At 45.3% G+C, this 218,049-nt stretch overlaps 9 protein-coding genes across 24 annotated transcripts in view; 4 read left to right on the forward strand and 5 right to left on the reverse strand.

Annotated features, from left to right (window-relative positions):
* SLC39A13 (solute carrier family 39 member 13) overlaps window positions 1–15,430 on the forward strand; it is a 140,144-nt gene extending 124,714 nt beyond the window's left edge. For both annotated transcript variants that reach the window (XM_029582058.1, XM_029582057.1), the window contains exons 5-10: window positions 4,010–4,156; window positions 4,311–4,400; window positions 6,013–6,063; window positions 7,032–7,164; window positions 8,396–8,495; window positions 11,898–15,430. In XM_029582058.1, the coding sequence (XP_029437918.1) occupies window positions 4,010–4,156; window positions 4,311–4,400; window positions 6,013–6,063; window positions 7,032–7,164; window positions 8,396–8,495; window positions 11,898–11,973 (597 nt within the window). In that variant the 3' untranslated portion in view covers window positions 11,974–15,430. The remainder of the gene's footprint in view (window positions 1–4,009; window positions 4,157–4,310; window positions 4,401–6,012; window positions 6,064–7,031; window positions 7,165–8,395; window positions 8,496–11,897) is intronic.
* A 13,919-nt stretch (window positions 15,431–29,349) lies between these two features.
* Window positions 29,350–50,498, forward strand: LOC115079284 (transmembrane protein 178B-like). 2 transcript variants are annotated; one of them, XM_029582673.1, is made up of 4 exons: window positions 29,350–30,219; window positions 40,736–40,849; window positions 42,549–42,686; window positions 44,312–50,498. In XM_029582673.1, exons 1-4 carry the CDS (start codon window positions 29,499–29,501, stop codon window positions 44,554–44,556), a joined length of 1,218 nt encoding a protein of 405 aa, XP_029438533.1. In that variant the 5' UTR covers window positions 29,350–29,498; the 3' UTR covers window positions 44,557–50,498. The 2 variants fall into 2 exon arrangements, with proteins under 2 accessions (XP_029438533.1, XP_029438535.1); XM_029582675.1 differs by lacking the exons at window positions 42,549–42,686; window positions 44,312–50,498 and adding an exon at window positions 42,320–42,533.
* Window positions 50,499–52,544: 2,046 nt separating this feature from the next.
* LOC115079350 (26S proteasome regulatory subunit 6A) lies at window positions 52,545–70,705 on the reverse strand. 5 transcript variants are annotated; one of them, XM_029582853.1, is made up of 12 exons: window positions 70,687–70,705; window positions 60,973–61,056; window positions 59,408–59,533; window positions 58,728–58,832; window positions 57,799–57,861; window positions 57,009–57,146; window positions 56,559–56,702; window positions 56,318–56,466; window positions 54,354–54,450; window positions 53,660–53,805; window positions 53,378–53,459; window positions 52,545–53,064 (listed from the first exon to the last, which is right to left on the reverse strand). In XM_029582853.1, the coding sequence occupies exons 2-12, from the start codon at window positions 61,024–61,026 to the stop codon at window positions 52,954–52,956; spliced, it is 1,215 nt and encodes a 404-aa protein (XP_029438713.1). In that variant the 5' UTR covers window positions 61,027–61,056; window positions 70,687–70,705; the 3' UTR covers window positions 52,545–52,953. The 5 variants fall into 5 exon arrangements, with proteins under 5 accessions (XP_029438713.1, XP_029438712.1, XP_029438711.1 ...); XM_029582852.1 differs by lacking the exon at window positions 70,687–70,705 and adding an exon at window positions 61,852–61,875 and having other exon boundaries at window positions 60,973–61,053; XM_029582851.1 differs by lacking the exon at window positions 70,687–70,705 and adding an exon at window positions 61,852–61,875.
* Window positions 70,706–71,518: 813 nt separating this feature from the next.
* Window positions 71,519–92,421, reverse strand: LOC115079329 (43 kDa receptor-associated protein of the synapse-like). The gene is given in 9 exon segments (XM_029582795.1): window positions 71,519–72,248; window positions 73,190–73,389; window positions 74,057–74,110; window positions 75,233–75,355; window positions 77,873–77,992; window positions 85,943–85,963; window positions 85,966–86,103; window positions 87,761–88,099; window positions 91,317–92,421. Coding segments are annotated over 9 exon segments (1,281 nt in total). The 5' UTR covers window positions 91,530–92,421; the 3' UTR covers window positions 71,519–72,175.
* Window positions 92,422–99,559: 7,138 nt separating this feature from the next.
* Window positions 99,560–155,666, reverse strand: CELF1 (CUGBP Elav-like family member 1). 6 transcript variants are annotated; one of them, XM_029582545.1, is made up of 16 exons: window positions 154,928–155,666; window positions 152,048–152,086; window positions 150,518–150,644; window positions 135,845–136,032; window positions 130,706–130,788; window positions 130,509–130,557; window positions 124,276–124,407; window positions 124,091–124,170; window positions 123,388–123,549; window positions 122,540–122,615; window positions 119,924–120,049; window positions 116,396–116,506; window positions 116,059–116,244; window positions 115,515–115,658; window positions 115,148–115,315; window positions 99,560–101,993 (listed from the first exon to the last, which is right to left on the reverse strand). In XM_029582545.1, exons 3-15 carry the CDS (start codon window positions 150,553–150,555, stop codon window positions 115,188–115,190), a joined length of 1,503 nt encoding a protein of 500 aa, XP_029438405.1. In that variant the 5' UTR covers window positions 150,556–150,644; window positions 152,048–152,086; window positions 154,928–155,666; the 3' UTR covers window positions 99,560–101,993; window positions 115,148–115,187. The 6 variants fall into 6 exon arrangements, with proteins under 6 accessions (XP_029438405.1, XP_029438406.1, XP_029438403.1 ...); XM_029582546.1 differs by having other exon boundaries at window positions 122,540–122,603; window positions 124,276–124,410; XM_029582543.1 differs by having other exon boundaries at window positions 124,276–124,410.
* Window positions 155,667–155,673: 7 nt separating this feature from the next.
* Window positions 155,674–168,584, forward strand: PTPMT1 (protein tyrosine phosphatase mitochondrial 1). Of its 3 annotated transcripts, XM_029582549.1 has the most exons (6): window positions 155,674–155,849; window positions 158,628–158,738; window positions 164,419–164,695; window positions 167,340–167,420; window positions 167,899–168,090; window positions 168,246–168,584. In XM_029582549.1, the coding sequence occupies exons 1-6, from the start codon at window positions 155,791–155,793 to the stop codon at window positions 168,375–168,377; spliced, it is 852 nt and encodes a 283-aa protein (XP_029438409.1). In that variant the 5' UTR covers window positions 155,674–155,790; the 3' UTR covers window positions 168,378–168,584. The 3 variants fall into 3 exon arrangements, with proteins under 3 accessions (XP_029438409.1, XP_029438410.1, XP_029438412.1); XM_029582550.1 differs by lacking the exon at window positions 158,628–158,738 and having other exon boundaries at window positions 155,677–155,849; XM_029582552.1 differs by lacking the exons at window positions 155,674–155,849; window positions 158,628–158,738 and adding an exon at window positions 161,684–161,841.
* A 9,770-nt stretch (window positions 168,585–178,354) lies between these two features.
* Window positions 178,355–184,604, reverse strand: KBTBD4 (kelch repeat and BTB domain containing 4). Of its 3 annotated transcripts, none has more exons than XM_029582264.1 (4): window positions 184,489–184,604; window positions 182,706–183,338; window positions 180,247–180,353; window positions 178,355–180,017 (listed from the first exon to the last, which is right to left on the reverse strand). In XM_029582264.1, exons 1-4 carry the CDS (start codon window positions 184,505–184,507, stop codon window positions 179,157–179,159), a joined length of 1,620 nt encoding a protein of 539 aa, XP_029438124.1. In that variant the 5' UTR covers window positions 184,508–184,604; the 3' UTR covers window positions 178,355–179,156. The 3 variants fall into 3 exon arrangements, with proteins under 3 accessions (XP_029438124.1, XP_029438125.1, XP_029438126.1); XM_029582265.1 differs by lacking the exon at window positions 184,489–184,604 and adding an exon at window positions 183,941–184,321; XM_029582266.1 differs by lacking the exon at window positions 184,489–184,604 and adding an exon at window positions 183,549–184,321.
* NDUFS3 (NADH:ubiquinone oxidoreductase core subunit S3) lies at window positions 184,542–198,947 on the forward strand. The gene is made up of 7 exons (XM_029582267.1): window positions 184,542–184,674; window positions 185,068–185,133; window positions 186,995–187,092; window positions 190,147–190,296; window positions 195,987–196,112; window positions 198,165–198,284; window positions 198,691–198,947. The coding sequence occupies exons 1-7, from the start codon at window positions 184,632–184,634 to the stop codon at window positions 198,856–198,858; spliced, it is 771 nt and encodes a 256-aa protein (XP_029438127.1). The 5' UTR covers window positions 184,542–184,631; the 3' UTR covers window positions 198,859–198,947.
* A 1,449-nt stretch (window positions 198,948–200,396) lies between these two features.
* C1QTNF4 (C1q and TNF related 4) lies at window positions 200,397–215,511 on the reverse strand. The gene is made up of 2 exons (XM_029583089.1): window positions 215,234–215,511; window positions 200,397–202,011 (listed from the first exon to the last, which is right to left on the reverse strand). The coding sequence occupies exon 2, from the start codon at window positions 202,004–202,006 to the stop codon at window positions 200,894–200,896; it is 1,113 nt and encodes a 370-aa protein (XP_029438949.1). The 5' UTR covers window positions 202,007–202,011; window positions 215,234–215,511; the 3' UTR covers window positions 200,397–200,893.
* Between the last annotated feature and the right edge of the window lie 2,538 nt (window positions 215,512–218,049).

Consider the following 218,049-nt stretch of genomic DNA (forward strand, 5'->3'; position numbering starts at 1 on the left):
CCATCCCATCTTCTTCTTCTTCCCCCTCTCTCTCCTCCATCCATCTTCCTGTTCCCTACTGCCTCCTCCATCCCATCTTATTCCCCACTCTCTCCTCCATCCCATCTTCCCTATTCCCCACTGCCTCCTCCATCCCATCCACCTTCTGCTGTAGTCTTCACCCTCTCTTAATCACACTCTTCCCCATCCTATCCCCCTCTAGCTGTCCAATTCCCTTTATCCGAACCCTCAACTTATGTCCCATCCATCCTACCCTATTTTCCCGCTGTCTATTCCATTCATGTTGCCCTGCATCCTCCTTTTCACTGACTTCTCTTCACACCCATCTTCTCTCCACCTGTATCTCCTCTATTTCCAGCTGAACAGGACTCCAGAATCGTGCATCCAACCATGGAGGCCAAAAAAGAATTTGCAGCTATGCTTCTGGACACTGGAGGTTGAGTCTGATTGTAGTAAAGTAGTTAAAAGTGGGGCTGGGGAGGAGGAGCAGTATGATTTGTACTCAGAGTGAGATGTTTCTGCATCCTGCTATGTATGAATACTGATGAGTTTCTGATGTTAAGTTTTGTTTTTTCAGTCACTGGCGAGCTTGCATCGGAGGTGCTGTGATATTTGGAGAGATGGGGCGCTGGAGTCCCGTCCTTTTCATACTGCTCCTCTGGTTCTGCCCATAATGTTCCCCTTGCTGGAGGGATCCAGCACCAACCAGTTGTGGCGAGAGGGATAGGTCGTCCTGGCAGACCTCTTCAGTGCAGAGCGACTGGATGCTTGGCTATGTTCTCTGCTCGCTCTCTAATGGTGGGGCTCAGTGGGGTGCTCCTCTGCTTCTGATTCCCTTAGAAGCCGGAGCCCACTCTGAAATCCAAAGGTAATGCAATGCACTTTCCTTCCATGGCTGCCTCTTCACAGCTCATGACCTATCTTATGTGAATTTGCCCTTTGTCTTCCAGAAGGATCCCAGCATTTGAAGCAACTGTTGAGCTTTGCAATTGGCGGGCTTCTGGGTGATGTATTCCTGCACCTCCTTCCAGAAGCTTGGGCAATACACCTGCAGTGCCACCACAGTGAGGACATCTCTTGCCCCATTGTACTCCCTTGCCTGGGCATACTATCTGAAATACTGCCACAGATGGGAGAGATCGGTCCCTTCACTCCTTGCCGTTGGCGGCCGCTTTTCTCTGCAAGCATCCCCACAGGGTAACTCTGGGAATACTCTCCTGGGTCTCAGCTGAAGTGGGAAGGAACGCGTGACAACCTTGAGTGCAAGTGTGTCCCTTTGTGTTACTCATTCTGCCCAGTTATCACTTGTAACCTGGGAGATATACCCAGTTTTGGTACTATTCCTCTGCACATGACTTGAATATTTGGGAAGAGAATGTCAAATTCTTTCCATGCTTGACCAATTTGTGAATGCTGTAAATATAATGATGGCGCTTTGCAAAACTGTAGCAGCTGATTGGCATTTTTCTGTATACTAAGTCACATTCCTGAGTATGTCTGATGGGGAGGGAACAGAAGAGTCAGGCATCCATTCTACAATCACATCCTTTCAGGGGTGGGGGGGAGGAGGAGACATGCATCTTTTCTCTCAGTCACATCACAGTCTGTGCACAGTCCTACAGTCCACAGGGGAGGGAAACCGATAGGGGTGAGAGTGGTGCAGGGCAAGATATTTTTTACTTGCTAGTAGGGGAAAGAGGCCTGAGGGCATAGGTTAAGATATCTTTGCCTCATTACAGGGGGTAGGGAGAAAAGCATAAGGTTAAAAGTAATTATCTTTTCAGAGTGGGTGGAGGGAATCACAGTGAGGTGGTGTTCATTTCATCATCATACAGGAGGTGTGCAGACTCTGCAGCAGCAGCAGCTTCTGGGGCTCTGGGTGATCATTGGGTTCGTGAGTTTCCTTGTCCTGGAGAAGACATTCCCGGATGAAAGGCCATCATCTGAGCAGCAAGGAAAGCGCACTCCTCCACAACGGTGAGTCTCTGCAGATCGAGGGAGCAGGGCGAGCAGAATCGTGTGGGCCCCTGCATGCTGGACAACCGTTCTCGACTTTCCCTCCCCTCCTCCCCCCCCCCCCCCAGGAAAGAACCACACTGCACCAGGGGAGGCAGTGGATGGTACAGGGCTTTTAAAGAAAAAAGTTTCCGTATCATCTTCTCTGAAGAACGAAGAAACTTGACATTAGAACGCCGGATCCCTCTCTGCTGCTGTACCTTTCCAACTGAAGGCAGAGGGCAGAGGGCATCAAAGGGTTATGTTAGGGAATAACTTCTCATAGTCTTGGGAATTAAAATAGGGAGTTCCCCAAAGTTCAGTGCTCTCCCCGATCCGTTTCAACATGTGTCCGACCTCTATGTGTTCTGATGAAGAAGGCTGCTTTCAACTATCTCATGTATGCAGATGATGATCAGATTTATTCTGAGACTAACAAGATTTGACAAGAATGAATGCCTGTTTGTTATTGTTATTATTTACTTACTTATATTCCGCCTTTCACATAAGCAGAACAGACTACATAATACATACATATTAATGAAAACATAACAGAATAAAATAAAACCACAACAACACATTTCTTCTTGTATATAAACAATTAAAAGCTTCTATAAACCGCCATGGTTTTACTTTCTATTTCTACAGGTAATGCATTCCAAAATACTGGACATAAAATATAAAAAACTTTGCATCTAGTAGTAGACAAAGTAGCAGATGACAGTGTGGGAATACTTAGCAAATTCTGAGACGTGGACCATAACAAACGATTAAGCAGATAGTTTCTGTTTAAAGGACTTTGTAAAAAGCTATTTTGGTATTTAGCTTTATGTGTCAAAGTTAACAGTTTCAGTTGAATTTGCTGTGCCTCTGGTAACCAACGTAATTCCTTCAAGTAAAGTCTACAACTATCTTGAAGCTGTAACCCAAATACTGTCCTTACGGCTGCCTTCTGAATAAGCTGCAAAACATGTAGCAAGTATTTGAGCAAACCTCCATATAAAGAATTAATTGGTAAATTAAAACAGATTCTTTGGGTGAAGAAGTCATCTGTCTTTTCAATCTGAGAGGGTATTTCTGCCTTCAGTTGGTCAGCAGGCACCCTTTCTCTGTATGTTTATTGATTCAGAGGTGTCTATGACGGCTCGGATAGCTTTGGTCATAAAGATTGCTGCCTTCTATCTCTGTATGCTTTGTTGCTTTCAACCATATCCTGTCTGAAAAAGATATGCCTTGGTTACATCAAGATATGATTATTGTAATGTGCTCCATCTAGAGCTATCAAACAAGTAACTTCAGAGATTACAACCGATTCAGAATACTTCCGTGTGACTTCTTTTGAGCTTGATGCCTTCATGATCACATCACACCAGCATTGTGTAGCCTGCACTGCTCGCCTATCAGTCTTGAATGTCAGTGTAAAATCTCAACTGATTTTTCAAGCAGTGAATGATATGGGTCCGTAATATCTGTGCAACTGACTGATTCCCTCTTTGTTCATCTTGAAGATCATTGCAGTCTTCGCAGGAGGCTCTTCTGGTGTTACCATGGCTTAGAAATATCAGACATAGGGACAACACAGACAAGAGCAATCTCTTAACGCTGCGCTAGTGTTATGGAATTCGCTCCCTAAAGAGTTGAGAGTCTTGAAAGATTATCTGTCATGTATTTACTGCTGCCTTCTAATGGATTCTAGGAGCGTTTTAAATTGCTAGTTTTAATTGGAGTGGATATGGGTTGTGATTGACTCAGAGGGATTTAAGTGGAATGGTTATTCCTGCAGCCTGATGGCAAGCTGATTTCCTTTCCACCTGGATGATTGGGTTGATATATTTTATGCCACTGGATTTATTTTGCTGATTTGGGGAATGTGGTTTATGTTCTGTGTATAGGCTCCCACTGGTCTTTGGGGAGGGTCGGGTTATAAATGCACCACCGGCTACCCCCCTGGGCTTCATATCGACTGTGGTGTGGGCAGCCACGGTTCACTGTGTTTTATCTCTCCATGACTCAGAGCTCTTCCAGCGTTCCGGACAGGCTTTTAAACGGGCCCTGCTTCCCACGGAAACAGATAGTCCTGCCCAGAAAGGCCAAAGCCAACTGCGGGCACAGCAATGGCTCCCTGCGTCAGCCCCAGAGCCCGCAAGGCAGCAAGATCAAGGTAAGTGACTGTTCCATAGCGACGTCTCCGGCAGCTCCAGCCTGGAGAAACCCTCCCCCCTCCGTACGCTACGTCTCTGCCAGTAGCCGACATGTTCCGTCTGCGCTTACTTCTGTGACGTTGCCCATGAGCTGTTTCTGTTTCTCTTCATTAGATCAGTGGATATCTTAACCTGCTGGCTAACACCATTGATAACTTTACGCATGGGATGGCCGTGGCTGGGAGTTTCCTTGTCAGTAAAAAGGTAATGCCGCACCGCTTGATCTTCTGTAAGGGATTGTGTCTGCACTGCTTTCTCCCTTCAGGGTATGTGGGCCCGGATAACTTTAGTCTTGACTGGCTATATTAAAACACAGCCGATTACGTGGCCGCAAACCGAAACAAAAACAAGGTGATAGGGCCAGCAGGCCTGATCCCCACCCCACCCATACAAAATGTTAAATGTTGTGGGCCTATCGGCACGGGGAGCTTCTCCTCCCTCCCCCCCACCCACTGAGCAGCAGCCTTCCTGCCCTGCCTGAGGCGGGAGGGGTTTGGCGGAGCCGGCTGTGGAGAGAGGATTCTTGTTTGGCTTGGGGTTTTTGGAGGGGGGGGGGCCCAGAGGTGTCTGATAAATTCAGAATTACAATATTTCATATCTTTTGCGGTGGTTGAAGCACCTGACTGAGTGTCGTCTTTTTATATCTCCTGTTTGATTATTTTTACTTATCTTTAAGCTGGAGATTTGACAGGCTCTTGATTGATTGTCAGATGTTTTTTTATGTAAAGTAGTGTAATGTCTTGTTTGGTTGTTTTATTTCTTTTAAATGTTATATGCTTTTCTGCATGCTTTTTATTGTAAACCACTTTGCATTATGACTGGATAGTATAGACATGTTTTATGTTTTATTGTAAACCACTTTGCATTATGACTGGATAGTATAGACATGTTTTAAATAAATAAATCGTCTGGAGGAACTTGTGGCAAGGGTGGTAGTTTGAGTGCTTTGCCGACCATGTTCTGTTTGGTAGGGGCGAGGGGAATCTGGCCTGCTGTACTGATCACCTTTTCTTTGTTTCAGTTTTCAGCCTCTTAACTGCCTGTGTTGTAATACAGTCTGTTAATTAATTTTCAAATCTAATCGGCTATATTCAGACATTTGAGTGTATTCAGTGAGAGATGTTTAACCTGACTGTGACTGTAGCTGGATAAATTGTCCGTTAACTGCTTTTTCAACATTGGCCTCTTTGAGAAACTGGGTGAACCCTCAGGTATACAGATGGACACTCGGACACATACACAGACAGGCAGGCACGTGCATGAATAGGAACAGGCGGGCACTCGCTCAGGCCACATACATGTAGAGATGGAGGAGAACTCCCTCGGGCACACGCTCGTACATAGTCAAGCCCCGCAGAGAGACGGGAAAGCACATACGGCGAGAGATGCACCTGCGTGGGCTCAGACTCATGCACTCAGGTGCACATTCACACAGTTCAGCCATAAATCCCCTTTCCCAGCCTGCTTTGTGCAGAGATTGTGGAGAGAACTCGGGACAGTGGCTCCGGGGGCTAGGCAGAGGTGCTGATGTGTGTGCTCTTGGGTTATTGCACTTTCTGGTGTTACGTATCGTAATGACTCCTGCAGGGACTGAGCCAATTTAGAACCTGCACCAGGACAAGGAGTGCCATCATGTTTTCAGCATCCAGAGTGCACTGGGGCGAATTTATCAAACTTGTACTCCGGTGCAAAAATTGCTCCCAACATCTCAAGGAAGCTCTACTAGCATGGGGAGAGCTGTCAGGGCAAAACTGGAGCAAGAATTTGATGTGTGTGTGCTCTCTGAAGATGGGCCGTCTTATTCTGCTCCATACAGGTCGGGATATTGACCACGGTGGCAATTTTACTGCATGAGATCCCTCATGAGGTGAGTGACTTCTTCAGACTTCATCTTGTCTCCAATTGCTGCATGCTGGAGGGGGGGGGGGTCTATTCCCTTTGGGAGAATGTCTCTTCTATGTCCCTGATTTCTATATGCAAAAGAAGTGATGTGTGTGTGCATTGGCAAAGTGGCAATAGTGTTTGGTGGAGTACGTGCATCACTAAATGGAAAACAATATGTTGTGGGGAGGAACAAAGGGATCGCTGCTCAGCCACCCATAACAGAGTAGTCAGCACTGCATATGGTGAAATAAGCTGCCTGCTGTTTCTCCTCCTTCAACTCTCTCGGTCCTATGGCAGCAGGGGAGCAGTTACAGTGATACCACCCTAGATGTAGAGCTCAGCAGTAGCACCGCGGAACTAAAATACAAGAAAACAAGTCCATGGGGACTGTAAAGCTGATGCACCTCCTGCTAAGAAACATGTCACCGGTCTGCTACTTCGGCAAAATCACAGGCAAAGGCGGTTTTATTGTTGCAGGAGCCCGCTGAAGCACAGAATTCAACTGTTGCTAGTGAAGTGGCAGCCATTTTGAAATGGTTCCGACAGGCTTCTAGCTCCATGTCAGATCTCAGCCTCTGCTCAGACTACCAGCATTTCTGTCAGTTGTGATGTTGGTTATAATGATGGGAACACATATCTGTTTGGAACTTGACTGAGACAATCAACTCTGGTCTTCCTGTGACTGCAAAAGACAGATTAATGGGTGGGGGAGAGGGGAGGCGATGAGATGGGAGACGGGAGAGATAAATGAGTGACAGGATGAGGAGAAGAGGGGTAGATGAAGGATAGGCGATGGAAGACCTTGTAAATGATATTATGTAGCCGAAATCAGTCAATGTGTCTCGAATCTCTGTTTTCCCTCAGTATCTTCCAGAAGGGCAGCCCTTCTGGTAAGAGAGGAGATATTCACCCTGAGTTCAGTCCATTAGCTTTGACCTCCTCTGTTTACAGGTGGGCGACTTTGCCATCTTGCTTCGGGCTGGCTTTGATCGCTGGAGCGCAGCTAAGATGCAGCTCATCACGGCCCTGGGGGCGATCCTGGGAGCCTGCTTCGCCATCTGTGCTCAGTCACCAAAGGGAGCAGGTGAGGAGGCGAAGCTACTCCAGATCCAAAAGTGAGGGGGGGGGGGGGCCGAGTATGGAGATGTTCAGTGGATCCCCCTTGCTCAAGGCGTAGGGGACTTCGGTCACTCTGGAAGAGTGGGCGATAGGTAGACGGATGACTCCGGTTCCAGCAGAGTCATGGAAAAGAGTGCGCACGCGGATCTTGCCCAGTGTGGAAGAAAGGCGGGCATTGCTGGGTGTGGAGAGCGCCGTTGTACTCTTTGTTGGTTCACATGTCAAGATGCGTCTGTAGTTCAGAGTTCTGTAGGTTAACTGCAAGGGAATCTTATCTAATGCATGAATTGCAATTACTCGGGGCCCTGCCCCAGTATGTCTGGGATACCTGGCTTTTGGCCGAGAGCTGCCTGTGGCAGGGAGAAACCTCCGAAAAGATTTCTCTGTGTACGTCCAAAATTTAGACCTGGATATAACCCAGCGCAAACTTGCGCTAAACCTAGAAAAAAAAACTGAAATGGTTTTGATGCAGTACCGTGAGGCCATTTCTAAGCTCGTCGCTCTAAAGACTGCTAATGAGAACATAGAAGTGGTCTCCCAGCCCGAGAGTCTAGGTGTTGTTACTGACTCAAAACTGTCTTTTATGCCACCAATCAAAGCTGGCGTTAGATCGGGCCTCTTTAAGTTACGATTGCTCAGACCATTAAAGACATTGATAGATCCCAACGATCTTCGTTCGGTAGTCCAGCTACTAACAGTGCCACTTGTAGACTCTTGTAACTCGCTATACGTAGGCCCACCTGCTGTTGTCCTCAAGTCGATTCAGCTTCTGTTAAATGCTGCTGTCCAGTTAATATCGGGACTTTCAATGCGTGAACACATCACTCCAGTGTTATGGCATTTTCAGTTTGCTTCCATGCCAGTATAGAATTCAGTATAAAACTGCATTGCAATATACGAAAAGTTTCAAAACGCGATTGAAAACGTTATTGTACAAACAAGCCTACCGATGATGTTTTGCCCTGTGTTATATCTCACGCTATTTAGGCCTGTAGATGCTATTTCCTTTACAATTGCATGTGATTTCATCCATTTTGATGTTATGTCAGTTTTCCTATTTTAAGAATGTTATTTTTAGCCGCCTAGAGTCTTTGTGCATAGGCGGCATGCAAGTAAATTAATCGTAACCATGGCCGTGCGATGGGGCAGGTTTGCTTCTCCACTGGTCAGACATCGTTTCCTTTCGCTGTCTGCAGGGGAAACTGTGGCATGGATCCTGCCGTTCACCTCCGGGGGGTTCCTGTACATCGCACTGGTGAATGTGCTGCCTGATCTCTTGGAAGAGAAAAGCCCTAGGTGAGTGAGTGCACGGTTAGAAGGGGGGGGGGTGGCAGGAGAGAAATCCTCCTGGGTCCATAGCATACAGATGTTAAGGGGGGGGGGGGTCCACCGAGTAAGATCCTTCCAGTTTCCCCAGTTTGTTTCCTGATGCAGCGCTGCAGGTCCCAGTTCCTTTCTCTTCCCTTTTTCACCTTTGGGGATACTCTGTGCCTATCCCCCTGCTTCCTTGAATTTTCTCCCTTGCTTTAGCTTTCACCCTGAGAGGCCAGTCCATAGTTCCAGGCCCGGATATAGGGGTAGGAAACTGCCTCGGACGCCAAATATCCAGGCCAGAGCGGACGCTGCTTCTGCTTTAGGGCCATTTGCAGGCCCGGCTTCAGTGGGTGTCGCCCCCGGCACTTTGCCTTATGGGCAGCGAAATCTTAAAATCCAGCTCTGCATGCATCCATCCAGGAGCAGTAATGGCCCAGTGTCTCTGCTCCCTGGGAAGAGACGCACAGCCGTCCCGTAAGGACTGAAACTCATGCAGCCTTTTACATTCCGTTGCTGAATTTCACAGTTTTGAGCTTTCAGCCTTAGTAAACGAGCCAGACCTGCTCATATTGGGGGGGCCCCTGTGAATAGCCTGCATTGGGTGCAATGTTCACAGGCACTTTTACCCCACATACATCAAAATTAATTTTCAAAGGCTTAACAAAGTGCATTGTTTCTCTTTTGAAATTTAGCAGCCTCTAAGTGCACTTAGCAGCCACATTGTCCTTGTAACGCTGCACCTGTTTTTTTTTTTTGTGAGGGCAAAATAGTACGTGTACGTTTGAAAACAAGGCGGCTCCGCTGTACCCCGCTCTCCTCTGCCTGGCTAAAAGTGCTTGCTCTTGTGGATACATTTAGCCAGGCAGAGGAGAGCGGGGTACAGCGGAGCCGCCTTACTTTGGATGAAATCTGAGTGCTGGGCAATGATTGCAGGCCCCGTGCTGCCAATGCTACATGCTTACTGTGGAGAACGTCATTGGGCATCGCAGCCCTGTTGCAGATGTTCCCCTGTGCTGCCTCTGACGATATCCGGCAATATCTGGGCTTCCAGGACGGCTTATTCACTTTGTGACCCACAGATACCCCCCAGGGTCTGCCCATGTGCTTCCAGAGCTCTTACATGTCTCTAACATAAACAACACAAGTAAATGACGTCAGAAAAAGACCCCAAGTGATCCATTCAGTCTGCCCAGCAAGCTTTCATTTTTAAATTGTATTCATAGGCTGATTGTTGTTCTGTGCAGATTACCTCCGTCAACACGGGTTACACTTCATGTTTTGTCTATTACTTGGCAGCCCTGGTGACTTTCTCCCTGTCTTCACAGCTACTCCTAGCACTGCTCTCTCGCTGTCTGTCTCTCCCTGTCTCCTTAGTTACTGGCAGTGCTGGTAACTGTTTCCCCTAGGACAAGCAGGATGGTGGTCCTCACACATGGGTGACATCATCGGATGACAGAAAACATATATCAGAAGTTTCTAGAACTTTGGCTGTGCGCACTGAGCATGCTCAGCATGCCCTAAACCACGCGTCCACGTGGGGTCCCTCTTCAGTCTCTCTTTTTTCCCGTGAATGTGTTGTTGAGCTCGTAGCTTTTCTGCTTGAAATTGCCTTGGGAAAACTTTTTCACTGATTTTTTTAGGTGTTCTCGCATGTCTCATCGACACCAGGTCCCCTTCAGTTCCCCTTAGTCTCCTCAGTTAGGATTTTCGGGCGGTTCGGTAAGTTTCGTTTTGCTTCTGTCATAGCCCGTGGTGGCGATGCCTCAGTGCCTGTTGGCTGCTCACTGCCACTGCCCAGTGTCTGAGGACTATGTCCATCATGGACCCCATGTCGAGTGTGTCCTCTGCCTGGGGGCATTGCATGATGTTTGGGGTTCCTGTATTTGCACCCAGATGACCCCCAAAGGACGTCACGCTTGACTCAACAGGATGGAAAAGCTCTTCGGGTCGAGGAAGTCCAAGCCATCATCATCGGCGGCATCTGCACTGAAGGACCTAGAAGCCACATCGAGCCATCGACATTGACGGGTCTTTCGGTTCCATTGGTGCCATTGGCAAATGGGGCGCTGGGGACCATCCTCTGTTGGTCTCTGCCAGGTCGAGGACGTCGGGATCATTGTCATCGACCTCGGCACCGTGGAAAGACCGGGCCGAGCACCGAGGGAAGCCGAGGAAGCATCAGCACCGGTCAACTTCGATGCATGGTACTGGGCTCAGAAAGGCCCTGGTTGAAGCTGTGATGCCCCAGGGCTACCAGATTTGAAAAGCATCAGCTAGAACACCACTTGCTAGTGGTTGAATCTGCTCTCAAGAAGGCCAGACCCTCTTGGACCCATGCCTCAGCACCCCCGGGGAAGGATCACAGAGCGATGGATGCTCTTGAGAGAAAAGCATTCCAGGGGGGCCAGGTTTATTGCCTGCATTGGCTCTCACCAGCTCTACATGAGCAGATGCAGGAGCTGGCCGAGCAGCTGCCTCAGCAGTAGCAAGAGCCTTTCCTATTGCTGGTGCATCAGGGCCTGGAGTGTGGAAAAAATGAGGTTTGTTCAACCTATGAAGTTTCCAACTCTGCAACGAGGATATCTACGGCGGGAATCGGTGCCCGCAGAATGGCATGGCTGCGGGCCTCGGATCTCCGTCCGGAGGTACAAGAAAGACTAACAGACTTGCCGTGTATAGGAGACAACCGCTTCGGAGATTAGGTGAGGGTCACAGTGGCCCAGTTACAGGATCACCATGAGACCCTCTAACAACTCTCCACTACCACTTTGGGCCTGCCCTCCTCAGCCAGGTGGTTTGTGAGGCAGGGTCAGAGGAAGTACTGTCCTCCAGCCCCTCACTCCCGTTCACAGAGGATGAGCTCCCATGACCGTCCCAGGCAACAGAGAGCTCCAAAACCCCAGCGGCTCCCCAGCTAAACCCTGTGATGGCGTTTTGATTGGATCGTAGGGGACATCAGCCAGCCACCTGTACCCGAGATGCTGGACCCCCCCCGCCCAGGTCCTGGTGGCTTCCAGGAAGCCTTCCACTAGAAAGTCCTATGGACTGAAGTGGAGGAAATTTTCCATGTGGTGTGAGCAGATACAAATTTCATAATTCTATGGTACAAGATTAAAGAAGGACCCCGCATGGTTTAGGGCAGGCTGGGCATGCTCAGTGTGCACAGTCAACGTTCTAGAAACTTCTGACATAAGTTTTCCGTGTCGGGGCTCCATCCAATGATGTCACCCACGTGTGAGGACTAACATCCTGCTGTCCTAGGAGAACACCTGTTACAGGTAAGCAACTCTGCTTTCCCAGGTACTCCCAGCTCTGCTCTCTGTCTTTCTCCCCCTGTCCCTTCAGGTACTGGTTACATTGGTGACTCTGTCTCTGTCTCTCCAGGTACTCCCTGACACAAGTCTGCCTATTGTGTGGTGGCATCTCGGTGATGGTGGTGTTATCATTCACGGCGGAATGAGCTTTGCTGAATATTTCAGGGACTCATGGACCTGGATGGAAATACTTGACTGTTACTTAGCAATAACAAACACTCATTTAAAACAAACAAAGATGCGTGCAGAACAAAGGAGACGTAGATTGTATTGCTGGATGAACGGACCATGCCGTCACTTCCACTGACTGGTGCATCTAGTCCCAACATTTTATTTAACTGAATTTTTAGTACAACCTCACCAAACATTCATCCCTGTGCCAAACTATATCGCTGTTACACTGACAGGATACCACGCCAACATCAACTGTCTCCTTGCACCAGATCACACCTGTATTACATCCGTGTCAAGAACCTCTCTGCATAAGACCATGCCACTGTTACACTGACTGGATACCACATCAGCGTCACGGGTCTCCCTGCATAAGATTATTCCACTGTTATTGTTTCTGGATACAACACCAGTGATAAGAGGAGGTGGGATGGGACAAAGCAAGACTTACTGTCACTCAAAGAGAGCAAGACGAAGGATTATCTACTACACTAAAGAAGGTCATATACTCCCTAACCAAAGGTACAAACTGGCATTAAACTTGACTGGCACTGATTCAGTAACAGGACAGAAGCAGATATTAAGCAAAAAGGGTTGAGCCCCTTCCTGATTTACACCCTGTCTGCTCTCAGTATAGGATATGCGGGTGGCAAGGAAAATTCTGATACCCACCTCTTCATCTCTCATGACAGCAGCATGCCTAGAAATTCTACATCCTTGGTATTTTCATACCCTCAATCCCAACACAAGAGCACTTGTGGGATTTATACCCTTTACGTCCAGAAATCCTCTGGTGTACTACAGAGATAATATCAGTGAGCAGTTCTGTGATGGGGGGTGCAGTGACCATGCTCCCAGTGAGCAGCTCTGTGATATGATGCAGTGACTGTGCTCCCAGTGAGCAGCTCTATGATAGTGTGCGATGACTGTGCTCCCAGTGAGCAGCTGGGTGATGGGGGTGCAGTGACCGTGCTACCAGTAAGCAGCTCTGTGACAGTGTGCAGTGACTGTGCTCCCAGCAAGCAGCTCTGTGATAGGGTGCAGGGACCGTGCTCCCAGTGAGCAGCTCTATGATTGGGTGCAGTGACCGTGCTCCCAGTAAGCAGCTCTGTGATAGTGTACAGTGACTGTGCTCCCAGTAAGCAGCTCTGTGATGGGGTGCAGTGACCGTGCTCCCAGTAAGCAGCTCTGTGATTGGGTGCAGTGACTGTGCTCCCAGTAAGCAGCTCTGTGATTGGGTGCAGTGACTGTGCTCCCAGTAAGCAGCTCTGTGATAGGGCAGTGACTGTGCTCCCAGTAAGCAGCTCTGTGATAATGTGCACTGACTGTGCACCCAATAAGCAGCTTTGTAATAGATTGCAGTGACTGTGCTCCCAGTGAGCTGCTCTGTAATAGTGGGGTAGTGACTGTGCTCCCAGTAAGCAGCTCTGTGATAGTGTGCAGTGACCGTGCTCCCAGTAAGCAGCTCTGTGATAGTGTGCAGTGACTGTGCTCCCAGTAAGCAGCTCTGTGATTGGGTGCAGTGACTGTGCTCCCAGTAAGCAGCTCTGTGATTGGGTGCAGTGACTGTGCTCCCAGTAAGCAGCTCTGTGATAGGGCAGTGACTGTGCTCCCAGTAAGCAGCTCTGTGATAATGTGCACTGACTGTGCACCCAATAAGCAGCTTTGTAATAGATTGCAGTGACTGTGCTCCCAGTGAGCTGCTCTGTAATAGTGGGGTAGTGACTGTGCTCTCAGTAAGCAGCGCTGTGATAGGGTGCAGTGACCGTGCTCCCAGTAAGCAGTTCTGTGATAGGGTGCAGTGACTGTGCTGTCTGTGAGCTGCTCTGTAATGGGGGAGCAGTGACTGTGCTCCCAGTAAGCAGCTCTGTGATAGTGTGCAGTGACCGTGCTCCCAGTAAGCAGTTCTGAGATGGGGTGCAGTGACCGTGCTCCCAGTAAGCAGCTCTGTGATAATGTGCACTGACTGTGCTCCCAATAAGCAGCTTTGTAATGGATTGCAGTGACTGTGCTCCCAGTGAGCTGCTCTGTAATAGTGGGGTAGTGACTGTGCTCTCAGTAAGCAGCTCTGTGATAGTGTGTAGTGACCGTGCTCCCAGTAAGCAGCTCTGTGATAGTGTGCAGTGACTGTGCTCCCAGTGAGCTGCTCTGTAATAGTGGGGTAGTGACTGTGCTCTCAGTAAGCTGCTCTGTAATGGGGGAGCAGTGACTGTGCTCCCAGTAAGCAGTTCTGTGATAGGGTGCAGTGACTGTGCTGTCTGTGAGCTGCTCTGTAATGGGGGAGCAGTGACCGTGCTCCCAGTAAGCAGTTCTGAGATGGGGTGCAGTGACCGTGCTCCCAGTAAGCAGCTCTGTGATAATGTGCACTGACTGTGCTCCCAATAAGCAGCTTTGTAATGGATTGCAGTGACTGTGCTCCCAGTGAGCTGCTCTGTAATAGGGGTATAGTGACTGTGCTCCTAGTAAGCAGCTTTGTAATAGATTGCAGTGACTGCTCCCAATAAGGTCTGTGATGGTGAGCAGTGATTGTTCTCATGAGCTGCTCCTTGATGGGGTGTAGTGATTGCACTCCCAGTGAGTAGTTTTGTGATGGCGTGCAGTGATTATTCTCCTTGTGAGTTGCGCCTTGATAGGATGCAGTGACTAAGCTCTCTGTGAGCTGCTCTGTGATAGGGTGCAGTGATTGTGATTCATGAGCTGCATTTTAATGAGGTACAGTGAATTCCCTGAGATGCTCTATGATGGAGTGTGGTGAAAGTGGTCCATGAGCTGTTCTGTGATTGGTGCAGTGACTGTTCTCTGTGAGCTGCTCTGTGTTGGGGTGCAGTGACTGTTCTCTGTGAGCTGCTCTGTGTTGGGGTGCAGTGACTGTGCTCCCTGTGAGCCTCTCTGTGTTAGGGTGCAGTGACTGTTCTCTGTGAGCTGCTCTGTGATGGGGTGCAGTGACTTCCTGTGAGCTGTTCTGTGTTGGGGTGCAGTGACTGTGCTCCCTGTGAGCCTCTCTGTGTTGGGGTGCAGTGACTGTTCTCTGTGAGCTGCTCTGTGTTGGGGTGCAGTGACTGTGCTCCCTGTGAGCCTCTCTGTGTTAGGGTGCAGTGACTGTTCTCTGTGAGCTGCTCTGTGTTGGGGTGCAGTGACTGTGCTCCCTGTGAGCCTCTCTGTGTTAGGGTGCAGTGACTGTTCTCTGTGAGCTGCTCTGTGTTGGGGTGCAGTGACTGTGCTCCCTGTGAGCCTCTCTGTGTTGGGGTGCAGTGACTGTTCTCTGTGAGCTGCTCTGAGATGGGGTGCAGTGATTGTGCACCTTATGAGCAGCTCTGCTACCGAACATCCTGGAGCTAAGGAATCTGGAAATGGGAGCAATCTGTGCTGGTTTCTTTTTCTATCATATCAATGCAATGCCGTTGCCATGTAGTCTTATTATAATTAGTGAGACCTCATATAAAGTGGCGGGCTTTCACTGAAATAGCCCCGGTCAGCCACTGTGTTAGTTGTGCGGTCATTTAATATTTGTAGGACCGTCACTGTATTGTAATCATTGGTCTCTCTAATGGTTGCTTCTCATTTTTATAAAGGTTTTTCACATTTTTTTAACGACAAACTTATGTCAGTTTAAAGGCAGTAAGATTTTTGACTTATCGTAGCGAGGTTTGCAGCAGGGATATCACGCTGGCGTTGGCCCGACACGGCTCTTGTTTCTGTGAACCGTCTTCAGGGGCCGCGATATGCCAATTCTATAATAAAACAAAGATTGCTTCAAGAAAACCGTGGTATATAACATCAAGATAAAGACAATTTGCTGCAAAATACATACGATTCCCGGGACTGCCAACTGGGTTCTGCTACTAGGCTGCAGCTATATCTGGGCAGCAGGATCCGCCATCTTACTGAAACCATTTTTGTACCTACCGAAATGGGCGGGATCAATTAACGGGATGATTACGTCAAAATCAATTAAATTAAATCGCCAGATGAGCGAAGACCATTCGACTGAGTCATTGAGACCTTGTGGAGATTGTGTGGCTAGAGTATAGATCCACCATTGTTCACGATGATTTAAAAATTGATTTGGGTCTCCACCACGAGGATTAGGAGATACTTGTTCCAAAATGGCCCACTGAAGTTGGTCGAATGTATGACCTGTCTGTACACAATGATTAACCATAGGTGCTTCCAGGTTGGCTGTGTTAAGACCTTTATAAAAATGAGAAGCAACCATTAGAGAGACCAATTATTACAATACAGTGACGGTCCTACAAATATTAAATGACCGCACAACTAACACAGTGGCTGACCGGGGCTATTTCAGTGAAAGCCCGCCACTTTATATGAGGTCTCACTAATTATAATAAGACTACATGGCAACGGCATTGCATTGATAAGATGGTATATTGAAACCACAGTTAAGAATACATCATACAAATACAGTTTCAATCATAAGGTTTCTTTTTCTAGTCATTTTGTCCTCAGTCTATATTTCAGGACTGAGGCTGAATTGTTTTCATGACTCTTGAATACTCCGCACCTTCTAAAACAAATGCAATTTTACAAGTGTTATTTTTAGTATATTTTATAAGAATGCTCATTGCAGAGTTTTATTGTTCTTATATATATATATATATGTGTGTGTGTAGGTACCCTTTTGTGCACACACACACACTCATTTTGCATGGGCTTATAAAGTGAATAAAGCAAAAGTTATAATTTTTTTACCCGTCTTATTCTTTGGGTTATGTGGAATAAAGCTTGCCCCTTTTTCTTTTTCCGATATCCTGTACAGGATGTCGAAAAAAAAAGTCTGGAGAACCTGTTCCATCAGCACCAGTTTCCCTCTGTGTGCACGCAACTCTCTGCTGCCTGGAGAATCCCGGGTAAACTCTGTGGCATCGGGAAGATGGGTGCGTAAGTGACCGTATTGGATGCTGGAAGATGACGTCCATGGAAGCACAAGTTTTTCCTAAGCCTTGGAGGTTACACGTGTAAGCTAATCAGCGGTGGAAAGTTCCGTGCAGAGGCTGGAAAAGCGCACCCGTGCACACACGTACGCACGCACGCACACACACACACACACACTACACCTTTTTCATCTTGTTAGCCCAGCAGTTTCCTCAGGCCCCAGTTCATAACCTTGTTTGATAAACCCCCCGGTAGCCTAGACCTTGTATTGATGGCTCCTTGGCTCCCTCTGGAACCTGATTCACGTGCACAGAGTCTCGCTGCTAGGCGTCGCCGAGACTGCCTCCCCCTCCAGGGGTTGTGAAGGCTGCCTGGCAGCTGGGCTTAGGAACTGAACCTGCATCTTCTACGCGGCAGCACAGAGCAGTGCTGATGAGCCCCTGGCTTTGCCCCCCATAAAACTTGCTCTTTCTTTTCAAAACTATTTGTTTACTTTTTCACAATCTGCCTCCGTGCACAGGCATCAAATTTCTAGTGATTTCCTTTCTCCCTCTGCTTTAGCTACTGCCAAAAAAAATCCCTTTCCAGCCATCTGGAAAATTAAACAAATTTCAAACAAGAAATAGATCTCCAAACTGGGACAAGCCTAGGGCTGAAGAGACTGGTAATTGGTTTCTAACCTCAGCTCCAACTCCTCAGGATCCAGGAAAATCACTTTGTCTCCCCCCTACTATCTATTTACCCAAAATGGATAATGCCATGTTATGCGCCAAACATGCTTCCCTGTACGAACCCGGATCAGTCCAGGCCATGGGTTGTTCACCCCCCCCCCCCCCTTCCAGCAGATGGAGTCAGAGCAAAAACTGAGGGGGCGCTCTCTCATGACTGGTGCGCCCTCTGTAAACCTTCGGTATTTCTCTGACTCCAGCAGATCGACAGTTGGCTCCTTCAGTTCCCCACTTTTATTTCTTTCCCATTAATAGTATTTACTTGGATGGATCTTAGTTAAAGAAAATAGAAAAGAAGGATTTTTGGCCATACAGACTTGCAGGCAGGGATTGCTTTTGGTGGCAGGCCAGTCACTTGTTATTTCGTTATTGTAATATCGATTTTCTGGGGTAAGCTGTGATTTTCCTTTCACAGACATCGCTTTGCTGCCTTAGGGGTGAAGTTGGTGGTCCAACCTCTCCCCCTCGATATCGACCCGCTGCCCTGGGATGTCGTTTTCCTCAGGGCAGCCTCTAAGCTTCAGAGACGCGGCATTCCTCTGGCTTGTGTAAAAAAAAACAAACAAAAAAAAAAACAGGATAAATTACTAAGGGTTAACTCCCTTAAGTGAGCGGGTCGTCTAACTTTAATTTGCAGCACAGGGCTCCTTTCTCCTGGCTGCCAGCAGCTTTCTTTGGAGCTTGACACGATGCAGTGCCTGCGGGGAGCCCGGCTCGCGGCTCTCTCGGGAAAGCTTGGGTGCTCGGTGCCTCCCCGGCAGGGAGGGCACCTCGAGCCCTCCGGGGACGGTCAGTTTCGCGCTTACGCGTGCGCCAGGCTCTGAGGAGGGCAGCCCCGTTCCCGTCAACCGCGGGAATGGTGGCCATTTTGGATTCCGAATTACCTCCTCCGACGCAGCCTCCCGCAGGCTCAGATTCTGATCGGGCTAATTCTCCTCTGGTTTTTGTTCCGGTTCACCTCCCCGACTCAGAACCACACCCTGTTTCAATATCTGGAGGTCACCAACAACTTCCGTTTATGAGATCACCTCTTTGTTCTCTGGAGTGGCCCCCGGAAAGGATGCAAGACTTCAAAAACCACCATAGCCCGATGGCTGAAGGAAGCAATCTCTACGGCGTACACTGGCGCGGGGCGTTCACCCCCAGAAGGGATAAAAGCTCATTCTCTCCGAGCTCAAGCGGCTTCCTGGGTAGAAAGCCGAGCGGTCTCTCTGCAGGAAATTTGCTGAGCGGCTACTTGGAAGTCCTTGCACAATTTTGTGCATCACTATCGCTTGAATCTTCAGCTACCGACCTCGGGTTCTTTTGGGGCTCAGGTCATTCGAGCTGGGCTATCAGTGGCCCACCCTACTTAGGGAAGCTTTGATACATCCCACTGTCTGGACCGATCCTGGTATGTACAGGGAAAAGAAAATTATTTCCTTACCTGCTAATTTTCGTTCCTGTAGTACCATGGATCAGTCCAGACGCCCACCCTCAGGATTATTGGGTTTTAATGGGACTTATCTGCCAGCTCGACTTTGTAAGTAATTGTTTCAGGACCGGTTTGGTACTGATCGAGATTTCTGGTTGCAAGTTTGTTTAGACATGTTGACAGTTCATGTGGTTTAATCTGTATTGATCCATCCAAGGTTGTTATTCTTGCTTGGATATTCTTAATACTGAAGGTTTACAGAGGGCGCACCAGTCATGAGTGAGCGCCCCCTCAATTTTTGCTCTGACTCCATCTGCTGAACAGGGGACATATCGCACCGTCTGGACTTATCCATGGTACTACAGGAACGAAAATTAGCAGGTAAGGAAATAATTTTCTTTTATGGCACTTCTCCATGTTCACAAGAATACTGTACTTGTTGGGGGGGTACCCGTAATGGAGAGGGTTTTCATGGGTAATGATTCAGATGGACTGAATCAAATCACGGTGAACCTAGAAGATGTGGTAGGCCTGATTGACAAACTGAAGAGTAGTAAGTCACCTGGACCAGATGGTATACACCCTGAAGACTGGAGAATAGCAAATGTAACCCCAATATTTAAAAAGGGCTCCAGGGGCGATCCGGGAAACTACAGGGGCGATCCGGGAAACTACAGACCGGTTAGCCTGACGTCAGTGCCAGGAAAAATAGTGGAAAGTGTTCTAAACATCAAAATCACAGAACATATAGAAAGACATGGTTTCATGGAACAAAGTCAGCATGGCTATACCCAGGGCAAGTCTTGCCTCACAAATCTGCTTCACTTTTTTGAAGGAGTTAATAAACATGTGGATAAAGGTGAACCGGTAGATGTAGTGTACTTGGATTTTCAGAAATCGTTTGACAAAGTTCCTCATGAGAGGCTTCTAGGAAAAGTAAAAAGTCATGGGATAGGTGGCGATGTCCTTTCGTGGATTGCAAACTGGCTAAAAGACAGGAAACAGAGAGTAGGATTAAATGGGCAATTTTCTCAGTGGAAGGGAGTGGACAGTGGAGTGCCTCAGGGATCGGTATTGGGACCCTTACTTTTCAATATATTTATAAATGATCTGGAAAGAAATACGACGAGTGAGATAATCAAATTTGCAGATGACACAAAATTGTTCAGAGTAGTTAAATCACAAGCAGATTGTGATAAATTGCAGGAAGACCTTGTGAGGCTGGAAAATTGGGCATCCAAATGGCAGATGAAATTTAATGTGGATAAGTGCAAGGTGATGCATATAGGGAAAAATAACCCATGCTATAATTACATAATGTTGGGTTCCATATTAGGTGCTACAATCCAAGAAAGAGATCTAGGTGTCATAGTGGATAACACATTGAAATCGTCAGTTCAGTGTGCTGCGGCAGTCAAAAAAGCAAACAGAATGTTGGGAATTATTAGAAAGGGAATGGTGAATAAAACGGAAAATGTCATAATGCCTCTGTATCGCTCCATGGTGAGACCGCACCTTGAATACTGTGTACAATTCTGGTCGCCGCATCTCAAAAAAGATATAATTGCGATGGAGAAGGTACAGAGAAGGGCAACCACAATGATAAGGGGAATTGAACAACTCCCCTATGAGGAAAGACTAAAGAGGTTAGAACTTTTCAGCTTGGAGAAGAGACGACTGAGGGGGGATATGATAGAGGTGTTTAAAATCATGAGAGGTCTAGAACGGGTAGATGTGAATCGGTTATTTACTCTTTCGGATAGTAGAAAGACTAGGGGGCACTCCATGAAGTTAGCATGGGGCACATTTAAAACTAATCGGAGAAAGTTGTTTTTTACTCAACGCACAATTAAACTCTGGAATTTGTTGCCAGAGGATGTGGTTAGTGCAGTTAGTATAGCTGTGTTTAAAAAAGGATTGGATAAGTTCTTGGAGGGAGAAGTCCATTACCTGCTATTAAGTTCACTTAGAGAATAGCCACTGCCATTAGCAATGGTTACATGGAATAGACTTAGTTTTTGGGTACTTGCCAGGTTCTTATGACCTGGATTGGCCACTGTTGGAAACAGGATGCTGGGCTTGATGGACCCTTGGTCTGACCCAGTATGGCATTTTCTTATGCTCTTATTTAAGCTCAGGCACAAATATCAGCCATTATGGATCTTAAATCTCCTTCCTGGTGCTGACGCTGGAGAAATCAGTGCCTTGTTCTGAAACAGCAGAATGTGCTGTTTGCTTTGATCAAGAAGGCAGTAAAAAAAAAAAAAGAGATTGGCCACCAAAAGGACCCACTGCAAAATGTGCCCTGAATGCATGCCCGACTGGTGCGCGATCAAATCCACCCTTAAGGTGGCTACTTGAACATTTTATATTTTAAAGTTTGGTGGGATCTTGTTTGGATGAATAGTACCGCGCAAATCCTAATTTGTATGTTAAATAAAAAGGCATTTATGATTTACAAAGGACAAGAATACTTAGTATACCCCAGAGAATTATGTACAGCGAAAGACAAAATTATGCAAAATTAATTGCTTTTATTTTATTTTTACACACTACATTAGGTAGAACAGTATTAAAACATTCTTAGAAATACACGCAGGTGCTTAGCACATTATGCAGTGTAATAATAATGTTACATCATTTTCACTCTTCCCCGCCACGTCTCCAAGCCAGACCCCCGCCACCTACTGTCGCTCCTCGTCATTCCCAAACTGGATGCTGCCACTCCTCCTTTCTTCCCTTCCTCCCTCCACCCCCGCCAAGCCCAGCATAGTATCTCCCTTCCCAAGGCAAACTGCCCCTATTGCCTCCGAGTTGTCCCTGCCTTCTTCCTGTTACTTTGCAATGCCCATCACAACTTTCCAGCCTAGCCCAAACGGGCCGCTGCCACTTATTTCTAACTCCACGGGGCCAATGTCTCTTCCCACCTTCTGGCTCACGTGGGCCGGTGCCACTTCCTCTTTTCGTCCGAGGCCATCTTCCTGCCTTGTACTTCAGGGAATTATGCAAATGAATGTGATTATGCGTGCTATAATCAATGATGTGCAAAATTATGCAGACACATAATTGTATAATTCCCCAGGGTGTAACTTAGAAAACGAATGTTCAGTGTCTCTTGTCAATCTGCTGTGCTCCCACCATCTTCATTCCAGAGCTTCCTCTCCAGTGCCTCAGGCATGTTTTGCATTCAATGTTTTACAGCTTGCTAAATGTAAGTAGCAAAAGGACCCGCTATGAGGACAGGCTGGTGAAAGCACGTCAGGTGTGATACCTAAGTGTAATGTCTTCTTGTTGATTTAACACATGGACCAAGTCAACTCATGAAAAAAGAAAATGATTTAAGCATATGTGCAAATTTGTGTCGAGGTCGCAGGATTCAACCTAAATTGCTCTCAGAGTGCCCATCAAAGGGATTATGATGCTGTCTTAAGGTTCAGCTGCTGTGACAAAATTACTTCTGTTTATCAATCAGAACCCCCATAGACCCATCTCTGCTCTACCTCCTGTGTAGTGCAATTCCAGTAGCTACGTTGGTCTAGGAGAAAACGGAAGTCTTAGTAGCTTGTGAGTCTTTTTAAGGGACCAAGAATAAGCTCTGTGGACTGGAATGTGTAGATCTTCGTTGACCTTTCAAAACCCACTAAGCCTCCGGTTAACACACTGTAGCTGGTGAAGACCCATCTTTACAATAGCCTTCCTCATAGCTACAACTTAAGCTATATCCATCCATCTCTGCTGTAACCACCGCTATGACTGTATCCAAACTCTTCTCTGATACGCCCATCTGTATCTCTGCCATACATCCCACAACTGTATCCAGATCCATGCCTCATACCCAAAGCTCATGGCATGGGATTGTACAGTCTGTGGTGGAATCGTGTAAGACCGGCGGTTCTGGTCTGAACAAACAGACCAGCTCAACTAGATACAACTGTACAGAACCCCTGTAAGCAGAATGAGGGGTTCTGTCTGCTGTCTGATACTGTGCACCTCGCTTTCCACTCTCCCACGCCTACTGGGGCCAGCAGTGCTACAGACAAGTTACCTCTTACATCTACACAATCCCATTAGCTCAGAAAAGACATGTGCTTTATGCACAGAATCAGACTTTGCAGGTTTAGCATTTAGAAGAAAATAAACAGTACATGCCTCTCCTTTAGCATCAGTTTATACTAAATAAATCTCTGCATCATTGGTGGATTGAAAAGTGCCAGAAACCTTAGCCTGCTTAGAGTATCAATAAAGGTAGCTAGCTGGCTAGCCCCACTCAGTTTTGGAGATTCCCTTCTGTTTACCTCTAGAGCAGTCTCTGGCTGGGGATCACTCAAGGGAGAGCTTGTTTTCCTTGGTCCTGGCTGGGCTGAAGAGGCATCTTTGGCTTTGTGACAGGCGGCCAGCTATCAAGCAGGGCTTTCCTCTCTCCAGTCTCACTGGTCCCCCTCCCCCCCCCCCCCCCGTTCCTTGACCTCTTCGACACAGGGAGGGACAAGGTTGATGTCTCCGCGTCATCAGGTCTTTTCCTGTTTCTCACCCCTCTGCTTTTTTAGCAGCCCAGACCTGAATATGTAAACAGCTCATGAATAGTCATACGGTGTCATTTCTTGAGTCCAGAGTGCTGGCCCTCCCTTTCTCCACCGGGAGTCGCTGCTCCTGCTGCGTGCAACTCTGAACAGGGCCCGGTCGAGTCCTGACCAGCGCTGCTTTGCCATGTCAGTGATTCTCTTCCTTTTAGATTGCTGACCCCTTTCTCCCTTCGGGAACTGGGGGAGGGGGGAATGCCAGTCCCTGACTGATGAACTGACCTTGGATAGGTTGTTTTCTGCTCTGGGTTCATTACGTTGTTTTTTGGAGTTCACCCGTGAGCCCCCTTCTTGGATTAGTTATTTCTCGTTTTCAGACAGACTTATTTGTCTCAGCTTCCTTTAATATTTGAAGGAAGAAGCTTACGGTTCCTAGATCAAACAAGCAGATCTAAAAAGCTGGGTAGCATGGTTGTGCTGGTCAGAGTTCCTTATCTTGCTTTTCTCTGCTGAGACGTCCATCTTATAAAGTCTGTGTCCCTCTGAGGTCAGTATTTCTAGAAGGTAAAATTCACATTTTCTTGTATATAGGGGCAGAACATCCGGTTATCTCCCTCACCCCCCCCCCCCCACCCCCATTCCCCAGGCTGAAAAGTCAACAGTAGGAGAAGGAGAGTTTGAGGCACCTTGGATTGCAGCCCTCCTCTTCTGTCGCCTAGGATCTGATTCTTGGTGTGGGCCACCCAGCAATATGGTTGCCTCGCATGCTTCCAACCAACAGCTCTGGCCTCTAAGCGCCACCGGCCTCCTATTTTTTTCTTGCATAGGAAGGGAGGAAGGTGAGATATCAGCAAGGGGAAAGGGAGTGGAGGGAAGAATCATCAGGAGAAGGGTGAAAGGGAGGGGGGGGCACGTGGGGCATTAATCCCCTTTCATGGGGATTTCATGCTCATGAACCAGACCCCCATGGAGTCTGTTCATGCCCCCATCTCCTTTTGCTATTCATTTTCTCTCACCCAAAAACATCTAAAGAAAAAACTAATTATCCAAATGCACAAGAAAGGTATGAAGCTATTTTAAAGTAAAAGAAAACTGACATGATTTAATAAACACATCTTTAACTGTGATGGTAGTCTGAAAAGCAAATAGCATGTTAGGTGTTTTTAGGAACATAAGAAGTGCCCTGCTGGGTCAGACCAAGGTCCATCAAAGCCAGCATTCTGTCTGGGACACAAATACCCCTCAAATCTCTACTAGTTGATCTATTTCTTGTATCTCACTCCCAGGGATAAGCGCTGACATTCCCAAATCTTCCTGGCTAATGACTGGTTATTCATGGAAACCTTTGAGACATTTGAATGTCTATCGTATCTCCCCTATCTCGTCTTTCCTCCAGGGTGCGCATGTTTAGGTCTTTAAGTCTATCCCCCTATGCTTTAGAACAAAGACCATTGCCTATTTTAGCAGCCATCCTATGATTTGTTTTAAATCTTCCGCTTGCTAGTTTCTTGGAGTGTCCCCTAGTCCTAATGTTGTTTGAACGGACAAATAACCATTCCCTATTTACCTGCCCTCCTCCCCACCTCATGATTTTATAAATTTCAGTTATATCTGTCATCTCTTTTCCAAGCTAAAGAGGCCTAATCTGTTTAGCCTTTCTCCATAAGGGAACTTTCCATCCCTTTATCAGTAAGTTTGTTTTTAGCTTCAACCATTTTTCCTGGCACAGATAACAGGTTCACTGATCTATAGTTTCCTTGATCACCCCTGGAGCCTTTTTTAAAAATTGGTATCACATTGCCCACCCTCCAGTCTTCTGGTACTGTGGCTGTTTTAAATGATAGGTTGCAAATCACCAGAAACAGGTCTGCAATTTCATGTTTGAGCTCCTTCAGAACTCTGGGGTGAATACCATCCGGTCCCGGTGATTTATTTTTTTTAGTCTGTCAGACTGAGTTGTTATGTGCTTCAGTTTCACAGTGATTCCATCTGGTCACTCAGAGTCATCACCATCAAAAAATATTTCTGGTGTGGTGGATATGACCCCCAACATCCTTCTCAGTAAAAAGAGGCAAAGAATTAACTTAGTATTTCTGCTATTTCCTTGTTCTCTCTGAGTTTTCCTTAGTATTCTCCCACCAATGATTGTCAGATCTCATTACATTATGATCACTGTTGCCAAGAAGATCCACCTTTATCTCATATTTATTTATTGGTATTTATAGGCCCCTAATACTGAAACCCAGCTTACAATTCAAACATACATAATAAATACATAAAAACATTTTGAACATACACAATAAAATGCCTAACACAAAAAAGATTCAAAATAAAATTTATAAATCCACAGAACTTTATTATTAAAATTTGTTAATCGCCTAACATTAAAATTAAACAATACAACATAGTATAAGCATTACAATAAAATAAAATAGTATACATTAAAATAACAAGAGCGCCTATATAAAACCTGATAATCATAACACCAGCATCTCAAGAAATACTTAAAATGGAGAACAACAAGGCTAAAACAGAATCATCTCTCAAATATAAAATTAACCAAAGGCCTGTTTAAATAAAAATGTCTTTAGGGCAGCTTTGAATCTCTTTGGGCACTCTCTCGCACCAGGTCTCGTGTTCCACTGAAAACTAGATCTAATATAGTTCCTTCTCTTGATGGTTCCATGACCATGACCAACTACTGCGTGAAGCAGCCATTGATGGCATCTAGGAACTTTTACCTCCCTTGCGTGTCCTGATGTGACATTTACTAAATCAATACTTGGGAAATTAGTCTCCCCTTATTATTGTGCGGCCCATTTTATTAGCCAGTCTGATCTCTGTTAGCATTTCACAGTCTGTTTCCTCATCCTGGCCAAGCAGAAACTAAAAATGAGAATATTATAATTCCTCTGTATTGATCCATGGTGCAACTGCACCTTGAGTATTGTGTACATTTCTAGCCACCGCATTGCAAAAACGATGTGCCAGACATAGAGAAGAGTGACAAAAATATTAAAGGGGATGAAATGGCTTCCTTATGAAGAGAAGCTCAGCCTGGAGATGAGAAAGCTACAAAATCATGAGTGAGGTGAAACGAGGAATGGTTATTTATCCTTTGAAATAGTAATAGGGGGACACTCCATAAAGCTGATAGGTAGCACATGCAAAGCAAATTGGAGAAAGTATTTTTCACTTGGGTGAACAATTAAACTGTGGAATTTGTTGCCAGAGGACGTGGTGGAAGCAGTTAGCATAGCTGCATGTAAAAAGGGATAAGTTCCTGGAGGGAACGTTCATAACCCATTATTAACCATGTAGACTTGGGAAAGCCACTGCTTATCCCTGGTTATGTGCAAGAAGGATTGGATCTATTCTTTGGGATCCTGCCAGGTACTTGGGATCTGGATTGCCTACTGTCAGAGACAGGATGCTGGGCTTTAATGCACTTTTATTCTGACCCAGCATGGTATTTCTTATGCTAATTTATACAAATGTGCTGCAGAATTTCAGAAAGTTGGCCACAATTTTCTAATTCTCCTCACAGAATCTACCCCTGAGCCTGCCAGAGGAAACTGGGCTGTGTTTATGCCTAACCCCACAGCAGAGCGGGACCCACACTATCCCTGCTAAACCTACTCTCACAGCTGTATCGAAACCCATCTTGCTATACATAGTCCCATGGTTGTACAGAAAGTGACCTCGATTATATTCAGAGCGCACATAGTAGGGTCCGTTTTTAAACGGGTCTAGCCACCTTACTTTGGGAGTTTGCTGGCTGCCTAGATCTGACTTTTTGGTACAATCTTACCCCTTGCGGAGTGGCTAAACATAGCTCCCTGGTTTCATGAGGCAGTCAGACTGCAGGAGTTCTCAGTGGTGTCACTGAAATTGTCAGTGCGGGCCAGCTTAAGATTTAACTAGCTACGCCCATGCACAGGGACAGAAGCCTTAAATCCAGCTGGCTACCCCCAATCAGCACCCCCCCCCCCCCCCCGCCACTCCTCCCCAGAGGTGATTATAGCACGTTGCTTCCCCAACAACTTGTGTGGTGATTGCGGCCCTCCGACCCCCCCTTGCAATGATTGCGGCACACAAACAGCCTCCAGCGGCACACCCTGATCACACATACCCCCGACAATTTCCAACCTCCTGTGAGACTGTGGACCACAGACTCCTAGTCCCTGAAGAACTGGACCTGAGAAACACCCCCCCACCCCCACCCAGCCTGAGGCCTCTGACCTGGAATCCCTGGGACCACGCAGGCTTCTCTCCAGGCCCAGGCCACGAAATCTGAGTTGATGCTCATACTTTACTCCTGCTTGGCACCAGCGTTGATCCTGGCGCCACCCAGCAGTGCTGTAAACTTTAAACTGCAGGCCCTGGCCTGGGTGATGCCAAATCTGTGCTGGATGCTGAGCAAGAGGAGGGAAGACATCGTCTTCCTTGGCTCTGGGCCTCAGGGAAGGGAGGGAGCCTGCAGGGCAGCACCCAGGGTGGGGGGTGTGCAGGATTGACAAAGAGGGCAGGGGGGTGTAGTCATTAGCAGGGGGGGATACGTGTTCTGCACAAGGATTATCCTGCTAAGGGGGATCCTTTTACCCTGCATAAATTGGGAACTCCCAAAACAACAAGTAAAAAAAAAACAAAAAAAAGAATTGTAGAGCAAGGCCTATGAGTGCTGCGGTTTTTTTCCCCCCTGAAACAAAAGAGCAACTATGAGTGTAAAATGTTTTATAAGCGGGCTTAAATGCATAGCCCCCCAGCAAGCCTGGGTCGTGCATTCCTTGGGAGTAATAGGGGCCTATGCCCTTCTGCAAATCCTGCCCCTGATGTCTAACATCGCACCCCATGGGTGCGGCAGGATCTGCAGCCGCCCATGGACGTAGACATCAGCGCCAGGCCAGAAGGGACCGTACCCCCCCCCCCCTTCTGTGCTGTTCAGTATCTGGGGGGGGGGGGGGGACCGGCTGGGGCCCCACACCCCACTAGGGTGCGCCCTGCCCGGGGACACAGACCCAGTCCAGAACTAAGGAGCCATGGAGAATGTAAGAGCTCTCAGGAGCACCAGGTTCTTGATCTCAATTTAGGGGAACTCCAGTTTTTCAGCCTAATTTATAAGGAAGAAATCCACAGATGCTCGGTGAGTTAAGGAACTGTTGGATGGAAAAGCTGATGATTCGGTTTGGGATTCCCCCCCCCCCCCCCCCTCCCCTTTTTCATATTTTGGGCTGGATCCATCATTTTTTTTTTACCAGAAAACTTTCTCTGGGTTTGTGACTTTCCCGTGAATATACCTAACCTGAAATTGCGGATAATGTGTACCCAGGCGGGCAGACAAGGTGAATGCGCAAGCGATTTTTAAAGAGAAAAAAAGAAGCCTTCCCGACGAGGCGGATCTCTTTCTCCCAAAGCTGCCCGAGTTGTGCGAGTTAAAATGTCCCTGCGGCGTGGGTTTGAGGAAAGCGGCGGCGGCGGCAGGGTTCAGGGCTGCTGGGGGTGTCCCCCCCCAGGCCGCCAGGGAGCGATTTGGGTTCCTCTTCGGGGGCGAGTCCGCCCCCTCCTCAGGGAAAGACCTTGCCGTGAGGATGCGGGGGGAGATGATCGTGGCCCTGCCCGCGCCGTCCCTTCCGTAACCCCCCAGCCTGCCCCCCCTCCCTCCTCAAGCCTCTCACTCAGCCCCAAGAGGACAGGAAGGGAACTGCAGCGGCCGCCGCCGCCGCCGCCCTCCCCCTCCCTTCTCTTCCCAGCTTTAGGTGGGTTTTTTTTTTTTTCCTCCTTGCAGGAGGCATCGGAAGCTCTGGCCTCATGCACGGCGGGGATCCCTTTCTTCCTGCTCCAGGGGCCTGAGCCCTGCCCTGGCCCTCGCCCTCCCCCGATCGCCTTTCCGCGCCGAGCTGCCTGCATGGGCTGTGGGAGGGAGCTGGCAGAGGCTGAATCAGAAGATGGCGGCCATGAAGCTGCTCACCAGCGCCGGGCTCTTCCTGGCCTTCTCCGCCCTGGGGCTGCTGGCCATGGCCATCTGCACCGATTTCTGGTACGAGACGGACGCCCGGCGGCACCGTGAGCGCTGCAAAAACTACGCCAACAAGAGGACCGACCCCGGCTACATCTACATCACCAACCACAACCTGCCCCTCCGCATGCCTCCCCGGGGCAGGAGCCCGGGCCCGGCCGAGGCGCACGGCCCGGATCGTCCCGGGGGGGGCGGCGGCCCCAAAGCTTCCGGGAAGGAGGGCCCGAGCTCTGCCAAGGGAAACAGCCCGCGCCCTCCCGGGGAGGCCGGGCCCAGCCCGGCCAAGGGGCACGGCCTCAGCCCTTCCAAGGAGGAGAGCCCGAGCCCCACCAAGGCCCTCGGCCTCGGCCCCACCGTGGGGGCCGGTCTGAGCCCGAGGCGGGCGGGCGGCCCTCTGAAGCTGCCCGCGGCCGTCAGCCCCAGCCCGGTCCGGGAAAGCGGGGAGGGGGGCGGTCTGACCGTGCCCGGCGCCGGGGGGCGAAGCCCAGCCCGGGGAGCTGCCCCGCCGCGGGCCAAGCGCTACCTCATGCACGCCAGCTCGGCCCTGGAGTCGCACTGCAGCCGCCAGTACAACTCCACCATCTCCGGGCTGTGGAGGAAGTGTCACCGCCTGGGCTTCGACCCGGACACCGAGGAGCTGATCGGCAAAGGTCAGTGCAGGAGGACTTGTGATCAGGGGGGGGGGTGTGCACTGTCCAGCTGATCCGCAGCCCCAGGTCCTGCCCTTTGGGGGGGGAGGGGGGGGTCAGGGAGCAATCCAGAAGAGCAGCAGATCTCTGGACTGTTGCCCCTCGCCTTCTGATGTCGGTGCTGAAATTGCGTGCGATCTTGCCCTCTTTAGCTGCATCACAGGAGCCCCTTTGGTGGTTCAGTGTTCTCCCGAGAATGGAGGAGGCAGGCAGGCGCCGCGAGGCCCCTGCAATGTCTGCTTGGGAGCTGGGGGCTTCCCGGGCAGATGCTCCCATGTCCCTGTCCAGGTCTCGAGGTTGGTTCCTCACTCTCAGTGTCTGAGGAAGGAGCTAGGGAGAGGATCTTGGCTCAGTGCCTTCCTGGCAGCCAAAAGGGTCCAGATTCAGGCCATTTTCTTGGCATAACAAAATCCGATGTGCATTGCCAGAATAAAAACATTGTGGGCCAGATTTGCTAAGCAGTTTTCCGTAAGAGCCAAAGTTATAAAATACAGGCGAGAAACAGACCATGCTCCAATTCCGGTCATGTTCAGTATTGTCTCTGGTCATGTTGGGTTTCTGGCTGGATAGCAGGCTGGGAAATATTTTCTGCTCACGGCTGCCTGCGCTGCCTGCTTTCCTGAGGCTGGTATGTTGTTTTCCTGCTCATTTCTCGGTGGAAAATCGTTTTGTTTTGTTTTTTTTTGCTGGCAGGTTCGGGACTGTGCATCTCTTATCTCTGCACCGTGCACAGTACAGGGGGAAATGCGTGTCCATTTCTCTTTGCATGCAGAATTGGGCTGCTTTGGGTTTCCAGTTCAGTTTTTGTCTGAATATTGTCTGAATATTTCTGAGGATTTGTGTGTGTGTGTGTGAGACCGAGGTGAGGTATTCTGCTAGCCTGTAGTTGCTGTGCAGGGATCTATAGCAGCCTGGCTTGTTTTGTTACCCAATTTGCTTCTGGCAGGAAGTATTGGGGTTGAAGGGCCTTTGAATGCTGCCTTTTCAAGGGTAGTATGGTTGCTGCTTATGTCCCTGGAGGTAGTACTGTTTTGGTATGGCAGATTTGCTACAAAGGTGCTGAGTGAGGTAGGGTTTTTTTTGTTGTTGTTGTTTTTGTGGGGGATTTTTTTGCTGGATTTTGTGTTGCTTCACAAAGTGCCCGTTAGTAGAGGGTGTTTGTGTCACTGCTACCCACCTGAATATTTTTGTTTTGTGGTGAGTAGTATGGGAAATGCCCTCCTCCTGCTCTGCACTCCTTGTTGGGAGAGTTTCTGTGAATACAGAGAAACTAGAAGTGCAGGGTTTCACAACAAACGTAATTGTTAAACACTGAGAATATGAATTTTACCTGGGAATAGTACCTTACTGGTACACCTGGTCATGACCTTTGTCACTAAACAATTGATTGTCTTGTATGATATATTGTAACTGAACCTTTTGTGGCACCTGTTAGAATGTACTATAGTACGCATTCACCTACCTTAATTTATGTGCCTACATGTAAACCGTTGCGATGGTATATAACTTAGTGACGGTATAGAAAAGATTTTAAATAAATATTGGGATTCTGTCCCATGCTTTATAGTTTTGTGTTAATGATGTACCCCAGACTGTTGGAGAAATGCTTGAATGATGCTACTGAATAATTTAGTAATAGTTTTACTATGTGGCTGAAACTAGACAGAGATTTCATTTTTTTTTTCTGTATAGGAGGCTCTTTATTTTATCTTGTACTGTCTTTATAGCCAACTTAATGTTCCCAGATGTATGTGTAGTCAGACCAAGATATGTACAATTTACTATGCACAATACTTCTTGGTTATTTAGCTAAATTTTGATCTTTTTGTAGATTTTTTTTTTTTTTTTTTTTGTGGAAGATCATAATTGTTGTCATTTCCCAATTCACCTGCCCATTATTTACAGTCGGTCTCTAGCAGATTTAGTTTCTCTTGCAAAACTTTCTAGGGTAGGAGATAAAATGGCAAGATCATCTGCATACACAGGAATTGAGCTCTGAAAACTGCTGTCCATGGTCCTGAAGCAGTGCTCTGCGTGTATTTCGCTCCAGATGCAGTGAGGGATTTAGAAGAGAAATGGCAGACAAAGTCCCTATTGTCAGTATTCCTACAGATTCAGGGCTGGCCACAACTTCTCCCCTCCTCCGCTTACTGGTGCTGCTCATCTGCACTGAAACAGGCTCCTCTTCCCCCTGGAACTCTCCTGTGCTGCTGAAGAGACTTTCAGCTCCAAGAGAAGATCTAGGAAACACAACAAAGGTCCCAGAGGACAGAGTAAGTGTCTCCAGAGATCTAGCACAGCACTGGGAGATGAGCACAGGAAACTTTGGGAAGACCCTAGGAGAAAACACAAAGGCACAGGAGTCCAAAAGAAGGCTGTAGACACTCAGCAAAGAAAGAGGAGACCAAGCACAAGATCAGAAACACTAAGAAGGATGAACTTAATAATAAAAGTAACCCAATTGGGTCAAATCAGAACTTCATCTAGCCCATCAGTGGCAAACAGTGAAAAGTTGCCTGCACGTTATTGTAAGACATTTATGGAAGACAGATAAATCACACCATATTTAACATAACAGTCAAGGATGTTATTCTGGGTCAGGGCATCCCTGGACTGTTATGTTAAATATGGTGTGATTTATCTGTCTGCCATAAAAGTCTAATCCCTTTTTAATCCAATTATTCTACTTGCCTCACAATACCCAGTAGCAGTGAGTTCCACGAGTTAACTCTACATTATATGAAGAAGTACTTCCTTCTGTTTGTTTTAAATCTGATGCCTGATGGTGTTATGAGGTGCCACTTAGCTCCTGTACTACAAGACGTGAATAATAATCACGTATTTACTTTCCTCACACCTTTTATGATTTTGTGTACTTCTATTATATCTCCCCTCAGTTATCTCTTTTCCAAGCTGAGTAGTTGTAATTTTTTTTAGGGTTGTCCTCCTTGGAAGATGTGCCATAACCCCTAATCATTCTTGTTGCCCTTCTCTGAACCTTTTATTAGTGTATTGTCTTTTCTGAGATGCAATAACCAGACATGCACAAAGGATTCAGGATGTGGATGTTACGATTCCTCTCGTAGCTGTGCCATGGGAGGCCGCTCACCTTTTCTCTGGAGGCCGCACCAAAGCCGGGGCCTTGCCTGGACAGTTTGTCCCGGTTTTGCGCCATGGCCTGGGAGGCCTCTGTTGCCATCTGCGCCTACCTGAGGCCTGCTCTGCTTCCTCCTTGACTTTCTGGTTTGGGCCTCGCCCCTTCTTCCTAAGGGGTTGGCCCGCAGCTCTTCTCTTTAGTTATAGGGCCAGCCGGGTGTGGCCCATCTAAACTCCTCCCAGGGAGTTGCCTGCTTCCTGCTCTATAAAAGGACTTCTCTTTCAGTCCTGCTTTGCCTTGCATTGGAGTTACTTGCTCCTGGATGTCTCGCCTTCCAGTGCTCCGTCAGGCCTTCGTTCTTCATTGGAGCTCCATGTCTCGTCTTGATGTCAGTGATCCCGTCCTGATGTTCCTCGCCTGTTCCTGATGTCCTGTACCCCAGGTTCCTCATCGCCTCCTTTCCTGGCGTGCCATGTCATGGTCCGTGACCAGCCCATGGGTAGTGGCTGTGTAGGGCGCTCATGGTACAAGGCCATCTTCACCTGCGCAGTACAAGCCTCTGGAAGACTTCTGCTTCAGTCCTGAGTTGTCTTTGAATCCTTGCTTGCTTCCGTCCCAGTCTTTGGAGTTCCCTGCATTGCGTCCATCCATGCCAAAGACTCTGACTGAACCTGTGCCATTCCAGCATGGTCCGCGACCAGCCTAGGATGGGCTGTGTAGGGCACACCTTGATACAGGCTTCTACTGAATCTTCGCCATGTTCCAGTTTTCATCTATTCTACACCTCGTCTAGGGCCTGCTTTGCATTCAAGCGTGGTCCGCGACCAGCCCATGGGTAGTGGCTGTGTAGGACATGCTGCGTCACAGTCTCAACCCAGTACTTGATCTTGCTCCTGAATACCTTTGCCTGCAGTACCTTGCCTCTGAACCTTCGTCCAAAATCCTTGCATGAGTCTTCGTCTGTACCTCCAAGTTCCTCGTCTACGTCTAGAGTCTCTATGTTCCAGAGCCTTCGTCTGCCCTCATCCGTAGTCCAGCCTGCTGCTTCATGTCATTCCTTGTGGCAGGTCCGAAAGGACTGGGAATGGTTGGAGGACTGTTCAATAACCAACACCATGTGTTGGCCCCAGAAGCATGCAGGTCTGGCAGAGGGTCAGACCGTCCGCTCCACCCATGCTGGGACACGTCTTGCCTACCTTGGTGCTGCCTTGGAGTCCTCTGGGGTCATGCCGAGGCCTAAGGGCACACTATCTCCACAAGTTGGGACCGCTCTCCCAGCGCTCCCTAACAGTGGACATACCATGTATTGGCAGAGTGGCATATTGACATTTGGCTTATTCTTGTAAATCCCTTTTTAATAATTTTTAGCATTCTGTTTGATCTTTTTGACCACTGCTGCATATTAGGTTGTTTCTTGAACACTATTCACAATGACTCCAAAATCTCTTTCCTGAGTAGTATCAGTCAAACTAGAACCTATTATTGCATAAGAGGCATCTGGTTTGTTTCCCCATGTGCGTTACTTTGCATTTATCTGTGTTGAACCTCATTTGTTGCTTTATTGACCACTCTCAGTTTTCTGTGATCTTTTTTTTATAGTTCTTTGTCATGGGCTTTTGTAATCTGCTTTTCCATGTTGATGTTGAAAGCAGAGAAGAGAAAGCAAAGAAAGAACAATCAGATATAAAATTAACAGACAAAATAATGCACGGTACATCAAACACAAAATTATAAAAACCTTAATAGATTTTAAAAATGGTTAAATATCAAAATAAAAAAGCACATCATAAAAACAAATCCATTACATAACAATCGCACACAACAGCTTTGATTTTGATTATCTGAATAATTTTAGGTCATCTGCAAATGTTGACACTTCACCAACACTCAGCACATGTCTGGCCTGTTCGAAGAGAAGAAGGAAATTTGGATTCCAAAAAGGGATAAACTGTGGAATGGAAAGTGGGAAGTGCCCCTTCCACTGCAGCAATGGCCATTGGTTCTGTGCCAGAGAAGAAAGTGAAGGGACCAGGGACTAGGTCTTGGTATTCTGTTCTACTGGGAGCATGGAGCAGCGGATACAACCCTAAACAGAAAGCAATGGGGGGTCACCTGCACAGAGCGGCAGCTACAACCCTAAACACCTCGATGGGCAGATTAGAGGGGCCATTTTGGTATTTAACTGCTGTTATTTACTACATCAAGCATCCCTGGGAAAGGGGCTGACTTCATTGGATTACATTTTGGTTATATAGCATTCCAGTCAGGGGCTGCCACTGCCCGTAGTCTCTGATGAGAAACCATTAGGCAATTTAATCATTTTAATCTAGAGTACTTACTTTGCTTCTCCCCCTCCCAGCTGCTGGGATGGAGTGAAATTGTAGTGATGAGAAATAAATCTCCTGGCTGTCTCTAGCTACCTGCAATTTCCTGAAATCCAGCCACTAAAAGAAAGCTGTTCTGACCATGGCTGCCCCATAGAGAAAGGAAAGGCAGAAGAGTGAATAAAGCAATCACCAAAGGGCTGAAGGAAGGTAGAGCAGCAGCCCAGCACATTGGACATTGACGGGGGAGCAGAGGAGACAATGGAAAGGATGGGTCCCAGTGTACATACATAAGATGATCCTTAGTTGTATATTGAATGGTAAAGAGCTGTATTAATCCTGGAGAAAACTGAATTCTTTGCAGGTTATGATACCTATTATTAGATCAGCATAAACATTATTGAAAGATATGATTGCTTTGATTTGATTTATCATCCCCCATTGTCCATTCAGCTTTCAAGAACATATTGTATGTCTTTCAGAGGCAGAAGGGACTTATGTGATCTCATCTCTGTCTAATTGTTATCCTGGTCTAAGAAAATGTATTTCATCCTGCAGAGAATCCTGAATGTGATAAAAGGAAGACGAGCCCCATCCTGATTGTACGGGGTCTCATTTCACTGTATCCTAAAGAAAAGTTGCTAGTTGTTATGATGCAATAGATGAAAGGGCTCTACAGGAGTCTTGCAGATGATCTTTCTAACAAAGCAGATCCAATTGTGAGATTTTTATGTTGATCTTATTATTGATGTATTATCATTTTATTGATTATTTTATTGTAATTGTACCCCGCCTCGATGTTTTTGATGAGACAGGTAGTCAAGGGTTAAGAAATAAATAAACAAACAAAACAAGGGGGAGTGCCTCTTAAGTTTGAGATAAAAGACTTCACTACCTTCAAAAGGTGGTGGAGGTGGTATTCAAAGAATGGGGGAAATCATGAAAAGTTTTGCCAGTAGAAATAGTTATGGCCTACAAGACTAAACCAATTCAGAATTAAATGGGGCAAGTTGTTAAAGGACAAAGATATTGGCGGGCGTCATAGTAAATCTCCACAACTGGCAAAGTGCGTATTCCTCCTCGGTTCCAAGCTGATCACATACTTTGCTCTGTGGCAGAACTGACTAGGGATGCAGAGGAATTTTTCATCTTCCTCGGAATTATCCTACAGAGGGAACTGAGAGGCAATCAGAGGAAGGTTGGACTCTGTGGCTCTCTGTAAATAATAAGTGTGCATAATAGAGTTGTTATTAGCCAGTGGTTCTAGTAACGTAAGAAACCACAGCAAGAGAGAATGCATGCTTTTAGCATTTAGCCAGGGATGGAAATATACGCAGTAGCTCACTGAGGAGCCATAACATCGACAAGGGTGTGTGTGGGTTGAAGGGTCCGGCAGCCTTCACAGTTGTTTTATTTCATTTACAAATGTCCCATAGCAAAAAATGCCAATATTAAATCCTACGTTACTGTCACTTCCGCTGTCAAAGCAAGATTTGATATCATCATAATACCCAGACTCTGAGGAAAATAATTACAGTGACGGAAATGTCTCCTTTATTATAGGAGCTAAATACCTTTAAAATATTGCTGCAATTTGGGTTGACCCGGTGGTTCAGTGGCGGTGCGGTCTAGTATTCCTAGGCTGGGGGTGCATGTGTGAGCAGTGTTCACAGCTCGTGGAGGAGGGGAGGGGGTGGTGAAACTTAGTAAACCGACTTAGGGGTGCATACTGGGTTCCAGAGGGAGCCACAGTCTGGCCAAGGATTGTTGCAGCAGTGGCTGAGTGGGATGGGATAAAATGGGGGAAGGGGGGAGGGCATGGGTAGTTGTGTACAGACCTGTGTCTTGTGCAGCAAAATTTGGGGGGGGGGGGGGGGGGGAACGACAGCATTTCTGCCTGCAGATCCCCAATCGCAGCTTGGATCTCTGAACCCTTCCCTTCTGGCCATTTCTCTCATTCTCCCCATGGAACTCGGGCTGCTCTGTTCTGGTGACGATGCCATCAGAGTAAAGCGAGGGTGGGGGACAGAGTCGGCCTATGCTCGGAGGTTCCACTCCCGTCTGGGCTTCCATTGCTGCAGTTAAGCTCCTGAGGTCCAGAGCGTGAGGAATAAAGGGGTTCGGAGGTCCATGGCATGGGGAGGAAGGGCAGGATGGAGGGGAGGGAGTGGGCCAGCACTGTTGGCTGAAATCCTGGTGCCATAGCCCAATAAAGGTCTGAGCTGGAAGCTAACTGCCAGGCCAAAAAAAAAAAAAAGATTATGACTATATTTTAAATATTATATACTTGTAAATGGGCGATAATCCTATATCCTTGCAGGAACAGCAACACCACCATGAATCTGGTCACAGAGCAAGGGTATTCTTAGCCTGCACAGAGCATCATTACTGATCGGCTGTGTCTTCCCCCCAGCACCAAGTGACGGCATCCCCAACCTAGTCACTGAGCAGCAGTGTCCCCACCCCCATCGCTGAGTAGTGAATGAAAAATTTGTGAAAACATGTTCACAGTTGATTTGACCAATAGTTTTTCTCCTTTCTGATTATATACATATGAAGATTAGCAATGGATCGAAACCAGATCTGATGTGCACACTGGTAAAATATTGTGTATACAGCTAAAAAAAATTGATCGCAGACAATAGAAAATTCCTCTGTTGCTTCCATGTTGTACAATCTAGGGTTCCCTATAAGAATTTGATGTTCTGGAGTTATATGGAACGACTCATAGTAACACCGTAAATCAGGGCTTCACAAACTTACAGCCAATGTGACACGTGACCCTAGAGGACCAGCAAAACAGATTAGCAGGGGTGCGGTCCCCTCCAAAAATCACCCTCCCTGCACTCCAGTTGATCCCCTCTCTTAACCTCCACCCCCTCCAGAAGACCTCCCCTCTTAATCTGCTCCTCTCCAGAAGACCCCTTCTTTCAGTCCTCAGCTCCTCTCACCCCCACAGCCCATCTCCTGTCTTTCACCCCCTCCCAACCTTTTTACATCCCACAGCTGCCCCTCTCTCACCCCCAAGCCCTTTTTATAATCCCAACTGATCCTCTGCTATCCCGTCCCTCTCACCCCCATCGCCCCTTTCCGCCTCACTCTCATCTCTCCCTCTCCCAGCCTCACCTCTTCTCATCCAACCCTCCTTTCACAACCGCCCTCAGCAGATGTCTTCTCACCCCCCCCCCCCCACCTCCCCGGTTGATCTTCTGTCATTCCCCCTTCTCACACCATCCACAGCCAATCCCTCTCCATCTGATCCAACCCTCAAACCCTTCTGCATCTGATCCCTCCCTTTGAACAGCCCTTCCTCCCAAAATACCACTTGCCATGGCCAATGGCAACATTTTCCTTTGGGCCCCGGGCTAAAAGTGGATGGCAACTGGAGGGACGAGAAGGTAGATGGATGACAGGGGCAACATTTTTATGTGGGGTAGGTTCAGTTGTGAGTGAGGGGCATCCCCTCCCCTCGTGGCTGGTGCCAAGCTTGAGGGTGATCTGCAGGCGATGGCAGCATTAGTAATGGAAGCCCTTGAGCCAGGGCAAGCTCACAGGCTTTGTGATGCCCCCCCCCTCCCCCCCCATCCCTCCTCTCGCCGGGCTTTCTGTTACCCCAGGAACTCATGGGGAGGAAGGACCCTGCAGGGCCTGTGAGTGCCTGCTGGCTCACGGGCCCCCACCCCAATGCTGCTTCCACTTGGGCCTGAAGAGTACTTCAGTTTGAGGACCCTGTGGCCCCCAGCTGAAAATGTTGTGACCCCCCCCCCCCCCCCCCCCATCTGGGGGTCCCAACCCCACAGTTTGGGAAGCCTAAATGATGGCAGATGAAGACCAAATTGGTGTTTCAGTCTGCCCAGCTGAGCTTCTGCTGCTTTGAGTACCTCATCCTATAAACAGACTTATACTTAATGTCCATATGCAGTCGGACACTAGCTCCCCCTCCCCCCTCGGTGTGGCTTATTTATTTATTTATTTACCTACCTGCCTTCTTAACCCTTTTCCTACCAGTGCCTTCCAGGAGGCCTGAGGCAGTCCTGCTGCTGCTGCTTAGGTTTCTGACCTTTCCGGACAGGTTGTGCCAACGCAGCCCCTACCACCGTTTGTTTTAGGTCATAACTGCTGCTCCGGGCAGGTTACCCCGCTGCTTCTTTACCGTACCATCCTGTACGTGATCCAGCACTTGTGGCCCCCCCCCCCCCTCCCTTTCTACCACTAATCCAAACAACCAGTGAATCTGCTGCCCAAACATTCGCCCCCCCCCCCTCCCCATAGAACCATTAAATGATATATGACTACCACCAACTTGCCAGCACTAACCTAGTTGGTTTCTGGGGAGGTGTAGCCTGTTTGCACCAACCCAGCTACCCTGTTGCCTGCAGTATCTCCCACCTTTGCCTCTGTGCTGGAGGGAGGGCAGCAGAGTAGACCTCCCCATACTGTAGTACCTGACAGAAGGACCATCCAGACCCATCTAGTCTGCCAATACCAGCCCCGCTGCAGTGCCAATAGGTGCCAGCTCTCTTGCCACCAGGGACCCTTTTGTACTTATCCCATGAATTCCGTTACCATTTTCCTCTCCCCCCAGGGAGCCGTTCCATGCGTTCAGCACCCTTTCTGGGAAGACATATTTTAGGCTGTTGCTCTTCAGTCTCTCCCCCTGGCGCTCCTGGAGCATGCGGTGTATTTTTCTATAACTGGTATGCATATATTTCTAAAGTAGGTCAGAAAGTCTTCTCTGAGACGGGGGCCGTGGCTGGTCAGTACACGGAGTGCTACATTTTCAGATCTCTCATTAGCCCTTTCAGAGCGAGCTCCGGGGAAGGCTTGCATTGTCCTGTTTTGTCGGAGCAGTTGCACCTTTCAGCTGTGCAGGAGTCAGCACTTGCAGGGGTTTTTTTCCCCAGGGGAGTTATGGATATATTCACTTTGAGTTTCTGCAACTTATCTCCCAGGAGTTCCAGTATGGGGGGTGCTGCAGCTTGGAACTGGGAATCATTCTCTGCTGGGTGGCAGAGGGAGAGGCACTGATTTCTGACTGCCTGTATCTGTGTTTCAGGGATCATTGAACGCTGCATACCTGTGAAATATCATTACACCTCCTCCTCTTTGCCACGGAACCTGCCTATCAATACCACCAAGACCATCCGACAGGACGAGTGGCATGCCCTGCGTAAGTAACCATCAGGCAATAAAACCATAGGCTAATCTTCTTTATCCACCCGTTCCCTCAGTTTCTGTGGCCCTCCTCTGTCTCTCAGGCGTGCATCCCTCCCCCTCACTTACATTGCTAGTCCCTCAGTCATTGATTGCCCTCCCCGCCTCCCAACAAATACACATTCTCAATCTCCCCAGTCACCAGGTTTCCCTCCTGCTTTCCCCCACTGACACATCCTCCATCGTCTCAGTCACTGGTCCTCCCCCCTGCCCCCCACCCTCCCAAACGTTCTCCACCTTCACTGGACACCCTTCCCTTTTACAAACATACACATAGTCTCCATCTTTACTGGACATCCCCCTCCACACACACACACACACACACACACTCCATCTTCACGGCCCCCCCTCCCCAACATACACGTTCTCCATTTGCCCATTCACTTAAGACCCCCTACCCCTCAGGTACATTCTCCATCTCCTCAGTCACTGGCCACCCCCACCCGTACACATTAACTCTCCAATCACTGGAACCACACACACACTCACACTTACACACACACTTACACACACACTCTCACACACACTCTCACACACACTCTCACACTCACACACACTCACACATACACACTCTCTCTCTCCATCTTCAATGGTCTCCCCCCTCTCTTGCGCCCACGCACATTAATTCTCCCTCACTCCAGTCACAGGAATCAACCCCCACATTCTCCATCCCTTAATCACCGCAGATGGCAAGGTAGCCCCAGTTTACCATTATCTGACCCACTTGCTGAGACTCTCGGCAGAGGCCAAATCGAGCCTCTCACCCTTCGAGCAGGACGCTCCAGCGCATGCTTTTACGTACAATGGCAGGGAAGTTTGCCCTGTGGCTAAACAGAAGACTTTTGGTTTCAAATGCTGTTAATCTGGCACCTTTTATGAGCACTGAAATTATCAGATTTTTTTTTTTTTTTTTACTCCACTGAGCATTAAAGTGGATGGAATCTTTTGGAAGGATGGTCCTTAAATCATGCAGTCTTCCATCCCTCATTAACTCGTTAATCTAAAGGGAAATTTTACTCCCCAAATAGTAATGATAATGAATTCTGAAAAAGGCCTGTTTAGAAAAATTCCTTTTAAAAAAAAATAACACGGTGCAAATCTTTGCACCTACGCACATGTAGTCGCCAATCAAGAAATGGTATGAACGGAAACGAGGCCCCCGGCTAACCAGTCCTTCCCTCTGAATGATGTGCTGCCAGGTTCTTATTTGGGGGCTCTCACCAGCTCTAATCTACTGGGGGGGGGGGGGGGCATGCATCACTGTCCAAGACTTCCACTGCTAGCTTCCCCAACACCACAGACACAAAGTGACTGCACCCCCCTTGACCACTGGGATGGTGATCTAGGCAGAGGTGTTGATGAACCCTTTCACTGACCCAGTAAGGCAAGCCTTATCTTCTTATGTTATTTTTGTTTTTTCCACCAGCTGTGAGGAGAACCAAGCGTTTTTGCTTTTTCTTTTCCAACTCCGCTCCTGCTTTCCTCCTCTTCTCTCTCAACGGCTACTTTCGATGCTTCTCTTTTATTTTGTTCTTGACCCTACCTCTTTTTTTTTTTTTTTTTGTCTGATCTCTGTCTTCGATCTGTTTCCAGCCCTCTCAGATTTCATTCCCCCCTTGCCTGTGTGCTTTTCTTTTTCACGCTCCCCTGGACAGACCTGCGCAGGATGACAGCCGGCTTCCTTGGCATGGCAGTGTCCATTATCCTTTTTGGCTGGATTGTCGGCGTCCTCGGCTGCTGCAAGCAGCATGATCTGATGCAGTATGTGGCAGGTTTGCTCTTCCTTATGGGAGGTAAGATACGTTCTTTTCATTCCCTACTTTAGTAGTATTTTCTTTTTGAAATAAGTTATAGAACATAGTTCATATCTTGTAAGTTTTTAAAATATTTGATTCTTCTTCCTGGAAAATAGTTTCTAATACTGGCTCACCATGGTGGTAACACACAGCAACAATGCCATTCTAGTCTTGATCTTGGGCATCCCTGATAGTCCCCATAGGTACGAGAGGGGATTTCCACACAACCCTGACCCTTGGATAACTGAAATCTTTCACTCTTGTCTTGTTCCTGAGTCTCTATGATGGTTCCCACTTTCGGGGTGGGATTTGCCATTCTGGCCTTGGGTCCTGTGTCACTATGATTATTCCCCCATAGTAAAAGTGGGATTTTCCCCTATAGCCTTGTACCTGGATATCTATGTTGGCACACACAGGCACAGAGGGATTCAGCTTTCTAGCCTTGATCCTGGCACCCGTGTTAGTGAGGGGAAAACTTTTGTAACAGTCAGCATGTTCAGTGGGGAAACTAATATTAAGAGGAAGCTGCAGCTGAGGTCTATGTTAGGGTTGCCATTTGGCCCCATGACATCTATCCTGGCTGTACCCCAATGAATGCATGGATCCGAAGCGCTAATTTTCTTAGGAAAATCAGTGACCCAGTCAGAACTACAAGGCCCTGAATGCTATAAGAGTAAAGATGTAAAAAAATTAAACAGAGCTTGGTCATCTGATTTAACGAGTTTAAATAAGGCACATTCATCTACTTTGATGTGAATATATTTATTTTATTTAATACTTTTTTATAACCGACATTCATGAAACCATATCATATCATATCGGTTCACATCGAACAGGGGGTGTTATAACATTAACAATAGCACGGAAAGATAAGGATAAGTTACACTGAACAGGGGTTGCTGGAACTTGGTTTATGGAATGTGAAGACAACAAGAGAGGCAAGGGAGATGGGAGAGTAAATCAGAAATGAACAATGTATAATATATATGTAGGACCACCATTTTGTCAGCTAATACTCAATATGATATGCTGTATAATACTGGTCCACTTTTTAAATACTTTTTTTTTAAGTGAAATGCATGTAAAATAAACAACATTAAGTTGAAGAATCTCTCTTGAAAAGACCAGTATCCACAAAGTCCAAAAGATATTGAAAAGTGAGTGCCTGCAGTCATATAAAGTCTTGTAAAGACAATTGCATGACCTATCTTAAGCTGTAGTCAAATGAGACTTTCAATACAGCTTCTTGGAATACTTGTAGTATCGGAGCTCTTTTTGGTGCAATAGAGTAAAGCCAGGACTGGATTAGCCCATTCCTTATGACATGGAGCAGGTGGCAATCCTAGTCTCCATAGCTGAAAGGAAGTCACAAGGCTATACCAACAGTGCTAGTGATGTTAGCAGTTAAGATAAAATTATTAAGATGCCCCTTCCCATTTGTATTTGCACTATATTTCATTTCTGAAGAGGTATCAGTGTTTGAAGTTTCTGATTTACCGGGGATTATCCCACTGCTACTCTGTTAAGATGGTGCCCTCAGGGACCATACACAGCATTTTAGATGGACACAGATGGTTGACCTTAACTTGCTGAGAACACTAATGCTGAACCATTTCTTACAGGTACGTGCTGTATAATATCCTTGTGCACCTGCGTGGCTGGAATAAACTTTGAACTTTCGCGCCATCCTCAGTACATCTACGGACTCCCGGAGGATATTAGTCATGGCTACGGATGGTCCATGTTCTGTGCTTGGGGGGGCCTAGGACTCACGTTGCTGGCTGGATTCCTCTGCACGCTGGCTCCCTCTCTTAATAGCCCCCGTACTGCTGTGCAGAAACCCAGACAGGAGAATGGGGCTGTGTGACTGAAATCAGGAGCCCAAGATAGGATGGAAAGGAAAGGAAGAGAGACTCCATCAAGCACAAACCTGGGACATCAGTGTTTGACACCAGCATGGAGATGGTTTTCTATTCACCCGTTGAAATTTGTGCCACATTCGTGAAAGAAACAAAAAAAATACAAGGAATCAAAATGCTTAGGGACATTCAGGCAGTGAAAGGGACACAAGCCAAAGCACCAACATGCTTATGACATGGCCAAGAATAAAGAACTTGACTCAGAAACTCTGGTCTCCTTTGGCTTCCCAGCTCAGGAGCCAACTCGAACACCAAGTCATAAGAGAGCTGGCTCCCAGCAGCTTGGCCTCCCACAAAGGCATTGAACGACTTCACTGTTTTGTAAAAAGCAACCTTGGACTCTGGATGCTTGTATTATCCACACATTGATGGTTTTTAACATTCTACTTTCAAGTGCAGCAAAGTTGTCTTTTCTTTTCTATACATGGAACTCATTTTTATTTTTTTATACTACCTGCAGCCTCCTCTGGATTCAGATGGACACTAGAAAAAAAAAGTCCTCTCATCTCCCTGGAAGTGAGCCATTGTCATGCAGGGAAGAATACTGCACAGGGGGACTGGTGCCTGTGCGGCCACAGATCCAGAACAGAGCAAAGACGGGTGACATTGGGCTCAACCTAGCACAAAAGGGAAGTCCTCGATGAGGTTGGTAACCGTGCTACACTGGGTCTTCTCTGCACCGAAAGAGGTTTTTCTAGGTTAATGGTTGCTGTGTGACACTTTGTCGAGTCTAAAGCAAGAAGTTGCTGTGTGCGGACTGGGATCTGTGGGAATCTTGTTTGAATTAGAGTAAGCCAAAAAACCGATATTGGCAGAGTGACAACTGTGCTCAGCCCAATAGCAGAAGGAAATGTTTAGACACCATCTTACACCTGTAAAACCAGCTGGCACAAAATTTTAAAATATTAATTTTGGAAAAACAAAAACCCACACCCTTCAATAATATTTAATAAACCAGTGAAGACTTGTGTGAACAGAGGTGGCTAGGCGACGTGAAGGTCAGGGGAGAATTTGGAAACTTCAATATAGATTTAGGAGCAATAGGCCCTGTCCAACGAGCCTCCTCTGATAATGCGAGGAACATTTCTAGAGATGGGAATCAACATAAATACAATTCAACTGGACTTTGCTATATTATGACATGAAAAGCTATCGTACAAGATAAAAAAGCATAGGAATTGGGGAGTCCATTTGTCCTTGGACAAACACTGCCTAGAGGGCAGGTTCTAGTATTAATGGATAATAATCAATCAAAGCAATTCCAAGTGGGCCAGAGCCACAAGTGGTGTTGCCTCAATTGTTGGTGCTATTTTTGCCCCTATTAAAGACATTCATAATTGCTAGCAATACAGTTTAGTTGATAGTACCAAGTTGTGTTGGGTTATAAACACCATCCAGCTCAAGTGCAAATGACATTCAACGTGGGCAGGAATGGATATGCAGAATATATATTTTGCATGGATCAGTGCATTCTGGGGATAACTTAGGTATGAGCATTCAAAGCTAGGTAATAGCTACTAAGGCTGAACAAGTTGTGTGTACTAAAATTAGGAGTATATTAATCTCTCTTGGCACTGTTTGGCATTGTTAGGCCATGCCTGCAGCATGTGATACAATTATGGGCAGCACACTTCAAGGTGGCTATGAAAGATAGAAAAAAAAGTCAGAGAATGTGAACAGACTGCCCAGTAAGGAAAGAGTTATTAAGATATATCTTTCTTAAAAGAGAGAAGAGAGAGGGAATATGATTGCATTGTCTAATACATTAGAGTCATATAAGGATCTTGCCATGGGGGCAATAAACCAAACAAGGGGACATTTTCTGCCACTAGAAAGATGTAGCTTCATCACTTCTATAAGGAGTTTGTTACATTGACAGTGGCAAGAATGTTAACTATGTTTCCAGAAGTTGCCCTAGCTAAACCTCTGGCCATGTTTAAGGGGAGATTGGATCAGGGCTAGCCCAGTGGCAAGAGCTGGTTTCGATTCCTGGCTAGGACTCTGCTCTTCGGGCTGGGGATGCCATGGAGGGCTGGAGTCTCAGCCATTACTCAACAATCAACACCTAGTAGCCAGGCTTGGGGTTCTGGAGGGAGCCACAATTGGCGGCTCCTGGCCCCGGATTGTTACAGCAATAGCCGGGCTGAACCGGGGAGATATAAAAATAGGAGGAAACAACAATCCTCAGAGTTGTGAATAAGGGCTCATGGCCAGTAGAAGTTGGTTCTGATTGAAATGGAAGCCCAAAAGAAGAAAACTGCCACGCCAAAAGATTAAAAAAAAAAAAAAACCAAACCAAGAGGTTTGATGAGTTTGTGAAGCACAAAAAGATGAGTGGACATAATGATCTGCTCAGATTTCAGGTGCAGATCCAGAGAGATTCCAGTTTAAGGATATCAAGTTATTCTGCAAATGGAACTTGCTGTGACAACGTTGGCCTCCCCTGGATCACCACTAAAGCTACCACAAAGATTAAAACACAGTCTTCTGGTCTCTCTTTGACTTCAACTAATTGCCTCGCTAGTGGTGTATGTATGTAATATAGACGAGCGAGCCAGACTTGTATTTTCTGACAGGAGATTTCTATATCAGAAGTTACCCGGGGATATCTGGTAAATATTAATGACTGATGATGATATACAATTGATATCAAAAGAGTAGCTCTGGCCATGTTAAGAAATGTGCTGCCAAAACTCAACAGTGGTTAAGTTTTAAGTTTGCCTTCTTGCTCCTGGCACAGGCCTATAACCCTGAAGGTGTACACACACCAGTGCCCGTCAGCCACCGAGAGTACATGCTCCAACCAACATGCATCAACCCTACGGTACAGATGCTTATTGGATGATGTCAAAACCCATATTTTAATGGTTAAGATCATGGTGAAAGCAACAGGTTTATATTAAAATCAGCAATCCTGCTTCCTAACAGTGTTTTTTTCCATCCTATGAAGAAATCTTTTGGTAAAAGATGAATGTATTTTATATTTTGACAAGGTCAGAACTACTGCCCTTTAATTTTTCCTGTGTCCCAAAGCCCAGTATTACTTTACCCTGTCGTGATAAACTGGATCCCATAAGTAAACTGACAAAAATGGAGCGAGCTGGATCATCGAGTGAGTTGGGCCTTTGAGCAAGTTGAGTAGGAAGTCAGTCATTGAGTGCGCTTAACCAGTTGGCAGGCTGAATGGGCTAGGTTAGTGGTGAGACTCGATTGCATAAACTATGTCATTAAGTGGCTTGATTCTTTGGGTGAGCTGAGCTGTAAAAAGAGGGAAGATTTTTTTTCTTGGGGCAGAATCAGCAGGTGCATTAGTTTAGGTGGGCTCAGCCATTCCAGATTATTTGTTTTTCTATTAACTTTTTTGTCTTGCTTACTGCTCACGAGATACCGGGATTCTGGTTATTCATTTATCATGTGATCTTGCACGTGTTTCCTTCATACACCAGCTAGGACAGAGAATTTCTACAGGCCAGTACAGGAAAACAGGAGCCTCTTCCATTGGCACTAGTGCGTATGCTTGCCTGCACCCTAATAGTCCGTTTCCAAAATAGGACCCAGCATGCCAGAGGACAGAATATCAGATCAGCATATGTTCAGGTTAAATCAGTCTCATTCCCTCTTCTGGCCTAGTTAAGAGTGTAAAGCCTGTTTCCTGGAATCCAGAAACTGCAGCTATTCTCCCTCTCCCCAGTTTGAGGGTTGCCAGTCTTACCTGCTATTCCTGTGGCTACTGGTTCCTTTTAAATGATCTTGCTCTCTCTTGTATGAGGATTGCAAGCCCTCCCCTCCCCTGTATATCATCTGCAAGCTTCCTCTACCTGTGCCTTTTCCCCCCTGTGTTCTGCAAGAGTAAGTTCTCCTCTTCCTATGCAGAGCTGATTGCATCTCAGAGACCCTTATCCTCATGGCACCATTATTCAGTCTGGCACAGCAGGGAGTGAAGTAAAAACCTTAAGTACAGGTTATTGGATTAAGATTTGCAATTTCTTACTTCCATTTTTATGTATAGTGCTCTTGACTCCCATGGTTTCGGAGCACTGCAGATCCTCTCTTTCAGACCACGACCATCAGTGGCAGGGACCCGCCCAGACTTATGGCACTACTATCTGCAAGCCAAGTAATCAGAGATTGGAATCCTATCCAATCAGGCAAGGCCTCCTAATCTCCATTTCTATACACAGCCCAGGCGGGTATCAGGCAATGTAAGACAGTCAGGTCGCTGCAGGCTAGCAGACAGCTATTTACAAAAATCCTCAATTGCAGCTCCATTAGTTGTTTCATCTCCTTAACAACCAAATTCCTCACATTAACCCTTCTGAATCCTCTCTGGATCTGTTCCTAACCTCAAGGGTTTCTATCCTAGTGGGATCTGGTTATTAACATATACATGAGAGCACCACGCTGTGAAAACAAGCACATTTCTCATAGACACAAAATGGGGGAAATAACATATCTGACACAGAAATGTAAGAGTAGTTAGCTCTGCTGCTCAGCTATCTTCATCTTTTGGCTAAGATGCAAGCTATGAGCTATTTTATAAATGGCAAGAACACACATGTATTTTCCATTTTGTGCAAACATTTTATCTACAGAAAAAAGATGGGCAGGCTGGGGCACTCCAGACCATGGGTTAGAAGTAGTTGCCATTTTGTAAACGATACAAGCATCTATAGTACTGAACTTATTTGTGCACTTTTACCCGTTAACTGACTTGCATATGTCAAATCGGATTTGTCTGTTAGCGGCAGTGTTTGGGTGCGAGGTCGGGGAGAACTGGAGCCCTACCGGACCTGGCAGAGGTATAGGCAAACAGGTGATTTCAAGCAAGCGCACAAGTACCTTATACAATACCTGTTACCGCCTATAAATTGGGGATATTACATGTACATTTGTTTCTAAAATCGGTAGAGAAAGTAAATATGGTCTTGCAATGGAGATATTCGTGTGCACACTGAAACATCTGCACCTACATTTTATGAACTGTACAGCTCCCGCAGCACCGTTTATAAAGTACCAGAATTAATCGCCGCCTGTCCACGTCCACACGTAAATGCTGCACTGGGGCTAGGTTTGAGTTAGGCTCCCTGGGGAGGGTACTCTGCCACCCGAACCCACTGGGGACAAAGATGGCATTAAGACTACTGCCAATGCAAGAGGATTAAACCTCCAGTTAAAAAATAAAACCATTGCTGCGACTCTACTTGTTGACTTTAGCAGAAAAAAAACACTTTTTTTTTTTTGACTGAGAGGACCCCTAAAAGAGTTTTTGCTGGCAATCATTTTAAACCAGCCCAACCCAAAGTGACAAGGTGAATTACTCAAGAACAGACACTAAGAAATGCACAGGCTAGGATAATGAAACATTAGGCTAACATAAAGGCAAGTCCTCTTTCTAAATAAAAAAAAAATTTCCACGAGACTCTGGTCCTCATTACATTCCACTTCCTTTTTCTCCGGGAGCTCTGCTCCCCAGCCAAATTTAAATTTTGTGTGTCCCTCCCAAGGTTCTCCCCCCCCCCCCCCCCCCCCGTCCTAGCATCCTCTTTCTTTCATCTAGCTGAAGCTCGTCACCTTAAAAGGGTTGGAGGAAATATTGTAAGCACAGACAATGAAAGGCTGAATGGCGCCTGCATCGTTTTTCAGCCTGAACAAAGTTGCTCAATGACGTCGGGCCTCTTTCACCTCGGGCCCATTTCCTGTCCGGGGCTGCGCAGAGCCGGCGCTGCCAACCACCGGCAGCAGGCGGCAGCCTCCCAGAGCAGGATCATGTGAATATAAATGACTGGCATGTAAAAATCTCAAATATATACTGTAAATGTATGTAAGAAGTGTCATTTTTAAATAAAAATTGTAATTCAAAAATTACATTAAAATATGGACTAGCTCCTTCTCAAGTGCTTAAAATGTCGTCTTCTTTCCTTGCGGGGGCTGATGGCGTCAGTTACCTTCCACTGTAATTTTACACTAAGCCTTGCGGACCTTAGGAAGAATTACATAAGAACATTAAAAAGTGCCGTGCTGGGTCAGACCAAGGTCCATCCTGGAGCCACGTCCTGGGACCAGTCAAGGTCCGAATTCACCAAATCAGGGTCACAAGTACTCAGCAGATCCCAGGGAGAACAATAGCATTCTTTAGGCTCCCTGGCCAATAATATGCTATGGATTTTTTCCTCCAGGAACTTGTCCAAATCTCTTTTTAAATCCCACTATGTCGGTCGCCTTGATCACATCCTCTGGCAACAGATTCCACAGCTTGATCGTGCACTAATGCCTCTGCATCAAGCCACGCTGCAACTGTACTTCCCATATGGTGTGCGCTTCTGGTCGCCCCCATCTCACGAAAGACCTAGGGATGTGCATTCGTTTCATTCGTTTCCTATACAAGCATGAAAACGAAACGAATGAAACGAATGCACATCCCCAAGACCTAGAGGCTAGAAAAAGGCAACTGATAAAAGAAAGGAAATGGCTGCCCTCTGCGGAGAGGCTACGCAGGCTGGGGCTGTTCACCTTGGAAAAGTGACGGCTGGGAGGGGACACAATGGGAGCTTATAAAATCACGAGTGGGGAGGAACGGCTCGATAAAGGACGGTTATTTATTCTTTCCAATAATACTAAAACAACCAGCAGATTTAAACCATTGTAGAAAGTACTTTTTCACTTAGCGCACGAGCAAGCTGTGGAATCTGTTGCCAGAGGATGTGGTCAAGGCGACTGACATAGCAGGGGTTTAAAAGAGGTTTGGACAAGTTCCTGGAGGAAAAGTCCTTGGCAGGTTATTAGCCAGGGAGCCTGAAGAATGCCATTGTTCTCCCCGGGAGTGAGATGGGGGCGACCAGAAGCACACACAATATTGGAAGTACAGTTGCAGCGTGGCTTGAAACAGAGGCAATAGGGCATTCTCCATGTTATTCACCATTCCTAACATTACGTGTGCTTTCCTGACTGCCACCGTGCACAGAGGACTCCAAGGACCTTTTCCTGGGTGGTGACTCCTAACACGAAACCCAGCACGGCCTAACCTCCTTTGGTTCAGGTGCTGAGGTATTGGGTGGGGACATCTTTGCACAAACCAGGGTAGCATGCTGTGGCTTCTCAGCGGATGCTAGGACTCTAACAGCCCTGACGCCGGGCACAACACCAAACTGCTACCTATTTTTTCATTCTGGTGCCTTCAATACCCTTACCTTTATTACATCCTCTGCCATTATTATTGTAGTAAAGAACACAGACTTCTGGCACTGGAATTTGCTTGAAGTGAAGTAAGAACCAAGAGGAAAGATTTTTCTACCATAACATCATGCAAAGTATTTTTAGCTGTGGGTTACACATCTGTGCTAAGGACATTCCTTCTGAAGCCAGTAATATATTTATTTTATTTTATTTCTCAGGGTTTTTGGTTTGGTTTTTTTATAATAGGTATTGCGAGAGTAATAAGTTATCAGGCTGTGTTATTGTCCTCCTTACTCATGCTATACAAGTAGAGAGTAATTTTCCAAAGGAATTACTCACTTAAAAGGGGATTTTATATGTGTAAGTGGGCTTATGGAAATTGCTACACCAGATGCTATTCAATTGTCAATAGGTTTTTTCATGCGTTAGTGCAGAAATGGGCTTTTGAAAATTGCTGCAAGGTCGGCTGCTTTTAGACAGGTAAATCCTTTGGAAAATTACTCCCATACTGCTGAGAGGAAGGCACCAGCCAAACGCATTCCTTGTTCTTCACATAAGACGTTTTCAGTAACAATCTTGGGTCCCGAGCAAATGGTACAGGGACAGCGTGTGCTAGATGTCGTGACCTGGACCATCGACGATCTGATCAAAGTGTTGAGGGAAGGCCGCTGGCCTCTCACAGTGCAGGCTGTGATGAAAGGAAGGCCGTGGGTGAATGGGAATCCGTGCCCAGCTACCTAAACAGAGTTATGCGGTACGGACAGAAGTCACACATGCCTTTTTAATTGATCTCCCCTAAATACATCACATTTTCAGATACAGGCACTCGTTTTAGCCAAACCATTTTTTTTTTTTTTTATTTCCCGAGTTGGAATTATATTCAAAACGGCAGAACTCGTGCACCATGGGTAACCAGAGCTGGGAGAGCGCAGGGAGCCTTTTCCTCTACCCTATCACCTCTTCATCTTCCTTCTAAAAAAATCAGGAAGTAACTGCTCTGGAATTCCACTCACCCCAAGGCTGCATTTTAACTCCCCCCCCCCCCCCCAACCAAAGCTGGGGACATTTTAAATTTCCTTTGGGAACTTGAGCAACAGAAGTTTATAGTCCAGTCCGGAGCAGCCGCCCTCCCTCCCTCCTCGGGTGCCCCACCGCACACACGCTCCTGCTCTTTACGCGTAGTACTGCAGGTTGGCCTTCTTCTTGGCTTGAACCTCCAGGATTCCTTCCATGTAATCTTCGTGCGTAAGCTCCGTGGCTCCCCTGCGGAGCGCAATCATCCCCTGCAGCAAGCAGAGAAGCAAGCAGCTGGGTCTCACACATCTAAAAGGAGAACTACACCCTGACTGGCGTAGCACGTCCAGATCCATTACGAGAGGAATAGCATCCACTCAGCTTAAGTTACTTCTATTAAACATCCCCCCTCACAGTTACATTGCCCTAGTGCTCCCAGATCCCACTCCTCTCTCTGCAGGCCCCTGGACTTCCTCGACGTCGTAAACTGTGACTAAATACTAGAATAAGGAGCAGCTGACCCACCAAAACCCCATTCCTGATGGCGCACGCATATTTTGAGGACAATCGCAGGGTACTTACTGCTTCAACACATACTGCTTTACACTGGGCCCCATTAAAGTCATCTGTACAACGGGCAAGTTCTTCATAGTTTACATCAGGACTGTAAAAAAAAAAAAAAGAGAAGAATGCTGAATGCACCTGTCGGGTGCCTGCACAGGGTTCAAGGTAACAGGCCCGAGCTGCAGAATCTCTTGGGGCACTGTCACATTCGCTGCCAGGGCTCTAGCCTGCGCTGTGCGCGCTGGATGGGGCTGCAGCATTTACGATAAACGTTAAAGAGATTTTGCTCCCTCTTTATACCTGACATTCATTTTCCTGGAATGGATCTGCATAATTCGAGCTCTGGCCTCCTCGTTAGGCATTGGGAATTCAATCTTCCGATCCAGTCGCCCAGACCGGAGCAGGGCAGGATCCAGAATATCCACCCGATTTGTGGCAGCAATCACCTGAGAATGGACAATAGGATGAGAGACGATGGGATGGGCACGGGGACCTTACAGAAACCCCTAGCATTCTCTGGCACAGCCGCTCTGCTTCCGCCCACTTTCCTTCCTGTCCTCCCTAAAGACCGGGCTGATCTTCCGTCGCAGGATCGAAGCTCGTGAACCGAATTATTTATGCACACGGGGGGTCATTTTCAGAAGCATTGGCTCAGTTTTGTGTGTCCTTTTACGCATACTGCAGAGGCGATCCTAGGGGCGGGGGTGCACTTATTTACACACGTACTTTTGATTTTTAAAGGTTTGCGTGGGCATTTAGGCCTGCACTCTGTATTCTTATGCTGCACTAAGGGACACGTGGTCCTGCTAATTTTCAAAGTAGGACGGTTCTAAAATTACCCTTATAATTTTCTTTTATTTATACAAATACACACACATGCAAAGTCTTTAAATAAAACCAATAATTCCATCTAATAAATGCCAACAACAGCAAATAAGGCAACCAAGGTGGCCAGAGTGCTCAGGGTAATGCCAGCTCACAAACTGAGTGTTACCTTGACTTGGGTGTTCGGCTGAAAGCCATCCAGTTGGTTTAAAAGCTCCAGCATGGTCCTCTGCACCTCTCTATCGCCAGCCTTTTCACTGTCAAACCTAGAGGAAAAGACAGCTATGTGACTAAACCCGTCCTCACCAAATGCACACATCAGGCCGGTGAAGACGGCCAGCCCAGATGCTGAACTAGCCAAAAGTGCCAGCAGAGGTGGACCTAACTATGTACACCCTAGGGGATGCGAGAAAGGCATTCAAACACCTCAAAAGGTGCACAAAGCAAATCTTTTTCAGAGGAAGAAATGCTCCATGGGGGTAGGACCTGGCAGTAACATCAGAAAATGTTTTTATTTTTTTTCCTACTGGGAAGGTGGTGGATGCATGGCCTGACTTCCCAGCAGAGGTGGGGGGAAGACAAAAGCAGTAATGGAATTCCAGAAACCGCCGGATCAACACAGAGGATCCCGGGTAGCCAAGAAGTGAAGAGAAAGGCAGAGATCACCTGGTCTATGGCACCACTCCAAGAATCAAACTGAGCAGACCGGACAGGCCTAACGCTTCTCACCTCCTGTCCTATTATAAGTCTGTACATTGCAGACTCGGATGTTAAACTCGCCAAGGCGCAGAAAAGGATGTAAAAAAATATGATTCACAGCATCACAAAAAATATACTGTACGCTTTGTAACAAGAGTTGTGTGTGGGACACTGAACATTGATGCAAGATATGAAGAGTATAATACACAGGGCCAGCTGTGTCCTTGTGCTGTCTGACTTCCCTTCAAGCTGTACTGATTGTATGTTGGAGGATGCAGTCACAGAGACATTGGGAACCCCCCTTCCTATCTTCTGTTCACACATCCGGTTTGCCTGAAGTGCTCAAATGAGCTCATGAGCCCACCTTTACCTCCCGGGGAAACGGATGAACCAGGGATCAATTAAATATTCTCCCAGCACTAGGGCCTCTGTCATGTTCCCAGATGTCGGATACATTTGGGCAGCCTTCCCTCAATTCCTAGATCAGCTCTTCTCCAAGGCAGGAGGTCATTCAGATCCGCTGGAACAAGCTTCAGTTTCATTATTTGCACACAATACTGACTGATGTTCCTGTCTGTCCTCTCCGATGTTTTGATTTTCTCTAACTAGCATGGCTAACGGTTCCATGGAAAGGGGGTGGCCCTGCCTAGTTCTGCTATTCAGTTTGAACTCTGTGGATAACCCCCCATTAACTTTAACACTGCCAAATGATTTAAAAACAACCCTGAGAAAAGATTGAGTCAAATGGCCCTATGTCTTTTCAAGGAGCATTCCTGTTCAGCTAGTAAACGTTTGGTCTCAAGCAAAGTCAGGAGAAATGATTTCAAAACCAGCTGGTAATAGAAAGGAGCTCTTCCTCTGCCAGAGAGAAGAGAAATCACTTCCTTCTCGAAGGCCTGAGGTAGTTCAGTAATTTCAGGACTTTGCTTGACAAAATGACTACTATTTTAAAGAGCAATTCCCTGGGGACAGTAACGAGAGATTTCAGACTCTCAGGATGCAGCGGGTGGCTGCTCACTCTTTCCTCTGAGGGATGGGCTTACACTAATACAAGGGGGGAATCCCAGCACCAGGCGTCACTGACCCCAGCGTGGGGGGGGGGGGGTCACCGCATCAAAGCGGAGCATCAATACGCGCACCCCCTGCAAGAGGAATGGTAAACACTAGAGCAACGTGACAGAAAGGGCAGAAGTCTGAAAAGAGCTAAGGGATACTGGGATGTTCTGAAATATTCCTCCTGGAACGTGTCCTGAAGATCAAAATGAACATCACTACCCTGCGGGGGGACAACCAAAACGTAGAATCAAATCCGATTCATTGATCAATCAAAACAGTGCAGGAAATCGTCTTCCAGAGTCATCCAGGGCAAGCCTGGCCCCGAGGGATGGATAAATGGGAAGGTCTTTGTCTGCTGAAGGGGGGATGAACTCTCACCTCTTCGTTCCGATGGCATCCAGTTCATCAATGAAGATGATGGAAGGAGCCTTTTCTTTAGCCAATGCAAAGGCATCACGGACCAATTTGGCCCCATCTCCAATGAACATCTGCACCAGCTGAGGGCCTGCCAGTTTAAGGAAGGTGGCCTTTAGGAGAAAGAAGGAGAGGCAAACTGAATCCACACAGCATAGCTACAGGTGCTAGGAGCCCAGCAGCCCGGCCCGGTCAGAATCCTCACCTTTGTCTGGGCAGCGCAGGCTCTGGCCAGCAGGGTCTTCCCTGTGCCCGGGGGGCCGTACATCAGGACGCCTTTGGGGGGCTGGATGCCAAGATTCTCAAACTTCTCCTTGTGGTTCATTGGCAGCACAATTGCCTCCACCAGCTACACAGGCAGAAAAACACCCAATTATTTATAGATACACCCCAGCAGCCCCCACCCCTTCCCCTACGTCCCGCTTCCTCCATCATTAAGGCCATTTCACATACCCTCTTGTATCCTTCCTCTCCACTATATCTACATTTCTTCACTATAACAGAGGGTAAATGTATATATTCACTTCCTTGATATACAGCCCTCCAGGTATCCTGCATTTAACCTTCCTCAGAAAAACAGCAATCAAGTCATAGACAGCCTCTTCCGTAAGACGAGGGGATGGCTCGTGCCTCTTCATCTATCAGGGGTACTTAACTCTTGGATCTGCTTATCAAGCCCACCAATGTCACTGTACTGCTCCGTGGGTCTCTCATCCACTTCCATTGCTTTGACTCGAGAATCGTATTCTGTAGGAAGAGTCTCCAGAATTAGGTAAGAGTCCTTGTTCACACCCTACGGGCACAACAGAGCGAAACGGCACTCAGCAAGGGGAATGAGAAACATCTGTGAAGGCGCAGAATGAGGACATCGAGCAGCGAGGCATATCAAGATAACCAAAGTGACATGAAAACAGACCACAAGAGTGATCAGTGAAATGCCACCCTGACCCTTCCTCTGAAAGAGTAACCTCCCATCGTACTGCAGTGAAGAGTAACCACTACGACAAAAAAAGGACCTCTCCCATGCTTTCAACTGTGTATGCGCCCAATACCAAACCGGCCATCACGTCAATGATCCAAAAGAACACACCAGGAACCAATGACAGGGCCGAAATCATCATCTTTTTTTTTTTTTTTTTGCATTTGTAAATCGTAAAGCTTAATACAAAGGAATGCCCAGTATGGACAGAGTGCTGCTCAGAACCCCAGACTTGCATGGGGAGATTCTCTTTTCCAGTATAAATTCGCAGACAAGTCAAAAGAGTTTTTCCTCCCTCTTCTGCACCCCCAGTTTGTCTTTACAATTTGCACCCGTTTTCTAACATTTTCTCATGTTTCCAGTTTGACCATAGGCACCAAGCAGCTTCTGAAAAGCCCCCATCTCTGTGTCTGTTCAGGGTGACCCCACTTAAAGCCCCAGAGAGACAAAAGACTTGAGAGCTCACCACAAGATCTCCTGGCTTCAGTTTCTCTGCATCGACCAATCCAATCACAGGCAGGAAGTATGTCTGCAGGAGAAAGAGCTGGAGCATTAGCACACCCAAAGAAAGAGGGACCTTGGACCAGTTTACATGCACCACAGAAGACCCCCAGGATCAGAAGAGGAGAGGGGCTGGGATGAAGGGCTTTCCTGTGAATGGTGTATATAACACTAGCATGCCAAGAGCTTAGCATAAGAACAGAAGAAGATCAGGGGTCCATCCAGCTCCCCAGCATCCTGTTTCCAACAGTGGCCAAGCCAAGTCACACATACCTGACAGGATCCCAAGCACTAAATAGATCTCTTCTATTCCTATTCTTTCCCTGCCTCATACCAACCTTCACAACATCCTTTAAAGCCACATTTCTTAAAAAAAAAAAAATCCTTAATATTTTTTACATCTCAAAAATGTACCCTGAGTAAAGCAAGTACAGAAAGTTTATGAAAATTGAACCAATTAATGAGTTGCATGCTTGTCTGGCTCAGAAATTGCTAAATTACATTTTCTGAAACCTGGCATTCAGACCAAGATTGCGATTCTGGTCCTGCCTGTCAAACTTCAGGAACAGAAGCGGAGCGTTCGCAGTAATCTTCGCCCAGGTATGTGTTGTACAAAGTTTGGAAGTGGTCCACTGCCTTCTAATGTCTGCAAGGACTTATATTTTTTCAAAAGCTAGACAGTTTTGGCAAAAATATGAATCTACTGGAAACCCAGGGCTTCTGGCACTGAATCTAATAAAAATGAAATGACAGCTCAGAATAAAGACTTCTCCGGGATCAAGGCCAGAGTAGTCCTATGGGTGAAGCCCTGATCTGCACAGCTCGGGCATGGGACGTGCAAAACTTCCAAGGCACAAAAATATTGTGAACCTCACCTGCCACGCAACCTCTTACCTGGCGTGTGGAAGTTTTAATAACAGCGCACTTTCCTTTTCTCTGAGAGTCCAGATCAATGTTTGCACCATCCTCCTCCTGGTCATTTGGGTCAACATCCAGGAGCTGCAAAATTTATTTATTTATTTATTATTTTTATATACAGATCTTAATTGAGATATCACACAGTTTACATTCAGGTACTGTAGGTATTTCCCTATCCCCAGAAGGCTCACAATCTAAGTTTGTACCTGAGGCAATGGAGGGTAAAGTGACCTGCCCAAGGTCACAAGGAGCGACAGCAGGACTCGAGGCCTGGTCTCCTGGTTCGTAGTCCACTGCTCTAACCACTAGGCTATTCCTCCTCCCCTTGAATGCAAGTCTGAGTAACTGACCCCTACAAGTAATCGAAGAAGTTGCAAGAAAGTCTGTCCACTCAAGACCAACCTCCTACAAACGAATTTCTGAGAAATTTTGCAAGAAATTTAATAAAATACTTCCCCATTTTCTTACTGGCTCTAATACACCACTGCACCATACACCTTCTCGGAGCTATAAGTACCCATTAACCCCCTCCATGCCATACCTACCTGCTAAGCCTTCACAAGCATCTCGCCTCAATATCACATATTGCCTAGAACCATTTCACTGCTATTCATTTGGGCCTGTCGAGTATAGCTGGGAGGAAAGAATGAGCTCACCTCAATGACATTGGAAACTAGATAAGGGAGAGTTTTGTTCACTTTAATCTTCTCACTGTTCTCTTTGATCTTATCTTTCATGGCCTGCAACTCATGGGTCACTCGTAAGACCTCACTCTTCATGATCTAAAACACAAGTTACAGAGGAACATGTTACAGAGAAGATAAATAATGGCAAAAGGCTGCCCCTACAGAGAATAAATGTGTGCCATTAACTCTCCTGAGGAGCTGAGGTACATTATCTACACTGTAGATAATGGTCGGCCCTTTTTGTTCTAATTTTAGCACTTATGTTAGCTGACACTTTTCTATGTGTGCTCCCCACTAGCATCTCCCAAGCACAAGCTCCCTGGATGGCTGGACATTCAAAGCCAGGTGGTCATCACTGCAGCTGGGAAACCATGAGCCTTTATTAGCATATGGGCTTGAACTGAGGATTAATGAAATTTATTTATTTATTTATTAAAGGCTTTTATATACAGACTTTCTTGATACAAATCAAATCAACTCGGTTTACATTGAACTAAGCAGTAAATATAACTAACCAATCAACAAGAGACAATTTAAAGGAGCATAAAAGTTACATTATAACAAGGATGCCTTAACTGGGAGTAGGAAATAAAGAAATGAAAGAAATCAACATTTATATAAAAAATTGCTTGTGGTGTTTTGTTATTTAAAAAAAAAAAATGAATCTGCTTGGTCTTGCTTTAATCTTTCCATTAAAATAATGTGTGTTGAGAGGAATTAATGTAGAGAAAAAGCTTTTTAAGAAAGCTATTTTCAAAGCCATTTTACATTGTTTTCAGGTTTCCTGCAAGGTTTTGCAAAGAATGAACGGGTTGTGTAGTTTCAGTAAACATTACTTTGTAGCTTCCTTACCAGCTTTTCATATGTAAATGCATGTGAAAAATATCATGTGCTGGCCTTGCATGTCTTTAAAGATGGCTAACAGATTTTTTTCAGTTGATCAATTGATAAATTGGTTCCTTCACTGTAAAACTATACCATATCTGTTGTATATCAGGGACTGTACCAGATAATAAGCCCCCAATCCTTCATAAAGCCACTCATTTATGCATTACATACATGAGGCACACATGGGAATAACCAAATACACATGAGACATAAGATATATATCAAAACGCCACACTAATATATGCAAAGATGGGGCCATTTGGTGGGCTTTGTCTTCTCACTTCACAGACCACTACAGGCCATACTACCACACCTCCTCCACAAATCAAAGCTAAGTACAATAAAATAATAAAACACAAACACCTCTTCTCTTTTGCTCCAAGAAAGTTTGAACATGCTGATGGCCTTAGCAAGTCCCAATTCCACACAATTATCTTATGAAATATAGTTCAGAAAACATTTCCAACAATAGTGATAATCTCTTAAACCCAACCCATGATCCATAGCAAATCCAGCACACTTTTGCAACTTCCCAACTACCAATTACTTGATTCTAATACATTTCATAGTAAAAACAATAGTTCTGTAGAGCCACCTAACCCGCAGACACTTTTTTTGTAGCACGGCCTAGATGATTCCTCACGCACCTTGATCTCACTGTCCAGCAGGCGTGTACGCTGGATGATCTCTTCCGTGGACATCTTCAGTACCTCCTCCCCAATTCCATCCTGCTAAAGGAAGAAAACGTCTCGCATAAATTATTTCATTTGTGGAAAGCACCGATCATGCTGGAAGGCAGCGACCGTTCTTACAGAATTCCTGCCCCGACCAGTATAGCTAATACACATAATGCAATTACAAGGTAGATCCTTTTAAAAGAAGCAACAGACACAGAATCTCGAATTACTGCACACGTGATCTATTAACGCGAATAAAAGCAGATACTCCGCACAGTTACTTAGTCGGGGCCATGTGGACAAACGCTCGAGCATAGACAACTAAACGAAACGATCAGACCCAGGGATTCGGGAAGGAGAGAGCTCCTTACAAGTCATTTTCTGCCACTCTCCCTCCGATTCCTTACTGTTTCTCTTTCCCCCACCCCCAGCTCAGTCGTCTACCCGCCTTATAATTTCTAACAGTTTAACACCACCTCCCAGAATTCCCTTATTCTATCACTCGCTCCGGTTTTCCTTTATTTTCCTTCCACACCTCTGCTTCGTCCCACACCGACGCCATCTTCTCCAGCCGGGCTTTGAGTAAATCTAGCGCCCGATCCGACGGGAGCTCATTCTACGCTATAGAATTGGAAAGATCGATAGCTGTTCGTGCTCCCTGCGACCTGAGAAACAATAATACGGCGGTGGAACGGCTGCTCTCGACTACTCATTGCCGGTTTTTCTGCTCATTCGGTCTAATTATTTCTCAGTTGTAATCTCCCATGTGCCGAATCTAAGGATGTTAACAAAGCGCCCGAGGAGCACAGAACCACGTGCCCTATACTCAATTCTGCTGAGTGTTGTTACCGTCGCCATGTTTGTGAGGGGCGGAAATAGGACTTGCAGAAACGGGGGCAAAGGGAAGATGCACTACAAGAATGAGCGTGGCCCTGTCACGTGCTAAGTCCACCTGAAGCCTGCTGTTGCTATGGAAACTGAGAGCGAAGATTTGTCTCCATTTTATGCCTCATTGATGTCTTTATTTTTAGGCAGTCACCCTTCTTATGAGAGCATTTGTTTCCAGAGATTTAATCCTTTGCATGATGTTGTGATACCTATTAATGGACCCGGGGAGGAGGCGGGGGACGGGACCAAAAAGTCCCCCCTTTTCTTTTTTTTTTTAAACTGCCCTTTCCCTCACCCAAAACATATAAAGAAGTGGATTGTGTCATCGGGCCCTCTCACACGTTCACTTTAGATACAGAAATATTCCTTCCAGACGCTGTAAGGAATTTCCAGCCTCCCAGCTTTTTTAAATTAAACTCCCTAACTCCGGGATGTATTATCTCAGGTTTCATGTACTCTTCCACCCCCAATCGTCAGCTTGATTCTCACCCATCCGACCCATTTCCACCTCATCCGCGGCTGTTCAGCACCATGGTCAACTCCTGTGCCAGACAGACTGACAGGCACGGCCACCTCAAACTCAAAATTAATATTGCTTTAAAATGGAGTTCAATCTGGGCCAGGGGGTGCTGCTGAAATAGCATTCACAGCCCGGGGCGGGGCATAGATTACTCCTGGGGGAATCCTGCACACAAAAAAAGTACAATTCTGCATGCTTTATATTGGTCAACATAACATAATTTACATGACAGTCTTTAAATAATTACATTTTAAATTAATACAGAAAAAATATTATTTAAAGATGCAGAATTTTAAATATTCTGAGCAGAATTGTCCTAGAAATTCTCTGTAAGAGTGTCCCTTCCACTCTCTCTCCCTACTCCCCTGGCCATTGTGCCCACTCAGGCCCCAACTCCTCCACCTGCCAGTATCTCTCCCTTCCACCTCTAGGCTCAACCCCTTCCACTCTATCGCCACTCTCGGAGTTTGACCCTGTTCTCAGTACTGCCCCTCACACAGGTTCCCTCTGTCCCTCGTTCTCTCACACATGCTCCCTCTCTCTAGTGCACATACACACACCCTCATACATAATCCCTCACTCTCTCACACACACACACATCCCCTCATATAAGAGTCCCTCTCTCTCGCGCGTGCGCACACACACATCCCTTTATACAGGGTCCCTCTCTCTTGCATACACACCCATACAAGCTCCCTTTCTCTCTCACATATACACCCTCACACAGGCTACCTATGTCTCTCTGTCACACACCCCTTCACACAGGCTCTCTCTCACACATACACAATCCCTTCACAATCTACTTATATAGGCTCCCTCTCTCTGGCACCCACACTCAAGCACCACCTTGCTCTCTCACACCCCCCCCCCCCCCCCCCCCCCCCCGGTTCTCTCTCACACCCTCCTCGTTCCCCCTCAGTATCTCTCACCTCCCCTGCTCTCTCTCTCTCACACACACACACCCTCCCCTCCGCACTCCTGCTCTCTCACTTCCCCTGCACTCTCTCACACCCATGCTCTCCCACCCTCGCTGCTGTCATTCTCTCACACCTCCTCCCCCTACCCCTCCCTTTCTCTCTCTAACCCTCCCTCCCCTCTCCTTTCTCTCACACCCCCTCCCCTCCTCTCTCCCCTCCTCTCTCTCCCACACACCTCTCTACACACACTCACTCTCACCGGGGCCTTCATCTTCACCGTGAATGGAACACGTGCCATTCGTAGCATGCCAGAGTCTCCTCTGCCATTTTCTATACAGAATTTGGCAATTCTGTGCAGGGGATATTCTGTGCAAATTCTGCACTCCACAGTAGTGCAGAATTAAGAACTTAAGAATATAAGAAATTGCCATGCTGGGTCAGACCAAGGGTCCATCAAGCCCAGCATCCTGTTTCCAACAGAGGCCAAACCAGACCACAAGAACCTGGCAAGTACCCAAACACCAAGAAGATCCCATGCTACTGATGCAATTAATAGCAGTGGCTATTCCCTAAGTAAACTTGATTAATAGCAGTTAATGGACTTCTCCAAGAACTTATCCAAACCTTTTTTGAACCCAGCTACACTAACTGCTTTAACCACATCCTCTGGCAACAAATTCCATGATTTTAGTACCTGAAAATTCACATGAATGCAATGACCAAAACAAATTAGCAGAGGTGCAGCCTCCCTCCAACAATCACTCCACTTTCACTCTCCTTTCTGATACCCGCTCTCAGCCTCCACCCTGTCCAGAAAACCTCCTTTCTTAACCTCCACCTGATTCTACAGATCCTATCACTCCCTCTAGCCCTTTTCACATTCGCCTAGATGATCCTTTCTCACCCCAAGCCCTTCTTGTAGCCTCCAATTGCTCCTCTGTCTCCCTATTCCCCCTTACGCCATCCCTTATTCCCTCTCGCTCACCTCCCAGCCTTCCCCCCATCTCTTCTCTCACACCCCCCAGTCAGTTTTCTTTCATTTCCCACCCCCTCACCCTTCACAGTCAATTCCTGTCCACCTGATCCAACCCTCATACCCCTACTATGTATGGCTCACAGGTCTCACACTGACTTCCACTACTTAATGCTGCTGGGACCTGTAAAGTGTTGCCGTCTGGGTCACTTGTGACCTCAACTGAAAGTTTTGTGACCCCATATGGGGTCCCGACTCAAAGTCTGGACAGTCCTGCAGTAGGCAAATTGCTGTCCTATTGTATTGCCAGTGTAAAGGTCCTGCCGGCCACCAGCCTTTCTTAATAAAACTGGCCAGGCTGAGCAAATACTAGCCAATTGGAAACTCAACATAAAATGACCCCCTGTAATATCCCAGTAGAATCCAGAAGATAGAATGGGAATATCGTGTTGACTGCCCCAAAACAGAGTTTGTTACAAATAAGATTAACATTCTAAATACAATGGAAAGATGACAGTTTATTCTGAAATTTGCACTAGGACATAAAAACAATAGAATGACCTGATGTGTGTAAGAATCAGCTGGTACTGCTGCTTTAAGAAGATGGCTTTCAGTCAAATTCTTATTAAACTGGGTGCCCTTTGAGGAAGGATGCCAGGGGTGGGAGAAAAATAGAAGATGTGTGACATCAGTGGCTGTCTCAGTTCTTAAATCTGAGTTCACTGGATTCTAGGTGATTATCTTATTACCCAGGAAAGCTTTGAACCATCCTAAGGTTACCTAATTCCAGGCATCATATTATTCTTGACAGCATGAGAGCAGGAGGTGAGGGCAAGTGCTAGGGGAGTGTTAGGGGCTTGGGAGCCATTGATCATATGGAGATTAAATTACCTTTTCATTTCAAGAGATGAGATGCCTCTGTAGCAGGATTCAGATCCCAAAGGTGATGTAAAACATGAGAGGGGGAAACACTCAGGAGTGAACTAAGGGCATGATTTATTAGGGCTTTTTTCTTATTCCATGTCTATGAAGGAAACAAAGCTTAATAATTCAAGCCAGAAATCTCACTCTGGTATCAGAAAAGGAATGTCATTCTAAAGCAGAGTGGGATGTTCAGAGCTCTAAGGGGTCATTGATAGTAGGACTTGATGCTGGAAAGAGTTAAATTGTTAATATTGATGTTACAGCTTATGGGGAGGGAAGGAAGTAGAGGGTAAATACTGCTGATGCAGTATATGTGGGAGGGGTAGGTACCAATGGTGCATAATATGGAGATGGGGTAGATGCTGATGTTTCAGTTTATGGGACAGGAGCTGGTAGGTACTGGTGGCACAGATTATGTGGAAGGAGGGAGTAGCTTCTGATGGTGCATAGTAGAGAGATAAAGGGGTAAGGTACAGATGTTGCAGTGTGAGGGGAGAGAAAGGTGGGTACTGATGGTACAGGACATAAAGAGAGAGGGAATGTATGGATGTCTCCGTATATGTAAAATGAGAGGGCAGATACTGATGGTGCAGGATACAGGGAAAGGAGGAGGTGGGTGATTGTGCATTATGTATTGGAGAACATAAGAACATAAACATGAGAACATAGGAATTGTCAGGCTTGGTCAGACCAAGGTCCATCAAGCCCAGCATCCTGTCTACGTCAGTGGCCAATCCAGTTCGCAAGTACCTGGCAGATCCCATTAAGTAGATCTAATTCCTGTTACTCACTCCCAGAGACAGCAATAGCTTTCTTTAGTCTGCCTGGCTAATAATATGTTATGGATTTCTCCTCCAGGAACTTATCCAAACCTCTTTTTAAACCCTGCTAGGTCAGTTGCCTTGATCATATCCTCTGGCAACAGATTCCACAGTTTGATAGTGCACGCGGTGAAAAAGCACTGAGGGAAAAGTATGATTTTTTTTTAATCTGCTGGCTGTTAGTTTCATGGAATGCCCCCTTTTTGTAGTATTATATGAAAGGGTAAATAACCGTCCTTTGTTTACTTGTTCCACTCCACTCGTGATTTCATAAACTTCTATCATGTCCTCCTCTCAGCCGTCTCTTTTCCAAGCTGAAGAGCCCTCGCCTGTGTAACCTCTCATCATAGGAGAGATGTTCCACCATCATTTTTGTCACTGTCCTCTGCACCTTTTCTAGTTCTGCTATGCTTTCTTGAGTTGGGGGTGACCATATCTGCACACACTACTCAAGATGCAATCACACCATCACGTGACATAGAGGCAATATAATATTTTCTGTTTTATTCTCTATTCACCTTCCCTTCTGTTACTGTTTTTCCCTCCACCATTTTTATTGGGAAGGTATTCCATGCATCCACTTCCTTTTCCATGAAGAAATATTACTTCTGAGTCTAATTTCCTCCTATTGAATCTTTTTTTTCTAACTACACTGGACATTTTAAAGAAAAAATGGAAAAATTCCACATGCATATAAGATATGGGGATATATTACATCATTGAGTAGTAGGGAAAAAAGTTTGGTTTCCTGTTTCATTTGGTTTGGCTGATCATCAGAAACTAATTTGTTTTATTTGTTCCCATTAAAGTCAATGGGGGATCCTATTTTGGACTCTCACGCTGGAGTTTTCCATTCAAGCTTTATGAAACTTGTTTATAGACATCAGCAGCAGAGCAACAGCTGTCCAAGACACCAAGAAGGTGTGCTCCCACCAATAGTACACAGGTGTGGGAGGGGCATTCTCCTGGACCCAGCAGTGTCTGAATGACCAGTGTGAAACTCAGATATTGCAACTACCATGCTCTCAACTCCTGCCAGAGTGCAACGCCCTACCACTTGTGATTTGAGGCCACAGACAGATGGACGGACATGATCTCCTGGTCAGGTGTTCTCCCTCTGCTTTATGCAAGAATGCCTAAAAGGGGGGCAGTTTTAGGGCTGTAAGGGGAATGGGTGCATTTTTGCCTAAAGACTACTGCAAAGCGAAAAAGTTCCCTATGAAAAGAGAATCGGAAAAATTCAGTGCAAAAACTCACACATGTTTTTTTATGTAGGGGACTTTTTTCTTGCACATTTTATGCAGAGACTTTTTGAAACTTAAAAAAGAATGCACGTAAATCCTGATCCTGCCCTAACTCTACCCCGTACTGCCTCTTTCTGTATGCTTTAGTCACATCAATGCCTTGGAAAATTGCCCTAAAAAAAAAGCTTTGAAACAGAGGAACATGGGACCATGAAGTCAGGTGGTCCCTTTCTTCCTAAACTGGACATAATAATCTGAGGTGTTCACTAAAGACGACCCTTGAGAGGGACCAGTGCTGGTTGACAAGACTGTAGCTGGGAGTGGGGTGGATAAAACTCCATTTACAGAAGAATTGGGAAAACTGAATGTAGACAAAGCCATGGGGCCAGATGAGGAACATCCCAGGATACTGAGGGAACTCAGTATCCTGGGATGTGATAGAGGTCTTTAAGATAGTGGTCTTTAAGATCATGAGAGGGCTTGAACGAGTAGATGTGAATCGGTTATTTACACTTTTAGATAATAGAAGGACCAGGGGGCATTCCATGAAGTTAGCATGTGGCACATTTAAGACTAATCGGAGAAAATTCTTTTTCACTCAACGCACAATAAAGCTCTGGAATTTGTTGCCAGAGGATGTGGTTAGTGCAGTTAGTGTAGTTGGGTTCAAAAGAGGTTTGGATAAGTTCTTGCAGGAGAAGTCCATTAACTGCTATTAATCAATTATACTTAGGGAATAGCCACTGCTATTAATTGCATCAGTAGCATGGGAGCTTCTTGGTGTTTGGGTACTTGCCAGGTTCTTGTGTCCACCTTTCTAAGCATATTTCACCTTCACTATGGTGTTAAGGCAAATGTATTGGTTTGCTTGAATCTCTTTTTTTTATTTTTACATCTCACTGAGTATTAATCACTTTCACTTGGAGGCAGCCGCTGGGTGTGTTTATGACTACCTGACTTTTCATGATGGTAGGAGACCAGGATCTGCCAAGCAGAGAAGGTTCTGTGACAGAATCTCTCCTCAGACCTTCGCCACCACAACAAGCTCTCTGCTTGTCCACTTCCACAGTGATGAGTCAGTCCAAGCCCAGGGCTTCCAGGCTAGCTTCACATTCAGTGAGTCCCTGGGTTATGTGATCACATTGACATTGCCACATTCAGTGACTCTCTGGAGGCTGAAGTCACAACTATCCATTTGGTAAGTTGCTGGGGTCAGAGGTCACATCTGCACATTCAGTGGTTTCCAGAGGGTTTGAGGTAACATCTCCCCATTCAGTGAAACCCTGGAGTTTGAGGTCACATTTTCACATTCATTTAATTCAGCAATTCCCAGTGGATCTAATGTCACATCTGCACCTACAGTGACTCCCAAGTAGGTTGAAGTTACATCTGTATATTGAGTCAGTCCTTAGGATGAGGTCACATCTGCACATTGAGTGAGCCCATGGGCACTAAGGTCACAGCAGCACATTCAGTGAGTCATGGGGTCTGACATTACATTAACACACTAAAGATGCTTGAGGATGTCCTTTGAGATTGTGACAGGCCTGTGACTCTGTCTTGTGAGAATGAGACAAACCTGTCCCTCTATCCCCTATGCTGTGGCATGGAGAAAAGTCAATTTTCTCCAATGGTCTGTACGTTTGGAACAAGTCTGTTACTACCTTCTCATGTTGTATGAGACTGGAAAATACTTACGAGCTGTGAAAACCTCCTGTGTCCTATAAGACCAGAACCGGTTTGTGACTCCCTCCTGTGTCTTGTGGGCTTGAGACAGGCCTATGAATCCTGTGTAAGTCCTGTATAACTGGGACAGGTCTGAAGCTCCCTCCTGTGTCCTGTGGGATTGGGATCAGTCTGCGACTCTCTCCTGTGCACGCCGGGATTAGGAATTCTCTTTGCTCATACTCCATCTAACCGGCTATTTCCTTCTCATTGGGTTTCTAGTTCCCTTCAGGGGAAAAGAAGATTCCAGGCATTCAGTAATGCCTTTCAGGCAGTCTCCATCTTCTGTGGATCAGAGACCTTTTTTTTATCTCTCAATATGAGCTTTTCTCCCCCAGAGATCAGAACCTTCCCAACCAGGTGATCAAAGCCTTCCTCATGGGGATGATCTCCTGCCAGGTTATGCCAAGTCACTGACCTGGAACCTTTTTGAACTTGCTTCCTTTTCTGGAGTGGAAGGTGGAGGGCACTGTTGATGCTATCCTAGTAGCTTTTTTTTTTTTGGGGGGGGGTGGGGGTTTTTGGGGGTGGGGATTACAACTGCACCCTCACCTAGAGATCAGAGCTTTCCTTTCCCAGGGATCAAAGCCTTCTTCGCTTGGGAATCTGAATATTCCTCTTCTGAGGACCTGAGCCTAACCTGGCCAGTTGGAAAGACCTCCTTTCTGCTGTGGTTTCTTATGGCTTTACTAATTCCACTTCTTTTGCCTTGAGTGTGAAAACGTAATGATGTCATTTATTGTATTGCAATGCCTGTGATGCAAGTTTGGTGCATTACTCATCAGCTAATGAATATTGGGCCAATGTATGCAAAGATATCTCATTCATAATGCATTGCCCATATATCCTGAAAACCTGACTGGACATGGGATCAATAAAAGGGCAGGTCTAAGCAGCTCTGTGCAGCTCAGCCTAGCTGAGACTTCACAATGGATCCTGGGCTGGCACATCAAAAGCAGCCAGCTGCTGACTATAATTAAGCTCCAGACAGAGCTGGCGGTTTCATTTATGCACAGGGCTGTTGTATTATTGAAAGCAAAAATATCTTCTGCTTGAAAGCTGGTGTTGGATGACTCTTACTCAGCCAGGAAAGACTTTTTTTTTTTTAAGGAGCATTCTAAGCAAATGTGAAGAGTGGACATACTCTGCTTATTCAGGTCTCGGTAGCTGACCACTCACAGTATATGCACTTTGGTATACAGGAATATGCACAAATTCATCAAGTCGTATGCACACACACATGCAAACCCTCATATATGCATGTGAACACAAACACATACACACAAAAACTGGAGGCACGGAGACAGAGAGGCAGAGCCACACATTTGTGCATAATGTGGGGCATATATATCATCAAATGATATCCGATTAAGCGCACTGTTAGACCATAAAAAAAGAAAAGAAAAGATGCCAATGGGCCTGCAACCTGACCTCCTCCCTTCCTCTCAAAATTTCCAATAAAGCCCTATCGGCTAAATCACCTACCCCCACCCCTCCTAAATGAGCAATAATGTCCCATTTTACAGATCAGGCACCACACACACACACACACACACACACACACACACACATACACACCCATGCTGTCCCAGTTCTCTAAATATATTTAAAATAAGGCTCCCTCCACATCCCTCCAATAACAATTAACCCCCGCTGAGAGAGGAGCACTTACCGCTGCTGGTGCTCCTGTGCTGCTTCAGTCAGAAGGCAGCGCTACATCGGGTAAACCTCACATTTACCCTTCCAGAGCAGGAGGCATAAGACACATCCAGCGCTTCGTCTGACAGCAGTACCGGGAGCAGTAAGTTTTATGTTCCTGGGGGGAGGGGGGGGGGGTCTGGCACTGAGGGTGGGCAGCCATACTTTAAATATATTTACAGAACCAGGACAGGGGGGGGTGGTGCACAATCTGTGGAACGGGACACGGTTGCTAATTTAGGAGGGGTTTGGGGGGGTGAGAGGAAGGGAGGAGATCACGCTGCAGTCCTGTTCACATCTTTTTGTTGTTGGTTTTGGTCCACACAGCACTATTGAACTGGATACCTTTTGAAGATGCCCGGTTAAGTGGCAAGTTATCTAGCCACAGCAGGCCAGATAACTGTTGTAATGTAACTTTTATTTCTTTGCACTTGTTTATGTTCTGTTTTTTGTGCACACCCTCTTGTTATTTGTAAACCGGCATGATGGGGTTCCTAATCTCGAATGCCGGTATAGAAAAATCTATAAATAAATAAAAATAAACAACTAAAAATCTGGCCTGCTTTAGCCAAGCATATTCAGCAGGACGTTTCTCCTGCTGAAAATCTGGGGCAAGTTATCCGGCTGTCTTTAGCTGGATAAGTTGTCCACTCTCTGGCTTACTGAATATGGACCTCATTGTGTAAACAACTGTACACATTCAGGCATGCCACACACGCATCACACACGGAAAAACGTCGCACAAACAATATGCACCAATAACGCATTTCTTTTACAAATAATCTGAACTGGAGAAACCAAACGAGTAAGTGAAATCATGGCATTATTTCGAAACTTTATAGAGTAGAGGTACTAACCGTGTACATGAGGATGTAGGATCACATAAAAGACTGTGAGATGCCACAGAATACAGGAATCGGCTTGCTCAGAGTGCTTGCGGTACACCCCGGGAATGTGCTGTTTCTAGAGCCATGCGAAGGAGAGCAGACACACTGCACCTCCTTCAATGCACCAGGGCCATCTCCCAAAACAATGCAGACACTTTTTGTCCCAGTTTCTTCATCTTGTAATGACTGCCGTGGAAATATCTTGTTGGGGACATGTTTAATAAAATGCAATATAAAAAGAAAGGGATTTGGGGAGATACAACACAGTGATTACTGGCTTTCTGTAGTATGGTAATCAAGCAGAGGGGGTATCAGGCTTTTGACTGGCAGCCAAGACCACCTGCATCAGAAAACTGGTGTGATGTTTGCAGTGAAGAACATGCGGGACCACCTACTCCTGCGTGGGTAGGGCTCCCCTTCCAATAGCACCTGGGGCTTTCCAATCCATGCTAGGACTGACCCTTCCATCCACATCTGCCTCTCCTAGACACATCCTGCACGCTGCCGACTGCTGACCGCATCATCCCGAGTCAGAAACTTTGCTGTCTCGCCAGAAGGGGCCTTGTAGCCTGGCAGTCACACAAAGCCTGGTTTCACAGAGGAGCGGCGGCAGTTTGGACAGCCGCGTGTCCCATTGGTCTGGAGGCACCTGCAAGAGAAAACATGCAACTGGTTGCTTGACTTCCTGGGCTAGATCTATTCAATGTGTAAAAAAAGAAAGTTGCTCGCCCACAAGAACTCAGTCTTCAAGGCAGTACAGAACGCCCTCTTTGCTAGGTCATGAGGGACAATACAAGAAATATAACTCTCCCATGATATGGAGAGGAGCCAAACCTTCAGGACAAGAGGGTGAGTATTGCATTCTCTGGGAAGGGAAGAGAAAGGATACTCGTTATCAGGCATAAAAAGGGCAATCTCATTGTCTAGGAGCAGAGGGAGCTGACTGATTATCTGCAGGTTGAGAAGAGGTGAGGCAGCAGTATCATTGTCTGTGGTTCAAGAAGCAGTGGTTACTGCCTGGGGACTGGTGTGCAGTCTCACTGGCAGAGGAGAAGGAGCAAGTTCATTTAAGAGGAGTCTGACTTTCAGGAAGAAAAAGGGGCAGTTACATGATTTGGGGTTTGACGGAGCAGAGGAGAAAAATGAGCAGTCTCGTTATCTGAGGAGTCTCATTGTCAGAGTTGGAGATGCTGCAGTCCCATCCTAAGAAAATGACCAGCCTCATCCAGAGAGAAGGGGCAGGCTTATTTTTAAGTGGAAGAAGCTGCAATCTCAACGACAGAAGAAGCAGTGTTCTCATTGTCGGAGGAGAAGGAGAAATTTGAATGTCAGGCTACAAAGGATCTGTCTGCCTATGATCTGAAGGGCCAAGCTTAGTGACCATGAAGGCGGGTTGCGTTTCTGGAGAGGCAGTCTCATCCTCAACTCGCTGTTAAGAGATGAAGGGTGGTCTCACTGTCAAAGCAAATGGAGTAGACTCATGGCCAGGAGTTTAATGGGCAGTCTCACTGTCAGGAGGAAAGAGGGCATAGTCTCTTGCCGAAGGGGGTGGGGGGAAGAGGAGAAATTTCTTTGGGGGGGGCCACATACTTTAGATGGAAGAAGTGAGAGCAGGGCAGAGCCTGCAGCTGGTTGTTCTTCTCCCCGATGGATTCACCACACATCCCGCAGTATAACTCCATCTCTTCCACGCACTCGTGAAAGCGCACAACATGCGAGCGGAGCTCTTTCTGCTGCTCTTTGGTGCGATAGATGCCCTCGCTCAGAGAGTGAATCTTCAACATGCTGAGCTGGGGGAGAGAGGGCAGGGTGGAGGCGGGGGCAGGTGTAGGGAAGATGGAGAAAGAGGAAGAGCAGGAGAGGAAGAGGGAGAGAACAAAGGGAAATGGATAAAATAAATACAGGGAGAAAGGGAGGAAGATAAGGAGAGGAGAATAAAGGAATGAAGAGCAATGGTCATAGGGAAAGGGTAGGCGAAGAGTTCCATATTACACTCTTCTGCAAACCCCTTCCTGGGTACATCCACGCATGGGACTGCACATGTGCAATGGTGCGTAGCTACTTATTCCAGAAAAGAGCACAATATCCAGGTACACAGCTCCCCATCTCTCTGGACATAGAGAATTTATTTCCTGAGCCCTCCCTCCTTTCTCACTTCCACGGTAATGGTGGCATGAAGTGCACATGGGAACCAGCAGAACTTGTAAACTGTCTGTAGATCTGAAACCAGAGCCCCTTCACCCTGCTCTATTCCCCTTAGCACATATTTTAGTTAAGAAAAAAAAGAGAGAGATTTTAGTGTTCTGCATCTTTATACTTTTGAATTTTACAGAATCCTTATTTTGAATTCGGTTCTCTTTGCCTGTTGTCCGGTATTGACTGAATGATGGCAGAAGCCCTCAGAGACAATTAAAATGAAGTGAGAGTATGAATCAGATGAACGCTGTTCGTCCTTACCTTGTTCCCGACACCTTCTGCCAGATCCTGTGCCTTCTGCACCATACAGAGAGCCTAGGAAGAGGTGGCTAGAACAAGTTACGGAGGCAGAGATGCACAGAGGAGCATGCACATAGCATTACTCTGGAGTCTTCCTCCCTCTTAGTTACTTTATTCAGACATTTCCACAAAGTAGAATGAAAAAGAGGAGAAGACGACAATGGGAACTACATAACATTAATCCAACAGTAAGCGAATGATAAGAGTATTGCTGGAGATATAGTAGAAAATGAATAGAAAATGAAGACATGAGTTCAAAAGACTGAGGTCTCTGCTGAGATCCTACAGTTTGAAATCACAAAACATGCTAACAAGTCACCCCATCTTTCTGGGGAAGATCCAGGTAGTTTACTCTTCTTTAATAGGAAAATGGTTCATCCTGCAAGTTGCTATTGCCTATAGGAAGGCCTTTTGTACTACTGTTTACTGTTTGTACCACTATTTACTGTTGTACCACTATTTTGGTTGAAGGGAAGGCTTTTTATCCAGTAGTCAATGGAAAGTGGTTTATTATTATTACTATTTATATTCCACTTTTTGGCATTTCAAAGTAATTAGATTCAGGTACTGAAGATATTCACTTACCCCCAGAGAGTTTACAATCTAAGGGCTTGATTTTAAAAAGTGTTTAACTTGAATAAAACCAGGTTTACTCGAGTTAAGTGGGCTTTTGAAAATTGCTGCAACATACGCCATTGAATTGTCCGTAGGATTTACTCTCATAAGTGCACTTTACTTGAGTAAATGGCTTTTGAAAATCTCTACAAAGTGTGTTAAATTTATGCATGCAACCACTTTGAAATTCCCTCCTAAGTTTGCGCTCTTTCAGGTGCACGGTGAGTGCTGCTGGTCAATCCGAGACCTCTAGCGGTGGGAGGGAATGAGAAGCCCCGCCGAGGAAAGAACGGCACAGAAGGAATGCATTCTCTGCTCCGCCATAGAATAGGCTCAGAATCCCACTGTCCGCCACTGCATAAAAGGTTTAACAACCTCGTTAATGTGCAGTTTTTGGTTGCCCTGAGAACCGAACCTGTTTGCAGCCCTGGAGGACTGGAGCTGAAATAAGGAAGAACAAGCTCCACTACTGATCAGAGCTTCAACCCATCCTCCCCCTCCTCATCTCTTGGCAGGCCTCACCTTGTCTGGTTCCTTCTGGCTCAGCCAGCACTTGGCCATGCCTAGCAGTACCTGGATCTGTCCCAGGCGGTTTCCGATCTCTGTCATGATGCTCATGGAAGAGTCATAGCGCGGAAACGCTCTCTGCAGTGAGAAAGAGAGAAAAGGGGGTCAGAGCCGTCTGCCTCTTCAGGCGGCCTGCAGGGAACAGGAAATGAGGGGCAGAAGAAAGGCAATTATTTCCATTATTTTCTGCTCTGGTGTGTCCATGCCAGCCTCACCCCCTCCACTCCTGTGTCAACAGGCAGCATGCAGGGAGAAACAGGAGGGGAGGGGCTACAGCAGCTCAACCTGTAACTCTCTGGGGATTCAGCTGAGTGGGAGAGGAGGTGGGAGACACTAGGGAGCACAAGCCATGGAACTATAGGCTATTTATGGAGAGTGTTTATGTCAGGGGAGGGGGAGAGTGCTGGGGTCATTCCTGGAGAGGAGAAGGAAGGGGAGAGATGGGGAAAGAGAGAGAGAGAGACAGATAGGCAGTATGTCTGATTGGATTGCTGGAGGGATGGTGAAAGAGAGAAAGCCTGCTATTATTTTCTTACCCCACTCCCCCCGACTGATCAATATTAATCTGAGGGTGACCACAACTCAAAAGTTCCCAGGGAGGCACATAAGCCACAATGCCGCAAGGGACATAACACATCACAAGAACCAAGCAATGTCACAAATCATTCCACGTGACGGGATTCGTGACATCATGCTAAACAATGATGCAGGGTAATCATGCAGCAGCTCAAAGAAGTTTAAAATGATGACTTGGTAGATTTATGTTTCCACTGCTGCACATTATGCAGAGAGTACAGCATTCCTTCAAGATGTAACCTAGGGCCTGATTTCCTAAGGCTTTCCTCCCATTCTGTGTCTACAGGAAAAATGCTTAGTTAATGAGGCCTTTAGGTTGTAAACCCTCTGGGGACAGCAGGAAAATACCTGCGGTACCTGAATGTAATCCACTCTGAAGTGGCTGAAAGGTGGGATATAAATCAAATAAATAAAAACATTAATCAACCAATTAATGACATAATTACACCCCATAAGCCCTCATCCTGAGATTCATTCACACTCCGTAATGCCAGGCATAGGCACGATCCAGCCTCTGGAAATACATGGATTGACTATTAAGCACTTTAATTAAAGAAGAGTTTTTGGCCAGATCCTGGGTAGCCTTCCCCTTCCAGCAGGGTGCCACCTTGTCAAATGACTCTAGATCACCTGGTCCCCTTCCATTTAATGAAAACAAATACTCAGCACCCATATTTCTATTCCACCTGTGAATTATGCTGCCTTAGTAAAGACCTATTCCTCTGTCATTATTTTGACTTATATCCTGTCTTATTGAACCCAACGGGAACACCCAAAGTGGCTTAATAAAATACAATAAAATACAACAACATAAATACAATTGACATACCACAGTAAATAAAATGTATAATCAAATATTAATAAACATTCAAAATGGTAAATACAGTTCATAAAACATTAATAACCCATTAAATCCTACTTCCATCTCTCACAGGGGACAAATTCACTTGTGGCACAATTAAACAAAACCATACTAATATAAGTTAATAACCAGTGATATATATTGAATTACAAGAGCATACAATTTTACTGCATATGAATGCAATACTTTCTTTTGACCCATCAAGTATACTAAAAATGGATATTTATTTGTTTAAGAGTGCATGTCTTTTGGTTATTTTGAATAACTCAGAGATCAGATTATCAGGAAGGAAAAATGTCCCTTGTCATTCTTACCCTAGACTACTGGGAAACCTCGGTAACAGCTGAGGAACTGCCCCTTCGGTATCAGAAAATATGGTTATTTTATATTAATTTTACTTCAGGTGACAAGAGAAGCTGTTTCCACTAGAGGCAAATATTTAGATTAGTGCTTTTCAACCTGATCCTCAAGGATCTCTCAGTCTGGTTTTTCAGGCTATCCACTCTGAATATGCATGAGATATATTTACATGCAAAAAAAAAAAAAGGCAAAGTATGCAAATGTATCTCGTACATATTCATTGTGGATAGCCTGAAAATCAGAATGGCTGAATGGTCCCTAAGAACTACTGATCTAGAGTCATGTAGCAAGGGTGGTATCTGACAGGTTTATGTTTGTCTCCAACTGCTAGAAGTGGAGCACAATTAGTGCCACGAGGATCAAGAAATAAAATATTATGCTTTGTACCCACTTACCCTGCGCTCTACATCCTGTGAGATCTCTTGATATTACATTCTCTGTATTGGAAGAGAGAATGCTAAGAGCATCCAATCAGGTATCTCCAGCAATTCATTAACGAATAGGAAAAGTCTGCTGCAGTCTGAGAGACAGACAGATGGCCATGGGGTGCAAGGACAGACAGCAAGAGCTAGCAGAGAGAGAGAGAGTGCTTGCTGTTTGCAGAAAGAGAGTGCTAGGATTAGGTGGAAAAGAGTTCAATGTGCATGTGCAGTTATTATATTCCTTGAAGTATTACAGGTTTGACATTGCAGGGGGGGGTCATTTCCTGCTTTGATGTGAGGTTGTCCCCTTACTGCCATGAGACAGACCTCGCTTGCATGCGGGGCATCATACACAAGCGTCTCTCCCTTGCTCACCAGACAGCTATGTATTTCTACCTCAGCATCATTGTGGCTCCGGTGGATGTCCGCAAAGCAGAGGAGACAGACAGCCTGGAGCGGTCGGTCGCCATGCTGCAAGGCAATCTTCATCGACTCCTGTAATTAAATGCCAAAATTCAAAATAAGAGAGCTCATAAGTTACCCCGACCTGTAGGGCTGAGGATGTGATGAGTGTGTCTGTGTGAAGGTGCCAGACTGAATGTTTGTGCATCTGTGGGCAACTTATCAAAGTGTGATCTGATATTTACTTTCATTTCATTTTATTTTAGTTTTATTTTACCACCTTTCCAAAACTTCATCAAAATGGTTTACAATTAAAAATATAAATATACTAATAATTTTTTATTTATATTCCTCCTTTTGTGACACTTCAAAGTGGACTACATTCAGGTACTATAGGTTTACATAACATACAGTAGCATAAAATCACAAAATTACATTAAGCATAAACACAAAATCATAAATACAATAAAACTTTCATTAACTATAATTAAGATCCTCAATAATATAGGGGTAACCTGCATGGCGTGCAGTTACAACCCTAAACAGAAAGCATGGGGGTAACCACAGAGTGGCAGTTACTACCCTTAACAGAAGGCTTGGGGTAACTGGCACGGAGTGGAGGTTACTAGCATGGACAACTTTCTGGGCAGACTAGATGAACCATTTGGTCTTCATCTGCCATCATTACTATGATATACATCTTTAATATTTGATTTAGTTAATGTAGTTTGTATTTGTCTTTTATTATGTAGTTCTAATGTTTTATATTGCTGTAAACCTGTCTAGCATCTTGTTTGAATGGGTGTGTATAAATTGAAGAAATAAATAAGTTGAAATCCAGAAAGGCCTAAGCTCTGTGTACCTGTGAGCGTGTGTGCGTGTGTGTGTGTGTGTGTGTGTGTATGTGTGTGTAAAAGCAGGAGTGTGCATAAAGGTACAACTGCAAGCATGTGGGTACAAGACATTATGGAGACAAAATTCAAAAGGTAAACATTATAAAATAATAGTTTCCCCTCCCCACCCCCCCACATGCAGGTAAAAATGAGCAGGGTGAGGTCAGGGGAGGACAATCTCATTTTTAAACCATGGGGTGTGCTTTGCACTTGGCTTCAACGCAGATGCAATGTCTTGATTACAAAACTTCTTGTAAGGGTGCGCACTGCCGCATTTTCAAAGGGCAACTCCAGGATTTGAATATTACCACCTAGGAGTATGTAACAAGGCTGGCTGCTATGTCCTGGGGCAGGTAAATGTTTTAACAGTGCTAAGATGGCCTGGAAATATCTGGGGCAGTAACAAGGTAAATTGAGAGTAATTTGGAATAGTAAGGATCTGGGCCAGAAAGGCTTTGAGCATTAATAAGACAGATATCCCGGGGCAGCCACAAGACGGGGCTGAGGGTGGCCCAGGCTATTTGGTTGTTTTTGTCTAAGTTTAAGAAGTTGTCAGCATGGCTCATATGAGCTGCTAAGTAATCAGTGAGGAATATTTGTATCTCTTTATAGAGGTTGGAGGGTTGTGGAATTGGCAGCAGCTGCTCCACTGCTGTTCCTGTCACTCCCATTTTCAGCGCACTGCCCACTGCTTCTGCTCCAGCTAATTATTTCTGAATACTTCTGAGGTTTTACTGCAGAAAAATTCCAAGCAGACACGCAATAACACCCTCACAGATACACTCAGAGAGACACACACACAATACAATCACACCCTCACAGACACAATTAGAGAGAGAGACACACACACACACATAATACACACACACACACACAATACAATCACAATCTCATAGATACTCTGACACACACACACACTAATACAATCATACCCTCATAGATACACTGAGACATACACACACTACTAGAGTCACACCCTCATAGATATACTCACACAATGCACACACACTAATACAAATACACCCTCATAGATACACTCAGAGAGACACACATACACACTAATGCACTTATACTCTCAGAGATACACAGAGAAGACACTCACTAATACACACACATACTAATACAATCATACACTCAAACACTTGCCTACACTACTATATCACATCAGCTTCTGCTTAGCGAGCAGGAGGAAGGTCTGCGTCACTCCAGAAATCACCGTCTTGTTCCTGCACCTAATCTTCCACTTTCTGCCATGTCTGGCAGTCCATCTTTTACTGATGCCTGTTCTACTGGGACAGTGAAAAGATTCTGCTCCCTGTAAGCGCTGCAGCTTTTGTTTGAGTTATCCAGGAAGGCTCTTCCAGGTTTAAGGTCATTTGACAGTCTTAGCAGGGTCTAAATTACATTATTTGCATCGGACCTTTGCTCCAGTTGATTTCAGTTTCAGGCCTCTGATTATTTTGAAGCTAGCGAGCCAGCTGAATTTTTTCCTTCTCCGAAGTTAATAAGTTAGAAATATCAACTAAGTGCGATTGGTTTCCCCTTTGGGGGTGTTGAAAAAAGTCTCAGTTAACACGGAGAGTTTGTTTCATTTGCTACAAGGGTCTCTGCTGAGGAAGCCGTCTCGGTGAAACAAGGTCCTTGTTGGGGTTCTACCAGCTGACCCTGGACTTTAAATTCCAACATTTGGTGGCGTTGTCTTTGAAGCTAGCTCATTATCTTCAAGAACCAATTTTTTAAAAATTTTTGTTAGGCAGTGCCATATGAGAGCTTGACAATGTCAGCACATAAGATGCTTTGCTAGTCGTTAGGTTAAAACATTTTTTTTGGGGGGGGGGGGGGGGGGGGGAGTAATGCATGCAGCTTTTACCGAATGCTGTAATCTAATATGTTGAAGCTTTTCAATACAGCAACGTCCGTTATCAATTGGAATATGTGAATTGTGTGCCTATGTGCATTTGAGGTAATTGAATGATTGAGCACCTTGGCATGGATATCTAATTAGTTGTGTGTCTTGTTTGGTCTACACACTTCTATACATTGTTGCCAGTTAAGAAACAATTGTGCCACATTTGAAATAGCAACATTGTTCTCGTTCATTCTGCAAACAGCAACATTGTATTTCTCCAGGTTCGTAGTCTTTACCAGCACATACAAGCCAGTACAGAACGGTGCGCTCGACCAAGCGCACCGTTAGCCCCTGTTTGGATGCGTGTTTTTGATGCGCTATTATTACCCCTTATACAGTATGGGGTAATAATGCATGGAAAACGCGCGACCAACCCCCCTGAAACTAATAGCACTCATCACAATCAAATGCATCTGAAATTAACTCCTGCCAAAGGCAGAAAAGTAGAAAAAAAAACTGCTTTTCTCTACACCCTCCGACTTAATATCATAGCGATATTAAGTCGGAGGCCCCAAAAATAAAAAAAAAATAAAAACCTTCTTTAAAACAAAAATAAAAATCTACCCGTGGCCCGCGGGTTGGAAAACGGACGCTCAATTTTGCCGGCGTCCATTTTCCGAAAACATGGCTGTCAGCCGCCGCTTCCACCAATAAGGAGGCGCTAGGGATGCGCTAGTGTCCCTAGCGCCTCCTTATTAGCGTGGGCCCTAATTTTTATACTGAATCGTGCGCCCAGGAGAGGTGCCTGAGCGCACGTTGGGGAGAGCGGACGCTCGCCTCAGAGCGCCGGCTCTCCCGCGCAGTTTACTGTATGGGCCTGATTGTATTTAATGGATAGAGCTGGAACTATTATTGCTCTACACATTTAAGTGTTTTCTAGTGAATGTCAAAACATATTTTTGTCAAGTTACAGTGTGCCCCTGGTTCACTATTTCTTGTCTGTATAAGTTTTTTGTCTGATGCATGTATGTATATTAAACAATTTTGGTATGTACAATTTGGAGTCTGTTATTTTTAATTAAGATAGTAATAAAGGTTTTTTTCAACAATTTTTTTATACATATATCACACCCTGTCCTATCAGTTGGGGTTTGTTTTGGTGTACATATACATATATTATATAGATAGATAGACACACACACACTGATACAATCATACACTCAAACACTTGCCTACACTACTATATCACATCAGCTTCTGCTTAGCGAGCAGGAGGAAGGTCTGTGTCGCTCCAGAAATCACCATCTTGTTCCTGCACCCAATCTTCCACTTTCTGTCGTTCCTGCACCTAATCTTCCACTTTCTTTTTAGCTTTTACCTCTTTGATTTCTCCCTTTGCCCCAAGTCTAAGGTGTCTTGTCAGATGCACTCTTATCCTTCCCAGCTGGTTAGGTTTCCTACCCAACCTCTTTTTTTTTTTTGGTATTTTCTTTTTACGAATGGGATCAGTACTTAACCCACTTCTGTTGGCATTGCCAGGCCCTGTTACATTTTCAATGCATGGCGTTCGTACGTAACCTGAAACTGCAAATCCTCCCTCCAACCCGCCACCGCTCTACAAACATGCGTGACTTGCGGTCGCCCTGAGATTTGGCGGGGAGGAGAGTGCATGCACCAACCTCCTCTTTGCCCCTTCCCTCCTCCGGGGATGACCCCAGCTCTCTCCCCATCCTTGGCAGGATCCGTGTCAGGGTGGGTGTGAGGATATTAAGTGCCCTTGGTGAATCTTTAACCTTGTGGCCCCCAGCCACACCCCGGCACAGTGATTCCTGCTGCTGCCGGCCCCGCTGGAACAGCGCCTCCCTCCTTCGGCAAGAGTGGCTCCTGCACAGCCTCTTCCCTCTTTCTCAGCATTCGTCCTTCTTCCTCCATCCACTTCCCCAGTGCCCATCCTCCCTCTCCCCCTTCTCCAGCATCTGGCACCAGGGCCTCCCCTCCCTCCCTCCCTTTACCACCGCTCTGTACCAGCACCAGGAGAATGCTCAATCACGGGCCGGCACTTTCTGCTTCTGATTTTATGATGCACGAGATCAGCAGCAGGAAATGCTGGCTCCTGAGTTTCAAACATTCTCACGGTGCCGGTTCAGTCCCAGATTAGCGCACTCGAGCACCCCCTCCGAGACGTGCAGTGGTGGCTGCGAGCTGGGAGGGGATGCAAAATCTGCAGAAGTTGTGAATGGAGGTGGGTCCTGCCAAATCCCAGCCCCAGTTCTGACTGAGCTAAAAGCCCAGTGGAGCAAGGACAAACTGTCAGGTCCAAACGTCCCTCCCCCACCGCCACCCAGATAACACCAAAAGGGATATTACTGGGCCCTTGTGCATGAAGTGAGAACCAAACCTTAGTGGGGGCTGAGAGAAAGCAGAAACAGCAAACGAGGTCTTTGCTTCGGTCCTTCTGGTGAGCACTTGAAGAAGGGCACCCAGCAGGGGGTGCTACAGCCACGGTGGGGGAGGGGGGGGTTATAATGCATCAATGCTGCAGAAAGGACTGGACTGGGCAAAAAACAAAAAAATACCTGTAAGGCAACAGGGAGCAGCTGAAATGTCTCCAGAGGTGCTACAGGAAATGAGTGAAATGGTGGCCTGACCAACATCAGGAGCAGAGCTGCCCAAACCTGGGCTGGGGAGCTGACATCTCCTCCACATGTGCAAACATCTCCTCTTACACAGTTTGGATCCTTTTCTCCCCCTCTCACCTGTCTCTCCTAATTCATTCTCCGGATCAGAGCTTCCCAAACCCCATAGCCCAACAGGAGAGACGGGTGAGAGGCGTAGAAAAGGACCCAAATTGTATAAGAGGAGATGTTTGCACACGTGGAGGGGACGTCAGCAAGACTCAGGATGGGTTCAGGTACAACAGGTCCGGCCCGATCAATCAGGCAGTTTTGTTGGAGAATATTAGCAGCAAACTTGATATGGGAAATCCGAGTTACAGTTTATCTGGGTTTTGATAAAAAAAAAAATGTGGTCCCATACTCTATAAAAAAAAAAAAAGCAATTTTGTGTTTTTGTTTTAATTATAGAGAATGGTGTTCAAGGACATTTGAGAGTGAGTAAGGACCCGGTTAAGGGGAGAAGCACTGGCAGGGAACAAGAGGTGCCACATACTCAGCTGGAATGAGGCATGACAAGTGGTGCCAAAGGGCTCTGTGCTTGAACAGAGGAGAGTCGGTTTAGTTTAAGAGGATGTGGGGCAAATATTTGATGAGGAGCAAGAGTCTAAACTTGTTCTAATTGTTATGTTGGATGTGCAGGATGGTATTTTTTATTGTAACATGCTTTGATATTTTTAGTTTATAGGTGTGACATGCAATATAAAGAAATACAGACCTACATTTCCTTTAAAATTGAGATTCCAGATGTAAGCGGGTGGCCCTAGTTTCCAGGAGCTGGCTGGGGTACACAGATGGGCTAGGCCTGGGGTTTGTCAGTTGTTGAGAATGGAATTGCTTTCACTCCCCTATCATTTCTTGAAAATACTTGGCCAGTTTTTCATGCCTGGATCAAGTTACTCCTAGAGGACAGGGCTTACAACGTGGGCCTCCACAAGCACCGACAGTACGGGCTCGGAAGGAAGCAGGGATTTAGGTCATTATGAGGCAGAGAGGTGGGGGGATTATTGCTTTACTTTCAAAACAGGAGCCATATACAGGACGGTCCCATTATGCAGATGTACAGAGATTAGAAATGTTTAGGGATGCAGGAAACAAAAGGCAATAGACAGGAGGAAGCTGAAGAGCACTGGAGACAGTGTTGGGAGGGAGAGCAGAAAGGAGGAGAAGTCAAGGGCAAAGCAGCAGGCTTGGAGAAGAGGGAGACGGTGACAAGAGTGAAGGCAGGGGCACGACGGTGGTAGAAGGGAGATGGAACAGGAGAGAAAGACAATCAGCAAGGGCTCGGTAAACCACCTTTTCAACCAGTAATGGACATAAGTTTCTGATCTGCAAGGTGCTCGGTCTTCTCTACCAACCCGAAATAATTCATGGTGTCACTGCATGGACTCTGATGCACTGTTTCACATGAACTTAGGCTGTTCATGTGAAAACAGGAAGATTATTTTTCCTGCCAATTTTTTTTTAATTTTTTAATTTTTTATGAAAGTTACAGATAAATAGGATGTTTAGCTGGACTGCAGTCAAAGCAATTGCTTCACAAGCTTAACTGCAGAAGGTTTGAGATTTCCACTAATGTTTAAAAGAATTAAAATAATCAGTGGTTAATAAGTAATCAGAATAAACCACTCTGGAAAGCATTTGCTGGCAGTCAATGTACGACCTGTGTTAAAAGACCTCAGCGCATAGCTCAGACAGGCATCTGGGATTACATATGGAGCCCATGGCACAGTGTGACCAGGTGCTCCCATATATTTTGGGGTCATGCCTAATAATAGGGTATGCCTTCCTTGTGAGACCCTAACGTGTTTTATAGAAGTCTCAGGAGCAGTGGTTTCCAAACTTGAGCTATATCTGCTTGCTGATCCCCCTTTGCCTGTGTAATACCAAGATAGGGTTACGTATACATAAACCCCCAAAGAGAACGTCATGGCTGTATGAGTTTCCGCATTATGAAATAGAACCATAGACTATGACGGTAGATTAGGATTGTAAAGCTCATCTAGTCTGCCAATTTGCTTCCTGGTTTCAGAGGTCAGCTTATCTCTGCTTTACCTTCGTGTCTATATAAGTTGGAATCGGTTTTGCTCGCAACACCTCATTCTGAAAGCTACAGAAATGGGCAGGCAAACCCATCACTTGTTCAGAAAGATGGGGGGAAAAGAATTTCACAAAAAAGATGTGTCTCCAGGCATAGACTGGTCCCGGCCGGTTCAGATGAGTCTTACAAACATTTCTGGAGCTTTTCGAAGAGAGCCTCCGAAAGCAAAAACAGTAACCGAATTGGAGAAAGCCTGCAATCAGCAGAGAGGATCCCTACGTACGTAGAAGCATCTCCCTCTGTTGTTCTTGCATGTCAGCTTCACCTGATTGTTTCCTGCATGGGTGAGACAGTGGATCAATCTCCTCTGAGTGCAGTATCTCTGGTCACCCTGGATCTCTCTTCCTTCCCCACCCCTGTACTTACTTTCGCCAGTGGCACAGAACATAGACAGGTATGCCCTGACCCTGAGCACCTTATCTACTTTTCTTACCCAGTAGTACTGGATTTCTGCACCCCTCTCCCCCAACGCACACACACACACACACACACACACACACACACACACACACACACTCCATCCAGTACCTCACAGCATTCCATTGCATCTGTCCAGTCGCCCCCAGCTTCCGGTATGCCACCGCCATGTGGTATTGGCTCATCGCTCGATACTTGAGGCTCCATCCCTTCCCGTAATCATTCACCAACTCGGCTGCCTTACATGGGAAGAACAAGGCCTTCTCGTAATCCTGTGGGGCAGATGGACAGAGAAAGTACTAGATCTCCATTAGAGGGATCTGCTGCTTCAATTTTGAATGGCAGGGGCTGATTCGATCGTGCACTTTATCTCCCTTTAGATTATTCAGCAAAAAAAAAAAAAAAAGGGTAAAAAAATGCCCAATGCTGTGCAGCCCAGAGCCGCACAGAGTGGCCATGCCATGACCTCCACAAAGAAAATTCTCATACAGTTGGATTCAGCTGCATAATGGCATACGGGTAATGTGATCCCCGAGTTAATTGCATCGTCAGAGCCCACACTAGAGTGAAATGTCTGCACGTGACACGTTGCATTGGATACATCCCCTAGCATCTCGCATCCTGGACCAGGTTATGCAAATCATCCAGAACAAAGTAACGTCCCACAGTTCTCTGCTATCCTATCTCATCGCCAACTCCTCAAAGTCTCTCCAGAATCTGAGAAGTTTTCAGATAAGTTTACTCTCGCTCAGACACGGAGAAGCCTACATTCACCAACTATTTTCCTTGTGGAGCGCCACAGTTGCCTTTCCCCCGTGTGATCTGTGGGTTTGCGGTGTTAGCTCATAATCCCCTCTTTGCCTTTCTTTTCCTCCTAATTTAGGGCCTGATTTACTAGGCTTCATTCCCAGAGACACAGAAGGGAAGGAAGGTCTCGGTAAATCAGGCCCTTAGCGGCACTGGATAAACTGGCTTTGTCTACGGCCCTTTTGTCCTGTTGTTAAGGAAGTCAGAACTGGAAACCCTGAGACAACTCCGCACCTACTGCTTTTATCAGCCACTTCTAGCAGCCTTCTCGTCCCTCTTCTAATTTTCTCCCATTCCTCTTAGAAATATAGAATACATGAGAGACAGAAAAAGACCACTAGGGCCATCTACTCTGCCCATTTTATTACGCACTGCAATATTGCAAATGCTACTTGATCTTAGGCTTTACCTTGCTTCCTCATCACTAAGTATCCTTTATACTTGTCTTCTGTCATTCCTTCGGTGTTTGCTACTGTGTCCTTTCTTCATAGCCATCTTCATCCCTTTTTTACTTTCATATCATTCCTCCAGTGCATCGCTCCTCCCTCATTACCTCCCTGCCCTTCCTCCAGTGCATCGCTCCTCCCTCATTACCTCCCTGTCCTTCTTCCAGTGCATCGCTCCTCCCTCATTACCTCCCTGTTCTTCCTCCAGTGCATCGCTCCTCCCTCATTACCTCCCTGTCCTTCCTCCAGTGCATCGCTCCTCCCTCATTACCTCCCTGCCCATCCTTCAATGCATCACTCCTCATTACCTCTCTGTCCTTTCTCCAGTGCATCGCTCCTCCCTCATTACCTCCCTGCCCTTCCTCCAGTGCATTGCTCCTCCCTCATTGCCTCCCTGCCCTTCCTCCAGTGCATTGCTCCTCCCTCATTGCCTCCCTGCCCTTCCTCCAGTTCATCGCTCCTCCCTCATTACCTCTCTGCCTTTCCTACAGTGTGTTGCTCCACCCTTCATTGCTCTCCCTCCTGTAGATTTGCATAGGCTACCTCCATTGTATGCATATCTCTCTCATGCATATTCATGGCCAAAGAGAACTCAGGTACCAGCTAGAAAAACACTGCTGTAGCTTATGGCACCTCCCTCCTCCCCTCCTCCCAGCAAGTCACTCCTCCCCGTTACCTTTAGCTGAGAGTAGAAGCCTCCCAGGCTGCAGCACACACGGCACTCTAGCATCTTGTCGTCGTTATTATGAGCATATCGCAGAGCCTTCTCAAAGCACTCTAGAGCCTTCTGGAAGTTGCTGAGGCCCAGGTAGGCATTGCCCATGCTGAGACACACCTGTCCATTCAGCTGCAGACTGACTGTGGTCCCCTGCATATTGAGGCATGTCTTGCAGTAAGAGATGGTTTTCTGGAATTCACACAGTTTCTCATTGCTGCGGGCCAGGTTCAAGTAACTCTCTGTCAGGTAATCTGGATCCTCCATTTCCCGCGCTGTATCAATCTGGATCACTGCAAACTTGTAGGACACGAGATTGTTCATGCACATAGATTTAGTTAGCAACCACCTAGAACATTTTTGCCTTGGAAAAATAAAATTGTTCTGTTGTCCACTGCTGGTGTGTGAGCTGGGCAGAGGTTGCATTGCTGGCATGAACCAGGTTAAAGATTGTCTCTCTGTGCACCTGTACTGAGGATCGGGCAGTTCCCTCTCCCCCACATACCCTTCTGTGATATCATTACCGAGGGGGGTACAATGAAAAACAGAGTCAACCCTTCAATCAGCCATTTCCAGCTAAGTGGAGTTTTTGGCTGCCAGAAAGTATGGCTGTACTTTCATAACAGGTGCACTTTGGACCAAAAAGAAAAGCAGCGTTCCAGGTGGTACATTTGAAAGCAATGCGTGCGAATTTTGAAAACGTACGCATGGAGCAGGTATGCCACTACCGTGTCGCACCTACTTTACATGATCATTACTATGTTAGTTAACACTGTGTCGCTTTTATCAAGCCTGTACTTAAGGACAAAGTACGTGGATACCTTTAGTTCGGGCTGGCTGGAAAGCACGCCCCCTGCATTGCGGGTAAGGGACACCCTAGGAAAAATAATGTAACCTTGAATGTCTACGACTGATGTGGCCAATATGGCCACATTGTGCCCCTGTTTCCAGACCATGACATCGGCTCCTCTGCGCAATCTTCCTAGGCTAAGTCACTTCCGATGACTGGAATGGAGGCGCCACTTATGAAATTCTGTGTTATCCACAACTTCCGTGCTCAAGTCACAGTTTATTATGGGATAATTAAAGATTTCAGTGTAGCGCCGTTCCTTGCAGCAGGCTACGAGCATGCTTTGCTATGGCTGGACCAAGTGGTCTTTTTCTAAATGTGAATGTAACGGCAGAAAAAGACCATACAGCCTATCTATACTGCCCATCCACCTATTTAATTAGTGGAGCTCCCCTGAATTTATCCCATGCTTTTTTGAATTCAGATATCATTTTTGCCTCCACCATTTCCTTGCATCCACTACCATCTCTGTAAAGAAATAATTTCCTAAGCTTACTCCCACGCTAACCCTTTTCACCTTCATCCCATGACCCCCCTTCCTTTCCTTTGAAAGAGGCTTGCCTTCTGTGCATGGAAATGTGGAGGTATTTCAATGTTTCTATCATGTCTATTATCTTTGCACTAGGAATCAGGGGAAAATGCTTTACATCTGCGGAGTGGATTCCTAGCAGACAAGCTGCTTGTTATTAGTCACTTACAACCCCATGAGATATTTTATAAGGGACAGGCCCCGGCTCAGGTCTTCCTCGCTGCAAGCTGGCCATGGGTGGAGGAGATGCTGTGGAGGTTCCAGTCATCATGCACCAGTCAAATCTAGGGCCCATCATTACAGGGTTTCTGAGAGAGCCCCTGGTGCGTGGCCCCCAGCCACGGTCTGCTGTTGTAATGACTGGGCTAGCTGATTTGAGAGGGGCTATAGCATAGGGGAAAGCCCCAGGTGGCAGCAAATAAAGGCTGGAGCTGTCAGACCCCAGACCCCATTATGATTGAGTTGGAAAAGGAGGAAACTGCTATCCTCACTTCACCCCCCCAATAAAAAGATTTTCTAGAGCGTCATGGAGCTGATAGGAAGATAACCTTATTTAGGCCGACTGAGCTCCGTTTTTAATGAAAAGATTTCACGTAAAGTCCCAGAGGTTTAGCCCTCCTTACGTAAGTGGCACCAGGCAGCAGAGCACCTCCACATCTGAAAACACGGTCAGATTTCTTTTTTTTTTAACCTGGCAGCTTCCTCCTGCTCCTTGGAGTTTAATTGGAACCAAGGCTGGGATCTGACATCCTGAACCTTCATTCATAAAATACCCAGGGATTCCCCTCCCCTTACTCCAACATATCTAGTCTGATCATTGCAGTGGGTCATGTGGGCCAGGCATTAGGATTCCTTCCAGAAACTTCCACTACTGGGTCACTAGGTGTTCACCTTGAGTGATGACCATGACCCTATCCCCTCTACCCTACAAGATGCATCTGCTGCTTCCACAACATCCCTGCTCCAGGAGCAAAAGAGCCAAGTTGGGGACCACCGTGATTTTACTGTGCTTTGACAGGTCCTAATTTCATTTGGCATATTATATTTGAGGACAGCATTTTGCAGGTTTGCTTGCTATAACATGTACTTCCTTCTACAGTAATCCAACTCATTAGTCTGATCAAAAAAGCTCACTTCTTGTCCATGCCACAGCTAATAGTTACCACTAAAACCCTAATTTGGTGGGGTAGAAGGCTCCATTTGTTCAAAGAATCCTCTGTTCAGGAATACATACACAGCCTTTGTGGTAGTGCTGGTTGCAAAAACACACATAACTCTTCAAGTCTCCAGGATTTTGCTGAAATCCACCCTCACTTTTAGCTGAGGGTTCCAGATACTTTTGAACTCCGCAGCTATTTTAGCACCTCAATTTCCATTTAATGAGCTCGAATGCTCAGCAAAATCTATCCAAAATACATCAAACTTATCGCTGAAAGTGTTTGCAAGATTTGCATATGCTCACTCAAATGCCCTCAGGAAAGCATTGGACTGGACACAGTGTAAGGAAATGGGGATTCAGTCAGTACTAGACAACTGAGAAATGCAACAGTTGTAAACAATTGCAACGTGTGATGATACAAAAACATCCAGGGCATCCTTTGTTCATGGTGAAATACCCACCAAACATTCTTTCACCCATCCAAACTCCTTCCCTTCCCACAGGACCAAACCATCCCCAAGGAGAAGCCTTACACACTTGACCCATGTTCCCTCTGATCTCGTCCCCTTCCTCTTGGTTTGGTTGTTCATGTAAGTCCCTGCACCAGCAGGATGAAGACAACACTGTTAGAGGCAGTACACAGGGCCATAAGAACACGAGAAAAGTAAATCTGGGTAGGATCAAGGTCCATCAAGCCCAGCATCTTCTCTCTGACACTGGCTAGCCTCGGTCACAGGTACCCAGCAGATCCCAAAAAATATATCTATTTCTTGTTACTCAGTCCCAGGGATAGCACTAGCTTTTCCTATTTACCTGGATAATAATGTTTTATAGACTTTCCCTCTAAATCTCTTGTGTGTGTGTATATATATATATATATATATATTTTTTTTTTTTATTTTTTTTTTTTTAAATTATGCCCTGGCCATACAGTGTAGGTGGGAGTAATGGTATGTATTGAAATTCTGGAGCCTGTTACCTTCAGCATATCCTTGTATCTTCCCATCTCCGAGTGTGCAGTGATGAGACAGCCCAAGACCCGGAATCGGCCGGTAGGATGTGTGGTTTTTTCCAACACCTTCATCCAGATTTGGAGGGCTTTCTCCGTCTGGTTCGACTGATAAAGCTGAAGTCCCTTCTCAATCTGATGCTTAGTTTGGTCTTGACCCATCTCAGAACCAAAAAGACTCATAAGATCCTCCGCAGTGGAAGCCGCACTTGAACTCAGATCACAAAAAAAGGTATGAGAGAGAGGTCTCTAAAGTTAGAGGAGAAAGGGGTGTTTGGCCTGGGAAAAATCCATGGATGCCTGGCAGACGGGAGGTGAACAATAGCCGCGAAGTCCAGGTTCACAGAGCAGGGAAGGCTTCCAAACCCTTCAGCAAAACGTCTCGTCCGCAGCAAACGACATCACCAAGAGCGGAATTTAAATTGTATTTGACCGAAAAAAAAAAAAAAAAGAAATCCGAGCAAATGCAAAGGCGCTCCCCTCCCCTAAGAAACTGGAAAAGAGCCGAGAAGCCGAAGGGAAGGAAGCAAAACTGCTGGAACCCAGGCAGCCGCTCTGTCTGGGCCCCCTCCCTGCACCCCTGCACTGGTCACAGCTGTGCCCGTCAGTCGGGATCATGTAGCTGGGAAGGAATGCGAGTCTTAGCGACTCCCAAGGTCACAGGCAGCCAGAACCAAGTCCTGCCCCTTCCACATTACCATTCACAGCCCCTCAGCACCTTCTCATTTACATACAAGCTCCTCCAAGTGTATGGGTGTAGTGTCTATTCTCTCTCTCTCTGTATGTTCTCAGACCCTTGCATTAACACACACACACCACAGCAATCCATATACTAATATCACTCTGTCCTGGGCTTCTCTAATGACACACATGAAATCCATACATACTGTATATAAATATCCTCCTAGAAAATCAAAAGGAGAAGCCAAGAGTATTTCTGAGCAAGTACCAGCCCAAGGGAAGAGGCCCAGCAAGGCAGTGAGTGAAGCTAGTGGGAAGGAGAGAGGACAGGCAGGAACCAAGTGACAAGAAAATGGATTTACTTACTGTAAAGCAAATTTGCTTACCTGTAAATAGGGCTCTCCCTATCCAGGGCTTAAGGAGGAAGAGAAATTCTTCTCTAGCTCCGACAGCTGAAGGAGAGACAGCCTCTTCAGAAAGCCAGATCAGTTCGTCTTCACTAAGGGCAGGCTGTACCTGCTGTGCAGGACCTCTGCGCCGTGGCCCTTTATCCCTGCTGTAGCATCTGCCGGCTCCAAGGCGCTCCATTGACACTTCCCAAACGGTGCCGCCCGTAATGGACGGATGCAGCCTAGCCTGAAGAGCAGGACTCCTGAGCTGTTGTGCCAAAGATTCCCCAAAGTGTGCCAGCTCTGCCCATGAAGAGGAAGAGACTGCATTTTGCCAAGCTAAGGGAACTTTTTTGAAAATTAAACAATGCACGAAGTTACCACATTAAGCACTTCGAAGAATCATTAAAAATAAAGGACCAATGACAAGTGCCAGTCTCGGCTGCGGATTGTCCATGACTCTAAATGGTGATGGTCCCACAAAGTTTCTCTATAGTTAAACGACGAGTTTAAATTAGGGGATTGTTGGTGTACTTTTTAAATTGCAGCAAAATCAATGCTGTTGGATTTTGACTAATAAAGTGAAAGAAAATGTACCATATGTGGTGTGGTGGGGAGGATTTCTCACATTAGAAGAGGCTCATTTTGAAAATACATTTAAGAATTAAAAAAACAAAAAAAAGAAATGGGTTGATGAAGGCAGTGTAAGAATATCATGCGCTTCGTTCTTACCCACAATTTCTTCCTCTTGGATGTCGGTGCTTTAAAAATGGCAATAGCTGTAAAACACACCAGCTGGGGCAAACCCCTGGATCTGGAGCTAGCATCTTGGATCAGGATTCAAACACCCTCATTTTTTTGGCCCCAGCTTAAGAGAAAGCCTAGTCCAACAGTCTCGGACTAGCCCTGAACAGATCGGGCAAGTCCCCATGCCACTTCCTGCACCAGTTACTAGCCATGTTGCAGGATGCCAAGTCATCCACCCTCTGACACCCCCAAGAACATTTCAGCTCCTGCTTTCCAGGGGTTCCTACCTAGTCCCTTCCATTCAGCATGAAGCCCCACACCACAGGCCGACATGGCTGACTATACAAGTCTCCAACAGCCCCAGCTGGAATTGGTTATGGGTGCTAACTACAGGCATGCTAGTAGTGAAAATTTTGAATCCTGTTTGGAAGGACCTGAGAGATGCTTTGCGTCAGTGGCAAAGACTTAAGGCCAACTGAGAGCCTTGCTACTTCCCTTAATTGCAGAGCAGGCTAGCAGCAGCTCATGAACACTCCTTAGCATATCACTAATCCTTGCCTCTTTATCTGCCAACATTTACTACATTACTGAATGGTTCCAGTTCCACCTTAAAAACCAAGACACACAGGAAGAACTTACAGTTGGCATTACCGCCTGAGAAAGTCAGTCACTTCAGGTTTTGCAAGTCTTCTGGGACACAGACCATGAGACAAATTTGAGGATATAAAGAAAAGCCAAGTCAGCACCTTTGTAACTACACCAAGCAGTGACTCCCACACAGCAGATAACATGTACAGTATGATGTGAAGAAGTCACAGAGCACCACTTGCTGAAATCCGAGCAGTGCCACTGCATGTGTTACCAAATTATGAAGAGCATCCTATAGAGTTCACTTCTAGAGCATTCACTCCAAGCGGCTAGTGTATGAAAGTGTATTAACAGCTCAAGCTAATTTTAAAGTTTAGAAAAGCAGTTTGCTTTCTATACAGGTATTTAACACCATCATGTAAAGCAGAGTTGCTTATCTGTAACAGGTGTTCTCCTAGGACAGCAGGATGTAAGTCCTCACACATGGGAGACATCATCGGATGGAGCCTGTCCCAGAAAACTTGTGTCAACATTTCTAGAAACTTTGACTGGCAGATTGCCACGATCCCCGTGTCCACGCAGGGTCCCCTCTTCAATCTCGTAACATAGAATTATGAAAAAAATAAAATAAACATAGGAGAAACCCAACTCCGTGGGGTGGCATGAGGGTTTCGTGAGGACTAACCTCCTGCTGTCCTAGGAAAATACCTGTTACAGGTAAGCAACTTTGCTTTCTCCTAGGACAAGCAGGATGGTAGTCCTCACACATGGGTGAATCCATAGCTACAGGCTGTTCCTGAACATGTCCGTGGTTCCCCATGATCTTTAGGTGTTGACGCCACCCGACACCAGAGTTGATGAATCAGATTTTTTGGACCCGAAAGGTTTCTACATCTTATCCAGATGGGCACAACAGCTCTTGGGGATCATTTGATGGCAAAAACGACCCCCCCCCGACATCGTGCAACACCCCCAGGCACAGAATACAGACCTCATGTGGATCTGTCTTAGACATGGTCTGCAGGCACTGGTGAAAGCTGGACAATGCCATAAAAAGAGCCGGCAAAGCAGTCGATGACTGACAGCCATAGAGGAGCGACACAGCTGGGATTCGATTGCAAGGAAGGAGAAAATCTTATCATGCCGCCCTACTGAGGTACCGACCATGAAAAAGAGGGACCCCCCTCCAGTGCAGGAAGTCGGTAAATGACCAGGAAAAACAATGAACAATATGATGAAAATATGATGGAAAGAGCAGAGCTCCACAACCGCAAGACAAAAGCTCTGCAGAAAAATCAAGACTGAAGAGGGACTCCTACATGGATAGTGGCATTCTCAGTCTGCCAAAGTTTCTGGAAACTTTGACATAAGCTTCCGTGCTGGGCTCCATCCGTTGATGTCACCTATGTGTGAGGACTACCATCCTGCTTGTCCTACAAGAACAATTTAATCTGCCCACGTTGTCTGTTTTATTATGGTTATTTTAGTATTGATTGACTGAATTTTAGGGGTTTTTTTTATATGTAATTGTATTATTAGATTAAAATTAATTTTAAATTTAATTTTGGTCTAATTTTGAGTTTTATTGTATCCCCTGCATGTGTTATTTATTTTTATTTTATTTTTCCACTATGTTCTTTCTATCCCCTGCTTGGTTAACACATTTACAAGTGGTATATATTATTTAATAATAACATGGACAAGAGGTTTGTTAATGTACTAGCGTTAACATTTCACCCTGACCATAAACCTTTAGGAAATTCTAGATTCTAAAATGGTGTTTCATTGCTACCATTCAGCATGCAAACTTGGATCTGGATCTCATAACCACATGACAAGTACTTATGTAACAATACTATGGTTAAGGAGGATGCCTTAGTCCACTTACCCTCCAATGCAATGGCAAAGGATGATGATGAACTATGGTTCATATGTTTCCTACCTAGAATAGATACCTGTCTGTGGCAGGGTCACTGCATCAATCTAGGCATGTGCAGTTTGTTGCCAAATATAGCAAATCTCTTCAAAAGGCTGTTTCAATTATAATTAAAGCAAACTCCTAGTCCTATCTTAATAAGAGGGAGGCACACTTTTCAGTCAGGAGTGTGCCTGTGGGCATTTTCCACAGCTCTAGGCTGCATGTGCACTCCTTCCACAATCAGCCAGGTTCTGTCAGACCTCAAACAGCTAGGCTGGCTGCAGGATGAAGGACGGGACCACTGGTAAATCTGGATTATGCAGGGGAAGAGATCTGCTATTAAACACGATCCAAGCTCTAGCCCAACGGGCCTGGATTGGACTGCAGGGCTTGAAAAAAAGATCTCTAGGAGCATCCCCATTCCCAGTAACTTGAGGTCTGCTTAGCTGCATGAAACCCAGATAAGGAGATCCATGATCCTTGAAGTTCAATAGGTAGAAGTGACCTAGGTTATCTTGACCTTGGACTGGACATGTTGTAAATACTGTGAACAATTCAGTCTTGTTACTATGGACTGTGGAGCATCCCTATTCCACTCCCTGAAGAAGTATTTAGGTTATGTTGGAAATGCTAAAGGTGAAGACAGTGCTGTACTGTTTCCATTAATCCTAGGAAAGGTGACTCTTTTCAGGGTAAATTAAGTACTCTACCTGCTCTTTCCGGAGCTAGGAGTATGCCTTTGTGTGGGCCATAGCTACCGAGCTATGAACCTATACTTTGTATAGCTACCGTGTAATATAGCTTTATGTGTAACAGCACTGTTTATTACAGACAGACACACTATGTATATACATACTTGTTATTAGACATGAGGATGCTACTGCATTAGGAAAGAAAGAAACTTGACCAATGAGATTGACCTCTGTTGAGCTTGACACCTCCGTTGTCATACTATTTGTTATTTTTTAACTAGCTGTACCCGGCCATGCGTTGCTGTGGCTCAGTCTGGTTAAATGGAAAAGAAAGAAAAGAGAAAGCGCCCGTGTCTAATATGTTTAAGCAAGCTGTTCTCTGTTCAGCTCTTTGCACTTTGGCTGCAGCTGCTTGTGATCTCTTCACAGCCGCTTTCTACTCTGCTCCGGCTGTCCCAACTCCATGCCCCGGCGGTGGACGGGCTGGTTTGGAGACTCTTCTATCCTTTCCTCCTCCTGTATGTAACTGTCTGGCAGTCCCTACTCCCTCCCCCCTTCCCCAGCGGTGGAGGAACAGACTGAGCCGTTTCTCGGAGCGGCGACTCGTCTGCCCTTTCCTCCTCCCCTCTGTGACACCCAGCACGTAGCGCAGAGCTCTATGGTCCGCACATGCGCGGTAGAGGTGCTCTCTACTGCGCATTTGCAGTCCGGTCAGAGCCCATTTATATTGTAGATAGTGTGTGTTGCTTTTATGTCCATAGATGGTGCTGTTTTTCCAAAAAAGCATGTTTTTACCTGTCACAGGTGTGACATCTATATAATATAGGTATGTAAAAACATAAAAACACGCGCGTATTCGAATGCAACTTTGTGTCAAAATTTCAAAGCAATCCGTGAAGAACTTTTGGAGATTTAAGATTTTGAACAAACGTTTACATTTTTATTTATATAGATTACATAGAAACATAGAAATGACAGCAGAAGACAACCAATTGGCCCATCCAGTCTGCCCAGCAAGCTTCACACTTCTTTCTTCTCATACTTATCTGTTTCTCTTGGCTCTTAGCAACCCTTGGTTCTATTTCCCTTTCACCCCCACCATTAATGCAGAGAGCAGCTGCATCCAACTGAAATATCAAGCTTGATTAGTTAGGGGTAGTAACCGCCGCAACAAGCAAGCTACACCCATACTTGTTTACCCAGACTATGTTATTCAGCCCTTATTGTTTGTTTTTCTTCTCCCCTGCTGTTGAAGCAGAGAGCTATGCTGGATATGCGCGAAGTATCAGTTCTACTTCTCCCTTGCCGTTGAAGCAGAGAGCTATGCTGGATATGCATTGAAAGTGAAGTATGCATTGAAAGCCACATTAACTATCAACAAATATTGAATAAGCCTAATAATTGGTAATACCTATAGCCTATGAACTCTGTTAATTTTACATACTCTTACCCACCCCTTTTTTTTTTTTTAAATTTGGAGATGGCAGCCCTCCATCCTTCCGCTCCGTGAAGGTGGAACACCAACCACTGGCCACTGGCATCCCGCTCCGTGAATGCCTCTGTGGCTACTGCCGCTCCCGTGCAGTGTTTTGCTGCCTCCTCTTTATACGCATCCTCTAGACCTGATGGATCCACAGTGTTTATCCCACGCCCCTTTGAAGTTCTTCACCACTTCCTCCGGAAGGGCATTCCAGGCATCCACCACTCTCTCCGTGAAGAAATACTTCCTGACATTGGTTCTTAGTCTTCCTCCCTGGAGCCTCAGCTTGTGACCTCTGGTTCTGCTGATTTTTTTCTGACGGAAAAGGTTTGTCGTTGTCTTTGGATCATTAAAGTTTTTCAAGTATCTGAAGGTCTGAATCATATCACCTCTGCTCCTCCTTTCCTCCAGGGTGTACATATTTAGATTCTTCAATCTCTCCTCGTATGACATCCGATGAAGACCCTCCACCTTTCTGGTCGCCCTTCTCTGTACCGCTTCAATCTTGTCCTTGTCTCTTTGTAGATACGGTCTTCAGAACTGAACACAGTACTCCAGGTGAGGCCTCACCAAGGACCTGTACAAGGGGATAATCACTTCCCTTTTCTTACTCGATATTCCTCTCTCTATGCAGCCCTGCATTCTTAGACTAACAACTATAAGTAAATATTTCTTTATTCATTGTATCTCCTGTATATTCTATGGATGTATAAATTGCAGAGAAACTGTGGTGTCTGTTAAGTTAAATAAAAAGTTAAAAAGAGCCCATTCCTACGTTTTCATATTCCATTTAGCGACACTGCCAATCCTCATTGAGCCCTCAGCAGTCAGTTTACCCATCTGTCTGCTTGGTAAGGTGTGCTGCAGTTCCTAAAGCTTTACCCTTGTGAAGACTCCAGGATGTTTTCTCATTTTAGTCACAGATAAAACCTTTGCATAGTTTAGTTGCTTTTCCTACTGTCCTGTACAGGTGCATCACTCTGACCATCCTATAAACAGACACTGGTCTCATTTGTGCTGCTACTTATTACAGATTACTATTAGCCACCAATAAACCCTCCCCAGTTCCAACAGGGAAGGATAAGACAGAGAGAGAATAAATCTCCCACATGCATCCTGAAAATGTAGTAGCTTTTTTTTTTTTGTTTTTAATTTCTTCAATAGCCCTTGTTTAGAAAACATCAGCATGCAAAAGATCAGAGGAACACAGGAATTTTGGGTCAACTTTCCAAGGATGAATGGTTCTACTGTCTGAACAACTAGAGAAATGTGAATGCCTGACTTTCCAGACAAGCTACGTTTCTGGGACACCAGGAACATTAACAATTAGGCAGACTTAGGGATTGCCACATCTTACTTCTTAAGAGTGAGCATAAAGAAATGGATTTCACCCTTAGGATCTGCCAGGTGCTTCCAAAATGATCTAGATTGGCCACTATCAGAGACAAGATGCAGGGGTCAATGGACAACTGGTCAGCCCAGCATGGCACGTCTTATTTAGTTAGATGGAGCTAGTGCTGTGTGCATGTATATATGCCCAGGGTTTCCACATCCAGTGGTGTGCACCCATTGGGAGGTTAGCATGCTGTAGTCCAGGTCTTCTGGACAATGAGGGCACTGGGACATCCATGACTTTGGCTCTCTGGTCCTTCTGGGCAATCTGCTCCCACACCGTAGAATATGGTGCAGAATTACAAAACAAGACACAAAGCCAAAAACTCTTCTCAAACAATTTAATAGCAAATAAACAAATGAAGGTACCACACTTGGCATACAGAATAACTTTTTGTTGGGGTGTGTGTGCAATTAAAAACAGCTGTAAGTACCCCATCGGGACAGAAAGGAAAAAGAACGGCACAAGGAATTATTCCTTTACACATACCACCTGCTGGTTCAAAACAAAAATCCGTTTCAATCCACAAACTCCACTCGCGGGGAGGAAAGAAAAAAAACAAAAAACCAAAACACAACAGATTACCTCCTCTTTTCTTTTAAACCATGAAAGTAAATCCATCATTTTCTACAGATTACAACACAAATTCACACAAGAAAAGACATTTTCTGTTTCAAATCAAAACAAACAGGAAAATAAAAGATCAGGTGGTGGCAAATAAAAGCAGGTCTGGAGAATGGCTCACAACTTGGAGAGGCTATTTTCATTCATTGCGTTACTGCAGCACAGACTGGAAGTTTGGTCAAAGTGGTCATTTGTTTTTCTCTAACTTCACATTGTGAAATAATCACTTTACATTGTTTTCTAGTAGAAAAGGCAAAAAACTGTACAAAACCCTAGTGTTAAATACAATTCAGTTTGTACCAATATAAAAGCCCACAGGTTTGTCTCCAATTTTTATTCACAAAAAGCAGCCAGAAACCAGAAAGGTAGTTGCTTAACTATTTGAAATCCATTAAAATCATCATAGATTAAAAAAGAAAGAAAATAAAGTGTTACTAGTAACACATCCAGCATTTGGCATTTTAATTGAATCCAGAGACTCTGTCCACAGGTTTTTCCAAGATTTCTATCTCGGAGAAGGAAACCCAAAGAAATGTGTTGACAAATACTGGTTTTTGATGCATCATCAATGGTGCCCAATGATTCTTACTGGCTGAAAAGGAGCTCTACACTGTACGTTTAGACTGAGGAACTCAAGGCGACCGTCACCTCCTAGATCCAAATCAACTGCAAGAGAACAGGTCTGTAAGCTCTGCCCACTAACCCCCGGCCACCAGGATGCACCGCCAACCTCTTCCAACCCAACGTCTTATTGAGCTGCTCCCAACCGATACATTTCAGACTTTGGGACTGGACCTGCTCAACACTATGGGACAACACAATATTGATGTACAAAGAAGAAGGGACTGAAATCCACCAGCAGTTACTATGCAGGCAAATCTGAGCCCTATTCTCAAGTTTTCAGAGTGCTTTAACTGGCTGGCAGCATATAGAAATGAAATGCATGGATGGATAGAAACTTGGGCTGTTGGGGAGTACATGAATGGGGTCGGTTCTTGCAACACAGGCTCCTGGGAGTACAAAGCAGGCTACTAAGATGGAGGCTATTTTGAGCACAAAGTCTAAACGTACTGTATTAAGCAGCGTGTGGCACCTACTCACAAATATGCCACACCCAGCACACAAAGTGATACCCCTGAAACCCAAGAAATGATGCAGTTTTTGCACAAAACTATAGAAAACAGGGAGGTGAAGGTGACCCAGAAATGTGGAGGAGAACAGCAGAAAACATGCAGCATTGCAGTGGCTTTACTTGTTGGGTTTTTGGCACTGTCCGAGCTTAAAACAAAAGTCAACAAGTCTCATTTTTGCTGATGAGATCAGTCTAGTGAGAAAGAAACAGGCGAGCCAAGCGTCACAAACTAACACCACGTTCAACTTTTAATAAAAGAAATCACATCAGACAAAGGCCAAAAACCACACTGAGGGGAGAAGGTGTATATATATATGTATGTATATATATATATATATATATATTTCTATATAAAGATATAAGTGCCAGGGGAAATACAGCTGTAGAGAACAGTATTCAAGTGTAGTGGGCCAATGCCACTCCTGTAAAACAGCCAGATCATCTCCCCAAGGCCAACCATGTCCTCAGATCAGCAAAATGTCATCTAGCCCCTCCCAAAAAGGGATAGCAACTTTTGTTTTTTCATTTTTCTTTCATTTTTTTTTTAAATTTTTAATTTTTTATTAAACTAAGCACACAGAAAAACCTGTAAGCCTTGAATCTGCTTGGCTGGGTATTCACACAAATACAAACGCTAAACAAGGTGTGCTAGCAAGGCTGCTCTTAACACAGGTACAAAGAATCCGCACAAAATTAAGTGGTTATTTTATCAACTTCTAGAAAAATAGGCTTTTTTTTTATATTCAAATGCAAGTTTAAATATTTCCCCTATTAGCAGTCTTTCTAGCAGAACCAATGTGGGAGCACAAAAAACACAACAGAAAAAGGAAGAGAAACTAATATAATTAAAAAAAAAATACACATTAGCATCAAAGGTTAACACAAGGTCAAAGGTGACAGCTCAAGCATCAGAGAAGCTGGAGAGACAAGGATTTGGACGATGTACTTGAACGCCACACCGACATGCTTTAGGCACAACGATGAACAAACGGCAGGAAGGAATCTAGAAAAACAAACCAGAAGAGGGAGAACCACTGAATTACACAAAGCAATACATCAAGAAAGAGAGAAAGAGAGAGACTGGCACTATACTAATACACCACCCAACACAGACACAATGGGATACCCTCGCAGCTTTCAGACAAGGGAAAGGACACACATGGTACCAACACACCTTTCCAAATACCAGAGAAAAGAAGATAAGCTTGGGCTTCCTTAGAGAATCAGCAGGAAATATTGCAACAGGTCTATCCTGCTGAGACAAGCACACCCACACACTGCTCTCTCAGAAGTGCCCCCCACTTATCCCCCCAAAGGCCACTTCCACAGACACACACGGCTGTCTCAGGCCTATCCTGGACCACTCCTGACAGTGCCACGTACGTTACTGCCTCTGGGCACACTGTCCCGGCCTAGCCTGACTGACACTGTCACACACATCCATGCTTTCCCCCAACAATTCAAAACACAGCACTGCGACTACCTGTCCGCTCACAAATCCACATTGTGCCGTCTTCTCTGCACTGTCCACACAGTTCCCCTGACCAACAGGGATACTCACACACACACTCAGCAGTGTTCCCATCTATCCCAACACACACACACACACACACACTTTCAACAGGGTACGGAGAGTCAATGAAGCCGAGCCCTTTCTCCTGCTGGGCTCTCTCTCGTCATGGCTCTTTGCCTTGGCTAGTGACAAGAACCACTGGGCGCCCCCATGCCTCGGCAATCTCTCTAGAGCTGAGAAACAGGACCCCGCTCCAAGAGAAGAAAATGTAAACTGCGCAGTGTCGGCTCCACTTCTCATGGGAGAAAGGGCGAGCGGGGGGCTTACAGCCAGGGTCTCCAGTGTCCCTGAGAACTGCTGTCGGGAGCTGGGCTTCTCCACATGGAGCCAAAAAACCCTACCATTTCTTTCCAATTCAGTAGTTGTACCCTTTCCAAAACAAACTGCAATCTGGCTCAGGCATAAATCACAGCTTTTCTGAGTGAAATAATTTAGGTAATAAATAATTCCCATTATTCTGGAGTTGTATAAAAGTTCTATAAAAATATAAACATTCTAGGAACTCACAAGCTTTGTTCCTCATCTTCATTTTTTTATTTTTTTGCATTTATATAAAAGATTCATGACGACCATGGAAGCCTCAAAAATTAATTTTCATATTTTACCAATTTAAAAACCAGAATTCAACTGAGTTTGTAGAATACAAATTTAAATAGTTTACCTGCAGCAGGAATTATATACGTATCTATATGTGTTATATATATATATATAACACGTTATATATATATATGTGTTATATATATATATATATATATATATATAACACACACACAATTGCACAGAGCATATATACACATACATATAATATACATGCACATGTATATAGAGACGATATCTATATTGAGATTTATAGGTACAGATCACATGATCAAACAAAATGAACTTCTACAAAGTCAACATTTTATGAAGGGGATACTGGTCAATGTGATTGCATTCTAAACCATGGAGGAATAAGACAGGGCATCATCAAGCAATACATATCGCCATACTTGCTGAATGATGGACAAATACAGACTGCACGGGAGGCAGTACTGCAAGGGCAGAGTGACTGACAAAGGAATCTATTTCCTAAATCCTTCAGTAAAGGAGTGGAATGGCCTCCATCCTCCATTTAATCAAGATGGACTGTTAGTCAATGCTCCCGGCACTCTTGGGTAGCTGCTGAAGCCATTTATTCTGAAGCATAGACATATTGGCTGCTAGACGGCAAACACGCATGGCTGCAGCAGAAAGCAAAGCAGCACAAGACCGAAGCCACTGCATAAGCAACACGTGCCCCGAGAGTGGTAACAGGAAAGAGGAAGTGAGAAAATCACTACTGGCCCACCTTAATAGTTCAGAGCGCCAGAAATGAAGGTGAAAATCTTACAAGTCCCATATTTAATCCAACACTTAGGGCCCCTTCCTTCCTACCAAACTTTGGAATAATCTAAACAGCTTTCAAAACTAGTGAGGGTGCTGTCTGCATGGGAGGGTCCCATGTTCAGACAGCAGCCTCACTATTTGTGATACCCTATTTGGCTTATTAAAAAGTTTGGTGGTGAGAATGGAACTTGAAAGAATAAAAGTGGAAAACAATGCCTGGAGTGGCCTTCCAGGGAAGTGGCAGCCGCCAGCACTAACAGAATTTAAACATCAATAAGGACGGTGATCGGAATATGGGTGAGAAGTCACCCAAAAGAAATGAGAGACGGGGGATGCAGGCATTTCTTCAAAGCCTGGACATTTATATGCTTGCCCACCCAAAAGGGCAAATACAGCTAGAAAAGACAACTGGGCAGACTAGGTGGGACCAACTGGTCCAGATCTGCTACCATAAATGAAAAAAGAAAAGAAAATGACCGAGATAGCAAAGTCAGCTGCTTCAAGAATTAAAAAAATACAAACTATACAGCAAGGAAGGAAAGATGGTGGTGGAAGGACCTTGTGAAACTAGGAGAGTGGGCAACTGAACGGCAGATGCAATTTAATGTGGAAAAGGGCAAAGTGACGTATGGAGAGAAAGATATTCCCAACTACAGGTACACGATGATACTGGTTCCGTGTTTGAGTGGTGACTCCCGAGTCCTTGTGGACAATTCTTAGAAATCTTCGGCTCGGTGCGCAGCGGCAGTCAAAAAGGCAAATCGATTATTAGGAATTATTTGGAAGGAAAGAGGACAAAACTGAGAATATCATAATATCTTTGTGGAGATCCACGGTGCGACTGCACCTTGAGTACTGTGTGCGGCTCTGGTCGTCTCACCTCAAAAAAAGAGGTAGCACACCTAGAAAAGGGACAGGGAAGGGTGACAAAATTGATAACGAGGAAGGAAAAGCTCCCTTACAGAGAAAGGCTAAACAGATTAGGGCTCTTGAGCTTGGCAAAGAGATGACCGAGAGGGGATATGATTGAGATTTATAAAAACAATGTATGAGTTGGGTGGAACAGGTAAACAGGGAACAGTTGTTTACTCCTTTCAAATAATACTATGATTAGGGGGCACTTCAAGAAACTAGCAACCAGAAGATTTAAAACAAATTGTAGGAAGTCGTTTTTCACTCAGCACACAATCTGTGCAATCTGTTGTCCGAGGATGTGGTCAAGACAACATCTTCAGGGGGTACCAAAAGGGGTTTGGACAAGTTCCTGAAGGAAAAGTCCATAAAATTATTAGCCAACACTTATCCCTGGAAAAGAGATACAAGAAACGTTATTTGGCATCTGCAGAGTACTTGTGACCCAGACTGGCCACTATCGGAGATAAGATGCTGGGCTCAATGGACCTTGGATTGACACAGCAAGGCATTTCTTCTATTCTTAATTTCAAAGTGATAGAGAAAGCAGGAAGAAAAGAAGAACGCAACAAGGCAGCTAGACAAAAAGCAATCAACGAGAAAGATTTAAAGTAAGGAAGCCAGGACCAACCATAGGAAAATAAGCCAAAACCTAATGCCACCAGTTTGAAATACAGTGGAAAGGTTAAATGATTGGAATCCATTCTGAATGGAGAAATTACTTACTTGATAATTTCGTTTTCCTTAGTGTACACAGATGGACTCAGGACCAATGGGTTATATGCGCCCCTGCCAGCAGAAGGCTTGTTTCAGAGTCAAGTTTCAAAGCTGACGTCACCCTACAGACACCCTCCCCCTGCAGTGACCTCAGCCCTTCAGTATTCTCTTCAAAAGCCACTGCTGACATACCATCAAAAAAAACTTGATTAAAAAACGATTGGAAACAGATAACCGTAACTGTACTCAACCAAACACTGAACCCCAGTAAGATTACAGATGTCCTGATCTAGAGTCTAGATGACATCTTTCCCGTAATTTCTTGGAATTGATATCCCCTCCATGGGCGAACCCCTGGCACCATTCTTTGGCAGCCAGGGGTGGGATGCTGAGTTCATCTGTCTACTCTAAGGAAAACAAAATTATAAGGTAAGTAATTTCTCCATCTTAAGATGATTAATAGACAATTGCTATTGATTGATTATAACATAATTGTGGATAGGATTTATTTTTGAGTTTGTGTAATTGAAAATATCGATTATGAATGATGTTCTGTAAAATTATTGAAAAATCAATAAATATATAATTATTAAAAATAAAAATAAAAAAAGTAATTTCTCCATTTCCTAGCATGTAGCCAGAAGGACTCAGGACCAATGGGATGTACAAAAGCTACTCCTGATTGGGGTGGAAGGCTACCTGTGTTCCCATTAATACAGCCCTCGCAAAGGCTGCGTCTTCTCGGGCCTGTAAGTCCAGGCAATAGAACCTGAAGGTGTGCAAGGAGGACCACATTGCTGCTCAGCAGATATCGACGGGGGACAGCAGTCTAACTTCTGCCCATGAGACTGCCTGAGCCCTGATAGAAGAAGCTTTAACCTGAGAAGGTAATGGCTTTACTGCCTTCACATAGACTCTTGGAGAGCTCCTGGACCGGCCCCTCATAGGCAAGGCGTGCTGCAACTGCTTCCTTTTATCTTCCGGTAGCCGGGGGACTGGAGATTTGCCCCAGTTTTTCCAATTCATTTCCAAATAGGAATGATCATTTAAACGGCATCTTTGTAAGATTGGCCTTGGAGGTTGCATCAGCTGACCAATTCCGCAGCCATTGATGTCTTCTGGCCACTACCACTGAGGCCGCTCCTCTGGCTGACATACTGACTAAATCCGAGCCTGCATCTGAAAAAGGCAGTAGTGGTTCCATAGCCACTCTGGGGTTAACCCAACCCCCCCCCCCCCTTCAGAGTCATCCACCTCCTAAGAGAGAAGTAGGCATGAACGCGCTACCAGGGTACAACAATCTGTAAGGTCATTGCTACTGCACCAAAGGCTTGTTTAAGGATAGACTCCAACCGTCTCTCATGCACATCCTTTAAAGGCCACTCCTTCCTCCACTGGGATAGTTATTCACTTAGAGACAGTGCAGACAAGTGCATCCACTTTAAGGAAACGCAAATGTTCTCTCACTGCTGAATCCAGTGGGTATAGAGATTCTAATGCCCAACCCCTTTTAAAACTTGCTTCTGGGGCATCCCATTCCAGATCAATCAACTCCTGGATGGCTTCCAGCACTGGGAAGTAGCAAGAGGCTTTGCGCAAAGAAATCAGAATGGGATTCTTCTTTGATTCCATCATAGATTCTGCTCCAGGAACTTCCAGTGTTTTCAGGGTCTGGGAAACAAAGGCCGACAATTCATCTCCATGAAAGAACCGAAGCATGGTTCGAGACGGTTCTAATCCTGGGGGAATTTTACCTCCTTCCAAGGGATCTTGCTCTTCGTCTGTGCCATCAGGGTCCCCACTAGGGATACCCTTGGTCAGGCAGGGCATGCCGAGGTCTGCCAACAGGAATGGGAGAGGCAGAGGGGGCTGGCTGGGGTTCCATCCAGACGGGGCAAGCGAGGAAGTAGACTGTAGTACTTGGAAAAATTCCACCCAATAAAAGGTAGCTGGGTCCATGCCTAGCCCAGGGGAACTGGGGTGGGCCCAGCCGAGTTTCCCTCTCCCATGAAGACCCAGCCAAGGGGTTCCTCAGAGTACATCCAGTTAAGGCTGCCAATGGGAGAAGCCGGGCTCAGCAATGTTTGGGGAGGCCAAATATCCCTTGGGCTTCCTCTCAATGCTGACACAAGTTGGAATCCAGGTCAGGCTGAGAAGCCCTAATTGGACAAGCAGTGCTGAGAGCAAGGTGCTTATGTTTCTTGGCTGCTGGCGCCATTGGCAGCTGTAACCGTGCGTTCAATCGGCTTGCGCTTAAAAATTTATGTGCATAAATTTTGAGCCCCTAGGCGGGGCATGGCGAGCCGCACACACAGCCCATACACCTGGCTTTTCCTGTATCCTGTGCTTACTTTATTGTGCACATGGCACATGTGCAGAGTCTACCGACGTCCTATGGCGGGCAATACAAGATGCACAGAGACGTGCCAAGATGGTGCTGATGTGGCCTACCATGCAGTGTGCTGACCAAGCTTACAGCGGGGTCTAGCCCACCGGGGGCCGCTCAACTTGCTCGTAAGCCCACTTCCCTATGCCCCAGTGGGATCAGGAACGACGTCGGTATGGTGCACCGAGCAAGGAGACCAGAGAAAGTCTTACCGAATCCCCTAGTCTCTGAAGGTAAATCTTTTTCCTTCCTTTTTTTTTTTTTAAACTTACCTGGGCTCAGTATTTACCAGCTGAGTACAGAGACTGTCTCTGGCTCCGGGGGGTGGGTAGGAGAGAGGGCTTTGGCTGTCACCGCCACGCTGTACTCGTGCCTTTCAGCTGCTTGAGCAGCAAAGTCCACGCCAGGAACTGGCTACTGGACCAAGGCACACCTCTGAGGAATCTTGGAAATCACCTCAGGAATTCTCAACTTGGGGATGGACCTTTAGGAGAGCGGGGCTCAATCTTTTCTCCAATTTAAAAGTAGAATTTCTTCTTCCAAAGGTACAGCGATCCCCATAGGGAGAGAAAGCATGTCTACACCTGCTGGAGACGGAGAAATACTGAAGAGCTGAGGTCACTGCAGGGGTGTATCTAGGGTGATGTCAGCTTTGAAACCTGACTGTCTCCATCTGCTGGCAGGGGAGCATAAACCCATTGGTCCTGAGTCCATCTGTCTACACGCTAGGAAAACCTGAATTTTTTTTATGCATTTTAAAAATTTTCAACACAGAGAAATATTTTTAATATGGACTTCATTTAGTTTAAAAACTAATTCCACCAGCCAAGTTGCCTTTCAATATTACTTTTTGCCCTGTTCTTACATGTTCACTGGACAAGAATTTTTAATCAATTCCTGGATTTCACAAATTTAAAATTTGGTTTTACATCCCTTTACTCTAATCAATTTCACTCATCAACTAAAATATTATAATCATTAAAATGTATAAGTTCTTCAATTGTGTGGGTCAGATAAAGCTCTCCCATTGTGAAAACAGAAATGGCAGGCAACCCTTGTTTTGAGAAAGTCTCCCCAAAACCCAGAACAAAGCTGTGCTTTCTTTATGTCACAAGAAACGCTTTCTTCCTGGATTCAGTCTATTGTCAGTCATGTGATCTTCTCTGAACCAATCAAAATCCTGCTACAAAAAGTCTTCCTAAATCTGTAGGTGCATGTGTGCACCTATACTTTTTTTTTTTTTTTTTTAAATTTAACAAGGGCTCACAGAAATGCTTCCTGCTGCAGTATTTTGGCATAAAATTGATACCAGCAGTAGAACGATCATTTATAATTTTATTGATCACTGAACTAAACTCTCGGCACCCACCTAGGGCACAAGGCCTAGTGAGACTAGGCTTCCTTTGTCTCCAGCTTCCCTAGTAACCATAGTCCATCCCTAACTTGGTGAGATACCCAGCAATGCCAAAAGAAACTTGCTGTAAAAAAAAAAAAAAAAAAAAAAAAAAAGGTCCTTCCCAATTAGATACATTTACAATGCTTCAAAGGGGTTTCTTTAAAGAAAAACCCCAAAACTTAAAATCTGTCTATTCTAGGAATACTAGAACAAACCTGTCAATTATTTCGGGTTTCACATTATTTCAAAAGGCTCCCAAATTTGAATGAAATGTCAACCACCCGAACAAGTCTAAATCTCACCCAACTGGAAAACCTGTCAACTCTTATGAAAAAGCAGTTTTTGAGATTCTGTCAGAAGGCAGAGGAGAGAGGCAGAGGGGGCTGGCTGGGGTTCCATCCAGACAGGGGCAAGCGAGGAAGTAGACCAGGGGTCGGGAACCTTTTTGGCTGAGAGAGCCATGAACGTCACATATTTTAAAATGTAATTCCGTGAGAACCATACTAACTACAACCCCCCACCCTCCTGACCTCCCCAAGACCTACCAAATTAATTTACTACAACCCCTACTTCTCCTGACTCCCCCCAAGACCTGCCAAAAGTCCCTGGTGGTCCAGGAGCGATCCCCTGGACTTGGGCTGTCGGCTGCCAGTAGTCAAAATGGCGCCGACGGCCCTTTGCCCTCACTATGTCACTGGGGTCGACCAATGGTGGCGGTAGCCCCTGTGACATAGTAAGGGCAAAGGGCCGTCTACGCCATTTTGATTACTGGCAGCCGACGGCCCTTTGCCCTTACTATGTCACAGGGGCTACCGCCACCATTGGTCGACCCCAGTGACATAGTGAGGGCAAAGGGCCGTCGGCGCCATTTTGACTACTGGCAGCCGACAGCCCAAGTCCAGGAGATCGCTCCCGGACCGCTCCTGGACCCCCAGGGACTTTTAGCAGGTCTTGGGGGGGGGGGGGGTCAGGAGGGTGGGGGGGGTTTGTTAGATTTTTACTTTTTTTTTTATTAAAGATTTGTCTGCGAGCCAGATGCAGCCATCAAAAGAGCCACATCTGGCTCGCGAGCCATAGGTTCCCGACCCCTGAAGTAGACTGTAGTACCTGGAAAAATTCCACCCAAGAAAAGGTAGCTTTATAGAAGCAGATGTCCTAGGGGAAAGTAATTCTAATAGGTGCAATAGTTATCCATCACTGGAACCCTAGAATGAATACAATTTCTTAATTAATAAACCGAATCAGGGTTTCCCAACCCTCTCCTGGAAGTACAGCTAAGCATTCCCAAAATGAATATGCATGAGAGAGATCTGCATATTCACTGTGGCAATCCTGCAAACCCGACCGGATAAGTGTGCCTCCAGGAGAAGTAAATGTTCATAAACATGTAGTCAGGATTTCCTTTTCACTCTCTCTAAATATAACACAAATATTTTAACAGTAATCACTCACATTGGTGGCCATGGCTCCTTGTAGCTCAGCTCACTCGTGAGTGTGTGCGGGGGGGGGGGAATGCTTCTTATCTCAGCTTTATAACTGGAGGAAGCTGTGACCTCTCTTAGTCTTCATTTCATTAAGGGAAGGGAGGTGGAGGAAAAGGCAGAGCCTCAAGAGTGCTGAAAGCTTCCCTCAATCTTCGAATAAGCGATGAGAGGATAAAAATGCTCTCTGCACTCACACTTACATATATAAAACTTAGAGTAGAAAACAGTCATTAAAGTGCTAATTAAGATGCAGATCAGATGTAAAACGTCATCTAGTTCCTGCTCTTACACACTTGGCAGCTTTGTGCTTCTCCTGTTTCTGGAGGATTCTTCCTTTAGCAGTACAAGACTCTGGGTTCTTTGAATCTGTCTTTACTAGCAAAAGGTATCCTAGGCCATTTAGAAAGAGATGGATTAGAACAGATCCTCGAGTGCCAGAAGCCAGTTGGGTTTGGCGAGATATCTACAATGAATAAATATGCCTGAGAGGCAATGGAAGCAGGGCATGCAAATCCATCTCCTGCATATTCAGTGTGGATATTTTGAAAACTTGACCGGCTTGCAGTAGTCGAGGACCGGAGTTATCTACCCCTGCATTAGAAAGTGACCCATCAGCACATCTACTGCTCTCAGAAAAAGGTCTGGCAAGGACAGAAGCACCAGAACCACATTCACATCCAAGGTCAGAAGAAATACCACCACTGAATAACGTTTAGTGCACAGGAAGGATCTTCCAGTAACCCATGATGTGCAATATTAGATTGGGAGACCAGACAAGACGCCTCCTGTAAAACACATTCCATTTTCATTTTATTTTTCACAGGAATGTATTTGTGTGTATTACAAATAAAACAAAAGTGGGAGAAACCAGTGCAAAAGCACAACTCACTTTTCAGGGGAAATATTTTTGTCCTTGTAATGAACGCTGATAAATTCCTGGGAGAAACAAAATAAAAACTGAAAACAAAGGACCCTACAGAGAGTGCAACAGCTGAGAGATCTATCCTTGCTGTTGCTCACAACGGGGGGAATTTGGGAGGAAATAAAATTGGCCAGCTCATTTGCGTGGGGAACCTCCAAGTCCTTGAGGACAACCCAACAGTCAGGTTCCACGGCTTCCCCTAGGAGAGATCTGCATGTCATTGTGCAGCACCCCTCTCGTGCATCTTTAGGGAGATCCTGAAAACCCAGCAGTCTGGTTCCACGGCTTCCCCTAGGAGAGATCTGCATGTCATTGTGCAGCACCCCTCTCGTGCATCTTTAGGGAGATCCTGAAAACCCAGCAGTCAGGTTCCACGGCTTCCCCTAGGAGAGATCTGCATGTCATTGTGCAGCACCCCTCTCGTGCATCTTTAGGGAGATCCTGAAAACCCAGCAGTCAGGTTCCACGGCTTCCCCTTGGAGAGATCTGCATGTCATTGTGCAGCACCCCTCTCGTGCATAGTCTTTAGGGAGATCCTGAAAACCCAGCAGTCAGGTTCCACGGCTTCCCCTAGGAGAGATCTGCATGTCATTGTGCAGCACCCCTCTTGTGCATCTTTAGGGAGATCCTGAAAACCCAGCAGTCAGGTTCCACGGCTTCCCCTAGGAGAGATCTGCATGTCATTGTGCAGCACCCCTCTCGTGCATCTTTAGGGAGATCCTGAAAACCCAGCAGTCAGGTTCCACGGCTTCCCCTAGGAGAGATCTGCATGTCATTGTGCAGCACCCCTCTCGTGCATCGTCTTTAGGGAGATCCTGAAAACCCAGCAGTCAGGTTCCACGGCTTCCCCTAGGAGAGATCTGCATGTCATTGTGCAGCACCCCTCTCGTGCATCGTCTTTAGGGAGATCCTGAAAACCCAGCTGGTGAGTGGCCCTAGAGGACTGCACTTCTCTACCCCTCTAGGAGGTAATTGCTTCCTATAAATCAAACGTTTGCACTGTTTCTACAAAAATGTTGACTACCAGGTTTTTACCAACAGTAGGGCAACATGGAATGCAGATTATTAATGGCAGAACGTGACGGTGACATTAAACTCCTCCTCATTCCCAATTTGTGCACATGTACGTATACACACAGACAGAAGCAAACTACAATAAATACCAAACACCAATGTGATTCAGAGATTTAGCAACCGCGTGGGTGTCACCTCAACACTCTACCTGCCAATGTTTCATGTAGGCTGCTGGTAACTCCCAGCTCCGCAGAATCCCCACGCTCCTTCAGTGCTCTCATTCTGGAGGTCATGGCACCTTGCACTTCTGCCTTAATATACATTAGATCTAAGAAATCAGCCAAGCCCTTTCAGGCTTGTGGTGGTAGAGCACAAAGATTTCCCCCTTGGCTGCTGGCAGTTGTGTTTTTGCCTCTTGTGTCAGGCACATTCAAATAACAGAGTGACTAACAATGCTTGCATTCAAACTGAAACGAGCTAAAATGCACCCTGCAGACAGTGTTTAAAGAGTGAAGCTTGGTCTGACAAAAAAAATGTGACATCCTAGTACAATAAGGCACACATGAGTGGCGTTATGTACCAACATCGCATTCCTTCATATCTGTTTGAAGATTATAGGGGTAGCCCTAGCTAGAAGGATCCTAAGTGTCACACCTACACACTTAAAACAAAAAAAAATGTGTCTTCAGATGGCTTCCATGTATACCCCCCTCCTCTCCCCAACAGCCCAGTGGGTTATACAGGAAAACAGATTCCTGCAGCCGGAAACTCCAGAACATTCTAAACACGGGATATAAAATCTCTGAGACATTCCCTGCCATAAATACAAATGAGGAGGAAGCTGGAGGCTATTTTGGGTGGAGCTAATGTTGAGGGATAGTTAGCGTACTGTGACCAGGACTCATTGGGCAGGACAATAATTCTTGAGTCTTCAAAAAAAAAAAAAACAACAAAAAAAACCTTATTGGCCCATCTCCTTCACTTCTAATGCGGTGGCAGCAAACATAATCAGGAAGGGGTCCCAGTTCTTCTCTCATTAGTACACTTCACAGTCAGAAAAATTGTAAAATACATGTCATTTTAATACAAGGGAAAAAAAAAAAAGTTACTCTATGTTAAAGAATAGAGGTTTCACGATATCATTTCATACATTGTTAAACTGATTAAATCAAAATGATGCCAATCACCTAGGTCTTATTTTAAAACTTTTTCACTTTAAGAGCTAGAAATATAAAAGAATGGCTAGTAATGCTGTAACTGTTACAGTTAACACTTTTCCCCAGCCCTTGTTTGCCGAGCAGGAAAACGATACGGTGATGGCTGGCATACAGAGGAAAAACATTAAAACATGGAATGTCCTTACCCCAGGGAGCATCTCTGAAAGGCGGCCGACGCCATGCAACTATTATCTCAATGTAAAAGGCTGGGTGTGCTCCACTTAGTGGGGGGGGGGATGTCTGGGTAATGGGGAGTTTTTCAAGTTTCATTCAGTGCACTGCAATAGCACCTTAGCTGTCTGACCGGGACACTATGTACTTGCTTTCTGCTTGAGAGAGAGACAGAAAGCCAAGAGGTCAGAAACAAGCTTTTAACTGGATACTGATGCCCAACCTGGAAGAGTCATGGCGTGGTCCCAGGAAGGAACCAACAGATGTAACACTCTTTGAAGAGATTTATCCTGCAGAATCGCCCTGTAGATGCAGATTAAAAACTTACTGCACGTGGGATGGGCCAACTGCCACCAACTTGACTCAACTGGGGTTTTGTTTTTTTTTCCATGTAATTTCAACTATTATTGTACAGGTTCTTTTCAAAAATGTTTTGATGCAGCTTAAGCCACATTTTGGACATTTCTAGTACAGCTCTATCCCTCAAAAGTACTGGAGTGAGTTTACGATCTATGGTGCATACAGATGAGTCGCTCCGTGCCTCCTTGTCTAGGCACCATTCTTACACAGACATTCGGCAGCCACGGCAGGTTTCTGAGGGCATCCTGGCATGGCTCTAACCTCTTCTGAAGGCAGATTCCTGACAAAATTCAATGACAAAAAAAAAAAACAAAAAACTGCACCCTCTCTTCTCAAGGTGACGGCTCAACACACATCAGTTACAAACACAGCAAGCTCCAAACAAGGATAAATAATATCACAGAGATGGCACCTAAAAATTCCAAAATGAAACACTTAAAAACAAAAAGCACAAGCTGTCTTCCATATGAATCAAAATTCACAACAGAAAGCTGTACCCAGAGTCCTTGGAAGGGGACGGCACATCCATGTTACTGCAGAAATCTGCAGCCTGTTTGTTTGTTCGCTTGCTCAAACCGTTAAGGGGTGTGCTCCTTGTACTGCACATCGCAGCTTTGGAATTCTCTTTTCCCCCACTTACCAGAAGAGCCTTCTCACTCCAGTCCGATGTCAAGAAAGCTTTAGTATGGCTTGCTGTCATTCTTTGAACGTTTCAGCTGTACTTTCAGACGCTTCATCCCAATCTGAAATCCGTTCATGGACTGAATGGCTGCCTGGGCTGAGACAGGATTGTCGTAACTTACAAAACCTGTGGAAGTCAGAAACAAATAAGACTGGCCAATAGTCCAGACGATTTCTGAAGCTTCAAAGTCCCTATATTTTATGCAATTATACTAAAACCAGGATGAATGTTTCTTGATGTCCTTATCTTAGCACCTGAAGAAAAATAAGAGAGCGAGACCTGGGTCTCACCCAGCAGCTCGCAGAATGGTCAAGCTATTACCTACCAAAACATTTGCTGAGGTTTGTCTGTTTGTCGATGAAAACTTTGGCAGACACAACATTTCCAAATGGCATGAACATCTGTAGTATATCCTGGTCTCCAAACTCCTGGGGAAGATGGTAGATGAACAAGTTGGCTCCCTCTGGACCTTGAAAACAAAATCACTCATCAAAATGAATCCAGAAAATAAAAGCAGAAAACAAGCTTAAACAAGGGAGGGGGTTGCTACCTCTAGACCACCACCGCTTTCCCCCGAATACAACATTGCCTAACTTCAGGGTATGTAATCACTGCTCCCCCCTCCCCACAAAGTTCCTTTTCTCTGGCTTTCACCATATTAAACAAGCCTCCAATCTCAGCTTTCTATCCACTGGTACCAGTGCATCTGCCCATGTCTCATTTAGCATTCTGTACCAAGTTTTCCTTTTTCTGCCCTCTTCTAGTTGCACATCTTAAACCTGTACTTCCAATGATTTCACCCATGAGCTCAGCTATTGTGGTATGCTCCTCAGACTTGTGCCATCCGTTGGTCTTCACGTTGCACCTACCTTCCTTCTGACTCCCTGCGGCCCCGAGACCTTGCTGCGTTAAAAGGTTCTGGTTATACAGGTTGGGTAATGCAGCCGCAGCATACTGCTGGATTCCAGAGTAGGCCTGACTTAAGGCCTCCATTGTACTGCCTGTGCCATTAGAGAGGCCGCTGTTACCCAGTCCACCATTCAAGGCAGCCATCCCTGTGGAGGAAGAGGAAGGACTGAAATCATCCACCGATGTCAAGGAAATAAATACTAGTCACATTTCTTACAACAAAGAACAAAACCAAAAATCTGAAACAAGTCAGAGGATGAGGAGACAGATTTCAAGACATGACACCAGCAATTTTACCTGCTAAAGAACCAACATTGAGGCCTGCAGTAGCACCAGCCAGGGTCTGCAGTGCTCCAAGTGAGGCCATGGCGTTAACAGACGAGTTATTACTGGAGTTGGAGGAGGAGCCTGCAGAGGAAAGAACTCAGATTTCAGTGGCAGTATCTTTCCAAAAACCAATCAACTCATGACTTCAGGATCAATGTCAAATAGCACATGCATCTCATCAGCCTGTGTGCCTCACTGCATCCTGACCTACACAATAACTGCTGAAGTATGCTTAAAATATACAAAGGTGAGAAATAGAGATTAGAAGGAACAAAAATCTGAAGACACAAGCTAACCAGGCAGCAATATGGACCAGAAACATTCATTCATGATTGATGGCACCCAATATCCTCTACTAGGCTTTCCTTTCACCCTCTTCAGGTCCTGCACAATTCTGTTTATCTTGCTATCCTCTCTCCACTGGCTCCATTTAGTTTTGTTGTAAATTTACAGTTCTATTTAACTTTAAATACAGTCAGTTTCACTCTGTCTTATCTGTTCACTTTGATCTCTTGTTTTCCTCCTGTCACTTTGCGCTTCCACCTCAATCATAATTGGTCTCTGGATAGGTATGACAGTTTCCCAACCCTCTCCTGGAAGCACACCTACCCAATCAGGTCTTCAGGATATCCATAATACCGACCTGCATACTCAGTATGTCCAATGTATGCCAATTTATCTCATGCATATCCGTTGTGGAAATCCTGAAAACCCAACTGGATAGGCGAACCTCCAGGAGAGAGTTGGGAAACGGTGAGCTATGGTGCAACAAGCCGTCATCTACTGCTACTTGGGGATTTTTCCCTTCTCCAACTTCCTGCAGTGACAGTCATTGGCTGGGAGCCACGTACTGACAGTGTTCAATAAACTTTAACAAACCAAAGATGTCCTCTCTAGGATCCGCCTCTTGGAATAGAAGGAAAGGAATCCGTCTGGCCATCTTTTGTACAAAAGCAGGGTATGCAAATCCTCAGGAGCCATATTACTCAGAGGCTGTGAAGGGGAATACAATGAATGGCCAAGCAAGTCCTTCTCTCCTGACTAATACAGTGAAGAAATATAAAATTCAGAATCTTCCTGTGAATCAAGAAGTATTATAGGAGGTTCCTCTGATGTTATTCTTTCCCTAGATGGGGGGGTGTCATGAGACGTAAGTTGTGATGTCTTCTGTAACCTGAAAAGGTGGAATAGTAGACTGACTTTCCATCTTAGGTGTTAATGACTCTAAAATAAGAGACATCTGCTCCAAGGGAGGAGGCAATGGCACATCAGTCAAATGTTTTACTAAATCTATCCACATCCTCCTAACCGTGGTCTGCTGTCGGAAGAACAGTGTAAAAACCGTCTGATTCAGGAAACCAAAATCAGAACTGGAGAGAGTTTTGGTCCTGTTTTCTGTGTCAAAAACTAATCCTCCACACCAAGGTGGTATCTGCACAGAAGAAAGGTTCATGGCTTTGCTTGTGGATGGCATAGATAAGCTTCCAGCACCAAGGAGGGACCACACCTAAGGGGATCTTCTCGGTGCCGATGGAAGAGGCTGGTAGTGCAGTACAAGTGTGCCGAGTCTTTTCAGAGTCCTGGTGTTAATTATGAAAGAACCGCATCGTTTGGATTTAGGTAACGTCCTCTAGTTTCCACTGAAACTAGAAGCATAGAATGCTTCACCTTAACTGCTAAAGGTGAATACCTAAGGAGATTCTTAAAATTTCTGTAGGGCATAACCTCTAGAAAAAAAATCATGGAAAGGCCCGAGACACATCAGACACATTGGTCATACTGATCAGAGAGGGTCGTCTTAAAGATTAAGGGCAACATCTTTTGAACCCTGGTTTGTTTTCCATCATGTTGGAGAGAAGCGATGCTAAATCAAATGCAATCGTGAATAAAAACTGTCTTTTTTATTAATGTAAAACTAAAAATGAAGAAATCCGATAAGGAAATAAAATTACTGGCATAGAATACAGAGCACATCATGTTGTTTTGTGGTAGTGAAGGAAAGAGACACAGGATACTCGCGCAGTAATATCCACCCATGTTCAGAAAGAAAGAAGGGGCTTTTGATGTTTCTGAAAAACAACATCTTCTGTCATTCACAATGATTCAAGAAGGGCATTGCATGATGGTCTGAAGAAAAAAAAAATGCTTGGCATCTGGCTTTAGATAAAACGGGCACACTTAATAGAGGGAGCTGCTAACAAAAATCGTCCTGAAGATCATAATTTGCAAGGAGTATAATACTCCAAAAGGTTTCAGAGTTAATGAGGCAAATCCTGCTTTAAACACTTGAAAACCTGTAAAAGAATGTTTCTAATTTAAGCCATTTTACCAGTTTTAGCCAATACAGCTCTTTCAATACTGGGATAATGTGTTCCCATTGGTGCCGTCCAAAGATCAGATGAGCCACGGAATCCTGCAGGACCTGCGTCACTTTAAGACAGGAAGCAGGCAGAGCATCCATTGAAGAGTTGCAATACAAAAGAGTTGTGAGTACAAAAGCTTGCACAACACTTTGAAGGTCTCTTGGGTCCAAGCAAGTAATTTATAATATCCTGAACTTAATTGGGATATTCAGCAGGAAAAGTATATGCGGCTAACTTTAGGACAGCCTAAGGCTAACTCCACTCCTCCCGGAAATGCCTTCCACCCACCTGTGGCCCGCTCCCAATTTATGTGGCTAGAACGTAGCTGCATGTGGCGATGAATGTCGCCGTTTTGCCATTTAGATGGCTAACCTTTCAGTTATCCGTCTAATCTCAATCCACTTTAAAAAGGGGCGTGGTTTGGGTGCAGTGTGAACATTCTGGGGCGGGGCCAAGAGATGTGCATGCAAATAGTTATGCCCCTGGGCACCTGCTGTGGCCCAGTGCCGTGTAACTTTACTTCTGCTATGGAGGAGGTGCAACTTTACAAAAAAAAGACTAAGTCACAAAAAAGTGCCATTTCTGAGGGGTTTAAAGGACCTAGCTCTACACTGAGAGAACTGGTGAAACTGGTCATGGCATAAATGCGTGCCGGTTATAAAAATTCCCCCGCTTATGCGGCTCAGACCCAGACATGTGCACGCAATTGCAAACCAGAGCACACATACGTGTACCTATGCTATTTTATAACCTACGCACGCATGTTATAAAATAGCCACGTCCCTGGGCACATGCAAACGCACAAGCTTCAATGTGCGCCTCTTTGAAAGATACCACCTTATAGTGTAAGGTGCCCTGGGTAAGGATGCCATATAAATACAAAAATCTAAATCTATAAAAGAGCTGCTTCAGCATACAAGAAACCTTGAGACTATCAGGGATTACCATCTTTGGAAAATCTCTTGCTTTCACCGTCACAACACCCCCATATGCAATCACCCATGAACTGCCATGTGTCCCCATGGTGCTTTTATTCAGGCCCTGTCAAATTTAAGCAAGATGATAATCTGCAGGGACGTGATGAGAAAAATGAAGGTAGTCAAGAGAAAGCCACTTTTCCTATCTAAAAAATTACCTGAGCTGGCGAGGACACCGAGGGCGCTGTTGGAACTGCCGAGTGCATTGGTAGCACTTGTGTTCTGAGCTGCGCTGGCAGCAGCTGCTAATGCGGCCAGGTTCTGTAACTGCATCGCACTCAAACCTGTAAACACATCCAAGAAAGAGTTAGCAGCTCTTTTGCTTCTACACTACTGCTGACATTGTCAAACATGCACTTCGGAGAACTAGCAGTCTGCTCCACATTACAAACACTTATTGCAAATATGAACACTTATCTACGGGCAAGCTTTTCTGTTATCTAGACCATGCTTCCTGCAATGGCCAGCATATGTAGTACCAATTACCAAATAAAAGAGGAAGCACAACACAGCCCAGAATTTGGACTTTTGGTAAGTTTGACATCTTTGCAGAAAATATTCTTTAAAAATCGCACAAGCTAAAAAAATAAATAAATAAAATCTCATTATTTCTCGACAGGCCCTAAACCTTTGAGCAAGAGCTGTTGAAGTCATGCCTGAAACCAAGTTCTTATGCTTCATATGGAAAGTTTGATATTTTGGGGTCCCAGAGTTAGAGGAAAACATTTTGGGAAGAAAGAAAACTTTGCCACAAATTGCTGCAAGACTCACAGCTGTTTCCACAAAGTTTGACTATGAACACATTTTTTCCAAAATATGTGCTAATCATCAGGAAAACAAGGTAACCTGGAAACAAAAGGAAAAGTGAAAGGTTTCCTTGCTAGATCCCACTGAGTGTTAATAGTCAAGGAAAGTGTCTCACTTGTGTCGGCTCCTGTAATCTAATCTTATGGCAGCCCTTCCTTTCTCAAAGCCTGCTCAGTATCTTGGCTATATTAATCTCACAGGACAAGCGTTGCATCAACAAATGCATGTATAGCTGGTAGCATCGGCCAGTGAATTTTCAACTTTTATGTTCCAACTCAACACAGCAAAATTCAACCTAAGACTTACTGGGCATGCCTGGTCTACACCAGCTTACTCAAAGATGACATCGCTAAAGAGAACCCTCCTCATTGTAAGAAATGTATGGGTCACAGTGCTCCTTGTTCTAACAGAATTCCATACAGAAGAGACAATCAACTATTTGAAAAGAATTGCATTAGTTACAGGAAGGCAAAATTCTCCATAGAAAAAGCATTTCAAGGATAAGAGCTCAACGGTGTGACACTGGAGGGAGGTTCAGAGCAAACACTTCCATACTGAGAGGGTGGTAGATGTTTAGCATAATCTAATAGCAGAGGTGGTGGAAACCAGTACCGTGAAAGAATTCAAATATGACAGAGAGGAATATGGTAGAAACAGAGTTAGGAAATCAGTGTGGAGAGCAAGAGCAAGGGGAAAGGAAATGAGGAGAAGAGACATGGATAAAGGAAGCATGACAATGCGAGCCACGAGATAGGTGGGTGGAAACCAGAAGGAAACCATTAGCTTCCAATTCCCTACTGGACCCAGATTTAAGCCCCTATGCATCACCTTTAAACTGCAAAAATAACTAGGCCCTACCTATCTGAAAATACCGTCTGCCCCCCCTCTACCTTCCCACCCATGGGCTCTCCTACAACTCCCTACTCCTAAAGGTGCCAGATTGGCCCAAACCTGTAAGTGGGCTTTCTCCCTGCTCTGAAACTTTTCCTACAGAAGCCAGGACTTGTCAACCATATTTTAACATTCTGTCGTATGGTCAAAACCTGGCTTTCACACTAAGCTGGCCCTTCAACAATCTATGATACTGAGCCCTTCCCTTAACCTTCCTCCTCCCCAGCTCTGCCTCATTCAGAAACCCCCACTCCCACCAGCATTAACCCTAATACACTACTCAAAATCTATTATATTATCTATTTTGTCTCCTCTATCATATGAATGTAAACCATTGTGATAAGCCTCTACTTCACTATGAGTACTAAGGTAGGAGAGCGATTAATAAATGTTTGTGATAAACAAAACTCTCAAGAAACCAAACAGTTTCAATACTGGCAGGTTACTATCCAGCAAGGGCACATGGATACAGGTGACTGGATGTTCGGGCATCCGCCTCACTAGATTATTATAAAGCTTGATAGTACGACACCGGGAACAAGAAGCCCCAAGTGCTGGATTAAGTATGGGATCATGTATGTGCATGTAACCAATGAGGAAGACAGCAAAAACTGCCTTAAATAAGAAGCCAAATCCTACAAGCAGTCAAGCTTCTATGGCTGGCAACGTAGACCACCACATTTATCGAAGGAGAAGGGGGTGCCAGCTGGTCTTTATCTGCTGTCATCTAACATGTCTCCCCCTTATGGAAGAGAGGAATGTTGTAAGAACAAAAACAGCATATCTTATACTGCTTGACCAAACAAAGAAGGAAATCCATCTTCTGCTTTAAGAGCTGTACAGAAATAATTAAATTAAAGAGGCAACATTGTGCCTATCTGCGCCTAAAACACTAATACATCCAAAATAGCAATACATAAGATGGTCTTATGGGCCTGCACATTTCTGAAAGGTTGAATAAGAGGTCCACTAAATTTTGAAGCTGGAGCCAAATGATTCTCAGGGGTAAGGCAGGACATTTCTGCTGGGGGAACATCACAAAAGCAGCAGCTGACAGAAAGCAGGAAGATGCTCACCTCCCATTGGATGCATGCCACTCAGAGCGTTGAGGTTCCCCGAAGAGGCTGTTTGCTGAAGGAGCTGCAAATAAAGCTAGACATTACACCAAAACAAAACAAGAAGAGGAGTCAGGGCTGGCTCTGCATCTGGGAGAAACTGAGAACACACGAGCTAGAGCATGCAAGAGAAAGGGAGATGAGCAGAGAGGCGAGAGCTGCCGTGAGAGAGAGGCCCCTCACTGCCCCAGAAACCCAGCAGGGATCAGAACTGTCACAGGAAAGGTCGGATTTAAAAATGGAGAGAGAGAGAGAGAGAGAGAGAGAGAAAGGGAACTATAAAACACACACAGTTTAACTCCCGCAGAGACTGAGAGGCCCAGACTTCTTCTGCCTTCCAGCAGCAGACAGACATTTTAATTGATGTGCTGGAAGTGTATCCCTTCCTCAAGGAAAGACATTCAGAACACAGTGTTACTTCATGAAAGGCTGACTCAAGATACTAGGTCATTCAGGCAAACAAAAGGCAAAGAAATATTAAGAACTTTTAATTCAACTTAAAAAAAAAAAAAATCACCACCAAATCATGGATTTCCACTCTTCCACCTGTTCCTGACAGATGATTAATCTGCCTTCAGAAATAGAAACTCCAGGATAGGGTAGCCCCGGACTGAAAGCTAGAGAGATCAGAAAGACAGGGTAGCACTGGCAAGAGAAGCCGAGAGGAATCAGCTGGTCTATTCATCTTTCCATATGCTAACCATCCACATGCTCTTCACCTACTAAAAACATCCTCCCGAGCCTCCAAAATAATAAAGAGTCCTCAGCAATAAATCACGGCATAGACACATCACAGCACCAACACTCACTGCTAAGCACTGAGGTCCGAGTGTATTCAGTCCAGCTAGGTTTCCCCAGACTGAGGCTGCGCTGATCTGCTGCATTTGCTGTTGCAGCTGCTGTGTCATTCGTTTCTGCTCTTTATCCCTTTGTGTATCAGCAAATTTCACAACAATAGGTGATAAGCATCCCTAGATATAGCAAGAGAAATCACAAAATTAGGGACTGTGAATCTGGAACAGGTAACCTGCCCCCGAATGACTCAAAATTCCACACCTGTTAAAAAGGAAGCGCCTAGTTGTTAATTTTATTGACTATGACAGAAGTAAAAATCTCATATCAAAACTACTGCTGTGAACAAAAGTCTGAACCCTAAATTCTAATGAAAACGTTCCTTCTATGGACGACAGATGTCAGCAGAAAAGGATCATTTGGTCTGCCCGCGTGACCTGCTTACTCTATTTTCACAGGTCTTACTTGAGCTGGGGTTGTCTGCCACTCTCTCCCAGTATCCTCCCATCAGTGGTGCTACATTCTTCTATTGTGACTTGACCAGATTGTACATGCTACAGAGCAGAGACCTTTTCTTATGTCTGTCTGTATAGTGTCCTACAGTAATCATAAGTAGTGGTATTAACATCGTCCATCTCCTCCACTCCCCATAATGACGCCCTCCCATGACCTGGCTCACACAAGCATTCTTCTCTTTCTCCATGCCCTGGCATTACTCACCTCCATGGTCTGTGCTTGGTGCATTGCTTTGATTGCAGTCTGTGCCATGGATCTCATTGTAAATGTCACGAACGCACACCCTATAAAATACTGCGTGTCATCAGCTTAAATAGACAGATTAGTCCTCAGTGTTCCCCCATAGCCTTCCCTTAAGCTCAGACTCACTCTCTTCCAAAGGACATTACCTCGACTCAGGCCATCAGGACCCCGCAGTATTCTGCATTCTTCAATCTGTCCAAAAGCAGAGAACATGACCCGGATATCGTTCTCATTACATTGTTTCGAAATCATCCCCACAAACAGCTTCCTGTCTTCTACTGCTAATAAACAAACCACAGAAAGATACCATTATCCATACAGATAGTGCAAGGCAACACACCACCAGTTAAAACAGCATAAAAAGAGATCTCTCTACTCTGTTCTAGATATTTTAGGTATTTTGCTAATTTTCTGAACCCTCATTTGGTATTGTGGCAGATGATACCAATCTTATTTTCCAGCTGCTCAAACTCATGCGATGCATTGCAGATGTCATCACAGTGCTTTGAGAGCTGTACATATGAAGGAGCCACAAACAGAGCAAACCAGTGAAACTAATTGTTTTGGAGAAACTGACACAGAAAAAGTGCTGCCAGCCAAACTGCATCACATCATAAGATGCTGGTGCCATCGTTTTCTAGCTCTGGTCTCGATGTAATCTAATGATTTTATTCTGAAAACTGCATCAGGGTGGATGATAAAATCTAAGACTGAATCACAGCAATTTCTATACAAATTCTATAACCATTAAATGTTTCAGTTTAGGTTTATTTTTATTTGTTCATGATTTTAAAAATTTGTTGCACATTACTTTGTGCTTAATTAAGGAAAAAACAATTGATAAACTTAATAAAATGAAATCATGGTTCACAGGCTGGGGGACGTTCAGGAATGTAAATGTCGCTCAGTGCAAGTTACCCAAAGGGTATGGAGGCACCACCCAAGGCACATAAGCAGGTGATGGCCAGATCGCCCCTCCTCCCAACTTTATTTCTTCATTCCTTCTTGTGCACAGAGGGCTGGCCCTGGCCACAGAACAAGAGTGGACTTGATCAAACTCTGTTGAAGTAATATAAACAAGTAGACAGGTGCAATACCACGTGCATATAAAAAAAAAAAAACGTGTGTCCAAAGTGCATCCGCCTCTCCTGGGTGCTCAATGCAATATGCAAATGAGCTGCAGCGCTAAAAAGGGACCCGCAATGGATAATTTGTGCGTCCCTATTCTGCATCAGGTGCCCAGAAGTGGCTGTACGTCCACAAAGCCTGGCCAGAGCTCCCTTCCCCACAAGATTGTTCCCTATTGGTCCTTTTCAGACATACGACAATGAGTGGGCCAATCAACAGTAAGTGAAGCACTGAATAAATTAATATTAAGTGCCTTGTGTGTGCAGGTTAACAAAACGGATGCTCAATTTATGAACGTCAGTTTTATCCCGCAGCAGCTAATTTACTGGCACAATACACAAGCACAATATACATGGCTCTGAACGTGTATATTGTGCGCCCCAATTTACTTTTTTTTTGCATGGTGCTGCTCCGGGCAGGCGTAAAATTTGATGGGTTAAAAAGTGCGCATGGGGATTTTTTGCATCATGGGGTAGTAGCTAATAGCCTCATCTACATGGAATTTAGATGTGATGAGCGCTATTAGCTGCACACGTTTTGGATTGCATCGGGAGTTATGGACGTGCGTCCAAGCAATTGTTAACCTGTGCACTAGGCTCAAGGCATGATATTGCATCGGCCTGAAGGTGAGTAAGAATACCTTGATGCACCACTACCTGGCTGTGCCAGCTGCTCCTCTGCAGAAACACCACAGCAGAGGTTACCACAGGTTACCCCAATTCTTCACAGCATTCCTCTAGCTACCTCTGTTTATCCCACTCTCTTGAATTCCACTTCTCTCGTCTTCACCACTTCTGGGAGGGCATTTCAAACATCAACCACCCTTTTGTTGAAAAAGTAATTTCCCGTTGCTCCCAAGTTTACCCCCTTGGAACTTCAGATCAAAACTTAACTCTACAGCTTTCTTTCCACTGGAAAAGGTTTGATCCTTGTGCATCATCATCATTGTTTCAGGTATTTAAAAGCTTGGATCATATTTCATCTATCTCCTCTAGGATAAATATCTAGGTCCTTCAGTTTCATCTCGTATAGCTTTGATGCAGACCCCGTACCATTTTGGTTGCCTCTATCTTTTTTTTTAGATAAGGCCTCCAGAACGAAATAATATTCCAACACTCTGCAGTTCCACCCTACTGGGACCATCTGTGGTCAAACATAAGGGAAAACTCAGATCTTCCCTTCAGACTCCGAAGACTGTCCAATGGAATTTTACCCAAATCAAGTGGGTGCTCTAGCACAGAAGTCCGAGACTTCAACCATTGGGAAGTCATCAGATGAAAGATCATCAATGGGCTCTTTGTTCTGAAGGTGTCTCTTAGCCCAGACCAATCAGGCACCTCTTGCTCTGCCGGCCCAAGGCAATCTTCCCAGCAATCCCTGGAAGCTGTTAACAGATGACGCCAAATGCCGGTAAGCTACAATGGCAGGAGCCACTGGTTCAGTTGCTGCACTGGAAGAACAACAATCCCTGGCTGTGGAGGGTGAGAATCCTATGAGCAGATGCTTGATGATAGGTGTCGCACAGGAAGCAGAATTACTGATGACCGGAGAGTCTTCCTTGGTGGTGGCAGACTTTGCTGGATTTGTTTTCATGTATCCTTGCATTATCCAGTTTTGTAAGACTAAAGGTATAATTTTAGAAAGTATTTGGGAAGCTATTGTTGGAATGGAGAAATCTATAACTGGTTATATTCAGACTCACTCTAATCATTTTCAAGGAATTCTCAGGTAAACTTAAATTTAAAGAACTTGAACCAGAGGTAGTCAAAAAGAAAAGTAGCTTGAACTCTTTGGAGATCAATTTGGGGAAAACAGTACAATGAGTCTTTTACTCAAAGACAATTTATTCATACATAATATGCTAGAGGGGGTCATCCCCTTCTGCTACAGAAATCTCACCCTCCTTTAAGAGTTCCTCATTCCTGTCCCTTGGAAAGTCATCCAATTGGCCTTCCTCCATGACATCCTCTGAAGCTCCTGACTCCAGATCCAAATCCAGTTCAGGAATTCACTTTCTTTTTTTTGGCTGGGACAGGACCACATACCCGCTCTTGAGGGAGAGTCCCTTGGAGAAAGACCCTTCACACCAGCCCCCTGAGGAGCTTCTGTCTCCAAACATTTTCCATTGGTTCTTTTCCTAGATAGGAAGGCCTTTGTTATGCCATCAAGGGCTTCTTCTCCTATAATACCTGCCCCATAGTTCTCTTCCTAATTTGATGGAAGATAACACAAGTATATTACTGTTCTAGCATACAAATTGCCATTTGCATTTTGCTTTTCTATGTTTCTTAGATTTCCTGGTTTTAAAAGTACTGACATGCCCCCTTTAATTGTAGACTTTTTAATCAGTAGACCTGTTGGTTGGGGTTTTTCTATACTGACAGCTGCTGAGCAGATATCATAAGAATGCTAGCGAATAAAAGAGCAGGTCTCCATCAGACTGGTGTATCTACCCTACGGTATAACTGGTATCTGTTAGTTTTAAATGTTTTGCTTGTTAAGTTAATTTTGTAAGTTTTTTGCTGCTTCAGATATTGACATTTCAAAAATTAAGTAAAGAACAGCTAGAAACATATGATACATATTGTACTCTGATACATCCCACATATTAATGTAACAGTTATATTATCCAATACAAGCTATCCAACTCCTTTAAGTCCATCTCCCTCCCAACCTCCCTCTGATGAACTTGATTAAAAGGAGCATTTTCTGTCCATTTGTCCTGTAGATAAGCTTGAAATTTGATGTCATGGTAAAGATATGCTGGAAATATCTATCTTTGATTTACTGACAGAGGAGAGAGACCTCCAATATACAACCACGCTGGGTCGTGGTCGGAAATTTCGGAATTTCTCAACAATAAATAATCTAAGCGCAATTTTGAGTCATGTGTCCTAGAGACATGTGTAAAGTCTTCCTCCAAGGGGTGAAGGACTCTCCAAACATTTATTAAATTAAGAGAATTGCATAGGTATGGAAGACCAGGAGTGTAATCAACTCGCAAGATGGGCTGGGCGCCTGTCGATAGAACTATCAAAGACTATATTAAAACCTCCGCCAATCATAAATTGTTAAGTGAGAATACGATAAGAGAATATTTAATAACTTATTAAAAAAAAAACTGAATAGATGTTTGGAGCATATATATTGCCTAGAAGAATTTGATTACCAAAACTTTCAGTCACCAGAACTAAATATCTGCCTTCTGGATCTGTAATAGAATGTTTTAGTACAGTGAATGAAAGGGATTTATGAAAAATTATGGCTAACCCTGCTTTCTGTTTAGAGGATGAGGCAGGGGGAAAAAACAAAAAATACTTTTCCCATCCATTACTTCTGCAATTTAAGACGTTCCGCTGCTGGGAGCTTCATCTCCTGAAGCATGGCTATGTCTACATAAAATCTACGCATCGCCTGCAAGACCCTGTAACATTTAACAACCAAACCTATCTCACAAACATTCCATGAAAAGCATCTGAGATTCACCATTTGGTTCCAATAAAAAAAAATAATGGAACTGCAATAAAGAACTATATTTTTTGCAGCCTAGACCCACCACCCCCAGTAAGAACTAATATACATAAGGAAGCCATGCCTTAACTGTATTTGTTCTAAATGCCAAATAAAAAAAGAAAAATCTCCTGTGTGTAAAAAGAGCATAGAATACATACAAAGAAACACTTGTGTATCTTCTGAGTTATGCTTTCCCATCAGTTACCCCAACACAGATGTACAATGGGTGAAGGGAAATAAAATAAGACCTTACAACCCATCTGCCAACCCAAGCAAAAAAGATTATCCAAAAAGGATAAGCCATTTGTGCTGTGAGGGCCCTCCCCACAAATCTTATATTTTAAAAGAAAAACAAACAGCAAAACAACATTATTATGCAGCAATAGGAGATTAACCATTAGATCACAGCAGAAAAAAGAAAGTGTCACTGAAAGCCATGCCAGAGTTCAAGCCCTGTAAAAAGGTAGTGGCCTCTTCAACTGAATTAAGGAAATTATTTTTCACTTTACGGAGAACTTACAATTATGCCGGCAAAAGCAGCATCGATCTAATATTCAATTAGCAAAATGCAGCGTCCATCTGATATTCAATTTTATCTACTGAGTGCAAATAGGAGCAAATTCCTTTTTCCTCGATGCTACTTGAAAGAGAACAACTGGTAAGTCCCCTAAGCATCAACATGCTCTTAAAATCTCAATCTTACGTGCAAAACGTAGGACCCTGAAGATAAGTACTCGGGGTCTGGAATTAACCCTGTCCCCAGCGATCACAGGCCCTAAACAATGGGCCCTTTCAATGGATAGTGCGCCAGGGTTTTCAGCCACTTACAGAGCTCGTTTAAGTCAAGCCTCCAGACGAAGTCAAAAAAGAATTTTCTGGAACCGATTCTGGTATCCCTATTACATATAGATTGCTTCTTCTCAACCTGTTTTCAAGGTCATCAGTTTTTATTTGGAGCACATTGCATTTTTTTTTTTTATTTGTGCCATGTCGGTCTGCGTGGAAGCTGTTATAACCTCAACGTCAGAAATACGCTGCTCTGCCATTTGCAACTGCTGCTGAATTACAGCGAGCTGCGAGCTCAACCCGGATAATTGTGCAGAGATCAGAGTAAATTTCCTTTCCAGAGCTACGAGTACCACCGCAGCGACTTCGGGTCTGGGCTAAGATCAGGTGCGTTAGCCATTTTAAAAAAATCGCACCCTTTTATTTTCTCTCTCTTTCTCCTTTCAAGTCGATTTGGTCGCCAAGGCAAGAGAAAAACCGCAGATAAAACCAGGGTAAAGGGAAACCGATCTTTGTGAAGTTGTTCAAATCGGAGTTCCAGACTCGCTCCAAAATTTGAGGAAAGGGAGAGGGCCCTCGGAGAGACCAGTCAAAGCGCCTCTCTCTCTCTCTCACAGCATCACGTGGCCCCCATGAGTCAAATATTTTAAATAAGTAGATTTTCCCTTTTATTTAATTACTAGGATGTATTTCTTGTTTTTACTGGAACATTTATAAATATAAATTTTAAAAAATATTTGCATTTAAATTATAGCCTTTAAGTGAACCCACAATACAGATTATTAAAAAACAAAAAAAGATCAAATTAAAGCAGCAATACACAATTTCAGAAAGAAAGCATCTTTTCAGATCTTATACAAAGATATATGAACTAGAGAGAGCAGCTCTAGCTAGTCCTTCCACTCTACAGAGCTGGCCGACCATAAGAACTCCTAAGATTATTGCAACTTACTATTATTCTTCTCACTGTCTGCTGGTTTCATCTGAATGGGATGGTGCATCTGAAACAGACAAATAACGTAGCTCAAAATGATAGGCAGAGCATGCCCTAGGAAAACTACAGAGCAATGCAGCATAATGCAAAGCCCGAGACCAGGACTTCCTCGGGGAAGAGGGAGTGTTAAAAAGAAATTATTTTTTTTCTCTTACCCCAGGAAGAATCTTCATATTGTGCAGTGCATTTTGTGCTTCTAAAGCAGATTTTCGAGTGTAAAATGTAACAAAACAGCACCCTGGCAACAGAAAACACATAACTGAACTTAAAGACAATAGTGGTATGTATTATCCCTCTTATGGGTAGAGCTAAGACCTTATCTAAACTATGCAGCATAAATAAAAAAACATCTGAACTGCCACTAGTATCAATATCGTAACCGTAAGCCACCCAAAAAGCTGCAAGTCACTGTAAGATCCTCCGTGCTACAACCTCATGGGTAATGACCGGAGTCAAAACTTGCATCAAGTCCCTTGTCTGGAACATACACTCTCAGAATCAGGGAAGGAAGCTGCAGATGTTAGAACTGCCAGAACCTGCAAGGCCCATCACCTACCTACCCCACCAAGGCTTTACCCATGATTTTCATATACTTATAATCTGTGTATTATTACTATATATTCTTTGAAGGGCTCTTTTTTTATCCATGAACTTTGCCTAGTCCAATCGTTCGCTTTCTTTCAATTTTTATTAAGTATATTTGGCTGGCTGGTTCATTATCAGTCCAATATTTAGCGTAGTTGTTCTTCCATTCATTTATTGATTTTTGCTTGGTTTCTAACTTTCTTCTGTTTCTCTTCCCCAAATGGTCAATGGTCATGTGATCTCTTGGTGCCAAACAGTGAGGTTCAAATCATTATGCCAAGCTGTTTCCCAGTTCGATGTTATGATGGCAAATGCAGTCCTCAGAAGCCTGCAAGTTTTGGGTGATGTTATTCAAATATTTTGGTTCTTTTTGGTCTGATTTAAATTGTTCAGTTAAGTTATGTTTGGGGTTTTTTTTTTTAATTCAATATTTAATGAAAAGTCACAAAAAAAATACACCTGCACACTTCAAATGATTTATGACCAATCAAGTTAAGATTGTTTTTACTCTTATTTCCAGAATTACTAATGAGTTGGATTTCGTCCCTCAATACAGCTACAGTAAAGCTCAGCCCTCATATCAGGGGACTACTAGTTTATGAATTTCATGCATTCTTACTATAAGGCTACATTTAGTTATCTAAGTCTGCAAATCGAGTCCAACATGGTTATTATCTGCTATGAGTTACTATCTGGGTTGCCAGCATATTTATTAAAATATTTCTAAGGGGATTACAAAATAAACCTACACAAAAAGTAAATAAACACACACAAAAACTCTGCCAACAGATATAAAAAAGCATCTAAAAATACTAAGAGAAGCTCCTAACTTATTTGCTTAAACTGATGAGACTCAAAGTTGCATACTGGACAATACAGTCATGTGAAAAAATGTAGGCACTCTTGGTCAAACCAGATGTTTCAGTGAATCTCTAAGTGAACACAACCTCTACACAGCACAAAATTAATATTTCCTGATTTTTACAAATTGAAAATAAAAATTAAAAAAAAACCCTCCTTTGGCAGAAATAGAAGCCTCCAAACATTTCCTGCAGCCACAAGTCCCATTCTTGGTTTTGGCATTTTCTCCCACATCTTCCCGGAAGAACTCTTCTAGCACAGAAAGATTTTTAGGTCTTCTTGCATGCACTGCACAGGAATATTCAAGTCAGAGGACAGTGAAGGCCATTCCTAAACCTTAGTCTCTCTTTCCTTTAAATGCTTCATGATTGATTTTTGAGGTAGGTTTCAGAACGCCATCTTGCTGAAATCTCCAGCCTCTTTTCAGCTTCAATGTCTTCACTGACTGTGGGATATTGGCTACTTGGATATCTTATTTCATTGAACTTATTCTTCCACCCACACAATGTTTCCTGTACCACTGGTTGACATGCTCCCCAAAGAATAACAGATCCACCCCCCATGCTTAACAGTTGGCAAGGTGTTCTTGTCTTCAAATGCTTCATCCTTTTTTCTTAAATATATCTTGTGTGGTTATGGCCGAACAGTCCAATTTTAGTTTCATCAGTCCAAAGCACTTTTGTTCCAAAAAGATTCAGTCTTGGCAAGGTTTTGTTTGACATACTTTACATTACTTTTGTGAGGAGGTCACAGAAAAGATTTCTTTCGACAACTCTTCCATGCTGATCACTGAAAAGGATTATCTTAAACTTAGAAAGGCTTTGAAATCCTTTGCAGAAGGCATACTTATTTTAAGTTTCTTTCAATTTAGTATCTGAACTGAATTAGGTTAATAAAAACTGAATTTTAGTGTAAAGGATTTTAGCGTTTTATTGAGGGTATACTTTTACCTAGACATTTTATATTTTTTCTTTTTATTAAATTTTCAAATAGAATTCTTTATTATACTTTATTTGTATATACTTTAACTCCTTACAACACTATAATCATATCAAATAATAACAGTTGTGTAAGCAACACTGTACTGTAGACAATTATTCCAGTGGCAGCTAAACTTTTCAGCAGGCCATCTGCAGTGGTTTCTGTTTTTCAGATATGACCAGTTTTGATCAGATTTTTCTTGGTCTCCTAGATCTTGCCCTGACCAACGGTTCCATGTAACTTTAATTTCTTAACAATGTTTCTGACAGTTGAAATTGCTTTTACCCTGCTTTGTACAAGTGAATTATCTTCACTTTTCAAATGCTGATTAGAAGAGCCCACAGCTGTTGAAAGTTAGACATTTATTAAACATGGAATTGTCTTCACCTGACTAATTGAAGGCCTAATGAGTCAATCAACGTTCTGGGACTTAACTTTAAAAATAAAAATAGTAATGAATCAACTGAAAAGGTATCAACTTTTGCACATGCCATATTCACTTTTCTAAAAATCAGCCCATAAACAGTAATTTTGAATTAAACATTGCAGAAAGATGCTGTGGTGTTTAACTTTGTACGGTGTAGAGGTAGTATTCAGGTAGAAATTCATTGAAACATCAAGTTGACCAGGTGTAGCTAAACTTTTGCACACAACTATATTACCACACTTCCCCCTTTATTGCGTCGTTAACCCTTGCTTCCCCACTGCTAAATCCTCCCTGCATGTTAAGATCGACTCCATTGGGAAACTCTGCCATGCATCCACCACTTTTTAGATGAAGACATATTTCTTCACTTTGCACATGTAACCTTCACATTTCTAGACCTAGTGAAAGACCCCGATGTGACATATCACATGACCTACTAGCCCAGCCATATTAGGGATAATTTTCAAACAGCTTGCCTAGGTGCGAAGTCCACGGATATAAAATGTAACTAATTTTCAAAAGGAACATGCATATCAACTTTCCGTTTGATAAGGGCCCATAAGTACAAATGGAACCATTAACTGCACTTTCCCTGTGAGATTTCTGTTGAAGAACATGCATGTAGATTAGATTTTTCAATCTATGTACGTTATCCAACTCCATCCAAAATGTACTTGCAGGAATGCTTTTCCTCAATCTGACTACGATATGGCACCAGTGTGTATGTCTTACACAGCCAATGCACCCAAGTAAACTGTCTTCCTCTAGCCAGTTAACACCATACACAGGTTTCCTCAACGCAGACTTTTAGCAGTTTAAAAAGCAGAATTATCAGGAGTGTGTATTTACCTTTTAATAACAAAAAAATTCTCTTACACAAAAGTTACTATTAAAAATTTCCACCAAAGGGACATTTTTTGTACCAGGTGTTGCATAACCTTTGCCTCCCCACCTAGCACCCCACTGGATTATCCTAATATAAAATTTTGTACCATTTCGCAAGCCATTCAATTTGCAATTTAACAGTACCTTACTCATTACTTAAAAGTATTACTTACGGCCGGAACGTATGATAGCGAAAAACAGCATCAGACTGACCAGCATGCGCAAATCCTGGGAGATACGCACATGGCCATGTTCAGATCATTTTCAAAATGGCCTGGCCACACGCGTATCGCCTGCTCCGCACGGACGTGCCGGGCCTTTAACAAAGGTAGAGGGCAGGGACCAGCTAGGACAGCGCCATTTAGCACTGTCCTTGTGAAGCGCTGGCCGGCACGCAGAACTTTCTCCTGCTCTGTGAAGCAGGTAAGTTCAGAAACAAAAAAAAATTGGATTTCTTAGGGTGGGTTTAGGGGTCGGGGAGGAGAGAGGGAAAAGGGAGGAAGGATAGGTAGGGATATAAGGAACTGGGGAATCACCTGATCACGTCGTCGTGCATTTTTTTTTTTTGCTTCAACCTAAATCTGCATATCAATTGACTGAGTAATTATCTAATGAAAGTAAAAAAAGCATCCACACACTGACTTGTAATTTGTGTTGCGATGACACTGAAACCTTTAAAAAAAAAAAAAAAAAAAAAGAGAGGCTGATTGCCAGTGCACTAATTTCAGGACCTTGGCGTTCTCTTGACAGGCCTTTCAGCCAGTGAAGCACCATGCTTATTCTCTGCCTTATTAGCACAGAACTTGCTTTGGCTGTATATGATGGCTTGAGGTAACATCTCACAAACAGATCTTGCATTTAGCAGCATCATGTTTTGTTTTGTTTTTTTTATTTGGCATCTTTGACAGCAGTTATAGATTCCTATGAGAGATTTTTCAGCTGTAATATGAACACATCCTGATGCCATCTCTGCTTGAAAATCATTCTGACAATAACCTAACTGGAGAATAGGATGGATGCAAAAAAAGGTTTTGAGGAAGATTAAAGAACTTAATATAATCTATGCACCTTAATAGGAGGGAAGATATGAAAGCCTATGAAGATAAAAATTAACATTGGAAATGAACTCACTAAAAGTAAATCTACAAACACAAAGCCCTGTAACAGAACAAGAAACTCCGCAGATGAACACGCCTCCCAGACGAGTGTTTAAAAGAAAGGTGATTTCTGTTGCAAATATGTCATTACAAGATATCAAGTATTCGTTTTATGTTTACCTGAATAAAAAAAGTGATTTAAACTAAAAGAAATGTGATGTTCAAAGCACAAATAAATGTTCTTCTCAGAAGCTTCCATCAGCTGCACAAGCAAAGCATCTAAACTTATCAGTGTGTCTTTTTCAAAATATTTAGCCCAGGAAGAAATACACACATCTCAGAACCAGTGCACATATAAACCTCCTTCTAATCTTAATGGGATGTAGATTTTACTATCCATTGCGAAAAGCCTACGATTATACGGCAGCAGGGAAGACCTACATAGGCAGAAGTCTCACCTTTGCTTTGTGGGGGATTCAGGCTCCTGTCTCGCAAAAGGTTGATTTCATAGACAGCTCCGTATTGTTCAAACAGTTCTCTCAGCTCCTTCTCAGACCAGCTGCGCGGTACCTGGCCCACAAACATTTTGATGGCATCTAGGTCCGGCTGGTCTGGGTGGTCCAGGGTGCCATTCATTTTCTTTGAGCTGCATGAGACCAAGAAGAATCCTGAAACCCCCAAGGAATATCCAACAGACCCCAACACCCCAACAGGTCTCTGCTAAACTTTGTCCAGTATCAGCTTAGATCCCAACAGTTAGAAGAATGGGCTAAGAATCAGAAGATCGATATGATCTGTGCATGCCGATCTCCACTGCTTCAGACACCCACTTAGATTTTAAATTCTTTGGGGAAGGGATGTGTATGTCGGGGTAGAAATATATTTACTAAACTTGGGCACCAGTCAAATTTTCTTTTTCAGAGCCCGAGCAAACTCCCCCCCACCCCCCCATAACTATTTCCAGATTTTTACCTGTTTTGTCTATTTCTGATTATTTTTTTATGTTTTCTTTTTTTTTTGCTTCTCTGTTTTCTTTTTTGGCTTGAGTTTTTTTGTTTTTATTCTTTTACCACTTCCCCCAGCTTCTCTTCCCTCCCTTTTTCTGCAGAGTAGCAACAGCTGGTGCTGCTCCTCCTGACACGGGTTCACCACAGGAAGAGGCAGTGGCTGCTCTTTTACAGCCCAGACCCGCCACAGTCCAAAAGCATGACTCTTCCGGTTTGGGCTGGGGGCTTCTGTATTCTACAGCAGATACCAGACGCCAATTCTGAGACACCCAGGCAACCTAGTGTCTGAAAATTTTGTATCCCTGGTGTATGTAATTTGCTAAGTGTTCTGGTGTAGAGTGCTATATACAGTTGTGCTCATAAGTTTAGTTTACCCCCTAGCAGAATTTGTAAGATGTGTAGCATCTTAAGAAAACACGAGTGATCAGCCAAAACACATCTTATTTTTAATGTGTTTCAAATTAAAACTATTATGCATCACAGAATAGCACAATCTTTAAACAAACCACAGCAATAAGGGAAATAAAAAATGGTCCTGTTCAAAAGTTTACATACTCTTGAACTTTTGGGCTGATAATATACACTCCAGTTGATACACAAAGGCTGAGACAGCAATGAAGGATAGGTAGCCACATCTGTACCTCGTTTGATTGTATTTAGTGTCTGTGTACAAACACTGATTTTGATAGTTATTGAAGCATGGGGAAAGCAAAAGAACTGTCAAAGGATTTGCGAACAAAAGTAGCTCAACGTTATAAAATCAGGAAAAGGATATAAAAAGTTATTCAAAGATTTGAAAATACCAATCAGTACTGTTAAAACTCTGATCAAGTAGAATTACGAGTACAATTGTAAATAGCAAAATGAAATGATACTCAAGCCAAGTGTGCAAATCTTCCTTGTAAAAAAATAAGCTTTTCATTTTAAGAATTTGCATTTTATACTACCATCACATCAGGGTTTATAATTTACCAATCACATAAGCAGATTCAATGAAATAACCATAATCAATTTAAAATGAACAGAAACAGAGTTTTTATTTTTGCATCTTTCCTACACATTCAATAGCAAAAACACAAAGTCAGACTGGAGTCTTTGGACTAATAACCCTCAACTTTAGCCCTGTTTCCTGAGAAGGGGCAACAAGAGCTGAAGTTTAAAAAAATCTGACCAAAAAGTACCCACATAATCAAGAAAGTAGCTTAGGTTTTAAATGACTGCCTGATTTCAGTATGAGGCAATTTACAAGTGACAGAAGGGTTGCTCTACAATAGAACAGAATGAAGAAGCCTTCGACGAATGCTGAAAAATGTACTGGGTTAAAGGATTTTCTTATGACTCTGTGCTACTGCTAGCATAGTTTGTACCCAAACATTATGATGAATGAATTAATTAGTGTGCAATGGACATGTTATGAATCTGCAACTGAATATTCATGAGGTCCACTTTGGTTTTTGACACAGTGCTCAACCTCCTGTAATATTAGTTTTGTGAATTCCCTTACCATCTCTGTCTCTATCAACTGCACTAGGAGGAGTAATATTTTCAAATCTCTAAAATTTAAGAGAACAGCTCTCAATGAAATTGCTATATGGTCTGATTTATGCACGTCCAGCTCTCCAGTCTCTTATTACAGAGAAAATATCCCCTTATTGCTGCCTTTAGTGAGCACGGTCAGCCCCCCCGACTGATAATAGAAGACAACACATGAGTTTAGTCCAAAACACACATCCTGTGTAGCTCATTAAAGAAAATATTAGGCATTTAGCAAGTTAGGAGAGTTCAGTAACGTTAATGCACAAATCCATCCTGGTAACAAGAAGTTTAATACTTACAGAGGACTAGTGTTCAAAGAGCAATGATCCACCATCATTTCATGGAGGAAATCCAGTTTAAAAGAAGTCATTCTGTACATAATAAACCACTTGAACTAATCACAACACCCCAGAAGCGCATACACTAAAATGTAGAACTCAGCTCCTTCAAATCATACCACCAGCTGGCTTATGAGGATTTACGCATGATGATGATAAAAAAAATATATATACATAAGTAATCAAAGCAATTTAAAAGTCCATAAAAGAAAGAAAAATGATAGCGAGAGAGGGGAATTCTTGGGGAAAACAAACTGAACTGGAAAAAGTAAGCTAAATTCAGTAATGTGTGCCCTGGATTAGAAAGGGGATGTTATGTGCAGGAAGCTCAGTTTGAGACAATGAAAATGCTGATGTACTCTGCATGGTTTGTGCAATGTTTTCCTAGCAAAGCAGTATTGGGTGCACCAACAAATAAAGAGAATGCCAGATGAATGAAGATATTGATGGGTGATAGAGCAGAATGAACAGAATTCCCAATTCCACCCTGGGGCCTTGTAACTCAAGTCCCACCTATAGTCATGGCTTCTGAGACTCCCACCTCTCCCCCTTTCCAAACCATCAAGGGTCTGTGAATGTAGTTAAGAACATATGAATAGTTACAGCAACTGCAATGTTTTGCTCCATAAACCCCCTAATTGGTTGAGAGTGTACCTCATCTTTAGAAGCAGTAATATTGCTTTCCTTCTTCTTGGATTTCCTTTGCCTTTTGTCTAAACATATTTTGCATGGATTAAAAAGGTGAGCCACCTTTTATTATAAGCAGGTTCTTATTTTTTCTGTGTATGGGACGAGTGTTCCTTTAGGGCTGGGCCTCCCTCCACACTATCAGAGACTGAAGCATCCACCTTCGGGATCCGGAGCAGCCTTTCCTCCTCTTCTGGAGGTAGAGGGTACAGCTTCCCCCAAAGCCTTGTCCCCTTTTCAGGCCTCCTACTAGGGAGTCCCAGCCTGCTAATACAATTTGCTTTAATGTGTCATACAGGGGGAAGGTTCTTGAATGCTGTCTCACCCCCTGCAAGATAGGGGGGTCCCCCCTCCGAAGGCTTACTTGGTTTGGTGCTTGATATCCTTAAAGCTCCCTACACTCCCATAATAAGGGTTGTGCGCTCCTCCTTATGGAAAAGTCTGATAACCACTGAGCTCGCCTCTTCCTGAGAGGATAGGAGACTGCTCAGCTCCGATTTTAGAATGGACTGACCTTCATCATCGGATTCCTGGGTGGGGGTAGCAAAAGGAGAAGGACCTGGTCTTGGGGCAGCCTGAAACTTTTTGGGGGCCCCTCTTTTTTGACCCTTCCAATCCCAGGTGGGGGTCCCGAATCTACTGCTAAATCAGGCCTCTGCATGGCACAGAAAGCCTGGTGCACAACCAGAACAAAATCAGGTGAGGACCTCTTGGCCCAAACTCCGTTCTCAAGGGGGCTCCTTCTGTGCAGACTTTGGTAAATTTTGCCAAAAGCAAGCTAATTCCATCCCAGAGCTTGGGAATACCTGGGAGCTCAACTGGAGACAAATATAGGCAAAGTGTATCTTACAATGAAGAGGTGGACAAAGCAGCAGGGGCAGGTACCTCAGTTCTTGCGAACAAGGACTTCCAGAATCTGGGATTATCTTCAGGTTACATAAGAACAAGTGAGCATAGCCGCCATGAATCCCAGAAGGGAGTGGGATCGGGGTGTTCTGACGTGGGCTTGCTGTAATTTCCCCGGCAGGGGAGAGGTTTTTCTGTGCGCTGCTGCTGCTTTCCTCTTGTGAGCCACTTTTTGGCGCTCGCTGTGTTCGCGCCACTGTTGTCGCCGCGTGCGTGCAGAAAGCCTCTCTCTTGCATTGGAGACCTCAGTCACAGGATGTCAAGGGGGAACACAAGTTAAGCTTTTTTTTTTAAACTAATGGCTCTTACTGGATAGTTTGTCCAAAGGAGTGGAAATGATAATGCCGAACTGGGCAACAGTGTTTATTGACGCTAGTCTGAGTGGCTAAAGGGCCCTTTAATAAGCACAGGGTTTTTGGAAGATGACAAGGCCTCCTGGTCCATCAGTCAGTTGGAGACAAAGGCAATCAGGAAAGCCTTACTATGTTTTCAACTGTTTTGCAGAGACGAGGTGGTGAGAGTGTTATCAGACAATGCGATGGCAGTGACCCATATAAACAGACAGGGAAGAACCAGGAGCTCAGTTGTGTCCTTGGGAATGAGAATGTTGTTCCGTTGGGCAGAGCAATACTTGAATGCATGCTATGGCCTCAGGGGATCCGGCTTTAAGGCTTTCCTCCTTGGCCTTTGATAGTAAGCGTAATTCTAGTGGCTCCAGAATGGTCCAGGTGCCCATGGTTTGCAGACTTGTTATTTCTCAGGATAAAAGGGCCCTTACGTTTCACTCATGTTGCCGATCTCCTGTGTTGAGATCAGATAGATCACTTTTGTCTTGTGGCCTGACGAGTGTGTGTGTTCCATTTAGGCGTGAGGTTCCATCATGGATTCTTGCTTTAGTTTTGACAGCCTTGCATAAGCCTCTCTTTGAGCTGATGGGGAAAGAGCTTTGAAGTGGCTTGCCGTGAAGGCAGGGTCTTTGGCGGCTATTTGCTCAGCGCGGTGTATCTCGTACTTGCGGGCCTTATCAGGTAGGACCTTTCTTCAATTTTCAAGAGGATGGTGTATATTCTATACACATGGTGCAATCCTATTTACCAAAGAACTCTTTCTTCCTTCTGTTTGAGTAAGTCTGTGGAGTGGCCTGCTTTTAGAAAGTCTGGTTCTATGTCTTCCACACACTCCAGGGAGCTTCATCACTTTTAAATCTCAGATATTTGAAAGTCACAAATGACTTTCATATATCAGGTCACTTTCTGTGCTATTCAGTGGATGCAACAGGAGGGGAAAAGTATCTAAGGCAGCTATTGCTAGATGGATTAAGGAGTTGATAGCATCAGTTTACATTTGGAAAGATTTGCAGGTGCCTGTAGGCTTTCGGACACATTCCAGTGTTGTGGACAGACTGAGTTGGTGTCACCACAGGAGATTTGTAAGGCAGCAGCTTGGACTTCGTTACACTTTTTACAAACATTCGGGCTGATACAGTAAGGATTTGTAAGACAAAGTGCGGCAGTGCCGGGCGCACCCTCATTTGTCGCGCGCACAATTTGGTTCACAAGCCGCCCGATTCAGTATTCAAATTAGACGCAAATTCAAGTGGCGGCAAACAAGCGTCCAAAGCACGCCTATGAAGCGGTAGGCGTTTGCAATGCATTTTACTGTATAGAGCGGAGAGAGCATCCAGGGTGCGCTGGTGCCATACCTGTCATTTGAAATGCCATTTGAAATGTCATTCCACCAGGTAAGTGGATGGTTCTTTTCTACAGAACCCACTTGGATACCGGGGCCACTGCCCTGAGTATCTGTACGTCCTTGTTCGGAGGCCACCCCAACCTTCCACATCCGGGCGTCTGTGAAGGTCGGGGCTTCCGAGCATGGACGCCCGGAAAAAGAGGAACGCTGCCTTCCAATGTCCACGGAAGCTGCCTTGAGCGCCCGTCCGGACATCCAAGCTCGGGGCTTCCATTCATGGACGTTCTCCCTCAGGCATCCATGATCGGAGACCCCGCTGCCTTGAGTGCCCGTTCGGACGTCCAACCAAATGAAAAAGATCACCAGAGCCAGTATATACATGTTGTCCATGACGCTGTCCAGTCCGAAGCTGACTGAACACCACACTAATGCGAGGGTCAGGGTAGGCGGTAAATATTGAGGTTAAAGACGCGGTAAAAAAGCTGGTTAAAAACACGATAATTTGGGCGCATGTTACTATATCGGGGGGGGAATAGCTAATCCGATCATTAACATATCATATACATATGGCGGGCGGAAAGAGATACGCGTCCTTTTCGGCAAGCGGTAAGGACGAGTAAAAGCCGATACTGAATCGCGGGTACGCCTTATGAGTCCAAAAGGTGCGTCCAAAGCGGGTTAAAAACCGGGTAACCACGGCCGCGCTTTACTGTATCGGCCCGATTATGGGCTGGATATTCAGGCTCTGGGCGCCACAATGTTTGGTGAGAGGGTCTTTCAGATTCCCACCCAGTTTAAGGAAGCTTGGGTACATCCCATGTGTCTGGACTGGTCTAGGGGATGATCAGAAAGGAAAAATTGGTTCTTACCTGCTTTCTTTCATTGATTCCCATCAGACCTGTCCAGAATCCCACCTTATTGTTTATAAAGAGTGCTCTGCTCTGAGTGTAGGCACATGGTCAGTGCTTTTGGAAAGGTTTTCAAGCCTAAATTTGGTGTTTACCAATAGTTTCTCTTTTCCCTGCTCAAAAGTAAGGAGGTCTAGTTTTAGCTTGATTACAGATTTTATACTGAATGACTGCAGTACCAATAGTACAGTACAGCTTTTCTTCAGTGTAGCAAAGTAGTCCTACAAGGCAACCACACTATACCATTAACAAAATGAGAAGGATCCAGAAGGAACGTTGGAAAACATTGACTGAAGTGGATTTAATGCCACCAGGTCTACCAGACTAACCTGAATAACTTATTTTGAACAAATTATAAGAGACTTGGATTTTACCATAGCACTTGATAATGTGACTCTCAGGACCTACATGAAAAAGAGAAAGGACACAGGAATGTAGAACGCAGACAAGTTTACTGAAAATGAAATAGAAAGATGTGAACCATAAGTTATTAGAACTGATGTAATTAGAAAAAGAAGGCTACTGGGTTCAGAATTGGTTCATTGGTACTTATTTTGATTTTATCTGATTTTTATATTCCGCTTTTCAGCACTTATATAAATGACTAAAGAATGCAGACTGAAAATCTGTCAATATCTGCCAATGACAAAAATATACAATAAGGAAATGAGAGAAGTTAAGAAAGATATCACAGAATAAACTGGCAGTTTGGGAGAGTAATTGATGAAGGAGCTTTCATAGGAGCAGATGGAAGGTACGGTAATTCTTTTCCTAAACAGCAAAATATGTGCTATATATGATAAGGAAATGTATAATATAGAAAAGCAAAAGGTTCAAGATCCAAATTTTAAGCTATAAAAAATTATGGGGCCAACTGGAAAATACACAGAATTCTGCCAACTAAAAATAATATTTCCTACAGCTTTAAAGGTATCCTAATTCAAATGTGTAACACCCTCACCCCCAACTTTGCTTTAAAACAGATTAAAAAGTGAGCATGGATCAAAGACTTTACCTTGGATTTTGGGGGATTTAAATTACATTACAAACTCATGGTCAAGGTGAGTTACAATCCAGCTAAGGCAGGTAGAGCCTTGCCCCAGAGAGAAGCTACAATCTAAGTTGATACCTGGGGCAACAGAGGGGAAAAATGACTTGCCCGAGGTCACGAGAAGCATCAGTGGCAGAAGCAGAATTTGATCCCTGGCTTCTCTGGGTCTCAGTCACTGCTTTTTTTTTTTTTAAGATTTTCTTATTTTTCCACTGCTGATTATGCTTGCCAATAGTTCAATTACAGGCTCCTCCTCTGAACAACTGCTGTAAGCTCTTCCATGCATCACCACTCTGTAGTGGAGCGTTGCAAGGATCCATACCAGGACCCGTTTTCCATTCTGTTTATTAATAATTAACAAAAGGAGGTACAAATTAACAGCAGCTTCTGCAGGTCACAACAAACTAGAGGCATGGCGAATAATTCAGACATCATCAAAAGGCTGCAGGGTAACTTGGATAAATGGTGTGACCCCAGTATTAAGCAAGAGGAAGCAACATAAAATTGCTTAAAAATCAGGGAGGTCTCTTTTACAGATATAGCAAACACACTGAACAGACAGAACAATCATCTTAATGAGGCAGGAAACAAATCTTCCTCTCCTGTGACCGAGCTAGACTAAAAATGAATGCATGCAGAAGTCTGAAAGGAAGTTATGAGAAAACAAGATTTAATATGTGTATTCAATAAAAATGCATATCCTTTTAACACTATGGTCCTGATGTAATTTGTCCTGGGCTGTGCATAGCTTTACCTGCAAACATGTGCACTTTTGTATGCAGACTTTACCCTCCATACAGCAAGGAGTTTTGTGTGTAAAAATTATGCACACAAATTAGCACTTCTCCATATATGCTTATGCATATAGATTCCAAGTACAGGACCCCTGCACCACAAACTGTGGGTTCAGCCCCATAAACTAGGGGACACTCCATGAAATTAGCAAGAAGCACATTTAAAACAAATAGGAGAAAATTCTTACACACTCAATGCACAATTAAGCTCTGGAATTCATTGCCAGAGGAAGTGGTTAAGGCTGGGTTTAAAAAAGGTTTGGATAAGTTCCTGGAGGAGAAGTCCATAAACTGCTATTAATCAATAGGGAATAGCTACTGTTTGTTGCTGGCATTAGTAACATGGGATTTATTCCTTGTTTGGGTATTTGCCAGGTACTTGACACTTGGATTGGCCACTGTTGGAAACAGGATACTGGGCTTGATGGACCCTTGGTGTGACCCAGTATGGTATATATCTAAATGTTCTTATATATGTCCCTACCATAGGAGTTCAATTTCTAGCTTTACAAAACATGAATTAATCCTACGTGCCTCTCTGCATCAGGAAGTAATAGCTAACACCTTCCCTAACATGGGGTTTCTGAATGTAAAGCATATTTAATGCAGAGAATATGCTTTGTACATTCATATTTTCATGAACACAAATTGTGTTTTATGCGCATAAGCCACATTGTATGCAGAAAACATCTTTTATGTGCATAGATCGTGGTCTATGCATACCAAACAAGCCTCATGTTTGCATATTTTAAACTCTTGATCCATTAGCATACCATTAATTTTTTACTCACATTTTATTCCATTAGGCCCCGAGTTAGTGTTGTGAGATCAAGATAGTCTGTTCTTAAAGATTTGCAAATAAAGAGTAGGTTAACCAACCTTCCCCTACCACTGTCAAAACAGGGATAGCATTTAAAGGAGATCCAATAATTAGATTAGCTATAAATAGTTAAGTAGCTGTGATAACATGCTCTGCAATTTCTAAAGACATTTCCTGCCAGGTGCAAAGATTTTTACTTTTTAACTATCAATACATGGATATGATTTTCATAGTAGGAATCACTGCACAAAAGTAGCAACAATATACACAGAAAAAGACTGCAATGGCCCGCCCAGTTGAGATTGTGCCCCTATCATCAAGGATTACAGCTAAAATTTTACTTTTTTTTTTTATTTAACAGATGACACTGGACTGCCACACTGTAAACACAGTGCAGGTCTGATTTTACAGACTCATATGCAATCCTGGGCAAATGATCAAACAAGTGGCAAATAAGATTTAATGCAGACAAGTGAAGGGTAGTGTACTTGGGAAACAAGAATAAGCAGGTGCAGTAAATGTAAAAGCAGCAGCATTTACTAACACTAACCAAGAAAATAAGGACTCTGTTACATAAGAACATAAGATATGCCACACTGGGTCAGAGCAAGGATCCATCAAGCTCAGTATCCTGTCTCCAACAGTGGCCAATCCAAGTCCCATGCTATGCCAGCAACAAACAGTGGCTATTCCCTACTGATTAATAGCAATTTATGGAGTTCTCCAGGAATTTATCCAAACATTTTTTAAACCCAGCTACATTAGCTGCCTTAACCACATCCTCTGGCAATGAATTCTACATCTTAATTGTGCACTGAGCGGAAAATAATTTTCGGTTTTAAATGTGCTATTCGCTAATTCATGGAGTGCCTCCGGTCCTTGTATTATCCTGAAGGGGAAATAACCATTTCACATTTACCTGTTCAAGTCCTTTCATGATTTTGTAGACCTCTATCATAACCCCCCCTCAGCTGTCTCTTCTCCAAACTGAACAGCCCTAACCTCTTTAGCTTTTTCTCCTGCCTTTTCTGACTTCTGTTCCATGCCCTTTATCATTTTGGTTGCCCTTCTCTGAACTTTCTCCAGTGCAACTATATCTTTTTTGAGATGCGGCAACCAGAACTGCACACAGTATTCAAGGTGCGGTCTCACCATGGAGCGATACATAGGCATGATGACATCCTCCATTTTATTTACCATTCCCTTCCTAATAATTTCTAACATTGTTTTTTTTATTGCCGGAGCACACTGAGCTGATGATCTCAATGTAATATCAACTATAACGCCCAGATCTTTTTCCTGGGTGGTAAGTCCTAATATGGAACCTAATATCATGTAGCTACAGTATGGGTTATTTTTCCCTATATGCATCACCTTGCACTTGTCTTCATTAAATTTCTTCTGCCATTTGGACGCCCAATCTTCCAGTCTTGCAAGATCCGCCTGCAATTTATCACAATCTGCTTCTGATTGAACTACTCTGGATAAATTTTGTGTCACCTGCAAATTTGATCACCTCACTTGTTGTATATCTTTCCAGATCATTTATAAATATATTTTTAAAAAAGCACCGGTCCAAGTACAGATCCCTGAGGCACTCCACTGTTTACCTTTCTTCACTGTGAAAATAGATCATTTAATCCTACTCTGTTCTTGTCTTTTAATCAGTTTGCAATCCACAAAAGGATATCGCTTCCTATCCCAGCACTTTTTAGTTTTTTTAGAAGCCTCTCATGAGGGAGTGGGAGCTATCCCCGGAAGCATGGAATCACATTTGTGCCAGATAGGGATTTCCGCAGCTGGATCTCAAGGCCATGCGGGCCAATGCAAAGATGGCAAGATTTTTCAGTCGCAGAAGAGAGGTTGGTTCAGTAGGCAGCCCAAATGCTCTTCCAAACAGCAGGTAAAGCTTCACCATCGCCCTCCCAACCTTCAAGCCTGCCTCCGGGAAGTCCCAGCAGATGAGCTTCTGAATCTTCTTGGGAATGGGGAAAGCACTAGGCAGACCCCACAGACCATCCAGGACCCGATTGACGCCCTTGTTATCCCATTCCTCCTGAGCTAACCTCACCCCCTCCTCCAACACCTGGGGGATGAGAGGCAAAGCTCCTCCTTTCTAAAAAGGCGGGCCACCCGAGGGCCATTTCTGTCAGTCCCGGTCCCCTCAACAAGGTCCGGATTGTCCTTGCCTACGTCTGGGTCCCCTGCTGGAATGGACGCCACATTCTCTTGCAGCTCGTCCGTCTTCCAGGTCCCTGACGTCAAGATCAGTGCCACGCATCCCCAGATGCTTGCCAGTACGTGCAGAGGAACTTGCTGAAGCCAGCCAAGGTCTCTTGAACAGCCCTGACGTCCTGTCCTTGGGTATCCACTCACCTGCCTTCCTAGCCAGGAAGGCCTCATGCATAAGTAGGACGAACAAGGGGGGGAAAAAACCTTGTGGGCCCTCAAACACCTGCTCAGACCACTGGACACTGAATCTGCCCCCTTCTCATGCCCCTTCTTGAGCTCCCACCCCACCGGAGAGAGAAGAGGGGGAATTACCGGAGTCCCAGCTGGCCAAAGCCCCTTGGCTGCGATCCCCTCGGGAGCAGAGGAAGTGGGGACCCCCATCTTGGCCCCTGCTGTGGATCCCATAGAATGAGAGGCCCTTCTGGCCTTTGCAGAGGATCACTCCCCCCATGAAGCACGACCTGTGCACAGAGATAGGAAATTCAAACTGGTTGACCAAAGCCTGCAGACCTTGCAGGCTTCCATGCACAGCTTTTCTGCCATTGTGCCTGTTCACAGTCTCACCGCCACGAGGTAGGCCACACCACGTCGCCACCGAGCCACGCTGCCGCACCAACACAAGCAGCGAAAGGCAACAACAGTGGCGTGAACACAGCGCGCGCCAAAAAATAGCTCAGAGAGGAAGGCCGCAGCGCACAGAAAAAAAAACTCTCCCCTGCCGGGGAAATTACAGCAAGCCCAAGTCAGAACACACCGCTCCTACTCATTCCCCGGCAGCTATGGAAGTCAGCCACCCCCGGCACTGCTCCGCAGGCTGATTCTCCAGGGTAAAATCCTCTGAGCTCACTGACAGTTTTTGGTTTTTTTTAAACAAAACTTAAAAACAACTATAAGAACCCCACAAAGGATACTTCCCAGAGGCAGCCAGCAGTAGATAGAAGGGGACTTCGGGGCACGAAGAAGGAGCCAGTTCCCTAGCTATGAGGAATCCCGGAGCCAACGGGCTGCAACAGTCAGGGGTATCCCACCCCCCATTCACCCAGCTCAACCCGAGGGATGGCCCACCAAGGAACCTAAAAAACAAAGCGGAAGCCGATCCAATATTGCTGAGTAGCGAAGAAACAAAGGAGATCGGTGTGTCAAGTTCTAATAAAATCCCTTGACACAGATCTCCTTTGTTTTTTCCACCAAGGAACCTGGCACCTTTGGGAGCAGATCCAACTCTCCAAACTGCAGAATCAGTCAAAACTGCAGGTTTGCACCTTTACCATCTGCTGGAGAGAGAGAAATACTGAGGGACTGCAGGTGGCACTCTCTATTATGTAGCAGTACTTCGAAGGTTTTGTTCTCTGCTTCCATCTGCTGGTAGGGAGGCATAAACCCACTTGTCTGGACTGATCTGGGTATGTTCAGGAACTTACTAAAGTTTATGCTTTTGCCTATTTTCTTCAAATGGATCGGTCTTCCACTTTTTGAAGGAAGATGTTTTGGTTAAAATAGCCTCTTTCACTTCACTTTTCAGCCATGCCAACAATCGTTTGGTCTTTCCATGTTTCTTAATGCCATGGAATACATCTGGGCTGTGATTCTAAGATGTTATTTATTTAAAAATATGCACACCTGTTGTACACTCGTAACCTTTGCAGCTATACCATTCAGATTTTTCTAACTATTTTTCTCATTTTATCAAAGTTTCCCTTTTGAAAGTTTAGTGCTAGACCAGTGAATTTACTTCTGTCCCCCTTCCAGTCACTAATTCAAGTCTGATCATTTTATAATCACTCTTGCCAAGCAGCTCTACCACCGTTACCTCTCTCACCAAATCCCGCATGCCATTAAGAATCAGATCTAAAATTGCTCCCTCTCTCGTCGGTTCCTGAACCAATTGCTCCATAAAGCTATCATTTATTCCATCCAGGAACTTTCTCTCTCTAGTGTGTCCTGCTGTTACATTTACCCAGTCAATATTGGGGTAGTTGAAATCTCCCGTTATTCCTGCACTACCAATTTGGTTAGCTTCCTTATTTTCTCTTAGCATTTCATCGTCCGTCTCCTCATTTTGGCCAGCTAGGCTGCTCTAACCACTAGGCTATTCCTCCTCCTCCTCGGAGGAGGAGGAATAGCCTAGTGGTTAGAGCAGTGGACTATGAGCCAGGAGACCAGGGTTCAAGTCCTGCTATCACTCCTTGTGACCTTGGGCAAGTCACTTTACCCTCCATTGCCTCAGGTAAGCCCTCTGGGGATAGAGAAATACCTACAGTACCTGAATGTAAACCGTGTGATATCTCAATTGAGATCGAATGTCGGTATATAAAAATAATAAATACATAAATAAAAAATAGTATATGAAACTGGAAATCGGTGAGAAAAGCCAAACAGCAGCAGCACAAGTTGGGGGCTTGCTAATCTGACTGAAACTGGAGTAAAGGGGGTAGAAGCAAGCAACAAAGAGGTTATTTTGCCACTGCATAAGGCAAGTAAAAAATAGAGGGGCTTGCAGGTGCTCTGTTTTTATCCTAGGAGCTATCAGCAAAGGACAGGGAGACTAAGGACAAAGTCTGCCACCTTCAAAGGAAAGGATTCATTACTCCAGGAGCAGTTTATGAGCAGTCAGCCCAGCGACAACATTAAATAGCTTCCAAACCAGACAATCTTTTTTGAGGAAAGGGGGGAAATCGGTAGGTAGGATACAGTTAGACTCTAGAGAAAAGTGCTAATCCAGTCCCTTAAACCAAACTTTTTTTTTTAATTGTTTACTTACTAATCTGTACAGAGCGCAAAAGCATAATAGATATTCCCAGTGTGACCCTTGAACTTCAATCTGAGAAAACCAATCTTGCTTGCGCTAAAGAAAAGTAACGTTTTTTTAAACATGCCTGTCTAGTAATTTAAACAAATATTTAGCCATATATGGAGTATATTGCACTGCAAGAGAGACGTTATCTGCATTTGAACTTAAATTATAAATTATCCGTTCAGACCCAAATGTTTGGAAACAGAATACATTATAGGAGCTTATAAATACTCAAAATCAAGCTATTTCTCCCTAAATTTAGAAGTTAATTTTAAGAAATATGTTTCAGTGCCAAGGACACTTCTTTCACCTCTTGCAATACCAACTAACCAAAGCTATTTATTAGGCAGTTAAAAGTGGACTTGCCGGTCCCTTGGGTCTTCTTTCAACCTCACCAAATACATAATGATGTCATGAGGACTGTGTATTAGTTAGTGACACTGGTCTCAAAGTGACTCGATTATCTGGAATGAGCTGGGACACGAGAGGTTTCCTAAAATGGAGCCAAACAATCTGATCAAAACACAGACCTGCAAAGTGGGGGGGAACAGATAAAAAAAATCATAGTTCTGGAGACTTCCTGTGCAGAGGTAAAACACTGCTTGTTTTAGCAGTGGTAACACCACTGCTAAAACAAGACTTTGTCTCTGTTATTTTTTGCTGGTTGTAATGTAAACCGAAGTGATAATTAATCTTAATTGTACCTCAGTATATAAAAAGTTATAAATAAATAAATAAATGCTCAGGTGAAGGAATAAACTGCTGACCTTCTACCCTTTTCCCCTTATAAAAAGAAGCCTGCCCTTCCGTGAAAAACCAGACAGAATGGAACTTTCCCCACTCCCTCCAGGGGGAAGAGCTGTACATTTTCTAAACGTGCCCATGGATTAACAAAATTCTGGTTTCTTCAGGCAAACCCACTGCCGTCCTGTCAGCAAGGAATACAAGAAGCTCAAATAACCTCTATATTACTGGCTAACTACTTATTCTAATAAATGTTACAGGCTGTGGAGCTAAAAAGGCATTTTATCCCATGTTTTCTTGAATTCGGATATTGTTTTTGTCTCCACCACCTCCACTGGGAGGCTGTTCCACACATCCACCACCCTTTCCCTGTAAAGAAATATTTCCTATGATTACTCCAGAGTCTACCCCCTTTCAAACTCATCTCATGACCCCCTCATTCTAGAGCTTCTTTTCCATTGAAAAAGGCTCACCTCCTATACATGGAAACAGTTTGAGATATTTGAATGCCTCTGTCACATCTCCCCCATCTTGCCATTCCTCCAGGGTGCATATATTTAGATCTTTAAGTCTATCCCCATATGCTTTAGAACAAAGACCACTGATCACTTTAGTAGCCTCCCTCTGTACAGACTCCATCCTGTTTATATCTTTTTGAAGGTGAGGTGTCCAGACGTGTACAGAGTATTCCAAGTGAGGTCTCACCAGGGACCTATATAGGGGCAATATCACCTCAATTTTTCTGCTAATCCTCTCCTTATGAATCCAAGCATCTTTCTGGATTTTTCTGTTGCTTTATCCACCTTAAGACAGGCCCTACAACACCTCTCTCCTAATGTCCATTTATTTTTGTATCTTGATTCTGCAACTCCTTTTGTTTAGTACACATTACACTAGTGCAATCATAATTTAAAACATTAGCTTAGTCCACTCCCATATTGAGGATACCCTTCCAATCTATCCCAGTCCTCTCATCTGTAAACTGCCCCCCCCCCCACCCCCAATCCAAACAACATCTCAGAGCTGGAGATAATTCAAATAATCATGAAGAGAAAAAGGTAGACAAAGGGTGCTATGGATTTGGAAACAAATGGGCCAATAAGTTATGGTGCATGCAGGAGATACAATGAGACTGTGGTTTTCAGTTCTTACCTGTCAACGACACTCTGTCTCTCCCAGTTCCAGTCTCTCCTTTAGAAAACAAAGTAACAGTGAGTACTTCCCTTCTCACAAAAGCTTTACATAACTTCTTCCTTTCTCCATCCTCCCCTCTCAGACTTGTTTTTTCCTAGTCTCTCCCTCCTCACATTCTCTGGAAACACAGTCAGCCATCACTAATCCACCCAGAGCATGTCATACTAATTAATTGCCACTGTCACAATTCCATGTCTCTTCTCCATTGCCTTTGCCTCTCATCTGGGGAAACCAATCCATATCCTTCAAACTTTCAACCAACTGGTACATTTCAATATATAACCCCTCCAAGTTTCTCTCTCTCTCTCCTTCCTTCCATTCTTTTTGAGGCTGCATTTGAAACTTAAGTCCTAGCTCTCTCTCTCCGATTTAACAATTTCTATAATAAAAAGCTTAAGATGAGCTCTTTCATCATTTACTGTTATTTATACAGTGCTATAATGTGTATGCAGTGCTGCGTAGACACAGAAGAGACAGTTCATGCTCCCATGAAGCTTACAATCTAATCAAGACACACAAACAACACACCTAAGAAATACTGTGTGTTATCACTTGGGAGCAGCACTGGACCTCTTCAATCATAGAACAGACAGCAGGGGGAGAAGCCCTAAGCTCAGTCACAGAGAAATGCAGGACACTGAGCCCAGAGCTCACAATGCAGACTCTGCAATAAACAGCAAGACAATGAGCCATCAACATATACAACAGAGGGGAATAATGCACTTTGGTTTCAGCCAAATGCCCTGACCTCAGGTAGTATAAATATCTCATAGTAAGCCAGTGAAAGAAAGTAACCTCACTTCTTGTGGAGAACAACAGGAATACATTTTCCAGATCCTCAAAACCTTTTACCTACTGTGACCTTAAAGAGAAAAACAGTTCACCTATCCCCCTTGGTGTGTTAATCCTTAGATGACATACACACAGACAGATGGAAGGGGAATTGTAAAATCCTTCCTCTAAATTAAGAACAGTAAAATTGCTTTAGAAAGTGCTGGGTATGCAGAAGGGCAGGCACATTTCAAATGCTGGTTGTACAAATATAGAAACCAGAAAGCGGAACAGCCAGTCCAGCATAACTGCTGCTGTCTGTCACACTCCACAGACACTCAGCAAGATGGGGGTGGAGCAAGCAGCTGGACTACTTAACCCATACATGATCATGGGAAAGGGTAAGCGGAAGCCAGAGTGGAAACCCATTTGCAACTTCTCAGTCTGCGGTACACATTCACCTACTGCTGTGTAATGTGGACTGAATACAGCACCCCCACTGCCTGCAACACACTGCCACAACCCCACCTAGCACCGTACCTACATGGATACACAATCGACACTCATGTCAAGTGAGCTAACTCCTTCACTCAAAGCATCAACACATGTCCTCTGACACTACAGCACCCCCTGCTATTCAAGTACTGAGACACATATGCAGCCTTGCCAGTGGAACTCATTCCAAACATGCACTTCCCTTGGGCATCCTTCCAGTTTATAGCTATATGATGTAAACAAGTATCAGCTAAACCAAGATAAGAAATCAATTAAAAACCTCATCCTGTAAGACAAATTTCTCTTATATATTGAGTTGTGTGCTTTGTTTTTTTTAATTGAGGCTAAATAAGATCCCTAAGCAACCTGCTGTGGACTTCCACCTCTCCATGCAGCTCACAGTATTCCAACGATTCTCCAAGTACCTCACATCGCTTTTTTCCTGGCAGTGGGCAGCATCTCAACCCTTACAGTGTTCCTACTCTGGACCCTGCAGGCCACAGCATACCTCTCATTCTATTTAACTGGATTTTCCACCTCCAGCCCTCAACGCCTCTTCTAGAGAGGGGGAATGTAAACGCAGCCCTAGTTCTACACGTTTTGTTTAAAAGTCTACTGTGTTATCCTGGAAATGAGAACTGGCTGCGGCTCTTCGGGCTCAGAGTTGCTTATTCCTGCTCTCCAGCATTTCTCTTCCTCCATCTTCACCATCATTACCTGGACTGGACTTGTGTAATCACCGAACGATAGCCCGGGGCCATTAAAAAACGGCTTTCTTTCCGCTGGGATTCTGCATTTACCGGCTGAATTTTCTTGCCCAACAATGATATTGTGTTTCTAAAACTCATACCCTGAACCTTAGGATACGTTCCTGCACGTTTCTAGAGGGTAAGCCTACCGAAGGATTAAATACTGGTCAGAGAAAACGCTGCACATTTCATACAGGGGGGGGGGGGGGGGGGGGGGGAAGTGTCAAAACTTCGAGGGGCCGGAAGTGGTGGGACCGACCCGGCCCAGTCCATCCCATCGTCAGGAGGGCGCAGGCAGGTGGGATCCGGCAAAGCCGAGGAGGAGACAAAACACTGGTGGTGGGCGGGGGGTGAAGGCAGGCGGGAAAGCGGCCGCCGGGGCCCTCGGAGGAGCCACCAATTTCTTCTCGACCACCCTCACTCTTTCATGCAACACTTTTAACGTGGGGCTCCCGAGCCTCCCTGGCTACAAAGCGGAGATGAAGCGCGAGTGGGGCTCGCCAGGGCTCTGCCCCTTCCTCGAGTCTCTCTAGGCCCGTGCTGGCCATACCCGGGGGGGCAGGTGAGGAGCCCCGAGCTGGTGGGCGCCGTTGTCACTCTCTGGCTACCCACGGCCGGGGGTAAAAGAATCCATGGGCTGACGCTCCGGGCAGGGGGAGGGGACGCGTGCCCGCGGGGTCAGCCCCGGTAGCCTTTACCACCACCAGCACCGTGGTGGCCGTTGGCGGACTACGTCTCCTGGCAAGCCCGCAAGGATTGAGGCGGATCCCGGAGCAGTGGGTAACGGCGATTGCTGCCGGGAGGACTCGCGCTGTTAACTCACCGTGGACAGGCCAGGTCGGGCCGGCTCCGGTGTCTCCTCCGCCGCCGTTTCCCGGGAGACGCTCCACCGCAGCTCGCGCCGCCTCCGACTCACGCACTCCGTCGCTCGGCTACTAGGAGAGTCTCCAAAATGGCGGCACTTCCGGCCCGGAGCAGGGCAGCTTCCACGCGGAAGGGGAGGGACCCCTCCGGCGGCATCGCCGAGCGCCCCATTCGGAGCCGCGCAAGAATGCAGGAAGAGCAACGGGAGGCCCGGGGCCAGCCCAGCGCCCGCCCGCGCATCCGGCCACCGGCGAGCGAGGGCCCACCAAGGCCCCCACCGGAACCGAAGGGATTCTAGAGCCGGGACCGATTCCTCCCTCCCTCCCACTGGCGACTCGAAAGAAGAGTATTTTGGAGGTGGCGGGACGTTTCTGCACATCACTGCCACTCCCAGCCTTTAAACCGGCTATTAAAGTCACAAGAAAACGACCCACCGTCTCTAACAGTGTGAACGATTGGAGCCCGGAAACATGATGAGGCTGTTTACTCTTTGGAAAAATACAAATACCAGGACGGCGATATATGAAGTTACCAATTAGCACGTTTAAAAACAAACGAGAACATATTTTTTTTTCTCTCCGTGCATAATTAAGCTCTGGCATTCATTGCCGGCGGATGTGGTAAAGGCAGTTAGTGCAAAATGGTTTGGACAAGTTTCTGGAAGAAAAGTCCACAGACATTTGTTGAGCAGGTAGACCTGGGCAAAGCCACTGCGAGATCACTGGGCATAAGCGGCATGGAAGCTCTTTGCTGCTTGTGACCTGGATTGACTGCTGTTGGACACTAAATGCTGTGCGTGATGGATCCTTGCTCCGACCCAGCATGACAATTCTTGTGTTCTGTGAATTTTTGTTTTTAATCCAGCCAGTGTCGACCTCTAGGTAAAACTAGAATTAAAATTGTTGATTGATTGATTTTTATATACCGACATTCCATCCAAGATATCACATCGGTTTACAGCAAACGATTAGAAGCGGATAAGGCATATGCATCTTATTTCTTACAAACAGGCCGATACAGTAAAATTCGCAGGCGAGCGCCCAGTGTCTTGTGCGTGCGATTCAGTAAACCAAAATATTTAAATTAGGGCCGGCAGTAAAAAGAGGCAGCTGTCAGCGGGTTTGACAGCCAACGCTCAATTTTGCCGGCGTCGGTTCTCGAGCCGCTGACAGCCACGGGTTCGGAAACCGGATGCCACCAAAATTGAGCGTCCAGTTTTCAACCCACAAGCCGCGGGCTGATTTTAAACTTTTTTTAAAATTATTTTTTATTGTTTTAAACTTTTGGAACCTCCGACTTAACACCATGATATTAAGTCGGAGGGTGCACAGAAAAGCAGTTTTTACTGCTTTTCTGTGCACTTCCCCAACGCCGGCAGAAATTAACACCTACCTTTGGGTAGGCGCTAATTTCTTAAAGTAAAATGTGCGGCTTGGCTGCACATTTTACTTACTGTATCGCACGGGAATGACTAATAGGGCCATCAACATGCATTTGCATGTTGCGGGCGCTATTAGTCTCGGGGGGGTTGGACTCGCGTTTTCGACGCGCTATTACCCCTTACTGAATACAGGGTAAAGCTAGCGAGTCGAAAACGCGCGTCCAAATGTCGGTTAACGGTGCGCTCCATCGGCCTGAGAGTAACTTCGTAAACAGTATAATTCAACCATTTTCTTCTACATGGATATAAAAGTGAAGTCTTGAGCAAGAGACAGAATCTCATTAAAAATGTTGCATCTCCAATTCTGTAACAGAAATTCCCCCAACAACAAACCAAGGTCGTTGACCCTTACAATTCAAAGAAAACATTCAAATGCTGTTGTCACATCAGTAACAGCAATATAAACACCTTCTACTGCCGGAAATAAAGCAAAACAAATCTCTTCAAAAAAGACATTCAGTACCTATATACAGGGCTTAATTTGTAGCGGAACAGGGTGGAATGCAGTTCCAGCACTTCTTTTAAGGCTTAAGAGGCAGAGCAGCAGGGGTGTTCTGCTCCTGTCTCTTCCCTCCAGGCAGCCTGAGGGAAGAGAAGGAGAGGGGCTGAGCCAGTGCAATACAATGCACTCAGCAGAGATCAATGGTTAACCCCGGGACTGGACTTGCGTCCACAACCCCTTATGCATCCAACCCCCCAGGATGCTAATAGCATGCATCACATGCAAATGTATGTTGATAAGGCTATTAGCTATTATCCATCAATGCAAAGAAAAAAAGTGCACCTGAGGTGTACATTTGTACCCTCAGAAATTAACGCCTGCCCAAATTTTTGGGCAGCCCAAAAAGTGGCGATATTAAGACGGAGAAACAAAAAGGAGAACTTTAAAAAAAAAAAAAAAAAAAGTGTGCCAGCACTTAAGTTAGGAAAAGGGACGCTCATAAAATTCAGCATCCGTTTTCCTAACCGGCTAACAGCCAGCTTTCCTGGGCGCCTGCTGCTGGGGAGAAGCTAGGGGTACACAATTTTCCCTAGCGCCTCCTTTTTACCACGGCAGCTGATTTAAATATTAAATAGGGCACCCTGAATAGGTCAATCGGCACGCATTAGGAGAGCGGGCACTCATTGAGCACCCATTTTCCCCATGCCGATACTGCAGCAGCCTGAAAGAGAACAGCCACTCTGCTCTCTAATCTAGACCCTCCTCTCTTCCCCTCCCTCCTACACTCTTCCTGTATTGCAGGGATATTGAAGTAGACACTGCAGAGCACAGAACAGATGCAAAAAAAATGTTTAATTAACACAAGTTTGAAAGTTGTGAACAGTAGTGCCAATTGCTAAGGCTTTAACCCTGGTCCTGATGAATGGCACCGTTACTCACAGCTTTCAAACGTATGCTAATTCAACTTTTTTATCTCCATTACTGATGGCTTAATTTCTGGCAGGATAACCCAGAAAATGCATTCTGTCACCTTTTTTCTGCGACCCGAGAAAGTGGAGCAGAGCCGAGAGTGTATATCAGTTCTGGCTCGCCAGTAGTTGCATGGATCATTCATGGCCCCCAGCTCTTGGAGTAAGCAGAGAAGAATAGAGAGCAGTCGCATAACTTTGATTCGGGTACATATGTATGTGTGAGAGAGTTCACACCAGGTCGAGGTCCTGCCCTTTTGCACAGGTCAAACCTGGCTCCAGTCCCACCTATCTTGACACCATAAGAACATGCCATACTGGGTCAGACCAAGGGTCCATCAAGCCCAGCATCCTGTTTCCAACAGTGGCCAATCCAGGCCATAAGAACCTGGCAAGTACCCAAAAACTGTCTATTCCGTTGATAGTAATAGCAGTGGCTATTTTCTCAGTTCCACTACTCACTAGCAGAAATATTTCACCTCAGACACATAAACAGAATATGGACAGACCCTCACATGATACAGAATAAAGGACCACAAATTAGAATTGGAATCATGCAGATAAAATCTGAAATGGAAAATACAAGAAACCAGACTTTCAGCAGTGCAGTACTGGAGAAAGAGAAACAGAAATGCATTTTGAATCCTGTACTTTGCAAAGTAAAAAATAGAAAAGATGCACATTTCCCAAAGCTGACATATTCCAGTCTCTAAATATTAAAATATTTTTTTTTTTTTTGTCTGGGCATGTTTTTTCTAATGGGATTTACTATTTCTCTTTTCCACATTCCTGTTATTTTCTTTTCCAGGAGAAAAGAGGACATGGAGGAGATGAGAAGGGAGAAGAGCTTCTGGAGAGAGAGGGATGGGGGAAGAGCCTCTGGAGGGAGGGATGACAGCATCTGGGGAAGAGGGAATGAGTACGGTGAAAGAGGCTTGCTTGGCAGTGAGGAAATGAGCTGCTGGAGGGAGTGGGGAAGAAGGGGGAAGAGTGGAGGGAAGCGGTTGAGAAAGGGAAAAAGTAAAGGGAAGCGGTAGAGAGATGATGTGAACCATTTGGAGGGGTTGATGTATAAAGACAAGACTGTGGAGGTGGGTGACAGATAGAGCAAAGGAACAAGTCTGTAAAGACAGTGCGGAAATGGGACTGGAGAGGAGGTGAAAGAAGAGGAATAGGGAAAGAGAGTAAGAGCAGAAAGGGGCTGGATGCCAGGAGGAGATGAGTGGCAGTAAAGAAGATAGGGCTTGTAAGGAAATGAAAGTGAGAGGAAGGTAGATGAGGGCTGGGGAGAGGGCAAATAAAGAGCAGGGAAATGGGGGACTGGATGAAAGACAAAGGAGGAATAGGAAGTTAGGGAAGCCGAGATGGGGGAGTGGGAGGGCTGGGGACAGGGTGAGAATGGGAGATGGAAAGCTGGTAGATGAGAAGTGAAAAGACATTGAACGGGAGGGTGAGGGGAGAATGAGGATAAAATTTAGCTTTGTGTGGACAGAGAGGCAGAGAAAAGAGAAATGGAGACAAAAATGAAAGGGAAAGAATGTCAGAGAGATATAGAGAAGGGTGGGGAGAAAAAATGGATAGGGAAACCCTGGAACAAAAAGTTATGAGAAAACTTGTATTCTGGGACCAGTGTAATATTTACAGAGCTGTCTTTTCAAAGATAGGGTTACGGCTCTTTGAATCCTTAAAAGCTAGTGCTGTTACAGTTTGATAGGTTTACTAGATAGGTTCCAAGTGTCTTTTTTTGCAGAGATTTATATTACTTCTCAAACAGGCCGATGCAATATTGGGCGCTTGGAAGCGCTAGATTTATGCCTGATGCAATACCAGAATCAATGCATCCAAAATGCGCGTCCAAACCAGTCGGTAACTAATAGCGCTTATCACATGTAAATGCATGCACTTCCAAACCAGTGTGTAACTAATAGTGCTTATCACATGTAAATGCATGCACTTCCAAACCAGTGCGTAACTAATAGTGCTATCACATGCAAATGCATGTTGATGAGGCTATTAGCTAATACGCCTGATGTAAAAAGTTAACGCATGCTGGATGCGCAAACTTTTATGCTCAAAAATTAACGCCAGCCCTGGAGCTGGCATTGTTTTTAGGCACCCCAAGCCATGCACATAAAAGCAGAAAATACTGCTTTTCTGTGGTCCCTCCAACTTAATATTGTCGCAAAACTAAGCAGGAGGAACCAGCAAAAAAACCCAAAACAGTCTTTAAAGTAGTAGATGTGACTCGGTTATTTACACTTTCAAATAATAGAAGGACTAGGGAGCATTCCATGAAGTTAGCAAGTAGCACATTTAAGACTAATCAGAGAAAATTCTTTTTCACTCAACGCACAATTAAACTCTGGAATTTGTTGCCAGAGAATGTGGTTAGTGCAATTAGTGTAGCTGGGTTCAAAAAAGATTTGGATAAGTTCTTGGAGGAGAAGTCCATTAATGGCTATTAATCAAGTTTACTTAGGGAATAGCCACTGCTATTAATTAAGAACATAAGAATTGCATCAATAGCATGGGATCTTCTTAGTGTTTGAGTAATTCCAGGTTCTTGTGGCCTGGTTTTGGCCTCTGTTGGAAACAGGATGCTGGGCTTGATGGACCCTTGGTCTGACCCGGCATGGCAATTTATGTTCTTAGTCAGGTTAGGAAAAGAGACAATTTACGTGCATCCATTTTCCTAACCCATGGCTGTGCATAGGTTAGGAAAATGGACCCTCCTAAAATCAAGCATCTGTTTTCCTTAGCTGTACAGTGTCTCATGGGCGCTTGATGCAATACACTTACTAGGGACGCACAATTTATCCCTAGAGGGTCCTTTTTAGCATGGCGGCTCATTTGCCTATTGCATCGAGTGCCCAGAAGAGGTGATTGTGTGCATGTTAAAAAAAAAAAGTACGTCCAGTTTGGATGCACATTTTTAGCATGTTGATATTGCATCGGCCTGAAAATGGCAGTAGAAGGTGTCTGTGTTGCTGTTACTGAGGTGACAACAGAATTTGAAAGTTTTTTTTGTATGATGTGTATGGGTCAATGTTCTTTATCCCTTGTTGGGGGAATTTCTGTGGATATGGAGTGTGTTACAGAACTGGAGATGCAGGATTTGTATAGAAATTCTGTTGCTATCAATAATTGTAATGATAGTTTTACTGGAATGTTGAAACTGGCTGGATTTTTTAAAACAGCACAGAAGGACCTTTGAACTTTTTTCTTGCCTTTTATGGGTAATTTAAAGGAATGGGGCTTCACTGTGAGATGTACACAGTGGGTGGAAATGTCACTAACTCACTAATAGGGGGAGGGGGCAAGTCAATGGAATCCAACAGATTGCAAGATCTGAGGCAGCATGATTTTACCGGAGATCAAACTGGGTGACGAGAAAGCTGGATCAAGGGAGAGAATTGCATGTTGTGTAATTGGATTTCAGTAAGGCCTTTCACACACTTCTATATTGCAACGTAGATAAACTGAGCCTATTGCTTCTGTATAAGGCTGTGGAAGTGGTGGAAACAAGGGTAGTATCTGAATTCATGGGACAAGCACTGTAGATTTCTGAAGAGTGGTAGAGATTGTGGAGCTGGGCGGACTAGAAAGGCTGTATGGTCTTGTCCTGCCGTCGCGGTGCCTTTCTTAGCTTCCCCCTCCCCGCCCAATACTTCTGTCTGGAGTCGCCAGTGGGAGGGAGGAATCGGTCCCGGCTCTAGAATCCCTTCGGTTCCGGTGGGGGCCATGGTGGGCCCTCACTCGCCGGTGGCCGGATGCACGGGCGGGCGCTGGGCTGGCCACGGGCCTCCCGTTGCTCTTCCTGCATTTTTGCGCGGCTCCGAATGGGGCGCTCGGCGATGCCGCCGGAGGGGTCCCTCCCCTTCCGCGTGGAAGCTGCCCTGCTCCGGGCCGGAAGTGCCGCCATTTTGGAGACTCTCCTAGTAGCTGGGCGTCGGAGGCGGCGCGTCTCCCGGGTAACGGCGGCGGCGGAGCCACTGGAGGCAGCCCGACCTGGCCTCTCTACAGTGAGTAACAGCGCGAGTCCTCCCGGCAGCAATCGCCATTATCCACTGCCCCGGGAGCCTCATAAGTCCTTGCGGGCTTGCCAGGAGCCATAGTCCGCCAACGGCCACCACGACCCTGGAGGGGGTAAAGGCTACCGGGGCTGACCCCGCGGGCACGCGTCCCCTCCCCCTGCCCGGAGCGGCAGCCCCTCGATTCTTTTACCCCCGGCCGTGGATAGCCAGAGAGTGACAACGGCGCCCACCAGCTCGGGGCTCCTCACCTGCCCCCGGCCCCGCGCCCCCTCCCCCCCCCCCCCGGGTATGGCCAGCACGGGCCTAGAGAGACTCGAGGAAGGGGCAGAGCCCTGGCGAGCCCCACTCGCGCTTCATCTCCGCTTTGTAGCCACGGAGGTGCTGGAGGGAGGCTCGGGAGCCCCACGTTAAAAGTGTTGCATAAAAGAGTGAGGGTCGTCGAGAAGAAATTGGTGGCTCCTTTCGAGGTCTTCTTGCTGCACCGTGGTACCAGGTGGTCGCTTTTCCGCTTGTCTTCAGCCCCCGCCCACCAAACAGTGGCCCAAGAAGATGAACACATAATGGGTGCACCATTTTCAGATGGAAACTCTGTTCTCAGTGATCGCTGTAGTCAGACAAGGGGAATTCCTGGTATCCTTAGATTTGGTGGGAGGGGGCTATCTTCACATCCCCGTTTGGAGAGATCATCCACAGTGCCTTAGGTTTGGGGTGCTTGGAAGGCATCTTCAGTTTCGGACGTTTCTGCCCTGGCTGGCAACAGCCTCTCATATGTTTTGCAGGGTATTGGTAGTCGTGACTGCAATTTTGAGTAAACAAGGGACATCTGCCAACAATCTGTTCCCAAGAGGGTTTCAGATGTTTCAGACTTTAGGATGAGTTATAAATGTTGCCAAGAGCAAGCTACGTCCATTACAGATTTTGGAATCCCTGGGGGTGTTTTGAGACCAGTGTAGGCAAGGTATTTCTTACAGCAGACAGGATGTGGAAAATGCAGGGGTAGATCCTTCACTTGTTGTACCTGAGGAATCCCAGTCTGGGATTATCTGTGGGTCCTGGAAGGTCAGTGCTTCCCATCTCTCTCCTGGAAGACACCTAGCCAGTTGGGTTTTCAGGATTGCCACGGTGAATATGCATATGAGAGATTTCCATACATTGGGGACCCAGGGTATGTAAATCTTTGTCACACACGTTCATTATGGATATCCTGATAACCCAACTGGTTAGGTGTGCCTGCAGGAGAGGGTTGGGAAGCACTGGCTTACATAAATGGATTAGGGAGCACCAAGAGCCCGGCACTATCTTTAGGATAAGGGATGTTGTTCGTTAGGCGATGCGACATATGAAAGCCTGGTTGGAGGTTCATGTGGCCAGGATGGAGAGTGTGCAAACGGATTTTCAGAGCAGGCACGTTCTGAATCCCAGAGAGTGAGAGTTGGCGCAAGGATTGGTGTTGCTCATCATTTGCTCATTTGGTGAGTTTCCCCAGCTGGTTTTGTTGGCTACCAACCTGAATGCCAGCACTCCATGGTTCTTTGGTCGGAGATTTGTGGGGCGCAGTCGGAATGCGCTTTCCTGGCCATGGCCTCTCAAGACTCTTATTTTCCTCCTTAGCCTCTGATAGGCAGGTGCATGGAAAAACCTTGAGGAAAGGTGATCCTGGTAACTTTGGAGCGGCTCAAGTGACTGTGGTTTTCAACTTTGGTGAATCTCAAGTTAGAGGGACCCTTTAGACTGACAATTTTTCCTTCTTGTCTGCCTGGCATCCCCTGCAGACTTGCAACACAGATATCTTTGCTTCCAGTCAGCAGGAGACAATATTGGGGATGCTCTTGGACCCTCAGAGCTGATGCTTATGTAATGGGGTACAGGTCTGAAATCACACAACTTCCTGTCATATATGGTATTGGAAAGGAAGGAGAAATGAGGAATCTTAGCTTCCAAGGAGAACAAGGGAATTGCTTCAGGGTCCTTAAGAGAACAGCCTGATAAAGATCCCAATTAAAATGAAGGAAAACCTTTTTCTTTTTTTTTTAAGCAGAAATTCCCTTTAATGGGAGAAAACAGAAGCTATTACAATGCAAGTTGCTTTCTCTTTGGCTGGTGCAGGAAGGTTTGTGACAAGGGGAAGGCAAGAAAGACAACTGCTCTGGGTGCCAAGCTGGGGTAGGGGTGGTGCCGGGCCTCCTTTTTGAGCCACTCTGAGCATACAAGCCCAAAGAGGAAGCAGGACGAAGTGCCGAAAGTATCTCTTGCCTGGGGCTCCACTATGTCCATTCACTGCCTTGGGCAATGGGATCTGCCTCTGTGCTCTGGCTCCTATCTGGATCTCCTGTCTGTATGAGATGTCTGATTCTATGTCCCAGCAAATGCAGATCTCTCTCCTTTCTGCCCCAATATTTCAGAGATCTGTCAATCTGACAAGTGATGATCGCTCTCCTTCCCAATTCAGTGTACTGTTGAATGTAAATAGATTGTCTTTTTGATGTCCCTGCCCCAATTGCTAACACTACATATTGCGATGCTATATATCTTAGTGTGACATGCTTTTTTTTTTCTCTATTAAAGATGGAGGTGGACAATTTCCAGTCTAGCACACAGAATCTACGAAAATGGAAGTGCCTGGAGCGAAGATGGCTCCCATGCTTTTCGGCCTAATGCTGGAATGAGTTTTGGCGGCATGATGGTGTTTTCTTTGGCAGCCGCCGCTGCAGCCCGTCTCGTTTTTTACCCAAGTCTATTATATAACGTGTTGCTAGAGAAGATGTCCAGTCGGAAGTGGTTTCATAGGATCGATGAGACGGTAATATTGGGAGCACTGCCCTTTCGGGGCATGAGCCAGCAGGTAAACACGCATACTATCAGGTTCATGATGCCTCTCATCTACATGCTTCATGTTTTTATGTCCCAAAAGTACTGTAAGATTCACATAGTAAATCATAGGAAACACAAGCAAGTCAAAGAAGCACAAAGATACAAGGTAGAGGGAAAAAGTAGAAACAAGACTGTCACGCCCACATAAAAGGGAGAGGGAGACCAGAAGGAAACAATCAATCATAAAGATACAAGTATTCCAACTTAGCTGCCTACAAGCCCAAAAGAAATCCAAATTCATCATTAACCTTTATCTTTTAGAAATCTTTCCAGATGAGAAGGGTCAAAGAAGATATTATTTGTTGCCTTGAAAGTTGACAATGCAAAGGGGGGTCCCACTGCAAGCACCTGGGTTGCCTTATCAAGAAAGAGATTTTCCTCCTGAGCTGAGTGGTCCGCCCAACATCAGTGAATCATCTACCTGCTTACTTCCCCCAGGGTTTGAAAAGCCCCTAATGGACGAATTCCATTCCCCACTTCTGCAGGAGCCTTTTCTTGGCCGCCTTCCCATATCAAAGTATATTTGAGAAGGCTTTGTCATTTACCCAGCATCCATACATCAATGTACAGAACCATCCTTAATTTCATTTAAAGTGCTGGATCCTCTTTCCGCATTCAGGTACCCTAATGTATGTATTTGCCCTCAACCTTGGACAAGGGGCTAGTTCATATTTTTTTAGCACCCTGCCCATTAAATCCCATATTTTATTTGTTTTAGATATATGTGAAGCAGCCTCTTATTTATGCAAAATCTGGCTCGCACTAGGTCCTAAATCTGAAAGAACTTTTCATTTATAATTTGAAACATGAGGAACAAAATGTAACAAAAGAGCAAGGGAATTTCAATACTAAGAATGATGAAAGCTCCTTGGACTGGAAGAATGTAGGGCAGATAAAATGAAATATGACTTACAATATGCTAATTGCTGTGATGTATTAGCTGTTATATTATTTTCCTGTATCATTCGTTATATGTCTTTAGTAAGCAGATTAATTTGTATTGGAGCATTTCATTCTATATGCCTAAGTTTGTTCACAAATGATGAATGTTATTTTTATAAACCGTTGTGATCTTGATATGGAACGATGGTATATAAAATATCTAAATAAATAAATTATAGACCATCTTTTCCTTGTCGGATCCCTTATTGGGAAGGTCTCTATTTATATAGTGTCCTTCCATACCAGATTTGGAGTTGCACTTTGTTACTGAGGTCTTTGTTTGCATAATATCCATCAGACCTTGTGTTATTGAGGGGGGTCCTCGTTTACAAAAATACCCTAGTTCTGTCTGGAGAGGCCTTAGATAATGATTTTGGCACACCGTTATATATGCACCATTAATATTTTGCTGTTGTAAAATCAGCTGGGGCTCAATTTGCATGAAAGTATGCACATAACCCGGTTTTGCTTGTACTTTTCCGCAGACTGAGCAGAACCATTCCAGGAGGCAGAGTCAGGATTATGCATATCCTTGCTGATTCTAAAAAGTGTGTGTGTGTATGTTTAAGTACACACGTTACATCCGGTGAAGAGCCTACTGGGCTAATTTCCTGAGCATTTTCAAAGCAAAGTTTGCTTTGAAAATGTGGGCTAAAATCTGAATGTAAATGGTACACGCAGACTTTAGACCCACTCGCAGTTAGACATTACCTTTCCTAATAGCAAAACCTTCTCTGTATCAGTCACAGAAAACTAGGCCAGCATTGCTGTTGTAATCAGTGGGCTTGTGTGCTAGATGGAGTGGTATTTGTTCTTTCAGAAAATCCATTGTCTGAACAGCAAAACAGATACCCTGTATTAGAAAATGCTAGCTACTCTGTATTGGCGGTATTTCAAAACCTATAGCTAGCAAAATGAACTCTTGGGAAGCCAAATGAAAATCTGAATTTCTGATGGTCTAAAATCTAAAATGACCGTATTTGGACAAGTTGTCATTTATAGTGAATGTGACCCATCCCTTCACCCTGTTTTAAATTAAGTTAAAGTAAAGAAATGCATGTTACAAATAGTAATAAGCACCCAATATCACTTTTGAGTTACTGTTTTGAGATTGTTACACTATCTCCTGCAATTAATTTGGCCTCTCTTGGGGCAGTCATGTTCAGAACAGTGTCACAGATTAACTCACAGGCAGTAGACAGGATTTTATATTATCTCTAATCTAATAAATCAGAGTTGACATTGAGTTACTCTAGTACCAGGGCGTGAGAGGTAGTTTGTGGATACTATTCCAAATCCGACTGCTCAAAGAGGATTCAAAGGAATTGAGGAGCTTAAAGAAATGGGAAAATACGCTGGCATAATATGGACATTAACTCTTGCCATGTGGACTTTTGAAAAATGAAATAGCTCATGAAAGTCATGGGTTTCTTTTAAGCACAGTCCTGCTGAGAATCCAGCTCTGGAGAGAACAACCTTATCTCCACTGCTGTCCTTCTGTGATGCCATAAGCGGAAGAAGTCCCACTGCTAGCTGCTCCTCAAATAGTCCTATGCCAGTAGGAATTGCACAGCAGTGGCATTTGTCTCTCTCTCTTACACTGGCTATACTTGACCTGGCTTCACGCTGCTGTCTGGAAAGTTCGGGTTTTGTCACCTCTTTGTCTCTTGCAGTTAGTAGAAGAGGAGAATGTGCGAGGGGTGATCACCATGAATGAGACGTACGAGACGTGGCTGCTGTGTAACACTGCTGAGGTGAGGGCTCCAAGAGGGCCACGTTCACTGCAACAGGTGCCGCCGCAGTGACTCTTTTCAAAGGCACATCATGGTAAAATAAGACTTGCTTATCAAAAGATGGACTAACAGATACGAGTGCTGAGGTGTAAGAATGTATTTGTTTTTATTTATGGGTGGTATGGGATTCCCCTGGGTTTTCAGGATTGTATTGAGTTGTAGATCTTTTGGCCTTTTGTGGGAGGGGGAGAGAGAGTTGGCCCTTGAACACAGGCTTAGTCCCTGCACTTACCGCACCACTGGAAGGTTGTGGAAATGGATGGGTGGGGAGCAGGACAGTTTTTAGTCCTGTCCCCCCCTCAGTTTTGCTGCCCTAGGCAGGCCTGGGGAAGTACTCGCTGCTGTATTTGTCCCCCTCATCCTCTTTGTGCCATGTTGCAAAAAATGGGTAGGCACTTGGTGGTCTCTGTCCCTTCACCCTCTCTGTCTTGTGTTGCAGGAGTGGCAAGCATTGGGTGTCGAGCAGCTGCGTCTCAGTACTGTAGACTTGACAGGAGTTCCCACCCTTGAGAATTTACAGAGAGGTGTGAAGTTTGCATTGAAACATCGGCAGCATGGGAACAGCGTTTACATTCACTGCAAGGCCGGGCGCTCTCGTAGTGCCACCATGGCAGCAGCATATCTAATAGCGGTAAGAGTTCCCCTCTGCCTGCTCATTTTCTTGAACCGATGGCAGCTGTACAAATCCATTGCCCCTTTCTTGCCTGTCCACTCTCCTCTTTACCTCCAATTCTGGGCACCACTTCTGATGACTCTTCTCACCAAAGAAAATGATTCACTTTTCAGGTGAACAAGTGGAGCCCTCAGGAGGCCATCAGATTCATAGCCAACATCCGCCCCTATATCCTAGTACGCCGTGGCCAGCTGCAAGCCCTGGAGAGGTTTTACGCCACAGAGTCTGCGAGGTGGAGAGGCTGAATTTACACACACGAGAAGCAGAGGATCCACGATATAGCACAAAAGCTCTCAATGCCGCCTAATCTCATTACAGTAAATCAGGTTCTACCCGAAGCCACTCCATTAATGGGATTTAAAGAATTGTGGGTAATGAACCAAACTCCTTTGTTTGCAAACTGCAACTTGCCTGCCAGTGTAAATAAATCATCTTTCAGGTGCACACTTCTATTGGATGGTTTAAGTACTATGGCTTCATCTGTCTTATTTTGTTCTCTAGTGTACAGTACACGATTTCCAGCATTCACAGGGCTGGATGAAATACTGTTGAAGGCCTTTCTTCCTGTAACCTGGCACTACTCTGACTTTTGAAAGAGTAAGGAAAGGGGAACAGATGAAAGATTTTGGAAGTTTTATATATTTAAGTTAAAAAAAAAAAAAAAACAAAAAAAAACCAAACTAAACAAAAACTATAGGTTTCTAATTTTTTGTAAGATTTTCTAGTGACTCAAGAAAGATACTAGATTGACAGTACGAGAACTCCACATCCTTTCTTTCTCCCCAGTACTATTCGTAAGCTTTATAGGAGTTATAAAAATGATTTCCTAGCGTGTAGCCAGATGGACTGAGGACCAATGGGTTAATGCTCCCCTGCCAGCAGATGGAGATGGAGTCAGATTTCAAAGCTGACGTGGGTCACCCTACAGACACCCCTGCAGTGACCTCAGCCCTTCAGTATCTCTCCATCTCCCAACAGATGTGGATGTTCTTTCCCTATTGGGATCGCCGTACTCTTTAGAAGAAGAAATTTTTATCTTTAAATTGGAGAAAGATTGAGCCCCGTTCTCCTGCGGTGATACCTAAAGGTCCCTCCCCCCAGCTGAGAATTCCTGAGGTGATTTCCGAGATCCCTCAAGAGCTGTGCCTTAGTTTAGTAGCCGGTTCCTGGCATGGACTTTGCTGCTGAAGCAGCTGAAAGGCAGTGGGTGCAGAAAGCTGAGTGCGGATGTGACTGCCAAAGCCCTCTACCCCTGCAGCTGGAGACCGTCTCTGTACTCAGCCAGTAAGCGCTGAGCCCAGGTAAGTTTAAAAAAAGAGGATTTCCCATTCAGAGACACTGGAGGGGTTTCGGTAAGACTTTTTGCTCAGTGCACCGTACCAACGTCATTCCCCATCCGTTGCTGTAAAGGGAAGTGGGCATCCGAGCGGGTGGAGCTGCCCCACTTCAGGCTTAGTCATACACTGCGTGGTAGGCTGCATCTGTGCCATCTTGCACGTGGTTTTGTGTGCCTTGCATTGCCCTCCATATAGCGTTGGTACATGCGGTGCGTACTGGCTCTGTGCATAAGTGTGTTCACAGTCGTATGCACACTCTTAGGCGCAGAATTCCCGAGCGCATGGGCTGTGCATGCGCCTCATCGTGGCTTGCTTAGGTGCCTGAAATATGTCTTCAAACATAAGCGCCATTCTGTCTGCGCTGCTTGTCATATTAGGGCTACGCAGTCTGCTTCATTTGCCCCTGTCTGGACGGAACCACAGCCGGTAAGGTCTCCCTCTCCCAGCCCTATCGGCAGACCTCGAGACGTGCCTTGCCTCACCAAGGGAGTTCCTGGCAGGGACTCGGACACCACAGATGAAGCAGGGGATCCAGATTCCTTGGAAGATGTAGAAATCCCTCCCATTTTAGAATCATATTGGACCATGCTACGTTTTTTCCATAGAGACGAATTGCCAGCCCTGGTTTCCCAGACTGGAGAAGCTGGGAGTTCCTGGGGCAGATTTCATGATGAAACCTAAGAAGAATCCCATTCTGATGTCTACAGAAAGTTTCTTGCTATTTTCTGGTACTGGAAGCCATCCAGGAGTTGATTGACCTGGAATGGGATGCCCCTGAAGCGAGTTTTAAAGGTGGTCAAGCATTAGAAGCTCTATACCCACTGGATCCTGTGGCAAGAGAATGCCTGCACTTCCCTAAAGTGGATGCACTGGTCTGCGCTATCCCAGGGTGCGCATGATAGACGAATGGAGTCCATCCTTAAGCAAGCCTTTGATGCGACAGCAATGACCTTATAGATTGCTTCCTTCTGTGCCCTGGTGGCTCACTCATGCCTGCTCCTCTCTAGAGAGGTTAATGACTGAGGGACATATTCCAGAGAAGCTATGGAGCCTGCCGCTGCCTTTTTAGCTGACGTGGGCTCTGACCTAGTCTGTACCTCAGCCAGAGGAGTGGCCTCTGTGATAGCGGCCAGAAGACAGCTATGTTTGCAAAGTTGGTCAGCAGACCTCTAAGGCAATCCTCACAAAGATGCCCTTTAAGGGATCACTTCTGTTCAGAAGCAAATTGGAAAAGCTGTCCAGTAAGTGGGGTGAATCTCCAGTGCCCCGATTACTGGAAGATAAGAGAAAGCAGTCACAGTGCCCCTCACCTATGAGTGGTCGATTCAAGGCAGCCCAACACTTTTGGCCCTACAGAATCTCGGCATTTCAGAGGCCTTGGTCCTCAGGGAGGTCTCTGTCCTTTCAGAGCAGATAGCCCAAGAGAGAGACAGGTTCTGGTTCAGGTTCGGCCTGAACTCCCCAATGAAGGTTTGCCGACCCATCCACAGAACGAGGAGATAGGGAGTCGACTATCCCTCTTCTACCAGCGGGTGTCGAGATCACATCGGAGAAATGGGTACTGGATGTCATACGAGAAGGATACGCACTGGAGTTTCACAGCACTCCTCGGGACATGTTCATGATGTCTCCTTACCCCCCTCAGCACAAGAAGCAAGCAGTGGAGTCTACCTTGATAAGGCTCCTCAAATTGAGGGCTATAATTCCAGTACCTGCATACTAAGGAAAATACGGAGTGTTATTCCATCTATTTCATCATATCCAAGAACGAGGGTTCCTTTCACCCCATCCTGGACCTCAAAAGTGTCAACTGACACCTAGGAGTAATTCATTTCCGTATGGAAACTCTGTGCTCCGTGATAATGGCTGCACAACCGGGTGAGTTCTTAACTTCCTTGGACCTCTCCGAGGCCTACCTTCAAATTCCAATCCGGCAAGAACAGCAGCTTTTTCTACGCTTTGCGGTGCTGGGGCGCCATTATCAGTTCCGGGCGCTGCCCTTCAGCCTGGCCACCACCCCCAGAACATTTTCTAAGATTATAGATCATAGCGGCAGCACTGAGAAAAGAGGGAATCCTGGTACACCCATACTTAGACGACTGGTTGATCCGGGCGAAGTCATGGGAAGAGAGTCTCCGGGTGACCAGCAGGGTGATGTCCCTGCTTCAGGAGCTTGGTTGGGTCGGATAAAAGCAGCCTCAAGCCATCCCAGTCCTTGGAATATCTGGGATTCTGGCTCGATACCAAGCAGGGCAAAGTCTTCCTTATCCACAAAGGTGGGAGGAAGTTGATATCCTGAGTGGGTCGATTGATGAACACGATACACTCCAAGGTGTGGCGCTATCTTCAGGTCCTAGGTTTGATGGCATCCACCCTGGAGGTAGTACCGTGGGCAAGGGCACACATGCCGCCACTTCAACGATCCCTGCTGTCTCGTTGGAACCTGCTGGGTAAAGAATATTCTATTCGCCTCCATCTACTGATGGAAGTATGTTCTCGGCTCCAGTGGTGGCTTCAAGAAGCTCACCTGGGCAAGGGTGTAAGCCTGTTCCCACCGAACTGGCTGGTCCTCCCGACAGACATGAGCCTCCAGGGTTGGGGAGGAACTGATGGCCCAGGGCATTGGTCCAAGGAAGAAGCGCTCTGAAACAAACTGCCTGGAAGCCTGGGCAGACAGATTGGCATGTCTACAGTTCAGCCACATACTCCAGGATCAGGCGGCCCACGTGGTGTCGGACAACACAACAGTAGGCTATATCAACCACCAGGGGGGATCCAAGAGCCAGCAAGTGTCTCTGAATATAGATCTCCCTATGGAATGGGCGGAATTGAATCTACAGATGATCTCAGCTTCCCTCGTCACAGGAAGAAACAACATCAGAGTAGACTTTCTAAGCAGGGAGAGTCTGGATCCGGAAGAATAGCATTGTTGGCCAGAGCCTTTCAACTGCTGGTAGATCACGGGGGCCTCCCATCCATTGACCTGCTGGCCGCATCTGCGAAGGTTTCACGATTCTTCAGTCGCATAAGAGATCCGCAATCCCTGGGGATCGATGCCCTTGTTCAGACCTGGCCAGAAGAGGACTTGCTATACACCTTCTCTCTGTGGCCCCTGCTGTGCAGAGTCATTCGCAGGATCAAGCACCACAGGGGATTAGGCCTTCTAGTGGTTCCAGATTGGCCTAGGCACCCATGGTAGGCAGACATGTGGAGACCCCCTTGTGCCTCCCACTGCACAGGGTCCTTCAAGAGGATCAGGCTCTATTCTTGTCTTACAGTTTGGCCCTTGAGATGGCTCACTTCATGAAGCGTGGATATTTGGCAGCAGTAATTACCACCTTGCTCCACGCGGAAGTTCTCGACATCCTTAGCGTATGTGCGAGTCTGGAGATTATTTGAGGTCTGGTGCAAGGAACGCGGTGTTGCCCCTTGGACGGTCAAAATTCCTCTGGTTCTGGAATTTTTACAGGATGGCTTGAATAAAGGGTTGTCCCTTAACTCCTTGAAGGTATAGGTAACAGCTCTCTCCTGTTTCAGAGGTAAAGCGAATGTCGGCACATCTGGACATGGCCTGTTTTCTAAAAGGGGTAAAGCACCTCTGGCTACCCCTATGGTGGCCGGTTCCCTTGTGGAATCTTAATCTAGTATTGGAGTTTTTGGCAGGGCCCTCCTTTCAGCCACTGTGCAGTCTGTCCTTACCCCTGTTAACCCTGAAAACTGTGGTCCTGGTGGCGATATGCTCAGCTCGTCGCATCCCTGAACTACAGGCATTGTCGTGTCGGGAACCATTCCTCCGGATGACCCCAAGAGCTTACTTGCCCAAGGTAGTCTCGGAGTTTCATATGAATCGGTCCATTTCATTGCCATCCCTAGATAGGCACAAGGACACAGAAGACTGCCTCCCCTTTTATACTTCAGTAGGCTTTTGGTGCGGTATCTGGAACTTTCAGAACTGGTGCACAAGACGGATCGCTTGCTTGTTCTTCACGGTGGAAGGAGACAAGGTGAACCAGCCTTGCTGGCTACCATAGCTCGCTGGATCAAGGAGGTGGTCACGGGACCTTATGTAGAGGCAGGATCGCCATTACCCTTTCAGGTTAAAGCTCATTCCACTAGGACTCTGGTAGTATCCTGGGCGGAAGCTAAACAGCTATCTTCCGTCGACATCTGCTGAGCGGCAACATGGTCCTCCTTGCACACGTTCTCTAGGTTCTATCACCTGGGCGTTCAGGCCCGAGAGGACGCAGCCTTTGCAAGGGCGGTGCTAACCAGACCACGGGCAGCCTCCCGCCCCGATCGGGAGTAGCTTTTGTACATCCCATTGGTTCTGAGTCCATCTGGCTACACGCTAGGAAATGGAGAAATTACTTACCTGATAGTTTTTTGTTTTCCTTAGTGTAGACAGATGGACTCAGCATCCCGCCCACGGCTGCCCAAGAACGGTTTCAAGGAATCGTCCATGAACTGAATATCCATTCCAAGAGGTTATGGGTAAACAGTCACCCAATCCCTGGATCAGGGCATCTATAATCTTGCTGGGATTCAGCATTTGTTTGGTTGAGTACAGTTATCCGTTTTTAATCAAGTTTTTTCACAGTGGCTTCTGAAGAGAATACTGAAGGGCTGAGGTCACTACAGGGGTGTATATAAGGTGATGTCAGCTTTGAAACCTGACTCTGCCTCCAGGGGAGCATATAACCCGTTGGTCCTGAGACAATCTGTTTACACTAAGGAAAACAAAATTATCAGGTAAGTAATTTCTCCACTATGCAAAACAATGTTTCATGGACTGAGAATTACTACAGGCTATGTAGCACCTGGCAACTGTTGCTCACACCACAAAGGTTTTCTTTTAAAGACTCTGTAGGTGTCTTTCCTTGGTGCCTGTCTTCCCCACTATAATTCTCATTACTACACGATCATCTTTCATGCTAAACAAAAACAGTCTTATAGAGGAGGACATATATAATATGTACAGATTGTGGACTATAATATTTATTACTGCTTAGTTGACAAGTTTCAGATATCAGACATAGGACCAACTCGACTAAGCATTTCCCATAAACCATGAGACAGAAATGAGCCACCTAACCCAAAAATATTGGGCCCTGATGGAAAATAGTTGACCGATTGTCCTAACCTCAGGGGCCTGTCTATGGCCATGTTGATCAGATCTGAGAAGCTGGGTCTATGCTGCTACTTTGGATCTTACAGGATCACGTTACCTGGTTGTTTATCCACTGTAATCCTTTGTCCACCAGAGGCCTTGGGCGGGAAGAGAAAGAAGAATCCCTCAAATCCATGGCAGCACCAGATTCCTTTGTACAATGTTCTGTTCAGTGGCTGTAAAACTACAACACCTTGGTGTTCTCTTTGGTTGGGATACCCCATCTTCCGTGAATGAGACATATCACTCCTCCAACAGCTCCCATTCCCCGGGGTCTAATTTTCCCCGACTGATAAAATCCGCCTGAATGTTGTTCACTGCGGCAATGTGAGATGCTGCCAGCCGCTCCAAGTGCTGCTCTGCCTAGAGTATCGACTCCCGCGCCTCTCGAGCCACTGCCTGATTCTTGGTTCCGCCTTAATGGTTACACCATCTTCGCATTGTCTGATAGGATCCAAACTGGATGGCCACATAACCTTGGCAAATAGGCAAGCAATGCAAAATGCTCTACTCTAGTCTCTAACTGATTAGTAGGCCATGAGGCCTGCAGTTTCGACCACTGGTCCTGTGCTAACTGATCTTGCCACACTGCCCTCCATCCGGAGAGGTTTGCATTGGTGGTTACTATTAGCTAATTCAGCTTCTCCAATTCCATACCACGCTCGAGACTGTCCCTGGCTTCCCCCTCTATGGAAGAGAAAGATGAAACTCTTCCAATAACGGATTCCAGTGGGAGAGTAGAGCCCCCTGCAGTGGCCACAGATGTGCTAACACCCAATGATTTAATTTCAAGGTCTAGGCCATAGAACCCAGGACCTGTAAGAAGTCCCAGACTCTGGGCATCAAAAGCTCTAGCAGAAGCCTAATCTGACTGCAGTTTCAGCACTCTCTCTCAGGAAAGCTGCTGTCCTCGGGAACAAAGGAAGAGGAGAACTGACCGTTGCCTCGCTTCCCACTCCCCTCCCCTCCAGAGATACCATAGGCTGAGAGGCTGTCCCAACATGGGCAAAAGCTGTAATTATCAAATCGCTTTGAGCTTCTAGACAGCACTCACACAAATGGAGAGAGAGTGAGGACTGAATTGCTATCAGATGGCAAGCCTCACATATAGTTAGGCGCTTAGACCTGTTCGTCTTTGGCGCCTAGCTCTTGAACTTCAGTTCTAAGCAGCCTCCTGTACGCACACCAATGCCACCTGGGCATACATGCACACCTCTCCAGGACGTGCACAAATACTCACTCAAGACTAGGTTGCGGTTGTACACACACAAGTACATGTGCAAATATATTTATAAATGATCTGGAAAGAAATACGACGAGTGAGATAATCAAATTTGCAGATGACACAAAATTGTTCAGAGTAGTTAAATCACAAGCAGATTGTGATAAATTGCAGGAAGACCTTGTGAGACTGGAAAATTGGGCATCCAAATGGCAGATGAAATTTAATGTGGATAAGTGCAAGGTGATGCATATAGGGAAAAATAACCCATGCTATAATTACACAATGTTGGGTTCCATATTAGGTGCTACAACCCAAGAAAGAGATCTAGGTGTCATAGTGGGTAACACATTGAAATCGTCGGTGCAGTGTGCTGCGGCAGTCAAAAAAGCAAACAGAATGTTGGGAATTATTAGAAAGGGAATGGTGAATAAAACGGAAAATGTCATAATGCCTCTGTATCGCTCCATGGTGAGACCGCACTTCGAATACTGTGTACAATTCTGGTCGCCGCATCTCAAAAAAGATATAATTGCGATGGAGAAGGTACAGAGAAGGGCAACCAAAATGATAAGGGGAATAGAACAGCTCCCCTATGAGGAAAGACTAAAGAGGTTAGGACTTTTCAGCTTGGAGAAGAGACGACTGAGGGGGGATATGATAGAGGTGTTTAAAATCATGAGAGGTCTAGAACGGGTAGATGTGAATCGGTTATTTACTCTTTCGGATAGTAGAAAGACTAGGGGCCACTCCATAAACACGCTTTGCGCATAAGCAAATTAAAACCTGCAGAAGACCTTTACCCCGCTCAGAGTTGACTCCTTGGTGCAGGTGCCTCTCTGTGGGACAGGGAACTGCCGGCAATAGTTGAGGAGGGGATTCCTCTGCCTTTCCCACTGACGCTGCTAGGCAATCAAAATTGCCGTTTCTGTGTTGACAGGGAGAGCCCCAGCACTAGACCCTGTCACCCACTGGTCTGGCCATGCTTGACGTAGAGCCCCCCGAAACGCCATGCTGTTCCTCCCCACGGCACCTCCTTGTGTCTGAGAACACAAGGATACATAAAAACCAATTCTTTCCTTTGGTGCAGGTTCCAGGAGCACAGGCCACATGGCAGATCAGAAAAAAGCCAGAGCATTGGCTATATCAGTCTCCTTTCACCAAACTTCAGTCACCCAGCCCAGGACAAACCATATAAAAAGGATACCTCCCAGATCCACTGACGTCTGCAGAACTGCCAGCAGGTTCCACCACTTTTCATGGGGGATGAGGGATATTCACCACCAGATAGCCCACCCCATGGACTTCCGAACCGAGCTATCAGAAGGGTCACCAACCCGCTGCTCGTCCGCCTCAAACTGGGGGGGGGGGGGGGGGGGTGGCCGGCTCCACCAGAACTTCACAACCCCCTGGGAGGATCCAGAAATTTTGTCTTTTATTTCTTTCCAAACTGCAGGTTTTACACCATCTGCTAGAGACAGAAATACTGAGGGACTGCAGGTGGCAGCTCATGTTATGTGGCAGTGTCAGTGAAACTTTCTCTGTCTCCATCTGCTGGCAGGAAGGTAAAAGCCCAGGAGCCTGGACTGATCTGGGTACGTACAGGGAACCTACTTGTGTGAACTGGCCTGTCTATCCTAAACAAAAGTAAATTATCAGGTAAAATAATTCCACCTTAGAACCAAAAGCAGTATATCTGCACTGGATGGGACTATGGGACATGAGTGAAAGCAAATTGATACTCATTTTTGGATGTAGAGGGGAGAATTGCACCCCTTCTGTTTATCTTGCTGATTCACCTAGGAGGCAACAACCTTGCACTCTGCCAAGGGGTTGAAATCAGAGTAGGAATTTTCAAAGACTTGACTAATACTTTTTTCCTCAGAACTAGGATTGTGTGGTCAGATATTATCCCAAGGAGAATATGAAGAAATAAAAATGGGCATAAAAATGATGGCATCAAGAAAAAAAGCTCCATGAAGATGGAGATAGGGTATAATGTATAAATTTAAAAATAAAATATGGGTAAATTGGAAGATATCGAAGCACGTTTAGGGAGACCAGGAGCCCGGAACACAGATAGAGGCTGCGATTATAGAATTAAAAAGCTGGGTCCATTTGGAAGGCTGGAAATTATAGTAGTGACTCAGAGCTGGGTCTGTCTGGCAGGTGCAATCATTACTAGGGGACCCCCAACCCCAGCACTCAAGAGCCACAACCCTGAGAGATTTGCATGCATTATCTCCATTGTATGTTCTTATGTATGCAGATCTATCTCAAGCATCTAGGACAGTGTTTCCCCATCCCTCTCCTGGATTATTTTATTCTAACCAGTCGGCTTGTCAGGATCTACATGAGAAATGTCCATACATTGGGCACCCAAGGTATGCAGCTCTATCCCATGCATGTATCTGGTAGATTAAAAATGATAAGAAGGGAGGGAGGAGTACACCACCAGCAGGCAGTATCTTCCTAGTATGAAAAGCTCAAGGATAAGTGGCCATAATAGGAAGCTGAAGGAAGGCCCAAAAGGATATTGAGACATAGCGGCAGAATGTAATCATGCATAAATGAGACCCAAAAGGACCTTAGCAGAGGAGGCTTGGAGAAGACAAGTGACAGCACCGTAGGCAGGCATAAATGCTGAATGGACCCAGGGAACCTTTCCTGATGTCAACTGTGTTTCTTAGATCGTCATCGCTAATTCTTCACCTAGCAGGAAGAGGATGTTCGGTAATATCCAGAATAAATTTGGATTTATGTAATACCTTTTATTAAAAAGGATGTCAGTGTGTTTTACAAAGTAATATCAGAAATATACACACAGCCACTTCTGGGATGGACAGCCTTGCATCTCATTGCTGGAGCTTGAATTACATTCTAGAGGATAAAGGAGCACAGAAGAAAATATGATACACAATTACAGTTCAGCAAACAGAGGCACTGGAAAATTCCAAGTTATATGATTTATCCTTGGTCATACAGTGATGGATAGGATTAAAACTTGCATCCCAACAGTTCTCGGGAGCCATGTTTCAATGGTCTAGCTATTTAGACCATGGGATAAAAGATAGAAACCAGCACTATTAGAGTCTTTATCGCTGCTTGTACAGAGTCCCAGCCAGTAGCAAAAGAGCTGCTTGCAGCCATACAGATGAAAGTTGATATTGTCTGGAACAAGTGCAGATGCAGGACAGTGGATGCCCACAACTGCTGAGGCTAAGCACAAGCAGAGACAGACGTACCTTTGCCTTTTATTTGTACTGTTTTTGGAATAGCAAATTCTCTCTCCAGAAATTCAGGCTAACAGGAACTGCAGATTAGTGAGTAAAACCCGGCTGCCGCTGGTTACAGTCACCACAGAAGTGGCGGGGTTAAGTTTGAAGGTGCTAGCATCTCCTTTTTTGTAGCGGTCCCGAAAGACATAGATGTAACCATTACAACTAGCAATTTTCCAAAGGGAGGGGGCTGAGCTCCAGGCTTGCGGAAGGCACAGTCTCGTAAAGCTATCCAACAAGGGATTATAACAAAGCAGGGAGTCTCCCTCGGCCACGATAAACACCAGATCCTTGTGCACGGCTGCATGCATGTGCCCAGCCAGCGGCAGCAAGTAGGGCTTCACGTGGCACTTTTCTGTGGCAGTGTCAAAAGACTGGATGAGACGCGAAGGTTTGGTGAAAAAGTCCAGGTCGTTCTCCTCGCCCCCCATTAGGTAGATCACCCCATTCAGTGCAACCCCAGCAGCTCCAGAGATGGCTACTTCTAGTGGGCTGCTCTCCATCCAGACATTGTCCTGCACTCTGTAATAAATGATGGCATTAGAGAGGGTGTCCTGCAGCGTCTTGCCACCCAGCGAGTAGATGGCATCCTTGCTGGGCACGGACACAAGGGTGTGCTGCAAGCGATCGCGGGGCAGAGGAGCACAGCGCTCCCAGTCCATGGTCTCCATGTTACATTTCCACATGCGCCGGGGGATGGAGCCTCCCACCACGTACAGGTCGCCGCCATGCTTGCATGCCGCCGTGATCTGGTGGCACAGGCTGTTCTGGCCACACACGCTGATGGAATCATCCTCGGCACAATGCAGAGAGACTGCGATGGAATGGGTGCGCGACTCCTCCTTCCCAATCAAGTAGATGTGAACGTTTTCACCAATTTCCTAGTCGGTAAAACAGGAAAAGTATATTACGTCACAGGCGACTAAGCAGCTTCTGTGATACCAGAAGCAGAAAGACACCCTCTTAATTCTCGAGAGTCTGGAGCAAGCGTGACACTTTTGGCTCGTGCCCCAGCCTGAATGGATTACGCGTTCATCTTAGACTCTAGCCTGACTGGACCACACGTACGCCCTGGGCCCACTCCACTGGGGCAGTGAGGTGGTGTTTTACCTTCAGGCTTGATGTCAGTGTCTCGGAAAATCTTTCCCTTTCTTCCTTGTTGAAGTTGATCCAGGTTTCTATAGCGACAGTTGGATTCTGGGAACAGGGAACGCCGTCTGAGCAAAAGGCAGAGAAATAACACAGCAAACGCTTAAGCACGGAGAAAGTAGTTATAGAAAAATGTCCACTCAGTCTGCGCACCGGCCACATGCATGGGGGAGATAGGTCACATTTTAGGTTGTAAAGATTACAATCCCGGGGGCGTATGTGGCAGTTTGTTTTGGATTGCAGACCTCAACTGCTAGTTGGTGATGAAACTGGGAACTTAAGTTTTGGGCTCAGATTTCAGTTGGGGGGTTGGGGGGGGGGGGAAATACCATTTGACAAGCGTACTCCAGAATCAGGAATGTGCCCAGTTACTACCCCCCCCCTCCCCCAAACTGAATCATAATCTGAAAAGCATTCAATTTGTAACATACAAACTCTGTTACACATGATAAAATCAGAATGCAACAGTCTCCCATAACTGATTTGTTGCACTTACATTCTGCTACACCAAACAAGTCCATCTGAGGGGATTACACCATAATAAAACAAACAGGCATGTACCCTCACTGCATAGTCATATACACCTCTGCCACTCTGTACACACTCATACACTCACCACTTCATGCACCAACTACATACGCTTGCATGCACCTCTGACCTACCACTAACACACACACCAGCAACACAATTTCATAGCCATTTAAATCTCAGCAGTATTCCTGCCTGCCCCTCATCTCCCAGGAAACCACTAAGCCAGTTTTTCTACTCATGGAGCCACCTGGCTATTTCCTTTGAGGCTCCCTGATCAGTACCTACCTAGATGCTTGACTAAGTCATAACCCACTTCTTCGCATTTAGTCCACTCAGTTGTCCATGCCTTATTTACCTCTAAGTTTTTAATTCACTTCACCAACCAACATCAGTTTTACAATATTCTACTCCTCACCGACACTATGCCAAGTCCATATTTCATCTTCCAAATCCTTACACCTTACTTATGGAATTAACATCCTCCTTACGTCTCTTTCCTCACCCTGATTTTATCTCAACACTTCAGTCCTCCCTCAGAAACTATTTTCTTGTCTTCTCTTGGATCTCAGATTCCCCATTCTTATTATTTTGGCTTTCCCAGTGTGAAACTTTGCATATTATATATGTATTTGCCATGTTCTTGCATACAATAAACACCCTTTAGTGAAAAGGATAATTTGCACACACTCTTGCACATCCATCAGGTATATATATTTTTTCAAATGCATAGAATATTTACAAACATTAATACAAAAGATCAAAAGAGACCTTTATGTAAAATCAGTAACAGAAGTCCTGGTACTATAAAAGTCAGGAGACAGAGAAAATGTGCCTTCTGAAACAGGAGTCCTGAGACCATAATCCCAGAAAGAGACCTCTGAACAGGGTGACAGATTGAGTCATTAGATCCACATTCATGACCTTAAAAAGATATCTAATGACTGCAGGTCTAGTCTCCTGGTAAACAGTTGCATTCGGGTTGGGTAGGTTGGCAGGCTAGGTGCTTGAGTAAATGGAAACCTGTACCAGAAGAGATTTGGGGAGGGAGAGAGTGCAGCTGTTTGATGCTGAGTGCTTAGGAGGGATAGAAAGTGGTAGAAAGAAATTGTGGAAAGAGGGATCTGCAGAGGAAAGCCAATGAGGCATCATGCTTGAGGAGGCATGAGAGAGATTGGGATGAAAGGAGTGTGCCAGATATAAAAGGTAATTTGTACAACAGAGAAAGAGAGAGACTGTAGAGCAGACAGCAAAATGAGTAACTATAAAAAGTAACAACATACAAGAGAAAACTAGTTGAATTTAGAGGGAAAGAGAGCGTGTTTGTGAGCACTTCCAGGCCCACAATCCCAAAGTGGGCAGAAAATGGAAAACACTGGGCCTCTTCATTTACTTTTTACAATAAAGGTAAAAATTTGTGCTGGATCTCAGCCAGGGCAAAGGTCAGGCCTGAAGTTTCAGTAAGCAACTACTTATGTAAGAAAAAGGTGCTTGACTCAGTAAGGGCCTGAGTTACTAAGGCTTTTCCCCATTCTGTCTATGGGGAATAAAGTTTAGTAAAGCAGGTCCTAAATGATCAAATTTTTGTGGAGTTGGGGTGTGTCTAAAGGAATTTCACTGTTTACGTTCCATTTACCAAAATATTTTTGAGAATGGATCCTTACTACAAAATATGATTTGGCCGGTATTTAGTAATTAGCTAAATCAGAATGTCCATCAGATATTATAGGAGGTATCTATCAAGAAAGTTAGATTTCTTCCAGCCAGCACCTAGATCATGCACCCTACGACCTTAAATCCAAAAGCTGATAGCTGAACCTCTGAAAATCTAACTCAGGTGCTGTATTTCAGACTCCTTATGAGTTAGATCTGATATACTGGTAGAGGCAAACCTGTAATTATATCAGTCAGCAACCGCAAGGGTAGGTTCAGGAACTCCTCTGTGTCTTGGAGCTGGGACAGGTGCGTTTTAGCACAATGCTTTGCTGCTGTGTAAAGTGGGATGTCACTATGCTGATCCGCTAGCCACATAATCTGCAGACAGTTTTTCACTTGCACGGTGCGGGCCAGGAATCGTGAGCATTCCTCAAAGAGAGAGGACAACTGGTACATGTCCGCCACCTCATAGGTCTCCTGAAGTTCTTCCACCCTCAGCTTTACAGTTCCATGATAAATATAGTCAAGCAGCAGCTGGAAAACTGTCTCACTGACATCCTGCAGCTCAATGACTCTGTTGTGAGCTTCTTTGAGGTTGGACGTAAGCATGGAGCGAAAGAAGCAGCTCTGAGCGGATAGCACAAGCCGATGCAATTGGAACTCCTTCCCTTCTACACATATAGTGACATCAGCAAAGAGCTGGTCTTCCAGACACAGTTTCATGATGCTGTGAGCCACACGGCTGCAGTGAGAACGGTCTGTGAATGTGTAATTTACAAAATAGTTTTCTTCACTTGAACCACTAAGATGCTGTGCTGCGGCTTCCTCTGTGGAGTCCATCTTTGTGTATGTATTTAAATTCCAGAGGTCTGAAAGAAAATAAAGCAAATGAGGTGAATACGTTATCAGTGCTTTGTCCCTTACTGTCCCCAACCCTATTAGAATTCTTTATGATTATAACCTTAATCCCTGCAATTGGGTCAAGACTAGAACTAGACTCCAGAAAGCAGTACCATAAATTAGCTGTCAATCACAATACACAAATGTTCTCAAAGAAAGAAGCAAGAGAAGGTGACTACCTGGCGCTTAGTTATCAAAAAACAGCAATCAGACCTTGTGTTTCAACTACTATTTTAAAGAAGGTTTTCAAATTGAAAAATCTGCTTTAAAACAGGAATTGAACCCCAAGCTTGAGTCCCCTGCTCAGGAAGTCACTCTATGTGATGAACATAAGCATAAGTATTTGTAATAGGGCAGAGGTATTGTGCATTTTCCCCATTGACACTAAATCTTTTTAATACACCTGGCCCATAATGTCAGAATGTGACCCATAAATAATATTCCTCTTAAAAATCAATGCATCTTATTTTAATCACGGTGTGCTGCCGTTAGTCTTGTTTACTTAGATACACAGTCGAAATAAAGATCAATCAGCAAGAGTTAGTTCAATTTAAAAAAAAGCATCACTTACAACTTGTTGGTTGACCTTTAGTTCTATTTAATTATATAAGGTGAAACCAGTTATCAACGTCCCCGCAATACGAATTGCTCTCGGACAGGCCCTGTTTGATGCATTAGTAAACCTTGACGATCAGGGAAACAAAACAAGCAGGCAATAAACCCGCCTCCCTCACGGAGGGGCCTGGCACAACAATCCCGCTGACAAAATGAGGCCAGGGGCATAAACAGGTAGCGAATACTGAAACCATGAAGCAGGGATTCCGATCCCCCGGCCCTAAGCAGCAAAGCATCGCAGAGGAGAAGCACTAATCGAGGAGGAGCCCCCACCCCCCCAGACAAGGAAGAGAAGGGCTCCGGAGGCCCAGCACCCTTCCATCTCCCCCACCCCCACGCCTCCCGGCACCTATGGCCACAAGGGCAGCGACGGTTTATTTTAAAATCAGGCTCCCCCGCCCCCCTCCCGAGAAGAGATCCAACGCCAAAAGAAAAAAAGAGCCCGGTTCAGCTCGGGCTGCGGCTTCCCCCCCCAGCGTGCGTGAATCCCTCCCGCCCCGTTACCAGCGCTCCCTCCTCTCATCCCGCAACTCCCTGGCCGTGAGGAGCGGGGGGGGGAACGGAATGGCGACTGCACCACCACCAAGCTTCCGCTTCCGCCCCGCGCTGTCCTTGCGGGCAAGTCTCCCAGGTACTTCCGGTTGGGAATGGCGGCCTGCCTGAGGGCCCTGCTCCGCGGCGCTGGGAGAGGTAAGGACGGGAGGGCCAGCGGCTCCGACAGGAGGAGGAGGGGTCGGTGGCAGCGGCAGCGGCAGCTTCTTTCCCCCGCAGCTCCCGGGTTATCGGTGCAGCGCGTTTCTTCCTCCCCCGCTCTCTCCTTCCTCCCGTTACCGTACGGGTCCCCGCTGCCTGCCACTGCTCGGCTCTTTTTTCCCCACCGGCTCCTCTGCCGCCCCCCGACTCTTTTCTTCCTATTCATCCCTTCGTTAATCTGTTCTTGCCCTTGCTTCTCTCACTCTCTCAAGGGCAAAGTGCGCTAAAGGAGGCCTTATTTTGTATTTGTTGGGGAATGGATTGGTATATTTGGCGACATGGGTTATCTTTTCATTGTCTTTTAATTAAAATCGTTTTTGTTAATTTCAGCTGCTCTTCAGCGCCCTGCATTTCTGTTACAAACCAGGTTTGAGGGAACAGCAACAGAAACCAAGCGTATGTTCCATATATTTTTTCTGAGATTATATAACAGAACATTGGATACATAAATTATATTTAACTAGAAGAGGGGCATATGCTGGGTAAAAGAATGCTAGTTAAACTAGGGAGGAAGAGGGGCTGGCAAGTAATGTATTCTTAAAACCAACAATCTATTGTGGAAATAAAGTACATTTGGGGTGAAGAAGCTAACATATCCACATGCCCAAATGACAGAGACCCCTGCTATGCTGGAGGGAAGTGCTGCTGCTTCTGCTGGCAGGAGACAGCCTCCTTCCTTGATGTCGAGCATATTTCCTCTGTGCTTTACCCCATCCCACCTGGATGGCAAGAAGTCAAACTCATCTCTCTTGGGCCATAGTTAACAGTCTAAGCCATGGGGCCAGCCTATTAAAACAGCTCTTTAAAAGCAAATGTCAATATAGTTTGACCTGATCATTCTGAAGTATGATATTGCTCTTTTATAGCTTTCAGGTTCAGTTCCTAATAGCTAGATGTTTTCATGAACCCCCCCCCCCCCCAAAGGCTTGGTGACATAACATGTACCACGAGGAAACAAAGAAGAAAGCTATTTTTTTCCTAAAATATTTGCCAGATCCATTACTCAAAGATCTTGTTTATGTCTGTTTGTATTTTTAATGCTTTAACTTTTTCAATATTTGTGTATTTTGATTTTTATGTTTTATTTTATTATTCACTTAGCTCAATTTTGTGTTAGGTGGATGATAAATACTTGTATGTATAAATAAATAAACTTTATGCAAAATAAGAATGACAACCTTAGGATGTTTATTAAAATGTTTGACAGAGGGCCACCTCACAATTAATATTGCAAATAATTGAAGTTGTCAGGATTTTTACTATGAGGTCCATATCCAAAAGCTATTTAGAAGGATAACCAAAAGTTATCCATCTGAATAGCAAAATAGGCATATTCAGCCAGTTATCCAGATATAATTTAGCCAGGTAACCCCTCCCTGGAATGCCTCTTTTAAGTTATGTGGCTAACAGCCAAATATTGCTGGATAACTTTAGATCTGCTTCCAGATAATATGCTACTTAACCAGATGTCTTTAAAAGATATCCGGCTAAGTAGTGCTGTCATAAGCAAAAGAAATAAAAGGGCCAGTGGGCTAATCCCCTCCCTCCCCCACCAAAACAATATACAAAGGCCCTGTCGAGCCATGCTGTCCTCACCCCATCCCAAACCTTTTTTAAGCCTGGAGACAAGTCCGGCATTGTACGCCAGGCCCCTTGTCCCAGTTTTTACTAACTAGGATGATCGGCCTGCACCCCCACCCTTTTGCCCCCCAGTCACCCGCAGGGATGATGTGTGGCACTGCCTCCCCTGATACCTTGGTTTTCCCTGCTGGGAGTTAGGGACCTACTGCCCCACTCCTGGTGCCTCCATTGCTGCCTCTTCAGAGCAGATAACTTTAGACCTGCTTGGGGGGGGGGGGGTCAGTGCCACATCTTACCCTGGGGTGGGGGGGAGGAGCAGGCTGATCAACCTGTTGCATATTGGCTTCTATATTTTTTGTGTCCCGTCTCTTATGAGTTAAACTCCTATTTTAAGGCAAACAGTAGAGTCTAGGATATAGTAGGTATAAAATAGTCCTTTAGCCCGACAATGGCATTCTGTGGAACTTAGTATGCGAGTTACAATGGCTGGGACACCTTTCCTCTGGAACTCTGCGGCATCCCCATCTTTGACCGGTCTGAGGAGTAGAAACTGTGCTCTGGAATAGACCCCTGATCTCCCACTGCCTTTGGGTCAGCCCTAGTGTGACTGTTTTATTTGCAGACCTGTTTTGTTTTGCTTTCCTCAGTTAATCTTCTCTGCTGCTGTTCTTTGCAGCCACGGTTCGCCCACAGGATGTGGCAGTGCAGAAGCAGCTCTCTGTCTTTGGAGAGTATGTGGCTGAGATTCTGCCCAAGTATGTACAGCAGGTTCAGGTAAGTGTTGGTAACAGCATTGATTGTTACAGCCGACAACTGAATTCTGCATGTCTGTGTGTGTGTGTGTGCATGCGCACAGGACAAGGTTGTGGAGAGGTAAAGACTCTCTGGTGAAATTTCCTGTATCATCTCTTTCTTAGAAAATATAACCAGCATGGATAGATTAAAGTTATTGTTTGTAAAGAGAAGCATGGAGAATGACTTGATAGGGAGTAGGTGATTGAGGACAGTGATTATTTGTTCTCCAGTTCCACTTCAGATAGGACAAGTAGTAAGTGATTTAGGTTAGACTTAGTAACATTTTCAAGACTGGGACCAGTTACTTTGAGAGGTGTTTCCATTGCTAAACTCTCAGACACTATTGGCTTCTTTTTGGATCTGTCTGGTTACAAAATCAATTGAGTCACATCAGAAGTTCTCCCTATTAATATTCATTGTACACAAGCTATTTTAGATCCTTATTTCAGTGGATGTAGGAGGGGTTAAGGACTTAGGATTGATATGCCATAATGATTTAGAGCATTTTGATTAATATTTTATAAAATAGGTTTACTTCAGGTTGTGGTCACTATTATCATAGTGGGGAAGATCTGAGGTTATAAACATTTTCAGATAAATTATATGCAAATCCTTAATGGTTGGAGGTGGGAAGAGAACTCGACTTTCCTTTTCCCTGTGTCATATTCTAGGAATGGGTCTATAAAAATTAAGGACAATTTAGAATTGATGTCACTTTGTAGCGCATTTTGGAATCTGGTGATTCATTGAAAATTCAATGAAAAGACACCACCAGAATGTGTGGGGTTTTGTACGTTTACAAAATGCTGGGTGCATCTAAGACGAATGACGACAAGTAGAAAGAAAAGATTGTCCTCTCCATAAGTACATCATTTGATGGGCAAACATTTCTGATCCCTCATCCACCAACCCCAGCAACTTCTCTTATTTCTTTATAAATTACTCTTTCTAGAAAGAGGTTTTGTAAAATAATTTAGGCGAATCAGCCCAGGGGGCTTGTTGGCAGTGCTGTGCATTGCAGTGAGGAAGACCTGGGCTTGAATTCAGGCTCAGGTTGACCAAAGCTGGGAATACTACAGAGGCAGCTTGATGCAGGGTTCTGCAAGGAGCCTTAAAGGGGATATTGTAAATATCATAAAGTAATTTATAAAGAAATAAGAGAAGATATTGTAAATAATCTTTAAGTTATTTATTTTATCCCCTTCAGTTCTCTTACTCCCCTCTGTCCCTATTTTTCTCCCTCCCAGTTATTTTACCCCTGGTTTTTTGTAACTGCATTCCCCCTTGCACTAGTTTAGTTCTACTGTTCATGGCACCCCTTGTTTTCTATGTAAACCGACATGATGTGACCTGTTCATGAATGCCGGTATATAAAAAAATCTAAATAAATAAATAAAAATTTAAAAGCCAGACGAGCCAAAACCAGGAGATACTATAGAGGATGTGTAGATAATAAAATAAAGATAAATTTCCTAGCGTGTAGCCAGGTGGACCCAGGACCAATGCCAGCAGGGGCCATGGAGGGAAGGAGTATAGCATCTCTTCTTCCAGCCAGGTCTGAACGAGAGCCCTGATACCCAGATTGTGAAGCCCTAATATGACAAGCAGTGCAGAGAGAAAGGCGCTTATGTTTTTTGGCTGCCAGAGCCATTGGCAGTGGTAACTGTATGTTCTGCCAGCTCGCGCTTAAAGTTTTGTGCGCACAGATTTTGGGCGCCTAGGCGGGATGCAGCGAGGCGCATGCACAGCCCATGCGCCCGGCTTTACCTGTATTCTGCGTATAGTAAATGGTGCGCGTATGTGCGCAGAGCCAACGCACTGGGCATACCGATGTTCTATATAAGGCAACACAGCACGCACAGAGACAAGATGGTGCTGCCGCGGCCTACCACGCGGTGTGCCAACCAAGCCTAAAGCGGGGCCTAGCCCACAGGGGGGGCTGCTCAACCCAGTCAGAAGCCCACTTCCCCTTACCCCAACGGGATCGGGGCTCAGCACTTAGTGGCTGAATACAGAGACGGTCTCCAGCTGGGGGTGGGGGGAGGGCTTTGGCCGTCACCGCTGCGCTTAACTTCCTGCACCCGCTGCCTTTCAGCTGCTTAAGCAGCAAAGTCCATGCCGGGAACCGGCTACCAGTTCAAGGCACAGCTCTGAGGGATCTCGGAAATCACCTCAGGGATTCTCAACTGGGGGAGGGGCCTTTAAGTATCACTGCAGGAGAGTGGGGCTCAATCTTTCTTTTCTCCAGTTTAAAAGTAGAATTTCTTCTATCAAAAAGGACAGAAATCCCCATAGGGAGAGGTACGTCCACCATCTGCTGGAGACTGAGAAATACTGAAGATCCCTGTAGGGGTGTCTGTAGGGTGACCTCGGCTTTGAACTCTGACTCCGTCTCTCCATCTGCTGGCAGGAGAGCATAACCCATTGGTCCTGAGTCCATCTGTCTACACTAAAGAAAACCAAAATTATCAGGTAAGCAATTTTTCCATTGACAGATTGGCATTTTTTTTTAAGGGTCGGAGCTAACAGGGGAGAAGGGAGGCTATTAAACAAGGGGGGTTTGGAAGTCCTATCCCTTACCTGGGTGAACTGTAAATGAACTGGGAAAACTGGTAATGGCGTCGGTGCACATGGCTTTTAAAATCCCCTCACGTGGTAGACGTGGTATTTGTGCACGTAAAACTGCTCGCACATGTGCGTGCGTTCAGGCTATTTTAGATCATGCGCTCATTTACGTGCGTTCTAGGTGTTGCTATTGCTCTGTGACCAAGCCTCCCTTCCTTTCAGTGGCTGGGAATCAAACTCAGGTCCCTCTGCATGGCAACCACGAGATGGAGTATACTAAAAGAAAAAAAATTACAAATGGAAAAATAACTAATTAAAATCAATGGCTTAAACCAAGACATTTTGGGCTTGATTTACTATGGCATTTCTCCCATGTTGTGTCTATGGGAATGCAGCTTAGTAAATCAAACACTGTTTGCCATCAGTGTCCAGTAATAAATCTGTTGTTCCATTTCTTCTTATTACCAGGTGACTTGTTTTAATGAGCTGGAGATTATGATCCATCCAGATGGGATCGTTCCAGTTCTAACGTTCCTTCGCGATCATACCAATGCTCAGTTCAAATCCCTGGCTGACCTGGCTGCGGTCGACATCCCAACCCGACTGAACCGTTTTGAGGTAAGAGGCATCTGGCCTAGAGAAGAGTATAGATCTTAAAAAAACAAAACAGGAGGAGGGTGCAAAGCAGTTTTTGGTACCAACAGAATACATGAGCTTGAGAGAGCAGGGCCCCCCTGTATTCTAGGTCAGGGTTTCTCTAGTTCTTGAGATCTGCAAACAGGTCTGGTCTTCAGTGTCCACAGTAAATATTCATAGAAAGATGACAGCAGAAAAAGACTGCACGGCCTATCTAGTCTGCCCATCCACACCAACTGCTCAGTTTTACATTACGTTGTCACAGGGGATCTCTGAAGGAGTGGTAGGTAAGTCTGCCAAGAGTGCTATGTGACCCTCAGTCTGTGCACAGCCCATGCCTGACAAGACGAGACTGGCAAGCTGTAACTAGAGCAGGAACGAGATGTCTTCTGCCTGTGACGTCCTCTTTCCCCTCGAGTTAAGCCTTAAGGGGTGGTGGCCAGCAGGACTTGGACAACAGGAAACACAAGGCATACATGGAGACGAGGATGAATTCAAAGCTGGAGACATGAAGGCACTGACAGAAGTATGGCAGGATCATTACAGGAAGGCACCCACAGAAAAAGTACTATTGAAGGAGCACAGGATATACAAAGCAATCAAGGGCAAAACAGGAACAAGAAACATAGGCCTAAGAGTAAGATCAAACATAAGGCCACAAAGAACTTGCCAGGTTCTTTTTTGGGTACTTGCCAGGTTCCTGTGGCCTGGATTGGCCACTGTTGGAAACAGGATGCTGGGCTTGATGGACCCTTGGTCCAGTATGGCATTTTCTTATGTTCTTATGATCAAATATAAGACCAGGCTCTGGCAAACTGCAGACCATGAGGATGGAATATATTTGAGTCCAAACAGGAACAAGATGGCCATCAACAGCAGGTACAGACCATATAGCTGGGAGGACTAACCAGAATAACTAGACAGCAGGCCACAGAGCTGGGAAGACTAGACAGCTTGTCTGAGGCCACAAAGGCCCTCTGTTGGCAGGAGGCAAGAACTGCCTAACAGATTCTCACATCCTCAAGAGAGCATGGGACAAGCACAGTTTCTGAACTTAAGATACTGTCCTTGTCTTCACTACCGCCACTGGGAGGTTGTTCCGTGCATCTACCACCCTTTCCGTAAAGAAATAGTTCCTTAGATTACTCCTGAGTACGCCCCCTTTCATCCATATCCCATATCTCCTTGTTCTAGAGCCCCTTTTCCCTTGAAGGAGGCCTGCCTGTGCTTTAGAACGAAGACCATTGATCATTTTAGTAGCCACCCTCTGGACCGACTCCATCTGGTTTATATTCTTTTGTAGATAAGTCTCCAGAATTGTACATGGTATTCCAGATGAGTTCTTATCAGGAACTTTATACAGGGGCAATATCACCTCCTTTTATCTGCCGACTGTTCCTCTCCTTATGCAGCCGAGCATCTTTCTGGCTTTTGCCATTGCTTTATCCACCTATTTGGCCATCTTGAAATCATCAGATATAGTTACCCCCCCCCGCCCCCACTCTTGTTTCATATGTAGAAGAATTTTGCCCCCTATACTGGGGGTTCCTACAGCCCAATGCATTACTGCATATTTTAGCTTTAAATCTTAGTTACCAGAATCTAGACTTTTCCTCAAGCTTCACTAGACTTCTCCTCATATCTTCCTCAGCAAAAAAGCAAACCTTATCCCGATGGTCTTTCTGCAATATTGCTTACAAAAGTGTTGAAAAGAACTGGTCCAAGGATCGATTTCTGTGGTCCACTCCTCGGCTTGACCTCCATTTACCAGTCATTATGGGTGCTTAATTTATGTATAATCACACGTGAAACCGTGTCAAAGGTCTCGCTGAAATCCAGTTTCATCTTCTGCTCTTCCCTAGTCCAACTCTCTGGTCACCCAGTCAAAGAAATTGATCAGATTTGTCCGACAGAACCTACCTCTGGTAAAAATTATGCTGCCTCGAATCTTGTAATTCTTTGGATTTCAGAAACTGCGCTATTCTGCGTTAGCAGCAGTTCTGTCAGTTAGGACATAAGAAATTGCCATACTGGGTATGACCAAGGTGAAGCCCAGCATCCTGTTTTCAACAGTGGCCAATCCAGGCCATAAGAACCTGGCAAGTACCCAAAAACTAAGTCTATTCCATGTAACCATTGCTAATGGCAGTGGCTATTCTCTAAGTGAACTTAATAGCAGGTCATGGACTTCTCCTCCAAGAACTTATCCAAAGCTTTTTTAAACACAGCTATACTAACTGCACTAACCACATCCTCTGGCAACAAATTCCAGAGTTTGTTTTCTCACCACAGAAGTCATTGGGTCTATTTGTGTACACTTGGTCCAAGATTTTGGTTATTTTACAAACAGATCGGGTTTTGCCCCATGAGGGCTGGTATTAGCCACTTTTCAAGGTCATGCAAGTAATCTCTCCTCACAGCTGCAGATCTGCTCTTCATATGCCATATTGGTTGCATCTGTTATTTGTTCTCAGCTGTTCATTTATCCTTTATTTGAGGAGTGACAAACTGGGGGCATTTTTCAGATGGGAATGGAGTCATGTATTTGTGTTTAATCATTTTGCCTTTTCATGTGGTAACATTTTTGTTTGCATCCTGGATTCTTATTTAAATGTTTGCAATATTCATGCATTTCTTTCCTTATTTGAGGTTATGGCACTTGAGGTAATGCCTAGAGCTTCCCCCTCAACAATGAACTGAAGAATTCTTCCGTTCAGACAGACGTATGCACCACAACATCTCCTGTTTATTTTTGATCCAGCACTTTTGGACTTCCTACTCATTTGAAACCAGCCTCTCTTGAGCTATGACACCATGAGCCTTCATTTTTCCCCGTATTTGTTTTCTGCCCCTCCTCCCACCTAGCCCAGCCATTGTGGCAAAAGTCTTTGGTCAGAGGCCACAAGCAGCAGCTTGCTCCAAAAACCTGCCAGCATGGACCCTAAGTCTAGTATTTGATATCACTGTTGAGCAATGGTGGAGAATCCCTGTAACTGGGTAGGCTGGATAGTGGTGGTTATGTCACAGAATGCACAACACGCTTATTTATAAGTTAGAAGCTTTACTTACAATTCTGAAAATAGGCAATGAAAGCATACACGACTAGATTTTGAGTTAAGAATATATGCAAAGATACCTCCCTCACAGTTTCCAGTGTGAGCCTTATATATCTTGGAAAATCGGAAGCACAGTGCTGGAGATCAGTCACTTTAATATCCAGCAAGCTTTTCTTGCGATCTCTTCTTTCTTCTGATCTAACCAGTCTGTCTGAACTTTTTAGTATTTTATGCTAATTTTCTTGACCTATGTCCCAGTTTCTTCTCTGGGCTATTCCCATATGTTCTTGCCATTTGTTGAGGCCTCAACTGCCTGTGCTAATCATATCAGCAACAGTTAGGTGCGGTTAGGTTGCTGATGTCTTGTTTTCCATGATATCTGCACATTTACTCATGAGACTAACTTCTCATTAATATATCTGATCTCATGCCTTGTTTCTTGTTACAACCAAGCTAAGAAAACTGGCATATTTATTTTCAGAACTTATAGACTTTATGTCAAGCAATTACACTAGCTATATTGGTGATTATCTTTATTCCACTAATTTCTATCGCGTTACAAAGTTCTTCTCATTAACTAAATAACTCCTTAATAATTTTTCCACACTCCCTCCTCCCAGGGGCTGTAAACGCTTCCTCTGCAGTATCTGCAAACAACCTGGAGAGCAGAAGCCTAGCCTAGTAGTACACAGGGCTGGATCAGTCCTTGCTATTTTGGTGCCATTTGCAAAGTTTGCTAGCCATTTTGGTATCCCTGCTGCTTAAGCTGCTGAAGTAGGATTGATCAGTAAGCGCTGACCCACCCATTTACTTGTTTTATTTCACGTTGTTAATAATAATCCGGTGAAGTTTTTTGGTTTTTTTTTAGTTTCTCATCAAGAGGAGGCAGATCCTGCCCAGGAAGTGACATTTCCTTGGGAGCTTGGTGTTCTTCACACTGTTCATCGGGTCCTTAATCAGAGTGGGATTCCTATCCCCCCTCCCCCACCCATTCAAACCCACACACACTACATTTTTATCTCCCTTCTTACACTCAGTTATTCAGATTTTCCTGTATGCCAGCTTTTTTGTTTTCTTCAACAGCATCATATGAGGCTTATAGCTTTCCTCTTGTCCAGAGATTTTAAAATTCAAAATTGGGGTGCTCAGTCATTTGTGATTGTGGTTTTTAAACAGAGGTGTAATCTTTTTTTTTTTTTTTTTTTTTTTTTTAAATTCACAACTAGATTAATAAAATAGTAGTGTCCTCTGCTTGCCGCCTTTTCCTGTGCCTCGTCTATTTGCATGGGTTCTTGTTATAAAAGCTATGATTATAACTAAAGCAAGATTTGAACCTCTGTCTTCCTAAGGTGAAAGGTTTAGTGACTTGTTTAGTTCTGTAAGCAGGAGGGGAAGCCATGAGCCAACTACAATACAAGTTGAGAAGAGCGGACCCTGCAAGCTCACATTTAGAGCTTCTGTTCAGGAATGATTTACAATTAGAATAGAAAATATGGGATGAATGAAAAGTCCCTTTGTGCCTCGCCACTTCCATTCAAACAAGCATTGCTATGCAGCAGCATAAAAGGGCAGGAAGAGGGGGCGGGTAAGCTAAGGGCCTTGAAGGTTTGTTTAGTTTATTATGTTTCATGAATCGCATTTCTTACAACAAATCAATGGGATGCACAATAAAAATAAGCATAAAATACAAAATAATAATCCTGCTAGGTCCCTGTGGAGTACGTTTTCATAGAGGCTCCATACAGAAAAATAGTGCATATGCCTGTAAGTGGCATGGGTACATGTATATGCTGTTTTATAAACATTGAGCATTCACACGTGTGTTCGGTCTAGGGTTGTCTGGGCACGGCTCGGAAGTGCACACTGTAGTTGCTGTTTTGTAAGATGTATGCGCATGCACGTTACCAAACACATTTGTACACTTTTTACATCTGCTGATTGACTGGAGCAAGTGAAATCAGACAGGTCTTCAGTTTTGGGGTGGGAGATTTGGGTGAACTGGTGGGGGGGGGGGGGGGTTCAGGATGAAGTGCTGGAGGGTCTGGGTGAATTGGTGGAGGTATTGGCAAACCGATGATTCCAAGGTCGTGCGCAAGTAAAGTATTTTCAAAACTGTCTACACCTGTACTTTATGAGACACCTTCCTCCGTGTGGAAAATCAGGTTTATTACGTGTAAGTGATAGATTTTTTTCCTTGCCTAAAATATATGCACTTAGATTTGTAAAAGAGAAGAGATTCTGCATTTTCTGGCATTGAAAATATTCTAGTGTACTGAAACATTCAGAGCAGCAGTGCCTGGTATTTTATAAACCGCAGCTTCCGCCACACAGTGTGTAAAATACAAGCATTAATCTCTGCGCATCCGCTTGCACGGGTAAATGCTGTACCGCAGATAGGCTACTTATGTGTCAAAAATCACAGAAGCCATTTGCACCAAGGATGGGGCTGCTTCCCATGGTAAACTTGGGACTGGCATGGTTACTCTGAATCGCCCGACATATGTCCCTGGGCCTGCACTTTTATCTTACGACCTAGCAGCAAGCTTGGTTGGCTTTAAACACCTTTGTCGGTGGCTTTGGAAAAGTTAACGGTGCCTTTTGGTGTCTTTCTTGCAGATTGTTTATAATCTCCTTTCTTTGCGCTTTAACTCTCGTATCCGTATTAAGACCTATACGGATGAGTTGACCCCCATTGAGTCCGTGGTATCCGTGCACCAGGCAGCAAATTGGTATGAGAGGGAGGTAAGTCCTCTACCTATCCTTGCAGGTACCAAACTTCACAGTCATGGCCCTCCTGAGTACGGCCCTTAAGCTCTGTACAGTCCTCTTCGGGAATTAATGCAGTACAATATAGGGATCCATATTTTATAGAATAACCCCTCTCTTCTATGCAGTGTTAACAGGAGCCTGATCCTAAGGGAAACTTTACAGAAATTGTCTCCCTAGCCTTGTAATCAACTCTGCTTCAGCGTAGAATACCTTTCTCTTTCTTGATAGGAAGCTTAGGCTTGGCTGGAGAAATCATCATGTAACACAGCCTGCAGAGAAGTAGGCGTCAATTTATTAGAAAATATGGGACGATGGAGACCCAGGTAGGAGGAAGAGAGAAAGGAGAGAGACACCAGAGAACAGAGCTATAGGGCAAAGAGACTGGAGAGAGCTCAGGGCCAGCTTGCGGGGTCTGCAACTTGTGCAGTCGCACAGCATAGGTGAAGGGTGCCTGCCCCGCTAACCCTTTCTGGAGGTGGTACTACATCAAAACCAGTAGCCTCTTTAGTAACAAACCCTACCACCTCCCATCCCCACAGGGTAGGATCCTTCAGTGTAATAAGTTCTCTCTCCATTCTCCCTCTTCTTGCCTCACAGTCTGAAGGTTGTGAACAGCCGCAGGTAAGAAGTGCTACTGCTGCTGCTTTCCTTCTGCCAGAGGGAGGGGGAGGGGGGGTTATCAGGAGAAAGATCACATATTAGGTAATGAGCAAAGGGAAGCAGGAACGGCAGCAAAATTGCATGAAGAGAGTGGAGCAAAGGATTGGGTTGGACAAAAATAGAATGGAATTAGAGTGGCAGAAGAGTGAGCATGATGAAATAATTAATTTTGAGAGAGTGGATAAAGCAAGGGGGAATAGGTAAGATAGTAAACAATGAGGGGTGGGAGAGCAAGGGAGACTGGGGGGATGAGTGAGTGAGGGAAGGCTAGGGGTGAGTGAGAAAGGGGGTTGGAGGAGTGACACGAGCAAGGAGAGAGAGGAATTGAGAGAGTGAGCTTAGGGTGTTTGGGAGTGAAAGAATGAGTAGGGGAGTACTGAAGGAATAAGAGAATGAGCTGGAGGGTGAGAGTAAGGGCACTTAACAAGAGAGAGGGAGAACAAATACATGCTTCATCCTTTGATCCAGATTTGAAGATCAGGCAGGTTCTCTGGTCACATTAAACATAAGTGAAATAATGTGATCTTTTTTTCTCTTGTAAAATTTTTTTTACCATATTCATATTATGCTGTATTTAAAATGGTTTATAGGTAGCATATTAAACTGCACCAGAAAAAAGACCAAAATTTCCCATCCACATTGGTTGTGGATATCTAATTTTCATTTTTTATTGCAATCATTTCTAGCCCACAAATGTTAGAATTTTTTTCTGTTTGTCACAGAGCTGTGATTTTACTCAGATTCTGAAATGCTTTAGAGTTGTCTAATATAGGGATGTGCATTCATTAGTTTTTGGACATCCATTCGTTTTGCGCATAAGCGAATGTATGCACAAAACGAATGGTATGCTCGACCGTCTAAAGTGCATCCATTAGGTGCGCACCATTCATTGTGCTTACATTCGTTAGATATGTGATAGCCGTCCAAATGAATGGACACACGAATGCACATTCCTACTAATTTATTCTCTGTCCATTTGATAGTGTGTAATGGATGTTCTTCTGATGTACTAATTCCTTAGGTCATCCAGCAATGGTCATTCAGTTCTTAGTCACAGATATATTGGGTTAGTTTGGCAAAAAGATTGCTGTTTGTTTGCTGCCCCTTATTTCTACATAATCAAGTGAACTAACAAGGTGGCCATATTACTTCATGAAGAGCAAAAGGAGTTTGTATATGCCAGTAGCTGGGTCTGGACCTTAAGGAAGTTACAAAAGGATCATCTTATCTCTCTTAACAATTTACGTGGCTATTAGAATATGCCACTGATTTGCTTTTTATTTTCTTTCCTTGTGTCTCTAGAGTATAGCAGAGCGTGATAAAGGTTGATTCTTATGTTCTGCCTTCTTTTGCTATCCCTTTCAGGTCTGGGACATGTTCGGTGTTTTCTTTGCAAACCACCCTGACCTAAGACGGATTCTTACAGATTATGGATTTGAGGGGCACCCCTTTCGTAAAGACTTTCCGTTGTCTGGATATGTGGAGGTGTGTTCTTCTTTCAGAGCCAATTAGGTGATGGGAGAACGGGGAAGACAGGCTGTCACTGTATATTACTTATTAGTAGACTTGAATTTAGGCCCTGTTTTTCTTTTATGTGGACCGCCACTGCTACCGCTTAACATGCGCAGCGCCGTAAGGACCAGTTATTAAAATCCAGATGATGGATTTTGAGATTTATTTATTTAAAGATTTTTTATATACGGACATACTGACACATGTCCTGACATAAAAAGCTCACTCTTTTTATGTCAGTGTGGTTACGAGGGAATGATAGGGCTGAAGTGCCTAAGGTGAGAGACCCCCTCCCTTAGCAGTAGGCTGTGGCCTCCCTCTTAAGCAGAAGCTATCTGGAAAGCCCTCTCTTCAGCCATGACCTCTGACCGTGTTTCAGGTGCGCTACGATGACGAGGTGAAGCGGGTGGTGGCAGAGCCCGTGGAGCTCTCCCAGGAGTTCCGCAAGTTTGACCTGAGCAGCCCCTGGGAGACGTTTCCTGCTCATCGAGAAGGAACGGAAGATCTGAAACTGGAGGAGGGGGACAAGAAGCCAGAAGCAAAATAGAGGCGAGAGGACCGAACTCTGGGTGGTGTAAGATTTTATCTGGAAACCTTATCTGAATATTTATGTAAATAAAGTCAGTCTGAAAGAGAGCTGTATCTGCATTCTAATACTTGGTGTTTGTCAGAGCCGTGTGTCGCAGTTTAACAGTACGTGCAAAGTTATGCTAAGTACTAGTGCACTCCAGCACAGGATGGAGAAAAGAAGCCTTGCTTATACGGTGAATTCACAGCTTGCTACTTATGACTTGGACACATGGAGAAATTCAGCCTTTTTTTTCTTGCATACACACATCTCTAGCCACCTACATACAACCGTTCAGTCATCGCCCCCCGAGACAGCCAAAGTCGCATTCACGAGCTCCACAGCTTTCCCCACAACTTGGAATCCTTTTCTTCCTTCCCGAGGAGCTGAAGAAAGGAACCTCTTCAGGCTCTCTTCACCAATGTGTCCACTTCCCTCCTTGTCCGACTGTACTCCTAAGCTGCTTTCCCCTGTTGCCCGTAGGCCTCTCTCCGCACTTACCTGTCTCGTCTGTTGGTGGTCTTTCAGAAGCCTGGTGGCTCCATCTGCTCCTGCACCCTGGCTCTTCTGCTCCGCAGTGCAATGAGAACTTCACGGGCTGCATCCTGTCTGGGTCTTCACTCTGCTCCGCAGGACAATGGGAACCCCATTGACCTTACCTTGTAGTGCACTGAGAATGTCAGAAGTTAAATCCTGTCCCTGGCTTCCCACGATTCTGGTTTTTTGCCAGAAGGGGGGATTAGACGGGGGCTGGGATATTTTGCACCTGTAGTTTGTGGGTAGGGGTTAGCATTCTTAGCCCCTGAGCTCATTAACGTTGTGAATGCAAAAGTGAGCTGGATTTATTTTTGTGAATGATGATTTTGTATTTGTGATTGTGTAGCGCTGTGTGTGTGTGTGTGTGTGTGTGTGTGTGTGTGTGTGTGTTTCTGTCTGTCTGTCTGTCTTTCTTTATCCATCCAGGACAAACCTTTTTTGTATTCCTCACTTGTACTCTGTAAGGTCCCCTCTTAGTTCCTTCCAGCACCCACTTTTCTCATGCCTAACTCGAAAGTTCTGTAATAATCTAAATATCAAGCAATACTAGTGAGACTGTTGCCCAAACATCCAATCTAGGTCCCCTGCATAGCCTGCCAGACTGTTTTAGTCTTCCTCTCCTACCTGGGCTTCTATTAGTAGCGATGCTATGTCACAGTAAGCTTATAGCTGCATGTGGTGCTGTAACATGGATTCTGCATGTGTATATATCAGTAGTTAAAGCTGGTCTGGATAACACCCAATGAGGAAAATAGTCTCTCTAACCCTCATAGTTGTGCAGAAGATGTGACGGCCTTCAGGCTCCCTATAAACTAGGGCACCCTCAGCCTGTAATATGCCAATAGGACACTGGAAAGGGTGCCCTAATCCTGGAGGGGGTGGGATCCAATGCAGGGCATGGTTAGTTTCCCATTTTAATGATGTGAATCTGTTTACAAGCAAAAGATGTGGGAGGATGTGGCACACAAGCTCAGAAAACATTACCATTTAATTTTATTTTTATTATAATCTTTATTACACTTCCCTTTGCATGGTCCATTTTGTGCGCAACAGATGACATCCAGATTAGAGTTCTTCTGGAATCTTACGGGCTTTTAAACCGTTCTCATTTAAATCATGTTTATTCAGTTGAATTCAAAATCCCTTCATATTCAATCCCAGAGAATACTACAGCCTATTAAAATGCAACAATAAGAAAATGCATATCCCTATCCCACACCCCTAGCTACCATACATAGCCTGCATCCGCATTGCCCCAACCTAGGCCCTCAGCTACCATTCCTAGCCCACCTATCTCTATCCCGCAGCCTACTTCAGTCCTTTCAGTACAAGTTACAGAATGAGGAATATTCCGAGTAGCACACAATCGTGCAGGGTTGGGAGAATAAACGCGTAGATAGAACATGCACTTCAATATAATGATGTAAAAGGCCCGAAGACTTCTTTTCAAGCCTGCTCAGAATAACTTTCATGAGTATTATATTTTATTGCTGCTTGTTTGGCTGCTGATTTTATGTCTGAAAGCAGGTTCCTGAATTTCTAGATTGGACTGCTCTTCTGCCCTTACCTGAGGGTAGACCAGGAATCCAGTGAAGGTAATGTACTTTCCATGATTACTGTAGGCCCCATAGCCCTCATGTTGATAGCTGTAGAGCCAAATCAAGTCTCCATGCTGTAGAGACAGCATCACACTTTGACTTTGCATCTCTCTTCTCTTGGAGTGGTTGTCATCGTAGACCATGGCCTGAACCTCATTGTGGTTCTTCATGAGTTTCACAGATACGGTTTTATATGGCAGCTTTCCGACAGTGAATGAAAAGTAATACGCGCCTGGCACTCGACAGTGGAACAGGCCACTGGATAGATTGAAGTCCTTCCCAATGTTCACAAATTCTGTGTCAAAGGTGATAGGGTGGTGATGGATTTTCTCTTCATTGCTTCCCACGAGACTCTCTGTGCGGGCTACAGAGAAAGCAGACCTTGGATCTGTTTCTGTGATTGGTTGATCAGAGGCCAGCTGACTCTTCTCTTCTACCTTTCTGTCCTTGGACACGGCTTGCAGGCCTGTGCTGCTGTTGGTGGTGCCCTGGAAGCAGGACACCATGTCTGGATAGACAAGATAGCCGTTAAATGTGGTGAATGGACCCACATTGCTGTAAAGAGCATATTTCGAGTCCCCATGTAAACGCAGCCAGATAGTGTCACCATAATCCAGCTGCAGCATGGCGCTCTGGCTTGCTACCTTCCTCTCCTTGCACTGGTGCTCATCATATACAATCACCTGCACTTCATTCTTGTTCTTCATTAGCATGACAGACAGGTTTTTCTTAGGGTATTTCCCAATGGTGAATGAGAAGTAGTAAGCTCCTGGGATCCGACAACGGAACAACCCAGCCTGGGGTTCAAAATCGTTGCCAATGTTGACATAGACTTTGTCGAAGGTGATGACCATCTCCTTGCTACCTTCCATGCTGCTGGTCCTGGCCACTGAAAAAGCTGAGCGGAACTCGCTGCTTGTATCCGAGGGTTGGCTGCTAGACACCAGCTGACAGAGGAATCCAGCCAGGAATGCAACTATCAAGGACCTCATGTTATCTGCAAAGAAGGATGAGGGAGAGAGTGACTGCTATTATAGAAGCAATGACTTAAGTGTGGAGTAAAACTTAAATCTTCACTACTTCAAAAGGGCTTTACTGCCACCTTTCATCTCCCTCCCTGCATGTCTTCTCTCCTCAAGACTACATTTTAGTATTAGGAAGGATTAAGATGTGCCTCTTGATCACTAATGCTACTTGAGTGTCAGTGTAGATGAAGCTTGTAGGAAGTACTTTGAAACAAACAAACAAAATCCCCTCTTCCATGGTGGTTTGGTGTTCAAAGACACTACTTCAGCATTTGACAATGTGAAAGGCCTAACGGGAGCAACAGAGGGCAGGAGGATGATTGGCATCCTGCAAGAGAAGTGTGGTGTTGAGATCCAACAAATGTGCAAAGCTTGCATTAGACATAAGCAGTCCGGGCAGTTGCTTAGTGCCTCGAGCAGCTCAAGGGGGCCCATTAACTGGCTTTTATTGTTTCCTCCCTCCCCCTGTTTAAGGCTCAGCACCACCTCTGCGTCTATGACTGCCCTTTCCAGCAAATCAGTTTTCCACTGGGAGCAAGTAAGTTTGAGGGGTTTTGTTTTTTGGGGTTTTTTTTACACATTTATTTATATATATATATATATATATATATATATATATATATATATATATATAAATATTTAATTATGGTAGCCTGCATCCTTATAAAAAATCTTTAAATTCTGTTAAGTGAATATAAATGTATCTATGCTATGTAAGAAGAATGAAACATGGCCACAAATCTCATGGCTGACAAAATAGTAACATAGTAATGACAGCAGAAAAACACCAAAATGGGCCATCTAGTCTGCCCAGCAAGCTTTCCAAGGTTGTATCTGCTGCTCCGTGCACGTTACCCCTATGTTTCTGTCAAGGGTAGTAACTGCTGCTCTGTGCCGGATAAGCTTTTTTAAATTTATTCCCATCCTCTAGCCCAGAGCTTTCCAAACTTTTCATGTTGGTGACACACTTTTTAGACAAACATAATTTCACGACACGGTAATTCAGTCTACTAGTAAACCAGAGGTTAAAGGTTAAACGAACGAAACATATTTCGACAATTTATGTATGTTTCCTTAAATATATACATAAATAAAATGTTTCACGACACAACCTATCTCATGAAAACCTAAAATTTATATTAAAAATATATATTCCAAGATTCATGTTATTATAATTTATGAGAAACAATAATAAAACAAATTGTCTGTCCCCCACACACTCATCTCTCTCCTCCCCCCAGCACATGTCTGGCCCCCACACTCATGTACCTCGTCTTTTTGATTGTTGCCAGTTAAGTGCTTCACTCCCTTCCATGATCACCAGACACTGCTGCTTGCAGTCAGTACTCCTCATGGCCAGGCCTCATCGGCAGCAGCAGCCAATGCAAGGATGACTGGGCTCGTTCCACCCACCAAGCCCCCCAAAAAAACGCGATTGACAGCAAAAATCACCCAATAATAAGCAACCCATAAACTGAAAAAAAAAGTGAATCTCTAGGGAAAAAAAAGCCCAAACTCGCATCAGAGTTGACCGGGCTTGCGCGACACACCTGCACACTGCAGGCGACACACTAACGTGTCCCGACACACAGTTTGGAAAGCTCTGCTCTAGCCTTTAGGAATCCACGGTGTTTATCCCATGCCCCTTCGAAATCCTTCACAGTTTTAATCTTCACCACTTCCTCTGGAAAAGCAGGGGCTGGCAATTCCAGTCCTTGAGCACCACAAATCGGTCTGGTTTTCAGGATATCCCCAATGAATATGCATCAGATATATTTGCACGCATTGCCTCCATTGTATGCAAACATTCATATTCATTGTAGATAGCCTGAAAACCAGGCCTGTTTATAGCGCTTGAGGGCCGGCATTGCCTACCCCTAAAATAGAAGATGATCTTAACCTGAGGCTACACGGAAAGAAACTTGAGAGAGAAGGAATGAGATGGTAGTGTCTAAATAAAAGCTGAGATCCAAGTTGTCGTCGTTTCAAATAAACAGCAGCCAAGGAGCAGCTTTGCTGTCAGCGTAAACAGCTGGGCTCATCTGTTCTCAGATTGTTCTTGCTGGTGATAAAATGACTGAAGGGTTAGGACCCCCCCTGAAGATTTCTATGTCCACAGACTTATCACCGTTTCCATTATCTAATTTACTTCATATTCTCCTCTAGCACTAGCAGGGACTTGGCATTACCTTATTCTAACAAGCTGCCTCACTATTAATTATGCAGAATTTAAGATGCACAGTTTCTCAGCAGGGAATACCAGTGAGTACATGGAAGCTTATACAGCTGACTTGCTTTGAATATTAGAGCCACAGTACAGAATTCCAGTAGCCATATTGCTCCTGAAGAAAATCAGATTTCTTGTAGCTTGTGATACATTTTATTCAAGGAATTGTCAAGACAATACAGACATTTAGAAGCAGAGGTTCCCAACCCTGTCTGGAGGACTTCCAGCCAATCAGGTTTTCAGGATATTCACAATGAATGTGCAGGAGATAAAATGTGCATGCTTTGGGGAGGCAGTGCATGCAAATTTATCTCATGTATATTCATTGTGGATATCCTGAAAACCTGATTGGCCGGGGGGGTTTCCCAGGCCAGGTTGGAAACCTCTGATCTACAAGAGAGCTGTGGTCAAGTACTACCCCATTTTTAGATTAAAAAAAAAATATATATGTATATATAACCTACACCCATTCCTACTGTTATGGGTTTCCGGACATTCCTACTAACTGTGGCAGAAGCTCCTTTATGGTCACAGTTGTATTAACATAGATTTGATACCCTATATATTTATTCAATCTACTTATAAATCACCCTAATCCAAGGACTCAAGGCAACATGCATATTCAGTAAAACACAAAGTCATCTAAATTAAACCAAGCTATAACACAACAAAATAAACTGAAACTGATATAAAATCAGGCAACAGCTTGAGCAATCCAGCAGGATTTTACATACTTTCTTCAACTGAATCATTAAACCTAACTCCCTGGAAGAAAAAATAAAATCAAGCAAAAGCCTGAGCGAACAGCCTGGTTTGCCATCATTTTCTAACCTGAGCCACTGCACCCAACTCCTTAATTTTCACAGGTATTTTTGTCTAGTGTCCATTGCGTGTGTGCATACAGAACCTCTGGCAGAAATAACTGTCTTGCTGGACAATAAGAGGTCAATTTTAAATGTTGCTTATGCAAAAAAATGCCCATTTATGCGCATATGTGGGACGTACGTGAGCAACATGGATTTTAAAAGCCGTGATTTACGTGCATATATATCCACGCACGTGCCAAAAATAAAGGGATGGAAAACGGTCCAGGCCCATTGTCACACCTGTCCGTATTTTAAAACCGGAGGCACGTTTTAGGGCTTACAAGACAGGATGAAGGGTCTGGGTCAACTGGGGGGCATGTAGGATGAAGAACTAGAAGGGTCTGGAAGACCTCAATATTGACTGGGAAACTGGTGGACTAAGTGGGAAAAACTGGGACTATCCCTCACGCGAGCAGGTTTTAAAAGCCGCTTGCGATAAAGTCGGCAAAGTCCAATGGAAGATGCGCAAAGTAGGTTTGCTCGAGTAACTTCTTAAAATTAGGAGCGTACTTGACGCACAACAGGTGTATTTTTAAATCATGTGCCCGCAAGGTTTAAAATTCCAACGTATCTCCACTCGTGTGTGCATGTGCCCTCATTTTAAAATTAGCCTGCAGGGTTTTAAAAGAGCAACAAGAGAGGAGACAGATGATGCAATAACTTAAAAAACTAATAATAACACAAAACCCATCCATCCTTAGAGATAATCCAAAAGAAGAGACCACTTCAACCATTTGGCTAAATAGTAGCTCAAATGGATGAGGATGCAGCTCTCTCCCACGAAGCTTGTAAGGAGTTGGTTTTGAAGCTGGTGATGCTCTGACGTTCTTATGTCTATTTCAGGGAAGGCTGTAGAAGGCAGTGACTGTCAAGACCTAGGGGCACTCTAAAGCAACAAGAAGCAAAAACCAATGGGTCTCTTACTTCCCTTCACTAATCACAAATACTGAGGAATTTAAAAGTGCTGCTGTTTTTCCTCATCTCCTACTCTGCACTCCCCCTGACTGGAAGGAAAAGGCCGTGCATGGCGAGACACTGTACCTTTTCTTTTTTTTTTTTTTGCACCTTCCCCTGCGCATGCTAGAGGCTTTCCTCACAGCTCTCTGGACTGCTGGGTTGCCACAGGAACAACATCCCAAGTGTGGATTAAGAGAGCTTTTACATGAGTGCGATACAAGCAGGGTCCTGCTGGGCTTTGTGATTAATTACTGACCCCTGGGGCCAGCTCTGTCATCGCTTGCTGCCCCTGGTTGACTTTGCCCAGCAGGGCTCTTTCCATCTTTGATTGGCTGCAGCAGGAATTCGGGGTGTTTTTGTTTTATTTTTACTCTTTCTTGAGGTTTATTTTAATTGGGCAATGGGTGCAACTCCAAAGGGGGAGAGAGAGAGAAAGAGACAGCTGAGAGCTGTGTTCGTCATGAAAGAGGTGACTCTGCCTAGGGTGACAGACAGCCAAAGATTTGAGTTTGTTCATTTGGTCCTGAGAGGTTTTACTGCTCTGCTGATCTGAAATAGTTAAAATAGAAATTAGTTGAAAAGTATTCCCATGAACTGAGGCAATATTATTTTCATGTAAAGATGATTATTGGCAAATCATATTTCCCCAATTCTCTCTATTGCTCTTGAGTGAAACTGATAAGGATCTCTGATTTGCCATCCTGGTTCATTGTCTTTATGGAGTGCCTCGCCTTGCTTTACAGCTTCCATGCCAATGTATTATGCTGCTGTAGAAGGCACATCGGCGTGGTGCATAGATCTCATCTCATCTATTACAAGATTTCTTGCTGGACCTTTACAAGTTCTCTGTGTGATTACTTGGGTTCCTAGAACTCCGCCATTGTAGAGAGGCATAACCAAGAAGATGTGACAAACCTCAAGGGCTTGCCAGTAGTGCCCTACTAATAATGTCTTGCCAGAAATACAATCATCCCAAGGACTGATCATTATGCATAAAAGGGCTGGAGAAGGGTGAAGAGGGGGGAAACCAAGATGGCTGCCACACCATGAGCACCGAAAACATCTTGGCTCCGCGGTGAATTTTGAAGTTCTTCTATTGCCTTTAATATTCTGTCTTATGACAAGCGATGCCGCATACTGAAAGAAAGGCGCAAATACGCGAAAACTTTACCTCCACTCCTAATATTTCCACTCGTCAACCGCGGATTGAAGAAGTTTTCCGAACCTGACCGTCATCGAGACTTTTTTTTTGTATATTTTTTTTTCCATGTTGCTGCTTTCTGTGGTTCCTCCGACTTAATATCGCGACGATATGAAACTTTTGGGACTCCTGAAGACTTAACGCCAGCTCTAGCCTCGCCAACGGGGCATTTACATGGGACGAGCGCTATTGGCTTACACGTTGGTTTGGACGCGCCGATCCCCCTTATTGCATCGGGGGTCATGGACGCGCGTTAACCTGTGCGCTAGCCTTAGCGAGCACCCCTCTTGCATCGGCCTGACAGGGCACGGTCACCACCCTTCTGCCAGCCCATCTCCTCTGGGGATCCTTCAGCCGGCACCAGGTTCAGACTGCACAATAAAGCCAGGCAGGATTTATGGAGGCGGCAAGGGAAAACCAGTCAGAAATAGTTGGCAGGGTGATTTGTTAGTGTCAGTGGGGGACAGAGAAGGGCAGGGAGAGGGATTTCTTGCAGTCTATCTCTGAGGTACCGTCATCTCACGGCGGGGACCTTGGGGGATAGGATTCTTATAAGGACACTGTAACAGAGCTGTAAAGGTTACTTTGTTGCAGTACAACCAGTTGGAGGTCCCTGCCACAAAAAGAACAAAGGCACTAGTAGTCAATTTTAACTTTTTAGCTATTTTCAACATGCTTGAAAATGAGAGAGAAGCCCCTCAATGCACTTTCATCCTGGTTATTAATTACACGTTTTAAAAAAAAGTAAAAGCTGTTTCTATGCTTTGCAAACACCTGCAGCATGTTCCTTTACGCCAATGTTTTTTCAGAGATGGGGGGGTCTGGGTCACAGTCCTGTCCTCCCATGCTGTTCTTGTCGGGAGTGCAGGCACCGGACGGCGCTAAGAAACTGAGAGCCCCGTAGAGATGGGAGGCAGGAAAAGTGAGGGGGGGGGGTGAGGAAGGAGGGCTGGGGAAGAGAGGGTGAGAGTGAGTGTTGGGAACTAGGGGTGGGGGTTGCAGAAGTGGGAGTGAAAGTGAGCAAGGGAGTGCGGAAGAATGGATGAGAGTGAGCGGTGAGGGCTGCAGGCGCGATGAATGAGCAAGGAGGAGTGGAGAAGCTATGGGTGGCGTGAGAATGGAGGGCTGGGATGGGGATGAGGGAGCGTGGAGGAGTGGAGAGGGGATGGCTGAGAGTGAACAACGGGTGCTGCGGAAGTGGGAACCAGGCTGTTTGGCTTCCCCCCCTGGTCCAAGAAGAATATTTTTTTCCTTCCACTGGATCCTGAACACAAGAAAAAGTTTGATAAGTGCTGAGCTGAAGGACAAGAAGCCCATGGAAGGAGGTGGGGAAACCTGCCCGTTCCACCCTTCACAGGGGAGTGGAAAAGCTTCAGGAAGAGGGCTGTAGGAGCTCGTTAAAAAGAAGTCCCCCGCTGTCCCAGCCTCGCTGCTTCTGGCTTATTTTGTGCCTCTGCGATCCTCCCCTTCCAGCATGGAGCTTTTGGGAAGGGAGGGAGGAGCTGGAGAGGCAATGAGACCACCTCTTCTTCATTCTCAACTTCAGGTACCCCCCCTCCCCCGGTTTTAGGGTGTCTTGTGCTATTTGTCGCACCGTAGGGGTGCCCAAGCCAATGGTGCCGGGGTACGAGGGGATGGCAGCACAGGAGAGACTAGTGGGGGGGGGGGGAAGTCAAGCACTGCTAGCTGCCCTAGATGGCAACATCTACTGGAAGCCATGGTGGGGGAGGGGGGGGGGGCGGCGTCTGCTGGCTGATTGACCACTGCCCATATCATATGGCTGAGCCGGCTCCATGGCAAACTGGCGGGCAATTAAGGCTGGGATTCAGCTGGTCCAGGGCGGGCTCAGGTGGCAATGGTGCACACATTGGACTGGCTCAGGTACCACTCGGGAATGCTTATGTTGTAACTCAACAAAGCTGCGGCCCTGTATTTCCACCTGAGATGGTGCCGGGTCAGTGTCTGGACTGTGTTTTGGTGGGGCAGGGGAAGAGAGTGTCCCAGCTGGTCTTATTGGTTCAGAAGGCTGTGTGAAAACCTTCTGGCTGTCCGAGAGGCTGCAGGAGACGCAGACAGAAAGTCTGTAACAGCTGCAAGGTGTGAGAGAGGCACTGAGCAAAGGCTCAGACTAAGTCCCCTGCAATCACAGGGTCAATCAAGGGAGTACAGCAGACCAAGGGTTAGTTCTGGTCATCCTCAAACAGCAGACAGTAGATAAAAGGCTCCACTGTTTGCCAGCCACAAGCAAGATTTACACTTCTTCTAAGGAAGGCCCCCAGGTAAGGTTTTCCCCATGGCACCATTCTTCATGAGTGTCATAGGCTCACATTAAGGATTGCTCAAGAACAAGGGACACTGTGCCGGCACCGTGGCCACTGCCAACCATCCAGGCCTCCACCCAAAAACGTCATTTGCTCACATCCGCCTGAAGTTTGTCTCTGTTAACTGCAGCAACCGAGCTGCGTACTAACAAAGGGTCGTCTCAGTGGTGTCTCATTATTCCTCAAATCGGTGCTAAACCAAGCCCCTTTCTTTGTATTCTGATAGGCCCTCATCAGCCTTGTTTTATGAAGTTTGGGCATTTTGGTTCATCTAGTTTGTGTAATTTCTTACAGTCACTGTTTCCATACTCCCTGACCTCACTCTTATTCATTTTACTACCCTCTGTCTAATAAGTATATCAATGGCATTTTTCTATTTTTTTAAATCTCTACAAATATTGTGACAACTGAATTTCCTAGAAGTGTTTATGATTAGTTGTGCACGTTGCCACTAGATGGAAGTAGCACGCTATACTTTTATGTGTTAGCCGGGGGGGGGGGGGGGGGGGGGCTGTTTTGTAACTTGTTATGAGCCATCACTGGAATAGCAAGAAGAAATCAAATTAAATTATAGATAAATAATCCTGGTTTTGGCAATGATCGTAACATAATCCTGCTCCCTGTGAAATCTGATGGCAAGACATTAACCCTCCTGTGATTCTCAATCACAGCCAAAAGGCCAAGAACTCAACTGCACTTGAATCTTAGCCAAAAAAAATGAGTGAGAGGAGAGAAATTTCTGCTATAACCTTAAAGAAGGGAGGACTGAATAGTCCATTACTCTCACCCCCACCTCATCCAATGGACATAATGTCTGGTATCCTTGAGAAGTGAAGGAATAGGAGGGCAGCGGCTACCATGTGTGAGGTTAAATGACTAAAAAGTGATAAACAGCCATCCAGAATGAGACTATCACAGCACTGCAGTGAGGAATGGCCAAGGCTGCAGGGAAGATGAGAGTTTCCAGAAGTGATGGTCACATTCTGACTTTATCACCCCTCTCTCCCCTGCAAAACAGGAGGCATAGGACCATGAATGAAGGGAGAGCTGGGAAGAAAGTGCCAACTGGAAACAGAGCAAAAAATGGGAGGAAGATGATCCACCTGTCCTACCCTTGTGATGAGTCTGTGATAATTAAGGCGCTGGACCACTGTCGGTGCAGGAGGATGACAGAAGGAGGCGCTGTAGCACCCGGCTGAAGGTGCTGGACCACTGTCAGTGCAGGAAGATGACAGAAGGAGGCGCTGTAGCACCCGGCTGAAGGTGCTGCACCGTTATCAGCACAGGAGGATGACAGAAGGAGGTGCTGTAGCACCCGGCTGAAGGTGCTGCACCGTTATCAGCACAGGAGGATGACAGAAGGAGGTGCTGTAGCACACGGCTGAAGGCGCTGTACCGCTGTCGGGTCAGGAAGATGACAGAAGGAGGCGCTGTAGCACCCGGCTGAAGGTGCTGGACCACTGTCAGTGCAGGAAGATGACAGAAGGAGGTGCTGTAGCACCCGGCTGAAGGTGCTGCACCGTTATCAGCACAGGAAGATGACAGAAGGAGGTGCTGTAGCACCCGGCTGAAGGTGCTGTGGCACTGTAAGCACAGGAGGATGACAGAAGGAGGCGCTGTAGCACCCGGCTGAAGGCGCTGTACCGCTGTCAGCACAGGAGGATGACAGAAGGAGGCGCTGTAGCACCCAGCTGAAGGCGCTGGACCGCTGTCGGTACAGGAAGATGACAGAAGGAGGCGCTGTAGCACCCGGCTGAAGGTGCTGTACCGCTGTTGGTACAGGAAGATGACAGAAGGAGGCGCTGTAGCATGCAGCTCAAGGTGCTAGATCACTATTGTGTGGGTAGGGCATCAAACCATTTAAAAACCAAATAAATATATATATAAAAGCAGCAGTGTGAAGTATAGAAAGAACTGGGAATTTACCCTAGATGCACTGTTAGCATTATGAGCTGGCTGAGATGCTCTGATGAAATTGGTGAACTCCCGCCCTTTGTTGCAGTTTGAAGTTGTCTTTTTTTTTTTTTTTGTGAGATTATGTTTGTAAGATGCTTTTTAATTGTGTATGTTTTGTTGGGCACTGCCCAGGACTTCATTTTGGATGGTTTAGAAATGTAAATAAATGCACATACAATATAAGGAAGAGCTAGGACAATAGAAGACATGGTGCATGAAGACATCTAATGGCAATTGCATGCAATATGAGTGGACTATTCTGCTTTTGAAAGAATAAGAGCCAGTACATCTTTCTCTGCACCTTTTCTAATCCTGCTATTGGGCGATCATAACGCCTATCGGAAGCACAGAGCAAGACTAAATGGTCAGTTTTCCCAATAAATAGAGTAAATAGTGGAGTAGCCCACAACTCTGAACTGGGACCAGGGTTGTTTAACTTTTATTTTTAATTATTATTAATCATCTGGAAAAGAAAGCAATGATAAAGGTGATCAAATTTACAAATGCCACAAAAATATTCAAAGTAATTAAAAAAAAGGAACACACTGAGGAATTGCAGGAAGATGATGACATTTAATATGAACCAGAGCAAATCCATGCTCATAGGGAAATAATAATCCTAACTCTATGTCATCTCTCAGGAAAAGAACCTTGGAGGTGGAGTCACTGTGGATACATTGCAATCCTCAGTTCAGTGTGCAGCTGACATGGTGGGTCAAACAAGCAAACAGCATGTTAGAAATCACATTGGAAAGGAATAGAGAGTGAAACTGAGAGCATCCAAATACTGAAGGTACAGCTGCACCTTGAGTATTGTGGGGGGTTATGATCGCCCAATAGCAGGATTAGAAAAGATGCAGAGAAAGGCGACAACAATGATAAAGGGCATGCAAAGGACTCCCCCCATGAAGAAAGGCTAAATAAGTTAGGGCAGCTTGGACAAGAGAGGACAGAGAGGGGGGATCTGATAACCTGAAAGAGACAGAAAAGGGGCAATATGTATTCCTATCATATCTTCTCCGTCCAGCTCTCCTCCTGTATTTTATTCTTCAGGTCCATCCTGATTTGTCTTGTTATTGTCAAGGCTCTTTGCACAGATTTCCAAGCAGGGGCTTTGCAAAGCTTTTCCTATTGTGCAGTGCTGGTTTGGTTTGTGTACGGCAGGGGCAGCCTCTGCAGGGTTCTCTCTAATGGAAGGCAAAACGTCTTTGATCTGTGCAGAGGGTGAAAAGGGGAGAGATACGCTTACAGTGGCAATGCTCCCTGAAGGCTTATTTTAGGGGGAGGGGGAGGGAGGTGATGCTCTTAGGAGCCTGCTGTCCGCTCACTTATTCTGAGGGGGTAGGAAAATAATGAGAGATGCCCTCAGCACTGGGCTTCCCGCACTCTTATTCTAAGAGAGTGCTGTCTCTCATATTCTAAGGGCAAGCACACAGAAGCTGCTCTTATTCTTTAAAAAACAGAATAGTCCACTCATATTGCATGCAATTGCCATTAGACGTCTGCATGGAGGCGCTTTCATGCAGTGCCTGCATTGTATAATGCATCATCTAGAGCAGGTGCGGGCAACTCCAGGACTCCTGACTGGTTGGGTTTTCAGATAACCCTAATGAATGTGCACGAGGCTCCCTTCAGCTGCAGGAGACCGAGGGACTCCCCATCACAAGCTCCCTTTAGCTGCAGGACACCGAGGGACTCCTCATCACAAGCTCCCATCAGCTGCAGGACACCGCTCCCCATCACAAGCTCCTTTCAGCTGCAGGAGACCGAGGGACTCCCCATCACAAGCTCCCTTCAGCCGCAGGACACCGAGAGACTTCCCGTCACAAGCTCCCTTCAGCCGCAGGACACCGAGGGACTCCCCGTCACAAGCTCCCTTCAGCCGCAGGACACCGAGAGACTCCCCGTCACAAGCTCCCTTCAGCCGCAGGACACCGAGAGACTCCCCGTCACAAGCTCCCTTCAGCCGCAGGACACAGAGGGACTCCCCGTCACAAGCTCCCTTCAGCCGCAGGACAGTGAGGGACTCCCTGTCACAAGCTCCCTTCAGCTGCAGGACACCGAGGGACCCCATCACAAGGTCCCTTCAGCCGCAGGACACCGAGGGACTCCTCGTCACAAGCTCCCTTCAGCCGCAGGACACCGAGGGACTCCCAGTCACAAGCTCCCTTCAGCTGCAGGACAGCAAGGGACTCCCCGTCACAAGCTCCCTTCAGCCGCAGGACAGTGAGGGACTCCCTGTCACAAGCTCCCTTCAGCTGCAGGACACCGAGGGACCCCATCACAAGGTCCCTTCGGCTGCAGGACACCGAGGGACTCCTCGTCACAAGCTCCCTTCAGCCGCAGGACACCGAGGGACTCCCAGTCACAAGCTCCCTTCAGCTGCAGGACACCGAGGGACTCCCCATCACAAGCTCCCTTCAGCCGCTGGACAGTGAGGGACCTCATCACAAGGTCCCTTCAGCCACAGGACACCAAAGGACCCCATCACAAGGTCCCTTCAGCCGCAGGACACCGAGGGACTCCCAGTCACAAGGTCCCTTCAGCCGCAGGACACCAAGGGACCCCATCACAAGGTCCCTTCAGCCGCAGGACACCGAGGGACTCCCAGTCACAAGCTCCCTTCAGCCGCAGGACACAGAGGGACTCCCCGTCACAAGCTCCCTTCAGCCGCAGGACACCGAGGGACTCCCCGTCACAAGCTCCCTTCAGCCGCAGGACACCGAGGGACTCCCAGTCACAAGCTCCCTTCAGCCGCAGGACACAGAGGGACTCCCCGTCACAAGCTCCCTTCAGCTGCAGGACACCGAGGGACTCCCAGTCACAAGCTCCCTTCAGCCGCAGGACACCGAGGGACTCCTCATCACAAGCTCCCTTCAGCCGCAGGACACCGAGGGACTCCCAGTCACAAGCTCCCTTCAGTCGCAGGTCACCGAGGGACTCCTCATCACAAGCTCCCTTCAGCCGCAGGACACAGAGAGACTCCTCGTCACAAGCTCCCTTCAGCCACAGGACACCGAGGGACTCCCCGTCACAAGCTCCCTTCAGCCACTGGACAGCGAGGGACTCCCAGTCACAAGCTCCCTTCAGCTGCAGGACATGTATATCTCGGAACAGAATCCAGCTTCTGGAGAAACTATACAAACAGTACCGGTCCTTGGGGTAAAGGGAATTAGTCTTCCCTAAGTTTTTCAAGTTTCTCCAGAGATTAAAAAGCCAATTTCTGTCAGGGCACTTGTGTGAGCGCTACCGTTTCTGCTTTCCCAGCGTGGCCTTTATAAAACAGACAGTACATGTATTTTATTAAAGGAGACCCTCATGAACACAGCAGAAAGGCTTACTCACTTGAGAAAATACAGCAATTACTGCAAGAAAACAGATCAATAAGAAATGCCCCGAGGGAAGTGGCAGGTCCATGCTCTACTGGATTCAACAGCAGAGAGAGAGGTAGACAAAGAGGCAGAAGTGAAAAAAAAAAAAAAATCAAGACAATCTAGAAAAGACATGGAGAAATAAAAGAGAAGGAGACGAAGCAAACAAGGCGGAGAGTGGCAGTGAAAGCAACATTTTTTGTGTGTGTGTGTGTGTTAAATAAAAAATCAGATTCTCTCCCTTCTCTGGCTAATCTGAGCTGAATAGGCGCTGGGAGAGCTGCTATGGGCTTACCTGCAGTTTGGGGTCTATTCCGAGCGCGTTCGGGCCCTTCCTTCCTCACTGCTGCAGTCCCACCGCCACGGGTGCCATCGCCGGGCTGGGCTGAGCCTCTTCACTCGGGGGTTTTCACAGACGCTCCAAGCCAGGAGAGTTGGGGGGGGGGGGGGGGATAAATGCAGAACAAAGGGTCCCTCCATTTTGCAGGGGGCTTCTGACATCACCGGCAGAGGCACAAAATCATGGACCTATGCAGCAGTGCGATCTTTATCGCAGCCCAGCCCAACAAAACCGCAAGATCTGCTGTTCGCCGCCTTTTGCCTTGGCGGAGCACTGGTGGGGGAGGGGGAGGGGGGGATAAAGGGGTGGGTGTGGGGGTGATAAGAAGCGTGCAGCACGAATATGGAGGAGGGGGGAGGGCAGCAGTTGTCCTGAGACCCCCTTGAGAAAGGGTTTCGTTATTGCCTTTTGTGATGTGCGTTTTTGTATTTGAAGCTTTTGCTATTTGATGTTTTGTACTATTCTTGTTAGCCACCCTGGCTTCTTCTTTTTTTTTTTTTTTTACAGGAGGGCGATGTGTAAGTGGAAGATGTAATACGGTAAGGCAGGGGAACGAAGCGATCGGAGAGAATTGGGTGGAGAAGCAGAGGAGATGACCATAGGGCGAGAATGGGGTGAGGAGTGTATGGCCCCCCGAGTGAAAAGGAGGGAAGGGAACGCTTTTTAATCTTAAACCCAATCTTAAACCATACAATAGCTGCGATCCTTGGCCTATTTGTCCTCATCCAGCATTGTTCAAGCTGGCAGCCCCCCCGGCTCTGAAGTCCCCAGCACAGCCCTCCTGGCAGTCCCATTGGTCCTGTGATATTTTGTTTGGGACCAGCCTGAGCACAAAAGCTGCATGTCTCAACAAAATCAGTACCAGCAATTATGTTCACTTTTCCTCAAAATATATTGTATTTAAATGATACTCTCCTTGTTCATTTAAGTTATTATTATTTATTTTTTCCAAGTTCAATTTCCTTGTTCATTGTAAAACATTATTCTATATACTGTCAATTCAATTGTTGTAATGTAAACCGAAATGATTAGTAACTCTGTTACCAGAACTTCCGTATATAAAACTGTTAAATAAATAAATAAAATAAATGAACCTTATTTACCCGAAAACCTGGACTGTGACCCCACAGCTCACCTGGGATGAGGCCAGGCCACAGAACCAGATTGATTCTCTGCTTTTCCGCTTGGCTCTTCTCAGCTAGGACCGCCTGGGGTTTCTCACTCTTTCCCCCCCCCCCCCCCCCCCCCCCCCCCCCCCCCCTATGAATCCACCACCCTTTCCAGGAATAAGCAATCTCATTCCCTGGCCTCTTGCTCCAGTCACGGTTTTGAAGTTGTACACGTTCCTGCTAACGCCATTTCTAACAAAAAAAAAAATTCTTTTCATCAGGGACAGATTTCTTTCATTTTCCTGGTTTTACAGGTCGGTGAGGTTACACCAGCACTTTTCCCCATCCCTCCCTCCCTCCAGCCTTTCTATTTCCCGTGGCTTACCCAGGCTGTTAGGATCATACAAAAGAACAGGGATGCTGAGTCTAGGGGTATTTAGGAAGCAGAAATGCATCACACAGTGTACACAGGGGGGAAGGCGAGAGAGCAAAGAAATGGAGAAGAAGGCAAAAGGGAGAGGAAAAAGTTAGGGAGAAATGGTGGCGAGAAGTCCGTCCAGGTTAGAGCTGGAGCTGATCTGTGCCTTCGCTAAATCTAGGAAGCCGAGCCCAGGCAAATCGGTAAGCGAGGAACCCCGAGGGCAGATTACAGACAGTGGCCCAGCCCCGCACTTCGGAGGCCACCCCTGGCCACCAGCGGCCCAGACACGCGTGACAGAAAAGGACACTCGCATGACAAAACCAAAGCAGGCACTGGCAGCCTTTGCCCTCTGTGGCTGCTGCTGTGCCTTCCTGCTGGGCTCCTAGCTCTGTCAGTTCTATTATATTTATTTATTTCTTTTGTATACCGACATTCGATCGAGATATCACATCGGTTTCCAGATAACTAAAGGAATAGGGTGATAACAGCCCTATTTTACATTATAACATGGTAATAAATATAACAAATAAATAAATATATAAATAAATATATATATACATATATATAATAGAACTGACATATATACATATATATATATGTGTGTGTGTGTGTGTGTGTGTCTGTGTCTCTCTCTCTCCCCCTCCCGTCTGCTGCAGATAATCCTCCCGCTAATGTCTTGCTCGGATTCAGACCCAGAAAGTACCACATCTCTCTCTATATCTTATTTGCTTTCCTGTCCTTGCTGGATATGTTCTAGGTTCAGTGGGAGCCCTCCCCAGAGCGTGACTACTGCTGCCCGCCCCCCCCCCCCCCGTGGCCCTGCTGGCCAGACTGCAGTCCTTGCCGCTGTACAGAAGGATAAGGCTGGCAGCCCCCTATTTTTAGCCCCAGCTATTTCGGCGTCTATGCAGCTTTCCCCCCCCCCCCCCCTCCATTTGCATTGTGAAACTGCAAAGGTTTTAGGAAACATTCACAGCTTCATTAGGCGGTGCTGTTATCCGCCTACTGCAAGCTGCCGGCGGATTGGCGGCTTGGGGATCTCCGCCTTACCTTCCAGCTCCTGGCAGAGGGGACGGGGGCTTAGGGCAGGGGGCTTCCCTCCATGGGGGGTGCGTGCACCCTCAAAGGTCCGGGGAGGGCAACTCGAATAGAAAGACGAGGTATTCCTGCAGAAAGAGAGGAAGAAGAGGGTAATGAAGAGGGAAAACCGAACGAGAAAGCCTAACATTTATCTAACACCC

This window comes from Rhinatrema bivittatum, chromosome 17 (genome assembly GCF_901001135.1).
Source record: "Rhinatrema bivittatum chromosome 17, aRhiBiv1.1, whole genome shotgun sequence".
NCBI classification, from domain to species: Eukaryota; Metazoa; Chordata; class Amphibia; order Gymnophiona; family Rhinatrematidae; genus Rhinatrema; species Rhinatrema bivittatum.

What these genes read in the sequence shown, in the direction of transcription:
- LOC115079284 (XM_029582673.1), top strand. Translation starts at nt 29,499, where the DNA reads ATGGCGGCCATGAAGCTGCTCACCAGCGCCGGGCTCTTCCTGGCCTTC. An exon ending in CGAGGAGCTGATCGGCAAAG is followed by an intron (nt 30,220 to 40,735) that starts GTCAGTGCAGGA and finishes TCTGTGTTTCAG; the next exon opens with GGATCATTGAACGCTGCATA. An exon ending in TTTGCTCTTCCTTATGGGAG is followed by an intron (nt 42,687 to 44,311) that starts GTAAGATACGTT and finishes CATTTCTTACAG; the next exon opens with GTACGTGCTGTATAATATCC.
- LOC115079350 (XM_029582849.1), bottom strand. Translation starts at nt 61,564, where the DNA reads ATGGCGTCGGTGTGGGACGAAGCAGAG. An exon ending in TAGTTTCCAATGTCATTGAG is followed by an intron (nt 58,833 to 59,407) that starts GTGAGCTCATTC and finishes TAAATTTTGCAG; the next exon opens with CTCCTGGATGTTGACCCAAA. An exon ending in CCTGCGCTGCCCAGACAAAG is followed by an intron (nt 56,467 to 56,558) that starts GTGAGGATTCTG and finishes TTTCTCCTAAAG; the next exon opens with GCCACCTTCCTTAAACTGGC.
- CELF1 (XM_029582543.1), bottom strand. Translation starts at nt 150,555, where the DNA reads ATGTATTTGGTGAGGTTGAAAGAAGACCCAAGGGACCG. An exon ending in TCGGACCTCAGTGCTTAGCA is followed by an intron (nt 122,616 to 123,387) that starts GTGAGTGTTGGT and finishes TGTAATGTCTAG; the next exon opens with CTTTATTTGCAGCTCCTTCA. An exon ending in CGCAGGGAGTCAGAAGGAAG is followed by an intron (nt 115,659 to 116,058) that starts GTAGGTGCAACG and finishes TTTGTTTTCAAG; the next exon opens with GTCCAGAGGGAGCCAACTTG.
- PTPMT1 (XM_029582549.1), top strand. Translation starts at nt 155,791, where the DNA reads ATGACAATTCTTGTGTTCTGTGAATTTTTGTTTTTAATCCAGCCAGTG. An exon ending in CAGCCAGTGTCGACCTCTAG is followed by an intron (nt 155,850 to 158,627) that starts GTAAAACTAGAA and finishes TTTCTTTTCCAG; the next exon opens with GAGAAAAGAGGACATGGAGG. An exon ending in TTCGGGGCATGAGCCAGCAG is followed by an intron (nt 164,696 to 167,339) that starts GTAAACACGCAT and finishes TGTCTCTTGCAG; the next exon opens with TTAGTAGAAGAGGAGAATGT.
- KBTBD4 (XM_029582264.1), bottom strand. An exon ending in GCTGACTGATATAATTACAG is followed by an intron (nt 180,354 to 182,705) that starts GTTTGCCTCTAC and finishes CCTTTTGCTCAG; the next exon opens with ACGGCGTTCCCTGTTCCCAG. An exon ending in CACTGACATCAAGCCTGAAG is followed by an intron (nt 180,018 to 180,246) that starts GTAAAACACCAC and finishes TTTACCGACTAG; the next exon opens with GAAATTGGTGAAAACGTTCA.
- NDUFS3 (XM_029582267.1), top strand. Translation starts at nt 184,632, where the DNA reads ATGGCGGCCTGCCTGAGGGCCCTGCTCCGCGGCGCTGGGAGAG. An exon ending in CCCGACTGAACCGTTTTGAG is followed by an intron (nt 190,297 to 195,986) that starts GTAAGAGGCATC and finishes TCTTTCTTGCAG; the next exon opens with ATTGTTTATAATCTCCTTTC. An exon ending in CAAATTGGTATGAGAGGGAG is followed by an intron (nt 196,113 to 198,164) that starts GTAAGTCCTCTA and finishes TATCCCTTTCAG; the next exon opens with GTCTGGGACATGTTCGGTGT.
- C1QTNF4 (XM_029583089.1), bottom strand. Translation starts at nt 202,006, where the DNA reads ATGAGGTCCTTGATAGTTGCATTCCTGGCTGGATTCCTCTGTCAGCTG.